The 288358-nt window shown below is 42.0% G+C and overlaps 1 protein-coding gene and 1 long non-coding RNA gene across 2 annotated transcripts; one reads left to right on the forward strand and one right to left on the reverse strand.

Annotated features, from left to right (window-relative positions):
- Positions 1-397: 397 nt before the first annotated feature.
- On the reverse strand, positions 398-27296 carry LOC144600568 (uncharacterized). Its single transcript, XR_013548156.1, has 3 exons — positions 27198-27296; positions 13878-13990; positions 398-731 (listed from the first exon to the last, which is right to left on the reverse strand). It is a non-coding gene; the product is annotated as an uncharacterized LOC144600568 (long non-coding RNA).
- A 163-nt stretch (positions 27297-27459) lies between these two features.
- On the forward strand, positions 27460-156569 carry LOC144600570 (uncharacterized). Its single transcript, XM_078412316.1, has 10 exons — positions 27460-27533; positions 39619-39690; positions 73225-73306; positions 122848-122934; positions 133202-133313; positions 139746-139813; positions 149765-149894; positions 154595-154670; positions 154969-155051; positions 156483-156569. The coding sequence occupies exons 1-10, from the start codon at positions 27517-27519 to the stop codon at positions 156560-156562; spliced, it is 807 nt and encodes a 268-aa protein (XP_078268442.1). The 5' UTR covers positions 27460-27516; the 3' UTR covers positions 156563-156569.
- The last annotated feature ends 131789 nt before the right edge of the window (positions 156570-288358 follow it).

Genomic DNA, 288358 nt, shown 5'->3' on the forward strand with positions numbered 1-288358 from the left:
GTCAACTGTGTGCTTCTGGTTGGCATTGCCTTGTTCCTGAAGAACGGTAATCAGTTGTGAATAAGCAAAGCTGAATTGAGTGGTGTTGAAATCTGTTGAAGTAGAAACTTTCTTCATCAGTATCTGGGTGTGTCAAAAAACAACATCTGGTGACCAAGGAACTTGATAAACGCAAACAAAATTTGTAACATTGGGCTTGCTTTATTTGGTTCTTTGACAACATGATAGGACGGAAGAATGGCTGGATAGCTGGTCTACAATGAAGCTGAGCATTGCCTTGCATGGTGCCTCTGACAAGTCTGAATAAGAAGCCCGATTGGAACCGACTCCTGTCCATCTACCTACAGAGGGACAGGCAGCATCTCTGGAGAGAAGGAACCCGAAACGTTACCCTTTCCTTCTCTCCAGAGATGCTGCCTGTCCTGCTGAGTTACTCAAGCATTTTGTGTCTACCTTCGATTTAAACCAGCATCTGAAGTTCTTTCTTACACATCTACTTACAGATGTTGGCTGATCCGCTGAGTTCCTGGAGCACTTTGAGTCTCTAATCAGTTGCTTTCAAACAAATTTAACAATATATACAATTACTTACATTTACATAGTAAACTAACCAGATATTATTGCGTAAAATGGCTTACAGAAAATTGTGCTCTGCTGGCTGAGAAGGTTGATGTAATGACTTTGGTGTGGCAACTATTTCTCTTGTTGGTCAAAATGTTGGTGGGAGCCTCCTGTAAAGGAATCAAAAGTTTTAAAATTATTGCTCAAAGGGGCAATTCTAATTAGTTAGATACGTGTCCATTCATTGGAGAATATGCAGGCGATTAAATTGAGGAGCTCTTAAAGAATCTGATATTATTTTTGGTAATTTTCACACAGTGAGGGCAGTTTGGCATTCTACATCTCCCTCTTGTGGTCATTCTGTATATTAAACACTCACTTTCAAGAGCTGTCAAATTCTTGTAAGATTGCAAATGTGTTACTTTTTAACGTCCAGTCCGTACTGTGACACACTATCTGAGCACTATTTTCAGTTAGCGATATTTGTCTTGAAGAAATTATACAATTCAAATAGAGCCCCTTGAGACACACACTGGTCAATTTGTACATGGTGTTGAAATGTGATCAGAATGGAAACTTGGTACAGCAACATTCAAACCTCCAGTCCTTTATTCTGCCCTGTGCGACTTTCACCAAGGTGTCCAGAACTATGTCTGAATATTGGAGTGTCCCCTCTTGCAGGTTATTAGTCATGGCTGACAACATATTTATTTGTCAATAGAGAATTCAGTTCAGGACCAATAATGCCTTATTGGATTTAAATCAGGCCTTGGTGAGATTGCACCTGGATTTCAATGTTCCTTTTCATCTCCTTACTTTACTTAAAGGTGTGCAGTAAAAAAATCACATTAAAAAAGTTGGGTTTGTAGTCTGAAGAGAAATTGTTTCGACTCGCCCTATATTCTCAAAAGATCAGAAGAATGTGAGGAAATCGTGTTGAAACGTACAAAATTCTTAAGTGAGAAAGAACTGATGCAGATGCTGGTTTGAAGGTAGGCACAACATGCTGGAGTAACTCAGCGGGACAGGCAGCATCTCTGGAGAGAAGGAATGGGTGACGTTTCGGGTCGAGACCCTTCTTCAGAATCTGCCCAAGAAGAGCAAGGTGACTATTGACTGGTGGCACTCACATATGATGTGATGAATTGCTTTGAGAGGTTGGCTATGAACCATGGGATTGCTTGGTCGGTAGACTAGGCAATGTTGATGGACTTGGCAGCAAGTCATAAATATGCCACATTTGTTAGCGACTTCATAAGGAAATGCGTGGAGAAGTATGTTCCCTCAAAATTCATCTGAATGTTCCCCAACCAGAAGCCTTGCATTAACCAGGAGTTTCACAATCTTCTGAGGAACAGATCTCAGGCATTGAAGCCTGGTGACGCAGATTCATATATGAAGTCCAAATATGACCTCAATAATGCCATCAAAAAGGCTAAAAGGAACTTTCATTCTAAACTCGAGGACGAGATGGTCATTTGTCAGTTGTGGCACGGCTTACACGCCATCACTTCCTACAAGGTGAACCCAGGGGAGCAGGTCAAGCTGGAGTCCAACTGGCTGGAGTTTTTGCAGACATCATCAACCTCCCATTACTGAGGTCTAAGTTTCCCACTTAGTTTAAAAGGGTATCAATAATACTGGTGCCCAAGATGATAAGGTGACATGCCTCAATGACTACCGACTGGGGCATTAACATCCGTGGTGATGAAGTGCTTTGAGAGGTTGGTTATGGCTCACATCAACTCCTACCTCAGCAAGAACCTGGACCCATTACAAATTGCCTACCACCACAATAGATCAACGGAGGATATGATCCTGCTGGCTCCACGCTATTGGACCACTTGGACAATGAAAACACAGATGTCAGGCTGTTGTTCATAAACTACAGCTTGGCATTCAACACCATTGTCCATTCCAAACCTGTTACCAACCTCAGGAAACTGGGTCTCTGTGCATTTATTAGTTATTTTAGTATATTATATTATTTTATATCCTGCTGTATTATTTGGACACTAAGAGGTTAATACTATGCTTATGTACATGGACTGGGTGGTGCCAGAGGAGCTGCCAGCTCCGACGCAATGCTTCAGTTCACGAGAAGAACCTGCCGATAGAAGATCAGCAAGAAGGATTTTAATTATAAGAGCCTACTAAAATAATAAGATTTTGGTGGCCAAAGAAAATACAAAAAGTGCCCACTGGATATAAGGTCTGGAAGTTGGTATAAGTCACGAAGGAACCACGGTAGGATATTAGATTTTTACCAAGTTAATCAATAACAAGTTAATGACAAGAGATATGCCAATATGTTTTATTGCAACTTCAAATAAATGACTAACTAACTGAATCGTCGTGGAGATCTTTGTTATTGGTTATTTACGTCCAGAAGATGTCATTTCCCTACCCTTCGTCAACGGCAACTTTGGGGCTTTATAAGAAAGACGAGAAGCTGGCCGTAATAAGAGGTACTGCCTCAAAAAGGCAGCCAGCATCATCAAGGACCCACATCACCCTGGCCATGTTCTTGTTTCACTCTTGCCTTCAGGAAGAAGATATAGGAGGCTGTAAACTGTAATGTCCAGGTTCAGGAGCAGCTTCTTCCCAACAACCATCAGGCTATTGAACACTACAAACTCCACTGAAATTCCAAACTATGAACTGTGTGGAGTTTTGGGGCTTATTTTGTTGCAATATGTTGTTTTTTAAATTTATTGAACTTCTTTTTGTTGTTTATTATGAAATCTACTGAGTACTACATTTGCATACTTGTGCTGCTGCAAGTAAGAATTTCATTGTTCCGTTTCGGGACATATGACAATAAAAGACCCTTGACTATGGATGTCAATTACTAAATGTAATCAATCCCATGTTAAACACATTTCCACTGGTTGCTCAAACAAAAGAAAAACAATAATTGTTGAATAAAAACCTTAAAGAAAAACAGATTTAATTTAAAGACTGTCCCATTAGAATTTTCATAAAAAGAAAACCTGATAATTAAAAGCACTTAAATGTAAATTGTCAAAATTCTGAGTCAGTGGATTTTGGTAATTCTCAGTGTAAAATGGAGAATCATTGTGGGTTTTTGGGATGTGCACTGGAAAGCAATGGTTTTAAATTGGGAATCGGAAAAGTGGTCTTAACTTGAGAATTAAGAATGGAAGCAAGGAAGAAAGAGGGGACGATGACTGGAAGAAATGAATTAGGAATTGATATATTGAAGGTCAAGTGGGAGGGATTGGGAGAGGACAATGTGATGAAAATGTATGATACCATTGCTTGTCCAATCTGGTGGAACTATAACAATCTAGAATGAGAGTAACATTGAAAAACGAGCATCCAATAAAATTGAAGAAATTGTGAGAAAAGTCTGAGTTTGTGAACTACTGTACCAATGTAAACACCACATGTTCTAGTTGCAGTGGGGAATGAAATTTAAAATGTAAAGAAAAGGGAGGAAAAATATATAAGAATGGTGAGTAGAAGGGAAAGCACCAGCAGTGGCATCCAACAGTTTCTGGGACTGTAATTTTTTTGTTTCATCTTCCTGTCTGTTCATCGTGAGTTCTTGGATCGCTGAACCTTTGCATAACAGCTGACATAAAACGCACATGGGTGTTTATATTAAGTTCTATAATAACCATTTGATCAATGGTTCACGTGGTCAGATGTGATCAAACCTTTAGTAATGCCTCTTTCTAGATTTGGCAACCCCAAAGAGCAGTGCTTTGACCTCATCCAACAGGTATAAAATTCTTACTGTGATGAGAATAAAATTGAAGGAAGAAAAAGGTTTGGGGAGATCGAAAAGAAATATCATAATTGCAGGGCACAGTGTAAACAGAAGTATGCATTCTTTCCTGCATTCCATGCAGTGAAACCTGAAAGCTGTGGCTCGTTAAAAAAAATCTTTGGCAGTGGAGAAGAATGGTGTGAGAGAGGAAAGCACCAATAATCATGGTCTAGATTGGAATCAGCAACATAGGTAGATTTACAGATGAATGTCTGCTGAGAAACTTTGATGAGCTTAACATCAAAATCAAAATGCAATCTCAAGATTGTTACCTAAACAATGGGCAAGTTGGCATAGGATCAGAGAGCTAAATCTGTGGCTCAAAGAGTAGTGCGAGTTATTCTTTAGATTCAAAAAATACTGGCTATGGAATCAAGCAAAGGTAGAGTTATTCAAAGGGACTGGGCTGGGAGCAGTGTCCAGGTGCAACATAAAACTGGGACAGTGCACAGAAGTTCACATCAATAATAGGTTTGGTGGGGTATGTATGGGGTGTTTTTGGAGTAAGGTGGACAGTTTCTATGAGAGCAGATTTAGATTTAAAAGAAATTTCAGTTTCATAGAGCAATATAAAATTTGAGTTTTGATGAACAAAGTTTGACAAGCGTGGACAGAAAATACATCGGTAAATAAAGTCAATTCAATGAAGAATTGTAAAAAGTTAAAATTAATGACATTTTTTCTGCATTCACAAAGCATTTATTACAAAGTGGATGAACAAATGCCAGATATAAAAACCAATTAATTTGATCCTTTGGTTGCTACATGGTGATTAAGGTTGCAAATTAAATGTCCCTGAATAATTGGCATTTAGAAAGAAAGTAACAATGGAAACGGAAGTGACAAAGTGGGGTATGAGGGTTGGTTATTGGGAGGGGCAGTGGGATATTAGTTATGATGATAAAAGATGAAATAAGGGCAGCAGGGAGGAATGATTGTGGCCCCCAAATAACAAGATATTTGATCAAGAACATTAGTGATTAGAGATAAGAGAAGGTATCACAAAATGCTGGAGTAACTCAGCGGGTCAGGCAGCATCTCAGGAGAGAAGGAATGGGTGACGTTTCGGGTCGAGGCCCTTCTTCAGACTGATCAGTCTGAAGAAGATCCCACACCAGTCTGAATAAGGGTCTCGACCCGAAACATCACCCATTCCTTCTCTCCTGAGATGCTGCCTGACCAGCTGAGTTACTCCAGCATTTTGTGATACCTTCGATTAGACCAGCATCTGCAGTTATTTTCCTACACAGAGATAATAAGAGATATTAGTTCAAGAAAATACTTGTGGGAGTAGTCTATAACCACCCACCCCCTCTAACCCCAATCATTCAGACAGAGAGCAAATGAAGAAGTAAGATGAGCTTGTAACAATATTAATACAACAATAATGGGGACTTTAAATATTGACCAGAGAAATCGAGCAGGCTAAAATAGTTTGAAAGCTGAGTCCATAGAGTGCACTTGGGACTGTTAGATCTTGTGTAAGAGATGGGATTAAATAGTATTCTGGGTGTAAGGAATTCTCTTCACAAACATGATGACAGCATTATACCATTTTTACGTTGTCAAAGAGGGTCATAGTTCAATCGGAACTAGAAACTGAACTTAAATAAAACCATTTATATAAATTTGTAGGCTGAAGTGAATTTGAAAATAGATTAAAATAATTGTTAGACACAAAAAGCTGGACTCAGCGGGACAGGCAGCATCTCATCCCAGGCAGTAACTCAACGGGACAGGCAGCATCTCTGGAGAGAAGGAATGGGAGACATTTCGGGTCGAGACCCTTCTTCAGACTGGATTGTTAATAGACAATTAATGGCAGATATTTTAAGAGATATTGCTAAATACTCAAATAATGTACATTTCATGGTGAAATACAACTCTACAAGAAAAGGAGCTTACAATATTGCTAAATTAATTAGTAAGCCGGAGAACTAGAAGAGCCATGTGAATAGCAATGTGTAACTGAAAATTGATATGTTAAAATTGGATTATGACAGTAAAAACCTTTGCAGCGAAAAGATAAGGATGATTGTAGCAGAATAATGTGTGGATCCTGTGAAAGCTGAGACAGATCAAATATTTCGTATCTGTCATCACTGCAGATTACACCATTAACGTAGCATAAATCAAAGAGGCAAAGTTAAAAAGATAATGAAAAGCAATGCAGTTACTATCATTAAAGGGAAAGTTTTGCTAGCATTGTGACATTCTCCAGAGAAAGTATGTAAATTGAAAGTAATGCTAGCTCAAGATCCATTGGACACAAACAAAACTCACAAAACAACCCAATATATTAGATGTGTAGGAAGGAACTGCAGATGCTGGTTTAAACAGAAGATAAACAGAAAAAGCTGGAGTAACTCAGCGAGTCAGGCAGCATCTCTGGAGAGAAGGAATGAGTGACGTTTCTGGTCGAAACCCTTCTGCAGACTGAAAGTCACGGGAAAGGGAAACGAGAGATATTGTATTGTATTGTATTGTATTGTATTCTTTTATTGTCATTCGATACCGAGATACCGAACAAAATTACATTTTCCAGCAGTCACAGAACACAAAAAAAAAGAACACAAGACACACGACCCCAACACTGGAATTTAGAAGGATGAGGGGGGATCTTATTGAAACATATAAGATAATTAGGGGATTGGACACATTAGAGGCAGGAAACATGTTCCCAATGTTGAGGGAGTCCAGAACAAGGGGCCACAGTTTAAGAATAAGGGGTAGGCCATTTAGAACGGAGATGAGGAAGAACTTTTTCAGTCAGAGAGTGGTGAAGGTGTGGAATTCTCTGCCTCAGAAGGCAGTGGAGGCCAGTTCGTTGGATGCTTTCAAGAGAGAGCTGGATAGAGCTCTTAAGGATAGCGGAGTGAGGGGGTATGGGGAGAAGGCAGAACGGGGTACTGATTGAGAGTGATCAGCCATGATCGCATTGAATGGCGGTGCTGGCTCGAAGGGCTGAATGGCCTACGCCTGCACCTATTGTCTATTGTCTATTGTCTATAACACAAAACATCCATCACAGTGACTCCAAACACCCCCTCACTGTGATGGAAGGAAACAAAACTTCCCCTCTCTACCCCCCATGCCCACGGACAGACAGCTCGACCCCTACCGAGGCGACCGACCCGCACAGCCTCCGCAAGGGGATGGAAGTCCCCGCGGCCGAGCCCCACCGAGCGCTGAAACGTCCCGCGGCCGTACCGGGCGATGGAAGGCCCCGCGGCCGAGCCACACCGGGCGATGGAAGGCCCCGCAGCCGAGCTGCCCTGGGCGATGTTAAGTCCCGCGGCCGAGCCACACCGGCGATGGAAGGCCCCGCGGCCGAGCCGCCCCGGGCGATGTTAAGTCCCGCGGCCGAGCCGCGCCGGGCGCTGTTAAGTCCTGCGGTCGAGCCACGCCGGGCGATGGAAGGCCCCGCGGCCGAGCCTCACCCCGACCTAAAAAAGAAAGGTTTCCCCCACCCCACCTCACCACCCCCACCCCACCCCACACCCCCCACACATACACAGCCAAAAACAAAAACAAAAAAACACCCCAACACCAACACACAAACAAAAGGGAAAAAAGACAACAGACTGCCAGCGAGCCCGCAGCCGTTAGAACAATGAATTAAAGATATGCTAAAAAGTAACGATGATAAAGGAAAGAGGCCATTGTTAGCAGTTTGTTGGGTGAAAACAAGAAACTCGTGTGACTTGGGTGTGGGAAGAATAGAGAGAGGGAATGCCGGGGATACTTGAAGTTAGAGAAATCAATATTCCTATCACTGGGCTGTAAGCTGCCCTAGCGAAATATGAGATGCTGTTCATCCAATTTGTGTTTAGTCTCATTCTGACAATGGAGGAGACCTAGGACAGAAAGGTCAGTGTTGGAATAGGAAGGAGAATCAAAGTGTTTAGCAACCGGGAGTTCAGGTAGGTTTAGGTGAATTGAGCGAAGGTGTTTAGCGAAACAATCGCCCAGTCTACCCTTTGTCCGGTCGATGTGTAAGAGTCCACATCTTGAACAACGGATATAGTAGATAAGGTTGGAGGAGGTGCAAGTGAACCTCTGCCGAACCTGAAAGGACTGTCGGGATCCCTGGACAAAGTCGAGGGAGGAGGTATAGGGACAGGTGTTGCATCCTCTGTGGTTGCAGGGGAAGGTACCTGGGGAGGGGTGGTTTGAGTGGAAAGGGATGAGTTAACCAGGGAGTTGCAGAGGGAACGGTCTCTGCGGAAGGCAGAAAGGAGATTGGAAGATGTGGCTAGTGTTGGGATCCCGTTGGAGCAGGCGGAAATTTCGGAGGATTATGTGACTGTGATGGCTGATGGGGTGAAAGATAAGGACTAGGGGGACTCAGTCTCTGTTGCGACTAGGGGAGGGGGAGCAAGGGCAGAGCTGTGGGGTACCAAGGAGACATAAGTGGGGGCCTCATCTATGATGGGAGAGGGGAACCCCCATTCCCTAAAGAATGAAGACATCTCAGATTTCCTGGTATGGAACACCTCATCTTGGGTGCAGATGCGGCATAGACTGATGAATTGAGAGTAGGGGAAAGAGTCTTTGCAGGAAGCAAGGTGGGAAGAAGTGTCGTTGAGATAGTTGTGGGAGTCAGTAGGTTTGGACGTCAATCGATAGTCTATTTCCTGTGATGGAGACTGAGATCAAGAAAGGGGAGGGAGATGTCGGAGATGATCCAAGTAAATTTGAGTGCAGGATGGAAATTGGTGGTGAAGTTGATGAAGTCCATGAGTTCTGCATGGGTACAGGAGGTAACACCGATGCAGTCAATGTAACGGAGATAGAGTTCAGGGATAGGGCAAGTGTACGCTTGGAACAGGGATTGTTCAACGTATCCTACAAAGAGGCAGGCATGGGGCCCATGGAGGTGTCCATAGCTATTTGGAGGAAGTGGGAGGAGTCGAATGAGAGGTTGTTAAGGGTGAGGAACAGCACGGTTCGGCAGAATAGTGTTAGTAGAGGGAAATTGGATGGTTCTGCGGTCGAGGAAGAAACGGCCTTCCTGGTGCATGGACGTGTAGAGTGACTGAACGTCCATAGTAAAGATGAGGGGGTGGGGGCTCGGAAAGCAGGTCATTAAAGAGACAAAGGGCATGGCATGTGAGGTATCTTGGACATAGATCGGGAGAGATTAGACCTGCGGGGATAGGATGCCGTCGAGTAAAGTGGAAATCATTTCAGTGGGACAGGAGCAGGCAGAAACAATGAGTCTAAGTTATCTAAGTTATCAATTTAGCAAACTAGCTTAATTTGAGAGTACAACTAAATAAATAAATATTTCTTGGAGTTTATAGAAGCGAAAAAATTATGAATAATTTAGCATTTAACAATGACTTTATAAACATAACAATAAATGTAAATTATGTTGTCATAATGGTTATTTCTGCATTTCAGTATGAACAGGAAATTGAGTGAAAACAATTTAAAAATAAATGCTCTAAAACGTTCTCAGGTAAGAAATGTTTTACTGTTAATATATATAAGATGTATAATATTTTTCTCATAAAATCATGTTTACAGGATAGTACAGTACAGATGACCACCAAGCATTGTTTGTTTCAACTTTTGTATAGAGCTATTCACTAGTTTCCACTCTCACACCTTCCCTGTTTTCCTGCAGTTTTATTTTCTTCTGGGTATTTATATTAGTTATTATTGAAAGAAACTACTGAATCTGATCTCACCATCTTATTGTGTGGTGTTTTCCATCTCTCTAGTCTTCTCTGCTCTACTCTCCATTGCATAGAAAGGATTTCTTTAGCTCCTCTGGTTCCGTCACCTTCACAATAGTTCCTTTATTCACCCATTAGCTGCTATAAACAATATTCTTTATATAAATATTTCATGAGTTTAAAAACTTCCATTACATTTACTTGTAGCCTTTTGTCATCTCATGACCTCTCTAATAATTGAAAATCACAAAATGTAGATGGTGGAAATCTATATACTAAAACTCTTGTTTGTTCGCTTGTTCCTGGACTACAGCCAAAACGGTACATGATAGCACGACAATTTTAGGCCCACCTTACTCACCGTGGTCCTGTGGTCCCGTGGTCCCATGGAAGAAGTTTCATTGAAATCAGTGTTATATTTTAAAAGTTATTCACATTTTAAAGTTTAAATTGTATAAACGGTATCTCTAAAGTTTAAACTGTATAACTGTATCTCTAAATCTAAATCTAAAAATCTAAATCTAGAAAACCGTGCATGAGCAGTTGGGGCTCCGTTGATCTGGTACTTCCGTAAAATGGCCGCCGCATCCGCACGGGCGCAGAACAAACACATCTGTGCGTGCGCAGTTGGGGCCCGTTGAGCAGGGCTCGGCCACTTGTCCCTTGGGGGCAGGAGAGTCAGGCCTGGTGCCGGGTGAAGCACCGATCCTGGGCCTGGGCCTGGACGTGACCGGGTAACCGCGAGCCTGAGGTGCGCCAAGGGGAAAGGCGGCAGCACAGCGGCGGCAGTGTGGCTGGGCATTGGTGGAGGTGGAGGCTGAGGCCGAGGCCTGGGCCTGATGCTGGGCCTGGTCTCGGCTCCCCAGTTCCCCCTCCTCTCCCCGGCCAGCTGAGCGGTTTCCCCACGCCGCCCAGAGTCCAGCGGCTCAGCAACAGTGGGAGAGCCACCACCGTCTACCACTAAACATCCCCGCACCGGGACGGGACAGTACTCTCCCCCCCCCACCCTCGCTCCACCAATGGCGGCCGCCCGGGCCAGGAGGTGGGTTGCTATGGCAATCGCAGGTTGTTCCCGGGGGGCGGGAGGGCGAGGGATTGGGGAGGAGAGGGAGGGAGGGGGTTGGGGCAGAGAGGGGGTGGAGGAGTAGGGGGGAGGGGGAGGGGAGGGGGAGGTGGGTGGAGGAGGGGAGGGAGGGGAGGGGAGGGAGGAGGGGAGGCACATCTCTGATGATCTGTCCCAAGCCCAGCACATAGATGCAATCACTAATAAAGCCCATCATTGCCTCTACTGTCTGAAATTTAATGAGACTTGGCATGTTGCCAAATATTCTCTTGAACTTCTACCGGTGTATGGTGTAGAGCATATTGATTGGTTTCATCATTGCCTGGTTTGGTAACTTGAATGCTGAAGAACATGGTGGCTGCAAAAGTTGGTGGACTCTTCTTGGTCTATCATGGGTATTGTCCTCCACACAATTGAAGGGGTCTATAGGAAGTGCTGGGTCAAAATAGCAGCTAATGTAATTAAAGACCCACACCACCCTGGGCATGCTATCATCCCACTGCTACCATCGGGAAAGAGATACAAGAGCCTGAGAACCAATATCACTATATTGAAGATAGACACAAAATGCTGGACACTAGAAAGCATATTTTGGATACAGTGTGCATGGCCCATTGCATGGACTTCATCCTTGGTTAGTGAAGGCAGACCACACTCCATCTGTCTAATTCAGTTCCATTGTGGGAATGGATTTCTGGGTAACAGAACATACAATTCAACATGTATACTTGGATAAACATTCATTCTTTTTACTATTTTCAGAATTCTTGAAAACTCGTGTGTTAGCAAAGTTGATATGCCATGGAGTTGTATTGTAACCGGTGCAATGCCAATTTAACATACCTTGTAAACTAAATCAATGTGGGATTACCTGTTTTGCATAGTCTCAATTTGCATTAAAATGTGTGTAGCTTTGGGCAGCAGAAACTGCATAACCATGGAATTGTAGATTTTTAGCAGCACTGAATGACGCCATTTAGATCTACAATTTGATTCAGATTCTCTGCAAGAACCAGGTAATTGGCCCCACATTCTTGCTCTTTCTCTGTAGCCCTGCCTTTGCTCTTGCTTTTCACGTTCTGGATCAATTCATTTAAAAAAAGTTATGAATGAATCGGCTTTTGTGACTGTCTAGGAATTTATTCCAGATGTTAACCACTCATTGTGTTAAAATGTTTTCCTCAAATTGTTTTTGTTCTTTTGCCACTCATACTAAACCTCTGACCTGTGACTATACCTTCTGCCAGTGGGAACCTATTTTTACCATCTCTTCTGTATTAGATGTTGCCGCCAGTTGACATTTTGAACAGTTTTATCACATCTCCACTTAGCCTTCTTTGTGTAAGGAGAACATTCCAAGCTTCTCCAGCTTTTTTCTCTAAAATAAATCTATTTAGATTTGTTATCTCTTCTTGATGTTACAAACAAAATGTATCTCATGGCTCTTTTTAATCCCCTTGAATTTTATCACCACGCTTCTCACTGGTCACGGTTCACCACACTTTCAGGTTTTGTGTCAACTGTAAATTTTAAAATTGCCCCAGTAGTTCCAAATCCAAGTTATTAATATATTATCTGCAAAGTTACAAATAACACACTTGCCTAGTTTTCTCAACATTTGGTTGTTTGATGAAAGTCTCAATTGAAATACAAAGTCAACTAACAGATCAAGATCAGTAAGCTTATCATGGTTCATTGCATTGAGTAGTAAGGTGAGCTCCCTTCTATCACAAATTGTTCAGCAAGAAGCAAATGACTGATGAATTATTTAACTTAACATCTGTCACATGAGCTGTTCTCTAAATTATGAAGAATTTGGACAGAGAATAAAGTCAATGTTTGGGACCAAGTTATTATGGAACCTTATTTCAATTTTGGTTTCTTCAAGTTTCAGGTTTCAAATTTTCTTTATGTAATTGGCCTTTTCAAATGATTTAGATTTCTGATATTTTTATGACTTCTGCCTTTAAATCTATTCACAGGAAGGACTATTCCTTTAAAATTGTAAGTGGGGGGAAAGGTTAATAGAGAAGAGTTACTTTAGCTTTAATTAAAACCATACTTGGCCAAATACAGAATGAGGTATTCAGTAAAACAAACGTAACTCCAATTAATTCAATTGACAACTTCACCAAAGAAGTATTCAATGTGCAAAACGATATTTCCCAGCCAACATGTCAACAAGTCTACACATGCTGTTGTAATTTTAATTGTTTGTACAGTAGCATTGGCAGCTCATAATTAATGATCCTGAAATTGGCAGGACAATGCCCTGTGGATTTGGCAACACGGATACCTTTGTGAGCAAGATAATTATCCAACTTGTAATTCCCTAACTTATGCAGAGTGTATTTCAGGCCGTTTCACACTGAATTAATATTAACGAATCAGAGGCAGCCACTTAGGGTAACCATGTGTCTTTAGTTTTAGGTGATGGAATGTTGTCAACTCAGATTTTCGAGAGAAAAAGAAAAAAACAACTTAATTATGACAGTGTATAACAATGATTTATTCATAAGTGAAGGAATAGCAAATTATTGACCACAGTTCTGACATGGTATTTTTTTAAGGTAGACACAAAATGCTGGAGTAACTCAGTGGGTCAGGCAGCATCTCAGGAGAGAAGGAATGGGTGATGTTTTGGGTCGAGACCCTTCTTCAGACAGATTTTGAAGGATTGTTGTAAAATTACAATAAATATGCATGAATCAAGAGTTAAAAAAGTTTTATTGTCATACTCGACGGGCGTGGACCTGTTGGGTTCAAATCTCACCTGCGGGCCCGGCAGCTGGATGGCGGCGGCCATCTTCTTTAACCCTCTGCCGCCGCTCTGCACCACTGGAGGAAGGTCAGGCGCGGGGCACACCAGGACGGGCGCTGGTCCTCCTGGTGGGGGGGGGGGGGGGGTGCATTTATTAAAGTTTATTATGTTAATTGTTTTAAAAATGTAACAAAACTTGATCAATCAAGACCACAGGGGAATGGTGAGTAGGGTGGGCCTAAAATTGTTGTCGTTTTGGCAGTATTTCGGGAACAAACTGCCATACAATCAAATATACGAATATACAAGATGAGAGTTTTAGTATTATTTAGATGTGACCAATATGTCCCATCCACACTAGTCCCAACTGCCTGCAATTGGCTCGTATCCCTCTAAACCTGTCCTATCCATGTTTCTGTCTAAATGTTTCTTATAAACGTCGTAATGTATACCTGCTTCAACTGCCTCCTCCAGCAGCTGTTTCCATACACCCACCACCCTTTGTGTGAAAACGTGACCCTTCAGGTCCCTATTAATTCTTACCCCCCCCCCCCCTCCCTCCCCCCACCTTAAACCTAGGTCCTTTGGTTCTCAATTCCCTTACTCTGGGCAAGAGACTCTGAGTCTACCCGATCTATTCCTCTCATGATTTTGTACACCTCTATAAAATCACCCCTCATCCTCCAACACTCCAATGAATAGTCCTAGCCTGCTCAACCTCTCCCTATACCTCAGGCCCTCGAGTGTTGACAACATCCTCGTAAATATTCTCTGTACCCTTTCCAGCTTGACACCATCTTTCCTACAACATGGTGACAACAGCAATAGGTCCATCACCGAACCCTGAGGCACACCATTAGTCACAGGCCTTCAGTCCGAAAAACATCCTTCCATAATCACTCTTTGCTTCCTTCCATGAAGGCTTTACTGAAATTCATATATACGTCTACACCTCTGCCTTCATCAATCGTTTTCGGCACATCATCACATCGGCATATCATCAAAAAAAACAATCAGATTCATGAGACACAACCATGCAAAATTATGTTGACTATCCCTAATCAGCCCATCTACATGCATGTATATTCTATCCCTCAGAATACTCTAGTAACTTTCCGACCACAGATGTTAAGCTCATTAGCCTATAGTTCCTATAGCTCCCAGCCTTTTCCCTGTAGCCCTTCTTGAATAGAGGCACAATATTTGCCACTACCAGTCGTCTGACACCTTGCTTGTTTATAATGACGACTTGTAAATCTCAGCCTTCTGCATTTTCCTCTTTAGCTTCTCACAGTGTCCTCGGATATATCTGACCAGGTCCGATAGATTTGTCTACCTTCATACATGTAAGGATCTGCAGGACATCCTCGACTGTAACACTGGCTGTTCTCAAGACACTTCCAGTGACTGCCCCAAGTTCTTCAGTCCTCCTGCCTTTCTCCATGGCAAATACAGAGGAGAAATACTCATTGATGATCTTGCCCATCTCCTGTGGCTCCCTTTAGAGTTGACCGCATTGATTCCTGAGGGATCCTACAATCTCTCCCGTTACCCTTTTTTCCATTATGCACATAAAATCTCTTGGGATTATCTGTAATGCTATCTGCCAGAACCATCTCCTGTCCCCTTTTTGCCTTTCGGATTTCCTTTTTTAATTTGCTCCTTAGTTCCCAAACCTCTTCCAGGGATACACTTGATCCCAGTTACATATACCAGTCCCATGCCTCCTTACTCTTGACCAAAATCTCAATTTCCCTCGACATCCATGCTTCCTTAAGTTTGCCATTCTCTCCAACATGGACATGCCTGTCCTGAACTCTTGTCAGCACACTTTTAAAAACATTCCACTTTCCTGATGTTCCTATTTCCTTCAAACAACCGACTCCAATCAACTTGAGCGAGTTCCTGTCTCATACCCTCAAAGTTGGCACTGCCCAATTTAGCATTTTAACTCGTGGGCCCCCTGTATTCCTATCCATAACTATCTTAAACCTAATAGAACAGTGGCCGCTTGTCCCAAAGGGCTCATTCACAGACACTTCATTCACTTGCCCCTCCCAATTTCCCAGGACAGGATCAACCGTTGCCCTTTCCTGTGTGGGGCCCTCTAGATATTGCCGGAGGAAACATTTACAAAATTCCACCCCGTTTAAACCTTTTACATTATGATAATCCCTGTCGACATTGGGAAAATCCCCTACCACGACAATCTTATTAGACCTGCAGCTGCCTGCAATCTCCTGACCCATTTGCTCTTCTAATTCCCATTGATTATTTGGGGGTCTGTAGTACACCCCCAACAAGGTGGGCATCCCTTTCTTGTTCCTCAGCACCTCCCATGATGAACTGCCTCACTAGATGAATCATCCGTAATGTCCCCTCTGACCACTGCCGTGACATCCTCCGTAACCAATAACTCAACTCTCACTCCTCATTTACCTTCACCTGTCTCTCCAGAAGCACCTGGTACACTGAGCTGCCCATTCCTGCCCCTCACTTAGCCAGGTTTCCGTAATGGCTACAGCATCCCAGTCGCATGTACCTATCCATGCCCTAAGCTCATCTGCCTTACCTGTCAGGCCTCTTGTTGTGAGAATTATCCCATATATTATTTTATCTGAAAAAGTCATGCTAAGAAAATCATACTTTTTTCATAGAATCCCAGACTTCACAGTTATGATCATTTTGGCAGGGCATACTCACCACAGATAAAAGCACAGAGAATATTGCTGGTAAGGACTGGTCATGGGATTTCACAAAATGACGATGGACTTCATGTTGCCTTGTGGACTAAATCAAGCATGGACAAGGAAGCCTTGTGATTACCAACTGCCAGTTCCAGATGATGAATCAATTTGTCTCTTTATTCAAAATTACTTAGAAGAAGTGTGAAGTGTCAACCATTATATGCTCACTATTGACCTGGACACCAATACTCAATTTAGATTTTAACAGGACTAGCTGACTGCTAAAACTGAAATCAGTTGGAATCAGGGTGGAGTTGGAAGAATGGCTATGTTTGGAGGCACTAATTGCTCCCCCCCCACCCATAATTTCTATTTACAGAAATTTCATAACCATAACCATTTTGAAATATAATAACTTCTCTAGTGAGGCTATGCCTTCAGCTGACAAGCCTCTGTGTTGTGGAATTCTCTCCTTAAATATATCACTAACTTCCACCCTTTAAGATAATTCTTTTGAGAATATTTTACAGCATGTGGACATTACAGGTGAACGCTTATTTCAAATTGTCATTGAACTGACTGGTTTGTTAGACTATTTCATTGTGCATTTAAGAGCCAACCACAATGCACTTGATCTGGAGTCATACTTAGGCTGGAAAAAGGATGGAGATTACCATCTCTGACAGCTTTAGTGAACAAACTGATTTTTTTCTAATGCCATTCAGTTAACACCTTCGGAATACTAAATTTTTAATTGCACATGTATTTAATTAACTGAATTTAAATTGTTCGCTGTTGTTGTCGAAATTGAATGCATTTCCCCAGATATTTGGCTCAGGCTTCTGAAATATACTAAGTTCTGTAATATATTCTTAAAACCAACCTCTCGGGAGCAAGCAAATGGCAGCTTGCCTGAATAAATCCTTTTAAGACTTTGTGTCGGTTTTGTTTGATTAAACATTGGTATAGTTCCTTGAAACATTTTGATATGTTAAAGGTGATATGTACATGGAAGTTATTGTTGTTTTTGAATACTCCTCCATACTTAGAAACCTAATTGGACAAGTTACATGTATAATGTGACTTTAGAGCAGACCAGAATGAATAACTCTATAATGTAGTGAATAAAGAGCCTAAAGACCCACTTTAGGCAATTTTAAGGCGACTGCCGGTGACTGTCAAAGTCATAGCAGATCGCCGAACTTTTCTTTTACCCGACGACAATGCAGAGTCAGGTCAAGATTACACCGTCTTTGGAAACATCGCGAAATTCCCACGCTGTCAATGCTTCTCTGGCGTCCTAATTTCCGCTGAAATCACTGACAAGTCAGAAAGTACTTGAGAGTTTTGAACTATAACATCTTGTATGGGTTACTTAAAAACCAAGCATCACTGTAACAAGGCATAAACTGGATTTACTTCCAGTTTACTAATAGCTATATTAATTTATTTTTATTTTTAAGTGGTTAAGTGGATTTTTGTGAAAAGTGTGTGGGCATTCTTTGAAAATATACGGGAGATGCATATCTGGTTTCTGGGTTGCATATCTGGGTTGGGAGCCCACTTTAAATGTAATGGCTGATGGTCATAAACATCGTGAAATTCCCACGCTTACCTGACCGTCAAACTGTCGCCTCCAATCTACCTGTCAAATGTCCTGACGGTAAATAAATTGGTTAAACACAAGCATTTTATGGTATTTTGAAATGACTTTACTTATTTTAATATAATGTGCTTCTAAATGCATCTGAGAACCTAGCAAACCTGGGGACAGCAGGCGACAGCGCCCGCAATAAGCAACGATACCTGGCGACAAGCCAGCTGTCCCCGAGAAATTTCACTCCGGATGATTTCTCAGCGACGCGCTGAGATCCACTACGATTCTTGGAAGACTCCTCACGATCATGCCCGCGACACCCGTCGAACTGTCGGTGACAGCCTAGTTGCCGGCAGTCGCCTTAAAATCGCCTAAAGTGGGACAGGCCCTTAACGCACTTCTTGACTTTCCAGAGCTCTGCCATCATCTGAAAGGTCCAAGTGAATACTCCTACGTATCTGGATGTGTGCAATTCTACCAATCTTGGTGCAAGCCAGGACAAAATACCTGGCACCCCTTCACACACTAAACACTTACACCGATTTTCTTATGAATGCATCTGTGCCAAATAAAGTACAATGTAAGTTCATAAGTTCTAGAAGCAGTTAGGCCATTCGGCCCATCAAGACTACTCCATCATTCAATCATGGCTGATCTATCTTTCCCTCTCAACCACATTCTGCTGCATTCGCCCCATAACCCCTGACAACCCTTACTAATCAAGAATCTGTCAATCTCCACCTGAAAAATATCCATTGGCTTGGCCTCCACACCTGTCTGTGGTAATGAATTCCACAGATTCACCATCCTTTGACAAAATAAATTTCTTCTCATCTCCTTTCTAAAGGTACTTTATTTTTATTCTGAGGCTATGGCTTCTGGTCCTTCACTCTCCCACTAGTGGAAACATCCTCTCCACATTCTATTGAGACCTTTCACTATTCGGTAAGTTTCAATGAGGTCCCCCCTCATCCTTCTAAACTCCAGCGAATAGAGAACCAGAGCCTTCAAACGCTCTGACAAACCTGTCTTGATTTCATCTTCTTAACCTTACATATTCTTCCTTTTGTTTTTTGATTAAATTTCCAACCTATCTGGTCATCCAACGTTCTCTTACCTTGTCATTCTTATTCCTCCTCCTTACTGGATCATGCCAGTCCTGAACTCTATCAGCGGGTCTTTAAATGACTCCCAAATGTCAGATGTGGATTTAACCAATTAACTGCTCCCAATTTACTTTCCCTAGTTTCTGCATAATAACAGTGTAATCTGCTTTGCCCCAATAAACTGCAGGCATCCTTATATATAACTATCATAAAGCCCATGGAGTTGTGATCACTGCTCCCAAAATGCTCCTCCACTGAAACACCAGTCACGTGGCCAGGCTCATTTTCAAATGCATGGTCCAATAATGGTCTCTTTTCAAATTGGACTATCCACACACTATTTCAAGAAATGTTCTTGGATACACCTAACGAATTCTGCCTCGTAAAATCTTATGCACAAAGGAAGTCCTAGTCAGTTTTAATGCCCAAAAGTGCAGTTGTGGGAATCTCTGGAGTATAACTCAGTGGGTCAGGCAGCCCCAGTCTGACGAAGAATCCCAATCTGAAACGTTGCCTATCCATGTCCTCCAGATGTGCTGCCTGACCCACTGAGTTACTCGAGCACTTTGCATTCTACGCAAATTCTCGTTCATAGTGGGAAAGTTAAAGTCAGCCACAACAACAACCCAGTTGCTTTTATATCTTTCTGTAATGGGACTATATAGCCATTCCTCTATCTCCTGTTGGCTATGGGGAGGCCTGTTGCATAATGAAAACTGTAGAAACATAGTAAATAGGTGCAGGAGTAGGCCATTTGGCCCTTCGAGCCAGCACCGCCATTCAATATGATCATGGCTGATCATCCAAATTCAGTACCCCGTTCATACTTTCTTCCCATATCCCTTGATTCCATTAGCCCTAAGAGCTATATTTAACTCTCTCTTGAATATATCCAGTGAATTGGCCTCTACTGTGGCAGAGAATTCCACAGATTCACAACTCTCAGGGTGAAAAAGTTTTTCCCTCATCTCAGTCCTAAATGGCCTACCCTTTATTCTTAAACTGTGCCCCCTGGTGGACTTCCCCAACATTGGGAACATTTCTCCTGCCTCTAGCCTGCCCAATCCCTTAAGAAGTTTATATGTTTCTATAAGATTCTCTTTCATCCTTCCAAATTCCAGTGATTATAAGCCCGGTCGACCCATTCTTTCATCATATGTCAGTCCTGCCAATCCAGGAATTTTCTGGTGAACCTACGCTGCACTCCCTCAATAGCAAGAACGTACTCCCTCAAATTAGGAGACGAAAAACTGCACACAATACTCCAGGTGTGGTCTCACCAGGGCCCTGTACAACTGCAGTAGAACCTCTCGCTATGAAGGCCAACATGCCATTAACTTTCTTCACTGCCTGCTGGACCTGCATGCTTACTTTCAGTGACTGATGTACACCCAGGTATCATTGCACCTCCTCTTTTCCTAATCTGACACCATTCAGATAATAATATCCCATTCTTAGTTTTGAGCTCTACCCATTTTATCTCAGTGGATGAACCCACAGTTGCAATATGTCCTCTCTGACTGCTGCTGTGACATTCTTCTTACACCATCACCTGTAATTTCCCTTCCAGGTTATGCATCATACTGATGCAGTAATATGTCTTCCTTGTTTTTTTCTGGGTTAAACTGATGGAACATCCCAACCAAAAGCAACAATGGAAAATACTAACATTAACAAAAAGATTCTGAATCTATAACTACTAGGTACTTCCACTTTATGGTAATACAATGAACCATTGTCAGCTTTATTGCAGAATTATATTACAATAGGGTTTTAAATAGTTCAACAATGCTAAAGCTATGAAAAACTCTGAAGGAAGTGCCATTTGTATTTTGCTGTGGGTCTTGGTTCATCCAATCAGATTGTTAGAAAACAATATGCTTAGAACAAATAAAATTCAATGGTAAAACAAATCTGCTAATCCAGGGCAGAAATGTGTAAACATGAAAAAAAAATTAAACTATTATTTTTTTAAATATGTGAAAACATCTAGACGGTCAAATCAAAAGTATGAATCATAGAACTTGAATTAGTGTCAAAGTATAGAATTGACTTTCCATGTTGTCTTCAGATATATTTACATACTGATGAATAATTGTTGATTTCAGTATTTTTACTGAAGGACTAGTGTGATCTGGAGGGATTAGCTATTTCTATTTTTGTATTTGCAGTGAAAAATTATGACACGTGCTATGCCTCATTTGGATAGCTTGCACTGGGTTGTCAAAATTATTCCGTCAACAATAAGTACTCGCTAACAACATTAAAACGTGAGAAAAAAAATTCTAATAAAAAAAAATCAGTGCCCAGGAAAATCATACAGATGTTTTTATACATTGTGAAATTGCAAACACACTGATTTTGATAGCAATTATTCTTTATTTCTCCCTGACATTGTATTATTCATGTTTTTATGATACAAGTTAACACTTTGGTTTCATAAATCAACTACTAAAAATATTCAGGTGCAGATGGGGAGACAATAGACAATAGACAATAGGTGCAAGAGTAGGCCATTCAGCCCTTCGAGCCAGCACCGCCATTCAATGCGATCATGGCTGATCACTCTCAATCAGTACCCCGTTCCTGCCTTCTCCCCATACCCTCTCACTCTGCTATCCTTAAGAGCTCTATCCAGCTCTCTCTTGAAAGCATCCAACGAACTGGCCTCCACTGCCTTCTGAGGCAGAGAATTCCACACCTTCACCACTCTCTGACTGAAAAGGTTCTTCCTCATCTCCGTTCTAAATGGCCTACCCCTTATTCTTAAACTGTGGCCCCTTGTTCTGGACTCCCCCAACATTGGGAACATGTTTCCTGCCTCTAATGTGTCCAATCCCCTAATTATCTTATATGTTTCAATAAGATCCCCCCTCATCCTTCTAAATTCCAGTGTATACAAGCCCAATCGCTCCAGCCTTTCAACATACGACAGTCCCGCCATTCCGGGAATTAACCTAGTGAACCTACGCTGCACGCCCTCCATAGCAAGAATATCCTTCCTCAAATTTGGAGACCAAAACTGCACACAGTACTCCAGGTGCGGTCTCACCAGGGCCCGGTACAACTGTAGAAGGACCTCTTTGCTCCTATACTCAACTCCTCTTGTTACGAAGGCCAACATTCCATTGGCTTTCTTCACTGCCTGCTGTACCTGCATGCTTCCTTTCATTGACTGATGCACTAGGACACCCAGATCTCGTTGGATTCCCCCTCCTCCTAACTTGACACCATTCAGATAATAATCTGCCTTTCTATTCTTACTTCCAAAGTGAATAACCTCACATTTATCTACATTAAACTGCATCTGCCATGTATCCGCCCACTCACACAACCTGTCCAAGTCACCCTGCAGCCTTATTGCATCTTCCTCACAATTCACACTACCCCCCAGCTTAGTATCATCTGCAAATTTGCTAATGGCACTTTTAATCCCTTCGTCTAAGTCATTAATGTATATCGTAAATAGCTGGGGTCCCAGCACCGAACCTTGCGGTACCCCACTGGTCACTCCCTGCCATTCCGAAAGGGACCCATTTATCCCCACTCTTTGCTTTCTGTCTGTCAACCAATTTTCTATCCATGTCAGTACCCTACCCCCAATACCATGTGCCCTAATTTTGCCCACTAATCTCCTATGTGGGACCTTGTCGAAAGCTTTCTGAAAGTCGAGGTACACCACATCCACTGACTCTCCCCTGTCAATTTTCCTAGTTACATCCTCAAAAAATTCCAGTAGATTTGTCAAGCATGATTTCCCCTTCGTAAATCCATGCTGACTCGGAATGATCCCGTTACTGCTATCCAAATGCTCAGCAATTTCGTCTTTTATAATTGACTCCAGCATCTTCCCCACCACTGATGTCAGACTAACTGGTCTATAATTACCCGTTTTCTCTCTCCCTCCTTTCTTAAAAAGTGGGATAACATTTGCTATCCTCCAATCCACAGGAACTGATCCTGAATCTATAGAACATTGAAAAATGATCTCCAATGTTTCCACTATTTCTAGAGCCACCTCCTTAAGTACCCTGGGATGCAGACCATCAGGCCCTGGGGATTTATCAGCCTTCAGTCCCATCAGTCTACCCAAAACCATTTCCTGCCTAATGTGGATTTCCTTCAGTTCCTCCATCACCCTAGGTTCTCCGGCCCCTCTGGTCACCTGGTTTCGATCCTGACCTTAGATGCTGTCTACGTGGAGTTTGCATGTTGTCCCTGCAACTGGCTGGGGTTCCTCTGGGTGTGTTCATTTACTGGGTGTGGTCATTTACTGTGGATGTTCTGGTTTCCTTTCAAGTCCCAAAGACGTTATTAGGTTAATTAACCACAGTAAATTGCAGAATATGGGGTGTGGGGGTGGGGTGAGTTGATAAGAATGTATGAAGAATAAATTTGGCTTAGTGTCAGATTAGTGTAAATGAGTTACTTAAGCCTTTATAAAATGAATATAAAATTAGGATGGTTGGTGTATTGGTGTAACTCTGTGGGCTACAGGGCCTGTTTCTGTGCTGTATTATCCTATGAATCTATATGCTTGATGGTCCTGGCTTGGAGTTCGTGACCACGTGGAAGCTTGGGAATCTGAGCATGGACTAAAGAGCAGCCTTTTTCCCTAGTTCAAGCTTTAGCCACCTACACTCCGTCAAATGACTCCTTCTGGAGTTACCTCAGCCAGCACAACTCCCTTATGTTTCCCAGTTCTGGGAATCCATGCCTGCAACAAGTTAACCTGGCACAAGTACAGCAGTCCAAATGAAATGGATGGGAATAATTGCCAGCAGAAAGAATGAATCTGATAAAATTCAATTAGTTTGAATATTATTTGCCATAAGTTTATGTAAGTGTTTTAGTGTATCGGATCTGCATCTGATCTACCTAAAGTAATACGATTCTGAACTACTAACCCTTTGTTATTTTAATATTCCATACTATTCCTGTTCTGATCCCTCTGCTGTTGGCTGTTGTCAAAAGCAGTGCCTTATCTTTCAATTATGCACTTTGTGCCTCAAGAAAACACTCTGCATATGACATAGAGATTCTGGTAAATTATACAAAGTGGTATGCATTTTGGTTACTTGCTTATTATGATACACAAGTCTTAACTACCGCTCGCCTCTCCACTCTTGCCACTCCCAAAGCTGCATGTACACCAGAGTTTAGTTTAGAGATACAGCATGAAAGCAGTCTTTTCAGCCTTCTGAGTCCACGCTGACCATTGGCCAACCTCATCACACTCGTTCTATGTTATCCCACTTTCACATCCACTCCTTACACACTGGGGGCAATTTACAGAGTCCCTGGAGGCAATTTACAATCTACAAACTTGCACATCTTTGGGATGGGAAGATACCAGAGCACCTGTAGGAAACCCAGGTACAAACTCCACATAGACAGCACCCAAACTCAGGATCGAACCCGGATCTCTGGCACGGCGAGGCAGAAGCTCTACCAGCTGCACCACCGTGTCATCCTAACGTCCTAACTGCATGTTCCTAGATGTGCAGGTAATCATGAGCTCAACAGTTTCAGATCATAACCTCAGCTACTTTTTTGCTTGGTAACTGGTTCTGCTGTTGCTATTTTCTATATCGTTAGACTTATCATATGCTCAATTTCCATGATCCCTTTTGTCATTTATTCATTTCTGCATTCGCCTCTTTCACAAGTATTAATTTTCATCTAGAGCTCTTTCTCTGCTTCTGTTACTTAATAAAAATTAAAACATAGGACAATACAGCACAAGAACAGGCCTTTTGGCCCTTAATGTCTGTGCCGAGATCATCACTTACCTACCTGCATATAACCCATACCCCTCCATTCCCTGTACATCCATATGCCTATCCAAAAGTAATTTAAAAGCCACTAATGTATCTGTCTGAACCACCACCCACAGCAACATATTCCAGGCATTTACCTTCCTCTGTGTAAAAAAACTTGGCCTGCACATTTTCTTTAAACTTTGCCCCTCTCATCTTAAAGCTAAGTCCTCTAGTATTTGATTTTTCCATCTTGGGAAAAAGGTTCTGACAGAACCCTGTCTGTGTCCCTCATAATTTTATATAGTGCCCTTGCACGACAGGTCATAAGTTTAAAGGGCGTGACGCACAGTGTCGCTCAAGTGTTCTGGAGGACAAGCAAGCCTCCGACATACACTTGTCACACACGCAACACGTACGCTCTTACCTGGAAAATACTGTCAAAATGGTATGTTTTTGTGCTGCCTGTCCCTCTGAGTTACTCCAGCATTTTGTCTACCTTTGATTTAAACCAGCATCTGCACTTCTTTCCTACACATTTTGTCCATTCCACTGCAAAATCTCCTCAAGGTATGTCTACTTTGAAGAAGTTTTCCTCCTCTCTCCGACGAGAGTTCAGCAACATCCTCTCTCACTGCTCCCCCTCTGTGATTCTGCATTATTATACTGTCAGGCCAAATTAGTCCATTTCTGGACCAAAAATCTGAAGAAGGGTCCCAACCCAAATCGTCACCTATCAATGTTATCCAGAGATGCTGCCTGACCTGCTAAGTTACTCCAACACTTTTTGCCCTTTTGTGTATTAATCAGCAATTACAGTCATTTGTTTCTACTACTTATACAATGATATTTCCTTATTCGGTTGTAGTAGACATTTAGCAATTACGGACACCATTGTTTCGCAGAAAATTGTCATCACCTTTTGTCCTTCATATCCAACTACCCCTGCCTTTAAAATATTCAAGGATTCTGCTTATACTGTCCTTTGGGGAACTGACTACAAAAGATTAATGAGTCACTGAGGAGGAAATAATCGTTTTGTTTCACCTCTGTCTTGAATGGGTGGGATCTCATTTTTAAAGCTGCATTATTTTGTTTCAATCAATATTGTGATCAAATGCACATTAAGAAATGGAAATCTAACACAATATTTGACCATAAAATCCTACAATTTATTAATGCATGCATATCTTTATAGTTCTGACTGTATCTTTCAGATGATGAAATCGCTGGAATTTCAGAAGCTTGTTACAAGAGTTGACCGCTTTTTCTTTGATCACAAATTATATGATTTGATGAAGAAAAAGCGTAGCAGGTACGAATGTCCAATTTATTACTTTATTCGTGCCTATTCAAAGAGACCTCCCTCTAATGCAAATACATTAAACGATTAGGTTAAGTGTTTGCGGTTTTTAATTAATAATTAGATGATCATTGGATTTATGATTGTACAGTTTGAATATAACCAGAATCAATACTGTTCAAATGTTGCTTTTCAATTATTCCAAGTTGAAAAAGGTAGCAATCCTGATTAAAACATAACAGTCCATACCTTAGAAAACAATTACGATAATTTCCATACCTGGATAGTTTCTTGGTGTGGGATGTATATCCCATTTGATGCATGTGCATGTTCCTGACATTTGGTGTTCACACACATTTGCAGCTGGTATGTGAAAGTTCTGATTTTAGGTGTGCTCACAAGGACCTAAACTATTTTAGTTTATTTTTAAAGAGACCCTTTGCTATGTTTCATTGTTTAATTTGAAGATGGGTTGATGGTTATTAAATAAGATCAAAACCATATGAATCAGCTTCTTTTACATTCATAAATTAGCATTTTAAAGATAACTTGCCCTATGGATGCCAGGGACTTTTGTTTCCAAAACTATATATATTATATATATGGCATACATATACATACACACAGACGCAAACACAAACACCCACACACACATCTATATATTACTTAAACTCTCATCTTGTTTGTCCCGTTGTATGATCCCCCCCGTTTGTTTGTACCTTATCTTTGTGCCTCCATCACATGATAGCGCGACAATTTTAGGCCAACCTTACTCACCATTGTCCTGGGGTTTGTAGTACCAAGTTTCATTCAAAAATTGGTCTTATATTTTTTTAAGTTGTAGACATTTTAAAGTTTAAAAATTACCTTTTCAACTTACCATGGTCGTCTTCAGCATTCAAAGTCACAATGGGACCCGCCAGAGTGACGGGAGTGGTGACCAATGAGGGGGGGGGGTGCTGAGCCGACGACCTGCCACTAGCTTTAATAAATGCGCTCCGTTCCCCCCCCCCCTTCCGCCAGGAGGACGAGCTGCGTTTTCAACATCAGTCCGCGCGTGCGCAGTTGGGGCCCGTCGATCTAATATAGATGCTCCCAGACTTCCACTTACTTCCACTTACGATATTTTGACTTTGCAATGATGCAAATGGCAGCGACCCGAAGTGAGCCGCAGCTCGCTTCCGGCCACGTGAGGGCGGATGGAGTGGTTGAGTGGGTGAGGGGGGCGGGGGAGGGAGGGGAGAGGGGGTATACGGGTTGAGGGGGGTTGGAGTGGGTGAGGGAGGGGAGGTTAGGGGAGGGGGATAAGGGGGTTTGGGGGGGGATGGAGTGGGTGAGTGGGGGAGGGGAGAAGAGGAGGGGGATAAGGGGGGTTCAGGGGGATGGAGTGGGTGAGGGGGGGAGGGGGGTTAAGGGGTGATGCAGTGGGTGAGTGGAGGGGAGGAGGGGAGATAAGGGGTGTTGAGGGGGGACGGAGTGGGTGAGAGGGGAAGGGGGGAGTGGGGGAGTGGAGGATGCTAGACCAATGCAGAAGAGGTTTGGGGGGTTGAGGGGATGGAGTGGGTGAGTGGCAGAAGAGGGGAGGGGAGGAGGGGGGATAAAGGGGGTTGGAGTGGATGAGTGGGGGGGAGGGGGAGGGGGGAATGGGGTGGGGATAGGGGAAAGTGGGGGAGGAGAGGATGCTGGACCAATGCAGGAGAAATTTGGGCCCAACAGGGAGGGAGGGAGGGGGGGGGGGGGTTGTGTGTGTGTGTGTGTGTGTGTGTGTGTGTGTGTGTGTGTGTGTGTGTGTGTGTGTGTGTGTGTGTGTGTGTGTGTGTGTGTGTGTGTGTGTGTGTGTGTGTGTGTGTGTGTGTGTGTGTGTGTGTGTGTGTGTGTGTGTGTGTGTGTGTGTGTGTGTGTGTGTGTGTGTGTGTGTGTGTGTGTGTGTTTATATTATTCCTACTGTTTTTATCAAGGCTGCAATATGCACTCAAATTCATAGAATAAAATCATGAAATTGTACATGAATATGTACTATTATTGTTTTGTGAGTAATATCGATAAAATGTCCTCTTGTTCAATATAATCTCAGACTTAGAATATGTTAACAATAATTCTGTAGCAAGCTATGTCACATTAATATGAAAACAATCCCTACTGCATCAGCCAATGTGAAAGAAAATAATTGACCTTTCAAATTAACATATGGTCCTTTATAAATGTAGCCATATATCTCATATGCCCTGTAAATACCCTTTCGGTCTTTTTTGCAGCTAACATTTTATAAAATACTTTAAGCATTATGTAATCTTATGAATAACAGATGATTTGTGACCTTAAATTCAGCATGGCAAATAAAGTACATCTATCCTAAATAGATTTGAAACATGAATATAGATATGTGCTCAGAAGTACATTGTTCACAAGAAATTAGCTCCGAATAGAGCGAGCGTAATTGATGGAAGTACTTCACAAAATAAAACATATCGTGGAAGGCAGTGTAACTCTTTCACTTCCTCTCTATACTTTTCTTGCACCTAAAACCAAGCACCTCTAATTGAGGAGGGAAATGTCTGTAATCCATCTTAAATTGACTATCTTCAATTCGTAAGTTTTGTTCATTAGGTGTGATATTCACAGTTCAATTTCTTTCATTTTTGGAAAGAAATCTGATCTCATTCCTGAACTATTTCCTTATGATAATCTATACTTTGCAGTCAATCCAATGTAAAATATATGTTTGAATAGAAACTCCATGGGCTTTGTTTAGTTTAATTTAGTTTAGAGATACAGCGTGGAAACAAGCCCTTCGGCCCACCAACTCCGCACCGTCCAGCAATCTCCACACATTAACACTATCCTACACACACTAGGGACAATGTACATATACACCAAGCCAATTAACCTCCAAACCTGTACGTCTTTGGAGTGTGGGAGGAAACTGAAGATCTCAGAGAAAACCCATGCGGTCACGGGGAAAACGTACAAACGCCATACAGACAGCACCCGTGGTCGGGATTGAACCCAGGTCTCTGGCACTGCAAGCGTTGTAAGGCAGCAACTCTACCGTTGCTTTATACACCGATTAGCCAAAACATTATGACCACCTGCCTAATATGCTGTTGGTCCTCTGTGTGCCTCAAAAACAGCGCTGACCCGCCGAAGCATGGACTCTACAAGACTCCTGAAGGTATCCTGTAGTATCTGGCACCAAAACATTACCAGCAGATCCTTCAAGTCCTGTAAGTTGCGAGGTGGAGCCGCCGTGGATTGGACTTGTCGATCCAGTACATCCCACAGATGCTCAATCGGATTGAGATCTGGATAATTTGGAGGCCAGAGCAACACCGTGAACACTTCATCATGTTTCTCAAACCATTCCTGAACATTGTGTGCAGTGTGGCAGGGTGCATTATCCTGCTGAAAGAGGCCACTGCCATCAGGGAATACCATTGCCATGAAGGGGTGTACCTGGTCTGCAACAATGTTTAGGTAGGTGACACGTGTCAAATTGACGTCCACATGAATGGCCGGACCCAGGGTTTCCCAGCAGATCATTGCCCAGAGCATCACACTCCCTCCACCGGCTTGTCGTCTTCCCACAGTCAGTTGCCCTCGCGCATCGATGAGCTTTGGGCGTCCAACACCCTGTCACCGGTTTATGGTTTGTCCCTCCTCGGACCACTGTCAGTAAGTACTCACCATTGCTGATTGGGAGCACCCCACAAGCCTTGCCATTTCAGAGATGCTCTGACCCAGTCGTCTGGCCATAACAATTTGGCCCTTGTCAAAGTTGCTCAGGTCTTTACTCCTGTTCATTTCTTCTGCATTCAACGCATCAACTTCAAGAACTGACTGTTCACTTGCTGCCTAATATATCCCACCCCTTGACAGGTGCCATTGTAACAAGATAACTAATGTTATTCACTTCACCTGTCAGTGGTTATAATGTTTTGGCTCATGGGTGTATTTTCCACTGTGCAATGTCAGTGAAAAATGATACTTGGCCCCATTTGCAATTAGTGTTAATGCAATGTGTGGGTACACTTGTAATATGACATGAGCATAGGCTGATCAGTATGCACTGTAAATTGATAACAGTTTATGTAGGTAATAGTGTGTATGCCAAGCAACATCTGCAGAGAGAAAAATAGAATTAACATTTCAGGCTAATGGACTTACATAATATATATTTATAAAGATCATCAGCCTAAAACATTAATTCTGTTTCTCTATCTACACAGTGCATTCAGAAAGTATTCAGACCCCTTCACTTTTTCCACATTTTGCTACGTTACAGCCTGATTTTAAGATTGATTAAATTCATTTTTTTAATCATCAATCTACACACAATACCCCATAATAAAAAAGCGAAAACAGGTATTTAGAAATGTTTGCAGTAATTAAAAAGAAGTAACTGAAATATTACATTTACATAAGTATTCAGACCCTTTGCTATGACACTCAAAATTGAGCTTACGTTCATCCTGTTTCCATTGATTATCCTTGAGATGTTTCTACAACTTATTTGGAGTCCACCAGTGGTAAATTAAATTGATTGGACATGATTTGCAAAGGCACACACCAGTCTATATAAGGTTCCACAGTTGACAGTGCATGTCAGAGCAAAAACCAAGCCATGAAGACGAAGGAATTGTCTGTAGACCTCAGAGACAGGATTGTGTCGTGACACAGATCTGGGGAAGGGTATAAAACAATTTCTGCAGCATTGCAGGTCCCAAAGAGCATAGTGGCCTCCGTCATTCTTAAATGGAAGAACTTTGGAACCACCAGGATTATTCATAGAGCTGGCCGCCCGGCCAAACTGAGCAATCGGGGGAGAAGGGCCTTGGTCAGGGAGGTGACCAAGAACTCGATGTTCACTCTGACAGAGCTCCAGAGTTTCTCTGTGAAGATGGGAGAAACTTCCAGAAGGACAACTATATCTGCAGTACTCCACCAATCAGGCCTTTATGGTAGAGTGGCCAGACGGAAGCCACTCCTCAGTAAAAGGCACATAATAGCCTGCTTGGAGTTTGCCAAAAGGCACCTAAAGGACTCTCAGTCCATGAGAAACAAGATTCTCTGGTCTGATGAAACCAAGATTGAACTCTTTGGCCTGAATGCCAAGTGGCACCACTCATCACCTGGCCAATACCATACCTACATTGAAGTATGGTGGTGGCAGCATCATGCTGTGGCCGTTTTTCAGTGGCAGGAACTGAGAGACTAGTCAGGATCGAGGGAAAGATGAACGGAGCAAAGTACAGAGAGATCCTTGATGAAAACCTGCTCCAGAGCGTTCTGGACCACAGACTGGGGTGGAGGTTCACCTTTCAACAGGACAACGACCCTAAGCACACAGCCAAGACAATGCAGGAGTAGCTTTGTGACAAGTCTGTGAATGTCCTTGCGTGGCCCTGCCAGAGCCGGGACTTTAACCTGATCAAACTTCTCTGGAGGGACCTGAAAATAGCTGTGCATCAACGCTTCCCATCCAATCTGACAGAGCTTGAGAGGATCTGCAGACAAGAATGAGAGAAATGACCCAAATACAGGTGTGCCAAGCTTGTAGCGTCATACCCAAGAAGACGAGGCTGTAATCGCTGCCAAAGGTGCCTCAACAAAGTACTGAGTAAAGGGTCTGAATACTTATGTAAATGTGACATTTCAGTTATTTCTTTTTAATTACTTTGCAAAAATTCTAAACACCTGTTTTCACTTTTTTATTATGGGGTATTGTGTGTAGATTGATGATTAAAAAAAAGAATTTAATCCATTTTAAAATAAGGTTATAACGTAGCAAAATGTGGAAAATGTGAAGGGGTCTGAATACTTTCTGAATGCACTGTAGATGCTGCCTGTCTGCCAATATTTCCAGTAATTCTGTCTTTATTTCAGATTTCTTGCATCTACAATAGTGAACCACTGCTTTAATGTGCAACTTGCCAGTTCACCCCTAATATTGATTCTAATGTATAAAATTGCCAAAAGATCTTACTATTTATATCTCCAGATCACCTGCAAATAACGAGTCTTCACTACTTTCTCTAATTCTGCTGAAACACTACATGTGTCTTTCTTCGGTTTAAATCAGCATCTGCAGTTCCTTCCTACACATTTTGTCTCCTCCACTGCAAAATCTCCGCAAGGTATGTCTACTTTGAAGAAGTTCTCCTCTCTCTGATGAGAGTTCTGCAACATCATCGTCCATATCTCTCGTTTGCCTTATCCCTAACCAGTCTGAAAAAGTGTGTCGACCCGAAATGTCACCCAGTCCTTCTTTCCAGAGATGCTGCCTGTCCTGCTGAGTTACTCCAGCTTTTTGTATCTATCTTCGGTTTAAACCAGCATCTGCAGTTCCTTCCTACACACTACATGTGTTGTTCTGTTTCTCTTGATCCTTATCCTATCACAAACATTTCTTTGTTCTCTCCGCTTTTTTCTTTTCTGCAACTTAAAAATGGAAATATTCTCACTTTTCTTTCTTCTGGTGAAAGGCCATCGATCTGAAACACTATTTCTATATTTTTCTCTCCAAATATGGTGGCTACCTGCTCAATAGTTCTAGCATTTTCTGTATTTATTATATTAGCATCAGTATTTCTCATGATTACCAGCAATATCTGGAGTAGCCAGTTGATGGTGTCTGCCCTAAGGTAATACTTATTTGATGCCCATTTGGTGAATTGCGTCATGTCCATCCAGATAATGTTAATTATAATTTTGAAACCAGTTTTCTGCAGCAGAAAGGCACCACACCATACTGAAATTTGCAGAATTTAAAGGGTCAATCGATTACTTACAGGATTACTGGGTCTGGAATTAGAGTTGATTGTGTGGAAAAGTAAACGCTTATTTACTTTTTTTAAACCAGGGCATTGCTGTCAAAGCCAATATTTATTACCTGCACCTGATTGTCGTTGAGAAGATGATAGTGAGCTTCCTTTTTGGTGAACTCCTCAGATTTTCTTGGTGAAAACCTTCCCACAGTCCTGTTGAATAGGGACTTCCAGGATTTAGGCCCAGCAATATTGAAAAACTAGCCATTAATTTCCAAGTCAGGATATATGTGGTGTGGAGCGGCCCCTGCAGCTGGTGTTTCAGTGCAGTTGTTGCCCTTGACCTTCGTTGTGGCCATTGTCATACGTTTGGGACGTGCTATTAATATAGTCTAGGAACATAACTGCAGTGCATTTTATAAATGGTGTACAGTGCAGCCATAGCGTTTGAGGAACGTTTAGGTCAGTGGATGGGATTGTACTGTGGTGTGCATTATCTTGGATGTTGTTGAACATCTTGATTGTTGGGGCTCCACTCTCACAGGCAAATGGAGAGAATTCTTTCACTCTCTTGTCTTAGTTTTTGGATGATTTACAACCTTTTGGTGTCAGGACATGTGCAATAAGAAATAGTTTACCCATTCTCTAACTTGCTAATTTTGCTACACTATTTATGCTGTTGGTCCTGTTGAACATTTTGGGAATAGTGGACACCACTTTGCTCATGCCTCAATATTATCTAGACTTTTGACATGCCGAGTTGGGCTGCTTTATATGTCGCAGGGTTGTGAATGCAATTGAACATTATCCAATCATTAAGGAACATCTCCACCTCTGAGCCTTATTTTGGAATGAAGGTCATTGATGAAACAACAAAAAATGGTTGGGTCGAGGACACTACCCATGGCAGATGGAATATAGTGTAGCAAAGTGTGAATGAATGAATAAGTTTATTGGCCAAGTATGCATATACAAGGAATGTGCCTTGGTGTTACGCTCACAAATGACACCACAAACATACAGTTAACAATTAAGAATAAAGCATAAACACATCAAAACAATAAGGATACACCATTACGGTTTAAACATGTGGGTGAAAATAAACCAGAGCAAAAAAGAGACTACAGACTTTGGTTATTGAGTAGAACTATCACTCGTGGGAAAAAAAGCTGTTTTTATGTCTGGTTGTGGCTGCTTTGACAGTCTGGAGTCGCCTTCCAGAGGGAAGTGCTTCAAAGAGTTTGTGGCCAGGGTGAGAGGGGTTAGAGATGATCTTGCCCGCTCGTTTCCAGGCCCTTGCAGTGTACAGTTCGTCATTGGGGGGAAGGTTGCAGCCAACAACCTTCTCAGCTGTGTGAACGATCCGTTGCAGCCTCTGGATGTCGTGCTTGGTGGCTGAGCTAAACCAGACCATGATGGAGAAGGTGAGGACGGACTCAATGATAGCAGTATAGAATTGGACCATCATTGCCTGTGGCAGATTGTGTTTCCTCAGTTGCCGCAGGAAGTACATCCCCTGTTGGGCCTTTTTCACTGGGGAATCGATGGTGGCCCCCCATTTAAGGTCCCTGGAGATGATGGTTCCAAGGAACTTAAATGACTCCACAGATGTGACTATGGTGTTGTTGATGGTGAGTGGAGGGAGGGGAGGGGGATCTCTTCGAAAGTCACCCATTTAGGTAGTAGGAATAAATGTGTAGATTATTTTCTAAATGGGGAGAGAATCCAGAAATCGGAGCTGCCTTGAGACTTGGAAGTGCTGGTGCTCCTAAAAGGTTGATCTGCAATCAGTAGTAAAGAAAACAAACGCAATGCTAGCATTTATTTAGAGAGGGATTATATACAAAAACAGGGATGTAATGCTGAGGCTCTTTCAGGTGCTGGTCAGGCTGCATTTGTAATATTGTGAGCAATTTTGGGCACCATATCTGAAGAAGGATGTGCTGGATCTGGAGAGGGTCCAGAGGAGGTTTACAAGAATGATTCTAGGAATCGTTAGGTTAACATATGATGAACGTTTGATGACACAGGGCCTATATTTTTGCTGGAGTTTAAAAGAACGAGGGGAGACCTCATTGAATCGTACAGAATAGTGAAAGGCTTGTAAAGAGTGGATGTGGAGAGGATGTTTCCACTAATGGGAGAGTCTAGGACTAAAGGTCATAGCCCCAGAATTAAAGGACATTCTTTTAGGAAGGAGATGATGAGGTATTTCTTTAGTGAGAGGTGTGATGGATCTGTGGAATTCTTTGCCACAGAAGGCTGTGGAGGTCAGGTCAGTGGATATATTTAAGGCCAAGATAGATTCTTGTTTAGGATGGGTGTCAGAGGTTATGGGGAGAAGGCAGGAGAATGGTGTGAGGATAGAGAGATAGATTACTCATGATTGAATGGTGGAGTAGACGTGAAGGGCCGAATGACCTTATTCTACTCCTATCACTTATGATCTTACCCTGCGTAACTTCTGCAGTGTTGTTCTGGGGATGCGATGATTGACCTTCAAAAATCATAACTGTATTCCTATCTGCAATATATGATTCCAATCATTGGAGCATTTTCCTTTTGATGCAAATTGATTTCAATTTCATCATGGGTCCTCGATGGCTGAACTGGTCAGGTCATAATGTCAAGACCAGCCTTTCTCAGCTCAGTTATTGAATTCATCTGTTTGGAACATGTTTTGACCAAAACTGTGCTAAGGTCCAGTACCAAGTGATTATGGCAAAATCCAATCAGGGTATCAGGGAGCAAGTGAGTTGGTGGTGTTGAACAATAGACAGGACCATTCATCACTTTGTTGATGATGAGAGTAGCCTGATTGGCATAAATTCTGTGTGATTGGATTTGTTTTGTTTTTGGTGAACAGAACTTATCTGAATAACTTTCCTTATTGTCAGCTAGCTGCCTGTGTTGTAGCTATACAGAAGCAGCTTGGGTTGAGGCACAGCTAGTCCTTGACTAGGTAATAATTAATGGACTAAGTAATAATGAAGTAATACTGGCCAGTTGTTTCTCGACACATTGCCTTTACTGCATCTACTGGCCTCATCTCTTTAGTGGACTGGAATCAAATTAGCTGAGCACTGTGATGGTGGGAATCCTAGGAGGAAGTTGAGATGGATCATCAATTTATTGTTCTGGCTGTGCATGGTCGCAAATACATGCCTTATCTTTAGCACTCAAGACCCTGCAAGACTGCAGAGTTTGGATCAGATTCCTTGTGTCTGTTGCATGCTGTTTTTATAGTTTGGGATGGAAATTGTCCCATACTGAATCTTAACCAGGCTGGCATCTCACTTTTTCAGGTATATCCTATGCTGTTCCCGTCTGCCCTTCTGCGCTCCATATTAAAACTAGCATTTACCCTCTTGGGTTAACAAAAGTGGTAGAATGAGGGATGTCAAGGTATGTCATTACAAATTGTGGCAGTGGCAGCATGGAATAGAATGGAATGGAGTAGTTTATTGTCACATGTGACAAGGCACTGAAATTCTTTGCTGGCATACCCAATTTATGCAAATAGTCGTCACATATGGCGTTGACAAAGTTACAAAATACACCTGCCAGTTCCTCCTTTGTTCTCTCCACCCCCCCATCCCCACAGCTGTAATGAGCCATGAAGTTTAATGCAGAGAGGAGAATGCAGAAGGGGAGGAATTGGAAAGATATTTGAACAATTTTGAAGTAGTTGGAGAACAGCGAACTCCGGGAGTGTTGGTGCATTTCTCTGTGAAGTTGTTAGACCATTTGAGAAATTTGTTGAACTATTTGGGAATCTTGCCTTTGTTACTAGGGGACAAAAGCAAAGAAATTGTGTTAATAAACACTGATTCAATTCTAGCTATTTCAGTTTAGAAGAATGTTGAAGTCTTGGAAAAAGTAAAATAAATTGACTCAAATGCAACTCTTTCACATGTATGGATGGATTGGAATTCCATTCTGGAGCAATGTGGAGATGATTTCACAGATTTGCTCAAAATCATGAATGATCGCAAGAAAAGACAAAATAAACAGATTTATTTTAGTAGCAATTAGTTGTGGCTGCCTTCTTGTGTGTAGTATTCCTCTGTGATCTTATGATCAACTTAGAATCAATGAATCACCCACTTAAATGGATGAAATGATGCGATAAAAGCTGGTCAATTTATGAAAATTGGCTGCAAATTCATTCTCATTGTCATCCACAGAAAACAAACCTTGGGGATTGGGACATGTAATACAATTGTTGATAAAACAATTTCCAATGCATGTGTTTTTAAGATGGTTGATTTGGATGTCATTGAACAGCAATATGGTTTACCAGATGGGGGGCTCTTAACTCAGGAAATGAATGAAAATGGAAAAGGATATGTGACATTGCGAGTGTAGAAGGTGATAATTCATGGGAATATTCAAGTTCTTGAAAATTCTTACTCATTATCAGGATGGATTCACAGCTCATTTCCATTCAGTGCCCTCTGAGAAACTGTTAGGTAGCCTTCTTCCAACTATAAGGCCATTTCAGAGGAGAATTAAACATCAATCAGAAGATGCTAAAAATACACAGCAGCCTAAGCAGCATCTGTGGAGTGGAACTGAATGAATGTTTCAAGATTTTCATTTTAGGCAAGTAATGATGCAGTGAAGCAAGGTGAAGAAGAACAAAAAAAAGTCTTTGATGCAGTGGAGGGGAAAATAAATTAAGGGATAAAAAGGATGATGGTACGAGAAAAAAAGTGACAATACAGATAATAAACAAAATATTTGGGAATTCGTGAGGAACTTTAAATCTCTAGGGGAAGTGCAATCTTTACAGGAGGGGTAAATTCAGCAGAATTATTTTCATCCACTGCTGTCTGAAAAATGAGTTGTGTTTCTTGATTTTTCTTTCTGTTTCAATAAGCACAAGGTATCTGCAGACAGAGAAATAATAGTGGGAATGTGATGAAGAAAGAAAAAAACAAAAACAAAGCTCATCGTTGCCAAATGAAAGTATGGGATACAATTGTGTGATCTTTTTACATGACCAGTTCTGTTCAGGCTGCAGGCATGACCCCCAGTTGCCAGTCATTTTAGTTCTCAGTATGACCTTTCCACCTGGACCTAAAAATGTGAGTAATTTCTTGCTATCTCATCAGTTCTTCCTGAACGTCATCTGATGGCAATGAGTACCCAACATCACTCAATTCCCCCAGACCCCCGCTCAGCAAATATGTGTTATAAGAAGAAATTTGTTAAGTTAAATTTCCACTGAAAAACTATGTACAAATGAATGAATAAACACAGTTGTTACATTCCAGATTGATGGACTACTCAAGAAGTGTGACAGACCAAGGATTTTTTTTTTTTAGTTCATTTTTGGGATCTGGGTGTCACTGGCAACACAATTATTTATTTGTCTTTCTGAATTGCCCTTGAGAAGCTGGTGGTGAACCATCTTTTTAAAAGTGCTGCAGCTCTTCTGGTGAAATAACTCCCACAGTGCTGCTGGGTAGAAGGTTACAGGATTTAGACTCAGCGACAATAATGGAAGCTGGAAGCTGGAAGGAAATTTACAGATTGTAGTTTTTCTACTTGCCTGCTGCAATTGTTTCTCTTAGTGAGTTTGAGAGGTGCTGCTGGAGTAGCAGAGGTATCCCAGGATGTTGATGTTCGGGGCCTCAACAATACTAATATTTAATTATTCAAGGATAAATGGTTGTTGGAGATAATCATATCCCAGCATTTTTGTGGTGCACATGTTACTTATCAACCCATACCTGAATGCTGTTTATAGCGTGCTGCAAGCAGGAAGGGGCAGCTTCATTTGTTGAGTTGTGAGCGGAATTAATCATTGTACAGTCATTTGTGAATATCCATACTTCTGACATTATGATGGAACTAAGATTATTGATGAGGAAGCTGAAGATAGTTGGATTTTGGATATTTCCTTTAGTAATTCCTGCAATTATGTCCTGGGAATGGGATGATATACCTCTAAGAACATTTTTCTTTGTGTTATGTATGACTCTAACCACTGGAGTCATTTCCTTTTAATGTCCATTGACTGACTTTACATGTGCATTTTGATTTTGCAGTTGGTCAAATGCTGTCATAAGGTCAAGGGTAGTCACTCTTATTTCACCTCTGAAATTCAACTCTAAGATCCATGTTTGGACTAGGATTGTTTTGAGGTGTAAAGCCAATTGCTCCTGGCAGAACCTAACTGGGCAACAGTGAGTAGGTTGTGAATGAGCTTGTGCTGCTAGATTGCCCTGTAGCTTACATCACATTGAAAACAAATAATAGTTATTTCCTTTCAGCCAATATAAATGATTATTTGCTTTAATTAAGGAGGTTTTAATCTTTGGAACTTTATCCTATTTTTAAGATTTAATTCATTTCCTAAAACTGCCTCAGTAGGAATAAATATACCCAATTTCCAGTTCCCAAGTTCAATTATTCAACAATAACCATAACCACTAAACTACCATAACTCTGATTAAGTTGAATGACTTTTATTCACTTTGTTAAACAGTTTAAATGATTTCAGTGATGCTTCCATTTCTTCGTTCTTAGGAAAGTAAATACCAATGACCACCAATTTGACTTCTACAGCATTTTATTGGAACTTCTCTATGAAGTGCACAGGTAAGACTTTATTTAGCTGTATTGATAAATAATTAGCATCAGATAAGAATTATTAGAAAGACAATGCTTAGATTGATATTTTCATACGTGATATAGGCATTATAGCTCATCAAAATGAGTGAAATTTGATTTAGGGGTTCAAAGCCAAGATTCAACAATTATAATTCATATTTGATTTTTGATATACAAGTACTCTGGGTCATTTTCTAAAGTGTTGGTGGTGTGAATTTTATGAGTGACTTTATTTAGTTTTTCTTTCCTTTCCAAAAAAATAGCTTATGTTGTAGTCCCATTTTATTGACTGAAATACAATGGCCTAGAGATGAAATTTCATTGGATGACAATACTTTGAGTGAAATGGGTCTTTCAACGGTAAATTTATGAGTGATGAGAAAATAATGGTTGCGGGATATAATTAAATACAGTGCCCTCCATAATGTTTGGGACAAAGACCCATCATTTATTTATTTGTCTCTGTACTCCACAATTTGAGATTTGTAATAGAAAAAAAAATCACATGTGGTTAAAGTGCACATTGTCAGATTTTAATAAAGGCCATTTTTATATATTTTGGTTTCACCATGTAGAAATAACAGCAGTGTTTATACACAGTCTCCCTATTTCAGAGCATCATAATGTTTGGGACACTGCAATGCCATGTAAAAATAGTCATGCTTAGTATTTTGTTGCATAGCCTTTCCATGCAATGACTGCTTGAGGTCTGCGATTCATGGACATCACCAGTTGCTAGGTTTCTTCTCTTTCGATGCTCTGCCAGGCCAGTATTGCAGCCATCCTTAGCTTATGCTTGTTTTGGGGGCTAGTCCCCTTCAGTTTTCTCTTCAGCATATAAAAGGCATGCTTAATTGGGTTCAGATCGGGTAATTGACTTGGCCACTCAAGAATTGACCATTTTTTAGCTTTGAAAAACTCCTTTGTTGCTTTAGCAGTATGTTTGGGATCATTGTCTTGCTGTAGAATGAACCGCCAGCCAATGAGCTTTGAGGCATTTGTTTGAACGAGCAGATAGGATGTGTCTATACACTTCAGAAGTCATTATGCTATTACCATCAGCAGTTGTATCATCAATGAAGATAAGTGAGCCAGTATCTTCAGCAGCCATCCATGCCCAGGCCATAACACCCCCACCACCGTGTTTCACAGATGAGGTGATATGCTTTGGATCTTGGGCAGTTTCTTCTCTCCTCCATACTTTGCTCTTGCTATCACTCTGATATAAGTTAATCTTTGTCTCCTCTGTCCACAAGTCCTTTTTCTGGAACTATAGTTGCTCTTTTAAGTACTTCTTGGCAAACTGTAACCTGGCCATCCTATTTTTTAGATTTAGATTTAGAGATACAGCACGGAAACCTTCGGCCCACCGAGTCCGCGCCGCCCAGCGATCCCCACACATTAACACTATCCTACACACACTAGGGACAATTTTTACATTTACCCAGTCAATTAAACTACATATCTGTACGTCTTTGGAGTGTGGGAGGAAACCGAAGATCTCTGAGAAAACCCACACAGGTCACGGGGAGAACGTACAAACTCCATACAGACGGCGCCCTTATTCAGGATCGAACCTGAGTCTCCGGCGCTGTATTCGCTGTAAGGCAGCAACTCTACCGCTGCGCCACCGTGTTGTGGCTAACCAGGGTTTGCACCTTGCAGTGTCGCCTCTGTATTTCTGTTCATGAAGTCTGCTGCGGACAGTGGTCATTGACAAATCCACATCTGACTCCTGAAGAGTGTTTCTGATCTGTCGGACAGGTGTTTGGGGATTTTTCTTTATTATAGAGAGAATTCTTCTGTCATCAGCTGTGGAGGTCTTCCTTGGCCTGCCAGTCCCTTTGTGGTTAGTAAGCTCACCACGGTTCTCTTTCTTCTTAATGATGTTCGAAACAGTTGATTTTGGTAAGCCTAAGGTTTGGCTGATGTCGCTAACAGTTTAATTCTTGTTTCTCAGTCTCATAATGATTTCTTTGACTTTCATTGGCACAACTTTGGTCCTCATGTTGATAAACAGCAATAAAAGTTTCCAAAGGTGATGGAAAGACTGGAGGAAAGACTAGGTGCTGAGAGCTCTCTTATACTTGTATTAAGGAGGCAATTAAACACACCTGAGCAATTACAAACGACTGTGAAGCCATGTGTCTAAACATGATGTTGCCCTGAAATGGGGGGACTATGTACAAACACAGTGGTAATTTCTACATGGTGAAACCAAAATGTATAAAAATGGCTTTTAATAAAATCTGACAATGCGCACTTTAACCACATGTCATTTTTTAAAATTAAAAAATCTAAAATTGTGGCATACAGAGGCAAATAAATAAATGATGGGTCTTTGTCCCAAACATTATGGAGGGCACTGTAGCATTTCCTATTGCAGTGTGATGTGATGAGGTGGAGGGAAATGCACACATTGATGCCATTCCTCATTTTTTGGCATTGTCAGGCGAAATTAAGTCATGTTTCTCTGCACCGTCCTTCTTACTGGCCACACATAAACCACCAGCCTAATTTAATGAGTAACTTAAGCAGTCAATTGGAAATTTTGTAGTCTGCAACAGAACCTCTCAAGGCTTTTTGCTTGTTCACAAACCCCTACCTTTATTTTCTCTTTTGTACTACCTGATGTACTCATGTGTGGTATGATTTGATTGGATTACATGCAAACTTGTGTTTTTCACTGTATCTCAGTACACGTAACATACTATACCAATACCAACCCACTGTTCATCCGGCAATATCTACAGATCTCCAACTTCATTGTCATCAGGTGTGTATCATATGACTTAGCAGGTTGGTGAGTGGAGTTAATGCCTGAAAGTATCCAGTAAGAGGACAAGCAACAGGAACCACAGGTAGAAGAAAAGAATAAGAGGAAGTAGAAGTGGTGGAGAGTGAATGGGAGAATGATGCCTGCTTGCACTTTCAGGGTCTGTCTAAAGGATCACAGATTCTCAAGACATGCACAGCACACAGGTTCAAAAGCTAAATACTGGAGATGCTGGAATTAAAATTAAAAAAAAATTCAAGTAAAGGCTCAAGTAAAGGCAACCTTAGTGGAAAGAGCATGAATTTGCTTTTGAGGTTGAAAATCTTTTTTTTTAAATCAAAGATGGGCAAAGTTAGAGACAAAATTAGTTTAAGGTGCAGAGAAAGGGTGGATGGGAGAAGAGATCATCAAAAGGTCTGAGGGATGGAAGGCAGAATGAATAAAGAGATCGAGTGGAAACTCCAGCCCAATATACATGCAGATGCTGCAAATCTGAAGCAAATACACACATTCGGGAAACATTCACGTGTCAGGCAGCATCTCTGGGGGAAAAACCTAGCAGACATGTGGTTTAGTGTGATTCATTCACCAATACTGACAATTTTACTCCTAATATTTAGATGGGTGTTTGTGGTTTGACTACTTTATTATACAGTTCAAACATAAACTCTGTGGTTTTGCATTTTTTTGTTTTGCCGATAAAGATATGTATCACAAATTTCTTCTTAATACCTTTCTTACCAGTTTTGCTATCTTCAGGGATGAGGGACATTCATTCCAATATCCTTTTGATACTCTATACTTCTTACTGTGCATTTGCTTGCTTTGTTTACTCTCCCTAAATGTCTCACTTCATAGTTTTTTGGGATTAAAATTAACAGTTCTGTGACCACTTAACCTGTCCATTGATGTCTTTAACTTTTTTTCCTAACTATTAATCAGGCTTAACATTTTTTTTCCGAACTTTTTTTCCTAACTATTAATCAGGCTTAATTTTAACATTATCTGCAATTTTTTTAATCACAACCCCTGTGTTTATCCAAATCATTGTCATATATCACAAAAAGAAGTGACCCAACGCTGTCCCTACAGAGTCCTGCTGCTTTACAGTCTCCTGCTCACTTAAATTCTTGTAGACCATCAATATTTCCTTTCTCCCATTGAGCTAATTTTGAATCCAAGTTGTGGCTCACTAATTAATGATTAATACATCAGAATATTTTCTATTAATTTGATCAATAATCATATTCGACAAGCTGGCATGTCAATCCATTTCACCCGTCTTAACCAACACATCCACATCAGCAGACTTACAATCTTCTCATAGAGTCATAGAGTCCTACAGCACAGAAAGAGGCCCTTCGGCCCATCGTGTCCGCGCCGCCCGTTACCAAACACAGTCTAATCTTAATCCCATTTTCCCGCATTTGGACCGTAGCCCTGAATGTTGTAGCATTTCAAGTGCCCATCCAAATGCCTCTTAAACGTTGTGAGTGTTCCCGCCTCCACCACCACCCCAGGCAGTGAGTTCCAGACTCCAACCACCCTCTGGGTGAAAAAGTTATTTCTCACATCCCCCCGAAACCTCCCTCCCCTTACCCTGTATCTATGTCCCCTCATTGTTGAACCTTCCACCAGTGGAAGAAGTTCCCCGCCAGACACCTTCTGTCTGGTGCTATTCCTTTAACCAAAGAGAATCAGAATGTGTTGTTCAGAGCCTTCTCCCTTGGTTCTCTCCATGAACGTGGAATATGTTTATCTGGACCTGGCAATTTCTACATTTTTTTTTCACTGATCATGCAAAGCATTTCCCAGGATATACAGGGAATGAAGGGATGTGGATTATGTGCAGGCAGATAAAGTTGATTGATTGATACTTTATTATCACATGTGACATGTCACAGTGAGATTCTTTGTTTTGCATACCACATGTAAATTATGCAAAGAGTTGCCACGTATATGGCACCGATAAAGTTCCAAGTGTTCAATGGGGTCCCCAATGGTACATCTTTCTTCATTGCTAGGAGTATTTGGATCCCAAAACATGAATAAATTAAGAAATAAATGCTTCTTTAAATGTATATTCTATTGCCTGTCTAAATTAAAAAAATTCTATTTTTCATATACATTTTAAAATGTTATATTATCCTTTTGTCGCAGCAATATCTGGGTTGGTACGTCATGCTCTTCTGAAAATAGCAGCGGGGATTTTGGAAAGTAAAGTTTGAAATTCTTTCCTTGTTATATTTCTGCTCCAGTTTCTTGTACCTGCCTGCCCATGTACTGCATATCCTATTCTTCAGCCTTGACAGGTCAAGCAACAAAGCTGCTTCTCACTGTAATGATAAAGGCTACAAAAGATGACAGATTTGACAGGAAACCACCTCAAGGAAATAGATCCATTGGTTGGGCAGGTAGCCTTGACACTCCAGTTCATCTACTGAGTCAGACATTTAACATTAGTCATGACCAGGGTTTGATGTCTTTTGAAACTATTTTTGGTCAATGTTAATGCAATAGCATTTGAGATGCCCTGAAGGCCTTCATTCCTAGAAAATCCAATACTTTATACTGATAAATATTAAAAAGCCCTCGATACATGATTGTGTTTGAGACGTCATCCTTAAAAGTAGCACACTATTTCTTGATGCTTTCCTGCAGCTAATGTTTTCTCTTGGGTGGATATCAGCTAGACCTCTTCTGGCTTCCATTTCTGCCTACCATTATCTATTTCTGTATATGGATCCAAATATGGAATGAAATACTCTCCATTTAATATATGGAAGAAACATTGAAATTACCTTACAATGAATGGTATTTGGCCAGTACAAATATTTACTGTTCAAGTAAAATCAGAGTTTCTCCAATTTTATAAATTTTCTAATTCCTATTATTTTTCTATTGCTGGAATAGCAAAGGAATAATGCTGACATCTCAAGTCAAGCTATGCACACAAATGTCTGGAAGGCTTAACTGAATTCTAAGAACATAATATGGACGATTCAGTAGTTCTATTGCACAACATTTTATTGCTAACTAGACAACCCGTAGACTTAAGATATAAGAAAATAACTGCAGATGCTGCAGATAACCCGTAGACTTGTTGGGTCCCGTTGTTACTAAAGGTTCTCCGGTCACGCCGCCGGGCCCGGCAACCCTCCCCCAACTGCGCACGTGAGGATACCAGGCCCGGCAACCCTCTCCCAACTGCGCAGGCATGGCAAGTGGGAACGCACTGTGCGGACGCGGCTACAAGGCCGTTGAAACTCCCCCGGGGCCGGGGGCAGGCGAGGGGGGAGAGGAAAGGGGAGAGGGAGCCACTCATTCCGGCTCCGGGCAGCCATCGCGGTGGTCAGTAGCAGGAGAGCAGCCGCAAGGCGCTGCGCCTTGTTCGTCCTGCCGGTGGCCATCTTCTTTGACCTCCATTCTTCCACCGAGCTGCACCACGGGATGAAGGTCAGGTGGGGGCATGGCGGGACGGGCGCCGGTCCTTCCGTCGCTGATGCGCAGGTGTGCCGCTGCCTGGCACAGCAACCGTACCCCATTGCGACGCCGTATTAGATCAAAATGACGATCTCAAAATGGCGATCTCATATTTGACCCGTTGGGTACCCCTTGTGACGCCGAACATGGAAGTATTAGATCAAAATTACTTGTCCCATTCACAGTATAAAGTTTATTAAAGTTTATAAAGTGAATAACTTAAAAAATATAACGAAACGTGATACTGCACATCGCAGGCGAATGGTGAGTAAGGTGGGCATAAAATTCTTGTGCTATTGTGTACCGTTGTGGCTGTATTTCAGGAACGTACATACATATAAGATGAGAGTTTTAGTAATATACTAGATCAAGTGGACCCGTTGGGCCCATTCCTCATAGAGGGGGGGCAGGGAAGGGGAGAGGGTATGATTGAGTGAGGCCTAGACCCAAAGCCTCTCTTGTATTTTAGCACCCTCAACCCCCCACTCAATCCCCCCCTCCTCCCCCTACTAACCCACTCCATCCCCCCTAGCCACCCCCACTTGCCCCTCCCCTGCCCCCACCCGGGAACGCGGGAGGATGGAGTGGCTGAATGTTAGACCAATGCAGTAGAGGTTTGGGGGAGTTTCAAAGGGGGTTCAGGGGAGATGAATTGGGCGAATAGAGGATGGAAGAGAGGGGGGGATAATGGGGCTGGGAGATGGAGTGGGTGAGAAGAGGATAAGGGGATGGGTTGTGGGGGGGGATGATAAGGAGTTGAGGGGGTGTGAATGGAGTGGGTGAGTGGGGCTCGTAAAAAAAAAAACCTGAAACCAATTTAAGTTAATGCAGCACAGGTTTGGGGGAGTTTTAAGGGGGATTAAGGGGGGAATGGAGTGCGTGAGTGGGGCTCTGAAGAAAAATCCTAAACACAATTTCAGTTAATGCAGGAACGGTTTGGGGGAGTTTTAAGGTGAGGTGGGGGGGGGTTGAGGTGGGAATGGAGTGCGTGAGTGAGGGGATGGGGTGGCTGAGTAAGGGGAGGGTGTTAGACCAATGCTGTCGAGGTTTGGGGGAGTTTTAAAGGGGGTTCAGGGAGGATGAATTGGGCGAATGGGGGATGGAGGAGAGGGGATAAGGGGGCTAAGGGGAGGATAAGGGGGTTGAGGTGGGTTGTGTGGGGGATGATAAGTGGGGTTAAGGGGGTGTGGATGGAGTGGGTGAGTGCGCCTCTTAAAAAAGCCTGAAGCCAATTTAAATTAATGCAGCACAGGTTTGGGGGAGTTAAGGGGGATTGAGGGGGGACAGGAGTGCGTGAGCGGGGCACTGAAAAAAATTCTAAACACAATTTCAGTTAATGCAGGAGAGGTTTGGGGGAGTTTTGAGGGGGGGGGTTGAGGTGGGAATGGAGTGCGTGAGTGAGGGGGGATTGAGGTGGGAATGGAGTGCGTGAGTGAGGGGGGGTTGAGGTGGGCATGGAGTGCGTGAGTGAGGGGGGGTTGAGGTGGGCATGGAGTGCCTGAGTGAGGGGGGGTTGAGGTGGGTATGGAGTGGCTGAGTGAGGGGGGGGGGGCTGAGGTGGGAATGGAGTGCCTGAGTGAGGGGGGGTTGAGGTGGGTATGGAGTGGCTGAGTAAGGGAAGGGTTTTAGACCAATGCAGTGGAGGTTTGGGGGAGTTTTAAAGGGGGCTCAAGGGGGATGAATTGGGTGAATGGGGAGTGGGGGATAAGGGGGCTGAGGGGGATGGAGTGGGTGAGGGGAGGATAAGGGGGATTGAGGTGGGTTGTGGCGGGGATGATAAGTGGGGTTGAGGGGGTGTGGATGGAGTGGGGCTCTTACAAAAACCTGAAAACAATTTAAGTTAATGCAGCACAGGTTTGGGGGGGTTTAAGGGGGATTGAGGGGGGGAATGGAGTGCGTGAGCAGGGTTCTGAAAAAAATCCCAAACACTATTTCAGTTAATGCAGGAGAGGTTTGGGAGAGTTTTAACGGGGGGTTGAGGTGGGAATGGAGTAGTAGTAGTAGTAGTAGTCATCGTCGTCCTCCTCCTCCTCCTCCTCCTCCTCCTGCTCCTCCTCCTCCTCCTCCTCCTCCTCCGATCTGAGGAATGGCAGGCGCGAGGCATGCCGGGATGGGCGGCTGTGCTCGGGGCGGGGGGCGGGTGAGCGCATTAGTGAAAGGTCCGGGGGGACGGGGGGGGACTGCAGATGTTGGAAATTTTGAGTTGAGTTTAAAAGTGCTGGACGAACTATGTGGTTTAGGCAGCATCTTTGGAGGGAATTCCTTCCCAACTTCCCACTGAGTTGCCCCAGCACTTTTGTGTTGTATTCAAGGTAAAACAAACGTCACCCTACCTTGAGCTGGAATATGGCGTTTGCCCATGGAGAGGAGGAGAGGGGAAAGACGTCCCTGCTCACGCCATGCACTTAAACGTGAATGTCCCACTTTCCCCACCCACCCACAGCAAGGTCTCTACTCACCACCCCCCACCCACAGCAAGGTCTCTACTCACCAACCTGCCATCAGTAAAGGAGGTCCGGTGGGAGGAAGGAAAGCAAGAGAGAGAGAGAGAAACGAGGGGGAGGAGGAAAAAGGCACCAGAGGCGTTACAAATGCGTGATGGAAACTTGGCTTTATTTTGTGAAGGAGGTTTTAGGGGGGGGGGGATTTGTTATTTTTCAAGAGAATGCCGACCAGTTGCGCGGCCCATGGATGCACGGCTGTGTACAACAAGTACACCAGCTTCCACAGGGAGGGGAGGGGAGGGGAGGGGAGGTGATGGGAGGGAGGGAGGGAGGGGAGGGAGGGAGGGAGGGAGGGGAGGGAGATGAGAGAGATGAGAGGAAAGAGAGGAAAACTCCTCGGGTGAGTCAGTGTTAACCCAGAGCCTGCGGCCTACAGCGCCGTTGCCATGGGTGCCGCAGCTGCCGGCGGGTCCCTCCCCTCCCTCCGGTAAAAAAATGGTGATGATGTTTAATGAGCGCAAAAAAAGGGGGCAGGGTAAGAAAAGAAGGCGAGGGAGTGTGGGAGTGTCATTTTGTGGATTGAAGGGATCAGGCTCCTCCCCTCGGCGTGGGCGCCCACCTGCGGGCGAGTAATGTATGATGAGAAGACCACCTGTGTGAGGGCGGCGAGCATTTTCATTAGGGAATACGGGGGAACTGGAGCAGCAGCAGCAGCAGCGGCGGCGGCGGCGGCGGCGGCAGCAGCGGCAGCAGCAGCAGCAGCAATTTGGGACAGGGGGCCGTCGGCGCCGCCGGCCCGCCGCTGCGCCATGGCTGGCGCAGCAGGGGGCCGTCGGCACCGCCGCCGCTATGGGTGGTGTTCGGTGCGACTGAATTGTGCAGGTCGCAATGTCTGTTCGACATTGAGGAGGGGAGGGGGGAGAGGAGTGGGGAGGGGGGAGTTTGGGCGCTGCGTGAATGTGGGAGGGGTTTAGTCGCAGCTGGTCCGCTTGGTCTAATTAGTCTGACCTTTAACTGCTCGGCGGGAGCTCCGGGACTGAGCAGTGAAGGAGACGCCCATGGCTGAGAGCGGCGGCAGCAGCGGTGATGCTGAGCGGGAGCTGAAGGCTCGTCTGCGACGGCAGCGATGGAGACGACCGGGGTTTAGAGTGGCAGCAGGAGCAGTGGCGGCCATGATGGAGACGCCCGGGGTTTAGAGCGGCAGCGGGAGCAGCGACGGCGGTGTGATGGATCAGCGGAGCTGGAGAGCGGAGCGGCGGCCATGATGGAGACGTTTAGAGCGGGAAGGAGAAGCAGTGGCGTCTGGGCGATGGATCAGCGGGCCTCTTCCCCCTCTGCCCCCTTGTCCCCCCTCCTCCCCTCACCCACCCCTCCAGTCTTAGGGGCTCTCCGGCACTCACCCACTCCAGATAGATAGATAGATAGATAGATAGATAGATAGATAGATAGATAGATAGATAGATAGATAGATAGATAGATAGATAGATAGATAGATAGATAGATAGATAGATAGATAGATAGATAGATAGATAGATAGATAGATAGATAGATAGATAGATAGATAGATAGATAGATAGATAGATAGATAGATAGATAGATAGATAGATAGATAGATAGATCTATCTTTATATATTGTAGCTTGTATATAGCTTGTATATAGCTTGTATATTGGAACAGCTTAGCTATGGATATGTTTTGTTCTGAAGCACAGTTTTTCAATATTGCAACTGTGATGTCTGGTTTCGTTAGATCCTGTGCTTTCTGTTTCTTTTGATAACAAACAGAATTTATTTAAGACTTCCGTAATAGTGGGCATCTCAAGAAAAAAACTGAGATGATCATCAACTTGGTATTTCTGGTTGAACATTTCAACCTTGTCTTTAGCTGTATGCATGCTGGGACTTGCCATTTTTGAGATTGGGCATGTCCTTGGAAACATTCCCTCCTGTTAGCTATTTAATTGCCACCTCTACCCACAACTAAATTTAGCAAAAGAGCTATGAAATCATCTGTTACGGTGAGGGTGGGCTGTGAACAGCAGCTTGGTAAGCAGGTGAATTCAAACTACTAAATGGGGCAGAGAACTGGAACAAAGGTATGTACTTCATTTTGATCTAACAGCAACAAGTGAGAAGTGCTATTTATGTCGAATAAACAAACAAGTGCTGTGGGCATAGGATATTATTTTACCATATGCCCACAAAGTTCATAAAGATAGCAATTTGCCTTTTCAGTTATTTTTAGCATGTGGCCCTTAAATCTCTTTGCTTCTCCACAGTTCTGAACTTCTCAAAATATCGAAAATCCCCTGATCAGAGATATATGTCTTTATTCTATGTCATATTAAATTTCTTCTGACTTAATTGGGATAACTGACATAATCTATTTCTGCTCACATGCAACATTTTGCTCCCATCTACACTCTTCATTCTACAGTTGTGTAGGTTTGCTCATAAGGCTCTGAATTTCTTTGGTAAAGATAGTTTAATGTTTGTGAAAATCTGAGTCCCAAAGCAAATTCCCAGGGCAAATACTACATAATGCATAACTACCATTAAAATATGTTTCCTTCAATTTACTGATTCACTGTTTTGTTAATAACTATTTTATTGGAACCATATTCTATTTTTTTTTGGAAGTACACAAATTGCACAGTGAAATGTATTCATGGTCACTTTGTAAACTACCACTTCAGTCACCTTAAAAATATTAAATTGGTTTGTTAAACATGATTTATCCATTAGAGGTCTGTGCTACCTCTCTGATCTATTCATTTCTGTCTAAGTGGGCATTTACTCTGTCTCTGACAAAAGAAACAAAGTAACTTCACATATACCAAGTAATTGGGCTATTTTGTTTCCCCTTTCTATCCTGAATAATGGTGCAAAATAACAGCAATTTTCCAAACCAAAAGGACACTCATAAATCAAGACAGTTCGTGAGACCTTGGCTAGAGCACTTAAATATCATCCACTTATTTAGTATAAACCATCCATTCCAAGAAATCTATTCTCCTTTTCTCTGTGAACCGTTATTTCATTTAAATTTATTTCAAACCTTGTTATTTTCCTAGCTTGATTTGATTTCATCTTTCCTCATTATCCTCATGAACTGTTTTGTGTAATGATGCAAAATAAGGGGATCAATTGTATGACCCTGAAAATGGTGGCAGAAATTATGATGCTCAGTTGATGGATAATTCCTGGTTCTGATTAAAACAGACTGTCAATATTAAGCTGTCTGCTCAATTACATGATTACTGCTTCCAGCCAGTACTTAATCACAATGTTCATATAGCTGCATCGTCCTTCAACACGGGCCCTTTTTCTTGAGTGACTAAGACTGCTTAAAACTAGCTTCCACCACTTAAATACTCGCGGGCCAAGCTTTAAGGTTGGGGGGGGGGGGGGGGGGGGGGGGGGGGCGGGGGGAGTTTAATGGAGATTTATATAAGCCAAGGTTTTTCTCACTTAGAGAGTGGTATGTGCCAGAAACAGGATGCTGAAGGTAGTCGGGAAGCAGGTACGATAGCAATATTTAAGAGGCATTTTTGACAAACACATGAACAGGCAGGGAATAGAAGGATATAGACCATGTGCAGACAGATGTGCAGTTTATATTGACATCATGGTTGGTACTGAGATCGTGGGCTGAAGAGCCTGTTCCTGTGATGCACTATTCTATGGTACTAAATATTGGAGATCCTAAATTTATCCAGAACTAATTGTAGACATTTTGGGGATCTTAAATGCGTGGTGAATTGCGAGGCAGATGTTGGTAGAATTTGACCTGAGAGACCTTGAAGACCACTGCAACATAGGAAAGAATATTGTGTACACCTTAAATTGTTATTCAATACGATATGATAGGATACTGTAAGGGCTAACATTACGAATGCAGCAATGTGGGTTTTATTGCAGGAGTGTAAAAGCTCCAGCTCGGATTATTCCTGGGGCATCCTGTTGTCAGCATGGAAGCGCGGTTTATGGCTGATTGAATCCTCTGATATCAGCAACTGGCCTCAAAGCTTTGAAGTGTTAAGAAGAACATCTTGCCATATGGGCTGCCCTCTGTTCCCAAGACACGACGGACACGGAGGTCCCAAAAGACACATAAAGATTTATAGGGCATTGTAAACTTGCCATATCAGGCAGTGATGGAAAAATACTGGCACATGTATTTAGGGTATAAAAGGTGTAAAATGTAAGCTTTTGGGGAGAGAGACTACATTAGCTTCCTGAGCGTTTCCAAACGCTCCGGTTTCTAAACTCTCTCCCACCTGGGTGAGTAGAATAAAGAGGTTAAACGAATTCGGTTGTCTGCCTGTTTTTTCTAATAGGCCACGGACTACAACAATACGATAGAACTTTATTTATCCCAGGAGGGAAATTTATCTGCCAACAGTCATAAAACACAAAATACATGAAACATGAAATTAAAGTGACGGGTGGAAAGGATTGGGGAAGTGCAAAGATTGGGGAGGGGGGGGGGGGGGGGGAGGGGGTGGTGAGGGAAGAAGGATCTCCTGTGGTGTTTTGTACTGCATCTTGGTGGAACCAGTCTGTTTCTGAAGGTAATCCTCAGGTTGACCAGTGTGTCATGGAGGGTGAGCTGTATTGTCCAAGATGCTCCACAGTTTGAGGAGCATCCTCCCCTCTAAGACCACCCGCCATGAATCCAACTCCGCCCCGCAGGATGGAGCAAGCCTTCCTGATGAGTTTGTTAATCTTATTGGCGCCCTGCTGCCCCAACACACGACAGCGAAGAAGATGGCTCTGGCTACCACCAATTGGTAGAACATCTGCAGCATCTTACTACAGACGTTGAAGGAGCAGAGCCTTCTCAAAAAGTATAACCGGCTCTGTCCTTTCTTGTACAGGGCCTCAGCTTTCCTGGACCAGTTCAGTTTACTGTCCAGGTACACTCCAAGGTATTTGTACTCCCTGCTAACAAGTCCTTAGTCTTGTCGGTGTTGTTGCAGGTAATTCAGCCCACACCACTCAACAAAGTCGTTGAGTACACCTCTGTATTCAGCTTACCTCCCCTCATTGATGCAAACCACAATTGCAGTCATCTGAAAATTTCTGCAGGTGGCAGGAGTCCGAGTTATATCTCAAGTCCGAGGTGTAAATGGTGAACAGGAAGGGAGAGAGGACCCCTGTGGGGCCCCTGTGTTGCTCACTACCATGTCCGAGACACAGTTCTGCAGCCTGACATATTGTGGTTGTCCAGTCAGGTAGTTGTTGATCCAGGACACCAATGGAGCATCCACCTGCATTTTCGCCAGTTTGCTCCATAGCCGTGCAGGCTGAATAGTGTTAAAAGCACTGGAAAAGTTAAAAAACATGACTCTCACAGTGCTTCCTGGCTTATCCAGATAAGCTTAGGAACGATGGAGCAGATGGATGATGGCGTCCTCAACCCCTGTCTTTGTTTGGTAAGGGAACTGCATGGGGTCCAGGTAGGGTTTAACCAGGAGTCGCAGGTGAGTGAGCACCAGCCTCTCCAGGGACTTCATGGTGTGAAGTCAGCGCCACCGTTCTGTAGTCCTGTATCCTATATCCTATATCTCTATTGTCATATATTCATCCAAAGCCTCAGATGTCATTAAAGTCAGCAAATCCCCCAGCCCACCATTGATTTACCAAAGATGTTTATTAATTAGGGTTGTAGCTAAAGTGATAGTAGATAAGATCAGTGAAAATATCTTTATACAGGTATTAACAGTACTTTCATTTGTTCATCTTCAGAATTACAGCATTTGGAGTTTTCTGCTTTTGCCTCATAATCTACATCACTGTTTTACTGCATAGATAGCATCATTCTTAAGCCTCAAATCACATCTCACACTAAGTACATACTTCCAACGTAACAAAGCAATGACAACACATGCGCAATAATTATTGCATACTCCTCTCTCATCATTATCTACATTGGACATAGTCACAGCTAACAGCAGTCAACAGTCGGAAATGGCACAGCTGCATTACTTTATCCTCAGGAAGGTGGGTAGTGTTTACCTTAATAATAGTCAGCATTATGGAGCCTTTGTTGCAGTGATTATTCAAGATGACCATAACCTCATATCAGTTCCTCCTTCCCACTTCCTCTCAATACATTGTGTCTTCAGTTTTACAAACTGCACCTGGAAAACATGTGTATCTTTACTGTTACTTGCCCAATACCATAAACCTTCCATTGTGCCTTTCTCCTTCTAGCCATTTATTGTAACCAGACTAGATGGCAGAAGATCAAGAAGAGAGTGAAGATGAAGTGAATAAATTTAACATTGGGACTCATCAATTAAAATATTGATATTGATCATAACTTAGAGTTTAGCTCAGAGTGGGATTCCACATGATTTCATCAGACATCCTTTATACCTTGGGCAGGGAGAAATGATACCACTGGTGGGTGCCAGCTGCCTGGAGGAAAAGACCACAGAAGTAACCTGGTGCAGTGGTCTTAGATGAAAGTCTGTATGGAAAATCGTAGCACAGGTTCTGTGCAGACCAGAATACCCTTAATTTCCATCATGGACGTGGTGGTCTACAAGTAGAGCTTCTGGTGAATGTTACCTCAGCTTTCACTGCAGCTGAGATAACATCCATCAGAATTTGTTGATGTTGCCTTGGAGTCTCCTATTTCTACCATACAAGCTCAGTTTCTCTAACTTATTGTTGAACTAGGATTGCTAAAATATTACTTGCAGGTGCGGCAGTGACTCTGTAGAGCAGCTATCCTCAATTCTTTCTCAGTATGACAGTGTTTGCAGTCCCACCACTGCCATTCCAGTGGTGCCCTTGCTGTCGCCTCTCTGCCGACCAGCCCAGACTGCTGAACTTTACATTGTAAAGCTGGTGCAGTCAGACGCCAGGCCAAGGCCAACCTTACTTTAGTTTAGAAATCCAACGTGGAAATAGACCCTTCGGCCCACTGAGTCCGTGCTGACCAACAATCACCCATACACACTAGTTTTATGTTATGTCAATTTCACATCCAACACATTAAGGGCAATGTACAGAAGCCAATTAACGTAAAAATCTGTCACCTTTGGAATGTGAGAGACCAGAACACCTGGAGAAAACCCATGCGTTCACCGGGAGAATGTACAAACTCTGGACAGACAGCACCTGTAGTCAGGATTGAACACTATACCGCTGTGCCCCTGTGGCGCCACGATCTGCAGTCTTTTGAGTTATCATCAGTGTTGTCTCCAATTAGCCATATTCAGTGTTGCAACATTAAAATCAAATTGGCACTGCATGCTAGTGGAGGTTGCAATCTACCTTCTCTTTGTATTTTTGCTGTACATAAATAGGGCACCTTCTCCAGCGGTGCTGGCTCAAAGGGTCGAATGGCCTACTCCTGCACCTATTTTCTATATTTCTATTCCTCAATAATGTGGCAGACTGTTTTTTAAAATCTCAGATGTGTGATACCTCAATTGCAGGTGGCACAGAATGAGAGCAGCATGACTACTGATGGTATACCAGGCATGATGCACTACATATGGTCACAACCTACAACACCCAGGCAGAAGAAACTCTTTGCAGTTGTAATGTATTTCGAATTTGATATCTGAATTGTGCAATCAATGGTGCCTTAAGCCAAAGAGAAGACTGATAGCCTAACATGTGCGCTTTTCCTGCTGCTGTACGGTTGAAAGGAATGGAATGTAATCAGCTCACGTTGATTACAAAATGCCAGTGTTGTATAGAGGAGGTAAGATTCAATAAACTTTGAGATGTTGCAGACAAAGGAGATAGTGATCAGCTTCAGGAAACGAAGCTGTATACATACCCCAGTTTGCATTGACGGTGCCGAAGTAGAGATGATTGAAAACTTCAAATTCCAAGGAGTCAATATCACCAACAACTTCTCTTGGATCACCCATATTGAAGCAACGACCAAGAAAGCACACCAATGCCTCCACTTCCTTAGAAGGCTTAGGAAGTTCGGTATGTCCCCTACAACTCTCACGAAATTCTACAGATGCACCATAGAAAGCATTTTATCAGGACACATCACAGCTTGGTTTGGGAACCAAACCATCAAAGATTGCAAACAATTGCAGCGAATTGTGGAAGCACCCCAGACCATCACACAAACCAACCTCCTTTCTACTGATTCCATTAATACCTCACGTTGCCTCGGCAAGGCCAGCAGCATAATTAAGGATGAGTCACACCTAGATTCAGGGACAGTTTCTTCCCAGCTGTTATCAGCCAACTGAATCATCCTACCTGAACCAGAGAGCAGTCCTGAACCACTATCTACCTCTTAGGTGACCCTGGGACTATCCTTGATTGGACTTTGCTGGTTTTATTTTGCACTAAACGTTATTCCCTTATCATGTATCTATACACTGCAAATGGCTCGATTGTAATCATGCATTGTCTTTCTGCTGACTGGATAGCACACAACAAAATGTTTCACTGTACCTGTGACAGTAAGCTAAACTACGTGACAATAAACTAAACTAAACTAAAGATGTTTTCACCTCCGGCCGAGAAGGACAAGCCATAAGAAGTGCTTGTCCAGAGTGACATCCAGACATCCACTGTCATTATAGTCCTCAGTTTGTTGCAATGTCGTAATGGTAAATGCAGCCTATGATAGGTTCAGCAAGGGCACCCTTAATGGAGCAGAGCCACCTCAAGTATTTCTTTATTGAGGTTCAGTTTGGAGGATTGTTATGTGGACACTTTATGTAGATAGAGCCTCCTTTGAGAGACATATCCACCCCCCAACCCCCCCTTTCCTCTTCTAGTCCAGTTACTTATTCTCCAATCATGCTTATTTATTCACAAAATGCTGGAGTAACTCAGCAGGTCAGGCAGCATATCAGGAAAGAAGGAATGGGTGACGTTTCAGGTCGAGACCTTTCTTCAGACTGATGTCAGGGGGGCGGGACAAAGGAAGGATATAGGTGGAGACAGGAAGATAGAGGGACAACTGGGAAGGGGAGGGGAAGAGAGGGACAGAGGAACTATCTAAAGTTGCTCCAATCATGCTTTATTCAAGGGAAATGGTGGCTAATGCACTGTAACATGTTTATTCCACAGTTGGCAACGTCACTATGTTACATTTTTTGCGTAGGTGTGGTACATAGAAAGATGTGTATTTTGTAAGTCCATTGGGTTGCATCATGTGTTTATATTATGGTTCCCACATTTTTTTGTTTTTTCCTTGCCAATCAATGTTAAAAATGTGTACCCAGATCACGAATGAGATCTCCATCAAAGTGATTGGATCTCTTGTCACTGATGTCAGATAGGGGACCTCTCTCTTCAACTCAGCCAACATAAGCCAATTAACACATCCTTAATGTATAAATTGTTCTTGTCATTCCAATGTTTGCTTTTATGTCCTCCTTTATTCTTTTTGTCAGATATCATTGTGAAGCAGGTTTAGCATAGAAAATGTAAAGGCATCTGTTCTCTCCACTGTGGCAAACCCAGCCATGTATTTCCACAATTTTCTTTTATTTAGGCTCACCAGAGACACACATCTTAACATGATCTTTTTTTAGGCTAGATTTTTGCCTTGTACGTGTACATGTATGGAGTGCCTTAAGTTGTTTTTCTGCATTAAATGTCTGTTTAATGTATGGTGCGGATTTTCCGTAATGCGTGATTGATGTAATTAATTTGTTTGATGTTTTGTGCCAAAACAAGGTTGCTGTTGTCCATGTATTTAACTGCTAGATCTATAAAATGGAGCTGAAAATATTGACAAGATGGAGTATGTGTCAGAGTACTCTTATTAAAAGGAGAAAGCCATTCTGATAAATAGATGTTGTTACAGACAAATGAATGTTTATTATTGTGCAAATCCCTTTATCTTTGGGGGGCTGTCAATAATTTATTTTGCAGTAATTAAATTGTGACCAGCAAACAAATCAACTTGAAGATTTGCTCTTACCAAGCAGCTACTTTATTGTGCAATCTACCAAGTTAATAAGATTGGTTACCCCCTGGAGCACAGGCATTGGATTCATGTTGTTGCAATTGAAACTTTAACTGTGTGTTATGTCCAAAGAGTTCAGCTCATCTTTGTTATGTGCTAAATATTCAGTTGTGCCCAATACTCTCACTATTCCACCTAAAGTCTCATTTCATTGAGAGCAATGTGAGGCTACCTTCATTTTTTGCTGATATTTAAATCCGTATGTTTTAGGATGAAAATCTATGCTTCAATGCTGCTTTATAATACAGTCAAAATATTTGAATTGTTATGGAATCAAATAGCACAGAAGGCGGCTCTCCGGACCAACATTTCTGCACTATCAAATGATCTAATTTTTCTTCTCAAGTCCCCATCAATGCCTCCTGCTCTGATTTTCCTTTCCCCTGCCAATGCTATGAATAATTTACGGTATCTGAATAATTACCAACTGGCATATCTTTGTACGTGGGAGAAAAATCAGAGCACCAATGGGAAATCCGCATGATCACAGGGAGAACATGCAAATTCCACACAGACAGCACCCAAGATCAGGACTGACCCCAAGTCTCTAGAGCTGTGAGGCAGCAGTATTAACTGCTGTACCATTGTGCTGCACTTGTGTTTTGAAACATTTAATGTTGCCTTTTGTTGACAAACAAAGCTGAATATAACACATTGCAACGTTTTGCTTTACCTTTAGTAGAAAGGGTTGTTAATATGATTTATGAAAGCTACCTTCTAAACTTGCAACTGCGGCACACAACTTGTTTATTTTTTGGGGGTTTACAACTAAATATTTCCATTTCTATTTTTGTTTTCTGGTTTAGAACGGAACAGTTATACTGAGGACCACACTCAGTGGCTTCCTTTTAGTGGCTGTAATGTTTAACCTGTTCCGTAAATTGTTACCCATTCTAAAACGATCTTAAAATTTATAACCCTTTACTCATGGTTACCGAAATGGTTTTGGTTTGGACATGATATTAGTTACCTTGTTGCCTATGTTATATATTTTGTCATCATAAATTAGGTCGTTTATTATTTCTCATTCTTTTGCCCTTATCCACTAGAAAACAGATATAGAGTTTACATTAGGTTGCGAGGTGCAAATGTTGCCACCCCTGAGCTTAAGCCTAGACCGCGGGATAGTGAGTAGCCCCAAGTCGGCCGACCTGAGGGACCTGGAGATAGAGTGGTGGGTTAGAAGATTTTTGATATAGGGGGGGGCAAGCCCGTTTAGGGCTTTGTATGTGAATAGGAGGAGCTTGAAGTTGATTCTGTACTGTACTGGGAGCCAGTGGAGAGAGGCCAGAATCGGCGTGATGTGGTCCCTTTTACGGGTACCGTGATGTGGTCCCTTTTACGGGTTGCAGCTCCTAGACTGTGGAACAGCATCCCATTCCCCATCAGAACTGCCCCCTCCATCGACTCCTTTAAGTCCAGGCTCAAAACCTATTTCTACTCCCTAGCATTTGAGGCCCTCTGAGGGGGCGCTGTGAAATGTTTATGTATGTGCTGTTATGTTTGTGTGCCATTGCATGTTCGTTCTTAGTACCTGAACTGATGTACAGCACTTTGGTCAACGTGGGTTGTTTTTAAATGTGCTATACAAATAAAATTGACTTGATTTGACTAATAACCCTGATATGTTCCTGCCAATTGTGTTTCTTTTTAGATGATAGACCAGTGTACACATTCTTCTGACTTTTTAATTTATTCACAAAGCAAAGCGTGTGCACTGATTGAAAGTGGTAAATGGCTCAGTATAATTTTAAGTCATGTTCAGTGATTTTAAATAAAGTTAGCTGTAGATAGGGTTTTATGATTTCTTGATTCTTCATCATGTTAAACAGATTTTTAACTGCATCAAGAATCAACCAGGGCAGGACATACACAGTGAATGGCAGGGCCCTGGGAAGCATTGTTGAACAGAGAGAACTTGGGCTACACAGACCTTGTGTTTCCATGAAAATGGGAACACAAGATGGCAGTGGTGGACGGAAGAAAAGAATAATGTCAGTGAACAGGCTGGGGGCTTACCTCCCGATTGCTCAGAGGCACTCAGAGGCATTCTGGGTTGTGTGTGGGAGGTGAGTCGGGGCACAGAGGCTGAGAGATGGCCGTTGGAGGCTAGGGCACGCCCATGGCCTGATGTTGAGGCGTCGGAGTGATTGAGTCAGCAGAGGGGGCCGCTGTAGGCCCTAAAGCAGCCTGGAGCTCCATTTGACTATGAGCAATTCCGAGCGGCTGAGTGTGTGGGATGGACATGGCCTGCAGGGGCACGGAGCAGCAGAGCGGCTGTCAAGTACATTGCCAGGCCAGGACGACCCTTGCAATTCCGATTCAGTGCTCCGACTAGGACAGCAGGCCTTTTATGGCCAAGTTAAGATTCTAACATTTTTAGAAACTTTGGACTTGAACCTCAAACATGGTGACTTGTGTAGTGACTCAGTATGGTCTCTGTCTAACATGCGTGTATTTAGTATGATTTTGTCTAACGTACAGTAGGATTGTCACTGAACTGTATGCACAAGAAGAATTTTACTGCACTTAGGACCACATGACAATAAAATGCCATTGAAGCATTAACAATGGTGGTGAGGAAGGCATGTGGCATTCTTAACATCATTGGCACTGAGCATAAGAGTAGGGACATCATATTACAGTTGTACAGAGGTATATAAAATTATGAGAGGCAGAAAAATGTAAATAGCCAGCATTTGTTTTCCATGATAGGGGTGTCTAAACGTAGATGGCATAAATTTAAGGCGATAGGGTAGAGGTTTAAAAAGGGTTTGAGGGGAAATCTTTCACACAAAGAGTAGCTAATGTTTGGAATAAGCTGGCAGAGGCGGTGGAAGCAGGAATGGTAACAACACTTAGGAAATATCTGGACGGTGTTTTGGCTGAGCGAGCGCATGGAATCAGTGCACGAAAATGGTATGGATAGTATGATGCTAGGCATAGGCACTGAGGGCTGAAGGGTCCATTTATTTGCTGTATGACTAGGAATAGAATAGAATAATTTATTGTCACATATGACTAGACACAGTGAAATTCTTTGCTTGCGTACCCGATGTATACAAATAGCAGCCACCTACAAAGTTGTAGGTGACAAAGTTACAAAGCACGCCGGCTCCTTCTTTTGTTCTTCCCCCCCTCCCCCCCATAACAGTTCCCCACAACGGGTCCCCATTGTCCTTTGAGCTTCCTCCTGAATTGTCCATTGTTCTTCCCCTCCTCCCTCATGGTGGTCCCCCTACGCCGGGTCCTCCATTGTTCTTCCCTTCAGCTCCCATTCTGCTCCCATTATTAGGGAGCTTCTTAATTACTCTCAGGCAGAACAAGAAGAAATTTTCGTTCTTGGCTTCATTCTCTGCCGGACACAGCTATTGTTAGTTGTCTTTAATCAATTTATTCTAAAGAATAGTACAACAAAGCTTTCGAAAAAGAAACAAATGAGGAAGGGAGGCTCTATGAAATATATAAAAATACTCAGTAACTTATACAAATTAATGCCAGGTACCTTTCAGCCAGGATGTTATTTATTGAAAATCTAAACAATGTACAATTAAAAGCAAAAGCTGTGTTATTTAAAATGAATATCATGCTGACCTTTTCTATGGGATTGTAATTAAAAAGATGATGGAAGATTGTTTTTATGCTGAGATATTGTTTTTGCATTAAATATATAATTTACAAATGACACCAACTGCAAAGGGATCAACTGGAATTCAGGACAGTTCATTATTACAGATGTAACTGTAGCAATCACTGTTCTAGTTTATAATAAGCTTAAGTGACAATTTTGTACTTTTTGTCACAACCTAGCTATGAAATCATTTTCTGACTTTTACTAGTTTTACTAGTTCTATCTTCCCAGCTTTTACATTGAACACTGAATTCTCCAAATTTAGGATTCTTCGCTCTCTTCTACCACCCCCCCCCCCTTTCCTAGCCAGCACCAGGGCCGTTTTTACAGCATTATGGGCCCCCGGGCAAAGCAGTGTACTGGGGCCCCTACCGTTACTCTCCCCCACCCCCCTTTCCCTACCAGCCCCCCCCTGTCGTGCCGGCGAAAAGCACTTACCGAAAAGCACTTAGCGATGGACTTAGGGTGCTACATTGTTGCGAAAAGCACTTACAAATCGCTGTGAGAAGCACTTAGGGATGGAAAAGCAAAGCACTTAGGGAGCTAATTGTTGCGAAACAGATCGCTGTGAGAAGCACTTCGGGACCGAAAATGTTGCGAAAAAAGCACTTATTGAACCTACATTTTTAAAGTAGTATTTATTTATTGCAAGTCACTTAACATACACAGATCAGCATGGGGCCCCTATGCTCGTGGGACCCCGGGCAAGTGCCCATCAGGCCCATGCGTTAAGACGGCCCTGGCCAGCACACCTCCACCCTAGTGTGTGCCCATTTCTCCCACTATCCCAGCGGCCTTCCCCTGTTCCCTAATACCTATATCACTCTGTCTGGCTTTACATCTCACCCTTTGATTCCTCTTCACTCCTTATCTGACTCCTTATCTTGTCTCCTTCAGTCCTCTTTTCATATCATATCATATCATATCATATATATACAGCCGGAAACAGGCCTTTTCGGCCCACCAAGTCCGTGCCGCCCAGTGATCCCCGTACATTAACACTATCCTACACCCACTAGGGACAATTTTTAACATTTACCCAGCCAATTAACCTACATACCTGTACGTCTTTGGAGTGTGGGAGGAAACCGAAGATCTCGGGGAAAACCCACGCAGGTCACGGGGAGAACGTACAAACTCCTTACAGTGCAACACCCGTAGTCAGGATCGAACCTGAGTCTCCGGCGCTGCATTTGCTGTAAAGCAGCAACTCTACCGCTGTGCTACCGTGCCTTTTCACCTCCAGCATTTGTCCACCCATCTGCCAATAAAAAAACCTTAATCTGTGTTAACCTATCACTTGCCAGGCTTTGTCCTGGCCCCACATCTTTTCTAACTTTCTCTCCATATATCACAGTTTGAAAAAGGATGCTGACCCAAAAAGTTAACTGTCCATGACCTCCAGAGATGCTGCCTGATTCATTGAATTATTCCAGCATTTTGTGTTCTAACAATGTTGCATGAATTCTTTGAGCATAGGTTAAAGATCAAAAGAGAAACAGATTTACATGATTCTGACCATGGCTATTTTACATTCCCCTGTTACCTTTCTCATAAATAAAGTTGAAAATTCTCTGTCAGTAATCAAAGACAGGCTAAAAAATCTATTGCCTATTATTTTACTCTTGGTATGTGGTCTGTTTCATGGGCATGGCCAGAGAACAGCACAATGTTTTTAAAATCTGTCATGAAGATCAACGAATCTAGATTTATTTATGGAAATAGTGAACTGCAATCTTTAATAACTTTGATAAACACAATATTGTGATTTTCACAATGATTTCAGGTGGAGTGTATTAATTGAATTAACTGCTCAACAGGGATATATGTCATGTGTGAAAAAAAAAGTGATTATTTATCAGCACTTGATTCTTTGGTGTTGAAACCAGCTAACTGAATATTGATATTGTAGTGGTCAAAACGGTAGCGAGGGACGGGGAACTCCTGGAGCGGCGCACGCACATGCCGCTGTACTTTTGTAGTTTGGCACGGGATGCAGGTGCGCGCCCAATGTCCAACCTGCTTGCGTAACCCGTGCCAAACGAAACGGGAAGCCACGAGGGTCGTTGTTGCCCGAATGGAAGGGTGGGACAGCCCATGGAGCACCTCGAACACCCGGCGCCGCCAGGCAACAGGCACAATTGGGCGTGGCTGCCCGGTGGACACATCGCAAAGCAGTGTCGCGCCCCCAGTGCCACAGGGAACGTCCTCCAACCTCAGGCCCGAAACGGCGGTACGGTAGGGGGACATCTCATTATCGGACAACTGGGCCGCCGCCAGGGCTGAGTAGTCGATGCCATCGGCCACTTGCCGGACGCCGTGGACCGCGGGTCGAGACAAGGCGTCGGCCACCCGGTTGTCTTTACCCCCGATGAAACGGATGGAGGTTGTGTATTCCGAGACGAAAGCCAGCTGCCGGTGCTGGCGAGCTGACCACGGGTCGGACACCTTGGCGAACGCAAAGGTGAGGGGCTTGTGGTCCGTGTACGCGGTGAAAATCCGCCCCTCGAGAAAATAGCGGAAGTGGCGGACCGCAAGGTAAAGGGCAAGGAGCTCGCGGTCAAAGGCATTGTAATTCCGCTGTGCACCACTGAGGTGCCGGCTGAAGAAAGCGAGAGGCTTCCAACACCCATCCGTGTGCTGTTCGAGCACCGCCCCAACCGCTACTTCCGAAGCGTCGACCGTCAGGCTGGTGGTTGCATCAGCCCGTGGATGCACGAGCATCGTGGCCGCAGCCAAGGCTTCCTTGGCGTGTTGGAACGCCGCCACCGCATCGTCGGGCCATTCGACCTCCCTGCGCTTGCCTGCCATGAGGTGGAACAGCGGGCGCATGATCCGGGCTGCAGACGGCACAAATCGGTGGTAAAAGGCCACCATCCCCACGCTGACCACAATATGAAATATCACAGATAAATAACAAGTCCTACAAACGCATGGATGCAGCATTTTCTAAAATCATTTCTAACTCAATAATTTCTGACAAACATGAAATTTATTGTGGTATTGTGAATGTGATAAATTTTATGGTCAGTCCAAACCCACATGGGGTTAGATGCATGTCTCCCTCTCTCCTGCTCATTCTATTCTTGCAGCTTATACATTAATATCCATGCTCTTCAGAGATGTTGCCTACTCACTGAGTTACTCCAACATTATTTATTGCTCAAGATTTCATCTATAGTTCTTTGTGTCTACATAAATGGAGTCCTTGGTTCTTTTGGGGTGTACTGGGATACTACACTACAGGTCAATTTCTAGGTTTATAGACTCAAACCGTCTCAACTGTTCTGAGTAGCTACCTGACCTCTTTAATGTAGGTGCAACTAGCCACTTTTTCATCAAACTAGTATTTATCCTATCTAAGCTGGAAATGGTGATGCTCATGGTTTGAAGAAGGGAAGCACATGAACTGTACATCACGCACCAATAGCTCGATTTTGTTACTTTATTAATTCTGATCAACTATTTCACAATCACAATAATACTTTATTAGCCAAGTATTTTTTGCAACATACGAGGAACTTCATTTGCCATACAGTCATAACAATAAAAAGCAACAGAACACACAAAATAGATTTTAACGTGAACATCCACCACAGTGACTCCTCCACATTCCTCACAGTGATGGAAGGCGAAAAAAAATTCAATCTCTCCCTTCTTTGTCCTCCAGCGGTCGGAGGCCTCTAACCTTCCGTTGACGGAACGATCATGACTCCCGTAGCCGCGATCACGCTCCTGCATCCGGGGGGGGGGGGGGGGGGGGAGGGGGATCTCAGCACCCCCGCGCCGGCGATCTACCCCGGGTCGGGACCAGTCGAACCTCGTTCAGCTTGGAGCCCAGGCAAGGGAACGCAGGCTCAGGGTTCACGCCCCCGGGGGGGACTCAAAGTCACTCCCAGGCAAGGCCTCCAGCTCCATGATGTTCGGCCGCAGAGCGACTAGAGATACAATCCGGAAAACAATCGCATCTCTTTAGTACATTTCTTTAGATAAGAGATTGAAAATAAGGTTCCCCTGACCCCCTCCCCCACCCCCCACATAAAACAAATCAGAGAACATTTACCCAATGGTGCTAATGGAAGACGTTTCATTGAAATCGGTGTTACATTTTTAAAGTTATTCTCATATTAAAGTTTAAATCTATCTCCTAGGGAGGGAGGGTGGAGGGGGGGTGGGAGGGAGTGAGGGAGGGAGGGGGAGGGAGGGGGGGGAGGAGGGAGAATAAGGGGGGTTAAAGGGGATGGAGTGGGGGGAGGGGAAGGGGAGAGGGGGAGGGAAGGGAGGGAGAGGGGAGGGGGAGGAAAGGGTGCTGCACCAATGCAGGAGAGGTTTGGGCCCAATGGGTCCACTTAGTTTCGTATGTACAAAAGAGAAAAGGGAAATCACCAACTTAGCTTCAGTAGTCGTCATCTTATACCTTTATCTACGCCTACATGCTCATGCGATGTATTGTGGACTGAAACCTAAGGGTGCTGAGTTGCAGGCCAAGTCAATTGATACTTTTAAGGCAGAGATTGACAGATTATTGATTAGTACAGGTGTCAGGGGTTATGGGGAGAAGGCAGGAGAATGGGGTTGAGAGGGAAAGATAGACCAGCCATGATTGAACAGCAGAGTAGATTTGATAGGCTGAATAGCCTAATTCTGTTCCTTGAACGTATGAACACTACACATTGTGAAAGTGACAGGGAGTCTCTGATGGTCTTGCCAAGATATCAGAAAGCTCTTGCAGAGTAGGTAGTTGCTCGTGACTTTTTCCTCAGAGAGATGATAAAAAAGTTGGTTCTCTCCAATGGGTGTTAGTGGGATACTAGGGCCAATGCAGCTTCCCCTGCAGCATTTGGGTATATTTGAGAAAAGTGCTACTGTATCTTCCCAGGCTGATATTTCGACAGTGATGGGGAAGTGCCCAGGCCAACAATAGACAGTGCAGATGGAACAACCAGGCTAGTAGTGAATTAACCAGCATCCTTAATTAACCAACACCTATCAATTCCAGAATGTACCAAACACCTTTTACTGTATCTTTACTGTATTACGGTCACTCCCTAGATATTGGGAGTAATCATCATGATATGGTAGGTATGATTGCACATCAGCTGCATATTCAGCAAGTGAGAATCTTTGCAGTAGTGGTATTTATCATTTAATGACACAAAGCTGGGTGGCAGTGTGAACTGTGAGGAGGATGCTATGAGGATGCAGGGTGACTTGGACAGGTTGTGTGAGTGGGTAGATGCATGGCAGATGCAGTTTAGATTAAAAAAAATTTTTTTTTAGATTTTACAGCGCGGAAACAGACCCTTTCGGCCCACCAAGTCCGCGCCGCCCAGCGATCCCCGCACATTAACACTATCCTACACACACCAGGGACAATTTTCACATTTACCCAGTCAATTAACCTACAAACCTGCACGTCTTTGGAGTGTGGGAGGAAACCGAAGATCTCGGAGAAAACCCACGCAGGTCACGGGGAGAATGTACAAACTCCATACAGTTGTAGCCATGTCAACAACCAGACTCCTGAAAGGAATAGGAGTCCGAGGACAGGCCTTCCGGCAAGCCGTCAGGTCGCTGTCAGAGGCTGCCGAGCGAAGCAGCAACTGGCTGTGGCTGAAGAGGAAAGACTCCAACTGGGCTGCAAAATGACCAGCAACAGGGGTAAAAACGGAGGGGAGCGCATCTGGGACGCCAGGTATCGCTGTTGAGCCCTTTGGAGGTGTCGTGGGCCTATCATCAAAACACCAAGGAAGGAGGGTGCCCACCTGATGACCCCAATGAAGTCTTTACCCCTACCCCCACTCAAGAGATTAAGAAGGTGCCGATTACAGTAGGGATTGTAATACCAAGTCCTATAAACTCAACTGAATTGACACATGTAAAACATTTCAGGAAATCAATTAATTAACCAGAAGATTGTTTACAAATCTTAGAATCATTATTAGAACATTGAGTAAAAAAGAATATTGATTGACCAAATTAATAGTTTACAAGGCAGTTCAATTCTGCCACAGTGATTTAGCATTAATTCTTTTTTCTTACAATTGAGATAACTATTTGAAATGAATACAAATGGAATTCATTTAGTATTAGTTTCGTTAGAGAGGTGACATGTGCTTTACAACCATTCTAATGAATATATTAACGTTTATGTGCCTGTAATCAGCACATATCCAGAATTTTTTTAATTACTGTCCTATGGAGGAATTGGACGGCTTGGGAATAGAGTTTTAACTATGTAACATTTTTTCTAAGATAAATTCAGCTTCTGTGCCAATAGTTAAGTGGTGATTCACTGACTTAGTTCTCAAGATAATTGTGCATGTCTATACTTTAAAACCAATACACTGTATAAATAATCACTAGTGATGGAAACAATCACTAGTTTCTCCATCATCTATGGAGAGTTAGTTTTATGTCAAAATACAAAATAACAGAGATTTAACAGTTCTTATGTAAACACAAATGTAAAAATCTGGGAGAAAAGAGGAAAAAACAAATAGAAACTTATAAAGTAGGGAAACTGCTAGGTGACAAATCATAGTGCAACATTAAAGAATATTGCAATGATTCAGGGCATAACAAGGGTCTAGAGTAGGAGAAAATATGATTTGAAGAATATATGTCATTAACTAATCATAGGGGGTATGATTATTATTTTTTGACTTAAGAATTAATTTAGGATTACTATAAAGCTATTGATTGATGGGATGCTTACTTTTTATGACATGGGACCATGCTGATCAGCAGAACTAACCCACCATGCTAATCCCCTCTTATGCCTCTGTAACCCTACTCCTTTGTACTCTTTCCCATGCACATGAATTTTCCTTTGATTTATTTGCCGCTTAGCTATACCAAGAATAATTTATAATAGCCAAATAACTTACCACATCATTTTTGATATGTGGGATGAAACCAGAACACCTGCCAGTGGAAATTGTTTTAGAGCATTTTTCCACAATAGCAAATATTGAAGGAAAGGAAAGAGTTAAAAATGGCCTATACTTAAAGAAGAATGTGTTTGTTACAAATCCCTCAATTTCCATTATATTCAAAATTTACAGCTCCGGTGATTTCAAATTCTCACCGACATGAGGAAGAAGAAATTGCTCCTTATTCTGCCCTGAAACCATCCCTTAATTTGGGATTGTAACCCCTTGACATTAGACACTCTAGCTGGGGAAGTCATATGCTCTTCGTCTACCCTGCCAAGCTCGTAAGGATTTTCTGCATTTCCATGAGATCACATCTAATTTTTCTATCCTCAAGACAATATAGGCCTAGGCTTCAACATTCATTCATATGACAAACATATCAGCACAGACATCAATTTGATGACCCTTCATTGCATTCCCTATACTAGAATTATACCTGGCCTTTATATAATTGGAACAAGATGCCTCAACTCTTCTATGCAACTCCTTTTGCAATAAGACCAATGTTCTATTTGCCGAAGATAAAGAGAAAATAATGGAGTAATTCAGAGGGTAGGGCATCTCTGGAGAAAATGGATAGGTGGTGTTTTGGGGTGGGACCCTTCTTCAGATTTTATTTACCTTCCTAATTGCTTGCAATGCCTGCATATTAATTTCTTGTAATTTGTGAAAAATGACACCCAGGCTATTCTGAGTTCGAACACTTTTCAATTTCTTCCAAAAAAAAAGCAGCTTTCTCTTTCACTATTTTTTCCACCTGCCCTGTCCTTTCCCACTTTGGCTGAAATCATTTTTTTAGATTGTGTATTCTGCACTCTCTACTAGATTATATGCATTCCTTTTAGTTTTCATCATTAATTCACCTGGTATTCAGATTAGGATATTATTTTAACCATTTTTCCATGTTCTGCCTCTAATTGAAGATGTATTCTTAAATGTATTCAGTTATCAGTGTTTCTTAATATTTGTGTTTCAATTGTGATTTTATATGACATTTTTAATTTTAAAAGTATTTTTTTAATAATAAGATTCACATTTAATTATTTGAAATAGCTTAAGAATGCTTGTGAGTGTCAGAAGCATTCAGTCATGGGACAGTTCTTAAGCCGGTAGGCATAGTTTAGCTGTCAAAGCCACTCTAGGATGCTGCTTACTGTTTTCTACAGGAAGACTTTGCACATGCTAATGAGGAGCCAGCTTCTGGAACAAATGGCTGAACTATAGCCCTAGTTACAGGGTAGTGAATGTACAAGGTTTGCTGGACAGAAGCATGTTGGGGCCAAATACATCCAGTAGGACATGTGTTGCTGTTTTATAATGTACCTTATCTGGAAATAATGCTTACCCATTTTTTTTTTGTTGCAATCATAAAAAGGCTCTTCACATAACTATGAGCGGCATAAACAAAATCCATGGTAACAATTTTTGTCGTATTGGATATTGAGCATATGACACATTCATCGTGTGAATGTTTAGTTATGGCAAAGTTTAGTAGCACACAAAACAGGAAAATTATCTAAATAATGCACAAACCTAAAACGGGTTTATTTTTCCAATACCCTTTGGCAATAGTTGCAATGTTTATTGCGTTGGACAGCTGTTTTTCAGAAGAAACTTCTTTAAGTAGGTTTTTTTCCTGATGTCCATCTGTTGCAAAAAGTATGAGTAGATCTGCAGTAGCATTGTACACAAGCAGTCCAGTTTACTGATATTTACCTTTAAGTGGTTGCAGTAAATATTGTCTGATAATCCTTGTGATAAAGCAGATTTACTGAAATAGTACATTTCCTGACAGACATGAGAACATTTTTTTTGCAAAGAGTGTGTGTTATATTTGCAATGCTATTTACTATACAAGATTTGCTCAAAACTAAATAACGTGGTTTATTTTGGCATCCAAACCTTCTTAACCTTCGTTATTTACAATATAATTTCTCATTTACTTTCCATGTTGTTCTGCAATAGTTAGATATATTTTATTTGTTTATTTGTTTATGCTTCTGTCTATCCTTCTTCCTTCACAAAATATTCCTTCATTTTCCTTGTTGGCTTTCTCTTGTATTTCCCATGGTGAAGCTGTAGTTTTTGCTGAAGCTTGTTGGTATAATGCTGCACCAAAGAGCTTTCAACTACCTCTGTTTTCATGGATGGGACCATTTCTATATTCATACTCCCATGGTCCATATATGATGGACTTGATGAACATAAGCATGAAGACCATGAGCCAGGCACTTGGGCTCTGTCGTTCAACAGAAGAATGAGAGATGACTTCACTGAAACTTCCAAAATCTTATAAGGTTCGATAGGGTGCGTGCAGGGAAAATGTTTCCCATGTCCAAAGAGTCTAGAACTTTGCGATCACATGCTCATTTTATTCTTAAGCCGATTGCTTAAATTGCCTTGAGGCCACTCACAACCTTTTATGGTTTTAAAAGGATTAAACCATTAAAAATAATTCTGAGTTAAGAAGTTGGCACCAAGGGTGTATCTAAAATACTTCTTTGATATTTGGTGAAATGTGGAATTGTCAGATGAGCTTGAAATTCTACTGTATCCGATCCCCTGCTCTAGTGTACTCACCAATAATCCCAGCTGCAAAGCCATGGCCCATTAGCTTTACGTTAGAGTAGACTGGAGGTGGAACTGTGATTTCAATCTTTTCAATGGGGGTTGCTAACCTTGTGGAAAAGGGAAGTCCAGATAATCAGAGATTTTAAGCAATACTTCCAAAGGCTTCAAGAATGGGAGTCTTGGAATTTAAGGGGTAGGTTTTCAGAGCAAGATGCCCAAGGCCAGCTACCAGTGGAATACTCTCTATCCCCCAAGATATCTTTTGCATATGGAAGACCATATTGTCTGGCCTTCCAATGGTGGCCCATGATCATCTGGTCCAAGTCGTGAATCTGAATCGCTAGTCACAGATGGAAGAAGCACAAAAACAATTTTTGTTTTGAGCTCTGTGGATTCTGCTATATAATGACTGGATTAATGAAGAAAAGCCAAATATCTATTCCCAGTAATTCAAAAATTATCTGTTTATTTATAATTATATACATTTTTTGACATTTAATTAGATTTTTTAGTGTGACCTTTTTGCTTTTAAAAATGAGACTGATGAAATATATGCAATACCCAGCTCCCTTAATAAAATTTCCTTAGATATCAGAGATGTTGAAGAAACTCTCAAGATCATTGAGAGATGACCTCAAAAAGCCTAAAATGTAGAAGACTTTAGAGATACAGCGTGGAAAACAAGCCCGTCAGACCACCGAACTGCGCCAACTGCTGCGATTTCCCTCTATACTAAAACTATCTTGCACACTAGGAACAATTTACAATTTTCCCAAAGCCAATTAATCTACAAACCTGTACATCATTGGAGTGTGGGAGAAAACTGGAGCACCGGAGAAAACCCACATGGTCACAGGGAGAACCAACAAACTCTGTACAGACAGCACCCATAGTCAGGGTCGAACTCGGGTCTCTGGCATGTAAGGCAGCAACTCTATCACAACATCACTGTGCCTCCCTACTAAAATATCTCAAATGGAAGAGGCAGATTAAAAATGAATGATGTATAACTGTCGACATATGGAAATGGTCACCAAAAGAATTTGAATGTGTGGCCTTTAATTAGGAAACTTTGAAATGGAGGTCGCGCTGGGTTTCATAGTCATAAGGGAGGGATATATCTTGGGGATTCACGGATTGTGAGGAGGAAATCAAATCAAAGATTGTTACCCGGATCTAGGAGTAGAAGGTGGCACCTGAATCACAAGCAATATTGCATCTGCTAGACATTGACTCTCTTTAGCTGCTCTGTTTCCCAAATTCTAGAAAAATCAATCACAGGCATTAAGTCCAAATGGATACTCAAATGTGAAGCGTGTATTTGCATTAACATTTTATTTTTACTATTAAGATGCTTAAGCAGGTTGATAATGTACAGTCATGGTTATTGGGGTGGGATTTTCCAGTTAACTGCTGTCCCCATCATTAATCCATGTTAAAATTCACGTCAGTGTGTCCATAGATGATGAAAGGGAAAGTAATGTTGGAGTTGCAGTTCACAAGGTAAGGTATTTGAGAATGATATTTTCAGAGTGGATGGATAACAAATCGTTTGACATTTGCATGTGATTATTGGCATTCACAGTTGCATGCTATGGAATTTTAAATGCCTTCTATTTTTCAAAGTTTATTTTAATGGTATTATTTTAGGTCTCATTTGTGAAATACATATATTACCTAGTTTTAATCAATAGTTTTACCCTTCAGGAATGACTCCAGTGAGCAAGCCAGGTTGTTTGAAAGGGTGCTCGAATGGTATCAAGTTAATCAAGTTAAATTGGAATTTCCGGTAAGTGACTTGGGAGTGATACATATCTTCCAAATAAAATCTGAAAGAGTAAGTCTGCCATTTCTCTTTGATACTGTGTACCATGTAATTTCAAATTTATTCATTATTGGTGTTTTTTGAAAATGCAGAGCTGATCAAGAACCATGACAATGAATAAATGTTATTTTCTTTTCCAGTTTGCTTTTGATAAAATATCTACATGATAATGGTTTAAACAATAATTGTGCAATGCCTTGGGATGTTTTTGCTGATATGAAAACCATATACCACAGTACCAGATAATGGTGAGAATTGTTTCTATGAGTGCTCATGCACCTTCCTGCATTGATTTTCTACAGGATTGATAACACTGAAATGTGTTGAAACAGGCCAAACTTAGTTTATTTAAGTAAAATATAGTTTTAGAGATACAGTGTGGAAATAGGCCATTCGGCCCACCATGTCCACACCGACCTGCTATCATCCATACTTCTAGTTCTATCCTACAGACAAAGGACAATATACAGAAGCCAATTAACCTACAAACTTGCACGTCTTTGGAATGTGGGAGGAAACCGGAGCACCCGGATGAAACTTACACGATCACAGTGAGAACGAACAAACATCGTTCAGACAGTGCCCATAGTCAGGATTGAACCAGGATCTCCAGAGCTGTAATGCAGCAACTCTACCACTGCGCCACTGTGCTGCCCTGTTCTTGTGCTAAAACGGCAGTGAGCCACATTGAGTGAAGTAGAAATATCCTGATATCACACTGTCAATTCCTTGTTTGCTCCACAACCGGAGTAAAGCTGGAACATATCTTTTTCCTAAAACGTGTATGTGAGAACATTTTGCTTGGAATGCTCAACTGTAATTACAATATATATGCACCATTGCTAATTAGTTAACTTAAGTTCAATTTATTATCAGTTTCAGGCTTACCCCTTTTATGGTACAATGCTATGTCTAAAATAATGAGAAATTAAGATAATGGTTTTTTTAAGTGCCCTTATTCTTTGCACCCTTTCTTCCTGTGCCAGTACATGTGGTCAGTTGGATCGAATCGTAGTGAGACTTTGTTTGATTTACTCTCCTGCTGTGCTTAATTTTTTTTGTCATGCTCATTTGATGTAATTTCAAATGCCAGACTAAGAATCAAATTTAGACCAAGAAGTGATAACTTGTGAGATTTAGTGATTGCTTGGCTATTGTTGATTCTAATGTAATGCCTATAGCAGCTTTTCATCATTCATCAAGATAGTATAATTCTTTGAGGACAGTCCTGTTTCTATATGCCTGTTGGTTTGAATTATTCACTGGCAGAATATATATTATGTGCTCCAGCCAGGTTTTACTGAATATTCTGATTTTCTCAAATGTGAGATGCTACCAATCATAGGACGATTTGTACAAATTCTAGTCTGCCTGCATCTGGAGATGCACAGTGATACTCTAATGTTTAGGATAAACAAACTTACCGTGGGTAGTGCCAATATAATGTTTCCGGCACAAAAAGATTCACGAAAGAATGTTGGCCGCAGTAACCAAAACGGAAACTGCAAGTTAGACGTAAGTACAACACTGTTTGTCATTTACAAAACACATTTTATTGAGGAACAGCTCCAAAGTATGTTTGCAGTTGCAGTGTTAGAACTTTGTTCTATTAGTGGAATAATCAAGTCCTTAGCTGACCTGGTTTGTCCACTATCCCCAACAGCAAAACTCCAGACTTAAGAGATTTTACAGAAAGATTGTATGTAAAAACTGAGTAACTGCATAAACAATAGACTTTATTATATAAGAAAATAACTGCAGATGCTGGTACAAATCGAAGGTATTTATTCACAAAATGCTGGAGTAACTCAGCAGGTCAGGCAGCATCTTGGGAGAGAAGGAATGGGTGACGTTTCGGGTCGAGACCCTTCTTCAGTCTGAAGAAGGGTCTCGACCCGAAAAGTCACCCATTCCTTCTCTCCCGAGATGCTGCGAGACTTTATTATATTTTGTTCTTTTTTATATTTATGTTGATTAAATGTATAAGATACCAAACTTATTGAAAAGGTACATTTTCTACTACCACACGTCAGTCACATGTTGGGAATATGCATTTGAAAATAGTGGACATCCATCCTGTTATTTTCCAGATGTAACATTGCCACGTAGATAAATACACTCAAACTGCCTTTCTTAGAATCAAAGAGGCCAAATACAATTGTTTTCTCAATGTGTTGTGTGTTACTGATTTGCTGCCACTCCAGCCAATAAGTTCCAGACCCCCACCATCCTGTGGATGAAAAAACCTCCTCAATTATTCTCTATTCCTGTACTAGTTACTTTGTCCATTCCATTTGGCTATTGATCTGCTTAGAATAATAGATGACATTTTTTTTAAATGCAGATACGTGAAATTTGAAATAAAACCAGAATTGAACCCCTATTGAGGTTGATTGGTTGTGGGTGCCTGCTGTGGCAGCAAAAAATTCTGTTATCAATTAGAAGATTATGATCTAATGTTGACAAACTATTATAAGAATTGATTCTCAACTACTCTTTCAAATCCCTCCACTGTCTGGCTTCACTTTTGATATATCTTCCTTCATCACTAGTATGATTATCATTTTCAGTATTCTCTAATCTCAGAGCCACCCATATTACTCTACAAACTTTCATCAAACATATTGCCATCAAGACACCTTTGTTCAGGCTCACACTCAACAGCAGCACAGGAGAGTCGTGCTAGTGTGCACCTGTGTTTTGCACTTGGTATGCGATTGCTCAGATTCATCACATGCCATGGAATGATTGATTGGCTGAGTTGAGAGAGTAGGAATAGTTATGGTATGCATCCACAAAAAGCAAGGAGGGGTTGTTTTGTTCTGTAAATAGGTTTGTATAGGGTTGTTTTGTTCTTTAAATTGTAATGGCTTTATCACTAATCGGCTTAATTATGTTCTAATCAACAGCAGTTCGTTTCAGTCAACAAGTGACAATGAAGGAGAAATTGAATTCAGTTTTTATTGAGAGTTGATAGTTGCTTTTCTTTCCGTGACCTTTCATGAAGCACAGTTTAGCCAATGAAGTATGTTTGAAGTACAAATTGAAACTCTTTTACCCAGCACTCTTGGGACCTGGCTGTTGCTGGGCCACGGAGACTGCTGGATCACAGAAATTGCTCCATGAATCCCCTTGTCAATTTTCAAAGGAAATCTCTTTATCAACCCCCTACTGTGAACCAACAGCCTGCGATTGATGTCTCTGATGATTCAATTCACTTCTCTGTACATACTTTGTGTTTATTTATCTATTTTTTCACCTATATTCCATAAGAGTTAATTTAGACAATAGACAATAGACAATAGACAATAGGTGCAGGAGTAGGCCATTCAGCCCTTCGAGCCAGCACCGCCATTCAATGCGATCATGGCTGATCACTCTCAATCAGTACCCCGTTCCTGCCTTCTCCCCATACCCCCTCACTCCGCTATCCTTAAGAGCTCTATCCAGCTCTCTCTTGAAAGCATCCAACGAACTGGCCTCCACTGCCTTCTGAGGCAGAGAATTCCACACCTTCACCACTCTCTGACTGAAAAAGTTCTTCCTCATCTCCATTCTAAATGGCCTACCTCTTATTCTTAAACTGTGGCCCCTTGTTCTGGACTCCCCCAACATTGGGAACATGTTTCCTGCCTCTAATGTGTCCAATCCCCTAATTATCTTATATGTTTCAATAAGATCCCCCCTCATCCTTCTAAATTCCAATGTATACAAGCCCAATCGCTCCAGCCTTTCAACATACGACAGTCCCGCCATTCCGGGAATTAACCTAGTGAATCTACGCTGCACGCCCTCCATAGCAAGAATATCCTTCCTCAAATTTGGAGACCAAAACTGCACACAGTACTCCAGGTGCGGTCTCACCAGGGCCCGGTACAACTGTAGAAGAACCTCTTTGCTCCTATACTCAACTCCTCTTGTTACGAAGGCCAACATTCCATTGGCTTTCTTCACTGCCTGCTGTACCTGCATGCGTCCTTTCATTGACTGATGCACTAGGACACCCAGATCTCGTTGAACTCCCCCTCCTCCTAACTTGACACCATTCAGATAATAATCTGCCTTTCTATTCTTACTTCCAAAGTGAATAATCTCACACTTATCTACATTAAACTGCATCTGCCATGTATCCGCCCACTCACACAACCTGTCCAAGTCACCCTGCAGCCTTATTGCATCTTCCTCACAATTCACACTACCCCCCAGCTTAGTATCATCTGCAAATTTGCTAATGGTACTTTTAATCCCTTCGTCTGTCATTAATGTATATCGTAAATAGCTGGGGTCCCAGCACCGAACCTTGCGGTACCCCACTGGTCACTGCCTCCCATTCCGAAAGGGACCCATTTATCCCCACTCTTTGCTTTCTGTCTGTTAACCAATTTTCTATCCATGTCAGTACCCTACCCCCAATACCATGTGCCCTAATTTTGCCCACTAATGTTACATATCTCAAAAGAATGTTGGTGGTAATTAGCAAATTCCTTAAGGATGAGTTTCCATTATCCGAACTGCTATAAGGCAGGGGTACACTGTATATATAATAAAGCTTAAAACCGAAGAATGAAAATACATTTACTAAGAAATTTGTTCGTCTTCTTGCGTTTGAGGCAGCAGAAGTTATGAAGCTGCTTCTGCTTCTGCTGTCTCTGTTTGTTGTCGTTTGCCTGACTGAGGTCAGTTGACAGGGCTCACCATGGGGAGGTCGACAACGTGAGCCCCAAGAAATTTGTTAATGCAGCTGGACTGGTGGCTGCTCAATAAACTAATGGCACCAGATTCTAAACATTCTGGACCACAGGAAATGCCAGATCACAGAATGCAGGAGCAGAGTTTTAACCTACAGTACTTAAGGAAATAAGTTTCACAAATAACAATGTGATAATAACCTTCTTTTTTTCGTGATATTGAATATGGAATATATCCCAAACTCCCAACCTCGACGGAGATGCGATTTTTTTCCGTATCATATCTCTGTCCCCACTGCGGCTTAACATCGAGGAGTTGGCGGCCTTTGCTGGAGACTGGCCCGGTGCTTCATGCCGCAGGCGGGGCATGGACTTTAACATCGCAGAGCTTGCGATCCTTTGCTGGGGATCGACTGGGGCCTGTTCGCGGTCTCTGGTAAGAAGAGGCCAACTCGGGGCTCCATACCGCGGAGAGTTTCACCCGTCCCGATACGGGAGTTTCGATCATCCCAACGTCAGGGCTTCCGACCATCAGCTGCGGCGACTGCGGATGGTTCAACAGCCCCGACCGCGGGTGAACAAAGAGGAAGATGATTGAACTTTATTATCTCCCATCATAGTGGGGATTGTGGAATCCGCTGTTGTGGAGATTTATGTTAAATTTTATATTATGTGGCTGTGTGTCTTGTTGCTTTTCACTTAGTATGGCTGTATGGTAACTCAAATTTCACTGGACCCTAATTGGGACAATAAATTGATCTTGAAATCTTGACATCTTGAATATTTGCCAGAACATCAGTTTTAGCTCTTTAACATAATATTAATGTACGTTATATTCCATTGACGAGAATAAAAGGGCCTTGGTTTAACAGCACATTCATATAAAACACAACATAGATATTTGTGATTTTGCACAAATATCAGGATATCTTAACACCAGTTGCAAACATGATCTGCTCATTTCCAACTCCAACATTGCAACACTCCCTTGGTACTGCAATTGAACAATTTGTGCTTTTTCAAGTCAGCCTTGAGCTCACAATCTGATACCTGGAGGAAGTATAAGAAAATAACTGCAGATGCTGGTACAAATCAAAGGTATTTATTCACAAAGTGCTGGAGTAACTCAGCAGGTCAGGCAGCATCTCGGGAGAGAAGGAATGGGAGGAAGTAGTTTATCTTATGTGGAAAGATTGCTCAGACCATGTCCTACTGGCAATCCCTCGAGATCAAGGATGACTTCCTTCTGCTCTCCGTTTATGGTTTCTGAAATGGCAGATGAGGCCATGTGCAAAACACAGAATATTTCATGGATGAGGCAGACGCTGGGTAGTTTGTGAGGTAATTTGCTTCTTTTGTGTCATATTTATGGCTTCTGTGTGCATAAACTCAAGCTTCTCAACACAATCCAAAATTCTCCCTCTTCACTTTAAATGGTCATTGGTCAGATGTTCCCACGAGTCGGTAGGACTTTGTACATCTGGCCAGGGCTTGTTCCCAAATACAAGGTCAAGGAGCCCCTTTCCTGATTGTATTACCTATATACTATGTTAAGTACCCCTCATAGATGCACCTGACTAATTCTGCCCCATCTTTATTTCTAGTCCTAAAGTACTCCCAGCCAATATTGGGGAAATTAAAGGCACCCACTACAACATTCCAACTGCTTTTACATAATTAACCTAATCATACATCTTCTATCTTTTGGCTATCGGGAAGGGTATAGTATAACCCCATCATTGTAATTGCATATTTCTCATTCCTGAGCTCTACCCACATTGCCTTACTGTATTGTGAGCCCTCCAGGATGTCTTCTCTAAGTGTCAAGGTGACATTATGCCTGTTAAGTAGAGCAACTCCCATCCTCTTTTGTATTCTTCTGAATATCACATCTGAAACATTTGAATGCTGGACTGTTGCGCTGCCAGTCCTGCCCTTCTCTCAATTGTCTATTCAATGGCTATAACATCATAGTTGTATGTACTAATCCAGGCCCTACATATATCTGCCTTACCTATAATATTCCCTGCAATACAATTAACACACTTTAGTCCAACAGTCCTACCATGCTTATTAACCTGACTTTCCCTGTTCTTCCTTTCAGATTTATTTGTGCGAATCTCTACCTTCCTTTCAATCGCTTCACTTGTTGACCTACTACTTTGGTTTCCATCCACTTGCTATTCTAGTTTAAATCCTCCGAAGTAGCACCAGCAAACCTCCCTGTGAGGATAGTGGTGCCACTCCAGCTTATGTGCAACCTATTCTTGTACAGATCCCACCCATCCCTGGAAAGTGCCCAATGATCCATGTATCTAAGTCCTCCTTCCTGCACTACCTCCTTGGCCATGCATTTGAACAGTATTATCCTCTAATTTCTTCCAACTCGCTAACAGGTGATGTAATTCACCATCACTTTCATGTGCCAGTATGGACTTTGGTTGATAATAAAAAAAAGGGTACTTGAGATCATCTAAACATTGGATATGGCACAAAATTCAACATTAATTAGGCAGTGGTGATTCATGCTCTCCTATCTGGTTTGAGACTTGTACTGCCTACACCAAGCATCTCAAGGAACAACATTCCTGTGTCTGCAAAATCCTCCAAATTCATTGCAAGGAACAGATAAACAAATGAGCACCTTTTCTCCGGCCAACATTCTGAGATTTGGAGTCCTAATGAATAATAGGATTGGTTTACTGTAGTTGTAGTTTGCTGAGGATGCAATTTGCCTTGGAGGCATGTGAGGACTGGCATTGATAAAACTATATGCCAATAAACCTAACATCAATAATTGGAAATCACTATAATGGACTGAGCATAGAAACATAGAAAATAGGTGCAGGAGGAGGCCATTCGGCCCTTCGAGCCAGCACCGCCATTCATTGTGATCATGGCTGATCATCCACAATCAGTAACCCGTGCCTGCCTTCTCCCCATATCCCTTGATTCCACTAGCCCCCAGAGCTCTATCTAACTCTCTCTTAAATCCATCCAGTGATTTGGCTTCCACTGCCCCTTGTGGCAGAGAATTCCACAAATTCACAACTCTCTGGGTGAAAAAGTTCATTCTCACCTCAGTTTTAAATGGCCTCCCCTTTGTTCTAAGACTGTGGCTCCTGGTTCTAGACTCCCCCAACATTGGGAACATTTTTCTTGCATCTAGCTTGTCCAGTCCTTTTATAATTTTATATGTCTCGAAAAATCCCCTCTCATCCTTCCAAACTCCAGTGAATACAAGCCTAGTCTTTTCAATCTTTCCTCATATGACAGTCCCGCCATCCCAGGGATCAATCTCGTGAACCTACGCTGCACTGCCTCAATTACAAGGATGTCCTTCCTCAAATTAGGAGACCAGTACACAATGCTCCAGATGTGGTCTTACCAGGGCCCTGCTCAACTGCAGAAGAACCTCTTTACTCCTATACTGAAATCCTCTCGTTGTGAAGGCCAACATGCCATTAGCTTTCTTCACTGCCTGCTGTACCTGCACGCCAACTTCCAGTGACTGGTGTACAAGGACACCCAGGTCTCGCTGCACTTCCCCCTTACAAAACCTGACACCATTGTAACTTAATTTGGAAAGACTTCTATTTGAGGAAGCTAGAATAAATATTAAACATAAATCATATCTGACTCATGATTGAAATCCCAGTGAGGAACATTGATTGAGGAGGTTCTGTTTAAAAGGTCCAGCAGTATATGAAAGGAATTGAATAAATATACCTGACAGGAAAGTTTGTTGGAATGGAAACTAATGAAGTTAATGGGAAAATGGTAGTCTGAATGTAGAACTGACTCATTTTCAGGAAGCAGAGGATGAAGGTGCAAAACCTACCAGGTGTTTTGAAGTGGTATTCCCCAAAGGTCAGTTTAAACTCATTTTTAATCTTTTAATACCCTGATATGGGTCTGGTTCTAGGCAGTTGAAGAAGTAAAGAACTGATATTAATCTCATTATCTACGAAAGCTTCTGTTCTAGTGTTCAAATAAATTTGATTATCAATCCTTACTCTGTATGGATCCCAGGACATCTCAGTTCTAATGAAGACCAAAAGGGACTTAGCCAATATAACTCTGCTTTTTAAGAAACTAGGGAGAGAGAAAACGGGGAATTATAGACCTATAGAGCAGTATAATTATAGACCAGTTAGCCTTACATCAGATGCTTGAGTCGGTTATTAAAGATTTTATAGCAGCGCATTTGGAGAGCAGTGACAGGATTGGTCAAAGTCAGCATGGATTAATGAAGGGGAATTAATGCTTGACTAATCCGCTGGAATCTTTTGAGGATGTAACAAGTAGAATGGATAAGGAGAGCCTGTGGATGTGATGTATCTGGACTTTCAAAAAGCCTTTGACAAGGTCCCACACAAGAGATTAGTGTGCAAAATTAGAGCACATGGTATTGGGGGTAGGGTATTGACATGGATAGAGAACTGATTGGCAGACAGGAAGCAAAGAGTGGGAATTACCAGGTCCTTTCCAGAATGTCAGGCTCAATGTTGGGACCCCAGTTATTTACAATATATATTAACGATTCAGATGAGGGAATTAAATGTAACATCTCCAAGTTTGCGGATGCATAAAGCTAGGTGGCAGTGTGAGCTGCGATGAGGATGCTGTGAGGCTGCAGGATGATTTGGATGGGTTGGATGAGTGGGCTGATGCATGGCAGATGCAGTATAATGAGCTCCGCGATGGTAAGTCAGCAGGCACCCATGATGGAGCTCCCGGTCGATCTCCAGCAAAGGCCGCCAACTCCTCGATGTTAGGCCGCAGTGCGGACGTAGATGCGATACGGGAAAAAAATCGCATCTCCGTTGAGGTAAGGGATTGGAAAATGTTTCCCCCACCCCCCACATAAAACAAGCTAAAAGGCACTTAAAAACATTTGACACATACAATTAAAACACAAAGAAGGAAAGGACAAAAAGACTGTTGACGAGGCAGTCGTTGCTGGCGCCACCCGGTGGTGAAGATCGCACCTGGAGCGTTGTGTGCAATTTTGGTCTCCTAATTTGAGGAAGGACATTATTGCTATTGAGGGAGTGCAGCAAAGGTTCACCAGGTTAATTTCCGGGATGGCGGGACTGACATATGATGAAAGAATGGGTTGACTGCGCTTGTATTCACTAGAATTTAGGATGAGAGAGGATCTTATAGAAACATATACATTTCTTAAAGGATTGGACAGACTAGATGCAGGAATAATGTTCCCGATGTTGGGGGAGTCTAGAACCAGGGGTCACAGTTGAAGAATAAGGGGTTGGCCATTTAGGACATAGACGAGGAAAAAAAATTCACCCAGAGAGTTGTGAATCTGTGGAATTCTCTGCCACAGAAGACAGTGGAGGCCTATTCACCGGATGTTTTGAAGAGAGAGTTAGATTTAGGAGCTAAAGGAATCAAGGGATATCGGGAAAAAGCAGGAACGGGGTACTGATTTTAGATGATCAGCAATGGCGAAGGCTGGCTGGATAGCCTACTCCTGCACCTATTTTTCTATATTTCTGTGAACGGTACACAATTTCAGTGTAAAATTCTCCCTAGCCTTTATGGTAACAGATGGCCTCCATGTAACGGGATCATAGTTGAGACCACCATGTTTTTAAATTGGAAACAATTGTCTTAGACATTCTCGCCTTCAATTATCTTACTTACAAATATTTAGGGCTCGTCCTCTCACGCTAAGGAATCAGGAATGTTCCCAGTGTGCAGTGGGTAATCAGCAGCTGGTCGTCGGTTTCTGGCATCTGACTGTGCACTTTCCACCCCAAACAGGATATTAGAGGTGAACTCAAGTTGCTGGAAAATTATATCTAACAAGACCTGTGTGGCTTTTTGTATTTGTAGTGCACAGACAATGTAATTGGTTCTGAATTTCATTTCAACATTTTAAATTTGGTACATTGTTTTGATTAATCAAAATTGTTAAGATATTTACGATAAAGAGGATTTCCATCATATCTTTTTTGTACTTGCTAGATATTACAAATTCAGCAAGGTGGCAGTGGTGTCTTTTTCTCTGACTGCTTGTTCAAACCACCAATTCAAATATGTTCAGCTGTATAAAATTGGACTTCGTAATTGGAAAACATTACTGATTCCATCAAAGCCTTTTGATTACCCATTGCCTTCAAAAGTTTGTGTTTTGTAAAGTGGCATGAGGTTATAGTACAAATTGAATATGTGCAATACTTTAAAGGAACATGTTGGAAGGTTTGTGACAAAAATATAAGTTGAAGTCTGCTGCCTGTACCAGTGGAGGAGGGGTAGATAATTTTTGGCACCAATGGTAGTTTGCATAGTTTTGTAATCATCGAGATGTTGGAAGTGTCACATGCAACTAAACAACCTATTTTGCTTGATCTTTTCAGTTTGTGATCAAGAATGGAGCAGTGAGGCTCTGTGGTGCACAGCAATAGAATTCTAATTTGTAGACACTGGAGAATTTTCAGATTTAACTGTGCAGTTTGTAAGGGTGCAGAATAAGAATTGAGGTGGATCATTTTGGTGAAAGAGAAAAAAATGTACTAAGTGTATCTTTATTTAAGTGTATGCTTATTAAGACAAGCTTATTTGGGTGCTTGGTTTTAACCTGCAGTTTCGGAGCCAAGTGCAGATTACGATTAAATATGTTTGGGGGCTATGGAATAAAGACATGAATATTTAGTAATCGAGTGCAAATTCAAGGCAATTTTTCTTGGACTTCACCTCGAACTGAAGATGTGGAGTGGACTGGTGCATATCAGCATGTTATCAGCATCCTAGAAACAGTGTAAGTGGTCCTTTTGTAGAAGGTACAGCTGAAGAGGGTTGTTCATCCTCAAATGGGAAGGGAACGACCTGGGGCACCTAAAGAGATAGATGAGAGAATACATTATGAGGAGGTCTCAGCCATCTTTCCCCGGGTGCAATTAGTCTTTGAGACATACAACTAGGCAACAGGCCCCTTGGCCCAACTTGCCCATGACGACCAAGATGCTGTATCTACACTGGTCCCTCTGCCCAAGTTTGACTCATATCCTTCTAAACCTCTCTTATCCATATACCTGTCCAAATGTCTTTTAAATGTTGTTATGGTAGTTCTCTCAACTACCTCTTCTACCTCCTCTCATTCCAAATACCCAATGCCTTTTGCATGAAAATAATGCCCCTCAGTTTCCTATTAAATCTTTCCCCTCTCATCTTAAACCTATGACCTCTGGTTCTTGATTCCCCTACTCTGAATAAAAGACTGTGCATTCACCCTAGCTATTTCCCTCATATATTATACACCTCTATAAGATCACCCTTCACCCACCTGTGCTCTAAGGAATATAGTACTGGTGTGCCCAACCTCTCCCAATAGCTCAGGCTCTCATCCAGGCAACATCCTTGCCCATTTATTCACAAAATGCTGGAGTAACTCAGCAGGTCAGGCAGCATCTCGGGAGAGAAGGAATGGGTGACGTTTCGGGTCGAGACCCTTCTTCAGACTGATGTCAGGGGGGCAGGACAAAGGAAGGATATAGGTGGAGACAGGAAGATAGAGGGAGATCTGGGAAGGAGGAGGGGAAGGGAGGGACAGAGGAACTATCTAAAGTTGGAGAAGTCGATGTTCATACCACTGGGCTGCAAACTGCCCAGGCGAAATATGAGGTGCTGTTCCTCTAATTTCCGGTGGGCCTCACTATGGCACTGGAGGAGGCCCATGACAGAAAGGTCAGACTGGGAATGGGAGGGGGAGTTGAAGTGCTCGGCCACCGGGAGATCAGTTTGGTTAATGCGGACCGAGCGCAGGTGTTCAGCGAAGCGATCGCCGAGCCTGCGCTTGGTTTCGCCGATGTAAATAAGTTGACATCTAGAGCAGCGGAAGCAATAGATGAGGTTGGAGGAGGTGCAGGTGAACCTTTGTCTCACCTGGAAAGACTGTTTGGGTCCTTGGATGGAGTTGAGGGGGGAGGTAAAGGGACAGGTGTTGCATCTCGTGCGGTTGCAGGGGAAAGTGCCCGGGGTTGGGGTGGTTTGGGTAGGAAGGGACGAGTGGACCAGGGAGTTACGGAGGGAACGGTCTCTGCGGAACGCAGAGAGGGGAGGGGATGGGAAGATATGGCCAGTGGTGGGGTCCCGTTGTAGGTGACGGAAATGTTGGTGGATGATATGTTGGATCCGCTGGCTGGTGGGGTGGAAGGTGAGAACGAGGGGGATTCTGTCCTTGTTGCGAGTGGGGGGAGGGTGAGGAAGAGCGGAGCTGCGGGATGTAGAAGAGACCCTAGTGAGAGCCTCATCTATAATGGAGGAGGGGAAGCCCCGTTTCCTGAAGAACGAGGACATCTCGGAAGCCCTAGTGTGAAACACCTCATCCCGGGCGCAGATGCGGCGTAGATGGAGGAATTGGGAGTAGGGGATAGACTTTCTGCAGGGGACCGGGTGGGAAGAAGTGTAGTCCAGATAGCTGTGCGAGTCAGTGGGTTAACATCCTTGCCCATCTTCTCTGCACTCTTTCCAGCTTAACAATATCCACAACTGAATACAATACTCCAAATGCAGCCTCACTAACATTGTGTACAATTGTAACAAAACATCCCAACTTCTATGCTCAATACCTTGACTGATAAATGTTCCAAAAGCCTTCTTGATCACCCAATTTACCTGTGACACTATTTTAATGAACTATGTACATGTGCTCCTAGATCTCTCTGCTCTACAACACTCTCCAGGGCCCTGCCATCCACTGTGATGGTTCTGCCCTGGTTTGACTTCCCAAAATGCAAGACCTTGTACTTATCTGCATTAAACTCCATTCACCGTTCCTCAGCCCACTTGCCCAACTGATCAAAATCCAGCTGGAATTTTTATCACCATCTTTGTTATCTGCAATACACCCACTTTCGTGTCAGGTTTAAAAATGTACCAATTTATCATGAATGCTCAATAGAAGACTCCATCTCACGAACACATTTTACAAAAGCTTAACAACTACCTACTTCACAATCCTAGGTAGAGTCTACACTGTCTGACTAAACTCTGGCACTACTCAATCCTCAACAATCTATACTTCACAAGCATTACCCACAATCTCAGATGCTTCACACATGTTTAACAACAAGTGAAATCTACAATCATTCTAGTATGACTGTATTCCATCATCAAGATGTTGTAATTCATTGCTGGGTCTTTTAGAACAAGAGTTGCTTAAGGTCACCCTATAAGATCAACTGTCTTCTTCTCCTCTCAAAGCCAGAAATCTTCTAGCCATGTTCCAACCATTACAGGACCATGAGAACAGGCAGCATTTTGTAGCATTCAGAACCAAATTAATTGGTAACCAACGGCTAATTATAGTTGGCAAAGTTGAAGTCAATCAAAGCAGATGCTGTACCTCAAGATCCCTTGATGCTTTGGAAACTCTTTAGCACAATAAACCCCCATCTCTGCAGTGGAGAAATTTGTCTCTTAAGGTTTTCTTTGGAAAGAAATAGGGTTAACTTAAACCATGCTTGTTTATTCCGTTAACTGGAAAATGGCAAACGGAAATCAAAAGAAAAGAGAATTGCATGAAGAGCCATAATTTAAACCACAAATTAGTGGCAACCTTCATCTTAGTTTATGATGAAATATAATGTATGACAGACATAGATTGAGAATCTTAAGATTTATTGCTAATTTTAGAAGCTCCATCTAAACTCAGTAACCTTGATAATGAGAGACAGTCAGATGAAGAAGAGGCCAACAGATGTTTCCTATCAGACTTATGGGGAATGTAATATGTTATTACAATATTATTAGCATAATATCACAAATTTGATGAATTATAATTTTTTTATAAAACTGCACACAATACTCCAAGCTCATCAAATTCCAATAGATTACTACTGCCAAGAAAATAAATATAAATGGATGGGTTAAATTCAAATAGCTGGCAAAACACAGTGGATTGCAGACACTTAAGATCTGATCTGAAAGTTTTTTTTGCTGTAATGCTAACATTGACTTAGTTCTCTTTTGAATGTAACTCAGTGCTTGAGTCTGTCTGATACAGAGTTAACAATCTCTGCCATGAAGGACTGTGAATGCTCCGTCACTGAAGATAATCCAGGGTGAATTCAATTAATATTTGAACACATGGAATTGGAGGATATTGAAATGAAAAAGTGGGTTTGAGGATCCATTTGAAATACAGAACAATTCTATTTATTTTTCTCATGTACATTAAATTTCAGACGACATTTCAAATTCCACTACAGTTGGGGGCACAACAGTGATACAAAGAAGATGGTGTAGAAAATACAAAGAAGATGGTGTAAGGAGGCTTGTATTTTAGTTTCCCGAATATATGATTGGCTGCATGAAGGCAATGTAAACGCAAATATTAAAGTACAAAGAGGTGTTAATAAATTAACTGATTGGGTACCAAGTGGATTCCAGTACAGACGTAATCACTTTAAACCTTAAGGAGATAGTTTAAAAAAAATTAAACGATAAAAGCCTAAAAGGGGCAGCAAGATGGCACTAGAGGTGGCACGGTGGCACAGCAGTAAAGTTGCTGCCTTACTGTGCTTGCAGCACCAGAGACTCGGTTCGATCCCGACTATGGGTGCTGTCTGTATGGAGTTCGTACATTCTGTCTGTGACCGCTTGGGTTTTCTCCAAGATCTTCGGTTTCCTCCCACACTCCAAAGATGTACAGGTTTGTAGGTTAATTGGCTTGGTATAAGTGTAAATTGTCCCCAGTGTATGTAGAATAGTGTTAATGTGCGGGAATCGCTGGTCAAAACTAATTGAAATAACTTATACCAAGATATTTTGGAACTGGATTGTATTTCCTGAAATTCATAAGGATTGACAATTGAAGTTTTCAAGGCATTAAGAGGATCCTGCAGACCTCATAGGATAGACAAATAAGCTAATTCTTCTGAACGGAAGGTGAAGAACCAGGGGTTCACAGTCAAAATGCTAGAAATTTCAGAAGTGCAGTTGGGAAATACTTCTACAAGCAAACTAAATGTGACAAAGGTCATGGAATAGCTATGGTTTCATTGAATGGTAGAATTGGCTTTAGGGGCTAAATGGAGTAAACAATCCTCTCCTGTCCCTTTGTTTCTGTACTTCATTCCAGAGACTTGGAGAAATAATCCCGACTGACTCTCTGCAAGTAATGCATTTGTGAGGAAGTGCTACACAATTAGAGGTGTATCTTTTGTATTGAGACTCTGGTCTGTCAGATGAATGTAAACATTTTAAGGGTAGTTTTCAAAGACCAAGGAATGTCTAGCTAATATTTATCTCTAAGCCAACATGACTGAAAGTAATTATCTATGCCTATAACATTTTTGTGGGACCTGGCTGTGGTTTGGTTATTCGCCTTCTGACATTTTAACAGTAACTACACTTCTGAATTTCTTTATTGCCCTGAGTTTATGGAAGGTGCTTTAGTGGATGTCATTTTTTGTGTAGCTTACCATGCATTCTTTTTCTGCTGTATGTCCTTGTACTACAAACATTGATTTGTGTCCTGGACTATGGCACAGATATATGGGCATGAATGTAAAGGTACATTAGATAGCTGGCTTGGATAATGTATTTCATATCTATCTGAAAGGCAGACAGACATATAAGAAATCCATGGAGCCATTTTAAAATTGGGATGAACGGTTTCTATTTTGATTTATCCACATAATTTTTACCTGACAGTGGATTTTATTTGGGCTTTTTTGTGCATAGCATTAAAGTGACACTTAAAAAAAGTGAGAGAACAACATTCCTAATATAGTATATATTCTATTCCTAATCACCACCGCTGTGAAATAAAAATAAAGTTGTTAATATTTTGTAGCATGGGAAATGGAAGTATGAAGGTCATGTCTTTTGCTGCTTTTTAAAAATTCTTTGTTGGTTTTATTTTGAAGTCAATGGCACCACTGGTGCTTGTCCTCGACTTACACTGCCTGCAAAGGTCCAATGATCTTGTGACCTTGATTTCTCTTTTTTCAAACTTAATTCTACTCTGGTGTCAGCCACAGTAATTCCTTGAAAACCAGCAGGAGGCAATCACACTAAAGGATTCGCACAGACTATAAAATAGGAACCAGAAAATCTAATTATTATTAACTAACCTTTAGAACATTTTACAAGATACCAAATAAAGTTTGGGATGTGGATGTGAAATTAAAATGAATGGTTAAATTATCAGTAGGATCAATGATATCAATAAGGTAATTTAAGGAATATGTTTAAGGGATTAGTCCTGCATTGAAGTTGTGAGAGTAACTGAGGTTGCAGTTTAAGTGCTCACAGATAACTTGCAGCTTCTCAGAAGAAGGATTTTGCCTGCTAGCCACACACATTCAATTCCATGTATGCGGATGTCAATATAGAATGAACTCGTTTGTTCTGGTAAATTCTAGAGCACCACCGTAGGCATTCAAAGTTAGATTAAGATTAAATTCTCGACAGAATGCGATGAAATTTCTTGTTTACATCAAACTCACAGAGGAAACAGCAAATGTGTTACTGATAAATACAATAAATAAAATAAGTGCAAAACAACAGAATGGTGCAAGATTGTAGTGCAAACTGAAGTTGTGTAATAAAATAATATTAAAGTACAATAACAGAATAACCAAATGAGGAAGAATTAAGAATATGTGGCAGGACCTCTGGGAAGGAGGTGTGAAAGAGGTATTTGGTTCAGATGTTTGATAGCATTTGGGAAGTAACTGTTCATAAGTCTATATGCTGGGCTTGCCAGTTATGGTGTCTTCTCCAGCTGGAAGTGCGTTCACTATGAGAGTGTCATAGGCAGGAGTTACTGAGATCAAGATTGAGGTACTGGCAGAAAGTAAAGATTGGACCACCAGGAAGGGGAGTAGGCAGTGAGGGTAGGAATTCCCTGGGGGCTTTCCCATCAACATCAGGCATGCTGCTCTGGAAACTCCCCTGTTCGGGTGAGAGCAGCAGCAAGTCAGGTCTATCATGTCAGGTCAGGCTCTGAGGCACAGCAGTGAAGAAAAAAGTCAAACTGACCCATAGTGATAGGAGATTTGTTAGTTTGAAGGACAGACAGGAGATTCTGTGGCAGGAAATGAGACTCCAGGGTGATGTGTTGCCTCCATTGTGCCTGGGTTCAGGATGTCTCCAAGTGGTTGCAGAAAATTCTCAAGAGGGAGGGCAAGCAGCCTAAATCATTGTGCACGATAGCACAAATTACGTCAGTAGGAAATTGGTTGAGATCCTGTGCAGCAAATAAAGGGAGTTAGGCAGAAGATTAAAAGCAGAATCCCGAGGGAGTAATTTCCGGATTACACCCTGTGCCATTTGCTAGTAAGGATAGGAATAGGAAGATAGTACAAATTAACGCGTGGATCAGGAGTTGATGCAGGGGGCAGGGATTCTGATTTTTAAACCATTGGGGTCTCTTCAGGGGTAGAGGCAGCCTGTACAAGAGGGACAGGTTGCACCTGAACTGGAGGGGGACCAATATCCTTGCATGGAGATCTGCTAGCGCCACTTGGAAGGGTTTAAACTAGAGTGAGATGGGGATGGGAACCAGAGTAGTAGGTCAGCAATTGGCAGAAATGATGGGAAGGTAGAGGTTAGAACCATTAAATCTCAAACGATTGACAGGCAGGGAGGGGTGAAAAAATATGGTGCTGACGGGCTTGCGTGTTTATTTCAAATGAAGGAATATTGTGGGGAAAGGAGATGAACTTATACCCTGGATCTGGGCTTGCAATATGATATTTAGGTCGTGGCGGAAATGTGGGTTATGACCGGCAACTCAGCATTCCAGGGTTTCAATGTTTCAGACATGTTAGAAAGTGAGGAAAAAGAGACAAATGAGTTACTCTACTAATCATGGAGAATGTTATGGCAGCACACAGAGGATATTCTAGAGGGATTGTCCACTGAGGAGATATGGGTAAAGCTAAAAAAAAAGAAAGGTCCAAGCACTCTAATGGGATTGTACTATACGCCCCCCCCCCCCCCCAATAACAATTGGGAGATAGAGGAATAAATATGTAGAAGGTTACCGAAAGATGCCAAAGCAATATGATTGTCTTTGCAGGTGACTTTAACTTCCCCAATATTGACTGGGACTTTCTCAGTGCCAAAGGGTTAGATAGGGCAGAATGTATTAGTTTAGTCCACAATGTTTTTTTGAAACCGTTTGTGGATATTCCAACCGAGAAGGTAACACAGTGGACCCTGTGTTGGAAAATAAGTCTGGCCAGGTTTCAGGGGAAGAGCATTGTGGGGATAGTGATCACAGCTCCATAAATTTCAAGATTATTTTGAATAAGGAATAGTCTGGACCTTGCCAGAACATACTAAATTGGAGTAAGATATTAGGCTGGAGGTTGCGAGTGTACATTGGAAGCAGTTGTTATTGGGTAAGTACACATCTAACATGTTGGAGTAATTTAAAGGCCAGTTGATCAAAGTTCAGAACCGACATGTTCCAATAAGGAGGAGGGAAAGGGAACCTTGAATGACCAAAGAGGTTGTAAACTTGGTGAAATAGAAAAAGAATGTGAATGCAGCATTTAAGAAGATGAAATCTAACAGGGGCTTGAGAAATAAAAAGCAAGGAGCAAATAATTCAGACGGGTGATTAGAAGGGTCATAAGGGGCTATGACATGGCTTTGGTGAGTTGGATTTTTTTTAAATCGGAAGCTTTTCATACCTAAATTGAAAACAAGTGGGTAACCAGGGAGAAGGTAGGATCACTCATAGATAAAGGAGGGAATTTGTGCATGGAGTCAGAGGATGTAAGCGAGATACTAAACCAGTACTTTGCATCAGTTTTCACCAAGGAGAAGGACATGGAGGACAATGAAATCTGTGTGAACTTGTAAACTATCTGTTCACCTCTCCCTAAAAAATATTCAAAAGTGATGCTTCAACTATCCTTTGAGGTAGAGAGTTCCAAAGTCTAAGGACTATCTGAGAAATTGCCTTATCTCTGTTTATGGATGAGGGGAAAAAAATGCCTCATTTCTGTTTTAAATGAGTAGTCCTGTATTTTTAAGCAATGAACCTAAATTGGTTCATAAGGGGAAGTATCCGCTCCAATAGACCAGCATCTGCTGTGTTTCAATCAAATCACCTCGCTCTTTGAAATGCCAGAGCATTTAGAGGCAGTACAATGGCGCAGCGGTAGAGTTGCTGCCTTAGAGCGTCAGATGCCTGGGTTCAATCCTGACCATGGGTGCTGTCTGTACAGAGTTTGTACATTTTCCCCGTGACCATGTTTTCACCGGGTGCTCCGATTTCCTCCCACATCCCAAAGATCTGCAGGTTTATAGATTAATTGGCTTCTGGAAATGTCCCCTCGTGTGTAGGATAGAACTGGTGTATGGGTGATCGTTGATCGGCATGGACATGGTGGGTTAAAGGGCCTGTTTCCATGCTGTATCCATGCCAAATTCTTGCTTGGAAATGGCTTTTCATCCTGCCTTTATAATACTGTCATGTTAGCACTGCCTGAAAATTAGTTGGCATATTACTGTTTTCTGTTGTTGTAATACATAAGGCAGCCAAAATAATGTTGGAGTCAGTTGTGCAGATATTATTTTTCGTCTATTAAAGAGTTTCTCTGTGCTGATCCATGATACATTGCCATATTTTTTTGTTCCTGGTGCCAGGATAACTGCAGTGAAATTGCAGCTGTGAACCACATGATCTTAACTTTTAATTTGGGGCAAGAGTGTGGAGTGCAGAGACTGTGGCAAGCAGCCAGTTCAAATGGCAGGCAGCCGAGATTAAGCTTGGGGAGGCTTTAACATCTGGGCCTCATATTGCATTAAATAACCAACTGTCGACTGAACACCATAAGTATCGGATTGACAAAACTGGGATTTTAATGGCAGGAAGCTGTTCTAGGTATATAAGGTAGAGACCCAGGAAATTACTGAGATTGTTCCAGGGACAGAGTGGGAAAGATATAGGGATTATTTTTAAAAGTTGAAGATTATGCTTATTTTGAGAGCCTGTAATGATCTTGATCCCAGCCGTTATGATACATCACAGGAAGATGCACTAGATCTGGGTGTCCTAGTGCATCAGTCACTGAAAGGAAGCATGCAGGTACAGCAGGCAGTGAAGAAAGCCAATGGAATGTTGGCCTTTATAACAAGAGGAGTTGAGTATAGGAGCAAAGAGGTCCTTCTACAGTTGTACCGGGCCCTGGTGAGACCGCACCTGGAGTACTGTGTGCAGTTTTGGTCTCCAAATTTGAGGAAGGATATTCTTGCTATTGAGGGCGTGCAGCGTAGGTTCACTAGGTTAATTCCCTGTCGTATGTTGAAAGGCTGGAGCAATTAGGCTTGTATACACTGGAATTTAGAAGGATGAGGGGGGATCTTATTGAAACATATAAGATAATTAGGGGATTGGACACATTAGAGGCAGGAAACATGTTCCCAATGTTGGGGGAGTCCAGAACAAGGGGCCACAGTTTAAGAATAAGGGGTAGGCCATTTAGAACGGAGATGAGGAAGAACTTTTTCAGTCAGAGAGTGGTGAAGGTGTGGAATTCTCTGCCTCAGAAGGCAGTGGAGGCCAGTTCGTTGGATGCTTTCAAGAGAGAGCTGGATAGAGCTCTTAAGGATAGCGGAGTGAGGGGGTATGGGGAGAAGGCAGGAACGGGGTACTGATTGAGAGTGATCAGCCATGATCGCATTGAATGGCGGTGCTGGCTCGAAGGGCTGAATGGCCTACTCCTGCACCTATTGTCTATTGTCTATTGATACCGTACACATCCAATGTTTAGCCAATGTGATACTGGATTAAAAGCAGATTAGATTCCTAAAATGCCTGTGATAATTTCCTATGAATGCCTCCAAACTTGGGAAGCAAATTGTTTGCAATGAAAGTATGATTTGTACATGTAGGTAACATTGTTCCCCAATTTTAACCCCTTTCAAAGTTTCCCCACTAATGCCCGGATAAAATTGAAGTGTTTACCTCGTTCAGATTTACAGATGAGAACAGATTATTTTTTACTGGATGAGCTGGGAAACATATGTGCTAAATGTGGAACAAGTATGTGGAATAACTGTGGCAATTAGACAGATGAAATATTTTGATACTAGTTTTAACCCTTTTAAGGATTTTTCAGAAAGAAGAAAAATCCTATTAATCTCGGTCTTAACATTTTAAAAGCAAACCAAGTAATATCATCAGAATATTTTTGCCTGAAATAACGGAGCCAGTATACTAAAATACCTGAGGTACTTCACAGGGGTATAATCAAACAAAATGTAACTGTGTTCCATGCTGAGATATCGAAGGTATCACAAAATGCTGGAGTAACTCAGCAGGTCAGGCAACATCTCAGAAGAGAAGGAATGGGTGACATTTCGGGTCGAGACCCTACTTCAGACCCTTGAGTCTGAAGAAGGGTCTCGACCCGAAACGTCCACCTTTCCTTCTCTCCTGAGATGCTGCCTGACCTGCTGAGTTACTCCAGCATTTTGTGATACCTTCGATTTGTACCAGCAACTGCAGTTATTTTCCTACACTCCATGCTGAGACATAGTAAGACTGCTGCAAAATAAGTAGACTTTAAGTTGGAGAAACTGATGGTGGCAGAGCAGTTTAGGAATGAAATTCTGGAGCTTACAGTCAATGATGGACTAGTTAAAATTGAGGACCTGTACAGGGCAAGAAGCACTGAAATCTTGAAGATTTGTAGAGCTGAAAGGAGTTACAAACATAGGGCATGGGACACAGGGAGAAGAATGAAAATCTTGGACTATGGTGTTCAAAAATTCAATTTTATGTTACTTTTGGATGAGCAATTACAAAGCATTTTGCCAAACATACCAACTTATCAGCACCTGTATTAGAGACATTGAGAAAAAATATATATTATTTATATTCTTGCTTTCATGCAAAAACCTCTGCACAAAAATGTTCCAACACAATAAAAACAAATACATTTATTTGATGCTTTGCATTTCTGAAAAAAATATCAGGTCCTATGACACCAAGATTGCTGGACTCGTGAACTTTATCGAGGCCACATCCCAAGATTGTTCAGCCAGAGCTGAATACACTTCTCAACATCTGCATACAATGGCATCTTGCACTTCTTGTGCTTAGTGGTGGAAAGATTGGTGGAAACTGGGCTTTCAACGTGAACGTGAACGCTCTTTCCTTGACCTCGGCTCGTGAATTGTGAGGAAGGCTTTCAAAGTATACAGCAGAATATAGATCAGCTACAGAAATGGGCAGAGAAATGACAGATCCGAGCAAGTGTGAGGTGTTGCACTTTGCGAGGTTGAATGTAAGGAGCAAATGTCCAATTAATAGCATGACCCTTAAGAGCATTGGTTTGCACAACAGGCCACCTACGGTTCAGAGGTAGACTTGGAGGAATTCGCATCCACTGTGCTCTCCTACATCAACTGCTGTGTGGAGAATGTCACGGAGGACAAGGAGATAAAGATGTTCCCAAACCGGAAACCCTGGATGAACAAGGAGGTACAGAACCTGCTGAGGGCACGCAACAATGCCTTTAAATCTGGTGACACTTCAGCACAGTGTTGCCAGGTCAAACCTGAACAAAGGTATTAAAAGGGCCAAGACACCCACAGGCAACGGGTGGAAGACCACTTCAACACCACGGACAACAGAAGCATGTGGCAGGGTGTCAGGGACATCACTGGCTACAAGAGCAGCCCTGCCTGCCCCCACAGCGATATGGCACTGACCAACGAGCTTAACACCTTCTTTGCCCGCTTTGAAACTGGCAAAACCACCTTGAGTGAAAGAACCCCAGCCGAGGGGGTGGGACAGGTCTTGCAACTGAACACACAGGAGGTACAACGCGCTCTGCAAAGGGTCGACCCACGCAAGGCTGCAGGACCGGATGGAGTTCAAGGAAGGGTACTGAAGGACTGTGCTGAACAGCTGGCTGAGGTATTCACCAGGATCTTTAACCTGTCATTATCTCTAGCTACGGTCCCCAAGTGCCTGAAGTCGGCTATCATAGTTCCGGTGCCGAAAAAAGCAAAGATCTCCAACCTGAACGACTACCGCCTGGTTGCCCTAACGCCGATAGTCATGAAGTGCTTTGAGAGGCTGGTCCTCTCACACATCAAATTCAGCATCCCTGACTCACTGGACCCACATCAATTTGCATACAGGGCAAATAGATCCACAGAGGACGCCATCTCTCTGGCTCTTCACACTGTCCTGACTCACCTAGAGAGACAGGGCACGTACGTGAGGATGCTATTCATAGACTATAGCTCCGCCTTCAACACGGTCATCCCCCCCAAGCTCATCACCAAACTCCACCAGCTAGGCCTCAGCTCGTCATTATGTGACTGGATCCTGGACTTCCTGCTAGAACGACCGCAGGCAGTGAGAATGGGCCCGCACCTGTCCTCCACTATCACCCTGAGTACCGGCACACCACAGGGCTGTGTTCTGAGCCCCATGCTCTACTCCCTCTTCACACACGACTGTGTTCCTGCATTCGACACCAACACCATTGTCAAGTTTGCAGACGACACAACGGTGATCGGGCTTATCACCAACGGGGATGAAACAAACTATAGAGCGGAGGTGCAGAACCTGGCGGACTGGTGCTCGGATAACAACCTGTCCCTAAATACCACCAAGACCAAGGAGCTGATCATCAACTTCCGTAGGTCACATAACGGGGAATATGCCCCGATCTCTATCAACGGGGACAGTGTGGAGAGAGTGTCCAGCTTCAAGTTTCTGGGCACTCACATTTCGGAGGACCTAACATGGTCCAATAACACTGCTGCGCTGGTCAAGAAGGCACAACAAAGACTGTTCTACTTAAGAACACTGAAAAAGTCTGGTCTACCCCAACAGCTGCTGACGACCTTCTACCGCTGCACCATAGAGAGCATCCTAACACATGGCATCCCTGTGTGGTACCTCAGCTGCACGGAGGCAGAAAGTAAAGCTCTTCAGCGGGTAGTCCATAGAGCTCAGAGGACCATCGGAACACAGCTACCAGACTTGGAGGGCATCTACAACACACGATGCCTCAGAAAAGCCACCAGCATCCACAAAGACTCTTCACACCCCTGCAACAGTCTGTTCGAACTCCTTCCATCGGGCAGACGATACAAGGCCTTCTACGCCCGCACCTCCAGACTCAGGAACAGCTTCATCCCCAGGGCCATAGCTGCTATGAACCGGTCCTGCTGAGCCGGATGGCCACAACGCATAGATGAACTTGCACTTTACCCTGTCTAAAAACTGTTACAATTGTTTCGTTTCGTTGGGTTGCTGTTAATTACTTAAATTATTGCATCATATGGGAGGCGCATTCCCAATCTCATTGTACCCCTGGGTACAATGACAATAAAGATATATTGTATTGTATTGTATTGTATTGTATGTAGAGGGATCTTGGGATTCAAGTCCATAACTTATTGAAAGTGGTAACACAATTAGATAGAGGGGTAAAGAAGGCATACTTGCCTTCAGTCGCCGGGGTAATGAGATTAGGAATCAGGAAGTTGGGAAACAGATTTATAGGACTTTGGTTGGGCTGAATTTGGAGTATTGTGTGCAGTTCTGTGGAGACTAAAGCCTCCAATACAGGAAGGATCCTATTCCCATCACAGGAAAGATGTGGAGGCTTCAGAAAGGGTGCCTGGATTAGGGGGTATTAACTACAGGGAGAGACTGGACAACTTGGATTGTTTTCTCTGGAATGCTGGAGGTTGCAGAGGGAACTGATAGAAGTATGTGAAATTATGAGAGGCATTGTTAGGCTTTTTTCCTAAGATGGAAGAAGCAAATACTAGAGGGATTAGCTATAAGGTGAGAGGGGCAAAGTTTAAAGGATATGTGTGGGGCAAGATTTTTTACACTGAGTCTGGTGAGTGGCAGGAACACACTGCTGGGGGTGGTTGTGGAAACAGATACCATAGTGTCATTTAGGGAATTTTGGATATACAGGGAATGGAGGGATATGCATTATGTGCAGACCAATAGAGTTAGTCTTGGCATCATATTCGGCAGACATTGTGTTCCGAAGGACCTATTTTTGTGCTGTACTGTTCTATATTCTACTTACAATTTAAGAGCTTTTTGAATGGTACCATTGATAAATAGATAAAATGTGTATTATGTAGTCATTTCTGTATTATCCTTCACAGTATTATAAGTTGACACATTTGCACTGCCATAGGTACACCATTCACAATTTTTAACCATGTTTCCACTGAACACCCTTTTGTCTTTGTTTTAAGTTGCAGGTCTGAAATGGTCAAACTTTGTAACACACCTTTGCAATCAGCCACATGAGCAAATTATCCTGCCATTCCAAGATTTTACCCCTAGGGTTTTCTCATACTTCTTTTCTATTCATACCAACCTCATCCCTTAACTCATCCAACTTGGTCACATTACTGCAGTTCTCCTTTGTATGCTACTTAAAATATGCAACTCTCTCAACATGGTGATTGATATGGAGATATCCTTGCTACAGTATAAAACTGTTTTAGTCAGATGCTCATGCATACCAGTAAAAGCTTTCACGAAGAAAACAGGTTTAAATATTGACACAAAAGACTTGAGACACAAGAGAATGTTCAAATCCTGAGTAAAATAAACTGCTGGAGGAATTGTGGAGGGACATGAACAGGCATCTGTGGAGGGACATGAACAGATAATATTTAAATATTGTAGTATAACGTGGTACTTCAACAGAAGATCTCATTTATAATCTAATTTCATTTCGGGCTGAGCTCAGTTTTTACTTTACACTGCGATTGGCAAAGTTGGTTACATTTTTGTGCAAAGATCCTGCAAAGGAAATTCCTTTTCTCTTTTGAGAATGCTGTCAAATAACATTGAGAATTTGGAGACTGAAACATGTGCAAAGGATTCTGGAGTTTCTGAATAGGAGGAATATAGAATGGAGAGAACATATGGGAGCTGTCTTTGCAAATTGTTGATCATTTTTCACTTTTTTTTGTTTCTTGGAAATAAAATATTGCCCTAGAAATGCGATGTGCCATGACAAATCTGTACTGTCGTCAGGGACATATCTACACTTCTCCTCTACTGCGTGTGTATATGTGTAAGGAATAAATAGGCTTCTTTGTGAGAATGATAAAATGCGGAGGAAGACACTGCAGCCAAAATGCTTAGCCTTTTATTTGTTTCATTATACATTCAGCATTGAGGTTGACTATTAGAATCAAGAAAAATTATTAATCCATATTATTATTTCATTATTTCTTTGACATCATTAGTTATTTTGCAGTAGTCAGATATTACTACTAACAATATTAACTGCAGCAGACGTCTATTTATCTAATTTTAAATAGTTGCTTGTATAATTTATGTAATTGCTTAAGTAATTGCTTGGGCATAAGCTGCTTTTACAAAAGGAGATATGCCTTGTGGAAAAAAAAAGATACAACGTGCCGGAGAAACTCAGCAGGTCAGACAGTTTTGCGAGATAACATGGATGGTTGATGGTTTGGGTCAGGACTTTTCTTCAAACTGATTTTGGTGGTGGGCGGGCAAGAAAATTGGAAGAGGGGCAGGACAAAGCATGGCAAGTGGATACAGGTGAGGTGAGGGGGGGGGGGGGGGGGGGGTGGTGGTAGGCAGATAGGCAGATGGTTGGACAAGGCCAGTGATGAAATGACAAAAGAGTGAGATAAAGATAGGAGAAATGTGAATTTGGAAGGCTGGGGAAGGATAAGAATGTGCCCAGGGTCATAAAACAATGTTTCTCAAGCTTGCTTAATTTGAATAATGTTATAAAGCCCATGTGGGCAGAGTAGGGGAGGGATAGATATTTAAACTATCCCGGAAGTTGGGATCACCTTTGTGGGTGTTCTCAAATCTGCATTTAATTCCTCCACTGCAGATGAGACTACGCTGTGGGCACTGAATGAAATATAGTGTGTGGGAAGAAGTGCAAGTGAATTGCTGCTTCACTGGGAGGAAGTGCATCTTTTCTGATTGCTTAGGAAAGTGCCATGAGAAAGGAAGTAGTTCATGGAGATGGATGAGTAAACCAATGAATCACGCAGGAAATTGTCTCTTTAGAATGCTGAAGAGGCCATATGTTTGTTGTGTCGGAAAATAACTGCAGATGCTGGTACAAATCGAAGGTATCACAAAATGCTGGAGTAAACTCAGCGGGTCAGGCAGCATCTCTGGAGAGAAGGAATGGGTAACGTTTCGGGTCGAGACCCTTCTTCAGACTGATGTCGGGGGGGGCAGGACAAAGACATGATATAGTTGGAGACAGGAAGACAGTGGGAGAACTGGGAAGGGGGAGGGGAAGAGAGGGGGCAAAGGAACTATCTAAAGTTAGAGTAGTCAATGTTCATACCGCTGGGCTGTAAACTGCCCAAGTGAAATATGAGGTGCTGTTCCGCCAATTTGTGGTGGGCCTCACTGTGACACTGGAGGAGGCCCATGACAGAAAGGTCAGACTGAGAGTGGGAGGGAGAGTTGAAGTGCTGAGCCACCGGGAGATCAAGTTAGTTAAGGCGGACTGAGCGAAGGTGTTGAGCGAAACGATCGCCGAGCCTGCGTTTGGTCTCGTTGATGTAGGGAAGTTGACATCTGGAACAGCGGATACAATAGATGAGGTTGGAGGCGGTGAAGGTGAACCTCTGCCTCACCTAGAAAGACTGTTTGGCTCCTTGGATGGAGTCGAGGGGGGAGGTAAAGGGGCAGGTGTTGCATCTCCTGCGGTTGCAGGGGAAAGTGCCTGGGGAGGGGGTAGTTTGGGTAGGAAGGGACGAGTGGACCAGGGAGTTACGGAGGGAACGGTCTCTGCGGAAAGCAGAAAGGGGAGGAGATGGGATGATGTGGCCAGTAGTGGGATCCCGTTGGAGGTGACAGAAATGTTGGAGGATAATTTGTTGTATAGACAAACATGTGTTTGTTGGTTGAATCCCATTGGAAGTGTTGGAAATTATGGATGATGATCCTTTGAATGTGGAGATTGATGGGTTAGAAGGCGAGAGTGAGGTGAACTGTATTCTTGGGAGGAGAAGGAGTGAGAGCAGAGATACAGAAAATATAAAATCATGGTTCAAAGCCCTGTCAGCTATGGTAAATGTGAAGCCACAGTTAATGTGAAAGGAAGACATCTCAGACGTAATGGTGTAGAACGTCTGCTTAGGAAGGAACTGCAGATGTTGGTTTAAACTGAAGATAGACACAAAATGCCGGAGTAACTCAGCAGGTCAGACAGCATCTCTGGAGAAAAGGATTAGATGATGTTTCAGGTAAAGACGTGAAGAAGGATCTCGACCCCAAACGTCACCTATTCCTTTTCACCAGAAATGCTGTTTGACCCGAAGTTATTCCAGAATTTTGTGTCTATCTTTGGTATAGAAAGTCTTGTCATCGGAGTCGACGTGACAGAGCAACAAGAATAGAATTAAGTCCTTATAGGATGCAGAGTGGGAGAGGTACAGGCGCGATTGCTATTGAATTCCCTTCATGGCCAAGTTAAGAGTACACACTTTCAATAACTTTGAATTTGAAGAATACAAGATGGTGCCCAAAGCCTGGCAACTCTTTATATACTACCTCAGTGTACGCTATTATTTTTACATTCTTGTACTTAAGTATGATCGTGCTTAGGGATAGTAAGAATTTTACTGAACTGTACACAAAAAAGGAATTTCACTGTACCTCAGTAGATGTGATACCATTGAACCATTGATCTATGACATTGGAGGTTATTGATCCTCTGAGATGGAAGTAGGGAAGCCAAAAAAATGAATAAAGAAGAGTCAGACGTGGACAATGTTAATGTAAGAGCTGAGTGGAAATTGTCAATGAAGCCCATGGAATATTTTGATGCATGGTGAAGATAGTTGGGAAGCAATGTGGGCTTATAATAGATTCTCATTGCTCATCTATTTCCAGAGTTAGAAGTGGGAAGTCAAGAAATAGAAGGGAAGATGAATGAATGAGTCTTGTTTTCTCATTTTTCCAATTCCAAACATCTGCAGCTCTAATTAAGGGTCGTTGACCTGAAACACCAACTATATTTCTTTCTCTGTAGATGCTGCCTGAACTACTGGGTCTTTTTAGCATTTTCGGTTTTAATATAGACTTCCACCATCTGCAGTTTTTTTTTGCTTTTCAATTAGTAATGCAACTGATGATAATGAATCAAAATCAGTGAAATTCCCTGCAAAGCTCAAAGCACAGAATAAATTAAACAGGCTTGTGTCTAAGCTGTCATCATAAATCACTTGGCGAGATGTAACTTCCAAGTTCGCTGCAGAAGGCCTACAATTCAGAGGAATTTTTTAGGTCACAGAGTCATGGAGTCAAAAAGCACAGAAGCAGGCCCCTCAGCCTAACTTGTCCATGCTGAACAAAGCTAACTTGTCCATGCTGATACCCCAAAATGTTTGTCCCATTTGCCTAGGTTTGGCCCATATCCGACTAAACTTTTATCCATGTACCTGTTCAAATGTTTTTTAAAATGTTGTTATTGTGGTGGCCTCGACTACTTCCTCTGGCAAGTTGTTCCAGATACCCACCACCCTTTGAGTAAAAATGTTGCCTCTCGTGTTCCTATTAACTTTATCCCTTCTCACCTTAAAACTATGCCTTATACTTCTTGATTCCCCTACCCTGGGGAAAAAAGACTATTTGTATTCATCCTATTTATTCCCCTCATGATTTATCATATCATATCATATCATATCATATATATACAGCCGGAAACAGGCCTTTTCGGCCCTCCAAGTCCGTGCCGCCCAGTGATCCCCGTACATTAACACTATCCTACACCCACTAGGGACAATTTTTTACATTTACCCAGCCAATTAACCTACATACCTGTACGTCTTTGGAGTGTGGGAGGAAACCGAAGATCTCGGAGAAAACCCACGCAGGTCACGGGGAGAACGTACAAATTCCTTACAGTGCAGCACCCGTAGTCAGGATCGAACCTGAGTCTCCGGCGCTGCATTCGCTGTAAAGCAGCAACTCTACCGCTGCGCTACCGTGCCGCCCATGCACCTCTAAAAGATCACCCCACAGCTTCCTATGCTCCAAAGATAAAGTCCTAGCCAGCGCAATCTCTCCCTACACCTCAGGCCCTTGGGTTTTGGCACCATCCTCATAAATCTTCTCTGCACCCTTCCCAGCTTAATGGCATATTTTAGAGAAAGTATATAAATGCCTGTTTTTTAATATTTCCCTTCCTGACCTAGAAAATGTTTAGCTTCTGATTGATGCTTCTATTCTTTACCAAGAGTTAAGATCAAGAACTTGTGGTATGCAACATTGTGAATCAAATCCATACTCTACCATTTGATTATCTGGTTTTAAGCATTTCCAATTCATTTTGTCATCATCAACATAAAGTAGTTATGACTTAAGAGAAATTTTGGAGGTATGTTTGAGGCAGTAGGTAATAGATGGCAATAAAAGTAGTGTGAAATTAACTCAAGACAATTGGCTCTTTGAATTTTAGCACGTTGCCCATTGGCAAAGGCTTGGCCTCTGCTTAGAGCTTCCATTCAGTCGAGAGTTGAGATCAGGATCCTGTGGTCAGGGAAATCATGAATAGAAAACATGTCCTTCCACTTACTTTTTATAATATGTGAAAAGTAGCCTTGAGTTTCTGTGGGAGTTCTCCCAATCTCCTGCTATGACCTTGGCTGTAAATGAACATTCACGCCATTTCTCTGGGAGTTGCATCAGAATATAAATGTTATGCTGGAAACTTGGAAGAGCTTACGCGGAAATTCAGGACTTGTGTGTTTTCCCCAATGTTAACACTGGCCTAATATTATTTTTCCATTTGATTTTCTCCTTGTTGGGCAGCTAAATCATAACTGACTTTCATTAAAAGGCTAGATAAATTTAAGGTCTTTGTATGGAACAATATAATGATCCAGCGAAATGTAGATGCCACATGGATCAGTAAACCTTTTCTACTTTTCCTCTCTTTAGACACTGAAATAAATGGGATGTGTTTAAATATCAAGGATGTGTGAGGTAGAGGCAGCTGAGAGGTAATTATTTGAAAATCTCAAACCGGCTCCCAACCTGTCTACTTTGGTTTTAGTGAAGGCTGAACAGAAAAAGGATCAAGAGGCAGATTAGTTAATTACAGCATTTAAGAAGATTCATGCCTCCCTCACAACTGGACTTTTATTTTTGGAATGGAATGAAATGTATTGTCACATGTGATTCAGCACAGTGAAATTCTTTGCTTGCATACAAAATGTATACAAATAGCAGCCATCTACTGTGCTGACAAAGTTACAAACCACGCCGGCTCCTCCTTTTGTTCTCTCCCCCCCCCCTCCTCCCCCCTCCTCCCCCGCCACAGTGGTTCCCCCATGCCGTGTCCCCATTGTCCTTTGTTCTCCCCCCTCCCCAATTGTCCATTGATCTCCCCCACCTCTCTCACCACAGTCCCCCCACACTGGGTCACATAGAGGAAGGTTTGGCAGAATCATGGAGTGCTACAGTACAGAAACAGGTCCTTCAGCTCACCAGCTGACCATCAACTACCCATTTACATTAAATCTACACTAATCACATTTATTTTCCCCACATTCTAATCAACTTCCTCCAGACTCTAACACTCATCAACACACAAAGGACATTTTACAATGGCCAATTAAATCACCAACTGGCATGTCCTTGGGATGTGGGAAGAAATTGGATAACCTGGAGGAAGTCCACATAGTTACAGGGAGAATATGATAATTCCACACAATATTCAAGGTCAGGATTAAACCCAGGACTCTGGTGCTGTGAGCTAGTGACTCTACCAGCTGTACCACTGTGCTACCATTGAGCAGGTCTGGATCCATGACTCAAGTGCATTTTTCATGTTTGGAGGAGCAAGGAACCTTCATTTCTAACAAACTTACCATTTCAAGCACCCTTGAGACTGTCCAAACTCTCTACGTCATGAAAATCTCCCATTACCTCACAACCAGTGTTGCAGGGCAAACCTTTTAGGTGCCGGAGCGGTGGTCACTAGTGCCGGAGTGGCCGCTATTAAATTCCCTGCTAGTTAAAATTCCCTGCTGCTTATTTTGTCTTTTTTTTTTAAACAGAGGTGCCGGAGCAGTGCTCCGGTGATCTCCGGCAGCACTGCACCCCTGCTCACAACCTTGATTTTCTTCACCCCCATCCTGATTTTCTTCACTCCAATAATCTCCTACATCCCTGTTTCATGATAATCTGCTTCTCACATCCTGAGCAACGATTTACTACTAACGCTACTGCATGACTTCCTCCTCAATTCCCTGACTACCTGCTAACTCTGTGACCTCTGACACATCAATATCAATAAGATGTCAGACCTTGCACTTCAACCTTTGAGTCTTTTATTAAATTGGCTTTTATTTCCTAGATGATTTACTGTTGGGCCAAATATCATATAGGAAAAATAAGTTTATTTCTTCCACACATTTAGAGCACCCATATCTCCAGTTTCCCCATTCAGTAATCCTCCCGAAGGTTCCATTCATATCCATAAGTGAAAAGAGCAATGAACAGGAAGGAAGACAAAAATGGAAGACTGTAAAGATGTGTGGAAATAATGTAGGAGGGAAAATTATGATAAAGCATTTGAGGAATTAAAAGTGAGAAAGATAATAGTAAATTGAAATCTCTGAGATGTGGTAAGCTGGTGGAACTTGACAAGACATAAATCACACATAGAGTATTCAGTGGGAGTAAGGACACATATCACAACCTTCTGAAAGATTTACAGTCCTTGAATGATGTGCATAAGAAATGAGCATATGTAAGAGAGGTCTAACTTCTGGGTGATAACTTCAGTGGGATGGTAATTGGGCTAATTCTACAATAAGTGGCTAATTTGCATTGGCATATAACTAACCAAATTATCTTTAAATTTCCTCTCAATGTTTTAGAATACTCATTAGTTTATGAGGAAAAGTGAGTTTGATACTAATTGTAAAATTATAATGCAACCTTCTCTACGTTCTTGGCATTCTTCTTCAGCTACGCATCAACAGAATGCATGAATTCCCTGTAAAAACTCAACAAGATACAGTGAGCAGTTAGATAGTGTAATTGATAAAATTCAACAAATTGAACTAAAGAAACTGACTGATTCACATAGACTGTTCTTGTTAAATCCTGCCTAATGTTACTTTCTGTTGCAACCAATGGCCAGAAAATAGGCATTTGATCCAAACCTGGAAATTTTCCACTAAGCAGGTTAAGTTAACATTGCCCACATTATTAAATGCAAAAATAATTTGGGATTCTCTGCTGCTGTCAAGGGAATTTGGTCAATCGTCAGAGCCATTAAATCTGTTGCCATCACAATTTGCTTATATGGAGAGGGTCCATTTAAGGGCTAGAGCACTTGTTGGTCCAGATGTACATACCTTCAAAGTCGGCAGAAATGCAGCAGGTGAAAGAGTGAGTGCGGGGATTAGCTGAGCAATTAAATTAGCAAATTGGTAAGTTAGTTAATTAGTCAATTAATCAATTTAACAGCTAATATAAGCAAGGCTTGATCTAGGAGAATGGCCTGTTGGGGAGTGGCCTTGTTGAAAGAAGTGCCTTGTGAGAAAAGTGTGAGTCTTTGGTAAAAGTTGGAGAGGGTGAGATGTTGGAAGGAAATGACAGGTAAGCTGAGTCAGTGTGATGTTTGCAGGATGTGGGAGGTCAGGGACACCGCTGGTGCCTCTGGCTGGTACAAATGTGGAAAGTGTGTTCAGGTTCAGCTCCTGAAGGACCATGTTGGAGAACTGGGGAGGCAACTGGGTGACCTCGGGATCATCTGAGAAAATGAGACGTTCCTGGACAAGACCTACAGTGAGATTGTTACACCAAAGGCACCAGAAGAGAGAAGGTGGGTGATGTTGAGGAAGGGAAGGAAGCTTGGAGTACAAGAGACCCTGGGGGTTGTACTTTTTGAAAACATGTTCACCCTCTTGGAAGCTGTCAGGACAGAAGACACTGCCAGTCCGAGCGGCGGACAAGTCTGCGAGGCAAAACATGGCGCTGAAGCAATGCCGAAGAGACCCACGTCAGGCAGAGCCATGGTAGTAGAGGACTCCATCGTGAGAGGTACGGACAGGGGTTTCTGCGGCAACAAGCGGGATTCAAGGCTGGTGTGTTGCCTCCCTGGTGCCAGGATCCAGGACGTCACAGACCGAGTGCAGAGCATCCTCAAGGGTGAAGGTGAGCAGCCGGAAGTGGTAGTGCATGTTGGCACAAACGACGTTGGGAAGAAGAGGAAAGATATTCTGCAGCGTGACTTTGGAGAGCTCGGAAGAAGGCTGAAAAGCAGGACCTCCAGGGCGGTTATCTCCAGTTTACTTCCAGTTCCTCGTGCTGGTGAGAGCAGGAACAGGGAGATAGGGGATCTGAATGTGTGGCTGAGGAGCAGGTGCAGGGGGGCAGGGATTTAGATTCTGAGACCCTGGGATCTGTTTTGGGGTAAGGGTGAATTGTACAAAAGGGATGGGTTGCACCTCAACAGGTGTGGGATCAGCGTTCTGGCAGGCAGGTTTGCCTCTGCTACACGGGTGGTTTTAAACGAAATAGTGGGTGGGGTGTCAAATGGGATAGACAAGGATGGAGTTAAAGGGAAAGAGAGTATAGGAAAAGTTAAGAAAGACATCAGAATTAATGGGACAGAAAGCTCACGAAGGGATAGGAGAGTATGGCCAAGTGTAATAGGGATCGATGTGAAAGGTGAGATGAGTAATAGATTAAAAGTATTATATCTGAATGTGCAAAGTTTAAGAAGTAAAGTGAATGAGCTTGAGGCTCATTTAGAGATTGGTAGATATGACATTGTGGGGATTACAGAGATGTTGTGGCTGCAGGAGGATTAATAATAATAATATATTCCTTTATTTGTCCCACACTGGGGAAATTTGCAGTGTTACAACAGCAAAGTGGATAACAAGAGACATTAATTATAAATAAAAATAAGATAAGGATAATTGTTGTAATTTACTGTGTTTTTCCTTTACTGTTTCTGTTGACTGGTCTGTTGACTGGTCTACTGGGAGTAGCGCTGGTTGTGCAGTCTCACAGCAGCGGGCAGGAAGGATCTTGGATATCTCTCCTTCACACACTTGGGGTGAATGAGTCTGTCACTGAAGGAGCTACTCAGTGCAGTGACAGTGTCCTGCATCTGGTGGGAGTTGTTGTCCAGCAGCGATGTTATCTTTGCCATCATTCCTCCTCTCTCCCACTGCCTGTACTGAGTCGAGGGGGCAACCCAGGACAGAGCTGGCCTTCCTGATCAGCTTGTCAAGCCTCTTCCCCTCCGCTGCTGAGATGCTGCTGCTTCAGCAGACCACTCCATAGAAAATGGCTGATGCCACCACTGTTGTAGAAAGTCCTTAGGAGTGCCCCCTGCACTCCAAAGGACCCGAGTCTCCTCAGCAGGTAAAGTCTGCTCTGGCCCTTTTTGTACAGTGCATTGATATTTTCGGTCCAGTCAAGTTTATTGTTAAGGTAAACACCCAGGTACTTATAAGGGTCCACCCTCCCGATGTCCATTCCCTGGATGTTCACCGGTGTCGGGGAGACTTGGCTGCGCCTGCGGAAATCTACCACCATCTCCCTGGTTTTCCCTGCGTTGATCTGGAGGCGGTTCCGCTGGCACCAGTCCACAAACTCCTTGATCAGTTCTCTGTACGCCCTGTCATCGTCGCCTGTGATGAGGCCGACGATGGCAGAGTCGTCAGAGAACTTCTGTAGTTCCCATTGAGACTGGAAACTGAATTTTCAGGGTTACATGTCTTATAGAAAGGACAGACAGGTGGGCAGAGGAGGTGGGGTATCTCTGTTGGTGAGGGATGAAATTCAGTTCCTTGCGAGGGGTTACATAGGGACTGATGATGCAGAGTCACTGTGGATAGAGTTGAGAAATTGTAAAGGTAAGAAGACACTAATGGGAGTTATCTACAGGCCCCCAAACAGTAGCCTGGAGAAAGGGTGTAAGTTGCAGCAGGAGTTAAAACTGGCATTTAACAAAGGTAATGCCACTGTGGTTATGGGGATTTCAATATGCAGGAAGACTAGGAAAATCAGGTTCTTTTTGGATCCAAAGAAAGGGAGTTTGTAGAGTGCCTCCAAGATGGATTCTTAGAGCAGCTTGTACTGGAGCCTACCAGAGAGAAGGCAATTCTGGATTTAGTGTTGTCTAATGAAACAGATTTAATAAGGGAACTCTAGGTAAAGGAACCACTTGGAGGTAGTGACCATAATATGATCAGTTTTAATCTGCAATTTGAGAGGGTGAGAGGAAGAAGGTTAAATCAGAAGTGTCAGTGTGGCAGCTGAACAAAGGGGACTATGAAGGCATGAGAGAGGAGCTGGCCAAGATGGACTGGAAAAGGATCCCAGCGGGAACGATGGTGGAACACCAATGGCAGGAATTTCTGGGCATAATCCAGAAGGTGCACGATCATTTCATTCCAAAGAGGAAGAAAGATTCTAAGGAGAGTAAGAGGCAACCATGGCTAACAAGGAAAATTAGGGATGGAATAAAACTAAAAGGAAAGATGTATAACATCGCAAAGAGTAGCGGGAATTCAGAGGATTGGGCAACTTTCAAAGGACGACAGAAGGTAACAAAAAGGGTGAAAAGATGAAGTACGAGGGGAAGCTGGCCAAGAATATAAAGAAGGACAGTAAAAGCTTCTTTAGGTATGTTAAGAGAAAAAGATTAGTAAAGACAAATATGGGTCCCTTGAAGGCAGAAATGGGTGAAATTATTATGGGTAACAAGGAAATGGCAGAAGAGTTGAACAGGTTCTTCGGATCTGTCTTCACTAAGGAAGACACAAACAATCTCCCAGATGTACTAGAGGACGGAGGATCTAGGGAGACACAGGTATTGAAAGAAATTTGCAATGGGCGAGAAATAGTACTGGGTGGACTGAAGGGACTGAAGGCTGATAAATCCCCATCAAGGAGATGACTCAAGAAATCGTGGACATATTGGTGATCATTTTCCGATGTTCAATAGATTCAGGATCAGTTCCTGTGGTTTGGAGGATAGCTAATGTTATTCCACTTTTCAAGAAAGGAGCGAGAGAGAAAATGGAATTATAGACCAGCTAGCCTGACATCGGTGGTGGGGAAAATGGTGGAGTCAATTATTAAAGAGGTAATAACGGTGCATTTGGATAGCAGTAAAAGGATTGGTCCAAGCCAGCATGGATTTATGAAATGGAAATCCTGCTTGACTAATCTTCTGGGATTTTTTGAGGATGTGTCAAGTAAAATGGATGAAGGAGAGCCAGTGCATGTAGTGTTATTAGACTTTCAGAAAGCCTTTGATAAGATCCCACACGGGAGAATGGTGAGCAAAATTAGAGCCCATAGTATTGGGGGTGGGATATTGACATGGATAGAGAATTGGTTGGCAGACAGGAAGCAAAGAGGTCCTTTTCAGAATGGCAGGCAGTGGCGAGTGGCGTGCTGCAAGGCTTGGTCATGGGGCTGCAACTATTTACAATATATATGAATGGATGATGGATTTAGAAGTAACACTAGCAAGTTTGCAGATGACACAAAGCTGGGTGGCAGTGTGAACTGTGAAGAGGATGTTAGGGGGTTGCAGGGTGACTTGGACCGGTTGAGTGAGTTGGCAGATGCAGTATAATGTAGACAAATGTGAGGTTATCCATTTTGGCGTAAAAAAACCAGGAGGCAGATTATTATCTCCATGGTGTCAGATTAGGTAAAGGGGAAGTGCAACAAGACCTTGGTGTCCTTGTACACCAGTCACTGACAGTAAGCGTGCAGGTACAGCAGGCAGTGAAGAAAGCTAATGGCATGTTGGCCTTCATAACGAGAGTATTTGAATATAGGAGCAAAGAGGTCCTTCTGCAGTTGGATAGGGCCTTGGTGAGACCACATCTGGAGTATTGTGTGCAGTTTTGGTCTCCTAATTTGAGGAAGGACATCCTTGCTATTGGGACAGAGGAGCGTAGGTTCACGAGGTTAATCCTGGGATGGCGGGTCTGTCGTGTGAGGAAAGATTGGAAAGACTGGGCTTGTATTCACTGGAGTTTAGAAGGATGAGAGGGGATCTTATGACGTTTAAAATTGTAAAAGGACTAGACAAGCTAGATGCAAGAAAAATGTTCCCAATGTTGGGGGAGTCCAGAACCAGGAGCCACAGTCTAAGAATAAAGGGGAGGCCATTTAAAACTGAGGTGAGAAGAAACCTTTTCACCCAGAGAGTTGTGAATTTGTGGAATTCTCTGCCACAGAAGGCAGTGAAGGTCAATTCACCGGATGAATTTTAAAGAGTTAGATAGACTTCAGGGGCTAGTGGAGTCAAAGGATATGGGGAGAAGACAGGCACGGGTTACTGATTGTGGATGATCAGCCATGAGCATAATGAATATTGGTGCTGGCTCGAAGGGCCACATGGTCTCCTCCTGCACCTATTTTCTATGTTTCTATGTTGCTATGCATGGCAGCTGTGTGAAATTCAAGATGAATCCATTGGGAGTTTCGCAGCTTTCTTTATATTAAGGGGTTGCCAGATAAACATGTGCTTGTGGTGTTGACATAGGATTGTGATCCCAATGTGCTGAGATGAATTGACACAGATGCAAAGCATGATTTTGATTCTATAAAAGTGCAGTTTTTGAGTTTCGAGACGATGTACACTCCATGAAAATATTCTTTAAACAGCATTAGTCTACATCATGATTTCTGGCTTACTGCCTCCAGGGATTTTTATATCAAGGTTACCAGAAATCGAGATCAAAATGCTGTGCTAACTTCAGAATTCCAAAGCTTAAAAGTGTGCTTTACAAGAGGGCATTATGGTTTGATATTGTTACACCAACTCTTACCGAATGTGCAATAAATGGCCATCAACATTTGTAAGGAGGAAGTAAACACATGTATCTTTCAATTGAGTATTAACTTTTGTAGATCTTCTGATGGAATAAATATTTTGAGTGGAGCAGTACTTGGGATCCACACTTCCCACAAAATTGCATTTTAGTTGAGATTGGGTTGCAATTCAGACTGATATTTTCCTGGTCGGGACTTGCAAGGAAAAGTATTAACTTCTCTTTGAAGGTCAGCAACAATCTTTTGTCAGTTGTTGTCTGCCCTCTGCTTCCTTCCATGGAGTGAATTTGCGATCCATTCAGCTATTTCCCCTTCGATTCCAAGCCATCTCACCTTCCAGAGCAACCTGCCATGTGGAACCTTGTTGAATGCCTTACTGAAATCCATGTACACAACATCTACAGCTCTGCCTTCATCGACCTTTTTGGTCACATATTCAAAAAAAAAAATCAGATTTGTGAGACACGACCTCCCACGTACAAAACCATGTTGACTCTCCCCAGTCTGCCCTTGCCCATCCAAATGCCTGTGTGACCTATCCCTCAGAATACTGTCTGGTAACTTTCTAACTACAGATGTTAAGCTCACCGGCTTATAGTTCCCAGCATTTTCCCTGCAGCCCTTCTTGAAAAGAGGCACAACATTTGCCACCCTCCAGTCTTCCAGCAACTTTCCTGTATTTAAGGATGACTCGTAAATTTCCCGTAATTTCCTCCAGTTTCCCGCAATGTCCTTGGATATATCTGATCAGGCCCTGGAGATTTGTTTCCCTTCAAACACAACAGTACCTTCAGTACTTCTTCGATGGTAACACTGACTGTTCTTAAGGCACTTCCATTGACAGCCCCAAATTCCACTGTCCTGACTTAGACAATAGACAATAGACGCAGGAGTAGGCCATTCAGCCCTTCGAGCCAGCACCGCCATTCAATGCGATCATGGCTGATCACTCTCAATCAGTACCCCGTTTCTGCCTTCTCCCCATACCCCCTCACTCCGCTATCCTTAAGAGCTCTATCCAGCTCTCTCTTGAAAGCATCCAACGAACTGGCCTCCACTGCCTTCTGAGGCAGAGAATTCCACACCTTCACCACTCTCTGACTGAAAAAGTTCTTCCTCATCTCCGTTCTAAATGGCCTACCCCTTATTCTTAAACTGTGGCCCCTTGTTCTGGACTCCCCCAACATTGGGAACATGTTTCCTGCCTCTAATGTGTCCAATCCCCTAATTATCTTATATGTTTCAATAAGATCCCCCCTCATCCTTCTAAATTCCAGTGTATACAAGCCCAATCGCTCCAGCCTTTCAACATACGACAGTCCCGCCATTCCGGGAATTAACCTAGTGAACCTACGCTGCACGCCCTCCATAGCAAGAATATCCTTCCTCAAATTTAGAGACCAAAACTGCACACAGTACTCCAGGTGCGGTCTCACCAGGGCCCGGTACAACTGTAGAAGGACCTCTTTGCTCCTATACTCGACTCCTCTTGTTACGAAGGCCAACATTCCATTGGTTTTCTTCACTGCCTGCTGTACCTGCATGCTTCCTTTCAATGACTGATGCACTAGGACACCCAGATCTTGTTGTACGTCCCCTTTTCCTAACTTGACACCATTCAGATAATAATCTGCCTTTCTATTCTTACTTCCAAAGTGAATAACCTCACACTTATCTACATTAAACTGCATCTGCCATGTATCCGCCCACTCACACAACCTGTCCAAGTCACCCTGCAGCCTTATTGCATCTTCCTCACAATTCACACTACCCCCCAGCTTAGTATCATCTGCAAATTTGCTAATGGTACTTTTAATCTCTTCGTCTAAGTCATTAATGTATATCGTAAATAGCTGGGGTCCCAGCACCGAACCTTGCGGTACCCCACTGGTCACTGCCTCCCATTCCGAAAGGGACCCATTTATCCCCACTCTTTGCTTTCTGTCTGTCAACCAGTTTTCTATCCATGTCAGTACCCTACCCCCAATACCATGTGCCCTAATTTTGCCCACTAATCTCCTATGTGGGACCTTGTCGAAGGCTTTCTGAAAGTCGAGGTACACCACATCCACTGACTCTCCCCTGTCAATTTTCCAAGTTACATCCTCAAAAAATTCCAGTAGATTTGTCGAGCATGATTTCCCCTTCGTAAATCCATGCTGACTCGGAATGATCCCGTTACTGCTATCCAAATGCTCAGCAATTTCGTCTTTTATAATTGACTCCAGCATCTTCCCCACCACTGATGTCAGACTAACTGGTCTATAATTACCCGTTTTCTCTCTCCCTCCTTTCTTAAAAAGTGGGATAACATTTGCTATCCTCCAATCCACAGGAACTGATCCTGAATCTATAGAACATTGAAAAATGATCTCCAATGCTTCCACTATTTCTAGAGCCACCTCCTTAAGTACCCTGGGATGCAGACCATCAGGCCCTGGGGATTTATCAGCCTTCAGTCCCATCAGTCTACCCAAAACCATTTCCTGCCTAATGTGGATTTCCTTCAGTTCCTCCATCACCCTAGGTTCTCCGGCCCCTAGAACATTTGGGAGATTGTGTGTATCTTCCTCAGTGAAGACAGATCCAAAGTAACGGTTTAACTCGTCTGCCATTTCTTTGTTCCCCATAATAAATTCCCCTGTTTCTGTCTTCAAGGGACCCACATTTGCCTTGACTATTTTTTTTCTCTTCACGTACCTAAAAAAACTTTTGCTATCCTCCTTTATATTATTGGCTAGTTTACCCTCGTACCTCATCTTTTCTCCCCGTATTGCCTTTTTAGTTAACCTTTGTTGCTCTTTAAAAGAGTCCCAATCCTCTGTCTTCCCACTCTTCTTTGCTATGTTATACTTCCTCTCCTTAATTTTTATGCTGTCCCTGACTTCCCTTGTCAGCCACAGGTGTCTCTTACTCCCCTTAGAGTCTTTCCGCCTCTTTGGAATAAATTAATCCTGCAACCTCTGCATTATTCCCAGGAATACCTGCCATTGCTGTTCTACCGTCTTCCCTGCTAGGGCCTCCTTCCAGTCAATTTTGGCCAGCGCCCGCCTCATGCCTCTGTAATCCCCTTTGCTATACTGTAATACCGACACTTCCGATTTTCCCTTCTGCCTTTCCATTTGCAGACTTGGATGAAGGGATTAAAAGTACCATTAGCAAATTTGCAGATGATACAAAGCTGGGTGGCAGTGTGAACTGTGAGGAAGATGCTATGAGGTTGCAGGGTGACTTGAACAGGTTGTGTGAGTAGGCGGATGCATGGCAGATGCAGTTTAATGTGGATAAGCGTGAGGTTATCCACTTTGGTGGTAAGAATAGGAAGGTAGATTATTATCTGAACGGTGTCAAGTTAGGAAAAGGGGACGTACAACAAGATCTGGGTGTCCTAGTGCATCAGTCATTGAAAGGAAGCATGCAGGTACAGCAGGCAGTGAAGAACGCCAATGGAATGTTGGCCTTCATAACAAGAGGAGTTGAGTATAGGAGCAAAGAGGTCCTTCTGCAGTTGTACAGGGCCCTAGTGAGACCGCACCTGGAGTACTGTGTGCAGTTTTGGTCTCCAAATTTGAGGAAGGATATTCTTGCTATTGAGAGTGTGCAGCGTAGGTTTACTAGGTTAATTCCCGGAATGGCGGGACTGTCATATGTTGAAAGACTGGAGCGACTAGGCTTGTATACACTGGAATTTAGAAGGATGAGAGGGGATCTTATCGAAACGTATAAGATTATTAAGGGGTTGGACACGTTGGAGGCAGGAAACATGTTCCCAATGTTGGGGGAGTCCAGAACCAGGGGGCACAGTTTAGGAATAAGGCGTAGGCCGTTTAGAACGGAGATGAGGAAAAACTTTTTCAGTCAGAGTTGTGAATCTGTGGAATTCTCTGCCTCAGAAGGCTGTGGAGGTCAATTCTCTGAATGCATTCAAGAGAGAGCTAGATAGAGCTCTTAAGGATAGCGGAGTCAGTGGGTATGGGGAGAAGGCAGGAACGGGGTACTGATTGAGAATGAACAGCCATGATCACATTGAATGGTGGTGCTGGCTCAAAGGGCCGAATGGCCTCCTCCTGCACCTATTGTCTATTGTCTATTGTCCTACTCTCTTTCTCCTTGGTAAATACAGAGGAGAAATACTCACTGAAGACCTTGCCCATCTCCTGTGGCTTGTACAGAGATGACTACTTTGATTCCTGAGAGGTCCTACTCTCTCGCTAGTTACCCTTTTCCCCCTTATGTAGTTATAAAATCTTTTAGGATTGTCCTTAATGCTATCCACCAAAGCTACAGTCTCTCCTGGCCCATTTTTGCCCTTATGATCTCCTTTTTCAGTTTACTCCTTAGTTCCCGAAACTCCTCCAGGAATGCACTTGATCCCAGCTGCCTATACCTGTTCCATGCATCCTTCTTGTTTTTGACCAACGCCTCAATTTTTCTAGTCGGCTAAGCTTCCTTGTGTTTGCATGCTTTGCCCTTCACTCTAACGGGGACGTACATATCCTGAGCTATCATCAGCACACTTTTTAAAAACGTCCCACTTATAGACCATAGACAATAGTTGCAGGAGTAGGCCATTCGGCCCTTCAAGCCAGCACCGCCATTCAATGTGATCATGGCTGATCATTCACAATCAGTACCCCGTTCCTGCCTTCTCCCCATACCCCCTGACTGCACTATCTTTACGAGCTCTATCTAACTCTCTCTTGAAAGCATCCAGAGAATTGGCCTCTACTGCCTTCTGAGGCAGAGAATTCCACAGATTTACAACTCTCTGAGAGAAAAAGGTTTTTCCTCGTCATTCTAAATGGCCTACCCCTGATTCTTAAACTGTGGCCCCTGGTTCTGGACTCCCCCAACATTGGGAACATGTTTCCTGCCTCGAGCGTGTCCAATCCTTTAATAATCTTAAGTTTCAATAAGGTCCCCTCTCATCCCTATAAATTCCAGTGCATACAAGCCCAGTTGCTCCAGTCTTTCAACGTACGACAGTCCCGCCATGCCGGGAATTAACTTAGTGAACCTACGCTGCACTCCCTCAATAGCAAAAATGGCCTCACATTTGGAGACCAAAACTGCACAGAGTACTCCACGTGTGGTCTCACTCGGGCCCTGTACACTGCAGAAGGACCTCTTTGCTTCTATACTCAACTCATCTTGTCATGAAGGCCAACATGCCATTAGCTTTCGTCAATGCCTGCTGAACCTGCATGCTTACTTTCAGTGACTGATGAACAAGGACACCCAGATCTCTTTGTACTTCACCTTTTCCTAACTACACCATTCAGATAAGAATCTGCCTTCCTGTTCTCACCACCAAAGTCGATAACCTCACATTTATCGACATTAAACTGCCTCTGCCATGCATCTGCCCACTCACACAACCTGTCTGTCACCCTGCATCCTCATAGCATCCTCCTCACAGTTCACACTGCCCCCCAGCTTTGTGTCATCTGCAAATTTGCTAATGTTACTTTTAATCCCTTCATCTGTCATTAATGTATATTGTAAATAGCTGCGGTCCCAGCATCGAGCCGTGCGGTACCCGACTTGGTCGATGTTCCTTTCCCCTCAAATATCCTGCTCCAGTCAACTTGTGCGAGACCTTCTCTTATACCCTCAAAGTTGGCCTAAGCCCAGTTGAGCATTTTAACATGTGGACCCTATCCATAACTGTCTGAAACCTAATCGAACTGTGGTCACCAGTTCCATAAGGCTCCTCCAGAAACACTTCATTAAAACTCTCCTGAACACTTTTTGAGGAATTGCTCCCCATTTAAACCATTCACCCTATGATTTTCCCAGTCTATAATTGGGAAAGTTAAAATCCCCTACTACACCAACCTTATTTAACCTGCAGCTGTCTGCAATCTCCCAGCACATTTGTTCTAATTCCCGTTGACTATTCAAGGGATTTTAGTTTAGTTTAGAGATACAGTGCGGAAACAGGCCCTTCAACCCACTGGGTCCACGCCGACCAGCAATCCCCACATATTAACGCTATCCTACACACACTCGGGACTATGTTTACATTTACCAAGCCAATTAACCTACATACCTGTACGTCTTTGAAGTGTGGGAGGAAACCGAAGATCTGAGAAAACCCACGCAGGTCACGGGGAGAGCGTACAAACTACATACAGACGGCACCCATAGTCGGGATTAAATCCGGGTCCCAACAAGATGACCATCCCTTTCTTGTTTCTCAGCTCCACCCATATAGCCTCACAAGATGAACTGTCTGTAATGTCACCTCTGATCACTGTGGTGACATCCTCCTTAACCAACAGTGCAACCCCCTCCTCTTTTTCCCTCACCCCTGTCTCTCCTGAAGCTAATGTACCCCGGAACATTGAGCTGCCAGTCCTGCGCCTCCCTTAACCAGATTTAAATCATGGCTACAACATCCTAGTTGCTTGTACCTATCCATGCCCTAAGCTCATCTGCTTTACCCGTCAGGCCCCTTACATTAAAATACGTGCAGTTTAAACCAACCCTCCTTCTTTGCTCTCTACCTTTCACCTGCCTATTCTGTCCACTAACCTTTCCCACACCACCCTCCATACCAACTTCTAGCCTCTCGCGTGCCTCTGTCCTGTACGAAATCCCACCTCCCTTGGCAATCTAGTTTAAGCTCTCTCGTGTAGCATTAACAAACCTGCCCGCTAGGATGTTGGTCCCCCTCCAGTTTAGGTGCAACCTGTCCCTTTTGTACAAGCCCCCCCTGCCTCAGAAGAGATCCCAATGATCCAGAAATCTAAATTCCTGCCCCCTGCACCAACTCCTCAGCCACACATTCATTTCCCATATCTTCCTGTTCTTACCTTCACTAACACGAGGTACTGGAAGCAATCCTGAGATCACTACCCTGCAGGTCCTGTTTTTCAGTCTTCTACCCAATTCTGTAAACTCGTGTTGCAGAACCTCCTTCTGCTTCCTACCTATAACATGCACAACAACCTCCGGCTGCTCCCCCTCACTCCTGAGCATGCCATGTAACCACTCCGAAACGTCCTGGACCCTGGCACCAGGGAGGCAACCCACTGTCCTGGAGTCTCGCCTGCTGCCGCAGAATCTCCTGTCCATACCTCTAACTATCGAGTCCCCCACCACTACAGCTCTGCCTGAGGTCGCTCTTCCTCGTTGAGCCTCAGCACCAGGGTTGGAGTCACAGCCCTGGCTGCCACTCAATCTTGTCATGAAGTCCACTCCTACTGCTCCCAAGAGGGTGTACCTGTTTTCAATAGGTGCAGCCACTGGGGGCTCCTGCACTCCATGTTTAGTTCTCCTCCTCGTTGTCACCCACCATCGCTCTTCCTGTATCCTCGGTGTGACAACCTCACTGTAGATCCTGTCCAGGAAACTCTCGTTATCCCGGATGGTCCCGAGGTCATCCAGCTGCTGCTCCAGTTCCCTAACACGTTCATTCAGGACTGCACCTGGACACAATTTCCGCAGGTGTAGTTGTCAGAAGCACCAGCAGAGTCCCTGACTTCCCACATCCTGCAGGAGAGACACTAATAACTTGCCTGCCATTACTTCAGTGGACAAAATTATGAATTTTGAGTTGTGTGAAACCTATTCCCTTCTCTGCTGCCGATAGGCTCCTGCACTGCGATATGTCACAAGTTTAAATATCAGACACGCGCAGAACTGATTCAAGTGTAGCCTCTTGAGTTGCCGAAGACTCTTGAGCCAAAGACACGCACTTCACCTCACCAAGGCCGCTCCCCTAGACCCTTAATTTCATCTAACCAAGTCAACTATCCACTCAACTAAGTAGGACATCTCAGCCAATCCACTCACTCGCTGGTCTGGTTGCTGCTCTGTGACCTTCAAGGCAATTGCCCCGGGCTGACTCTTGCGGGCTCTTTTTAAACCTCCCAAACTTTACTCACCGAGGAGAAAAACGTCCTTCAGCCAATCCACTCACTTGCTGGTCTGGCTGCTGCTCGTCATGGAAGGAAGGTGATGGTGGTAGGTTGCTTCTCGGACTGGAGGTCTGTGACGAGTGGTGTGCCTCAGAGTTCAGTGCTGGGCCCGTTATTGTTTGTCATCTACATCAATTATTTGGATGAGAACATACCGGGCAAGATTAGCAAGTTTGCTGATGATGCAAAAGTGAGTGGTTTTGCAGAGAGTGAAGATGGTTGTGAAAGATTGCAGCAGGATCTGGATTGATTGGCCAGGTGGGTGGTGGAATGATTGATGGAATTTAACACAGAGAAGTGTGAGGTGTTGCAATTTGGAACATTGAACAAGGGCAGGACCTACACAGTAAATGGTAGGCCTCTGGGTAGTGTACTCAGAGGGATCTCGGAGTACAGGTGCATGGTTCCTTGAAGGTCGAGTTGCAGGTAGGTAAGGTGGTCAAAAAGTATTTTGGCATTTTGGCCTTCTTCAGTATTGAGTATAGAAGTTTGGAGGTCATGTTGCTGTTTAAGACGTTGGTGAGACCGCATTCAGAATTTTGTATTCAGTTCTGGGCACCATGTTATAGGAAATGTATTGTCAAGCTTGAAAGGGTTTAGAAAAGATTTATGAGGATATTGCCAGGATTAGAGGGTGTGAGTTATAAGGAGAGGTTGAGAAGGCTGGGTCTTTATTCCATGGAGTGCAGGAGGAGGAGGGGGGATCTTAGAGGTGTACAAAATCATGAGAGGAATAGATCGGCTAGATGCACAGTCTCTTGCCCAGAGATGTGGAATTGAGGATCAGAGGACATAGGTTCAAGGTAAAGGGGAAAAGATTTAATAGGAATCCGAGGAGTAACCTTTTCACACAAAGGGTGGTGGGTGTATAGAACAAGCTGCTAGAGGAGGTAGTTGAGGCTGGGACTGACCCATCGTTTAAGAGGCAGTTAGACAGGTACATGGATAGGACAGGTTTGGAGCGATATGGACCAAGCGCAGGCAAGTGGGACTAGTGTAGCTGGGACATTGTTGGTCGGTGTGGGCAAGTTAGGCCCAAGGGCCTATTTCCACACTATCACTCTGTGACTTTATGATCCAACTCTCTGAGAGCCTGCAGAGTGAGAGGTCGTATAGTGAAGGTAGTTGTGACAGTGTGTAGGCATATAAAAGATGTTTTGTGGCTAATCTGCTGAGATGGACGTGGAGATCTTGAAAGGGAAGGGAACAGTCAGTGATGGACCACGTAAATGTGAGAGCAGGTGGACATTGGAAGGGAAAGTAATTTTTTTTACAACTTTTGTGTAGCTGCAATCATCAATATTTAGGAGAAATAGTTTGGAGAGTGGCCCCAAATAAGCCTGGAACATGTACTGTCCCAAGTATCTAACAAAAAGACAGGCATAGCTAGAACCTTACTACTGTCTCCTATAAGGACAATATTCATTTTTCCCTGTTTCTTTGCCTCCTTCGTATTTGTATAAATAATGAGGCATTCTGCTCTGGTGCTACTGGAATACTCACCTTCTTTCATGTGGTTTCCTCTACCAAGAGTAAGCATGACTAATGTATTATTTTACAAATCATTATTTTTCAAATCCAAAACTCACCTTTGGACATGCCCTTTTGGAGATCCCCTTTCAGCAGGAAACTTATTAAAATGAAAGCCAAAGTTCAAATCTTTCTAGGCTCGTCTTTGTACAGATGTTTATATTTATGCACATTTTTAAAGATTTGTAGGGCTTAAATTCTTTCATTTATGCCATTACTAGTTGGAGCAGACTGAAAGCCGAATTTGACTTCTGTGAACAGACTGATGTGGCCAAAATGCTTTATTTACGTGGATATAAAATATCCACATTCAGGAAGGAAGTTCAAATTCTGATGGGAGTATTGAATTACCAGTGTACCAGTGACTCTACAACATGCATTCTTTGGCCACATATAGCACATCATGTATATTTTGTGAGAGAATTTTGCCTTATTCTTTCTGGTCTTGACCCTACCTTTATCTTACTTTTAATGTGTTTCAAATAAAATCCATTTAACCTGCTTTATTTTTCTGTTTTACAGAAGAATGTGGTTCCCACACATGTATCTGCAACTCAGTCGTCAGAATGTAGTGAAGAAAGCAAAATCTCCAAAAAGCCGTCACCAAGCGTGAGTTATAGATTTCAAAAATGATAAAGGATAGTAATTTCCAAACAATTTGAAGGGGACAGAAAAGCAAATACATGGGCAATAAGTGCAGAAAACGTTGGAAAAGCTCAATAAATTCATCTCCCACGCTCCAACCAAACTGGTAGATCAGAGGTGCAGGGATAGATTTTCCCAATACTTTGTCCATCGTAATGGAAATTGTTATAATGCCACTCGATTCTTGTCCATCTGTTATCTTGAGTTTTCCACTATAAATACTGATGCTAAACACATGCTATTTCCTTGTTTCCTGTTCTTAATTCCAAGATTCCCAGTCTTGAACAATCCTCATTCTTTGTAACCATGGAAACTGTTTTGATATTACTCCCCAATTTGCTCTCGCAATCAATTTTTACCTCCGTATTTGGAGACACAAGAAATCATAGATGCTAAAATCTTGAGTAAAACACAAAGTACTGGAGTGACTGGACTGAAGTTTGAAAAAAGGATCCCAACTCAAAACATCACCAGTCCATTCTTTGCACAGATGCTGCCTGACCGGTTATTTTACTAATTTGTGTTTTACTTTTCCACCATATTACCTTCTTAGTCTCCACTGCCAGTTCCCGAAGGATTCCAACTCTTATGGTTTACCACTGGCTTTTGCCACTTTGTAGGATCTGCTTTTGACTTGTTTGTTTCCTTGATCTCCGTCATCTTTCTCATGTGTGCCTTTTTCTGATTGGGAAGAAGATCTGATAAATATCTGCCACTGTTCATTTATTGACCTTTCCATTTACCTATTTTCCTAGTCAACTCCAGACAGCACATCCTTCATATGCTTGTAATTGGACTTATTTAAGATGAAGGCAATAGTTTCAATGATGACTGGCCTTCAAATGGATGATTCTACCATACAGAAAATAAGGTCTCTTATTAGCCCTATCGCATTAATCAAAAATAGAATGTTCCCAGGTAGGTTTTATAATGTACCAGATCAAGTGGACCCGTTGGGCCCATTCCTCGTAGAGGGGGAAGGGGAGAGAGTGTGACTGAGTGAGCCCTGGACCCAAAGCCTCTCCTATATTGGTGTACTACCCTCAAACGCCCCCCCCCCCACTCAATCCCCCTTATCCCCCCTCCTCCCCCCACTGATCCACTCCATCCCCCCTACCCCACCCTCGCTCCCCCAGCCCTGCATCCACCTCCATTCCCCCCACACCACCCCTATTCCCCACTCCTCTCCCCTCACCCCCACTCCCCCCACCTCCCTCCTCTTCCCCCACCCCTACTCTCCCTGGCCGCACCCCTACTCTCCCTGGCCGCACCCCTACTCTCCCTGGCCGCACCCCTACTCTCCCTGGCCGCACCCCTACTCTCCCTGGCCGCACCCCTACTCTCCCTGGCCGCACCCCTACTCTCCCTGGCCGCACCCCTACTCTCCCTGGCCGCACCCCTACTCTCCCTGGCCGCACCCCTACTCTCCCTGGCCGCACCCCTACTCTCCCTGGCCGCACCCCACTCTCCCTGGCCGCACCCCACTCTCCCTGGCCGCACCCCACTCTCCCTGGCCGCACCCCACTCTCCCTGGCCGCACCCCACTCTCCCTGGCCGCACCCCACTCTCCCTGGCCGCACCCCACTCTCCCTGGCCGCACCCCACTCTCCCTGCCCGCACCCCACTCTCCCTGCCCGCACCCCACTCTCCCTCCCCGCACCCCACTCTCCCTCCCCGCACCCCCCATCTCCCCCCCGCTCTCCCCTCCTCCTCCCCCCCCGCTCTCCCCTCCTCCTCCCCCCCGCTCTCCCCCCCGCTCTCCCCTCCTCCCCCCCCCGCTCTCCCCTCCTTCCCCCCTCCTTCCCCCCGCTCTCCCCTCCTCCCCCCCCGCTCTCCCCTCCTCCTCCCCCCCCGCTCTCCCCTCCTCCTCCCCCCCCCGCTCTTCCCTCCTCCTCCCCCCCCCCGCTCTTCCCTCCTCCTCCCCCCCCCCGCTCTTCCCTCCTCCTCCCCCCCCGCTCTTCCCTCCTCCTCCCCCCCCGCTCTTCCCTCCTCCTCCCCCCCCCGCTCTTCCCTCCTCCTCCCCCCCCCGCTCTTCCCTCCTCTCCCCCCCCGCTCTCCCCTCCTCCCCCCCCCACTCTCCCCTTCTCTCCCCCCCCCACTCTCCCCTCCTCCCCACCCCCACTCTCCCCTCCTCCCCACCCCCACTCTCCCCTCACCCCCACTGTCCCCCCTCCCCCCCCACCCCCACTCTCTCCGGACCCCCTTCCCCCCCACTCTCCTCCTCCTCCCTCCCCTCCACCCACTCGGCCGCCACACTCACTCCCCTTTGTGGACCCATTAGCGGCTAAATCAAACTTACCAGTTCAACGCTGACTGCCGGCGTGCGAGTCTCCCCTGGGGCCGGGGGAAGAGGAAGCCATTGACCCTGGGCGGGCGGCCCTGCTGCCGGCGGCCATCTTGTTTTAGCGAGTGAGGAGAGAAGGGCAAATGAAGTCGTACGTGCCCCATTGTGACGTCATACGCTGAGCACTTTCAAGAAATGGGTTAGAAAGGAAATTTGTACACTTTAAAATCTCTGTAGCTTTAAAAATGTAGCTTCAATTTGAATGAGAGTTGTTTCAAATTGTGCCCAGGATAATGGTGAGTAACGTGGGCCAAAAATTGCAGCGCTATGGTGTACCGTTTTGGCTGTGCGAACCACAAAGTTATGATACGCACATACGGTTTTAGTAATATATAGATAGGTAGTTAGATATTGATCACAGGATCCCTGATGAATTCTACAAATTCCTTTTCCACTGTTTCCTTGGCAATTTGATTAATCCAATAAATATGTAGTTAAAAATAACCCATGATAATTGCAGTTATCTTCTTACATGCTATTGATATTTCCTCATTTAGGCTTTGTCTGTAACACTTTGGGATTCTTAGATCACTATCACCTGTCCTTTATTTCCACCCAAACTATTAAATACATCACAAACCTCTGAATAATTCTCTCTTCTATCCAACAGAGAGATATGATGACTAGGTAACTTGGAAAGTTAATAGCAATGTGTTGAGGACACTCTGTATTACAGTCGATGAGGTGCTAAATGTATTTAGACCTATTAAAGTAGATAAGTCTCCTGGGCCTGACCAAATATATCCAAGGACACAATGGGAAGCTACCGGAGAAATTGCAGTAGGACTGGCTGACATACATGAATCATCTTTCGACAGGTGTGAGGTGCCAGAAGACTGGAGGGTGGCTAATGTTGTGCCTCTAGTAAGAAGAGCTGCAAGTAACCAAGATGATTGATGAGCACAGGGTTGTAGATGCCTTGCCAGACCTTTGATAAGGTTCAGCATGGAAAACTGCTCTTGAAGGTCAAATCACATGATATTCAGGGAGACCAAACTAACTGGATACAGAATTGGCCCATGATAGGAGAGGGTGGTGATGAGAGAATGGAAGATCCAGATATTATATTGAATACCTGTGATTAATGGTGGGCCCCACCCAGATCAATGATTTGCATCAGAATGTATAAGGCATATTTGGTAAGTTTGCAGATGACATTAAAACACATGGTGTGCTAAACAATGAAGATGCTTATGAAGAATTGAGCACAACTTTGATCAGCTAGGCAAATAGGTCAAAGATGGGTAAATGGAATTTAATTCAGATAGTGTGATTGTTGCATTTTGAGTATTCAAACTAGGGCAGGACCTTCACAGTGAATGGAAGGGCCCTGGGTAATATTGAAGAGCAGAGGAACAAGTACAGAGTTCCTTGAAAGTGGCATCACGGGTAGAAAGGGTGGCGTAGAAGGCTTTTGTCATGCTGGCTTTCATCAGTCACGGAACTCGGGGAGAGCAGAGACGATTTAAGCAAATATTACCAGAACTCGAGACCTGAGATATATGGAGAGATTTAGCAGGCTAAGACTTTATTCATGGGAGTGCAGGAAGCTGAGGGTTGATCTTGCAGAGGTGCATAAAATCATGATGGGATAGATAGGCACAGTCATGTTCCCCTGGTAGGGGAATCAAAAACTAGAGGGCATAGGATTAAGGTGAGTGAGTAAAGATTTAAGGGGTATCTGAGGGGCATCTTATTTCACACATAGGGTTGCAGCCTTATGAATGAGCTGCCAAAAAAAGTGGAGTGGTACAATAACAACAATTAATACACATTTTGACAAGTACATAGATCAGAATGGGTTGGAGATATATGGGCCAGACACAGGGAAATAAGACTAGCTTAGATGGGGTATTTGGTTGGCATCGCTAAGTTGGGCTGAAAGGCCTGATTCTGTGCTCCATGACTCTATGGATTCTCTGAAACCATACCTTTGCTCATCATGGCACTGATGCTTTCCTCATTTAATAATGCAACCTCACCTTCTTTCCCTCATTTTCAGTCTGGGCATGTTGCAGCCTTCATAAACTTACCAGCTGTTGACTTTCACCTTCAGCTTATCACCAAGGCAAGTCTGGTTTCATCCAAGCAGAGACATTTCCTGGATTCTATCTATTCTTTCCCCAATCTCTATGTGACTTAAAACTAATTTCGTTTTCTCTCTTTCTCAATCCTGACAAAAGGTTCTTTGACCTGAAACGTTAACTTTATTTCTCTTTCCATAAATGCTGAAGACTGCAACATGCTAAGTCTTTAAAGCATTTTGTATTTTTATTTCAGATTTCTACCATCTGTGTTTTCTTCATTTTCAAATTTGTCAGTAAATATTGGGAAGTATGAAAACACCAGGGGAGTAATAGTGGAAGATTTTGGTTGCCGCAATATTAAAATAACTGGAATATTATCGGTGTAACATTTGTGGTCAGTTCAAAATTCCTAGACTTCATTCTGGGATTATTTTTCAACTCAGTATGTTGCATATGCAACAGGAAAGGGAGAGAGTGGTGAGTAAATGTTGGTCTAACGTTTGGGATGAAGCTGAACGTGGGAGGGGAATCGGTGGGGGATTTTTTTGTAAAAGTGATCTTTGATTATATCGTAATGGAAAAGGACAAAGATGGAGTTAAAGTCTTTGAAATTGGGATGGAATTTGAAAATGACTTGGCAAAAGCTACTTGAATGTAAATTGGTCACAGGGCTTTCAAGGTAAATATGTCATTAGGAGGAAAAAGAATGGAACTGCCAGATCTGGAGCTCCAAGGATGGCAGAATGACAAGGAAAAATGAGAAGCTTTCATCAGTCACTGAAAACCTAAAAGACTAGAGGAAGCTTAGGAGTGACTTAAAATGAATGTTGGGAAAAGAAGCGAGGGTATGAAAAAAATATTGTGAAGTCAAATCAAAGAAAATTGAAGGATGTTTTGGTAGCACTTAAAGAGCAAGGGGATAACAAAGAAAAGAGTACTTACTGTCTATTAAAGACCAAAAATGGTAATGCATTTTTGGAAGCAGAGGATGTGGGCAAGGGTTATAATCAATACTGACAAATTTGTACTGAGGGAGGAAGTTTGTGCAAATATTGAGTGGGATAAACATAGTAAGTGTGGAAATATTAAGAGGTTTCACATCTTTGAAAATTGTTGTCACCAGGCTGGAATGAAATATGTCCCTCGCTCTTAAATGAACCAAGGGAGAAAATCTGACCATAATTTTTCAATAATCGTTGGCTAAGAGCAGTGCCAGATAATTAGAGGACTGTTAAAGTTGGATTGTAGACACAACCGACAGGGAGTTGGTAAATATAGACTTCTTGCAGGCAGTTGGGATTAGTTAGATTGGCATCATGATGTGCAGAAATTGTGGACCGAATGGCCTGTTCGTGGTATCTACTACCATACTCGTGTATTCTGTGAGCTTCATGCAGATAAGGAATTTCATTGATTTATTATCATACACACTATTATGCAATCTGAATACTGTTCTGTGTTCGACATTGCATGTCTCAAAAGGGAGAACTCAGAACTGGAGAAATAACAGGCCAGTTAGTTTAATTTCAGTGGAGGGAACATTTTTGCAACCAATTCTGAGGATTTGCTATTTGACATTTGGTGGTGGAGTTTGTAAGGTGTCACATGTTTCCCTGTCATACATGAAAGTACTAGTAGGTATGCAAACTCTGTACCTTAGCATTTTGGTCATTGTAATGAATTTGAAAGTGTATCGTATTTTTTCTGTTTACTAAAGATTGAGGCAGCTTTCTCTGATGCAAAGGCTGAGTGTTTAGTCCAGTAAAAGGTTGGTGGTGGCTGTGCCGAGTGGCTATTTAAAAACAATTTTTTTTTTAAAATTCCTCCTGGCTCACATCAAGTGTGAATAACAGATTTTGTGAAACTTGTAGTCCACTACAACTACTTTCTTTTTAGTGATGCTGAGAGCAAATGTCTGCCATGCTGTTGAAGGATGATTCTTCATGTTCTTGTATCATATGTTTAATCCTGATAATAAGAGGAGTCATAGAACATAGAAACATAGGTGCAGGAATAGGCCATTTGGCCCCTCGAGCCAGCACCGCCATTCAATATGATAATGGCTGATCATCTAAAATCAGTACCCCGTTCCTGCTTTTACCCCAATCCCTTGATTCCTTTAGTCCTAAGAGCTAAATCTAACTCTCTCTTGACATGTCAGAGAAATTGTGTGTAAATTAAACCAACAAAAAGTAATAAAGTAAGGTAAAGTAAGATTCTCCCAATGGTCAGTTTCTGATTTAACAAAGAAAATAGAGTGTATGCATTGAAGCTGCACCAGGAGCTAGCAAGGATATTTAAAAATGCCATTAAGTCTTGGAGCCTCATATTTAACTTGCTTAACATGTTTAATCATGATCTTCTCCATCTCCAGCCCTTCTGGTTTCAGAAAATAGAATCCCTCCACTGGATTAGACCTTTCATTTGTACTTAGGGAACAGAAACTCTTCAGTGCTGGGATGAAGGAGTGGGACTTCCTCCACAACCCAAATACCAAGTACAAAATCCTGGTATCAGCTGCTTCCTATTCCAAACTGCTTCCTCCTTTTCTGGAGCCCAAGCCTGTCAATAAACCCGTTTCTGCATAGGTCTTGTTTCACCGAGCAGTGTTGTATATCTTGAAGCTTAAATCCAGCATGTGGAGAAACCTAAAATTCCAAGTTTCTGAGAAAATGTCACCACTTCTCATCTTAACAAACCTGACCTTATTATAGAATGGTTTCTGCACAAATGGAAATCTTTTGGTTCATTATGTACATGCCAGCTTTCCAACCAGAGCATCTCTCCAGTCTCCATTCTGCTGCCTGACCCACTGAGTTATACTGGCACTTTGTGTCTTTCCCTAGTTCCATGCACTGGTTCTTCCTTGCAATTTTTTGTCCACCATTTATTTATTCATTTCCTTCTTGAGGGCAACAATTAAAGTTGCATCAACCACACATGTAGGCAACACATTTCGGATTTCAGTTTTTCCTCATGACACACTTAATTTCCTTTCCGTTTATTTTATACCTGTCACATCTGGACTTTAACATCTCCATTGAGAGGAATAGCCTCCCACCTTCCATCAAATCACCTCACAGACTTTTCCAAACAAAACATCCTTGCTTCTGCAGTCCATTCTTGTGACTAGTCTCACACCCCAAGAACCATTCTCTTAAATATTTTCTCGCCCCCTCAATAAATGCTTCATATTTATACATTATGCTTTTATTGTTAACTTCCAGAATTGTGTATGCCTTATTAATTGCTTTCTTGAATAGCACTGCCACTTTCAATAATCTGTGATTATTGCCAGATTATTGAAAGTGGTAGTGCTATTCAAGAAAGCAGTTAATAAGGCATACACAATTCTGGATGCTAACAATAAAAGCATAGTGTATAAATATGAAGCATTTATTGAGGGTCGAGAAAATATTTCGGTCTCTCTGGTCCCTCTGCTCCAACAACATATCATTCTATATTGGCTCTCATCAAAATGTCTAGGTTATTAAAATAAATAAAAAGTATAGTGACTGTCCTTGAGGAACACCAGTATACACCAGTATACACCTTCTCCAGTATGAAAGGGGACATTCACCTTGGCTGTCTGTTTGTAACACTATGATCCTCTGTTATGAGGTGACTGACAAGGCTCTCGTGGGAAATGTAAAATCTTCCACAGATGTGGCAGATGGTGGCCAATGGGTGGATGGCACATTTGTGCAGTAGTCTGCTCCTTCAACTGCTCTCGCAGAGTCTCGGTGTGTTCCTGATGCATGCATCCATGTTAAGGGCCAAAGTCAGAGATTGCATTTGTTAAGGATGACTTTGAGCACAGACGTGGATATTTTCCTCTGTTCACCTGGTAACCACAAGACAGAATTAAATGCTAGATTGGCCATTTCTGGCACACTTTCTACATTGATAAACATTTCTTTGGATGTTCTGCCTTCATGAAGCACCCTAAGAAAAACAGACAGAATACAGTATTGACTGTTAAGTTGCGATAAACTAGAACATGTTCTCAGGATGCATTAGGGAATCAGTTGCAGGTGAGGATGGAAAACTGAAGATTGGATATGAATATCAATGTGAGGATTGTTGATACCAGCTGTTGGGAAGAGAAGGAGGAATTGTGAGTGGACATAAAGGTTGGACTATTGATTGGGCACTTTATGTTTGGGCTAGGAATGGGGAAATGTCACAAACCAAGGGAAAATTAAAATATTTTTGCTTTTGAGCCAATTCTAGAGCTACTCTGAAGCTTTGAGCACAAGGTTGACATTTCAGTGCAATACTAAAGAACTAGAGGTGCTGCTTTTCAGTGAGATATGAACTGGGGCCCATCTGATTGGACCTAAAATATCCCATACCACTATTTTAACCTTGGTTTATGTTTATTTCTCCTGTTCTTTGCAGTCAATAGACAATAGGTGCAGCAGGAGGCCATTCAGCCCTTCAAGCCAGCACCACCATCCAATGTGATCATGACTGATCATTCTCAATCAGTACCCCATTCCTGCCTTCTCCCCATACCCCCTGACTCTGCTATCTTTACGAGCTCTATCTAGCTCTCTCTTGAAGGCATCCAGAGAATTGGCCTCCACTGCCTTCTGAGGCAGAGAATTCCACAGATTTACAACTCTCCGACTGAGAAAGTTTTTCCTCATCTCCGTTCTAAATGGCTTACGCCTTATTCTTAAACTGTGGCCCCTGGTTCTGGACTCCCCCAACATTGGGAACATGTTTCCTGCCTCTAACGTGTCCAATCCCTTAATCTTATGTTTCAATAAGATCCCCTCTCATCCTTCTAAATTCCAGTGTATACAAGCCCAGTTGCTCCAGTCTTTCAACATACGACAGTCCCGCCATTCCGGGAATTAACCTAGTGAACCTACGCCCTCAATAGCAAGAAGTTCACCTCCCTGAAGAATCTTCTGACGTCGACCTCTGTGACTGACTGAAGCTATGATATAGCTTCATCATAGAGTTGAAGCTATATATAGAATCGGGCCCTTCAGCCCAGCTTGTCCATGTCGACCAAGGTGCCTTCTTGAGCTAGCCCCATTTGCCTACGTCTCATTATTCTTTATCAATGTCACCAGAAAATTAGGGCAGTGCAGTTGGTAGAAGTGCTGCCTCAGTGCCAGACACCTGGGTTTGATCCTGTCCTGTCTGTGTGGAATTTGCACATTCTCCCTGTGACTATATGGGTTTCCATCCTCCAGTTTTCTCCCACAACCCAAAGATGTGCAGGTTTGTAGGCTAATTAGCCTCTTAAAGTTGCCAGTATTGTGTAGGAATGGATGAGGAAGTGGGATAACATAGAACTAATGTGAACAGATGATTGGCGGTTGGCGCGGACTAGAGGAGTCAAAGGGCTTGTTTCCATGCTCTATCTCTAAATTAAATTAAACTAAAAGCATATTGTCATATTGATTTCTATGACAACTTATAACTTGGTGTGCAGGAAAAAAACTACAGATGCTGGTTAAAATCAAAGGTAGAGACAAAATGGTGGAGTAACTCAGTGGGTCAGGCAGCATCTCGAGAGAGAGACGGAATGGGTGATGTTTCGGGTCGAGGCCCTTCTTCAGACAACTTCAGCATTTTGTGTCCACCTTATAAATTGTTGCCTTGTTTCCCACATTATAATAGTTAATAATATTCAAAGACACTTACCTGGTTGCAAAGCACTTTGGGATGTTGTGAAATGGTGAATGATATACAAATGCAAATCCTTTTTTCCAGATAAAAGAATGATCTTTATTTAATTTTTGTTTTGACCTGATTTTTATTACAGTAAGTAACATTTTGGTTCTTAAATCTACATTAATGGGAATAGGTTATGTTGAAGTTACATTTGGCCATTTTTCAGGTGCGTCCAACCAATCGGAAAAATATTATTGGAAAGATCAACAGAATGCAACTACTTGACCAAAAATGTACTGATGAAGATGGTATCTGTTCTTCTGTAACTACAGTTAAATGTAAGTGCACATTGGAAAGACCTTGGTTCCAAATCAATTACAAAAATGTAGAACTTATTTAAATGAACGAAAACATCAATCTGTTGAAAAATAATATGAAATGATTAGTTTGGTCTAAGAGGTAAAATTATACATATACACAAAAATAAAATGTCCAAGAAACAACATTTAATCTAATTGGTGATCATATAAATTATTAGCAGATCACTTAGTTGTATCAGAACATAGCAATCCACAAAACAAACTTTGTTCCTCACTACTGGCCTTTGGCAACACAACACATTGTTCCCAAATCAACAGCAATGACAATTATAACATAAATTGTTTACTTCTGTTTCCCGATTAAAATATTCTCAAAACAATATTGATTATAAGCAACAGGTTTTCAGTCCATAAGCTTCAATATTAATATTAATCTTCAGTGTTTCTGAGAGATCAATTCCATCTATGTCAATACCTTCTAATTCTACACTTTTAACTTTCTGAAAACTGAGATGCCCATGATGGCCTGATTGGGATTTTTGGGGGACTCACTTTCTTAATGTTTTTAATATTAATATGAACAAATGCTTTCTTCGCAGGAATTGGGTAGGTTTGGTGCTTGACAAACTTTAGAAAAATGCTTGGGAGAAATAGTGCTAATGGTTTTGTTCAGTATCCACACTTCAAACCTCCCTGTTTGCTTATCACAGCTCCTAATTCACTAATGAGACTTACAATAGACAATAGGTGCAGGGGTAGGCCATTAGAACCTTCGAGCCAGCACCACCTTTCACCGTGATCATGGTTGATCATCCACAATCAATACCTCATTCCTGCCTTCTCCCCATGTCCCTTGACCCCGCTATCATTAAGAGCTCTATCTAACTCTCTCTTGAAAGCATCCAGGGAATTGGGCTCCACTGCCTTCTGAGACGGAGCTTCACAGCTTCACAACTCTCTGAGTAAAAAAGCTTTTCCTCATCTCTGTTCTAAATGGCATACCCCTTATTCTTAAACTGTGGCCCCTGGTTCGTGACTCCCCCAACATCGGGAACATGTTTCCTGCCTCTAGCGTGTCCAGTCCCTTAATCTTATGTTTCAATAAGATCCCCTCTCATCCTAAATTCCAGAGAATACAAGCACAGTCACTCCAGTCTTTCAACAAATGACAGTCCCGCCATTCCGGGAATTAACCTTGTGAACCTACTCTGCACTCTCTGAATAGTAAGAATGTCCTTCCTCAAATTTGGAGACCAAAATGGCACACAATACTCCAGGTGCGGTCTCACTAGGGCCCTGTACTACTACAGAAGGACCTCTTTGCTCCGATTCTCAACTCTTCTTGTTATGAAGGCCAACATTCCATTAGCTTTCTTCACTTCCTGCTGTACCTGCATGCTTACTTTCAGTGACTGATTAACTAGGACACCCAGATCTCGTTGTACTTCCCTTTTTCCTAACTTGACACCATTCAGATAATAATCTGCCTTCCTGTTCTTACCACCGAAGAGGATAACCTCACATTTATCCACATTAAACTGTATCTGCCATGCATCTGCCCACTCACACAACCTGTCCAAGTCACCCTGCATCCTCATAGCATCCTCCTCACACTTCACACTGCCATTCAGCTTTGTGTCATTTGCAAATTTGATAATGTTACTTTTAATCCCTTCATCCAAGTCATTAATGTATATCGTAAATAACTGGGGTCCCAGCACCGAGCCTTGCGGTACGCCGCTGGTCACTGCCTGCCATTCTGAAAGGGACCCATTTATCCCTATTTGTTTCCTGTCTGCCAACCAATTTTCTATCCATGTCAGTACTCTACCCCCAATACTATGTGCTTCAATTTTGCCCACTAATCTCCTATGTGGAACCTTATCAAAGGCTTTCTGAAAGTCCCGGTGCACTACATCCACTGACTCTCCTTTGTCCATTTTCATAGTTACATCCTCAAAACAATTCCAGAAGATTAGTCAAGCATGATTTTCCCTTTGTAAATCCATGCTGACTCGGAACTATCCTGTTCCTGCTGTCCAAATGTTCCGCAATTTCTTCTTTTATAATTGACTCCAACCTCTTTCCCACCACCGATTTCAGGCTAACTGGTCTATAATTTCCTGTTTTCTCTCTCCCTCCTTTCTCAAAAAGTGGGATAACATTAGCTACCCTCAAATCTACAGGAACTGATCCTGAATCTATAGAATATTGGAAAATGATCACCAATGCTTCCACGATTTCTAGAACCACTTCCTTAAGTACCCTGGGATGCAGACCATCAGGCCCCGGGGATTATCAACCTTCAGTCCCATCAGTCTACCCAACACCATTTCCTGCCTAATGTTAATTTCCTTCATTTCCTCTGTCACCCTATGATCTCAGGCCACTAGAACATCTGGGAGATTATTTGTGTCTTCCTTAGTGAAGACAGATCCAAAGTACCTGTTCAACTCGTCTGCCATTTCCTTGTTCCCCTTAATAAATTCACCTGCTTCTGTCTTCAATGGATCCTCATTTGTGTTAAGTATTTTGTTTCTCTTCATGCACCTAAAGAAGCTTTTACTATCCTCCTTTATATTCTTGGCTAGCTTACCTTCGTACCTCATCTTTTCTCCCCGTATTGCCTTTTTAGTTATCTTCTGATGCTCTTTAAAAGTCCAAATCCTCTGGCTTCCTGCTCATCTTTGCTATTTTATACCTCTTTTATTTTTATACTGTCCTTGACTTCCCTTGTCAGCCATGGTTGGCTCTTACTCTCCTTAGAATCTTTCTTCCTCTTTGGAATGAACTGATCCTGCACCTTCGGTACTATTCCCAGAAATACCTGCCATTGTTGTTCCACTGAATTCCCTGCTGGGGTCTCTTTCCAGCCAACTCTGGCCAGCTCCTCCCTTATGCGTCCATAGTCCCTTTGTTCATCAGTAGTGCTGACACTTCCGATTTTCCCTTCTCCCTCTCAAATTGTAGATTAAAACGTATCATATTATGATCATACCTCCTAATGGCTTTTTTACCTCGAGTTCCCTTATCAAATCCAGCTCATTGCACAACACTAAATCCATAATTGCCTTCTCCCTGGTAGGCTCCAGTACAAGCTGCTCTAACAATCCATCTCGGAGGCACTTGAAGGTGGGTATTACTCATTTGGCAGTACTGTGGGACTTTAAGAAGTTGGTTGGGAGCACACAGGAGCCTCAATGACTTGCCATGGCATCTCAACCTTGAGGCTCTCTGTGGAGCAATATAACAGAGGCTTGAGAGGGGTTGCATTTGACAAAATCCAATACTTGTGCAGAGTCTAGAGACAGAGATTGAGTTGCCTTATCATGTCTAATGGTATTCAAGGGAACTCGTGGCATTATACCAGATGTTGGTGGGTCTGTGCAGCCTCCTTAAATAAGTCCTGCTCCTGCTAAATCGATCGGTGTTAAAGTGCCTATTACCATCCGAGGTTCTGTTGGAGGTATCTTCATTATTTCTCAGTCAGCCGCTCATAAAAAAAAAATCAGTGAGATAAGAGATGCCCTATTTAAGAGAGCTGCCTTAAACATCAACTACATCACATAAAATTGGTGATGGTCTGATGCTTTGTAAACTAAAAGCATCAAGTAGAGGCAGATTAAGATAAAATGCTGCAAGTGTTGGAGGAGCTGCATGATATGAATGTAATACAGTAATAACTATGGTGCGGGTAGGCTGCTGCAGAGGGAACTTCTCTAATAACACACTATCCAATCACATTGTTTACAGTAATCGTATGATCTTTTTTTAAATCCACTTTACAAGATGTCGACTTCACTGGTAAAGCAAAAATTAATGAACCTGACTGTGACTTCTCTTAAGGTGGTGATGAAATAGCAATAAAAGGCTGCTCTTCTTGGGAAATTATTCTCAAAATGCAGTTTTTCGGAAGGTTCCACGATTTAGACCAGCAATGATGATCAAAGGCAATGTATTTCCAAATTAAAATGATATGTAACTTGAAGGATGTGTAGGAGGGAATTGCAGATGCTGGTTTACACCAAAGATAGACACACAATGCTGGAGTAACTAAGCGGGATAGGCAGCATCTCTGGATAGAATGAATGGGTGACATTTCGGGTCGAGACTTCTTCAGTCCGAAGAAGGTTCTTCTTCTGTCCCTGTCCCTCTGAGTTACTCCAGCATTTTGTGTGACTTGAAGGAATCCAGTAGGATCCCATATGCATGTTGCCATTGTCCTTCTTGGAGGTACCTTGAAAAGGGTAGGAAGATATTCTGCTGTCGGGAGGCAAGTCGCTAACCATATGATAACCTTTGACCCAGTTATGAGTTCAAGTCAGAGAAACTTAGTACCGACCATTTGTAAAACATCAATGCAAATCCATGTAGCTTTACAAATCATTACTTTCTCTCGTCTCTTGCTCCTAAGTGATAAGCTGTCATTGGTTCACCATAGGTGAAAGCTCAGGACTCGGATTCCTGATAATGGTGCTTTTAGCTGATTGGGTCTGAGATTTTGAACCTTCAAGCCCCACCCATCCTCCTGCTGCTCCAAAATAAATACTGTCAAAATATTGTATTTCTCACCTGCCACAACTCTCAATTCATTGGGAAACTAAACTTTTCATCAGTAACTGAGCAGAATCTATTCTCTCTATTACACCCAGTTCAGCATTGACGTTGTGTCAAATAAATACGTTAGCAATGTTTTGACTTGAAATGCGATATTTCTTCAATTTTTCCCATCCTCCTAAAGGTTTCTTGATCATTACATTTCTAATCCAATGAGATAGAAATGTTTACCATTTATTTCTAGAGAATGATTTAAGTATTGGTGGGAGAACATCGTCATTATAACAATAACATTGATTTCATAAATGCTGTATATATAACAAAGGTGAAAATTCCCAACCAACAGACTTCCAATTGCAATGCAATTATATAAATAGTTGAATTTCTGTGAGAAATGTGATTTTGGTTGCTAACAATTCAATATATTCAATATAGGTCCACCACTGATTTTCTGGCAACTGGTGGTCCGGCACCTTCTTTAATCTGGACAAAATTATGAGAATGCACTTGAAATCCCCTATGGTAGTGTGTGTGTGTGTGTGTGTGTGTGTGTGTGTGTGTGTGTGTGTGTGTGTGTCGTCGTCGTCGTCCCCGTCGGCAATGTTGCGCCTAGAACAGGTGGGGCTGCCGATCTCGACCTCATCAGAACTTCTGCGCTGATTGGCGGGTCGAATTTGCCTGGCAGATCTGTTCCCATAGCTGAGTTCCACAGCTGATCAGCAGGTTAAATTTGCTGCCTACGGCTGGGTGTCTGGAACTCCAGCCCAGCCAGAGCCGACAGATCCATTCCTATAACTGACTTCCGCAGCTGACATTGTGGGCTGGTATCTCGGCTTCCAAGGCCGTGACCTCTGATGGTCCGGCAAAACGGATAATATGGCAAGGCACTGGCACCAAAGGTGCCGGAAAATCGGTGATGGAGCTGTAGTAGTTTGCCCTGCATCCAAAATTCAATTCCTTTAACTTCAGTTATGTGAAGACACAGAGGAGGTTGGGATTGTTTTCCTTCGAGCTTAGAATGTGAAAGAAATACATTGGAAATAGTCACAAAATTAAGATAGGTTTTGGTTAATTATTCAGAGGTATTTTTCAAAAAAAGGAGGGGAAAAGAGGTCAATTTTCATCAAGGAGAATTCTTATCAGGGAGAGTATTGTCAAGCACAGGAATAAACTAGAATGGATTGAGAAATAGATTCTAAGGCAGTTTTCAAAGTACAACCAACTAATTGTCATTATTATGGAGATAAAGCTGGAAAATGAGATAACATTGTAAAACTCCTTCAACTGGCATCAAGTGGTGGGTCAGCTCTGCTTTGATCTATGATTTGCCTGAATATGCTGAGTAATGGTGTTACTCCAATAATTTTACAGTATACATCTTGGAGCAGCATGGAAGAGGGGTGGGCTCCAAGGTTCTTAAACTCAGAGCCCATTAGCTAAAAGCACCATCATCAGGGATTTGATATGGTTAAAATTCATATTCTAATGAAATTACCAATTGTCTCGGGGTCAAATCTAGGACACATTGGTTGCTCCAATTACCTAATCAGTCATTCGAGATGGGAATGCCAATGGATTATTTTAAAGCATGTAAAACCAATTATTTTCTATATTTGTTTTTTCAAAGCTTTCAATATGTTATCCTGAATGCTTGTGGGTCATTTGATAGTGTGGCAGAGAATGAGTGAGTGCATGCGTGTGAATAAATTAATGCATCGGGGATAAATATGCTTTGAGAACCATGTCACCCTTTCAGCTACCTACTTTCTACTTTTAAAATTATTGTACTGTTAGGGGAATCTTAACATCTGTAGATAACTCTTCAAAGTTTTAGTACCATACAGTATCTGAAACCAGAAGAAATCACTATAGATTTGTACTTTATTTTTGCAGCCACTCCGTCTAAAGCAATCACAACATCTGAATTTGTAACGTTAACGGACTTCTCGGAATCAAGAAATGTAAATATCTATCATCATGCTTATTATGGAATTGAGAATGCTTACAAATTTTGCTTTAACATGCATTTATGAGAGCATACTTTCTGTGTCAAGATTTTAGCATTTTGATGTATATAGGAAAACTATTTCCATTATGCTTTCATTTTAATGTTTGGATTTTAGTGCTAATTTCAATGTGTTTATTTGTTCCGAGATTTAGTTCTCCTTCTGAGTTTCTGGACTTAGTAATTTTGTTGGAATAGTATATTAATTACATTTATTTGGTTGAATATTGATGCATAGCGCATTTCTCTTATTCTTTCTGGGCCCATATATAATTTGCTTTCTGCATTGACCCCAGAGACGGACACCAGGCCATCATCTCCCAGACTGTTACCAAAATCATGTCCTCTAGAGACCTCCCCTTCACAGCCTCCAATCTTATAGGTTCCGATCCCTGCACTGCCCCCTTCTATCTCCTTCCAAAAGTCCACAAAACAGGATACCCTGGCAGACCTATTGTCTCTACAAAACTCATCTCCAAATGTCTTGATTCCATCCGATCACCCACTGGTCCTGTTCCTTCCTACCAACATCTGAGACACCTCACGCACACTTCAATCATTCAATACCTTTCAATTTATAAGCCCCATTGGCTCATCATTACCATGGATGTCCAGCCCCTTTACACTTTTAGATTTTTTTTAGATTTAGAGATACAGCGCAGAAACAGGCTCTTCGGCCCACCGGGTCAGCGCCGCCGAGCGATCCCCGCACACGAACACTATCCTACACCCACTAGGGACAATTTTTACATTTGCCCAGCTAATTAACCTACATACCTGTACGTCTTTGGAGTGTGGGAGGAAACCGAAGATCTCGGAGAAAACCCACGCAGGTCACGGGGAGATCGTACAAACTCTGTACAGACGGCGCCCGTAGTCAGGATCGAACCTGAGTCTCTGGCACGGCATTCGCTGTAAGGCAGCAACTCTACCGCTGCGCCACCGCGCCTCTGGTTCTTCCTTGAACAGAGACCCAAACAGTTTCTCTCTACTAACAGTCTTCTCCACCCGGCAGAATTTGGCTCAATAAATTTTCTTTTGACACCTCATTTACTTCAAATTAAAGATGTAGCCATGGGCACTCGCATGTGTCCCAGCTATGCCTGCCTTTTTGTTGGTTATGTTGGACAATCCTTGTTCCACATGTATACCTGCACCATCCACCAACTCTTTCTCCACTACATCGATGACTGTGTTGAAGCAGCATCCTGCACCTATGATGAACTGGTTGATTTCATTAACTCTACCACTAACATCCACCCTATTTTTAAATTTACTTGGACTATCTCTAACACCTTTCTCCCCTTTCTTGATCTCTCTATCTCCATCACAGGGCAGACAATTGTTGACATCTACTACAAACCCACTGACTCCCACAGTTATCTGTACTCCACCTCTCCTCACCTTGCCTCTTGCATGGACACTATCCCCTACTATCAATTTCTCAATCTCTGTTGCAATTGTTCCCAAAATGGGGTTTTCCATTCGAGGACATCTGAGATGTCTTTTCTTTAATAAACGTGGATTCTTCCTGCTGTCATAAATGAATCCCTCACCCATGTCTCCTCTGAACCCGGAGTTCTGCTGTCGCTTCCTCTCTCCAAACCGAACAAGGATAGAATTCCCCTGGTCCTCGCCTTTCACGCCACCAACCTCTGCATCCAACACATAATTCTATGAAATTTCTGTCACCTTCAATGTGATCCCACCAGCAGTCCAACCCCATCCACATCCCCAACCAGAGAAAATGTAATACCTGTCCCTATACCTGCACCCATCCCTGCTCCCGTTGTGATCAAAGTGCGATGTGCAGGTGATAAGGGAGGAATCAGAGCAAGTAGTCTTGAAAATATATGAACTGATGAGAAGTGGGAGTGAAGGGAGTTATAATTAAAAAATTTAGAATTCAGTGTTCATACCATTGGGTTGGAAGCCATGCAGGTGGAACTGTACGTCCAGTTTGTGTGGCCTCATTTGGCAATGGAGAACAGTCGGTAACGTGCTTCGCTGTGTGCTTTCAAATCTCTAGGCCAATGTTTTCTCCGATGATAGCATTATTGACAGCACATATCAATACAACTGCAAAATCTTTTAAACTTCTTTTCTGAGCAGAAGGTTAAATTAGACAAAAGTATTTAAATTTCAAAGTTCATGGACAACAAACGACTAAATTGTGAACAACTTGATAGTCTGCTTAACAATGAGAGCTAGTCATTTTAAATAGTAGTCATATTTAAAAGGGGAAAGTGGTTAAGCCAAATGTGGATTCTCATAGACACCAATAGAACATATAATAGGGAACCATAAGTGGCAGAGAAATTAATACTTGGGCCTGTCTTTGCAGAAGACACAAACAATTGCAAGAATGATCAGAGCAAAGGGTGCAGTGAGAAAGAGGAACCAAGGGAAAGTAGTACCGACAAAAATAGGAGAAAAGATGGTGATAGCAAAACCAATAAGTTCAAAAAGATCTGTTGATCGACATCCCAGAGTTCTGAAAGAGGTGACTGTAAATAACGGGCAATGAGCAGGATCTTTCAAAATGCCATAGATTCTGACCCCACCATTTAAGAAAGAAAGGAATGAGCAAACGGGAAACTATGACTTGCAAATCTAGCATCGTGAGAAAGGAGCAATGCTAGAATCTATAATGCCAGATATTATAATAGAACACTTAAAGAATATCAGGATTGAGAGGAAAACAAAAAAACTGCAGGTGTTGGTTTAAATCGAAGTTTTATACTGGAATAACTCAGTGGGTCACGCAGCATCTCGGGAGACAAGGAATGGGTGACGTTTCGGGTCGAGACCTTTCTTCAGTCTGAAGAAGGGTCTCGACCCGAAACGTCACCCATTCCTTGTCTCCCGAGATGCTGCCTGACCCACTGAGTTACTCCAGCATTTCATGTCTACCAGGAGTGAGAGAGTCGGCATGTATTTATTTAAGGGAAATCATGTTTGACTAACATGAGGCAAGATCAATGGATATGATGTATTCAGATTTTCAAAAGATATTAAATGTCGCCGACAACAGGTTGGTGAGTGAGATTAGACCATATGGAATTGGATGGTATGGAATGGAAATTGGTTGCAAGACTGAAAGCCAAGTGTGGAAATATGTGAAACTTTCTCAATTTAGCAGGCTGTGAGGTTTAGGATACTGCAGGGGTCACTGCTTGGCCCTCAACTATTCACAATCTATATTAATAATACCACTGAGAGGCCCAATTGTCATATTTCCAAGAGATATGAAAAATAGGCGGGATTGTATGTAGGGCAGAGGGATGTATAAGGTTTCACGGCAGAGACAAGCTACATGACTGAACGAGAACATTGCAGATGGAATGTAACATGGAAAAATGTTAGGTTGTTCACACTGGTACAAAGTGTGATCTTGGACAATTGTGTTATCACACTATTCTTAGCAAGTACTCCACTCAGCGGACTTCACAATAGCGGCCGCTCTCCTTCTTCTCCTCCTCCTCCTCCTCCTCCTCCTCCTCCCGTTCCACAATCTTGTGCGTGCATCCCGCCGCTGCGCTGCCTACCAGGAGGTGTATTCCACACTCCCGCCTGGCCCCAGACCATCACCGGACTACAACCCCCAGCGGGCAGCAAGGCACGCACGCGCGCACGCGCGCACACGCACACGCACACGCACACCCCTACACACCTCCTCCAGCGCCCGCTTCAACCGACGGCGTCGTCAACAACTCCAACAACAATGGCGGCCGCTATCCTTCTTTTCCTCCTCCTCCCGCTCTGCCATAATATTATTATGACTGAGTACAATACACAGACTGAGTACATTATTAAGGGGTTGGACATGTTAGAGGCAGGAAACATGTTCCCAATGTTGGGGGAGTCCAGAACCAGGGGCCACAGTTTAAGAATAAGGGGTAGGCCATTTAGAACAGAGATGAGGAAAAAATTTTTTAGTCAGAGTTGTAAATCTGTGGAATTCTCTGCCTCAGAGGGCAGTGGAGGCCAATTCTCTGAATACATTCAAGAGAGAGCTAGATAGAGCTCTTAAGGATAGCAGAGTCAGGGGGGATGGGGAGAAAGCAGGAGCGGGGTACTGATTGAGAATGATCAGCCATGATCACATTGAATGGCGGTGCTGGCTCGAAGGGCCGAATGGCCTACTCCTGCACCTATTGTCTATTGTCAGCTAAATCATAGTACTTATCCACTCTCCTAATTTATTCAGTCCTTGGCCCTCTGTCCCATCAACATGGTATCTAACTACCCATAAACTAATTGTCGCATGAACAGATCCCCCACTCATCCCTAATCCCGAATATATCTCTGTCTTACTCTTGATCAAGGCACCCATCCACCCGTGCCAAACTGTAGAACGTCAAGACCTTTCCAGGCTCCTGTCAGGCCCCTGTCCTCGGCCTACTCTTGTCCCCAACCTTCAGAATCAGACTTGGGTTTTGGACCTCGGGCTCTATCAAAACTCGCAATGGCAAGTGTGTAAGGGAAAAGGTTGTCGTAATGCTATGCAACAATATTAAAGGTCACCAACTAGGCCACATTCAATTTCCGGGTCTATGTTCTCTCGTGTGTCTTTATTTGTCAATTACACAAAATACAAGTTTACACAGGAATATACAAAAAATATATATATTTTGAAAATTGACATGCATATAATCAAATAAACATGTATGCAGTGTGCACTGTATTGGTCAATGGAAATATAACTGAAGTTAAATGGAATCAGTGCAATTCGTTCGGCCGCGAGACGTTTCAGCGCCCGGTGCGGGGACTGTGCGGGTCGGTCGGGGACGAGCTGTCTGTCCGTGGGCGTGGGGAAGAGAGTGGAAGTTTTGTTGCCTCCATCACAGTGAGGGGGTGTTTGGAGTCACTGTGATGGACGTTTGTGTTGGGGTTATGTGTCTTGTGTTCTTTTTTTTCTTTTCTATGACTGCTATGTAGTTTCGTTCGGTACTTCGGTACTGAACGACAAATAAAGCTCTGTTATACCTGTTATAGATAGTAGTGGAGGCCAAGTTTATGGATATTTTTAAGGTGGAGATTAACAGATCTTTGATTAGTATGGGTATCAGGGGTTATGGGGAGAAGGCAGGAGAATGGGGTTGAGAGGGAAAGATAGATCAGCCATGATTCAATGGTGGAGTGAATGATTGAATGGCCTAATTCTGCTCCTAGAACGTTGAACATGAACTGGGTGTCACCAGTTGAGTCCTGCATGTGTGAAGAAAAGTTGCCTTTGGACTTGGAATAATGTTATATATTCATGAGGAAAATCTAACTTGATTGCAACAGAAACCATGTTTATTATGTTTGATGCTTAAGATATGAGTCTAAAAGCAATTTTGCCTTAAGGATTACCTGTGAGATTTTTATTGAAGAAGTTTATACAAGAATTCTTTTAATATTTTGATTACACTTTCATACATTACACTTATCATTATTTAGGTGCATGTAAAAAGGTTATCGCAATAAGTAATATGTATGATACATGCGGGTTTTGTTAAATAGACCAAGGATAAGTAATGTGCATTGATTGATAAATATATATTTTACTAAGTAGGAAACTAAACTAAAGAGCTCAATGCCAAAAGTGTACTTTGATAGCAGCATGAAAATAGAACTAGCTGCATGCTTTCTATGCTGGAACAACACTTTGCCAGTGTGTGTGTGTTGATAGTCGAGTTTGTTATTGCGTGACTATAACACCAACTTATTTCTTCCTTATAAAATTTGCTAGAATAGTTTCAGATGGTTGCAGATGATGAAACCTGCTTTAACTATCACACACAAATATACACTTCCTCGCCCAACATACACACATTCACCTACATGAACACTTTCAACATATGGCAGGTTCTGTTTTCCCATTATAACGACCAATCTGGCAAAAATAATTAAAGGGATAGTCAACATTAGTGAAAAACTCAAGTTATGATATTATTGGACTGGCCGCACAGAGAAGGTCAGAAGGTCATAGTGATAGGAGCAGAATTAGGCCATTTGGCCCATTAAGTCTACTCCGCCATTCAATCATGGCTGATCTATCTCTTCCTCCTACCCCATTCTCTTGCCTTCTCCCCATAACCCCTAACACCGTACCAGTCAAGAATTTATCTATAAGAGAAGATAGGCACAAAATTCTGGAGTAACTCGGCAGGACAGGCAGCAGATCTATCTCTGCCTTAAAAGTACCCATTGACTTGGCCTCCACAGTCTTCTGTGGCAAAGAATTCCACAGATTCACCACCCTCTGACCAAAGAAATTCCTCCTCATCTCCTTCCTAAAGGAACGTCCTTTAATTCTGAAGCTATGACCACTAATCCTAGACTCTCCCACTAGTTGAAACTTCCTCTCCACATCCACTCTATCCAAGCCCTTCACTATTTGGTAAATTTCAATGAGGTCCCCCCTCATCCTTCAAAACACCAGCAACTACAGGACCAGTGCCATCAAATGCTCATCATATGTTAACCCACTCATTCATGGAATCATTCTTGTGACATAGAAACATAGAAAATAGTTGCAGGAGGAGGCCATTTGGCTCTTTGAGCCAGAAGCACCATTCACTTTGATCTATGTGGCGGCACGGTAGCGCAGCGGTAGAGTTGCTGCTTTACAGCGAATGCACCGCCGGGGACTCAGGTTCGATCCTGACTATGGGTGCTGCACTATAAGGAGTTTGTACGTTCTCCCCGTGACCTGCGTGGGTTTACTCCGAGATCTTCGGTTTCCTCCCACACTCCAAAGACGTACAGGTATGTAGGTTAATTGGCTGGGTAAATGTAAAAATTGTCCCTAGTGGGTGTAGGATAGTGTTAATGCACGGGGATCACTGGGCGGCACGGACTTGGAGGGCCGAAAAGGCCTGTTTCCGGCTGTATATATATGATATGATATGATATGATAGCTGATCATCCACAATCAGTAACCTGTGCCTGCCTTCTCCACATATTCCTTGATTCCACTAGCCCCTACAGCTCTATCTAACTCTCTTTTAAATTCATCCAGTGAATTGACCTCAACTCCCATCCGTGGCAGAGAATTCCACAAATTCACAACTCTCTGGGTGAAAAATGTTCTTCTCACCTCAGTTTTAAATGGCCTACCGTTTATTCTTAGACTGTGGCTCCTGGTTCTGGACTCCCCCAACATTGGGAACAATTTTCCTGCATCTAGGCTGTCCAGTCCTTTTATAATTTTATACGTCTCTATAAGATCCCCTCTCATCCTTCTAAACTCCAATGAATACAAGCCCAGTCTTTCCAATCTTTCCTCATACGACAGTCCCGCCATCCCAGGGATTAACCTCGTGAACCTATGCTGCACTGCCTCAATAGCAAGGATATCCTTCCTCAAATTAGGAGAACAAACGCACACAACACTCAAGATGCGGTCTCACCAGGGCCCTATACAACTGCAGAAGGACCTCTTTACTCCTACACTCAAATCTTCTCGTTATGAAGGCCAACATGCCATTAGCTTTCTTCACTGCCCGCTGTACCTGCACGCTTACTTTCAGTGACTGGTGTAAATGGACACCCAGGTCTCGTTGCATCTCCCCTTTACCTAATTTGACACCATTGAGATAATAATCTGCCTCCTTGTTTTTGCATCCAAAGTGGATAACCTCACATTGATCTACATTATTATACTGCATCTGCCCACTCACTCAAACTGTCCCAGTCACCCTGCGGATGCTGGTACTGCGGACACTTCAGTATCGGCGATGTCAACGGAGTGGTCCATCGGAGTGGTCCATCCTCTTTGCAGTTCACACTGCCACCCATCTGTGTCATCTGCAAACTTGCTAGTGTTACTTCTAATTCCATCATACAAATCATTAATATATATTGTAACTCACCACTGCCTGCCATTCTGAAAAGGACCCGTTTATTCCTACTCTTTGCTTCCTGTCTGCCAACCAATTCAATACCCTACCCTCAATACCATGTGCTCTAATTTTTCTCACCAATCTCCCGTGTGGGACCTTATCAAAGGCTTAGATACACTACATCCACTGGTCACCTTCATCTATTTTACTTGCCATCCTCAAAAAATTCCAGAAGATTGGTCAAGCAGGATTTCCCCTTCATAAATCCATGCTGATTTGGACCAATCCTTTTACTGCTATCCAAATGCTCTGTTATTACCTCTTTAATAATTGACTCCAGCATCTTACCCACCACTGATGTCAGGCTAACTGGTCTATAATTCCCCGTTTTCTCTCTCGCTCCGTTCTTGAAAAGTGGAATAACATTAACTACCCTCCAATCCATGGGAACTGATCTTGAGTCTATTAAACATTGGAAAATGATTACCAAAGCATCCATGATTTTTAAAGCAACCTCCTTGAGTACCCTGGGTTGCAGACCATCAGGCCCTGGGGATTTATCAGCCTTTGGTCCCATCAGTCTACCCAATACTACTTCTCGCCTAATGCAGATTTCTTTCATTTCCTCCCTAAATCCTCCGTCCTCTAGTACACCTGGGAGGTTGGTTGTGGCTTCCTTAGTGAAGACAGATCCAAAGTACCTGTTCAACTCGTCTGCCATTTCCTTGTTACCCAGAATAATTTCACCTGTTTCTGCCTTCAAGGGACCCACATTGGTTTTTACTAATCTTTTTCTCTTAACATGCCTAAAGAAGCTTTTACTGTCCTTCTTTACATTCTTGGCCAGCTTCCCCTCAGACTTCATCTTTTCAGCCCGTATTGCCCATTTGTTACCTTCTGTTGTCCTTTGAAAGTTGCCCAATCCTCTGGCTTCCTGCTCCTCTTTGCTATGTTATACATTTTTCTTTTAGTTTTATTTCATCCCTAACTTCCCTTGGCAGCCCTTGTTGCCTCTTGCTCCCCTTAGAATCTTTTTTCCTCTTTGGAATGAAATGATCCTGCATCTTCTGGATTATGTTCAGAAATTCCTGCCATTACTGTTCTACCATCATTCCTGCTAGAATCCTTTTCCAGTTGACCTTGGCCAGCTCCTCTCTCATGCCTTCATAGTCCCCTTTGTTCAATTGCAACACTGACACTTCTGATTTAACCTTCACCCTCGCAAATTGCAGATTAAAACTAATCATATTATGGTCACTACCTCCAAGCAGATCCTTTACCTTGAGTTCCCTTATTAAATCTGGTTCATTAGACAACACTAAATCCAGAATTGCCTTCTCTCTGGTAGGCTCCAGTACAAGCTGCTCTAAGAAATCCATCTTGGAGGCATTCTACAAATTCCCTTTCTTGGGGTCCAGAACCAACCTGATTTTCGCAGCCCACTTGCATATTGAAGTCCCCCACAACCTCAGTGGCATTACCTTTGTTACATTGCCAGTTTTAACTCCTGCTGCAACTTCTAGCCTATATCCGGGCTACTGTTTGGGGCCTGTAGATAACTCCCATTAGTGTCTTCTTACTTTTACAATTCCTCAACTCTATCCACAGTGACGCTACATCGTCAGTCCCTATGCCACTCCTCACAAGGGACTGAATTTCATCCCTCACCAACAGAGCTACCCGACCTCCTCTGCCCACCTGCCTGTCCTTTCTATGTATAGCCCTAAATATTTAGTTCCCAGTCGCGATCCTCCTGCAGCCACGTCTCTGTAATCCCCACAATATCATATCTGCCAATCTCTAACTGAGCCTCAAGCTCATCCACTTTACTTCTTACACTTTGCGCATTCATTTATAATACTTTTAATCCATTACTCATCTCACCTTTCGCATCAATTCCTATTACACTTGGCCATACTCTCCTATCCCTTCGTGAGCTTTCTGTCCCGTTAATTCTGAGGTCTTTCGTAACTTTTCCTATACTCTCTTTCCCTTTAACTCCATCCTTGTCTATCCCATTTGACAGAATTAATTTTGTTTTAGGAAACATTAAATATCTGAATACTTTTTATCAGGTGACTGAGCAACACACCCCTACTGAGCAACACCAAAAAGAGAGTTTTCAGCCACTAATTGAAAGGTCCTTTCATGCTCAAATACCATCACAGAAGAAAGCCCTGCAAGATTCATTTTTTACAAAAAAAGGTAAGATATTCAATGCATATCTTTATGATTTCATTGTTCATTCATTTAATAAGTATTCATTTATTAGAACATTCCTTAATGATATTTAAATGGCAAAAGATGATATTTACCTTTACACTTTTATATTCCAAGCAAACATGTATAAACATACATGAATGAATAGTGTTTCTGGGTGATGCGTAGCTTTTGAATGTGGTTCGAGGTTTGCAACTGCATTATTGTGTTTACTACACTCACCATATTTTTAGTTAAATGAAAATATGTTCCTGGTGGTTACTTCACCACATTGAGCGATATGTAAGCTGATTTTAGGTGGGTAGGCAGAAAGAGCTTTCCACTTTTGATCAGTGACTGGTGACTTGCCAAGAACTTAATTGTGTCACGATGACCTAGAAATTCCAGCAGATTTTGTTATTGAAGTGGTTCATGTACTTCTTGGAGCCTGTTTATGGCACAGAAGTCTTTTACAATTCATGTCATGCCATTCATTCTTAGGTCCATTCAGTGACACTAAGCACACCAGCTGAAAGCTAAATATCACTTCCCATTAAAATGACTGGTTATCACGATTTGTTGAATTAACACTGCTTCAGATGCTGCTGTAGCTTAACCCCAAACAGAATGGTCTACTGAGCTCTGCATATCGTCTATAATAATAGGAACAAAATATTCATAAACACATGATAATGGGGGAGTCCAGAACCAGGGGCCACAGTCTTAGAATAAAGGGGAGGCCATTTAAAACTGAGATGAGCAGGAACTTTTTCACCCAGAGAGTTGTGAATTTGTGGAATTCTCTGCCACAGAGGGCAGTGGAGGCCAAATCATTGGATGGATTTAAGAGAGAGTTAGATAGAGCTCTAGGGGCTAGTGGAATCAAGGGATATGGGGAGAAGGCAGGCGTGGGTTGCTGATTGTGGATGATCACAATGAATGGCGGCGCTGGCTCAAAGTGCTGAATGGCTTCCTCCTGCACCTATTTTCTATGTTTCTATAATGTGAAATCCTCAGATTTGAATTAACTACCTATGCTGATAATTTTAAAGTAACTTTCCCTGGACATTTTTATCAGGTGACAATGAACAATGATACATTTAACGTTGAGTGCTGCTGCATCACAAAACAAAAGTTCGGAGGCCATATTACATTTGTGTAAGACATTGGTGAGGTCACATTTAGATTATTGTGTTCATTTTTGGTCACCATGTTACAGGAAACATATTGTCAAGCTAGAAAGGATGTAGGAAAGATTTATGAGGATGATGCCAGGACTCGAGGGTCTGACCCAAAGGGAGAGGTTGAACATGCTAAGACTTTATTCCTTGGAGGGCAAGAGGATGAGGGGTGATCTTATAGAGGTGTACAAAATCATGGGAGCAATAGATCAGGTAAATACAATCTTTTACCCAGAGTAGGATAATCAAGAACCAGAGGACATAGCTTTAAGGTGAGAGGGGAAACATTCAATAGGAACCTGAGGGGTAACTTTCTACACAAAGGATGGTGGGTGTATGGAACAAGCTGCCAGAGGAGGTAGTTGAGGCAGGTACTATCGCAACGTTTAAGAAACATTTAGACAGGTACATGGATAGGAGAGATTTAAAGGAATATGGGCCAAATGCAGGCAGGTGGGACTAGTGCAGATGGGGCATGTTGGTTGGCGTGGTGAAGTTGGGCTGAAGGGCTTGTTTCCATCTTGTATGACTCTATGACCATGTAACTCTAAAACATGTACAATTGATAACTTTGTTCAAACATGTTCTATGAAACACTTTTAGATATGCTTACATTTTTTTGTGATGTAAATATATTTTGCAATATTTTACAGGAAGGAAAGAAATATGTATGCATGGAAAGCCTTAAGAGTTTCAAATTTAGCAAAACTATGTCCACAACAGTGATATAAACAAATTGCTGGATTTAAAAGGGCACATTGTGGATTTTTTTCCAGCCCATTATGATATAATGTCAATAACTACATATTGGATTTTTGTTACATTAAATAATATTAAATGTAAGACAGGTCACCAATTTAAGAAGGAAAGAGCTACCTATTTTTATATCTAAACCCACTGATTTATAGATTCACTCCTGAAGCCATGAACATTTGTTCTTGATACTGATGTGTGTGTATGGGAAAGGTTTCGGTGTGTTTTTTAATGGAAGTGAGTTTGTACTTTTAATGTTTAAATGTTCTCTTTAGAGCACATTGCTTAACTTTTTGCTTTGATTCCTTAGATATAAGGAATTTAATATAAGATAATATAAGATATAATGACCAGGTATTGAGGGTAGAGAGTGACTTCCCAGACTCCATGATCATTGTTTTGGGGGACTTTAACAAGGCAATCCTCAGTCGTGAGTGCCCAAAAGTATAGACTTCATGTTATCTGCCCCACCAGAGGAGAGAAAACACTTGATTACTGTTACACTTCAATCAAGAACGCATATGGCTCTGTTCCCCGGGCAGCTCTGGGTCTCTCTGATCATTGTTTAGTTCACCTTATTCCGACCTACAGGCAGAAACTAAAAACTGCTAAGCCTGTGGTCAGAACAACAAAAAGGTGGACAAGCAAGGGCATTAAAAAACTACAGTCCTGCTTTGACTGCACTGATGGGAATGTGTTCAGGGAAGCAACCACAAGCCTCGATGAGCTATATCAGCTTTTGTGAGGACAGTTGCATTCCCACTAAGATCCGGATCTGGTTCAACAACGACAAGCCCTGGTTCACAGCAGAACTCGGACAGCTCCGCTAGTCAAAAGATGAGGCCTACAGGTGTGGGGATGCAGACCTCTACAGGCAGGCCAAGTACAAGCTGAGAAGAGGAATCAGAGCTGCCAAGGAAAGGTACTCTGAGAAGCTGAGGAACAAGTTCTCAGCTAATGATTCTTCAGTTTGGAAGGGCTTGCAAGAAATTATCAGCTACAGGAGTTGGATAGAGCTCTAGGGGCTGGTGGAATCAAGTGATATGGGGAGAACGCAGGCACAGGTTACTGATTGTGGATGATCAGCCATGATCACAATGAATGGCGGTGCTGGCTCGAAGGGCCAAATGGCCTCCTCTTGCAACTATTTTCTATGTTTCTATGAAAACCCCCCGCTCCTCGGACAATCGTCATCTGACCAATGACCTGCATGTTTGAGAAACAGAAACATAACCCTGAGACCCACCCCCCTCCCCCTCAATCGCCACTTCATACCTACTCGCAGCCTGACTACGTTCTGCAAAGACTGGACCCTTTCCCCACCCACTCCTCCCCAATCACCACTTCACACTTACTCACAGACTGCCCCCCCCCTCCCCCACCCCATCTGCAACCATCACTTCATACCCACTTACAGACTGACTCCAGTCTGTAAAGACTGGCCCCTCCCACCCCTCTCCAATCACCACTTCACACCCACTTACTGCCTGACTCCAGTCTGCAAAGACTGGGCCCTCGTCCACTACCCACCCCCTCCTTGCTGCCCAACATCAGTCTGCCACTTCTCCACCTCCAACAATAGAAATTGAAGAGGTGGAGAGGCTATTCAGGAGACAGAAAAGCCAGAAATCTCCAGGACCAGACAATGTTTCCCCCTCTACCCTCAAGCTCTGTGCCCAACAACTGGACATTCTACACAGACATTTTCAACCAGTCCCTGCAAACTTGTTCTGCCTGCTTCAAAGTCTCCACTATTGTCCCTGTACCCAAAAAGACAAGGATCACTGGTCTTAATGACTACGGGCCTGTCACACTGACCTCTGTAATCATGAAGACCCTTGAAAGACTTGTGCTGGCCCAGCTGAAAAACATCACAAACCCCCCTGCTGGACCCTCTGCAGTTTGCATACAGGGCCATTAGATCGGTGGATGACGCAGTCAACCTAGGCCTGCACTTCATCCTCCAGCACCTAGACTGCAAGGGGGACCTATGCCAGGATTTTGTTTATGGACTTTAGCTCTGCATGTAACACCATTGTGCCAACGCTATTACACTCAACTCTCCCAGTTGACTGTGCCTGAACCCTTCTGTCAGTGGATCATCAACTTCCTGACAGATAGGAAGCAGCATGTGAGGCTGGGAAAGCACATCTCGGACCCACAGACTCTCGGCATAGGAGCACCGCAAGGCTGTGTACTCTCCCGTCCTCACCTTCTCCATCATGGTCTGGTTTGGCTCAGCCACCAAGCACGACATCCAGAGGCTGCAAAGAATCGTTCGATCAGCTGAGAAAGTTGTTGGCTGCAACCTTCGCCCCATTGACGAACTGTACACTGCAAGGGCCAGGAAGCGAGCGGGTAAGATCATCACTGACCTCTCACCATGGCCACAAACTCTTTGAAGCACTTCCCTCTGGAAGGCGACTCCTGACTGTCAAAGCAGCCACAGCCAGACATAAAAACACCTTTTTTTCTGCGAGTAGTAGCTCTACTCAATAACAAAGTCTGTAGTCTCTTTTTGTTCTGGTTTATTTCACTCACATGTTTAAACCGTAATGTTATATTCTTAATGTTTTAATATTTTATGCTTTATTCTTAATTGTTTACTGTATGTACGTGTTGTTACTCGCGAGTGGAGCACCTAGGCACATTCCTTGTATGTGTACATACTTGGCCTCTAAACATTCATTCATAAGCAATCAAAATTAGTCTTGATATAATGAATAATGTCCATAACTTTTTATTTAAAAATGGATCCATCTTTCTTTGCAGGTTCTCCAAACTTAAGTGATGTGATAAATACCATCACTACACCACACAAAATGGCAGCAAGAAAGAGAGCACAGAGGTAAATATCAACATATTGTTTCATTTGTTTCAAACTCAGGGTGAGGGTTGCAAAAATTATGGGACTTTTTTTCTCCCCAAAATGGAACAGATTAGTTTGGTATAAAATAATAGAATTTATATTATTTTCTTCCCTTTGTAAATACTGTAAATGCACAATGTGAATAAGTTATGTCATATGACTATGGTATGTTTTGATTAGCTAAATGTGTTTTAAGACAAAACTGAATAAATGGAAAAAAAAGGTTGTGTCCAATGTTTTATTCCACTAATTGAGATGTTATTTTTACATTGTTAAGCGTACCTGTTCACCTGTTTCGAAATGTATCAATGGATGGAAAAGTAAATTCTCCACAAGCAGGCACACCTCGTTCTGCTAAAGGTAAAAACAAATGCTTTCTCTATATAAAATTTTCAAAACTTTGGTTTAATTAAGAAAGAGTAAGGCAAAATAAGGAATAATTCTATTGTATGATTTCATTTAAAAAATACATCCAAGAAAGGCAATTCAAACACAGCTGCACCATGGCATCCAATTGCACCTTATATTATAGTAAGATCTTTGGTCCATTATTTAACCTAGAGAGCCATGTCAAATGATAGTTTCCCTTTGAATGAAGAAGGTCAGGCAATCATTTATAAACTTGCCTTTTCAAAGGCTGACTGTCCTGTAATTTTGCCTTTCATCTTAGCATTTCATTTCTTGGGTAGCTTTAATAAAGGATTTTCAGAACATAATTCTCTTTTCTACAAGGCAGTGAGCTCTCACTGCACTCAACTGTAGAAATAAAGACATGCTCCAGAATTAGCTGTACTCTCTCTGACCAAGTTATTAACAGTAGAGCTGACACTGGAAAGACTGAAGGACCTGAATTTTTCTTCGTCCTTTCACATGGGGAAGGGTTGTTTGGTGTCTTGATTTCATTGTGAGCTTTGCTTCAAGTTCCATATCCTTGGCATAATGTTGCCCATCTCCGCTCCTAAATCAGAAGTTCTACTGCCAATAATTTATAACCATGTTTCTTTCAGATGCAACTGTTTTCCAATGCTCTACTACTCTTCCTCCCTTCGATACAAGTTCATCCATAATATTAGAGGTTGCTCACATTTGTCACCAATGCCTCCACTCTGACCTTCTTGTTCACTAATTCCAACCCTACCAGTCTTCAAAATCTCAGTATTCCTCCAAATCTAATTCCCTGTGTACACCCCACTTGATTTTTGTCCTTTAGCTTCTGAGATCCCTCATTTCTGCCTTTCAAATCAATCTTTTCTAATAACTCCTTTGGTTCAGCATTTTTTTTTTTTATTACACTTCCGTACAACTTGGGATGGTTCCTTGTTAAAGGGACTAGTAAATACGATAGAACTTTATTTATCCCAGGAGGGATTTTAATTAAATGCAAATTACTTTGATATTACTCATTTTTTAATACAACATAGTGTTTTTGTTTTATTTGCTTTGTGCCAAGCCATCTAAAATTATACATACCGGCCATCCCCACATTTAAGTGTGGAAATTCGCAATAACAAAATTCACAAATAGCTATCCAAACATTTGAGATACAAATTAAAGTTTGCTTTCATGGAATTCATGTGAAAAAAGCAAATAAGCACAATACTTTCCTTTCAACTCACAGTTCTTGAATATGTGTAGATGACATGGCTTTGTGGTGTGTGAAATTGCGATACGGACTATTCTCTCGGAGTGCAACCTTGCTGTAACACCTGTATATTTGAAATTTAAAGGATTTTTCATTTCTTTTTTTAACATTTTTTTTTACTTTTGACAAAATCAAAAATGTCACATAAGCATGGAGCATCTCAGTTCACGAAACGGCAGCCTTGCTTTTGATGCCTCGCAATGATGGAACAACTAACGAAAATGAGTAACTGAGGGGACCTTGAGTCTGCAAGGTCATTGTGATCTGTTTCTTCAGTCTCCCAAGTTCACCAACACCCTGAAGAGAACAATTGGATCAGGAAGCAAAGAGAGACATTAAAAAAACTCAAAAGGTCAAATACGTTTGTTTGTTTTTTCTGAAGTTTTTAATATCTCAGAGTAATATTTGGAGGTACAGATTGAACCAATGATTGAACTAAGATGGTTCAGATATTCCTGTAAAACTAATTGCGCATTCCTGGTCCCATTATTGCAATGTTAAGAAAATCTCTCGTGGATTGTGGTGCAAGAAGGAATTAATTTTTATTTATTGCAAATTGCTGGATGATTTCCATTGCTGCACAACTTTGTCAGAACCAAAGATCTTTCCTTTCTGTGAAGTGAAGCAGCTGCATTTAATCTGTCAATGAAGATTAATTGCACCTCAAATCAAGAACTGAGAAGCAAAATATACCCAAAGTCTATTATTGGCTAGCATGGACAGATGGGCTGAATGACCCTTTTGCTGCTTTTTTCTGTGATTCATTATTTAGAGCTAGTACTTCACGTAGTACGAACTCTGTGGAAGGTTGTTTTTTGGACTGGAGGCAGGGACCAAGCCTCAGGGTCCGGTGCTGGGCTGTTTGTTATCTATATCAATGATTTGGATGAGGATGTACAAGGCATGATTAGTCTGCAGATGACAGAAGTGGATGGTATTGTAGATTGCAAAGATGATTGTCAAAAATTGCAGCAGGATCTTGATTGGTTGGGCAGGTGTTCGGACGAATGGTTAATGGAGTTTCATTTCAATGATACTTTATTGTCACATGTACAGGTGCAGTGAAATGCTTTGCTTTGTATACAATCCAGTAATATCTAAAAGCAGACTTCACCCAGGCAGACCTTCATTTTCAGCGGTCCTCTCAGCGGCCCACCGCACTCTTGGCGGCGCTCAAGGTGGACCATCAAGACCCCTCTTCGCTCTTGATGGTGCACCTTGCTCTCGATGGTCCACCTATGCTCTTGACTGTCCACCTTGCTCTCGATGGTCCCCCTATGGTCTTGACTGTCCACCTTGCTCTCGATGGTCCCCCTATGCTCTTGACTGTCCACCTTGCTCTCGATGGTCCACCTATGGTCTTGACTGTCCACCTTGCTCTCAATGGTCCACCTCGCTCTCATACAGAGAAGTGTGAGGTGTTGCATTTTGGGAAGTCGAACCTGGGCAGGACCAATACAGTGAAAGGCAGGGCTCTGGGGAGTGTTGTCGAACAGAGGGATCTAGAAGTGCAGGTGCATAGTTCCTTGAAAGTGGTGCCACACGTAGATAGGGTGGTCATTGGCATTCATCACTCGGAGTATTTTGTGAATGGATGTTTGGTGTCCATCTTACATGCTTTACAAGACACTGGTGAGGCCACATTGAGAATATTGTCTATTTTTGGTCACCCCTGTTATAGGAAAGAAGTTGTTAAGCTGGAAAGGGTGCAGAGAAGATTTACGAGGATGTTGCCAGGACTCGAGCCTGAGCTATAGGAAGAGGTTCAGCAGCCGAGGACAATCCCTTGGTGCGCAGGAGGATAAGGGGTGATCTTATAGAGGTGTATAAGATCAGGAGAAGAATAGATAGGGCAAATGCACTGTCTTTTACCCTGAGTAGGGGAACCAGGTTTAAAGTGGTAGGAGAAAGATTTAATAGGAACCTGAGGGGCAACTATTTTAGACCAAGGGTGGTAGGTGTGTGGTATATGGAACGAGCTGCTGGAGGAAGTAGTAGAGGCAATTTAGAAACATTTGGGCAGGTATGTGAATAGGATAAGTTTAGACGGATATAGGCCAAATGCAGGCAGGTGGGACTAGTGTAGATGGGACGTTGGTCAGCTTGGGTAAGTTGGGCCTAAGAGCCTGTGTCCATGCTGTATGACTCTATGACTGGGAGAACATGGGTAGGTAGTATCTCAGGTTGGGACCCTTCTTCAACAAGTCAGGTCGGGACCGTGCTTCATGTTTCGTCCTGACCCGAATCTTTATTTCTTTTTTTGTGAACCAGCATCTGCATTTCTTATAACTACGTGTGGCACACATCTTTGTGGAAGTCACTTGGCACTGACTTCAGATTAATGATTGTTTTAATATAATTTACTTAAAATTGTATTGTGCTGGTGATACCGTGTCAATCGTAGTCTTTTCAGAAAGGGTTGATGACGTTTAAAGTGCTGGGATCATTTACAGTGCCTGTTCATACTTGGACTACATCAGGGAGCCCAATAAGTCCATCTTTTTCCTGGAAGGAAATTCAGTCATTACTGGAGTCTCTGAAGTGCTACATGAAGTACCAGTTCTAAACATTGAATTGCTGAAAAGTACAGCAAAGAGGCCATTCAGCCCAAGAAAGATCCCAGCCTAAACTGTCACCTATCCATATTTTCCAGGGATGCTTCCAGTCCTGCTGAGTTACTCCAGAACTTTGTCTTTTATGTGTGCCACATGCATGGAAGACTTGAAACAAAAATATGGAGGTCGGTAATCAGGTTCCTGATAAAATTCTATTGTGTGGTGCTAAAACGTTGCCATGTGTGATTGAATTTCATGACTTCCCTGTTGCTTTGGAAGCGATGAGAAATCCAACCAGCAGTACAATTAAAATGAAATATGATGGAAACCTTTTGTTAAGGCAAATAGACAGATCCCAAACAGGATGCCACATCCAAAGTTTTATGTTTTCCACACCCCTGGGTTAGTGGTTAAATGCTAGAACTCATGGAATTAATTGAAAAATATAGGAGATTTAACCATGCTGGCAAGCATTTAACCTGCACAATTATGAAAACAACAATTATTTATTCATAGGAAAAATAACTACAGATGTTGGTTTAAATCGAAGGAAGACGCAAAATTCTGGAGTAACTTAGCGGGTCAGGCAGCATCTCTGGAGAGAAGGAGTGGGCGACGTTTCAGGTCAAGACCCTTCTTCAGTCAGAAGAAGTGTCTCGACCCGAAGCGTCACCCGTTCCTTCTCTCCAGAGATGCTGCCTGACCTGCTCCCTGATGCTGCCTGACTCCAGCATTTTGTGTCTACCTTCAATTATTTATTCATCTTGTTCTAATTTGCCATTCATGCTAACTGGTACAATTAATTGACTTTGAGACCCTTCAGACCACATCTTTAGCCATTGCGTACTCAACGCCAACTTCATTTCACAATTTAAGATTTTAATTGCAATTTCACAGATGTGCCTGTTGTGAATAATATCTTACCAACCAGCCAGTTTTGAAGGAAACCAACCAGGAACGAAGAATAAATGCCAGTCTTAGCAATGATGCAAAGAATCTGTAAATGAATAAGTAAAAGTATACAAATTTATCCTTGTTAAAGCAATATTTCCCAAATATAAATATAGTGTCACTTTCCTTGCAAAGTCACTTGATTGATATTTCCTTGTACTTCCACATTAACTTTGCTGCTCATCGTGATATCTTGATATCTTTTCTACACCACAGAGACAAAAGGCAGATGGATCAGTTTAGTTTATCAGTTTAGTTTATGGTCATGTGAAAAGGTACAGTGAAAAGCTTTTGTTGCGTGCTGACCAGTCAACAGAAAGATAATACATGATTACAACGATCCATTTGCAGTTTTCGATACATAAGGGAATGACATTTAGTGCAAGGTAAAGCCAGCAAAGTCCGATCAAGGATAGTCCGAGGGTCTTCAAAGAGATCAGTCTGAAGAAGGGTCTTGACCCGAAACGTCACCCATTCCTTCTCTCCTGAGATGCTGCCTGACCTGCTGAGTTACTCCAGCATTTTGTGAATAAATACCTTTGATTTGTACCAGCATCTCCAGTTATTTATCTATTGGGTGCTTTCCTGTTTTCTAATGTTAGATGTTGATAATGGAGTTCAACTGAAATAGTCAGTGGAATTGATGGAGGTCTGGGCTGATGCTTAGAGTTGGGCTAATCCATCTACATTAGGCAGAGGAATGGCCTAAACTAGAATGTAATCAGCAAGCTTTTCTTCCATTAGATTCCTAGTCCATGAGAGACAGATTTTCCATAAATCTCCTCGAGATTCATGGTTTCTACGCCTTTTAACTTGCACCATGATAACATAATGAAATAAGAGCAGCTGTTTGGGCAATGATGCCAATCCTGTAATTCAGGTTAATCATGGCTCCTCTGCTCCAGGCCTCACTCTTCTGAAAATTTTCCCATGGACCACAATTCCCTAATTTTTCACTCTTTTGTTCAATCATTCAAGCACCAGTGATATTTCAACATGATTTATGAAAGCAAATCATTACAATAAACTATGGACAATTTGCTCTTGTGGCTTATGATAAAATATGAGCCTTTTATTTCTGTTTTAATGCATAACCTGCAGGACTGGCAAGAAGGAATAAACAAGTCAGTGAATTATGCTTTTTGTGATCTTGAATTATAAAGCTCAAGCCCAATAGAAACAGGCTTAGTCAACAAGAAAGGCCACTGTTGTGATGATGATGGCCAGTGTCTTAATATTTATGTAATGCAGTGGTACTTAGAAAAGAGACATTACAATTCTGTAAATGTTTTTAGATCCAGAAAAGCCTTCAGTTTCTTTGGGTACGTCAAAGATGAGCATAAATTGCAGTTCTTAAATACAAAATATAAGAACAACTTTCACAAAGATGAAAAAACACATCACCATCACATCATCAGCAACCTCCATCCACATAGACCTGGGCTTTATAGTAGGCGGTGAGCTATCTGTATTAGCACTGATCTCAATACCAAGTCACTTCCTTTTGGTGGATTTGCCAATGGGATAAAGTGAACACAATCATTCTTGGCAAAGCCCTGCACATCAATATATAAAAGAGCCACAATAATAATACAGCTGAAACATTATTTTAGTTTAAAAATATGATTTTTTTTAATGAAAAACTTGAAAATTGAAACCGTTTAAAAAATATATATATAATGAAAAAAATCAATATAAAATTAATTTTTAGTTATTTTTCCCCATTGAAATGAATTGATTCAGACAAATTTCCCTGAGTAAACACTGGGGAATTGCCACAACTTTCCTCCCTGCGTGCTGGAATTTGTGTCCAACAGCATAAAGCATTCAGCCAAATGCTGGTGATCAGCTGCCAGCAAGTTTGAGATGACTTTCATGCATTTTTGAGGAAATCCCAAATTCGCTAGCAATTACATGGGGAAATGTCAGCAGTTCTGCTTGAACTGCTTGCATTTCACTGCAAAATGTAGGCTGTAGTGTTGGCTAATTTTTTAAAAATTATTAATTTTTTCATTATTAATTTTTTTAAACATTTCCGTCACCTACAATGGGACCCCACATCTTCCCATCCCCTCCCCTTTCTGCGTTCTGCAGAAACCGCTCCCTCCATAACTCCCTGGTCCACTCGTCCCTTCCTACCCACACCACCCCATCCCCGGGCACTTTCCCCTGCAACCGCAGGAGATGCAACACCTGTCCCTTTACCTCCCCCCTCAACTCCATCCAAGGACCCAAACAGTTTTTTCAGGTGAGACAGAGGTTCACCTGCACCTCCTCCAACCTCATCTATTGCATCCGCTGCTCTAGATGTCAACTTCTTTACATCGGCGAAACCTAACGCAGGCTCGGCGATCGTTTCGCTCAACACCTTCGCTCAGTCCGCCTTAACCAACCTGATCTCCCGGTGGCTGAGCACTTCAACTCCCCCTCCCACTCCCAGTCTGACCTTTCTGTCATGGGCCTCCTCCAGTGCCATAGTGAGGCCCACCGGAAATTGGAGGAACAGCACCTCATATTTCGCTTGGGCAGCCTGCAGCCCAGTGGTATGAACATTGACTTCTCCAACTTTAGATAGTTCCTCTGTCCCTCTCTTCCCCTTCCCGTTCCCAGTTCTCTATCTTCCTGTCTCCACCTATATCCTTCCTTTGACCCGCCCCCCTGACATCAGTCTGAAGAAGGGTCTCGACCCGAAACGTCACCCATTTCTTCTCTCCTGAGATGCTGCCTGACCTGCTGAGGTTACTCCAGCATTTTGTGAATAAATGACAATCTGTTTAAGTCACTTAAATTGGATTTTTAAAACATTTTGTTTTGTCTAGAAACAATTATTAAATATTCATTTGATCAGAGATTTTCATGAGTAAAAATCAATAATGAATTAATTTGGTGATGCTGTTAGTAATCCTGAAAATGTTTTTCATGCAATGAAAATCTAATTAAATCTACTTAAGAGGTGAATGAGCAGTAAGGCCATTTTTACTCAGACCTAGAATTTGGAAGACAGTTATAAGATATAGTTCCACTGCAAACCAGTTTTCCAGGAATCATATTTACTTCCACTTTGTCACAGATCTTTCCATTACTCCTCTCCACCGCCCACTTAAGATGTCCCCACCTATCCCCACACCTGAACACACAATGCACAATTTTCTCTGCATTGTCAAACCTGTCTATCTTTAATTATTCCCAGTTCTGATTAATATCATCGATATAAGAAGCTAACTCATTGCTTGACCTGCTAAGTATTTACAACAATTTTTGTTTTTATTTTATTTTAATTCCTCCTTGGTTTTCTACTGTAACAAAATTAAACTCAGAACAGTCATTTGTAGGATTTAAGGATCTGAAGCAGGAGGAAACTCTTATAAAGACCACTGCTAGAAAACTCTCAGGACATTTTGTTTGGCTTTTGACTTATTTTTACTCAGTTGAGCCAACTGGTCCGACTTTGGGTCTGTGTAGCGGCTCCATTGACAGAGGTATATGTCTACAAATTAGTTTTCTAGATCCAGCTATACTGGCAGTGGTCTGAATTCCCTTGTTTTTGGTTTTGCAGGTCCTCTGATTGTATCAAAGAACCAGGGAGTTTCAATAACCATGTCTCCCAACTTTGAAACTCTGTTCATTACTTGTAACTGGTTGCCAGCTGTATTTGTGGATGGAATTTATAGATTATTTCCCTGTGCTTGTGCCATATGTTATTCTTCCCTCAAAGTTGTGGTGGGACACTACATCAACACCAAGCTACAAGGAACTGTAGATGCTTGAATTTTCAGCTAATCATAAAGTGCTGTAGGAACTCAGCAGGTCAGGCAGCATTTATGGAGAGACTGAGACATGCTGAATTCCTTCAGCACTTTGTGTTTTGACGATAACAACATCAATGGAAATACAAGGCCTCAGGCTTCTAAAGTAAAGGTCTTCAAGAAATGAAGTTGAGAATTATTTTGATATTTATGGAACAAAATTTGCATTATAAATTTAAGATCACACCTCTTTGAAGATTTGTCACTTGCTACAACTCTTAGCAAACTTTGCTGGTACAGTTCACAATTCTTGCAATAACTCTCACTACAGCATGACGTGCGACTGATTCCCAGCAAGAGTGTTATAGCAGTGGCCTTTTATATGTCCACAGCCATCTGTTACATAAAACACTCATTGTGGTGAAATGTGTTTGTTTCCCGAAAAGGTTGTTTTAATTGATTACTCAAAAAGCAGACTTATCATGATGGCAAAGGGTTTGGAATTAAAGTTGCTAGCTGAATTGATAATGCAATTAGCTGAAACCTTTACATTTTGTGTGGTGTGGTCGAATTTTTAAAAAAACCCCAGCCATTGCTTTCTCAGGCTGAGTTACTGATTAAAGATTTATTGATTTTGGAAGCTGTTATAGACAATAGACAATAGGTGCAGGAGTAGGCCATTCGGCCCTTCGAGCCAGCACCGCCATTCAATGTGATCATGGCTGATCATTCTCAATCAGTACCCCGTTCCTGCTTTCTCCCCATTCCCCCTGACTCCGCTATCCTTAAGAGCTCTATCTAGCTCTCTTGAATGTATTCAGAGAATTGGCATCCACTGCCTTCTGAGGCAGAGAATTCCACAGATTCACAACTCTCTGACTAAAAAAGTTTTTCCTCATCTCTGTTCTAAATGGCCTACCCCTTATTCTTAAACTGTGGCCCCTGGTTCTGGACTCCCCCAACATTGGGAACATGTTTCCTGCCTCTAACGTGTCCAACCCCTTAATAATCTTATACGTTTCGATAAGATCTCCTCTCATCCTTCTAAATGCCAGTGTATACAAACCTAGTCGCTCCAGTCTTTCAACATATGACAGTCCCGCCATTCCAGGAATTAACCTAGTAAACCTACGCTGCAAGCCCTTGATTCTTAAGAATCTGGTATGTAGACTTGGAGGAAAACTCCAATCTTAGAAACATAGAAACATAGAAAATAGGTGCAGGAGTAGGCCATTCGGCCCTTCGAGCCAGCACCACCATTCAATATGATCATGGCTGATCATCCAAAATCAGTACCCCGTTCCTGCTTTCTCCCCATATCCCTCGATTTTGTAAGCCCTAAGAGCTATATCTAACTCTCTTGAAAACATCCAGTGAATTGGCTTCTATTGCCTTCTGTGGCAGAGAATTCCACAGATTCACAGCTCATTGCGTGAAAAAGTTTTACTTCATCTCAGTCCTAAATGGCCTACCCCTTATTCTTACACTGTGACCCCTGGTTCTGGACTCACCCAACATCGGGAACATTTTTCCTGCATTTTCCTGCAATCTTTTAAGAAGTTTATATGTTTCTATAAGATCCCCTCTCATCCTTCTAAATTCCAGTGAATATAAGCCCATTCGATCCATTCTTTCATCATATGTCAGTCCCGCCATCCTGGAAATTAACGTGGTGGACCTACGCTGCACTCCCTCAGTAGCAAGAATGTCCTTCAAATTAGGAGACCAAAACTGCACACAATACTCTTAAGTGTGGTCTCACTAGTGCCCTGTACAACTGCAGTAGGACCTCCTTGCATGAAGGCTAACATGCCATTTGCTTTCTTCACTACCTGCTGTACCTGCAAGCTCAGTGATGTACAAGGACACCAAGTCTCATTGCATCTCCCCTTTTCCTAAACTGACACCATTCAGATAAAAATATCTGCCTTCTTGTTCTTGCCACTAAAGTGGATAACCTCACATTTATCCACATTATACTGCATCTGCCATGCATCTGCCCACTCACCCAACCTATCCAAGACACCCTGCAGCCTCATAGTATCCTCCTCGCAGCTCACCCTGCCATCTAGCATTGGGTAAGGGAGATAAAGTGACTGTTTTTCCTGCTTGTTGATAGGCAGATGGTTGGAACTAAGGCCAGAAATAAGTTCAACAGGTTTAAAGAGTGGTGGATTGTGAGGCCAGGGGGAGGAAAGTAGCAGGGGGCGATGTGGAGCGGAGGAATAGATGGAAGTTTAGGTGAGGCCGGGGGGAGGGGGGGAGAGGGGGGGTTAGTTAGAGGTTATCTAAAACTGGATAATTCAACGTTCATTCTATTGGGTTGTAAGCTACCCAAGGGGAATATGAGGTGCTGTTCCTCCAGTTTCTACAACACCAACCCATCTACATTTACATTTAAGGCATCACAAAATGCTGGAGTACCTCAGTGGATCAGGCAGCATCTCTGGAGAGAACGAATGGGTGACGTTTCGGGTCGAGACCCTTCTTCAGATTGATGTCAGGGGGGCATGGCAAAGAAAGGATATAGGTGGAGACAGGAAGACAGTGGGAGAACTGGGAAGGGGAGGGGAAGAGAGGGACAGAGGAGCAATCTAAAGTTAGAGAAGTCAATGTTCATAACGCTGGGCTGTAAGCTGCCCAAGCGAAATACAAGGTGCGGTTCCTCCAATTTGCAGTGGGCCTCACTATGACACTGGAGGAGGCCCATGACAGAAAGGCAGACAGAGTGGGAGGGGGAGTTGAAGTGACCAGCCACCGGGAGATCAGGTTGGTTAAGGCGGACTGAGGGAAGGTGTTGAACGAAACGAACGAGCCTGCGTTTGGTCTCACCGATGTAGAGAAGTTGACATCTGGAATAGCAGATACAATAGATGAGGTTGGAGGAGGTGCAGGTGAACCTCTGCCTAACCTGGAAAGACTTTGGGTCCTTGGATGAAGTCAAGGGGGGGAAGTAAAGGGACAGGTGTTGCATCTCCTGCAGTTGGAGGAGAAAGTGCCCTGGGAAGGGGTGGTTTGGGTAGGAAGGGACGAGTGGACCAGGGAGTTATGGAAGTAACGGTCTCTGCGGAAAGCAGAAAGGGGAGGAGATGGGAAGATGTGGCCAGTAGTGGGATCCCGTTGGAGGTGACGGAAATGTTGGAGGATAACTTTAGATAGCTCCTCTGTCCCTCTCTTCCCCTCCCCCTTCCCAGTTCTCCAACTGTCTTCCTGTCTCCACTGATATCCTTTCTTTGTCCCGCCACCCTGACATCAGTCTGAAGAAGGGTCTCGTCCCGAAACGTCACCCAATCCTTCTCTCCAGAGATGCTGCCTGACCCGCTGAGTTACTCCAGCATTTTGCGATACCTTCAATTTGTACCAGCATCTGCAGTTATTTTTCTACGTTTACATTTAGGTCATTCATATATATCATAAACAGCAGAGGTCCCAGCACAGATCCCTGCAGAACTCCACTGGTCACAGAACTACAGTCAGAATATTTACCTTCCACCACAACCCTCTGTCTTCTATGAATCAGCCATTTCTGAATCTATACGACCAAGTCATCGTGAATCCCGTACATCTCAATCTTCTGGATCAGCATACCATGAGAGATTTTATCAAAAGCCTTACTAAATTCTATGTGTACAACACCTACCACCCTATCCTCATCAATCTCCTTTGTCACCTCATCAAAAATCTCAATCAAGTTAGTGGGCCATGATCTGCTGCTGTAATAGCCCTGATGGCTATCCCTAATAACCCCATTCTCTTCCAAATGGGTGTAAATCCTATCTCAAAGAATTCTCTCCAATAGTTTCCCTACCACTGGCATGGGGCTCACTGGTCTCTAGTTCCCTGGATTCTCTACTTTCTTTAACCAAGGAACAACACTGACCACTCTCCAGTAATCAGGCACCTCGCCTGTGGCTAGAGAAGAAACAAAGATCCTCAATAAGGCCCCATAATCTTCTTTTGGCTCAATAACCTGGCATAGATCCCATCGGGCCCTGAGGAATTATCCATGTTAATGTTCTTCAAGAGCCTCAACATCACCTCCTTCTCGATCTCAAACTGCCCTAGCCTATTTGTATTTTCCATACTGATTTGCAGGCGAAACAGTTCACTTGAATTATCAAAAGTGAAAATAGCCTTTCGGGGCTCCTTTGCTGGAGTACAATATGGTGCACTTCTGCTCATCTCTCCCTGACATTCTACCTTATCTCTGCCAAGAATACGTGCAAGTCTGTTTTTACCTATCCAATGGGAATATGTACGAATTGCAGGCTGCATAGAAAACTTAAAAGGAATCTGGAAGAAAGAGTTAACACGCCTAAGGTACAACTAAGATATAAAAATATTATGGAAAAAATCCATTACAATATAGTAATAAGCAAAAATGGCAACTGAAATTCAAATACCAAACATAACAGATTCTATGTATTCTCTATGATGAAAGTCGTTAAAATATTGAACCATAAGTATTAACTGAATCCTGTATCACAATTGGCAAAACCTAAAGAAAATTCAATATTTTGTTCTCAGGTAGAACTACACATGAAACAGAAAAATCCTGAGTGTTTAAATTTGTATATTTCTGCTTCAAACATCATTCCTATCCACCTCTATTTATCTGAATAAATGGTATTTATTTGTTGTTTTATTTTATTGCAAATATTACCAAAAGTAATTTTTCCTTAAATTTGAAGTTCAGCATTGGTAAACCATTACTTTATGGGAACAGAAAAGCACATTCCAGATAACAGGAATTATAATGCATTCCTTGCATTAGTGCAAGTGTCCAATGATGTCAAAACAAATTATCCATTGTCGTTGCTTTTGTATATTGAGATTAACTCTCATGTATTTTATCAGATATGGAAGAGATTACAAAAATATTTATAAAAACAAATTAATGTTCAGAAGATTAATCATTAATGGTTAATCTCCCATGTGGGCAGTGGGCAGGTATCATAGACCTGCACGGGAAGATGAGGCTCGTCAGCCTGGGAAGGCAGTCCATCTAGGAGAGTGAAAACTCTGATCTAAAACCTCCACTGCCTTGTGGCCATATCCAGTCATGGAAAAGGCTCCAGGAGTAAACCTCAAGAATGTCCGGAGTCGGAGTCCTGAAGCTATCCTCACTGGGTGCACGGGGATTAGGAAGCATCCGAACAGCAGATCGCAATCATCGCACCTGCCAACAAAAGAACATATTTTTTCCTGTCAGAAGGTTGGAGGTAGAAGTGGGCTTTGCTGATGTCTTGTGACTGAATATATTGCAAATTGTGGCACAGGTCTGAGGCAGAAAGACTGATAATTTTCTTATTGGTCTGGAGTACAGTCTCAGTCTGCTCCTTGTGGCTCCATAAAAAAGTGAAGAAAAAGTTCATTAATGTCTTCTGAAGCTATTGACATGTGATCCTGGTTAGCATGTTGAGAAAGCACAACATCCTGCCTGCTCAAAGATGTCATGTGTAACTAAACTTGAAAACCAGGGAGTAATAATAGTGAATGGACTGTACATGGACAATGAAAAATAAATTTAGTAAAGTTCAACCTACTAGACAGTTGTTAAAATGTATCGTTCATCAAGTTCATAAGTGATAGGAGCAGAATTAGGCAATTTGGCCCATCAAGATAATCCCATTCAATCGTGGCTGATCTATCTCCCTCTCAACTCCAGTCTACTGTCTTCTCCCCTATAACCCCTGACATCCATGCTAATCAAGAAAATGAGGACAAATTATTTGAGATCAGTGAGAACAGCCAACGTGGATAATAGTTTTGTACTCCGGAAGGAAGTGACTAGTAGTATCACACAAAAGTTGTATCTTCAAGTTTTCTCTATAGTAATAGTTTTGTAATTAAAATTAAAATTACAAAATATATATGTGCTGTTTGATGTCACAATGCTTGCTGGCATGATAAGCTCTGGAAATGGAGGGATAAAATTGCAATGATATATTTGTGGATTAAGTTATTGAGCAAGAGTTTTTCCAATGGATTTCAACAATCGTAAGTATCGTCATCAATTTTGGGGCAAATAAAAGTGCAGACAAGTATTTTATTGATGATTACTTATTGCTGTGCTGATTCAGAGAAATGTAATTTCCAAGTATATGGATCACTAATAGATAACGGTATAAAAATGATCAAAGAAGTTAATAATATTTCAATCTCCATGTCTAGTGTCAAGAAAATAAATAGAGAGGCTTTGCTAAACCTCTACAAATTGCTGGTTAGACCATATCTGCTGTATTGTGTGTAGATCTGTATAATGCATCTTACAAAAGATATCTCTCTCTTGGGCGGTGGACTCATGAGTTATTACTGGGGCTATAAGAATTATAAGTTTAGGAATTTATTCACAAAATGCCGGAGTAATTCAGCAGGTCAGGCAGCATCTCAGGAGAGAAGGAATGGGTGACGTTTCGGTTGAGACCCTTCTTCAGACTCTAAGTTTAGGAATGATTAAATTAACTTAATTTTTATTCTTTGACTTAGAAGATTGAGGGATCATTTGATTGATAGATCTTAGAAACATAGAAACATAGAAAATAGGTGCAGGAGGAGGCCATTCGGCCCTTTGAGCCAGCACCGCCATTCATTGTGATCATGACGGATCGTCCACAATCAATAACCCGTGCCTGCCTTCTCCCCATATCCCTTGATTCCACTAGCCCCGAGAGCTCTATCCAACTCTCTCTTAAATCCATCGAGTGATTTGGCTTCCACTGCCCTCTGTGGCAGAGAATTCCACAAATTCACAACTCTCTGGGTGAAAAAGTTTCTTCTCACCTCAGTTTTAATACAATACAATACAATACAATACAATACAATACAATACAATACAATACAATACAATACAATACAATATATCTTTATTGTCATTGTACCCAGGGGTACAACGAGATTGGGAATGCGCCTCCCATACGATGCAATAATTTAAGTAATTAACAGCAACCCAACGAAACGAAACAATTGTAACAGTTTTTAGACAGGGTAAAGTGCAAGTTGATCTATGCGTTGTGGCCATCCGGCTCAGCAGGACCGGTTCATAGCAGCTATGGCCCTGGGGATGAAGCTGTTCCTGAGTCTGGAGGTGCGGGCGTAGAAGGCCTTGTATCGTCTGCCCTATGGAAGGAGTTCGAACAGACTGTTGCAGGGGTGTGAAGAGTCTTTGTGGATGCTGGTGGCTTTTCTGAGGCATCGTGTGTTGTAGATGCCCTCCAAGTCTGGTAGCTGTGTTCCGATGGCCCTCTGAGCTCTATGGACTACCCGCTGTAGAGCTTTCCTTTCTGCCTCCGTGCAGCTGAGGTACCACACAGGGATGCTCTCTATGGTGCAGCGGTAGAAGGTCGTCAGCAGCTGTTGGGGTAGACCAGACTTTTTCAGTGTTCTTAAGTAGAACAGTCTTTGTTGTGCCTTCTTGACCAGCGCAGCAGTGTTATTGGACCATGCTTGGTCCTCCGAAATGTGAGAGCCCAGAAACTTGAAGCTGGACACTCTCTCCACACTGTCCCCATTGATAGAGATCGGGGCATATTCCCCGTTATGTGACCTACGGAAGTTGATGATCAGCTCCTTGGTCTTGGTGGTATTTAGGGACAGGTTGTTATCCGAGCACCAGTCCGCCAGGTTCTGCACCTCCGCTCTATAGTTCGTTTCATCCCCGTTGGTGATAAGCCCGATCACTGTTGTGTCGTCTGCAAACTTGACAATGGTGTTGGTGTCGAATGCAGGAACACAGTCGTGTGTGAAGAGGGAGTAGAGCATGGGGCTCAGAACACAGCCCTGTGGTGTGCCGGTACTCAGGGTGATAGTGGAGGACAGGTGTGGGCCCATTCTCACTGCCTGCGGTCGTTCCAGCAGGAAGTCCAGGATCCAGTCACATAATGACGAGCTGAGGCCTAGCTGGTGGAGTTTGGTGATGAGCTTGGTGGGGATGACCGTGTTGAAGGCGGAGCTATAGTCTATGAATAGCATCCTCACGTACGTGCCCTTCCTCTCTAGGTGAGTCAGGACAGTGTGAAGAGCCAGAGAGATGGCGTCCTCTGTTGATCTATTTGCTCTGTATGCAAATTGATGTGGGTCCAGTGAGTCAGGGATGCTGGATTTGATGTGTGAGAGGACCAGCCTCTCAAAGCACTTCATGACTATCGGCGTTAGGGCAACCGGGCGGTAGTCGTTCAGGTTGGAGATCTTTGCTTTTTTCGGCACCGGAACTATGATAGCCGACTTCAGGCACTTGGGGACCGTAGCTAGAGATAATGACAGGTTAAAGATCCTGGTGAATACCTCAGCCAGCTGTTCAGTACAGTCCTTCAGTACCCTTCCTTGAACTCCATCCGGTCCTGCAGCCTTGCGTGGGTTGACCCTTTGCAGAGCGCGTTGTACCTCCTGTGTGTTCAGTTGCAAGACCTGTCCCACCGCCTCGGCTGGGGTTCTTTCACTCAAGGTGGTTTTGCCTCCCCTTTATTCTAAGACTGTGGCCCCTGGTTCTGGACTCGCCCAACATTGGGAACATTTTTCCTGCATCGAGCTTGTAGCAGCTGCGGTTTGCCTGCAGTCCGTTTGTCTTTTGTGTTTTTTGTTGTTTTTTGTCTTAATTGTAGTGTTTAGATATGATGTAGTGTTTTTTGTGGTTGTGTGTTATGTGGGGAGGGGGACTGTAAAATTGTCTCTTCCGAACGGAGACCCGACCTTTTTTCTGGGCCGTGTCTCCGTTCCCGCTGCAGCCTACCATCGGCCAAGCACCTGGAGCTGGCGGCCTCCACCTGGGACCACCTGGGCTCTGTTTCGCAGACTTACCATCTGCGGAGCTGGCTGCCTTTGGAGGCTGTGGTGGCGCTGTGGGAGCGGCTGCGACTCGCCTTCGGAGGCTTCTTCGGCCGTGGGCCGTGTGAATATCAGAAGCTTGCAGCCCCCTGGGTGGGGGCCGACATCGGGAGCTCCGGCAGCGGCAGCGTCTTCGCCCGCCCCGAATCGCGGGGCTTGGGTCGGCCCACCGCAGACCTTTCACCGTCCAGCGCGGCCTGAAATAGGCCACGGGATTTTCTCTGCCCGGCAGGGGCTTTAATGTCGGGAGCCCCGACCGCCCCAACTTGCAGCGGCGGCGTCTTCGCCCGCTCTGGATCGCGGGGCTTGGGTCGGCCCGCTGCGGACCTTTCACCATCCGGCATGGCCTGGAGCGTGGCAACGTCAACAGCCTGACCGTGGGAGAAGACGGCAGGGGAAGAGAAAATACATTCTGGCCTTCCATCACAGTGAAGAGGTGACTGGAGGAGACTCACCGTGATGGATGTTTCTTTTTGTTTGGTGTTGGTTTATGATTGTGTGTGTTATTGCTTATTTTTTATTGCTCTTATTGTTGGACTGTGGGTAATATTTCATTTCACTGCACATTTATGACTACAAATAAAATTGACTATTGACTATTGTCCAGTCATTTTATAATTTTATATGTTTCTATAAGATCCCCTCTCATCCTTCTAAAATCCAGTGAATACAAGCCTAGTCTTTTCAATCTTGCCTCATATGACAGTCCCGCCATCCCAGGGATCAATCTCATGGACCTACGCTGCACTGCCTTTCTTGAAAGGAATTGATAACTTATACACAGAAGGCTTTTCTCTCAGATCTTTTCAAAAGATAAAGAAAGCGCATGTAAGGTTTAAGAGGATGGAATTAGACAGGGCTTTTGAAAAATATAAACAAAGGAGGAAATAGCTAAAACGGGCAATTACCAATGCTCAAAGGGGCCTCAAAATGGCTTAGGTGAGTTGGATTTAAAAAAATCCCAAATCTTTTTATACCAACATCAAAAAGAAGAGGGTAACCAGGGAGATGGAAGGATGGCTCAAGGAGGGAATTTGTGCTTGGAGTCAGGGGATGGAGGGGAGGTACTGTACAAGTACTTTGGATCTGTTTTCACTAAGGAGAAGGATATAGAGGATAGTGAGATCAGTGTGGAGAATACTAACATGCAAGGACAGTTTGAGATTAAGGAGGAGTGGGTTTAGGACTCTTGAAGAGCATTAAGGTAGATGAACTCAGAGGGCCTGATGGAATCTATACCAGGTTTTTGAAAAAGGCAAGAGAGGAGACTGGAGGTGCCTTGATAACGTCTTCTCTAGTCACAGGTGAGGTCTCGGGGGACTGGAGACTAGCTAACATTGTTCCTTTGTTTAAGAAGGGAAGTTGGGAGAATCCAGGGAATTATAGGCCGGTGAGCCTCACATCAGTGGTAGGGAAGCTATTGGAGAGGATTCTTCGGGTAGGAATCATTCCCATTTGAAAGAGAATGGGTTAATTACAGACAAGTTAGTATGGCCTTCTGTACAGAAGGCCATGTTCTTACTAATTTGATCGAGATTTGGGTTTAGTGACAAAGGTAATCGATGAGGGTAGGGCCGTAGATGTTTAGTGGATGTTTACATGGATTTTAGTAAGACATTTGATGAAGTCTTTCATGGTAAGCTGATCTAGAAGATTGTTAATAATGACTTGGTCATATAAATTCAAGACTGGCTTACTGAAAGAAGACAGAGGGTTGTGGTGGCAGAATATTCAAGCTGCGGGTCTGTGACTAGTGCAGTTCCTCAGAGACTTGTGCTGGGACCTCTGTTGTTTGAGATATATATATAAATGACTTGGACGTAAACATAGACAGGTTGATTAGTAAGTTGGCAGATGACAGCAAGATTGCTGGGGTCAAGGAAGACTGTCAAAGTATACAGCAGGATATAGATCAGCTGCAGAAGAGGGCAGAGAAATGGCAGATGGAGTTTAATTTGAGCAAGTGTGAGGTTTTATACTTTGGGAGGTCGAATGTAAGGGGAAAATATCCAATTAATGGCATGACCTTTAAACACATTGATGTACTGATGGATCTTCGGGTACAAGTCCACAACTTCCTGAAAGTGGTAAAACAAATAGATAGAGTGATAAGGACAGGCAAATGGTATACTTGTCTTCATTGTCGAGGCATTGAGAATAAGTGTCAGGAAGTCATAATGCGGTTTTATAGGATTTAGTTAGGCTGCATTTAGAGTATGCATGCAGTTCTGGTTGCCGCGTTACAGGAAGGATGCGGAGGCTTTGGACCGAGGAGGTTGACCAGAATGTTGCCTGGATTAGGGATATTAGCTTAAGGGAGAGGTTGGGTAGACTTGGATATTTTCCCCTGGAATGTTGGAGGCTGCAGGGAGAGTTGATAGAAGTATATAAAATTATGAGAGGCATATATAGTGTAGTCAGTCAACCTATTTTCCAGGATCCAAATAAAAAAAGTACTGGAGGGCATAGCTTTAAGGTGAGAGAGGCAAAATTTAAAGGAGTTGTATGGTGCAAGTGGATAACCTCTCCCTTCATCTGCCACATTCCAACACTCAGTGTCCATATTGTCTATATTCCCCTGAGGCTCCCCCTACATGCAACTCCTAATCTCATTTAATTTAGTATCATTAGTAAACATTTGGTCCTTTCAGCAAAATTCTTGATTTAGTTTGCGAATAGCTGGGCCTCATATTTGTTATGGTGCAGTCTGCCAGACTGAGAATAATCCATTTATTCACAGTCTTTCTGAGTGAAAACCAATTCTCAATCCCATGTCAGTACATTAACCTCCAGTTCCTATTATTCAACTTCATGTGTGGGACCTTATTGAAAGATCCAAATATACCGCATTCACTGATACCCTTTTTTGCTATTGGTCACATCCTCAATGAACTCCAACGGAGAAGGCCAAACATTATTTTTATTTCATAGCACCATGTTAGGTCTGCTCAATAATTGTATTCTTCCCAAGGTGTTTTCTTTTAATTTATTGTATTCTTCATCATAGATTCTGCTTTTTCCCTCCCACAAACATTGGGTTAACAGTTTGGTTGTTCCCTGTATTCGCTATCCCTCCTTTGCAAAATATTGTCTACAAACTTCTAATCTACAGGAACAAACTTTAGAACCCATATAATTTTGAAATATCGTCTCATTTTGAAATATCATCTGAAATATCATGGATGCCTCTCAAAATTCTAGGATGAAAATTATCAGTCCTTGAAATTTATCAACTATCTGTGGTACTATTTTTTGACTAAATAGTTAGTTCCTTCTATTCCTTATTCTCGTTAGGCGCGTGATCCTCTAATATAAGTGACAGGATTGGGATGTTTTCTTCCACAGATACATACATTTGTTTAATTCCCCTGACACTTCTTTATTCCCCCCATCAGTGTGGACTCAGTGCACTGAAGGGCCTGCTTTCATGTGGAATGATTCTAATACAATGTGATATAAGAGCAGATGTCAATAGACTTCAAAGAGAATTGTAAGTGCTTATGTGGTTGTGTAAAATGGAAAAGTCTGGCATTGAAAAGTGTGGGCCTCTTACAGATCTACAAAATATTTGAATGGTGAATAAGGAACTGACAGGGTAATATTTATCATGCTGACCAGGAAGCATCCATTTACAACAATCCCATTTTATTCATTACTGAACTGCATACTTCAGATAATTAAAGCCTTTTCACGTGTACCAACTCTTCACCCGCACATTCATTTTCACCATTATTTATATTTCCTATTCTGTTTCCATTATCCTTTTTCTTATTTCCTATTAGTCCACTCTGAGAAATGTGCATCTGACAAAACAGGACAAGAAGGCAAAGGACCCCCTCCCACTTCTCATGGATGGAGAAGATCCTGAAGAGAGGAGAGGGTGGACCCAACTGAACTCTTCCCTGACATGATGATTAATATCATTTGTCAAAATATCTTGTTACCAGAACTCTCCATCAGACACCGTTATGCAGCTGGATGGTAGGTCTTCACTGTTCACCTCTTCCAGCACTCTTCCTGAGTATCATCACATGCTGCACTCAAGGCTGCAAAGTGGATGTGACCACCATCTGACACCTAGAATGCCTCTTTGCTTTGAAGGTGGTGAGAGAGATGCACTGGTACCTGTCCTCGTTCACTTCCTCTGGCTGGTTAGTATCTGTTTTCTTCAGGCTAAAATTATTAACTCTGCATTTCTAATCCACAAATTCACTGGGAAGAAAATACTTGGTTAAGTTGGAAATTATTTTATCCCTTTATCTCAGCCAGAGGACCAGAAATAGAAAGGAAAAAAAAAGGTTTTTGAACTGTTCAGCACTCACCTAACTGCTTCCATTAATGAGACGTTCATTTAAAGTCCTTCAGCAAGAGGCAGTTCACTAACAATTCCAGCTAGTAAAGAAACAATTGGAAAAATTCATGCATTGAATGAAGGACTCCAGCAGTCCCTTTGAGTTGAAGTATATCATTGTGATATTTATCAAGGATCTTTGAAAGGTATTCACCAAATCCTCACTGAAGATTTACCAAGTATATGGTGAGCAAGGCCACATGAGAAAGCTCTGTTGCATCACAGATGCATATGTTTTGTTGTGAGTGATGTCATAAAATAACAGGAGTCACAAATGAGGGATGTTATTCAGTCATTTTCACTAATCCACCCTGAGAGATCTCCAAGATTCCTTTTTCTCAACACCCAATTGTTTTATAATCTTCCTGTAAGGTTAATCAATCAACCTGTACATCTGTCATAGACAATTATCGGAGAGGATTTAGAAGGGCAAGATGGACATGCATTTGGATGGACAGGGATAGCCAGCATTGTTTTGTCCGTGGGAAGTTGCGCCTCACAAATTTGAGGTTTTTTAAAAATAACTATATGGAAGCAGCAAGGTCTTTGATAAGGTTCCGCATGATAGGCTACTCTGGAAGATTAGATGGCCTGGTGTCCAGGGAGAGCTAGCTAATTGGATGCAGAATTGGCTAAATGGTAGGTAGCAGAAAGTGGTGGTGGAAGGTTGTTTGGACTGGATGCATCTGACTACTGGTGTGCCCCTAGGATCGATGCTGGATCTATGGGTGTTTGTCAAGTATATCAATGATTTGGAATGGCAGATGGAGTTTAATTTGGATAAGTGTGAGATTCTGCATTTTGGACAGTCAGACTAGGGCGGGACCTTCAGTAAATGGTAAGGCACTGAGAAGAGGTGTTACAAAAAAAGGGGGTCTTTGAGTATAATTACTCAATTATACTATGTCACCAGAGACGGTGGGGTAGCTCTGCTGGTGAGGGTCGAGATTCAGTCCCTTGTGAGGGGTGACATAGGGACTGACGAGGTAGAGTCACTGTGGATAGAGTTGAGGAATTGTAAAGGTAAGCAGTCACTAACTGGTGTTATCTACAGACCCCTAAATAGTAGCCCGGATGTAGGGTGTAAGTTGCAGCAGAAGTTAAAACTGGCATGTAACAAAGGTAATGCCACTGTGGTGATGGGGGATTTCAAATGCAGGTAGACTGGGAAAATCAGGTTGGTTCTGGACACCAAGAAAGAGAGTTTGTAGAGTGCCTCCGAGATGGATTTTTAGAGCAGCTTGTAATGGAGCCTACCAGAGAAAAGGCAATTCTGGATTTAGTATTGTCCAATGAACCAGATTTGATAAGAAAACTCGAGGTAAAGGAACCGCTTGGAGGTAGTGATCATAATATGATTAGTTTTAATCTGCAATTTGAGAAGGAGAAGGTTAAATCCGAAGTGTCAGTGTTGCAGTTGAACAATGGGGACTATGAAGGCATGAGAGAGGAGCTGGCCAAGGTTGACTGGAAAGGGATCCTAGCAGGAATGACGGTGGAACAGCAATGGCAGGAATTTCTGGGCATAATCCGGAAGACGCAGGACCATTTCATTCCAAAGAGGAAGAAAGATTCTAAGGGGAGTAGGAGGCAACCGTGGCTGACAAGGGAAGTTAGGGATGGAATAAAACTAAAAGAAAAGATGTATAACACAGCAAAGAGTAGCCGGAAGCCAGAGGATTGGGAAACTTTCATCGGACAATAGAAGGTAACAAAACGGGCAATATGGGCTGAAAAGATGAAGTACGAGGGGAAGCTGGCCAAGAATATAAAGAAGAACAGTAAAAGCTTCTTTAGATATGTTAAGAGAAAAAGAGTAGCAAAGTCAAATGTGGGTCCCTTGAAGGCAGGCACGGGTGAAATTATTATGGGTAACAAGGAAATGGCAGAAGAGTTGAACAGGTACTTTGGATCTGTATTCACTAAGGAAGACACGATCAATCTCCCAGAGGTACTGGGGACAGAGTATCTAGGGGGGTAGAGGAACTAAAAGAAATTTGCATTAGGCGAGAAATAGTATTGGGTAGACTAATGGGACTGAAGGTTGATAAATCCCCTGGGCCTGATGGTCTGCATCCCAGGGTACTCAGGGAGGTGGCTCTAGAAATAGTGGACGCATTGGTGATTATTTTCCAATGTTCAATAGATTCAGGATCAGTTCCAGTGGATTGGAGGATAGCTAATGTTATCCCACTTTTCAAGAAAGGAGCGAGGGAGAAAACGGAGAATTACAGACCAGTTAGCCTGACATCGGTGGTGGGGAAGATGCTGGAGTCAATCATTAAAGAGGTAATAACGGTGCATTTGGATAGCAGTAAAAGGATCAGACCAAGTCAGCATGGATTTATGAATGTGAAATCATGCTTGACGAATCTTCTGTAATTTTTTGAGGATGTGACAAGTAAAATGGATGAAGAGGAGCCAGTGGATGTGGTCTATCTAGACTTTCAGAAAGCCTTTGATAAGGTTCCACACGGGAACAAAATTAAAGCACATGGTATTTGGGGTAGGGTGTTGACATGGATAGAAAATTGGTTGGCAAACAGGAAGCAAAGAGTAGGAGTAAACGGGTCCTTTACAGAATGGCAGGCAGTGCAGAGTGGAGTGGCGCAAGGCTCGGTGTTGGGGCCGCAACTGTTTACCATTTATATTAATGATTTGGAAGAGGGAATTAGAAGCAACACTAGCATGTTTGTGGATGATACAAAGCTGGGTGGCAGTGCGAACTATGAAGAGGATGTTAGGAGGTGACAGGGTGACTTGAACAAGTTGAGTGAGTGGGCAGATGCGTGGCAGATGCAGTATAATATAGATAAATGTGAGGTTATCCACTTTGGCGGCAAAAATAAGGAGGCAGATTATTATCTCAATGGTGTTAGGTTAGGTAAGGGGGAAGTGCAGCGAGACCTGGGTGTCCTTGTACACCAGTCACTGAATGTTAGCGTGCAGGTACAGCAGGCAGTGAAGAAAGCTAATGGCATGTTGTTGGCCTTCATAACGAGAGGATTTCAGTATAGCAGTAAAGAGGTTCTTCTGCAGTTGTATAGGGTCCTGGTCCTACATCTGGAATTTAGTGTACAGTTTTGGTCTCCTAATTTGAGGAAGGACATCCTTGTAATTGAGGCAGTGCAGTGTAAGTTCACGAGATTGATCCCTGGGATGGCGAGACTGTCATATGAGGAAAGATTGAAAAGACTAGGGTTGTGTTCACTGGAGTTTAGAAGGATGAGAGGGGATCTTATAGAAACATATAAAATTATAAAAGGACTGGACAAGCTAGAGGCAGGAAAAATGTTCCCAATGTTGGGCGAGTCCAGAACCAGGGGCCACAGTCTTAGAATAAAGGGAAGGACATTTAAAACTGAGGTGTGAAGGAATTTTTTCACCCAGAGAGTTGTGACTTTGTGGAATTCTCTGCCACAGAGGGCACTGGTGGCCAAATCACTGGATGGATTTAAGAGAGAGTTAGATCATATATCAAATAATTCCCTTTTCTGTTACTTTCAATTAAGAGCTTATTTAAAAGATAAATTGGGTCAAACAATGTTATTGCCGAAATCTAAGGAATTGAAAACCTAATTCAAAAAGGACAAATAATTTTTTTAACTTCTATTATATATAATCTAATTCAAAAAAAGGCTCCTAAACAAGGAATTCATATATCAAGGCGAAAATGGGAAACGGATTTGAATATTAATATTGATGGAACAAATTGGTCAAAATTATGCCTTGACAGTATGAAAAATATAATAAATGTTCGGTTTAGACTAGTACAATATAACTTTCTGCATCAATTATATATCACACCACAAAAATTAAAGAGAATAAACTCAAGTTTATCTGACCAATGTTTTCGGTGCAATCAAGAAATTGGTACTTTTTTTCATTCTACTTGGTCCTGTTCAAAAATACAACCTTTTTGGACAAACTTAAGAAGTTTTTTAGAACAGATTATCGGAATACAACTTCCATACAACCCAAGATTTTTGTTATTGGGTGATGTTGAAGGAATAAGACCACAACTTAAAATGAATAAATATCAGAAAGAATTTATAAAAATTGCATTAGCAGTAGCCAAAAAAACTATCGCAGTTACTTGGAAATCTGATTCCTATTTAAGTATGGACCTTTGGAATAATGAAATTTCTAACTGTATCCCACTTGAAAAAATTACTTATAATTTAAGGAACAAATATGATACTTTTTTAAATATCTGGCGTCCTTATCTACAAAAGAGGGGCCTATATATATAGAAGAATTGTTCATATTTACAATGGTTCTTTTGGGAGAGATGTATATACATATACAGTTTATTCTGTTTGGAATTCCATGAGGCGTGTGCAGGACCACCAACAACCAGGCAGTCTTTAATCTTTTTTTCTTTTCTTTCTTTTTCTTATTTGGGGTTAGTATAAGGGGGGTGGGGGGGGTTTGTCTTCCAAAAAGTTCTGTAAAAAAGAAAAAACAAATAAGAAAAAAAAAAAAAAAAAAAAAAAGAGAGAGTTAGATCGAGCTCTAGTGGCTCGTGGAATCAAGGGATATTGGGAGAAGGCAGGCACTGGTTATTGATTGTGGACGATCAGCCATGATCACAATGAATGGCGGAGCTGGCTCGAAAGGCCAAATGGCCTCCTCCTGCACCTATTTTCTATGTTTCTGTTTCTATGTTTCTATATAGTTCCCTGAGAGTGGGATCACAGATAGGTTTAAGGTGAAAGAGGATAGGTTTAGTAAGAACCCCAGAGCAATTTTATCACCCAAAGGGTGTTGGTACATGGAATAAGCTACCAGATGAAGTAATTGATGCCGGTTCAATACTGGAAAACAGAAGCTTCTATGTTGAGCTAAATAGTAAACGCAGCAGATGGAGGAAACAAAAGAATGGCCTACCTCACGGGCAGCGTCCTTGCTCTGGTGCTGTTCAAATGTACGCACTAATGATCAACCAGTGTTTCCAGGGACGAGAAGCTTAATTTACACTGATAACCTTGGAATAGCAGCCCAGAGCATTCACATAGATGAGGTAGAAGCTACCCTCTCATCATCTTTAGACAACTTGACAAACTACTACAAGGTCAATAAACTGAAGGCAAGCCCTGCTAAGACCCAAGTTAGCCTGTTCCACCTTCGTAATCACAAAGCTGGGAGGAAGCTGTCCTCAACATGGAGTGGTGTCCCTTTGAGACACTGTGACTACCCTGTTTATCTTGGGGTCACTCTGGACTAAACCCTTTCCTTCAAGCAACACATCAAAAAGGTGAAGGCCAAAGTGAGGACGAGGAACGCAAGCTGGCAAACTCATTGGCTGATACCAATGCATCCACACTGTGGTCAACTGCTCTTGCGCTGTGCTACTCTGCTGCAGAGTATGCTTGTCCTGTCTGGGAGAGATCAACTCATGTGAAGAAAGTTGATGCTGCCCTTAATGACAGGTGCAGATGCATCACTGGCTGCCTAAAACCAATGGATGTGGATAGCTTGCATGTCTTGGCCGGTATTGCTCCACCAGGAATCCGCAGTTGTAGAACTTAACATAGTAGGCAAGTTAGGGACACCCGTCATTCCTGTCACTCCCATCACCCAGCCCCAAACCACCTGAAGTCGAGGTAGCGCTTCCTTCACTGTCACAGTCTCCTCAAGCAATCAGTCTAGCCTTGTGGGAAAAGAAACGCAGTGGAAACCACCACCATGAAAAGCTGCCAATCCCAACCAAGGAACAGCCACCACCTGGTCACAGGTGTGACTGGTAGACCTGGAAGTCCCTCAACAGGCTTCGTACAGAGATGGGCCGATGCAAGACCAATGTGAGCAAATAGGGCTATGCAGATGCAGCAGACATAGAATGTGAATGTGGAACATCTGTACAATCCATGCCACAACTACTAAGATGCCCACTTCTTGGTGAGCAATGCTGCCTGGAAGATCTAGCGGTGGCAAACGAGAAGGCTGTCCACTGTGCAAGAGTCTGGCCGAACATTTGAAACATAAATGATGGACACGAAAGGAAGGAAGAGCAACAATTAAAAAAAGTAGAACTCCTTCCCTTCTGCCATGGGGTAGACTGAGACTGAGACTGACCCCCCCCCCCTTCCCCCCTCCCCAATCTTTGCACATCCTCAATCCTTTCCACTCATCACTTTAATTTCATGTTTCATGTATTTTGCGTTTTGACTGTTGGCAGATCAATTTCCCTCCTGGGATAAATAAAGTTCTACCGTATCGGAATTGCATCTATGTACTTGAGAAAATAGCTCAATTGAAGAGTTTTTCCTAACCTGTGAATTTGGGGCAATCTTCTAATTTTGAGTCGGGGATGTGGCCTATTTCTGATCTTGACAAATTAAATCTTAAACTGACGTGGAAGATAACAACGTAAGTCATTTTGTGTTGCATTTAAAATATATTTAAAACTTTCTGATCTTTTACACTGATTTAACCAATTCCACCCTGAATGCACTCCTATTACTCGTCTAGACAAATAATAATATATTTACTAACCAAACAGTCCAAGTGCTTGTTTGATTGTTTGATTATCAGCCAATTGATTATTTGAATTTAATTACTTAAATACACTATCCATGGCTGCCATGGTTGTTCAGAGTATGTAAGTGATTAAATTTTTGCACAAATGTAAATCATCAGAAATTAAGTTGAAACAATTGGGTACTAAGCACAAAAAAATAAATTGTCTCAATTATTTTTCCAGGTGTCTTAGAATTTTATTATTTTTCCAATCAGAGATCTATTGTAATGTAAATTTCTTTAATTCATCTCTTAAACCTACTCCTTCTGGAAACTGAAGCCATGGGGGGAAAAATCTGTTCCCAAGCTGTGGATAATGTTCCCTGTTGCTTTGCATTGAATAAAAACTTTCATTTCCAAAAGTCTCAGTTGCCTCCACAAGATGTCAAACTCATTGATCAGGTTCAACTTTTGAACTGAAAGTAAGATTCTAACTGTGATGCTTCATGTCCCATGATATTGGATATTAAACCTTTGAAGCAGCATAAGAAATATAAGAAAGGAATTGGCTAACTGTAGGTTTAATGTCTAAGATTTTAGTTTAGTTCAGAGATACAGTGTGGAAACAGGCCCTTCGACTAACCGAGTCCATGTCGACCAGCGATCACCCATACATTAGTTTTATCCTGCACACTAGGAACAGTTTTTCTCACAGAAGACATTTAATCTACAAACCTGTACATCTTTGGAATGTGGGAAGAAACCGGGGCACCCAGAGAAAACCCATGCCATCACAGGAAGAACGTACAAACTCAGTACAGGCAGCACCTGTAGACAGATTAAACCAGGGACTCTCGTGCTGTAAGGCAGAATCTCTACCCGCTGCACCACTGTGCGACCCTAATTATTTTTCAGCTAATATCAGTTTGTCTTTGAGTATAACTAAAAGACAGTAATGCAAAATATAGACTTAACAATTTAAGCAACGCAAAGATTAAAAGAATAGCTTGGAACCAAAATGCTACTTTTAATTTTGTGAAATTAAATAAATGCTTTTATTTTCACCAGGAAACATTTACCATGATTGGAGAGGTCTCATATCACCAGAATCCTCGGGACATGTTGTAGAGTTTCAAAGAACACTGTTACAAAATATGGACTTGAGAAACAGAAGACAGACGTTGGTACCACAAAGCAATGTAAAAAAAGCTCTCGGCTCCTTATTGACGAGAGGTGATCACAAAGTCATAAGGGTATGAGTAAAAGAGCAATATATTTCAGTAAAATTGCTATTAAAAGTAGCTATACAGTTACCTTGAATCGTTTCACAGAAGAAATTGTGGGAATATGAGAAAAATATTTGATTATTTATTTCATTCTGTAAAAAACTGGAGTACTTTAGTTAATTTGCTGTTGTAAGAATTCTCTAATCTACTCAGCAGTGTAAAATTATCATCATTGCCGGACACATATCCACTCCAGAACATGCCTGACAGCAACTCACAAAGAGAAAGGAAAATGCAACAGAGCCTGTCTAGCCTTTTATGAGCAGATTTCTTAATCTGCTGCAAACAGTGTCCCTTCTGCTAACCAGAAATTTGAACAATTACTTTAGCTTCAATTTATTTCCTGATACTTCTCAGCTGCTGTTATATTGCCTGACCACTCTGCATGTTTTTAATTTCTGGTGTCATTTCTGGGCAACATGCATAGATTTAGCAATGTATTTGCAAAATGTGCATATTTATGTGAGATTTTACATTCATTAAGAAATTCCTTCATTCTGGTCACAGAGACATGTTTCACGGAGACATGGCTCACCCCCAACTCTCCAGATACGGCGTTCTAGCCCAAGGGATTTCCCATCCACCACATGGACCGAATGGCATTGTCAGGGAACGGAAGAGGCGGTGATAACTGCTTTGTGATAAACTGGACATGTGCTTGGACGTGGCAGTCTTGTCCTATTTCTGCTCCCCTGACCTACAACATGTGGTGGTTTTGTGCTGACAGTTCCACCGACTGAGAGTGTTCTCCACCGTCATCCTGACTACAGTCGCATCCCGTCTCAGGTAAGGAACTGAGTCAAAGGAACTGAGTGCCACAATCAACAAGAACAAATGGGTGTATCCCGAAGTCTTCCTCGTCATCGCTGGGGAATTCACCCAGGCTAGCTTGAAGAAGTATCTGCCGAAATACCATCATCTTTCACCCCCCTTACACGAGCCCCCATTTTCCACCGCAACCATGTGATCGCCATCTCACAGGCCAATGTCCTTCAAGAGAGTGAATCCATGCTAAGTGTCCGGCCCAGACAGCGAGTGCTGAAGACCTGTGCAAGTGAACTGTCTGAAATATTCAAGGACATCTTCAAACTCTCGCTCTGCCGTCTGAGGTACCTGTCTTCTTCAAATGGTCAAGAAGAGCATGGTGATTTGCCCCAATGACTAACATCTTAATTAGATCCACCCTAATTAAGTACTTCGAGAGGATGGTTATAGTACAATCAACTCCTGCCTTGGAAATTATCTGGAATTGTTTCGATTTACCTATTGCCACAACAGGATAAGAGCAGATGCTCTCACTTCCTCTCCATTCTGCTCTGGACCATCTGCATATTCAGAACAGATAAGTTAGGCTGCTGTACATCAACCACAGTTCTATGTTCTACACAATTATTTCCTCCAAATTCGCCACCAAACTCCAAGTACCTGGGCCCCCCTGTTGCAGGTGGATCCTAAATTTCTTCATTGGTAAATCTCAATCAGTGCAGACCAGTGACCACATCTCATACTCACTGGTCATCACCTAGATGCACTTCAGAGCTGCATGAGCAGTTCCTTACTCTGCACCCTTTACATCCAAGACTGTTTGGCTAAATGCAGCTCTGCTGCTATCTATACATTTGTCAATGACTCTGCTGTTGTTGGCCAAATCAAGGAGTGATGATGAGTCATCCTACAGGGGTGAAAGAGAATACGTGGTTGAGTGGTGTCACAAAAGCAACCTCGATCTCAATGGTAACAAAACCAAGGAATGAATTGTTGACATCAGAAAGGGGAAGTCAGGAGATTTCCTGCCAGATTTCAATGGGGGGTTGGTGAGCATAACCTGTTTTGGGTCCAGCACATAGACGCAATCATGAAGAAGAACATGAGTGCCTCTACCTTCTTAGAAGTTTAAAGAAATTTGGCATGTCACCATATACTCTAACAAAATTACACAGATGCATTGTTGAAGGTATCCTGACTAGTTACATAATGGCCTGATATGGCAATTCCAATGCACAGGAGCGCAAGGGGCTGTAGAGGGTCATCCCGGTCCTTTGTGGGAACAGCCCTCCCCACCATTGAAAGCATCTACATGAGACACTACCACAGGAAGGTTGCATTTGTTATTAAGGAATCCCACCATCCAAACTTTACCATAATTCTGCTGTTACCATTGGGCAAGAGCCTAAAGTCTCACACCACTAAATTCAGGTACAGCTTTCTCAACAAACCCAATCCTACCTCAACCACGGAAAACTATGGACCATATCTTGAACTATCATGGACTTGTTTTCTCTTTTCTTCATACTAATGTCTTGCTTTTTCCTTTTTTCATAGAATTTATACATAATTTATGTACAATTTATGTTTTTATATTTCTCAGTGTATGTGATTGATGCTGCTGCTAGCAAGATTTTCATTGTACCATTATGTCACTGTATTAATGCATATGACAATAAACTCAAAATGATTATGATATTGGGAAATAATCTGCCACCATGTATATATAAAGAATTTTCAATATGAAATAGTTCTCAAATATGTATTTGAATATAATACATGCAAGGCTTTGAATATAACAGGCAAATACATGAACAGGTCCATCTCAAGTCAAGGACTCGGGTCTGAAAACATTGACTACCAGTGTATGTGTAACAATAATTACTTATTTAAGACCCTGATGGCTGCCTAATGACGTGGTATAAATTGTGTACTAACAGCAGGGAGAAGCAGAGCCAGCCGGCTGGGGGAAAGCAGCCAACGTTGTTAATATTTGAATTTTCTTTTGTGCAAGCACTTTTTCCAAATAGAACAAATAATGGAATGAGGCCAAGTCTGCATCATGTTCCTGTTTCAGTGCAACAGAAGCCGACAGTGAAGTGGTTAGAGGTGCTTGGTCATTATGTAGGATTAGCATGGACTCCACAAATTTAAACCTTTGTGCTGTCAGGATCAATCGTAGACAAAGGATCTCAACCAGACACAGATTTCCCATTGTACATGAAGGAACTGCAGATGCTGATTTAAACCGAGGATAGATACCAAGGGCTGGAGTAACAGCGGGACAGGCGGCATCTCTGGCGAGAAGGAATGGTGACGTTTTGGGTCAAGACCCTTCTTCAGATCCGATTTGGAGTTCTTCAGTCTGGGGAAGGGTCTCGACCCGAAACATCACCCATTCCTTCTCTCCAGAGATGCTGCCTGACCTGCTGAGTTACTCCAGCATTTTGTGATACCTTGTATTTATCTTAACAATTTAGTATTCTGTCAATTCTGATATTCTGCACCCATTGTTCATTGATCAATTATTGCACATTCTCTGATTGGTTTTGTGTTACCTGCACACATTTACCAGGCTCACATGAAGCATTCTACTCTCTGATGACTAACCTCAGTCCCATCATTCCTTCTAGATGATCCCAACCAGGAATATTTTCATAGACCTAGAAAATCAGTCTCAGACAAGTCTGGTTACAGAGCCATTGTAACATGAATCTACCAAGGGGTTTGTATAAGCTGAGAAGGTTTTTTTTCAAGGCATGGGCAAACTTATAATGGAGACAGTTTTCTGAGATACCAAGCTTTATGTAAATATATGGAGCTGCTCTTGATCATATTTGAACTGAGGGAATACAGTTGCATACATGTTTTCCTGAAATTATTCCCAATGGACATAAACATTTACACATCGGTGAAAAATGAGAGTTGTACTCTTGAAAATCACTTTCACATAGAGCAGAGGAATGCGATGCATTTTTTTGCCAGTTGGTAATATTCCCCTCTTATTTTTTAGCAAGATCTTCATGTTTCGGAGGAGATTTTGCTGCTTTGAAGCACTCCAAAATCATATCATATCATCATATATATACAGCCGGAAACAGGCCTTTTCGGCCCACCAAGTCCGTGCCGCCCAGCGATCCCCGTACATTAACACTATCCTACACCCACTAGGGACAATTTTTACATTTACCCAGCCAATTAACCTACATACCTGTACGTCTTTGGAGTGTGGGAGGAAACCGAAGATCTTGGAGAAAACCCACGCAGGTCACGGGGAGAACGTACAAACTCCTTACAGTGCAGCACCCGTAGTCAGGATCGAACCTGAGTCTCCGGCGCTGCATTCGCTGTAAAGCAGCAACTCTACCGCTGCGCTACCGTGCCGCCCATATTACCTCTGTCATATGTCCTACCCCCAGCACCAGCTTAGTTGGGTCCCCTGCTGGATAGGCTGTTTGCCTTGAGCAAAGGAGGTTAAGGGGTGACCTTATGGTGGTTTATAAAATATTGTGTAGAAATCTTAGGGATTTTGTGTCCTGTATGTTATGCCATATGGTATGCCATTAACATTCTTGGCATTGTTGTACTATGATATTTGCATAGGAATAGGATGCAAATCCATGCATGTTGTCGATGCCTGTCTTAAACATATTGATGCTGGATTGTGTGCATGCAACAATATATGGGATAAGAATGTGATATATTATCTAAGTTGTGATGTGTGGGATTGTAAAGGGAATATTGAATCGTGAATCTTTGCTTGGGTGTCTGCTTGGCTAATAGAAGCCAGTGTCCAGATTTTATTTCTAATCAATCTCACACTGTGTTTCTAAGTGAACTGTCCTGGATAGATGTATATTTCTCCATCTATTTATGAATCTTCGAGGCATTCCCACTTTAATCATTCCTAATATAAAAGTGACTGAATAAAATTCCAATATATTTGGAAAGGCCTAATTCTGTATCTTTCCAACTTGACTTTAAAGTTTCATCAATAGTTAAGTGCTTGTCCCAGTTTTGCGATTGTTAAGGCGACTGCCGGTGACTGTCAAAGTCGTAGCAGATCGCCAAAATGTTCTTTTACCCTACGACAATGACCACGACAATGCCGAGTCAGGTTGATACAAGTTACTTTTTTTGTGAAACTAGCACCTGGCTAAGAGCACCGTCTTCGAAAACATCGCAAAATTCCCACGCTTACCTGACCATCAAACTGTCGTTTCCAATCTACCTGTCAAATGTCCTGATGGTAAATAAATTGGTTAAACAAAACTATCTTCTGGTATCTTCAAATGCCTTTTCTTAATTTAATATTACGTGCTTCTAAATGCATCTGCGACAACCTAGCAAACCTGGGGACAACATGCGACAGCGCCCGCAATAAGCTACGATACCTGGCGACAAGCCAGCTGTCGCCGAGAAATTTCCAGCTGGAAATTTTTTCCGCGACGCGCCGAGATCCGCTAAGATTCATTGAAGACTCCTGACGATCATGCCCGCGACACCCCGGCGAACGTTCGGCGACAGCCTAGTCGCCGGCAGTCGCCTTAAAATCGCCTAAGTGGGACAGGCCCTTTAGTTACCTTTAAATCTTATTTTATTTCAATTTTAATTGTCACTCCTCTTTTGAGTCACAACATTACCTCAATAAGAATTTGTAATTTCCTAGCTTTTATGCAATAGTTATTCTGGATATTTTTGCAAAACTGTTCAAAAGCTCACAATAGAATAAAAATTCTGCATCATTTCTTAAGGTTTGGCTACGTCTTTTTCTGAAAAATTAACATCAACTACAGATTTTGATTAACTATGTTCAAAATGTTCTGAAACAGACAATTTTCTATTATCACCTTATACTTCCCACGGGAAAATTAGAAGCAAGATGCATGGATCATCTGGCCTGACCTGCCATTCACTAAGATCATTGGTGATTTTAGCATCAATTCAATTTTCTTGTGTGTTCCTCATAACCCTTGACTCATCTATAAACTGGACATTTATCAATCTCAACCTTGAGTTTATTCAATAATCCAACCTCCTCAAATTACAAAAATTCTTGATCTTCTGAGAGGAGGTCTTCCTCACCTCTTAAATAGGCAATCCCACGGTATGAAACCATGCACGCTAGTTTGTGATTTTCACACAAAAGGAAACATCCTGCACAGCGTCCAATAAGTTTGTTCCTTCCATTGATCCAGCTCTTAATATTACAATCATTAATCGACACTGACAATCAATCATAAATAAAAGAACAGGAAAACTTAGTGCTGTATTATAAACAATTGTAAAGATTACTGAACTATAGTTATTCATAATATAACTTAATTTTCATGCTGCTAATTAGTTTCAGGACGTAGAGGCCATAGATGAATCTGGAACAAGTGCATGGAGAAATGCTGCAACGGAAAACACACAGAGTAAGAGGTAATTTCCTTTCTGTGGCCTTAAATCATCACATTGTTAAAATTGGTGGCTTTATTTTGAGAGTGATAAATGTATTTGTTCACATTTGAAGACATTACACCAAGAAGTTCCACCTCAAAGCAAGACAATTATTTTGGGTAATTATTTTAATTATTTTCGGTATCAACTCACTACTGAGTGGCTCATGGGATTGGAATCTGACTAATAACATCAGGATGCCATTGTTAGATTAACAGTGGAAATCAGGGATAGACACAAAATGCTGGAGTAACTCAGCGGGCCAGATGGCATCTCTAGAGAAAAGGAATAGGTGACGTTTCAAATGAAGACCCTTCTTTAGACTGAGAGGCAGGGGAAAGGGAAATGAGAGATAGGGTGCTTCAGGGATAGGGGTGGAATGTTTTCTTGATGCGTGAAATAGTGTTGTGGGACTTAAATCATTTATTTGATTTTTTGTTTCTGGGGATCTTGGCATCGCTAACAATGCCAGCACTCCTAAATGTCGAACGGAGAAAACTTTTCTCACCCTCTGGTTGGTTGAAATCTGGAATGTTCTGCCTGAATGGATGATGGAGGCAAATATTCTCATAACAGTTAATGAGTTTCTGGATGAGTGAAAAAAGACATGAAGTGTGGGAGCAACTCAGCAGATCAGGCAGCATCTATGAATACCATTTATAAGTGACATTTCAGTTTGGGACCCTTCTTCAGATGGAAACATCACCGATCCATGTTCTCCAAAGAGGCTGCCTGACCCGTTGAGTTACTCCAGCACTTGTGTCTTTTTTTGTAATCCAGTATCTGCAGTTATTATGTCTATCTGGAAAAACACGGATTACTGAGGCATAGGAGGTTTCATACTAAATGATGATAAATGGGATCAGTATAGAGGGTATTTCATGTTTCGAAAGGACATTGTGGGCAGAATAGCCTATTTCTGTGCTGTATTACTCAATAACATATCTTCAACACCTTTTACAGCATTGTAAAGGGGCAGCTCCTTCCTGAACATCTCTTCAGTCACCCCAACCTTCATTCTTTTTTGTCACAGCACCTTCCCATGTAACTTCTAGAAGATGCCTCACCTGCTTTTACCCATCCCCTTGTGCTGTTGTGTGGGGTTCACACGTCTTCTGGTGAATCAGTAAATTACTTGTATTTTTTCAATTCATATATTGTGTTGCTGTTCCAAACGCGGCCCACTTTATAGTGAGATGAGCAAGTACAGATTACATATTAGGTTTGTGAAAAACCCTCATTAATTTCTTAAATGTCATCTCAAACTATCAGTTGTCTGCCTATTAATTCTTTATCCAACTTGCACCTTTGATATCTCTCCCTGTGGTTGCCTGCCCTATTCCAATGAAATTCAGCCTTAATTGAGAAACAGCACTTCATATTTCTGCTGGGCAATTTACATTCTTCCAGACACAATTCTCAGTTCAATAGTTTTGTATCCTAATTATTGTGCTGCATGTATGTGTAGCAGTTGCTGAGAAAGATTATTACGTCTTCCAGGCTCATCTTTTGTTCTTTTACTACTCCTGCTACCATGTCCTTTTGCATGATTCCATCAATTCTTCTGTCAGTTTATTTTATTACAGTCCATGTTATTGTAGATCTTCCCTTCCATCCCTCCCAGTAGAAATCTGCCTGTGCTCCAGCTTCTAATATTCACCATTAACTTTTCATAGTTGTGATGCTGGTTCATTGCTATGAAATCCAAACCTTAATAAATTTTGAAATCTACAGTCCATTTCATAAACTAGGGAGGTTTAGTTTAGAATTGTCTCGAGTACCGAAGTACAGTGAAAAAACTTTTTGTTGCATGCTAACCAGGGAAGATTTTACATGGTTACAATCTAGCCATCCACAGTGTACAGATAGTTACATGATAAAGGGAATAAGGTCATAAGGAATAAGAGTAGATTTAGACCATTCGGCCCATCAAGTCTACACCGCCATTCAATCATGGCTGATCTATCTCTCCCTCTTAACCCCATTCTCCTGCCTTCTCCCCTTAACCTCTGACACGTACTAATTGAATAACTTTTAGTGCAAGATAAAGTCCAATAAAATCTGATTAAAGATAGTCCAAGGGTTTCCAATGAAGTAGACCATGGCTCTGGACCACCCTCTAGTTGTTGATAAGATGGTTCAGTTGTCTGATAACAGCTGGGAAGAAACTGTCCTTGAATCTGGAGGTATGCATTTTTCACACTTGCATAGTGTGTACCTGATGGGAGAGGGGAGAGGAGGGAGTAACCAGGGTGAGACTCGTCCTTTATTATGCTGGTGTCCTTGCCGAGGCAGTGTGAAGTGTAGATGGAGTAAATGGAATGGAGGGTGGGTGGTTTGTGCGATGGTTTGGGCTGCGTCCTCAATTCTCTGCAATTTCTTATGGTCTTGGATGGAGCTGTTCCCAAACCAGTTGTGATGCATCCCGATAAATGCTTTCTACAACACATCTGTAGAAGTTCGCGAGAGTTGTTGGGGACATGCTGAACTTTCTTGGCCTCAAAGGAATTAAAGGCATTCTTTCTTGGCCATTGCTTCAATCTGGCTAGTCCAGGACAAGTTGTTGGTGGTATTTACTCTGAGAAACTTGAAGCTTTCCACCATCTCTACTTCAGCGCCGTCAATGTATACCGTACCGATTCACTTCCTGAAGTCGATCACTGTTGTCCTTTGTTCACCATCTCCTTTATCTTGCGGACATTGATGGAAAGGTTGTTGTTCTGGCACTAGGTTACGAGGTCTCGTCATTATTTGATATTCGACCCACTACAGTGGTGTCTGCAAATTTGCAAATTGAATTGGATTTGTGCTTGGCTGCACAATCGTAGGTGTGTAAGAACTAAGGAAGGAGGCTGAGGATGCAAAGAAGTTCTCAGGAATAAACAAAGAGTCAGTCTCATCATGTCCAGAAAGGGAAATAATCCAAAGAAATAAAAAATTAGATTAAAAGAGAGAAATAAGAGAAAAATTAAAAGTAAGAAAATAATTAAGTATGTGTAAATCTTTAAGAAGAATTTACAACATTCATGAATGAGACTTAAACATTGGATATTTCTTAACAGAACAGAAGGAATAACTAGGATTGCATTGGTAACTGCCATATTGTTAAAAGAACATTCACAAGGTTAGGTATCAGCTCTAACTTTTTGCCTCAATATTAACACCTATAATGTAGAAATCCAGAGAAGAGGCTAAAGGCAGGTTAATGTGTGAGTTTGATAAATGTTGGAGCAATATAAAACAACAAATATAGATGTTTGTTGCTCATCTTATGTGTCAATAAAGAAAGCACTATGAATCTGTTATTATATTCCAGCAGGATTTGGGCCATGGTGACATTATAAGCACGTTTTCAGTCTGAAGAAGGGTCTCAACCCGAAACGTCACCCATTCCTTCTCTCCTGAGATGCTGCCTGACCTGCTGAGTTACTCCAGCATTTTGTGATACCCCCGTTTTTTTAATATCGCTAGAAATAAACTAAAATAGATCTGCCACATTTTCTTCATCAAACTGCTACATTGATTATTATGTCACATTCTGTTGTTATTATCATTTTATTAATCAAAGGATTCTTTGTAGTTTACAGAGATCACAGCCTGAACAAATTGACCAATCTACCAGTAATCTGTCTCGTTTCTTTTGTCATAATTGTCAAGTAAAGCTTCAACATAGAATTAACTGTGTTCTCTGCCTGGAAAGATACTGCAAAATGCAAGGGGTCTACTCAGCAAATCTTCCCGATTTGCATATTAATCAGTCTCAAGATGCAAACATGGTGCTGAATCAGCAACAATTTGACAGCATACGGGCACAAGGAAATGTGGCTGAAAAGGCTGACCAGTCACTTTGCAATTGTAAAAAGATCAAAATCACTTCCAATGAGCTTAGTGACCAATCTGAAGACGTATCAGTCGCAAATAGACAGCACATATCAACCACTGAAAGTTCTTTTGACAAACTTGAAATGAACAAAACACTGGATTTTGGTACAGAATTGCAAGAGCATGATGGTACATTTATACTCACATCTAGAAGCAAAGGAGAACATCACAAAGAAATGAAGCGAGATGCACTTTATACTTCACCTCTTGTAGATGAAAACATATTTCAAGCAAGCCAAACCATTGAGGAATTTGTGGACACCATTCCAAAGACTTCTGCTGATGAAGATTTCTTACCACTTATAGCCAAAACAGGCCACTTATTAGTCAAACTTGGTGAAGATCAACAAGTGCATTTAACTGTGCTCAAGCCTATTGATTTCCAAAAATATTCTAGAAGTACTTTTGATTACCAACAAACAATGCAAGCCTTTCACTTGAGCATTATAGGTCATCACATAGGTCGACAAGGTTTATTAGAAGGGAAAGCAGAAGAATATTCAAAATTGCAAAAAGTCATTAAAAAACCAGCTGATATTCAAATGGAGCCAACCAAGGCAGGACGACCAATTGGTTTGCACTTTCAGCCTAAACACAGAGTAAGGACTAATTTTATGTCACCAATTAAATCATTTATTTCTTTATTATATAAACACACATTATTGTTTTAGTTGTATTATTTACCATAAATTCCTGGAACACTTTTGTTTGAAAATAAGGTTAACAGGGAGAAGATCCATGGAAGCATTTTGAAGACACATACAAGTTGATGAACTTTATGAATATAGACATTTAAAATCGTTGCCATTGAGAAAATACATTATGTATGAATGCAACTGGCGAACAAATGTTTCCTGAGAAAGTAGTAGTTGTGGGGTAGCCCTGATTGAGAATGCAAGGAAAAGATACTTAACTTAAAAGGGTACCAACTTGCAGCCAGTGATCAGACATGATGCACTGGATGCTACTCAAACAGATTGCCTTCTGTAGTCCTAAATCTGCCTGAGTTAGCCTGCATCTTTGCCGGCCATGTTTACATTAGTGACTTTTGTGCCACTATAATGTCTATTATATTTCATTGCATGCCATTGAGCTTATCTGGGCACTTCCATGCTTTAGCATTTCATAGAAGATAGATCAGTACAGCAGAGGAACAGGCTCTTTGGCCCACAATGTACCAGACATAATTCCACGATCTAATCTCATCTGCCTGCACAAGTTAACATATGTTAACATATGTTAACTTGTGCAGGCAGATGAGATTAGATCGTGGAATTATTTCCCTTTATATCCAGATGCCTATCCAAAAGCCTTCTAAACATTACGATTGTATTTGACTCCAGCACCACACTGGCAGCTCGTTCCAGGCATCCACCACCCTGTTTGTAAAGAACGTGACCTGCACATCTTCTCACCGGAAAGCTATGCCCCCTAGTCTTTGACATTTCCATGCGGGGAAATAGACTGCCTAGCTTCTCATAATTTTATATATTTCCATCAGGTCTCCCCTCCACTTCTAGCATTCCAGAGAAAACAATCCAAGTTTGTTTCTCTCCACACCCTCCACTTCCTGTAATGGGGCGATCAGAACCACATACAATATTCCAAATGCAATCTTATCAGCCTTATAGAGCTGCATCACGAATTCCTGAACCTTACACTCATTGCCCTGAACAATAAAGACAAGCATATCATATAAATTTTTACTACTATATCTACTTGTAACGCCCTTGCAGAGAGCTATGGACCTGGACTCCAAGATCTTTCCAAAAAAACAATATCAATAAGAGTCTAGTCATAATAAATAAAGATAAATGTTTCTCTGTTTGGAGCGTTGAAAATTAGACATAAAGTGATTAGCAAAAGAGCCAGGAGACAGGTTAGCCAAGATGATAGACTTTTCATGCAGTGAGCAGATGAGTTTGTTAACCGATCCTCAATCCACATTAGTATATTATCTCCAATAACATACATTTTAGTCTTGGCATATTATTTAATCACAATCACAATCACAATAATACTTTATTAGCCAAGTATGTTTTGCAACATACGAGGAACTTCATTTGCCGTAGAGTCATAAACATAAAAAGCAACAGGACACACAAAATACATTTTACCATGAACATCCACCACAGTGACTCCTCTGCATTCCTCACTGTGATGGAAGGTGGAAAAAATGTTCAATCTCTCCCTTATCTGTCCTCCAGCAGTCGGGGGCCTCACACCTTCCGTTGACGGGAAGGTCTATAGATTCAAATGCAACACATCAACTGATTCATTCTTATCTATTTTGCTGGTTGTAATTGCAAAAAAATTCAAAAGGCTGACAGATAGAAAGACTGCAATGACCACGATGAGTTAGGCTGGGAAATCGGGATGCATTCTTAGCTTATGAGGAACATTCAATAGTCTGATAACAACAGGGAAAAACCTGTTCCCAAATCATCATACATGCTTTTAAGCTTCTACCCAGGAGAGAGGGAATGACTGGGGTATAAACAGTCGCTGTTATGTGGCTGTTTTCCTGAAGCAGCATGAAGTGTGGATAGAATTGATAGGGGAGGAGGTTGCATTGTGTGATTAGCTGGGCTACACCCACAACACTCTACTATTTCTTGTGGTCCTGGGCAGAGCTGTGGAAAAACCAACCATCCGATTGGATGCTTTCTACAGTGCTTCTGTAGCAGTTGGTATGAGTGGTTGGAGACAAGCTGTGCTTCCCTTATTTGAGGAAGTAGAGGGGGTTATGGCTTTCTTGGCTGCATCTTCAATGTGATTGTTCCAGGACAAATTGTTTGATATTTACCCCTCAGAACATGAAGCACCAAAGCATTTCCACTTTGGCACCATTGATGCTGATTGGTGCATACACCATCTCACTTCCTGAAGTCAATAATTAGCTCCTTCATCTTGCTGACATCAGGAGAAGTTGTTGGCTTGACACCATGTGACTAGGTTCTCTATCTCCTTCCTTCACTTCGACTTATCATAGTTCATGATACAGCCCACTATGGTGGTGTCATCTGCTAACTTGTAATGGAGTCAGTGCAGAATTTGGTCACACAGTCGGGAGTGTAAAAGGATTATAGTAAGGGATTGAGAACGCAGTTTTATGGGGCACTGTTGTTGAGATTTATCATCGAGGATGTTTTGTCACCTATCTACGCTGATCATTGATTTATTCATATAACATTTGCATTATAGGCCAAAGTAGAAAAAGCCATTGAACGTCAGAAGAGTGTGAATTCTGCAGTGGATATCCATGACATAATCACACAATATATCAATAAAGAATATGAATTGGACGTTGAATCAATACAAAATGAAAAGATTCAGAAGAAATTGAAAGAACATGGAGAACTGAAGAGGTATGCACATCTTTTCCTATGGGAGACATTTCTTGTGGTCTGTTGTGAAGTCTTTTTTTTATTTGTACTCAATTATTTTAAAATATTATTTACAATATAATGAGACAAAACATAACCCACCACCAGAATACTATACAAACAAATATACCAAATGAAAATATTATACAATTATATTACAATCCCCATCCAGGATACATCCAATCCCCCGCGGTGCCCAGCGGTCCCGGAAATCCTCCAGGGTGCCCGTGGGCAGCGCATAGTCCCTCTCCAACACAACCCGTGCGCGGATGTAACCCCGGAAAAGGGGTAGGTAGCTGGCTCGGATAGAGCCCTCTTCCGCCTGGCGCTGTGAGTCACAGATGGCCTGCTTGGCCAGGCCCAGGAGCAACCCAACCAGGACATCTTCGACCCTACCCTCTCCCCTAAGCACAGGGTGTCCAAAGATAAGGATCGTGGTCCGGTATCTGTTATCCCTTTGTTATGACTCTGGACGGACCACAGGTACACGTGTTTAAAAGGTTAGAATACTGGAGCTTAAATCCAGGCTGTTTATTCCACGGCTACCTGGAACCAGAGTGACCACCAAATCACCTAATTCTCTTATATACATGTTACTACACGGGCAAACAAAGTAGTCCTTGTGATACAACAAAGTAGTCCTTGCAATATCACAACAATATCCTCCACCCCAGGTCCCCGATGGAGAGGGGCAGAATCCCTGCGTAGAGGGACCCACACCAGGGGGCCCCCTCGCGACCGGAAGGCAACACCGACCGCCACTTAGTGTCCGGACGGTGGACCAGGGCGAGGAAGTGCAGAGTGTGGAGGAGGAGCCCATACAGGACACACCTTCCTGCGTCTCGGAGGGAGATGAAGGGTGTCGAGGAAATGCGGCTCATGTTGTGTGGGACCGGCTCCAGGGAAGGATTATGGTGCCTGGGTCCGACGAGTATTTCCGGCTGAGCGGGGGGTTGTGAAGTATTGGTAGGGAAGAGAATTAGTGATAGCTTTAGCCTCATTGCAATATTGCATTAGATCCTCAGGACAGAGTCCAAGGTCAAACCATGATCAGTTCTTCACAGTATGAAGAAGGGTCTCGACCTGAAACGTCACCCATTCTTGTCACTAGAGTTGCTGCGTGTCCCACTGAGTTACTCCAGCATTTTGTGCCTATCAGTTGCTTCAATTGTCTTTCTTCTTTCGTGCGATCAGAAATAGTAATATTTGTTGCTGTCTGTCTGCACAATACTCAGAGTGATACAGCACGGTACAGACCTCGTGCCTCGCATCCAGCGTCCGTTGTGGTCAATCCTATGGTGATCCCACTTCCCCCACATTCACATCAACTCACCCTGCATTCTACTACTCACCCATACCTGGGACAATTTGCAGTGACTAATTAACATACCACCCACATGTCTTTAGGATATGAGTGTAAATGAAGCATCCTGGAAAACCCATCGAAAACAAAGGGAGAATGTGAAAACTACACACACTGCACCAAAGCTCAGGATAGTGCCCAAGTTACTGGAGCTGTGAGGCCACAATCCCACTCTTATGTGTTGGTGGCGAATGCAGGGACACAGTCATGTGTGAAGAGGGAGTAGAGGATGGGGCTCAATACACAACACTGCGATGTGCCAGTACTCAGAGTGGTAGTGGAGGACAGGTCAGGAAATTCAGGATCTAGTTGCATATAGACGACCTGAGGCCTAGCTGGTGTAGTTTGGAGGTGAGCTTAGTGGGGATGACTGTATTGAAGGCAGAGCTATAGTCTATAAATAGCATCCTCACAATTGTGCCCTGACTCTCCAGGTGAGTCAGGACGGTATGAAGAGCCAGAGAGATAGCGTCCTCTGTGGATCTATTTGCTCTGTATGCACACTGATGTTGGTCTAGTGAGGTCGGGATGGTGGCTTTGATGTGGGAGAGGACCAACCTTTCAAAGCACTTCATAATTATCGGTGTGAATTATCACTTCATAATTTTCACTCCACATTTGTCACCTGTACAGAATTGGGCTCTAACAGGCTGTGCGGCTAATGTGACCTAGACTGCATGGATTCAATCAAAACCTTCACATCTGTACCAAACACATATGGCCAATTGTGTTGCAGATTTATGCCTACTGATGACAATTAACCTTTCTCTGGTCATGAAGATGAGTAGTCCACTTCACAGTAACAGCAAACAGGGCTCTGATTGGAACAAGTTCAGACTCCACTGAGGCAAGAAGATGTTTGATGATCAATAGCTGCACTGTGGGTATTCACACTGTTTGGTATTAAGACTTCCAGACTGGAAAGAATACACTCTTAGTTCCACATAAGCCTTGCAAGAGGTCAGAAGTGGACTTGTCCGTGCTTTAAACATCTTTTTATAACATCTCGAGCAGGTCAGCTGAAGTGCAAAGCATTCTCTTGCATGTTCTGGAGCAACATTAGCAAGTATGCTCTCCTAATGTTTGCTCTTTCACTGCCGCCCTCATCTTTGTGCTGCACGATAGAACTGATTTGAAACTTTTCTCTCTGGGGTCTAACACATTCCCTTTCCTCACCCTCCACAGCTACTTATGTCAAGTGATTTTAAAAGTGAAGTTCACGTCTCAAAAGTAACCTGCTCATCCTCACTATGGCACACTCTAGCACAATGCCAGGCATAAAGACGCACTATCCTTTCATGTCCTCCATGGAAGGTGGTCCTGCACAGGCCAGGATTGGGAAGCTGGAAGATTTTGGGAATATTCTGATGTTGGTATTTCCTGAGAATGTAATGGTGAAGCTAGAAGAAGAGAATTGGTGATGCTAAGTTCATACCATTGTTAAGAGGCATGCCCAACAATCATATATTGATAATAGGGAAAGCGATATGACAAAAGTCCTGTAGATGTTTGCATATCATAAGGTCACACACGTAGTGCTAGAGTAACTCAGCAAGACAGGCAGCATCTCCACATTGTTGTGTGTCGGTGTTGGGATGGTTTTTATATATATATTTTTTGGTTGTGTATGTGTGGGAGGGGGTTGTGGGCGGGGGGGGGGGAACTTTTCTCTTCCTCACGGCGCGGGGTGCAGCTCGGCTGCGGGGCCTAACATCGCCCGCTGCGGCTCGGCCGCTGGACTTTACATCACCCGGTGCGGCTTGGCCGCTGGACTTTACATCCCGGTGCGGCTTGGCCGCTGGACTTAACAGTGCCCGGTGCAGCTCGGCTGCGGGGCTTAACATCGCCCGGTGCAGCTCGGCTGCGGGGCTTAACATCGCCCGGTGCAGCTCGACTGCGGGACTTTTCACCGCTGGTGCGGCTCGGCTGCGGGACTTAACATCGCCCGGTGCGGCTCGGCCGCGGGGCTTAACATCGCCCGGTGCAGCTCGGCTGCGGGGCTTTTCATCGCTGGTGCGGCTCGACCACGGGACTTAACATCACCCGGTGCGGCTCGACCACGGGACTTAGCTGCGCAAGGCTTGGTCGCGGGCCTTTCATCGCCGGGTTCGGCCGCGAGACGTTTCAGCGCCCGGTGCGGGGACTGTGCGGGTCGGTCGGGGACGAGCTGTCTGTCCGTGGGCGTGGGGAAGAGAGTGGAAGTTTTGTTGCCTCCATCACAGTGAGGGGGTGTTTGGAGTCACTGTGATGGACGTTTGTGTTGGGGTTATGTGTCTTGTGTTCTTTTTTTTTCTATGACTGCTATGTAGTTTCGTTCGGTACTTCGGTACCGAACGACAAATAAAGCTCTGTTATACCTGTTATACCTGTTATACCTGTTATAGGTGACATTTTGGCTCAGGACCCTTTTTCAAGAATGTAGAAATATGACTGGGAAAAAAGGGAGCCATAGTGTGGAAATGGGGAGGTTTGTGCATAGATATAGTGTGTGTGTGTGTGCGTGCGTGTGTGTGTGTGTGTGTGTGTGTGTGTGTGTGTGTGTGTGTGTGTGTGTGTGTGTGTGTGTGTGTGTGTGTGTGTGTGTGTGTGTGTGTGTGGTTATATGTTTTTGTACTTGTGTTTGTTTTTTGCGTGCGTTTGTGAGTTGCAGTCATATATGTTTTTAGCTACCATTCTAAGGGTCAGATGCTATTTTTAATAAGTCGGCTGAGACCATAGAATCCTCCAATGTACCACTCTTCTTTGCAGAGTATGGAGTGAATCATTTCTGACGGTAATGCAGTGGTTCAATGGTGATTTATTGCCACATGTGCACTGCACAGTGAAATTATTTTCTCATAGATCACACATGCACAAGTCGCCGTATTTTGGCACCATTTACAAAATGTCCAAAGTCCAGTCCATGCGGATGATGTACTGGAGCGGCTAGGTAAGTCCCATGGTGCTATAGGGTCTCCTCCGTCGCCCTCAATCGGCTCAGCCCGGGAACTGACATCCCTCATCTCACTCGACCGCCTCTGTGTCTTGGGGGTGCCTCCTGCAGCCGACCTTGAAGGCGCTGGATGCAATAACCTGGTCCCTCTATTACCAGCCTACTCATGTCCTTTGTCCCCAGCGGCTCCCACCTCCTTTGCTCTCTGATCTTCAAGGCCAAGCTCGGCGGCTTCCGAGCTTTCCCCTGCTGGCCGTGGCCTGCCGGGTCTTCCTTTGTCCACCTCCGCGGTGCTTCCCGGGAGTCTTCCCATGTGGGGCATCCCCGGAGACTTTTGCTACCCGCAGCACATCCCACTGGCTGGCAATTCCTGCTACATTCCCTGCATCTCTACTCAGGGCCATTATGCACCCCTATATAAACAGCATGTCTCTCCCTTTCCATTTCATTCACAAGGCGTCTGTAACGTCATGGCGTGCTTTTTTCCCCAGCATTGCCTATTTCAGGAGAAAATTACAAGGTCTAAAAGACATTTATACAGGCACATGGCAAATCAAATTTTGTTAGATATGGGCCAGATGCAAACAAATGGAAGCAGGCTAGGTGAGCACCTTGAGTCTCATGGATGAGTGAGCGTAAGGGCCTGTTTCCATGCTGTGTAACCCATGATTCTAACGTAGAAAATAGTTTAGTTCAGAGATACAGCATGGAAATAGGCTTTACAGTCTACTGAGTTCACGCCGATCAGCGATCGCTCATACACTAGTTCTATGTTATTCTAGTTTCTCATCCCACACACTAGGAACAATTTACAGAAGCCAATTAACGTGCAAAACTGCACATCTTTGGAATGAGGGAGGAAACCAGTGCATCCGGGAAAAACGCTGCGGCCACAGGGAGAACGTACAAACTCTGTACAGTATACACTCATAGTCAGGGTGGACCCCGAGTTTCTGCCGCTGTAAGTCAGCAACTCTACCGCGGCGCCACTGTGCCGCCTCTACAATGTTCAGTATCAGTGGGAAAAAAACAGATGCCCTTTAAGGGCTGGAGTCTTGATGAAAGTATTGTTCAGGACTGAGCAACTAATCATGGGGAATGGTGCACCTCCAAAGTAAAGGAAATGTTACATGTCAAAAAGCACATTTGAGACTGAATATGGCATGTGACCTGCATCAGAATGAATGGCAGAAATTACTGCATGGTACAGGTTTAGCACCACTGTTCAAGATGATTCAGTTTCTAAACTCTATTTCCACATGAAGTTGAAGTCGGAGCGGCAGGCCATGGACTGTAAATCCATTGGGGAATTCAGGAAGAACCTCTTTATTCAGGAAATGGTTAGAATGTGATCTAGTTAGCCAAGCAGCAGCCGAGACAAATCGTAAAAGTGGATGTAAGAAGATATTAGAGAAAAATTTGGAGGAGAAAGAAAAAGAAGGATATTTTAGCAAGTTTGATTGTAAAAGGGTGAGAAAAGCCTTGTGTTTTGTACAAATTCTGCATTAATTAATGAACTAAATTGTATAATTCCATTCTGCAAATACTATATAATGAATGATACCACAGAAGCAATATTTTTTGGTGTGTCTATATTTAAATCTTAAGTAATTTTTTTCTTTCCAACAATTACACTTTCTAAATTGTACTTTTTTTGCCTCTTAATTGTATTCCCCACATCCATTTGATTCTGATTGTTTGGTCCTTTCCACAACAGGCGTCACAAAGAATTTACTGAGAAAATCAAGACCATTTACAGAAAACCATTGGATGTTGAAATTAAGGCACGAAATAAAATTCTGCTCAAAAAGAGACGCCAACATGAGATTAACAAAAAAGTACAAGTTGTAAAATATCAACGTGTGTAAGTAAATTACATCTATCTTATTTTACATTCTCTTCAAGAATGTTTCCTAATGCGGAGGACATTCTTTGGTTTAAAAACAATGATGCCCCATCTTACGGTAATTTGTTAAAAAGAAATATCTACTAAAATATACTTGCTTCATTGGATTGCAGCATTGCCTGGAAATAATTGGGCCAACCCCAGCTTCTTAATTGAAGCAGCCTGCAATGTGGTTTATGCATGTGGGGAGGGGACATGCATTATTCCATGTGAACTTGGGAGGCTTTCATTGAGTAAAGTTTAGGAAGCACTACAGCAAGGCACTTCTATAAGTCCCTTAAAATTGGGTTCTGTTGACTCTAAGAATTTTTTTTTAAGAGTATCATTCGTTCTTCTTGGTGGTTTGCAAATGCAAGCTGCTCTTGCCTTGACGATTTTAGTTTCAGGAGGTCTAAAGTCATTGGAAGGGAGTTTGGTTTGTGTAATGGTCTGCATCCACAATTCTTTGCAATTTCTTGGGGTCTTGGATGGAACTATTCCCAAACCATGCTGTGATGCATCCTGATAAAATGCTTTCCACGGTGCATCTGGAGAAATTGATGAGAGTTGATGGGAACATGCCGAACTTCCGAAGCCTTCTAAGGAAGTAGAGGCATTGTTGTGCTTTCTTAGCCATTGCTTCAATATGGGTGGTCCAGGACAAGTGGTTGGTGATATTTACTCCTCGGAATTTGAAGCTTTCAACCATCTCCATTTCGGTGCTGTCAATGCATACACAAATGTATGTGCACCGCTTCGCTTCCTGATGTCGATCACTATCTCCTTTGCCTTGCTGACATTGAGAGAAAGATCTCTTTCTAGGCATGTTTCGTAAATTTACCCTCTTACTTTCTGGTTATCCGAGAAGCTCTGGTTTTAATTTCCCTTTATTTTTTGCTCATCGGAATATTACCAGAGTGTAATTGAAACATTTCTATTTTCGGCCTTCTATTGTTCATTTGTACAATTGTTTGCCAACATTTGATTCCAATTCATCACAGTTATACCTACATTGAGCATGGAACAGGATCTCCACTCAACTCACCCAGGCTGACCAAGGTGCACATCTATGCTAACCCCATTTGCCTGCATTTGACCCATATCCCTCTAAAACTTTTCTATCAATGTACCTGTCCAAATGTATTTTACTAAAATGGGTGGTACAATAGACAATGAAGAAGGTTATCAAGAATTACAGCAAGATCATAATCGGCTGTGTAGGTTGGTCCAAGGAATGGAAAATGGAATTTAATTCAGGTAAGTGCAATGCATTGCAGTATGGGAAGTCAAACTAAGGGTGGACCTTCACAGTGAGTGGTAGGGATGCAAAGATTGTTGTAGAACAGAGGAACCTCAGTAGTATATCATTTCCTGAATGTCGTGTCATAAGTGGACAAGGTGGTGAAGAAGGCTTTTGACAAGCTGGCTTTCAGCAGTGTGGACATTGAATGTAGAAGTTGGAGCATTATGTCAAAGTTGTACAAGATGTTGGTGACATCATACTTCGAGTACTGTGATCAGTTTTTGTCACCACTATAGGAAAGATGTCATTAAGATGGAAAGAGTGCAGGAAAGATTTACCAGGACTCAATGGACTGTTATAAGGAGAGGTTGGGCAGACTGAGACTTTATTCTTTGAAGTGTAGGAGACATAGATTTGTATAAAATCATGAGCGGCATAGTTAAAGTGAATGAACACAGTCCTTTCCCAGGATAGTGCAATCAGAGGATGTCCTTCCTGCGGCAACTGAGGAAACACAATCTGCCACAGGCAATGATGGTCCAATTTTATACTGCTATCATTGAGTCCATCCTCACCTTCTCCATCATGGTCTGGTTTGGCTCAGCCACCAAGCACGACATTCGGAGGCTGCAACGGATTGTTCGATCAGTTGAGAAGGTTGTTGGCTGCGACCTTCCCCCCATTGACGAACAGTACACTACAAGGGCCAGGAAGCAAGTGGGCAAGATCATCTCTGACCCCTCTCACCCAGGCCACAAAATCTTTGAAGCACTTCTCTCTGGAAGGTGACTCCGGACTGTCAAAGCAGCCACAGCCAGATATAAAAACAGCATTTTTCCACAAGTAGTAATCCTACTCAATAACCAAAGTCTGTAGTCTCTTTTTTGCTCTGGTTTATTTTCACACTCATGTTTAGACCGTAATGTTGTATCCTTATTGTTTTGATGTGTTTATGCTTTATTCTTAATTGTTAACTGTATGTTTGTGGTGTCATTTGTGAGCAGAGCACCAAGGCACATTACTTGTATATGCACATACTTGGCCAATAAACTTATTCATTCATTCATTCATTCATTCATTCATTCATTCATTCAAGAACTCAAGGGCATAGGTTTAAGGTGAGTAGGGAAAAAGTTAATAGGAACTTGACGGGCAACTGTTTTCACGCAGAGGGTGGTAGGTAGAGGAATGAGCTGCCAGAGGAAATCATTTAGGCAGGTACTATGAGAACATTTCAAATACATTTGGGCAGGCATATTGATAGAAGTTTTAGAGGGATATAGGTCAAATGCAGGCAAATAGGGCTCTAGCATAGATGGGCACCTTGATCAGCCTGGGTGAGTTAAGTGGAGATCCTGGTCAATGCTGTGTGACTCAATGGTATTCGGTATAACTGATGAATTGGAATCAAATGTTGGCAAACAATTGTACAAATGAACAATAGAAGGCCCTAAAATAGAAATATTTCAATTACACTCTGGTAATATTCCGATGAGCAAAAAATAAAGGGAAATTAAAACCAGAGCTTCTCGGATAACCAGAAAGTAAAAGGGTAGAAAGAGGATGAAATAAGAGTATTTGACAATTGCTAAGTTGTTAATGCAAATTAGAACCAGACTGATTACAGAACTTTCAGAGGGAAACAAAAAGAAATTATAGAGACAAAGAGAACACAGAGACAAAGGGAACACCTTGGCAGCAGGTTGGAAAGAAATCAGGCTGATCAAACATCTAAATATACTCATTTCGTTTTAGTGTTAAAGAGGCCCTCCAGCCCATTGTATCCATGCCAGACAATGATCACCCGTACACTAATTCTATCCTAGACACACACACTTCTCTTAGGCCCCCTCAGTCATGGCTGACCATGGGTGATGCATCCTAGTTGGCTGCTTGCTCCACACCTCGGCTAGAGCAGCGTTGCTTGTGGCTGAAGAGACCAATGCGGGAGTGACAGTCTCTGTCGCAAAGGTCACATTTGTGTGTGGTCTCTGGTCTGTTGAAGTTGCTGCGCTCCTTTCTGCGTGCCCGCTTGTCTGCCGCTGCGTTCATCAGTTTCTCTTCCCCTGTTTTGAGATGTTGGTTCAGGGTACCTCTCCACCTCGTACGGTCAGCTGCAAGGCTCTCCCAGGACTCCACATCGATGTCGAGCGCCTTCAAATCTCTCTTGCAAACATCCTTGTAAAGTAGCTGGGGGCGGCCGATGGTTCTCCTCCCAGATGTTAGCTCTCCATAGAGGATGTCTTTTGGAATACGACCATCCTCTATGCTGTGGACCTGGCCCAGCCACCGCAGCCTGCACTGCCTGAGTAGAGTGTACATACTCGGAAGGCCAGCGCGAGACAGAATCTCGGCGTTGGACACTCTGTCTTGCCAGGATATACCCAGGATACGGCGGATGCTTCTAAGGTGGAAGGTGTTGAGTCTTCTCTCCAGTCTGGCATATGTAGTTCATGTCTCACTGCTGTACAGCAGCGTGCTTTTGACACAGGCGTTGAAGACTGCTACCTTTACCTTCGCTGTCAGCTTTGGATTGGTCCACACTCGAATTGTGAGGCGAGCGAGAGTTATAGCTGCCTTCCCGATCCTCTTGTCAATCTCTGTGTCCAAGGAGAGGTTGTCGGTGATGGTGGAGCCGAGGTACGTGAACTGATGCCGGCATCGAGTTCGTAGTCGTCGATTCTGTATCCTGTCCCAGGACATTGGTTTTCTTCACGCTGATGGTCAGCCCGAAGTCCTTGCAAGCCGGATAGAAGCGGTCCATCAATGACTGTAGTTCCTGCTGGGTGGGACACAACTGCTGCGTCATCGGCGAACAACATGTCTCTGGTGAGAGCTTCACGTTTCAGGCATGTTTCAGGAGCAGAGCAAAGAAAATCCCAAAGAGTGAGGAAGCGAGGGCGCAGCCTTGTTTGATTCCACTGCGGATGTCGAAGGGCTCTAAAAAGCTGCCATTGAACTGGACTGTCCCCTTCGTGTTGATGTGGAAGGATTCTATCATGCTCTGCAGTTTTGGTGGGTAGCCGATCTTTGGGAGAGCCTTGAATAGGCCACCTCTGCTGACAAAGTCGAACCGTCTTGGTGAGGTCAATGAAACCAATATACAGGGACACACACTCTAGGGACAATTTACAAAAGCCAATTAACCTGCAAACCTGTATGTCTTTGGAATGTAGGAGGAAACTGAAGCATTTGGAGAAAACCTGTGCAGTCACAGGGAGAACATACAAACTCCATTCATACAGCAACCATAGTCAGGATTGAACCTGGGTCTCTGGTGTTGTAAGGCAGCAATTATACTGTAACACCACTCATGGAGGCTGAAAGTATGGCTGAGGTATTAAGTGAATATTTTACATAATTTTTCACCAAGAAGAGGTGGAGACTCAGCAAAAGAAAATATAACTAAGGTTCTGAAACTCCAAAAATTGATTGAGAGAAATAGTGGAAAGACTGGTTGCTTTAAAGTAGATAATTAAACTGGTTCAGATGCTGTGCATTCTGAGTAGATGATGAAAGGGAAGGATCACATTACAGAAGCCCTGGCCTTAATCTCCTAAACATTAATAGATTAGTCTGATGACTGGAAAATTGTGAATGTTACAGCCCAATAATTCTATACCTCAGTTTATCTTTGATGGTGGGAAAAGTTATACTAATGATAACAAGGTAAAGAGTTAACAGTCATGGACTGAGAAAGCTAGAATGGGTTTATTAAAGGCAAATTGTGTTTAACTAACTTAACAGAGATTTTGGACAAAAGTAAAGGCAAACTGTGTTTAACTAACTTTATGGTGTTTTTTGATGGTAATGAGAGGATTGATGATAGAAATATGGTTGATGCAATATTTGTAGATTTCCGAAAGGTGCTTGATATGGTACCATGTAATCGTCACAACACAGAGAGCCATTGACTAAAAAGGAAGAGGCTTGAAAGTTAAACAGACTGGTGTGTAATTAATTTATTCCATCCGTTTAAAAAAAAAAAAACTGTACATTAACACTCTTACAGTCCTCTGCCATCACTGTTTTAGTCAGTAAAGACTATAACCATTTACCAGGCGGCTGCTTGTGTTAGGGGGTTTCAACTAAAGGGAGAGATTGGATAGACTTGGATTGTTTTCTCTGGAACATCGGAGGTTGAAGGGATACGATGGAAGTCTATACACATTTTGAGAGGCATAGATAGGATAGACAGTCGTCTTTTACCCAGAGTGGAAATGTCCAACTCTAATGTACATAGCTATATGGTTAGAGGGAGAAAGTATAATGGAGATTTGCGGGGCAAGTTTTTTCCACAGAGGGTGGTGGGGGCCTGGAACACACTGCCAGGGGTAGTGGTGGAGGCAGATATGACAGCGGCATTTAAGAAGCTTTTAGATTTTTATATTTGCAGGGAATGGAGGAATATGGATCACTTGCAGGCAGATGAGATTAGTTCAGCTAGGCATCATGTTTGGCACAGACATTGTGGGTCGAAGGACCTGTTCCTCTGCTGTACTGCTCAATGTTCTATGTTATAAACAATTTCTATGTGTCTCCCACAGCTGATTCAAGTTCAAAAGTGTTGAACCCCTTAAACTTCATCTTTCTATATCTAATTCACCCAATATTTTACACTCTTCCTGTTTGACTACAACATTGTTTTTTTCTTGCTCTTTTTTGATTGAAACGGATTGTTAGTCATTGAATAATGAAATGGCGATGGGTGCAGCCTCTGCATGTAGAGTAAATAATACGTGCAGTTAGTGATATATGATTGGATCCTAAAATGTAGCTGTATTTTGGTAAATTTGTCTACATCATAATGCATGTATTTCTCCAACACCCTCACATTGTCATCTCAGGTACAGTGCAATATGTTACTCCTGGCACCAACTTACCCATTGCACGAGCTGCAGCCAGCCCACTGTTTGTATGCATTTTAGAAGCCCGTCTATGGAACCAACATCAACAATCATCCACAGTCATCTTTCAACACATCACTCTAACGTGCAGAAGAGAGAACCAAACATAAAACGGGGGAAGAGTAGGAAGAGGAGGAGGGGCCCCACACCGGCACAACTTGAGTATCTGCGTGGGAAGGAACTGCAGATGCTGGTATAAACTGAAGCTGGAGTAACTGAGCTGCATAGGCAGCATTTCTGGAGAGAAGGAATGGGTGACGTTTCGGGTCGAGACCCTTCTTCAGACTATTCAGGATATTTGTGTACTCACAAGAGGCCTTCCAGCTACCCTGTGGTAGAAATGAATACAAACTATATTTTCCTGATGGCAATAACAATTGAAATGTGACTCTAATATGATATTAGATTTTTCTTTTTAATGAAATTAAGATTCAAGATTCAAGATTCAAATTATTGTCACATGTACCAATTAAGGTACAGTGACATTTGAGTTACCAAACAGCCATACGAAGTAAAAAGCAACAAGACACACAGCCACATAAAATAAAATTTAACATAAACATCCACCACAGCGGATTCCACATTCCTCTTTGTGATGGAAGATAATAAAGTTCCATCATCTTCCTCTTTGTTCACCTGCGGTCGGGGCTGTTGAACCATCCGCAGTCGCCGCTGCCAACTATCCAAGCCCTCGCGTCGGGATGATCGAAACTCCCGAGTCGGCCTCCTCTTACTAGAGACCGCGGGCTTCACGATGTTATAGTCCACAGGCCCCACGGTTGGAGCTCTCCACAGTCGATCCTCGGTAAAAGGGTCGCAAGCTCCACAATGTTAAAGTCCACGCCACACCAGCACCTTGAAGCACCTGGCCGGTCTCCAGGAAAGGCCGCTAACTCCTCAATGTTAGGCCGCAGAGGGGACGGAGATACATTACGGAGAAAAATCGCATCTCCGTCGAGGTAAGAGATTTAAAAAAATGTTTCCCCCAATTCCCCTCCCCACCCCCCAACTAAAACAAACCAAGAAACACGAAAACATGCTTTAAACATACTTAAAATAATAAAAACAGTAGAAAGGACACACAGACTGCTGGCGAGCCAGCCAGTGCTGGTGGTGCCACCAGGTGTCTTTAAGCACTCTTGAGTATGAATGGATGCTTTAAATGCCATGTGAATGCAGTAAATGACACAGGAACCTGTGGAGTGTCAAAGAGAGAAACAAAACAAACTGCTTTCTCATTTTCCTTGGCATCATCACAGATATAATTAAGTTAATTGCCTGTAGCGTCAAAAAATGACATAATCTACTAGTTTCATGTATTTTGTGAAGCCAGGTAGGAAATCCTACATTTGCCTTCAGCAGAGTCTTGAAAGGATCCACAGACAAGATGGTTGAGGGCACTGACCACCAGGTCCAGTTGGTAAGAACACATCTTGCAGAATACTGCAATGTTTGCCAAAATCTGATATGAGGTCTGAATGGCCTCAAACACTAAAGCAAATCTTATCCTCTGCCTGAGATGCTGTGTTAGGGATGTGGCCTCCTGCCAGCTCTATCACTTTGCTGATATCCTACCTGCAGGTTGTTACTCATACAATTAAAGTTCTTCTGAAGCATCTATTGCTGATGCTGCCATGGATATACCCATTGCCTCCGGTGCCAGTCATTTTGGTACACATCTGAGAGCCAGCAAAGTTTGCACTCATGCTGATCAGAGCTTCAAAGTCATAAAGTCACACAGCATGGAAACAGGACCTTTGACTCACTGGGACTGCGCCAACCATCAAATACCCATTTACTCTGCCCCCATTTTTATCCACCCTACTAATCTATAAATCTGCACGTCTTTGAATGTTGGAGGAAAAATGGAGGCAATGATGGCAAGGAGAATGTTCAAACTCCGCACAGATGGTCCCAAGCTCAGGATTGAATCTGAAATTGCTTCATGTGCAAGGCAGCAGCTCCAGTAGCTGGTCCACTATACCTCCCCAAAGTGTCGATGCACTCCACCTCAGAAAAAGGAAACTACACCACAAAACTATGTAGTTAGATTCCCAGCTCCACAAACAAACCTCACAACACTACTTCTATTAATATCTCTTTCCTGACAAGGAACAAACAACAATTGTGAGAATTCAGTATTAATTGGCATATTTCCCTTAACTGGCTTTACCCTCTTAATTGCTGGGATCTCTTGCTTTGCTTTTGCTGCCAGGAAGTGCAGGAAACTTATGAAACCAAACTTAAATTGCAAAACTATTGGTAACTCCGTTGTGATGAATTACTGATGTATTAAAACCCGAACAAAGCATTACTGTTTGCCCAGAGCATCGCCGGAGTCGCCAAGGGATAAATACTAGCCTATAGAGGCCATAAATTACTGGCTGTTAATGGCTCGCCGCTTTGTAATATGGTAGAAATACTACTGACTGAAAACTAACTATTACCAGACCCATGTCGGTTAACTATGTATTCAGTTAGCTTGACGACTCAAATTTTGCTGCTGGCGGAGTTACTTTAAAGACTCCAACATCCAAAGTGTATTTCTTAATTATCTGCTGAAACGCAAATAGGACGAGCTCTGACTTCTTCCACACAATATGCCACCCTATAGAATGTTAAGTAGAGTGGAATGTTGAGCCATTAAAAGATGGTTCTGTTTAGTTCTTTAATACGTTACAGGTGCAGGGTTATCAAATAAGTACAATACTAGTATTAGAAGTTAATTGCAAGGAATGTTACCTTAACTTTACTGCCTTTGCGAGGTTCTTGTTAGCGGCGTCTCTATACTTTGTTCCTTTTTTCTTGTTTTCTAATTATCTATTTCTTTCTGTGGAGAGAGGCCAGAATCGGGGTGATGTGGTCCCTTTTACGGGTACCCGTCAGGAGTCTCGCTGCGGCGCTTTGGACTTATTGCAGGCGGGACAGGGATGATTGGCTGATCCCAGTGTATAGGGAGTTACAGTAGTCTAGGCGGGAGGAAATGAATGCGTGGATGATTTTTTCAATGTCGTCAAATTGAAGGAATGGTTTGATTTTAGCTAGGGTACGATGCTGGAAGAAGCTGGCTTTTACCACAGCGTTGACTTGCTTGTCAAACTTTAATGCAGAGTCAAATATCACGCCAAGGTTTTTGACATGTGGTTTGACTAGGAAGGATAGGCTTCCAAGGCTGCCTGTTATCGTTTTGATGGAGTCGGGGGAGCCGAATAGGATGACCTCAGACTTGCTCTCGTTTAGCTGAAGGAAGTTCTGTGCCATCCAACATTTTATGTCCTCAAGACAGTGCATGAGGCTGATTAAATTTGACCGGTTGTTGGGTTTCAGGGGGAGATAAAGCTGTGTGTCATCCGCATAGCAGTGGAATCAGTAGGGTATTTCAATCAAAAATACTTTGAATTCGGCGATAAACCCCATAACCTTTTTGCAAGACAACTTCGCAAATTAGAAAATGATCGTACGATACATAAAATTAGATCGGAAAAAGGAGAACTACTTTCACTGCCCAAAGATATCAACAAAAGATTTCAACAATTTTACCAAACCCTTTACTCAACTCAAACGACAGCTGACTCAGTGATGATGCAGACTTTTCTGGATGAGTGCAATCTTCCAACCCTCAGTGAGACCGAACGTAACGGGTTCAGAGATAACAATAAAGGACATTTCAGAGACTATTAAATCATTGAAAAATGGAAAAACTCCTGGCCCAGACGGGATCAATAATGAATTTTACAAAAAAATTAACGATATAATTTAACCACGTCTACAATGCCTGTATATCCAAGCGTTCAAGGAGCAGACTTTACCACACACTCTAGCAGAATCAATTATCACCGAAAAAAGATAAGAATCTAGAAAAGCCGGGATCGTATAGAGCAATTGCCCATTTTAATTCCGATCAGAAGATCCTAGCCAAGACTCTGACTCGTAGACTCAGCCTAGTCATTGGCAAACTTGTACACTCAGATCAATCCGGGTTCATACCTAAACGACACTCATTCTTTAATCTGAGACGTCTGTTTAATATAATTTACTCACATAGAATACCGAATAAAGACCTCACAATCATCGCATTGGATGCGGAAAAAGCCTTTGACCAAGTTGATTGGTTTTATCTTTTCACAGCGCTGGGAAAATTCCAATTAGGTGAAAACTTTATCTTATGGCTGAAGCTTTTATATGGGAACCCGAACACCAGAATATTAACCAATCAAACCCTCTCATCTAAATTTTGCTTATTCAGGGGTATTAGACAAGGATGTGCTCTCTCCCCGATGCTATTCGCATTAGCCATAGAACCACTTGCTGAGAGCACCAGGTCCCACCCAGGCATATATGGATACAATACTAAACATACTACAAACAAAATTTCCCTCTACGCAGATGATGTACTATTATACATCACTAACCCCCGAACTAGTATCCATTATAGACCAATGCGGCATCTTCTCTGGCTACAGAATTAATTGGAATAAAAGCAAAATTATGCCAATAAATGAATAAGATGTTACCCGGCTCCAACAGTTCCCTTTTAGAATTGTTACCGATAAATTCAGATATCTCGGAGTTCACGTTACCAGGAAATATTCCCTCCTGTTTAAAACAAATTTCCCTCCATTAATTACAAAACTTCATACTTATATTCAATTTTGGAAAACACTGCCTATTGCCCTCCTTGGCAGATTAAATGCCTTAAAGATGATTTTTCTCCCGCAGCTTTTATATTTATTTCAGACAATACCGATATATTTTCCCAAATTTTTATTTAAAAAAATTGATTTCATTGTTACTAACTTTATATGGGTCTACAAAAGTCACCGAATACATAAACGGCACTTGTGCAAATCCAAAGAGAGTGGAAACATAGAAACTTAGAAAATAGGTGCAGGAGTGGGTCATGGAGGACTAGCTTTACCCAATTTTCTTTCTTACTACTGGGCAGCGAATATTAAAACCATAATCTTCTGGTTGGGCGATTCATACCAACAGGCCAATTGGCTAAAAATGGAAAGAGAAGATTGTTTGCCTTGTTCCATAGGCTCGATTGTCCTGTCTCCAATAACCCTGAATAAGTCAATGTACTATTATAACCCTATAATTCATGGTACTATTCGTATCTGGAAACAGTTGAAGTTCAGTCTTAAATTGAGAGACATGTCTCTCCTCCTTCCTATTGCAAATAATCCCTCTTTTAAACCCTCTACTTTAGACAGTGTCTTCATCCAATGGAAGAACAAAGGAATTAATACTGTGGGAGACCTATACTGGAAGGAGACTTTTTCCTCCTTCCAAGAGTTGCGGGTGAAATACGATTTGAATACAAATAATTTTTTCAGATATCTTCAGGTTAGGGACTATGTGAAAACATACATGCAAGATTACAACACTGCAAGTCCAGATAAACTTGACGAATGTTTGAACAGACATGCAGATACAGAGAAGATGATATCCTACATTTACAATGTTATTCAAAACATCAACTCCCCATCATCTGAGGTTTACAGGCGTGCACGGGAAGATGAGATGGGTCAACAAATTTCCAATGATACATGGGACGAAAGTTTACAACATATCCATACTTGCTCCTTAAATGCCAGACATTGCCTGATACAGTTCAAAGTGCTGTACAGGTTATACTATTCAAAAACCAAACTGAACAAAATTTTCCCCAGTGCTTCTCCTCTTTGCGATAAGTGTCAATTCCAAGAAGCCACTTTAATCCATAGTTTCGTACTATGTACAGAAATAGAAAGTTTATGGATGGAAATATTCAAAGTTTTCTCCAATATACTGAAAATCCCATTAGAGCCAGACTCAAAACTGGTAATACTGGGAATATCAGAAGCATGTAGTACATTGACTGATTTTCAGCGATGCTTTGTTGGCTATGGACTAATATTAGCAAAAAAACTCATACTTAAATTCTGGAAAAGTGTTGAAGTTCCTCCAGTGAAGATGTGGATTACAGAAATGACGGACATATTACATTTCAAGAGAATTAGGTTTATCTCGAATGACAAACTGAAGCAATTTTTAAAAATATGGTCACCTTTTATTGATTTTCTCGAACAATACAATACTTGAACTCAATTCAAAATCACTTGTAGGGCTGGGTGAGCGGGCACATGGGTGGGTTGTCGGGTATATCTTCCCTTTTTTCTTTTTTCTTTTTTATTTCTCTTTTCCTTCTTTCTTTCTCTTTTTAATTAAATGCCCTTTTTGAAAAGTGTTAAAATCGAAGCTGTTCATAAAGCTACAAAATTGTCATGTTTTTCTTACACAAATGCTTCCAATAAAACATAAATAATATTAAAAATAAAAACTGGCCACCATTTGTCCTGTGCTAGCGGATTGGCCACTTTCCACATGCTTGCATTTTCTCAGGATTTTATTCTATGCCCAAATTCGCATGTTGAACTGGTTTAAAATTCCACCCCTGTGTCCCTCCCTCAACCACCATCTCCAGACCAAAAGTCAGGTCACTTTGTTAACATGCCTTACACACAAGTTGGAAGTGCAAACACTATCACAGTCATAAAATTACAATGTTGTGTTGCCCATCACAGTTATTATTATAGATCTCCACTGAGGAGATATGTACATGACTCTTTAACGACTTTCAGTTTCCAGGTGACTCTTTAATGACTTTTGGTTTCCAGGCCCCCATTCCCTCATCTTTACTATGGACATTCAGTCGCTCTACACCTCCATCCCCCACCAGGAAGGCCTTAAAGCCCTCCGCTTCTCCCTCGATCGCAGACCTAGCCAATTTCTGTGTATGAGCACTCTCCCTGCCTATTGGAGCTGGTCCTCACCCATAACAACTTCTCCATCAACTCTTCCCACTTCCTTATTGGGTGCGTTGAACAATCCCTGTTCCAGGTGTACACTGATCCTATTCCTGAACTCTATTTCCTCTACGTTGATGACTGCATCGGTGCTACCTCCTGCACCCATGCAGAGCTCATGGGCTTTATTATCTTCACTACTAACTTCACCACCCAGCACTGAAATTCACCTGGACCATCTCCGACCTCCTCCTGCCTTTCTTGAATTCACCATCTCCATCACAGGAGGTAGAATATCGACTGACATCTATTGCAAACCTACCGACTCCCACTGCTATCTGGACTATACTTTTCCCACCATAGCTCCTGCAAAGACTCTATCCCCTACTCCCAATTCCTCTATCTTCACTGCATCTGCTCCCAAGATGAGGTTTTCTGTACCAGGACATCCATGATGTCTTTATTCTTTAGGGAATGGGGGTTCCCCTCTTCTATCACAGATGAGGCCCTCACACGTGTCTCCTCTGTATCTCGTAATTCTGCTCTTGTTCCCCCTCCCCCCAGCCATAGCAGGGACAGCCCCCTGGTGCTCACTTTTCACCCCATCAACTGTTGCTTACAACACATCATGCTCCAACATTTTCACACTTCCAACGGGATCCCACCACAAGTCACATCTTCCCATCGCCACCCCTTTCTGCTTTTCACTGAGACAGCTCCCTCTGCAACTCCCTGGTTAACTCATTCCCTCCCACTAAAACCAACCCCTCCCCAGGAACTTTCCCCTTCAACTGCAGGAGATGCAACACTCGTCCTTACACCTCCTCCATCCAGGGAATCAGTCCTTTCAGGTGAGGCAGAGGTTCACTTGCACCTCCTCCAACCTCATCTACTTGCACGTCCTCCTACACTTATCTACTGTATCTGTCCCTGGTGTAGGCTCCTATATATCGGCGAGACGAAGCGCAGACTGGCCGATTGTTTCGCTGAAAAATTTCGCTGAACTCAGTCTGCCTTGGTTTACATGATCTCCCAGTTGCTAAACAGTTTTATCTCTCATTCCCATGGGGACCTTTCTATTCCAGGCTTCTACCAATGAGGTCACCTGCAGATTGGAGGAGCAGCACCTCATATTTTGCTTGGGCAGCTTACAACCCAAGCAGTATAAAATGTTAATTTCTCTTAACCCCTGCATTCCCTCTCTCCCCACCCCAGTCATCCTACCAGTTCCACTTTTTGCATCCCTGTATCCCTTTGTTATCACCTCTTCCCCAGCCAACAATGAGCCATTATGGGTTTCCCCCTTCCTTGGTTATCTGTCACCAGCCGTGATTGTTCAAGCCTTTTCCTACCTCCAGTCCCCCCTCTCCCCCCCCTCCCCACCTCTACATTCAGTCTGATGAAGGGTCCCGACCCATAACATCACCCATCCTTTTTCTCCAGAGATGCCTGATCCGCTGAGTTATTCCAGCACTTTGTATCTGTCTTTGGTATAAACCAACATCTGCAGTTCCTCCCTACACTTATTTATCACCTTGGTTATCTGTCACCAGCCGTGATTGTTCAAGCCTTTTCCTACCTCCAGTCCCCCCTCTCCCCCCCCCTCCCCACCTCTACATTCAGTCTGATGAAGGGTCCCGACCCATAACATCACCCATCTGTCACCAGCCGTGATTGTTCAAGCCTTTTCCTACCTGCAGTGGCAGGTAATAATTTTTTGATTAGGATTATCAAAATCATAAAATACAGTGATGTGAAATGAAGTATAATGTAGAAGTGTTTGTGAGTTTGGGAGCTAATGGGGTGTGAAATCCAGTTAAAATGATTGTGTGCCAGGAAACTAGCTCCAACAATCTTAGGTGGAGATGCCACCACTCAAAACTGTTTAATCTCTGCTGATGGGAAAGGGTTTGTTCACATCATTTTTGAAAGAGTTTTTTAACATTACTCCGATAATCTGGTATCCAGTTGTTCAGAAACCCAGATTGGCACACAGCTCACCAGGATCTATTTCAAGAGTCAGGTCAAGAGTCAAGAGTGATTAATATATACGACAATGGAATAATGAAATCTTTACTTGCAGTACCATAAAAGACCTCTAAACACAACATACATAGATAATATATAGACAATAGACAATAGGTGCAGGAGTAAGCCATTCGGCCCTTCGAGCCAGCACCACCATTCAATGTGATCATGGCTGATCACTTCCAATCAGTACCCCATTCCTGCCTTCTCCCCAGACCCCCTGACTCCGCTATCCTTAAGAGCTCCATCTAGCTCTCTCTTGAAAGCATCCAGAGAATTGGCCACCACCGCCTTCTGAGGCAGAGAATTCCACAGATTTACAATTCTCTGACTGAAAAAGTTTTTCCTCATCTCCGTTCTAAATGGCCTACCCCTTATTCTTAAACTGTGGCCCCTGGTTCTGGACTCCCCCAACATTGGGAACATCTTTTCTGCCTCTAACCTGTCCAACCCCGTAATAATCTTATATGTTTCAAAATAATCTTATATGTTTTATAATAAACAAAAAATCAATAAAGTAATAACCCCAATTCAAATGCAAAAAAACCAAAGTCCTTCATGCAACCAAACACAGTCCATGTTCATATTTAAGGTTAGGTGTTGTATAGTGTTCAAGAACCTATTCTCGAATTTGGTGATCGTGGTGGTGAGAGGTACAGTATTGATGGGTTTTCTTTATGATTGCATCAATCTAATGTCAATGATCAGCTCCTTGATCTTGCAAACGTTGAGATCCAATTTACAGTTGTGGCACGATTATTTCAGATTTGCAATCTCCCTCCTCTAATCTGACTCATCATTACCCATTATTTGTCCAATAGTAATATCATCGATGAATTTAAGGACGACGTGGGAACTATGACTGGCTACACAGTCATGGTTATAGTGTGAGTAAAGCAGGGCACTGAACATACAGCACTGATGTATTTCAGTTATCGAGGAGGAAGTGTTGTCAATTTAGAAACATAGAAACATAGAAAATAGGTGCAGGAGGAGGCCATTCAGCCCTTCGAGCCAGCACCGCTATTCATTGTGATCATGGATGATTGTCCCTAATCAATAACCTGTGCCTGCCTTCTCCCCATATCCCTTGATTCCACTAGCCCCTAGAGCTCTATCCAACTCTCTCTTAAATCCATCCAGTGATTTGGCTTCCACTGCCCTCTGTGGCAGAGAATTCCACAAATTCACAACTCTCTGGGTGAAAGAGTTTTTTCTCACCTCAGTTTTAAATGGCCTCCCCTTTATTCTATGACTGTGGCCCCTGGTTCTGGACTCGCCCAACAATGGGAACATTTTTCCTGCATCTAGCTTGTCCAGTCCTTTTATAATTTTATATGTTTCTATAAGATCCCCTCTCATCCTTCTAAACTCCAGTGAATACAAGCCTAGTCTTTTCAATCTTTCCTCATATGTCAGTCCCGCCATCCCAGGGATCAATCTCGTGAACCACTGCCTCAATTACAAGGCCTCAAATTAGGAGACCAAAACTGTACACAATACTCCAGATGTGGTCTGACCAGGGCCATATACAACTGCAGAAGAACCTCTTTACTCCTATACTGAAATCCTCTTGTTATGAAGGCCAACATTCCATTAGCTTTCTTCACTGCCTGCTGTAAATGCACACCAAATTTCAGTGACTGGTGTACAAGAACACCCAAGTCTCGCTGCACCTCCCCCTTACCTAACCTAACTGTATTGAGATAATAAGCTGCCTCCTTGTTTTTGCCACCAAAGGTGGATAACCTCACATTTATCTATATTATACTGCAGTGGAACTAATTGGAGACTTTCGAAGAGATCCCCCTCCACTCCCCCCACTCACCATCAACAACACCATAGTCACATCTGTGGAGTCATTTAAGTTCCTTGGAACCATCATCTCCAGGGACCTTAAATGGGGGGCCACCATCGACTCCACAGTGAAAAAAGCCCAACAGAGGATGTACTGCCTGCGGCAACTGAAGTAAAACAATCTGCCACAGGCAATGATGGTCCAATTCTATATTGCTATAATTGAGTCCGTCCTCACCTTCTCCATCATGGTCTGGTTTGGCTCAGCCACCAAGCACGACATCCGGAGGCTGCAACGGATCGTCGCACAGCTGAGAAGGTTGTTGGCTGCAACCTTCCCCCCATTGACGAACTGTACACTGCAAGGGCCAGGAAGCGAGCGGGCAAGATCATCTCTGACCCCTCTCACCCTGGCCACAAACTCTTCGAAGCACTTCCCTCTGGAAGGCGACTCCGGACTGTCAAAGCAGCCACAGCCAGGCATAAAAATAGCGTTTTTTTCCACGAGTGATAGTTCTACTCAATAACCAAAGTCTGTAGTCTCTTTTTTGCTCTGGTTTATTTTCACCCACATGTTTAGACCGTAATGTTGTATCCTTACTGTTTTGATGTGGTTATGCTTTATTCTTCATTGTTAACTGTATGTTTGTGTTGTCATTTGTGAGTGGAGCACCAAGGCACATTCTCTGTATATGAATACTTGGCCAATAAACATATTCATTCATTCATTCATTCATTCATTCATCTGCTACGCATCTGCCCACTCACTCAACCTGTCTAGGTCACCCTGCAACCTCCTAACATCCTCTTCACAGTTTACACTGCCACCCAGCTTTGTGTCATCCGCAAACTTGCTAGTGTTGCTTCTAATTCCCTCTTCCAAATCATTAATATATATGGTAAACAGTTGCGGCCCCAACACCGAGCCTTGCGGCACTCCACTCGCCACTGCCTGCCATTCTGAAAAGGACCCATTTACTCCTACTCTTTGCTTCCTGTCTGCCAACCAATTTTCTATCCATGTCACCACCCTACCCCCAATACCATGTGTTCTAATTTTAGTCACCAATCTCCCGTGCAGGACCTTATCAAAGGCTTTCTGAAAGTCTAGATACACTACATCCACTGGCTCCCCTTCATCCATTTTACTTGTCACGTCCTCAAATAATTCCAGAACTGTACTGTTTATGGTCTGCTGATGAGGAAGTTAGGAATCCAGTTGAAAAGGGATGAGCATTGCAGAGACATTGCAAGAAATGAATGATGCTAGTCTTGAAAGAAAGAGGTTTAGAATTTATAGTGTATCATTCATCAAAAATTGATATTTAAAGCTACAAACTATATTTTACATTAGGAGGACTCTACACTGTTCTGACAGAACAATGCTGCATAAAACAAGATATGCCACTTTACTCTTAGTTAATCCTCAATTAGAATTTTGCATTCAGACTGTTCCTGCTCATAGTGGTAAATACTGAAGCTATAGATATATCTTTATCATACGTACTGTGTATCCTATAAACTGTATGTGAACAAGGAATTTGATTGCATCCTGTTGAATATGACAATAAACTATCCTGAATCTGAAATGTATATTCAGCATTTCACCTGCTTAATTATATAACACTGTAGTTTTCCAAGTAGAGCAACCTTTGGCAATGACTGGTCGATTCCACTAACATAGAATCTGATTGAACTTATTCTATGAACTTTCACATCTTGCTATTATCAGAATCCTCGTAAATAATTTCTTCAATGATTTACTTGTAAATAATGTAAATTAATGTTGAACCTACCCTCTAATATTATTTCTTTAGCTGGTCAGCTCTTCAGTATCTACAGGAGCGGGGCTTATAAAAAGAGTTGGGCTTCCTCAGGTTTGATTTTTGCTCACCAGCTTGTTGTGGAAGAAGCGTGGGAGTGAAGTAAGTCGAGTGAAGTAAGTCAGTGGACCTTAATCAGGTTGTTTAGATGTGGGAGGTGGCTTTAGATAGTGTGCATGTTGAGATAGAGAAGCAGCAAGTTGTGAGGAAGAGGGGGAGGTGGTTTGCATATAAAGAAGTATAACTTTCATATGAAGTGAGAAAACTGTTCGCAGAACAGGGAATTGCTATCCAGTAGTCACCAGCTAGCAGCAGTTGTGAGGGCAGTCACTAGCAGGTGTTGAGTGTGATTGTAAGCAGAGGGGGATAACTTGCATGTCACATTATGGTTCGAGGAAAAGTGTGTACAAAGAGGGAGTTTAAAATTCAAAGAGCTGTGAAGGACTCATTATGCCTCACTGAGTTAAATTGACAGATAAAGAAAATGCTTTGAATTTTCCTATCTGGATCAGTTTAGCATTAAATGAACTAATTATTTATACCACAGGAATTGTGTTGCTGGTGTTGACAACTCAACTAACTCTCCAAGGGCAAAAAGTTCTGGTGCTTTCGAGCAGTTATATACTTCTGAAGTTTAGATCTCTGTGAAATGTTGGTAGTATATACAGCAAACTCCCACCAAAAAACAATTTGATAATGATTAGATTATCACCAATAGTGTTGGGTGGGACACCAGGAAAAGTTATCTTCACCTTGCACCACATAAGCATTTAGAGAAATTGGTCTTCGGTTTAGCAACCTATCTTAAAAAATGTGTCTTCCAATACTGTGAATACTGTGCTTCCACTATATGACACTATGCTTCCTCTATAGTGTCACCCTAAATTATATCCTCAATGATCTACAGTGGGATGACTCATGTTTGAGTGCTGTTTAGGTGAGGTTGACCCTTTTAAGAATTACAGGATTACTTTATATTTAATATATTTTAAAACATGCTGGATATACTCAGCATCAAACTTTTTATCTGTGAGAGATTAAAGTTTAAACCAATGACTTTTGATTAGATACCACAATGCCCTTACGTTGAAAAACATACATATAGTTGCTGTATATTTATAGTTGTGAATGTCGGGACAGAAAGTGTTTCTAAAGGTATCAAGATTATCAGGCATGGTATCTGACATAAAAGAAAATGCCTGTGGTTGTTGGAGACCCAATCATCCCAGCCCCAGATATTACTGTAGAAGTTCCTCAGGTAAGTATCTTAGACCCAACTATCTTCCAGTGCTTCATTAATGACCTTCCTCCTTTCTTATGATCAGAAATGGGAATGATATAATTTAGGTTGTTAGCCTAAAACGTTGGCCATCCCCTCACCTCCATAAAAGCTGCTTGCCCCACTGAGTTCTTCCAGTATTTTTTTTTTGCTTCTGATTCCTGCAGCTGCAGTCTCTTATCTCTCCAGAGATGTGATGTTCATTGCTGATCCATTCAGAGCTCCTGAGCAAATGAAATTACCCATTCAGCGAAACCTAGACAATGTTCAAGCATAGGGAGACAAGCAGCAAGTAATATTCACTGTGTAAAGCTACCAAGCTATTATTATCTCCAACAAGAGGGAATTTAATCACTCCTCTTGGCATTGATGAGTACCTCATCAGCAACCCCAAACATCATTCTTCTCTCCGCTGGCACACTATAGTGGTAGTGGGTACATCTACCAGATGCAGTCCAGTTACTTCAACAAGCTTCTCTGCTCACATATCCCAAACCTGCAGCCTCCACCACAAGAAGGATTAAAGACAGCAGACAAGAACACTGTCACCAGTGCAGGTTCCACTCCTAGCTACACTATATCCTGATTCAGGAATAAATTGTCGGTCCTCCCTTTGTTGCTGAGTTTAAATCCTGGAACTCCCTCCCCAACAGCACCATCAGTGTACCTTCACCAGAAGGATTGTGTAGGAAGGAACTGCAGATGCTGGTTAAACACCGAAGATAGACACAAAATGCTGAAGTAACTCAGCGGGACAGGCAGCATCTCTGGAGAGAAGGAATGAGTGATGTTTTGGGTCAAGACCCTTCTTCAGACATCAAACATCACCCATTCCTTCTCTCCAGAGATGCTGCTTGTCCCGCTGAGTTACTCCAGCATTTGTGTCTATTTTCATGTGAAGGATTGTTGGGATTCAGGAAGGTAGCTGACCACTGATCTTCTTAAGAGCAATTAGCGATAGGCAATAGTTGCTGACTGTCAGTGACACCTAGATTCTACAAATTAATAAAATAATCATTAGGTTAAGAGCTATTTGATTTTTTGCCAAAGAATTTTACATTAAACCTGTTGTTAATAACAGTTTTTTGCGATGCTGCTAACTGTGTTTCTTTCTCTCACCATCTGTCTGTGAACACTAATTTCTCACCACAGTAATTTAAAAATGCACCGATAGTTTGGTTGGAGTCTTTCTTTCAAAACTTTGTATGGAATCTTTTACTTTTTTTCCCCCAACTAGATGCAGGTCTTTAGTTAAGAAATTTTGTGAATAATTTTGTGAATTTGTCCTTCAAATGTCAACTGTCCAGGATTGCTTCAGCATCTCTGCCACAGAGGCAGAGGAGGCCAATTTACTGGATGTATTCAAGAGAAAGTTAGATATAGCTGTTAGGGCTAACGAAATTAAAGGATATGGGGAGAAAACAGGAACGGGGTACTGATTCTGGATGATCAGCCGTGATCATATTGAATGGCGGTGCTGCCTCGAAGGGCCGAATGGCCTACTCCTGCACCTATTTTCTATGTTTCTATCTCCAGGACATATAAGTTAATTTACATGTTACTGTTAGGTGTCAAAGGCCAGAGAATGAATAATATTAATTTATATTAAGAATTTTATCATGTACGCTGTGACCAAATTTCTTAGGGAAAACAACAGCTGATTGAAATCAAACACTTACTGGTTAGAAGACTAAATCTAATATTACATGTAAGTTTCTAACATTTTGGTTTCTATATCAACATTTAAAAGTCAGTTAGATGGGTACATTGATAAGAAAGGTTTTGAGGGATATGGGCCAAAGGTGGGCAGGTAGGAATAGTGCAGATGGGGCATCTTACTGGCATGGGCAAGAGGGCCCGTGTCTGTGCTATATGACTCTGTGTGTCCACTGATTGTGCTTCGAAGATTTTTGCTTACCTATGTCTGGTCTATGAGTCAGATTCGCCTATTGAGTATGTCACAGCTGGAGTCCAGAGCTGGAAAATACTTTGTTGAGGTTTGCTTTATATAAAAATAACAGCCTTCCATTGGGCCTCACAACATCATCAACTGCCCCCATCGACCACACATCCTCGTGGTTGCCATTTCCTCTCCCAGCCCAAATGAAACTTCAATTTCATTCCCAGGAGACAATTGCAGCCATTCTTACACATCCGTTGGAAACAGATTATGAAACTCCCTCATTTTCCTTGGGCCAAATCAAAATTATGGAGCTAGCAGAATAAGGGATGCTAAGGTCTCTTCCACAGCACACACTATTTTGTTCCTGAGTTTGATTTTGACAGTAATACAAAGCTTGCAACAGCAAATTGGCATCCTCTTAAATTCAGTTTTTGGATTGACTGACTTGAATAACTGGTGTGTTTGTTTGTTGTTTTATAAAAAACACCTATCACCACTGTGTTGTAAGATTGTTTAATCTGCTGATCTGCCAGAGAGAGAGTGTATTCAATCAAGTTATCTGACAGTAGTACATATAGAAAATGTGCAAGTATTCATAGGGTCAAGTGGCGACTGTGGAAATCAAAACAGAATCAATGTTTCAGACTCAACAGACAAGCCCTTCTCAAAAATCTATGCTGGCTATTCTTGATTAACCTGTGCCCCTTTGAATACTGATTTATGTTATTCCTCAGAATTTTGTCAGCAATTTGCTTCCATCGCTATCAGGCTCAACTAACCCATATTTATTCCATCTAAACCTTTCGTCTTTTTTTTAAACATTGGTACCAAATTAACAACTGTCCAGTCGCTTGATATCACTCAATATCAATCAATAGTCGTTTATTTGTTACATACACATAAATGTGTAGTAAAATGAAACATTACCCGCAGTTGAACAATAAGACCAATAAGATTAATCAATAAAAATGCAATAACACATACAATCACAACTAACACCAAACAAAAAGAAACATCCATCACAGTGAGTCTCCTCCAGTCCCTCCTCACTGTGATGGAAGGCCAGAATGTCTTTTCTCTTCCCTGCCGTCTTGTCCCGCGGTCAGGCTGTTGGAGTTGCCACGTCGGGGCGGTCGGGGTTCCCGATATTGAAGCCCCCGCTGGGCGGTGAAAGGTCCACGGCCTATTTCAGGCCGCGCTGGAGGGTGAAAGGTCCGCGGCGGGCCGACCCAAGCCCCGCGATTCGGGGCGGGCGAACACGCTGCCTCTGCCGCTGCCGGAGCTCCAGATGTCGGCCCCCACCCAGGGGCCTGCAGGCTTCCGACATCCACGCGGCCCGCGCCGGAGCCTCCGGAGACGAGTCGCAGCCGTTCCCGCAGCATTCGCAGGCAGCCAGCGCCGCAGGTGGTGAGTCCGGGCCGTGGGCTCTGCGAACCAGAGCCCCAGGTGGTCCCAGGTGCATGGCCGATGGTAGGCCGCAACGGGAACGGAGACACGACACAGAACAAGGTCGCGTCTCCGTTCTGGAGAGAGAATTTTACAGTTCCCGTTCCCTCCCTCCCCCCCCCCCCCCAAAACATAACATACAACACTACATCATATTAAAACTACAATTCAGACAAAAACAACAAAAAACACAAAAGACAGACTCAAACTCTCGTTTGTTATCTTGTTTGTGACTGAACTTCAGCCAAAACGGTACACGATAGCGCAACAATTTTAGGCCCACCATACTCACCATTGTCACTTTAGTGATAATGCAAGTAGTTTTATTGAAATTGGTGTTATATATTTAAAGTTATTCACATTTTAAAGTTTAAAAGGAGGGGAGGAGGAGGAGGGAGGGAAGAGGGGAGTGGGGGAGAAGGGAGAGGGGAAGGGGAGGGGGAGGGGGAGGGGGAGGGGGGGGGTTGAGGAGAAAGGGGACAGGACAGGGTGCTGCACCAATGCAGGAGAGGTTTGGGCCCAATGGGTCCACTTGGTCTAGTTACCCAATAAAGCTGAAATGGTGAAGTGTATGTTATATATTCGACCCTGGGATATATTCTAACTGAACTTGGCAATTTATTCATTTTTAAAAATGGTAGATTTGTGTCCTCTGTCTGTTTATATTTACCATTTTCAGTACTTACCCTTGAATGTTGATGTATGTATCATCTTTTTCTGTGAAGACAATCACAATGTATTTATTTAGAAGTACATTTATACCCTGAGCTTCGATACACAATCGTGTATCCAATACTACCTACTTTTTTCATACTAATCTACTTTTCTCTGAGATATTGTGTATGTGCGTGCATGTGTGTTGAATTAATTCCTTCAAAGGTGGTCCCCAAATTACTTTTGTGTGGTTAAGGAATAGCAGAAACATAAATATGAATTTTTGCATGTCACTGCAGTTGAATTTTGTGATTGGAAATCAGTGCCAGCTTGATAAGCATAGCTGTTCTAAAGCTCTAGTTTTGGTGCAAATAATTTTTTAACTGTACCGTCTGTAATATCAAAACAAACAGTACGAGTTTCTATAAATATCTAAATAGGAAGATGACAGATAAGGTAGGTGTGGGACCTCGAGAGAATGAGGCTGCTGAATTAATAAAAATAAACAAAGAAATTGCATAAATGTTAAATCACCATGGATGCCACTGCAAATAACCCTATGATAACAGAAGGCCTGATTTCAAATAACTTGTAAACATTTCTATCACAAGGGGTGGAGTATTAGAAAGATTTATGGGGCCAATGGCAGACTGGTTGCCAGGACCTGATGACCTGCACCTAAGTGTTTTAAAGGAAGTGGCTGCTGAGATAGCAGACTCATTGAAAATGTTCAAAACACAGTACATTTCAGGAGAGTACCAGAGGATTTGAAACAACTAATGTGACTGTATTGTTCATGGAGGCAGGAATGCCGAAGATAGCGAATTATAGGCCAGTTACTTTAATATTTCCTGTTGATAAGGTGCTAGAGTCAATAATCAAATAGGAAATAACTTATCATTTAAGAAAGTTGAAAATATTTGAACGTAGTCAACATGGTTTTATTAAATTTAAATGATGTTTGACAAATTTTCTCAAATACCTTGAGGAGGTAACAGGGAAGGTTGATAGAGGCAACTTGTAGATGTACTGTGTATGGTTTCTTAAAAGGCATCTGGCAAGGCATCATGTTAGAGGCTGCTCATAAAATAATATCCCAAGGTCTTTTGGGAAGGATTAAAAACTGCTTGTCACACAGAAAACAAAGTGTTGGAATGTTTGGGTTACTTTCAGGCAGGGGAGCTGTGAATAATAGTGTACCCCAGGGATCGAATTTGGCCCTAAATTGTTTAATATTAGCATTAATGTCCCAGAGGTGAAAATAAGAATATACGGTTTGCAACTTTGTTGACAATACAAAGATAGGTTATGAGGACATTGTGATACTGAAAGATATAGACAGATTGAGTGAATGGGTGTAAACATGGTCAATGTTTAAGTGTGGGGTCCTGTACTTCCATACAAGGAATCAAAAGACAGATTATGATCTAAATAGAGAAAGACTGCAAATGATTGACGTTCAGAGGGATCGGTGTGTTCTAGTGCATGAAGCACAAACAGGTAGCAGGTTGGTCTAACAAGTGGTTAAGAAGGCAAAAAATATGTTGGTTTTTGTTGCAAAGAGATTCCAGTTTAAGAACAGGGAGGTTTGGTTACAGTTGTACTGTGTTTTTGAAGCCATACCTGGAATATTGCACAATATTTGATTCTCTTACTAAAATAGACACCATATCCTTGCTGGCAGTCCAAGGAAGATTCATCAAACTAATTCCATGGTAGGGAGACTGGACAGTTTAGATGTGTATTGCTTGGAGTTTAGAAGAGTGAGGGTTGACTTTATTTAAATTTATCATGTCCTAAGGGGGCTTGACGAGTTAGATGAGTGTTTTGACCAGTGTGAGAGTCACAAACAAGAGGGCATAGCTACAAAATAAGGCTATATCACAATTATTTAAAACTGAGGTTTGTAAAAATGTCTTCAAGCATGGTCATCTTGAATCTTGGGGCAGGCTTGAGGGCCCTGGTAGGCTATTCCTGCTGTTATTTTCTTGTGACTTTATATTACTTACATTTCTTGGACATACTTTTATTCTTCACTGTATGCAATCCATCTATTGTGGAGATAACTTTGTTAAATTGATTATTCTGTACCATTTCCAAAAAACATATTTAAATAGGCGTAAACATGCTGTCAAAATTGAAAATCTGATTTGGAAGAGTTTAACTTGCATCCTTAAATAAATCATTGAATTATTCTTGGATTCCCATAATTAAAGGCATTATATCAAATGCCTTTAAAGGCATTTAAAGGTTTATATCAAAGACAATCACCCTTAAAAAGTAATCTGGTCTTAAACTTGGAGGAAATGGGTATGTTAGGATTACAATAAAAAAGACTCCTTGGAGGCTTCTGACCTGTTGAGCCCACAAATCTATTAACAGAAATCTGGAAGTTCTGGTAGTCATTTTGGCACTTTAATCCTTAAAAAACAGAAATATTCTGAAGCTTTTCTTTGCAGATTAACTGATATGATTAGTACAAAATTAATTACATTGCACTTCATCTGTGGAAGAAGCTGAATACCACAGTTTTTGACTTTATGAAACTTTGCAGCTCTAAATTGCAGAAACCTTTGCCAAATAGTTTTAATTCTCCTGGGGAAAAGTCTAGACCTTACACATCCGATGCGATAATGCTTCATTGTTCACAATGGATATATATCAGCCTGTTTTCTTTATCTTTGTCTTCTAAATGTAAATCTGGTTGAATTGGTTTGTTATTCCAGTACTATATAATCAGATGATGCTATAATGAGAGTGGAAGTCTGCCAGAGCAGTGACAGTAACAAGTAGCAATGCCTTCACAATTCCTTTATATTGGCCTCAATGAAATGGTTAACATTTTTTTGGTGAGTTTCTTGAGCTACAAAGTGCAACAAATGTTAGTAGTTCTATATTTCTCTTGCAGCTGGCTGGACAAGATCTCTTCCATGGGAACTGACATCACACATAATGTGAAAAATATATATAATAGGGCTTCTGGTCCTGCCAAGAAAGGGAGATACATAAAAATCGTGACAATAAATATCCAATATAAATACTTTAAACGATTAGTCAGTCTTTTCCCTTTATAAATGAATCAACAATGTTAATTTAATATTAAGGATTGTTCTTTATCCTGCTATAACTGCTGTGGACAATGCATAAAATCAGGATATAACCGAACCATCATATTAAATTCTAGGTCGTGACCACCTCAATGTATCAAGCACATCAACTTGTCCCAACATGAGATTATCCCAATGTTAATTTTGAATCTATTCCTTTGCAGACTAACCAAGTTCAATGCTGAGCGCAGTCGAAGACTGGAAGAATCCACACCACATTTGGAACTTATAGAAGCTTCTTATCCTCAGTTGATAGGTCCTAGTCCTTATCGCCAAAAAAAGGCAGCTGTCTTTATTCAGAAGTTTATGCGAGGGTGGCTAGTGCGTAAAACACATATCAGGATTAAAAACAAGGTGAGTGTTTCAACTTCCTTTCCATTTTTCTTCTTCATTCTAATTTGGTACTTAAGTACATTCTTTACTAATCTTTGAGTAATAGTTCTAATGATCTCCGCAGCAATGATATTGCTGACATTAAAAATAACGTACTAGTTCAGTGCATTAGCAGTACTGTTTCTGGAACTTCATGGAAATAAGCAGAGAAGAAACCCAGAGGGATAATCAAAAAATTAGGTGAAAAAAACCTTGCGTTTAAGGATGGTCTTAGTACTGGAGAAGCAGAGTTGTTTTTGTAAAGACTTGATAAATGGTGCCATGCCCAATGGGATGGTAGGATCAAATGAGTCAAACAAAAGAGAATTCAGTGGAATAGAGTCATTGAGTGCCAAATAATATGGATTGTTTAACTCTTTAAGAGTTAATTATAGTAAATTATTTATTGTCAGCTAGTGATGATTGTGGATGATGTGATGACGATGTAGCTATTACACCAGTTCTAGGATCAGGGCAGGACTCCTGGTTGTGTTGTCTCTGGAGAATGACAAAACAGAAACATCCAACTCACATTTGTATGTTCCCTTCAACATAATAAAATGCCCCATGTACATATCAATTGAACTTAACACAAAATAACAGATGGCCAAAGGTTTGCTCAAAGAGGCAGATTTTAAAATGCCTGAAGGAGAAGAGATCTAGAGGGGCAACGACGTTTAGAGATTGTCTTAGAGGTCTGCTGCCAGCAGCTAAAGGCCACTTCCTAACCTCTGATTGCGATCTTTCAGCAAACTATAAACCCTTACTTTGCTTGCTATTCAGGCATCTACATATAACACCTCTAACAAGAGCTCCATCAATTTTGCACAGTCAATCGGCAGAGACATTGATCCCACTGCTGAGTAGATATGCTGAGAAAATGCTGCAAATCATTAGCAGGTCAGCTGGCATCTGTGGAGACATAAGGAACTGCAAATGCTGGAGTCTTGAGTAAAACACAAAGCGCTGGAGTAACTCAACCAGTCAGGCAGCATCTCTGGAGGATAACTCTGCAGGATTGGTGACATTTTGGGCGGGGATCAAAGAAAGGTCCTGACCTGAAATGTCCTCCATGTTCTCAAGAAATGCTGCTTGACCTGCTGAATTATCCTAACATATGTGGAGTTAGGCTTCTCACAGTTATTTCCTACCTGTTGATTATGCCAAACATTTTTTACTATTATTTCAGATTTCCAGCAACACAAGCATTTTTTTTAGCTTCTCAGGGAATACTTGCCACATGTTTTATGTTCATAATGTGCCACAATGCACACCAGTTTCTGTACTCTCCTCTCTACTTCACGTTCAAACAACATGTTTGCCTTGGTCATTTACTGAAGTTTAATTTATTTCAATCTCTAGGGATTAGATATTTAAAATCTATTCAAAGCATATTATTCAAATTCAATATACGACCACCCAAATACAGGATCAGTTACATCAATGCTGTAAAACCTTCCTCTTTGCAAACAGGGAAGTTTGGTATAGGTTTAATTCCCTGCTCCACCACAATGGTTTATTGTCTCACTGCCGAAATAAATTGTGTTGACATCTACAGAGGTTATGATAACTTTGTGCAGTATCCCGGTCAAGTTGATACTGGAGGAGAACCTCATATTGTACTAGTTACCATGATATAAATGGGTATTTAGGTCTTGGAAGCAATTCAAGAAGCAATAAAATTGCTCTCCGCTGGCAAAAGCAAAACTTCTGACAATCAACTTCATAAACTTCAACCGTGAAAATTGAGGACTCTAAAGAGACAGTTTAACAAGAACCAAAAATTAAATTCAAAAGAGTACTTTCTAAAAGGTCAGGTTGCCTATGTGCAATTAAGCAAGATTAAGCAAGTATTGATTTCATAATATTGCCAGTACATATGACTTGTGACAATTAACCACTATTGACCTGATTTATGGATTCTTGTCTAATTTAGCACCTTTTTCAATCCCTCATTCATTTCAAGAGCTTTTGAATTCATGTCAATTTTTGTACAACTGTATTTAAAGATACGACAATATTGATCTTTTGCCTCCATTGTAATGAATGGGTGTGGATATTGGGACTCTGCCTTTTTTCTCTTTGTATTCTGCCTGATATTCTACTGAAGGTAGACACAAAATGTTGGAGTAACTCAGCGGGACAGGCAGCATCTCTGGAGAGAAGGAATGGGTGATGTTTCGGGTCAAGACCCTTCTTCAGACTGATATCAGGGGAGTGGGTGGGTCAGAGATAGAATGTAGTCGGAGACAGTGAGACTGGTGGGAGAACTGGGAAGGGGAGGGGATTGAGAGAGAGGAAAAGCAAGAACTATTTGAAGTTGCAGAAGTCAATGTTCATACCGTTGTGGTATAAGCTACCCAAGTGAAATATGAGGTGTTGTGTCTCCAATTTGCGTTGGGCCTCACTCTAACAATGGAGGAGGCCCAGGACAGACAGGTCAGACTGGGAATGGGAGGGGGAGTTAAAGTGCTGAAAATCCGGGAGATCAGGTAGATTAAGGTGGACAGCGGAGGTTTTCAGTGAAATGATCACCGAGCCTGCGCTTGGTCTCGCCGATGTACAGGATTTGACACCTGGAACAGCAGATACAGTAGATGAGGTTGGAGGAGGTGCAAGTGAACTCTGCCTCACCTGAAAAGACTGTTGGGGTCCTTGGATGGAGTCGAGGGGGGAAGGTAAAGGTAATGTGCTGATATTCTACTGAACCTGGGAATTACAGTGCCAATCTTTTTATATTATATTTTATTTTCGACTTTCTTGATTATTCAGGGAGCTCTGGATTTAGATATCAAATTCATCATCAAGTGGGATGTGCTTTTTTTAAATCCACGTAATCTCACCTACAGGGCCTGCAATTTGTTATTTGCTGTTTCGTACCAATCTCTATTTCCAATCCACCTCTAGTATATCCCTTCATAAATCTAAAATGTTATGTAATTATTTCACAATTGAATTTTTTGAATTGAATATTATTTAACTACTTGGCTGACACCAGACCATTGATAAGGGAGTTAATGGGGTTTGGCACCAAAAATAGGGATTGCAATACTAGATTAACCACCAACTGTTGATCACAATGTAAACAATCAAAAACAGTACATACAGTTAGAACATTTCCATGATTGCTGTGTGGAGTCACTACTTCCTCCTTTGCTCATTGGTTGCAAACTTCACAGGGGGCTTGGTATTGTGTGTGGTTCTGTTACTGAAAGACTACATGCACCTTATAACAACAGTGGATTATATCTGTGGTAAATACTAGGAGTATTTTTTCAGTGGTGTGGAATGTGCAGCAACATCTGATGATGGTCAAAATGGATACATCAGGATTTGGGGTCAATGCACAAGGGGTTTTGAGATAAAAGAAGAAAAGAGATGAATAGAATGTTATTTTGAAAGTTAAGATGACTGCCTTTAGTTTTTCACTGAACTCAGAGGGGCCACTAAATTTCAAAACAAAACCTTGTACATTCTATTTCTGCTACTGTTTTGCTGCATGGAAAGGTGTCTGTTGCTATTTGGTTTTCTTACTTCAAACGTGGATATATCAGATTATGTTTGTGGTGGAATGTCCATCGGGGTCTTTTCTTCTGGACTTTTGTTCAAGTTACTTACCAGCTGAACAGAAATATCACCTGCTGTACTTTTGCAGTCTTTTTCTTTCCCAGTTCATTTGTTTAGAGTAAATGAGTTTGCATCCTTTAGATTATGGATTTTTGGGTCATCACACGAAATATGGATAAGATTCTCAGAAGATTTCTTCTAATTAACTATCGTAGTTTTGTTGTTTTCTGGTCATTAGGTTTTATTAATTTCTTTGATAGGGTTTTCCACATTATTGATGATTGGTGCAGCTCGTGTGTTATTGGAAACTGAAGAATAGCCATTCAGCCTCAAATACCCTTTGAATGAGTTTGTTATAATGCTCAAATCATTGCTGAAGTTGTTTTTGTGCTTCATGGTAGCATCTTTTGCCTTCTGTTTTACTGTCCTTTTACACCGACCGAGTGACTCAATTAGTTTTCAAATGCTCCCATTTACAAGACAAATTAAAATCTTTTTACATGGACCTTGCCAATATATTATTCTGTGGTTTTCTGGACTGGAGCCTTAGTGTCATTGAATTTGAGAGTTCTGTACCTGGAAATTGTCGCCTACCTTTTTTTTGTACTTTTGTACAAATGGTCTTGTTCACTAGAACACTGAAATTTAGCTCAAGAATGAGTAACTGTAAGCATTACAGAAAAAAACATTTTTTGGGTCCCCTGCATATTGCCACACTGAAATGAGCATATTAGTTTCATTATATGCTTTCCCCATGAATGCATTGCATGTTTCAATCTTTGCAGTTGGCTCTCAAATGAATACTCCACTCTCTTCCAGTTTAGGTGAATTGTTATTCAATAAATGGGTGTGGCACTGATGGGAGGGAGGTTGGGTGAGTGTTCCAAGAAGACTAGGACAGACTGAGAATGAATATTGGCAACAGACAGTGTTTCCTTTTTGCAGTTAAACTGCAAAGGCCTTTCAGGGCTACCGTGTGAGACCTCCCTGCAACTTCTCTCAGGAAGTTACCAGGGTGTCTCTGTAAGTAAATACATTCAGAATGAATAGTTCTGCTTTAGGGTAGCCTGCAGAGCAGATAAATATCTTTGGCACTGCTGACTGCTCCTGAAGTCTTCTCACCTTGAATGTGGAGTTTGAGTGAACTCTCTAACGCAGTGGTAGGCAGAGAACTGAAATGTGGCAGAGGTCTGCAGCAACATCCTGGAATGACCCCGAGGCTGGAAAGATGAGAGTGAACCTCCACTGCAAAGGAGTCATGGCACATATGGGGCAGTATTTGTGGTCATAGTTGGACACTGATATTTTGGGGTTTAAAGAAAAACATAGTTTGTGTGTTTTGTGTATTTTCAGGGAAGTAGAGTTAGTAAAGCCTGGTTGTTCCATAAGTAAACTGGAACTGTCAATTTATGATGAATGAGATTAAATATCCCTGTGCAAGTTAATTTCATATATTGCATTACTGGTGTTCTAATTTCGGGAAGATTTTTTAAAAACTGAAGGCAGAATGAAACTACCACAAAGAAATGAGCAGATTAATTTCTTGGAATATTTGAAATAAGTTCTGGACTGGAATGTTGAAGTAGAGCTCACTTTCCCTGCCTATGAAATAAAAGTAGAAAATAGAAAAAGCTTGAAATATTCACCTGGTCAGACAGCATCTGTGTGAAGAGAAATATTAACTTGAGTTAATATTTCAAGTTGATGACCTTATCCTTTGTTTCTCTTCTGTTTTCGTTTCCACAGATGGTGCTTGATAAATTCTGTAAGGGAGTGTTTCCAGAATTGTTTTTATTTTCATTTCAGATTTTTAGCATCTACTGTTTTTTTTGATTTTCACTGACTGTTACCTTGACAATGAATAAGAGCAGTAGTTGAAACGAGTCAAGTTTTATCTTCCTTTCTTTGGACCAGAAACATACGCCAAGGTTGTTTTTCCCCACAGTGATTCAAAATCAGGGAATCAATTTGATCAATTACAGACAAGCCGATTCATACTTTACATGTACGATTTTTATGGTAGTGATTTTTAGGCAAAATGAGCCTTTTGGCTTTTTGGATTACAGAGGACTGAGCGCATAGAAAATCACACATATCCTGATTTTCCATAAGGAAATCCCTTTCACCCCTTTGAATCCCCTGTTAAAAGTGGAGATGTGTTCCCACAGGAAATTATTTTCTCAACAATGCCTCCAGTGGTGTGTGATCTATAGGCAAGGGAATTCTGATTGTATTATAGGCAGAAGAGAAAGGGTTATCATTTTAATTAATTAGAAATAGATATGTTTGATGTTATATTGTTGAATAAATATCAATAGAAGAGAGGTGTCAGTTTCCAAATCAAATCTCTTTAGTGTCCACTCAATGTGAAGTAGTAGGAAAGAACTGCAGATGCTGGTTTAAATGGAAGGTAGACACAAAATGCTAGCGTAACTCAGCGGGGACAGGCAGCATCTCTGGAAGAAGGAATGGGTGACGTTTCAGTCTGAAGACGGGTCTCAACCCGAAACGTCACCCATTCCTTCTCTCCAGAGATGCTGCCTGTCCGACTGAGTTACTCAATGTGAGGTGGCAATCTTCCGATCATTGCCTTTGGTAAACAATGTTCAGTTCTTTATATACATTTTATGCTTATTTATTTACTTTTGTTCCACATAAATTCTGCAAGGGAGATTTTTATTTATTACATAACTCAAAAATTTGCAGTTATTTGTGAATTCCTAAAAACACTGTATAACCAAACCTGGTCAGCATGGCTTCATGAAAAGCAAATCATGTTTGAGCAATTTATTTGAGTTTTTTGAGAATGTAACAAGCAGAGTAGATAGCGAACTTGTTTGTTGCTCAGTAGTTAAATGGAAACTATTAATACATACATTATTATTATACTTAGATAGAAACAAAATGATGGAGTAACTCAGCAGGACAGCCTGAGTTACTCCAGTATTTTGTGTCTATCTTCGATTTAAACCGGTATCTTCAGATCTTTCCTGCACATTATAATGCTTATCTCTTTGACTACAGGCTTCAGGCCATGGAAAGTCACTAAAAACTGCTGTAAAAAACTATCGGCTGATGATGAACCGCATCCGAAGACGGTTTGATGCTCACTGGGAAGCAATACCGTTTGTGTATCCAGAGTTTGAAGAGTGGCTTGACAGGAAAAAAAGTAAGAGGTTTATTAATGCAAATAATATGCAAAAATATGTATTTGCTCAAACATTATTTATGCAAGATCAACAACTGATGTTGTCCACTTTTAACATATTTAACTGACTTTGGATGATAGTGTAGAAAAATAACTGCAGATGCTGGTTCAAATCGAAGGTATCACAAAATGCTGGAGTAACTCAGTGGGTCAGGGAGCATCTCAGGAGAGAAGGAATGGTTGACGTTTCGGGTCGAGACCCTTCTTCAGACTGATGTCAGGGGAGGGGGCGGGACAAAGATAGGATGTAGTTGGAGACAGGAAGACAGTGGGAGAACTGGGAAGGGGGAGGGGAAAGGGAGGGACAGAGGAACTATCTAAAGTTAGAGAAGTCAATGTTCATACTGCTGGGCTGTAAGCTGCCCAAGCGAAATATGAGATGCTGTTCCTCCAATTTGCGGTGGGCCTCACTATGACAATGGAGGAGGCTCATGACAGAAAGATCAGACTGGGAGAGGGAGGGGGAGTTGAAGTGCTGAGTCACCGGGAGATTAGGTTTGTTAAGGCGGACTGAGCGAAGGTGTTGAGTGAAAGGATCGCTGAGCCTGCATTTGGTCTCGCCGATGTGGAGAAGTTGACATATGGAACAGCAGACACAATAGATGAGGTTGGAGGAGGTGCAGGTGAACCTCTGCCTCACCTGGAAAGACTGTTTGTGTTCTTGGGTGGAGTCGAGAGGGGAGGTAAAGGGACAGGCGTTGCATCTCCTGCGGTTGCAGGGGAAAGTACCTGGGGAGGGGGTGGTTTGGGTGGGAAGGGACGAGTGGACCAGACAGTTATGGAATGAATGGTCTCTGTGGAAAGCAGAAAGGGGAGGAGATGGGAAGATGTGGCCAGTAGTGGGATCCCATTGGAGGTGACGGAATTCTTGGAGGATAATCTGTTGTATACGCTGGCTGATATGGTGGAAGGTGAGGACAAGGGGGACTCTATCCTTGTTACGAATGGGGAGAGGGGGAGCAAGAGCAGAGCTGTGGGATATAGAGGAGGCCCCCGTGAGAGCTTCATCTATAATGGAAGAGGGGAACCCCCTTTCCTAAAGAATGACAACATCTCTGATGCCCTAGTATGAAACACCTCATCCTGGGCGCAGATGCGGCGTAGATGGAGGAATTGGGAATAGGGGATAGAGTTTTTACAGGAGACAGGGTGGGAAGAAGTGTAGTCAAGATAGCTGTGGGAGTCGGTAGGTTTGTTGTAGATGTCGGTCACTAGTCAGTCTCCTGTGATGGAGATGGTGAGATCCAGAAACGGTAGGGAGATGTTGGAGATGGTCCAAGTATATTTAAGAGCAGGATGGAAATTAGTGGTGAAATTTATGAAGTCAGTGAGTTCTGCATGGCTACAAGATAGTGCATTACTCGTGTTGCGCTATAAAGGTGAATAGTGCTAAAGGTCTTAAAGGTCTGATGTTCTGTTCATACTGAGAATAAATCGCTCAGTAATCTTAAAAGGTTTCTGGAATCAGGCTGCAGAAAGAAATATGTGGGCGAAAAATCAGCTACCACAGATTAATTAGTACAAATGAGCATCAAACATTATTAGATGCAGGTCTTTGCATGTGAAAGTGCTAACAACACCATGTTGGATTGCACAGAAAATAACGTGGATAGAAAAAAAAAGTTGCAAAGGAGTTGATAGATTAGTGGGTGGGAGCTAGTAGACGTGCTCCTTGTATGAATGTTTGAGGTAATTAACTTAGGACACAAGAAAGATTAAACCAAATTTTCAAAATGGAAAGAAGCTTGAACTGTGAACTTGTAGAAATTTAGGAGCCCCAAAAGAAGAGTTGACCAAAAAAAAACAATGGACTAATATAACAATACAGAGTAAAATGGATAATAGATAGTTTCCCTTTATCTTTAAACGCCAAGAAATTAAAAGCTCAGATTACTCTCCTCTGGGGTAGGGCATACAGTTCTCTGTTCCATGTCACAGGAAAAGATGATTTTGGAGAAGATGCAATACTTTCAAATTAGATTGCATCAACAAGGTATGCATTCCCTCAAATGCAGATTATTTTATGATCTCAATGCAGTATTTAAAATGATCAAATATATACAAATAACAGTTTGATTTGTAAGTTTGAAGATGACATGAAAAATGACTGATATAGTAGATAACAAAGAAAATTGTCTATGGATACAGCGGGACACAGATCAGTTGGAATGTGGGTGAAGCAGTAGCAGATCAATTGTAATCCAAACAAGTTTGAGATAATGTACTCTGGTGTCAATAGACAATAGACAATAGGTGCAGGAGTAGGCCATTCGTCTCTTCGAGCCAGCACCGCCAGCAATGTGATCATGGCTGATCATTCTCAATCAGTACCCCATTCCTGCTTTCTCCCCATACCCCCTGCCTCCGCTATCCTTAAGAGCTCTATCTAGCTCTCTCTTGAATGCATTCAGAGAATTGGCCTCCACTGCCTTCTGAGGCAGAGAATTCCACAGATTCACAACTCTCTGACTGAAAACGTTTTTCCTCATCTCCGTTCTAAATGGCCTACCCCTTATTCTTAAACTGTGGCCCCTTGTTCTGGACTCCCCCAACATTGGGAACATGTTTCCTGCCTCTAACATGTCCAACCCCTTAATAATCTTATACGTTTCAATAAGATCCCTTCTCATCCTTCTAAATTCCAGTGTATACAAGCCTAGTCGCTCCAGTCTTTCAACATATGACAGTCCCGCCATTCTGGGAATTAACCTAGTAAACCTACGCTGCACACCCTCAATAGCAAGAATATCCTTCCTCAAATTTGGAGACCAAAACTGCACACAGTACTCCAGGTGCGGCCTCACTAGGGCCCTGTACAACTGCAGAAGGACCTCTTTGCTCTTATACTCAACTCCTCTTGTTATGAAGGCCAACATTCCATTGGCTTTCTTCACTGCTTGCTGCACCTGCATGCTTCCTTTCAGTGACTGATGCACTAGGACACCCAGATCTTGTTGTACGTCCCCTTTTCCTAACTTGACACCATTCAGATAATACTCTGCCTTCCTATTCTTACCACCAAAGTGGATAACCTCACACTTATCCACATTAAACTGCATCTGCCATGCATCCGCCCAATCACACAACCTGTCCAGGTCACCCTGCAACCTCATAGCATCTTCCTCACAGTTCACACTACCGCCCAGCTTTGTATCATCTGCAAATTTGCTAATGGTATTTTTAATCCCTTCATCCAAGTCATTAATGTATATTGTAAATAGCTGCGGTCCCAGCACCGAGCCTTGCGGTACCCCACTAGTCACTGCCTGCCATTCTGAAAGGGACCCATTTATCCCCACTCTTTGCTTTCTGTCTGTCAACCAATTTTCTATCCATGTCAGTACCCTACCTCCAATACCATGTGCTCTAATTTTGCCCACTAATCTCCTATGTGGGACCTTGTCGAAGGCTTTCTGAAAGTCGAGGTACACCACATCCACCAGCTCATCCCTGTCAATTTTCCTAGTTACATCCTCAAAGAATTCCAGAAGAATTCCAAATTCTTGTTGGATATATAATGTAAATGGCAGGGGCCTTTGGAACATTGATGTACTGAGTGACCTTGGAATACAAGTCCATAGTTTGGTAAAAGTGATGACATGGCTAGAGGTTAGTGAAAAAGGTATTGATATGCTTGCCTTCATGGAATCAAGGTTGGAGGCTGAAACAGTGATGGAGCAGGCTTAATGCCAGCCGAAGACCAAAAGACAAAGCGGCAAAATTAGCCCATTTGGCCCATTGAGTCAACATTGCATCATCCTCTACCCAGTCCCCACAATGTCACCATGCTATAGTTGCATGTGCAGAATATACAATGCTTCCTCACAAAGGCATCAAGTCACCTTCCGGCTCTGTCTCTCAGTCAGCAGGCTTAGCTTTGCAGCACACCCAACTATTTCAGATTTCTCCCCCATTTGGCCATGGCAGCAGTCCGAGATTGGCCTATCCAGAGCAAGACTATCACAAGGGTTATCAATGACACCTGTTCAACATTCCAACAGCCACAGTTAGAATATAGAATACAGGACAATACACCCCCAGGAAAAGGCCCGTTGGCCACCATGTCAGTGCCAATCGTGATGCCAGTCTAACTAATCCCATCCGCCTGTGTATGGTACGTAACCCTCTATCCCTGCCTGTTCATATGTCTGTCTAAATGCATCTTAAACATCACTATTGTATCTACTTCTACCACCTCCCCCGCAGCATGTTTCAGGCACCGATCACAGTCAGTATAATACAAATTCCCTCACCAATCTTCTTTGAGCTTCCCCCCTCACACTTTAAACCTATGCCCTCCACCTTGGAAAAAAGACAGGCTTTCTCCCCTATCTATACCTCTTAATTTTATATACTTCTATCAGGTCTCCCCCTTAACCTCCAACATTCCACAGAAACAAACCCAGTTTGTCCAACCTCTCCTTATAACTGTCTGAAATACCTTCAGAAATGATGGACATAAACAGGTTAAAGATATTGGTAAATATAACTAAATGATGCTAGATATAGAATTGGCATTTTGTTAAACATTTCCATAATAGTTGCTTTATTTCTTTATGCTGTTAACAGTTTTAAAAACACCATTGAACACATTTGGCCAGGGTACAATTTCATTGTTAATGTGGAATAATTTTATGGGGGGGGTCTGCATTGCTAGATGAAGCTTTTTTTATTTATACTTTTATCATTGACCTATAAAATAATTTCAGAGTAAATGCTTAGTAAAAATTCTCTATATCCTGTGCTTGCTTCAAACAAGCTAGCTATGCATGTCATTGGCATTTTTTGTGCTATCCCTTCTTACTAATTATATTAAATTGTCAGTTTAAGTGGAAGTTGTGCCGAGCACTAATCATTTTTGTGCCATGAACAAACATTCAAGAACATTGTTGAAATAATTCAAGCTTATTTTCTGCAGTTCTGCAATATAAATACAACTTAAAATTCTTATAACTAGCATTGGATGAGGTTTCAGTTCTGCCAGTGGATGCCAGTTGTAAGCATTTGTTGTAAATTAACTGATGCAGACTCCAACCGTTAAAACTGTCATCCCATTAAAAGTTAATATTCAATCCCTGTGGCTAAATAAATAAAGTGTTATAACACTATTATTTATGGGGAGGACAGAATTAATCTTTTTCCTCTACTTCTACCCCTTGACTTTCTGCATTTAAAAAACAACATATCAAGCATATTTACATAATTGCAATTGTTACATTGGAAATGCTGCTTGCAATAGTGATGTATTGGTCTGTCAAGCATTTAGTTCTACTGAACTCAAATATTCCCTGAACTGATCCTTTAACATCCTTTCAGTTTTTCCACATTCATCCTCATTGATTTAATTTGTATCTTTCCATGAACATCTTTTCATACTATTTTCTGTTAAGTTCTCCCAAATTAAGGAGAGTGAGCCTATCTATATGCTTCCTCTCCTACATATTTAGTAACCCGTGGCTACAGGATGTTTCCGGAGCTAAGTGGCAACCCAAAGAGGTCCTTCTGCAGTTGTACAGGGCCCTAGTGAGACCGCACCTGGAGTACTGTGTGCAGTTTTGGTCTCCAAATTTGAGGAAGGATATTCTTGCTATTGAGGGCGTGCAGCATAGGTTTACTAGGTTAATTCCCGGAATGGCGGGACTGTCACATGCTGAAAGACTGGAGCGACTAGGTTTGTATACACTGGAATTTAGAAGGATGAGAGGGGATCTTATCGAAACGTATAAGATTATTAAGGGGTTGGACACGTTAGAGGCAGGAAACATGTTCCCAATGTTGGGGGAGTCCAGAACCAGGGGCCACAGTTTAAGAATAAGGGGCAGGCCATTTAGAACAGAGATGAGGAAAAACTTTTTTAGTCAGAGAGTTGTGAATCTGTGGAATTCCTTGCCTCAGAGGGCAGTGGAGGCCAATTCTCTGAATACATTCAAGAGAGAGCTAGATATAGCTCTTAAGGATAGCGGAGTCAGGGGGTATGGGGAGAAAGCAGGAACGGGGTACTGATTGAGAATGATCAGCCATGATCACATCGAATGGCGGTGCTGGCTCGAAGGACCGAATGTCCTACTCCTGCACCTATTGTCTATTGTCAATGAAGGGATGAGAGTGACATCTGAGGTAGCAGAATGTTGCTCTTGTACAACATCTGCTTATAGATCAAAAAGCAAGGAACTACACATGCTGGTTTACAATAAAAGACACAACATACTGGAATAATTCAACAGGTCAGGCAGCATCTCTGGAGAACATGGATAGGTGACATTTTTATTGGACATTGTATCCACCTATAGATGCTTATTCCTGTACATTTGTAGCAATGCTTTATAAATATATTGCAGAGAATTTTAAGTCACTGGGTTTTAACATATTCATTACGTTAATCTAAAGTTTATCATTTCTCTCAAAGTAATATTACATTCCACTTGAATGATCTATGATCTCATAGATTAATGGTAGTTTATGAAAATCTCTAAATCTGAATGCAAATCATGCAGATTAAGTTGTTTGTTTGCAGAATATGAAAATATGTTTGCAAAGAGAGAGTTCTGGAAAGAGATTAATAGGAGCGATTTACCAAATTTCTTCAAGGATTGTGACCACTATCCTTCCCAGCGTGAGATTAATGACACCTTGCTCTTGATCAACTCTGGTATGTGAAATTCTCAAGATTTGCTTGATTTCAGCATGTTCATTTCCTTATGCCTCATATGTAACTTTCTTGTCAGTTTTCTCCTCGTTTTAGGAAGAACTATTATATCGCCTCATAAAATAATGCATAATTGTATGAAAAAACAACCAACTGCACAAGGAGCTTTAGAGCCATTTAAGATGGGACATGCTTTCCGATTAAATGGCTGGAGGAATTATAAATGGGGCTAAGTTAATCTCCCCTGAAAACAAGAGACTATCTATTTTACAAATGTATACCCTGTACCCTTTACAATGTGATGTACTGCACAAATTTCATGGTATCTGCATGTAATATTTTTCTTGCATAGTGCAGATTGCATCGTTCATTGGCGTATAAGCTAGCAGTGGACCCAGCTATGTCATTCACTCTTACCAGAACATGCTGGCCCTAGACTCTTACTAACTCTCTTTTAAAAGACTCTTATTTGTCAGCTGTCATTTTACCTACAAACAACTCCCAGTCTGCTTATGTTAGGTTCTCTTTTATTCTAATGAAATAAGCCATCCGTCAATATAAGACCTTGACTCGAGGACCAACCTTATCCCATTCCATAAATACCTTGAAGATTATAGAATAATGGTCACAGTTTTTGAAGTGTTCCCCCAACAATACTTCCACCACTTGCCCAGTTTCATTGTTGAGTACTTCCAACTGGAACAGTCTGCATATTGCCTAGAGAAACATTCTAGGACATATTCAACAAATTCTGCCCCAGCTAAGTCCCTTGATTGAAGGCAATCCCAGTCCATATCGGGAAGTTAAAATCCCCCCTATGAGAACCCCCTTATACTTAATCCTATTCCTCACATTACACTTCCTCCTCATTCCATGGTCCTTTTGGTTTGCAGGTGGCAAATGGTATATGTGTTCACCACTTACTTTTCCCTCCTACCTGACACCAATCTCATCTTTTAGCCTTCCTTCTTACAAATAGTCCTGAACTGGTAATGCAGTAGAAAGAAGCACATGATGATGATGATTACCTGAGCCACTTCATGTCACACTCTGAGCATTGGCTCACAAGCTGCCACCTTGCAAAATGTGGAGGTAGCTTAGAAACAGTCTTAAGTTGTCAGCAATTATAGCCTGCCATCGGGCAGTAAAAAAGAATAGCACAGATCTTGGCTCCCTAAAGGCAAGATTGCACTTTTAATCACAGTATTCAGATGGAGGGGAAAATAGATGCAAAGTGCTGAAGCAACTCAGTGATCAGGCAGCACCTCTGAAGGACAGGCATAGGTGGTGTTTCGGGTCCAGACCCTTCTTTTACTGAGGGGCTTGAGAAATGCTTGTTTACACGGACAGATTTGCCAGAGAGACAGCAATAATTCATTTGAATATAATATCTTTATGGCACAGAAGACTTGTATGTACTGGTCCAACTTATCCCATTTTCCAAGAATGGTTATATCGTACTGTACGCCATGCCATGGCTCTTCAAGAATACGTCTAAATATTGTTCAATTTTGTACCGGTTTGTATCCAATGCATATGACAAATGTGACAAATAAGCACTCTTGACTCTTAACTCTTAGGAGCACTGCCCATTAAGGCGGTAAATTCCAGATCACGTTATGCTCTTGGTGAAAACATTTTTCCTCGTCGACCTTCTAATCCTTCTAACAATTACTTTAAATTATGCCCCATCCCCCTCTCCGCTAAAGGAAATACATTCATCTTATTTATATTTTCAGCATAATCTTCTGCTCTTACCTTTTTTGCCATAGTTAATAAGGGCAAGCATCCTGTGTGACCTTTTATTTACCTTATTGAATGTTCTGCTACCTTTAAGGAGCTACTTGCATGCTATTGATATCTACTCAGCAATCTGTCATGAAGCCTTATAGCATCAGGGAATAAAAACTGCATTGAAATCTAACAACCCCACCTACCATAGAGGTGGTAAAGGAGAATGATCTTGTCGTAGAACACAGAGGAGTCTAGCAGCCATTGTCTTCAGGGTGTTGCATTGAGCTTGGAGCAAAACATTTCCAGCAAAGACGTTGTGGACAATTTCCAGAAAACATTTGACTTGATTTTAAATGACCATTGACCTTAGTGTCCAAAGAGGCTGGGCCGGTGATAGACTTGACAAGGTATCTGGCCCTTCAATAGATGGCTGGGATTGCTGAGTGCTGAGTGTGCATCTGGTTTTCACTTCCAGGATCACACCATTTATGATCTTACCATTACCAAATCTTTTTCTGATATCTATCATCCAGTGGTAGAACTGTGTGGAGTTTTCATGTTCTCTCTGTGACCATGTGGGTTTTCTCCAGGTGCTCCAGTTTCCTCCCACATTCCAAAGACATGAGGGTTAATATGTTAATTGGTTTTGGTAAATTGCCCCGAGTGTGTAGGATACAAAAGTGGGATAACATAGCAAAAGTGTATGGGTGATCAATGGTCCGTGTGGACTCAATGGGCCGAAGGGCCTGTTTCCATGCTGTATCCCTCAACTGAACTAAAACTAAAGTGAACCAAAGATAGACAAAAAATGGTGGAGTAAATCAGTGGGATAGGCAGCATCTCTGGAGAGAAGGAATGGGTGACGTTTTGGGTTGAGACACTTCTTCAGACACTGAACACAGAACAGACATAGGCGGGTCTGGAGAGAAGGAATGTCACTCATTCCTTCTCTCCAGATATGCTGACTGTCCCGCTGAGCTACTCCAGCATTTTATGTCTATCTTTGGTTTAAACCAGCATCTGCAGTTCCTTCCTAAACTGAACTAGCCAGCCTAGTGTGCTGTCACGTTTACTGAGAAAGTACAGTCTAAGGTCAGGCACCCTAGGTCCAGAGTTGCTTGAGATCATCCTTCCCTTTAGCTACCTAACGTCAGCTGTCTTTCATCATCCACATGACAGCCAGTGGGATAGCTCTGAGCAGGATCTCCAGGTCAGGCAAAGCCATATGCAAGACGGACACTAAGAAGATTCACAAGTTGATTTATTACATGTTTCTGGCAAGGTCAGCATTAATTGCCCATTCTTCATTGCTATTGAAAATGTGGTGGATGCAGTCCTTCTGGTGAAAGTATTCTCACAATGTTGTTGTGAGGGAGTTTCAGAGCAATAAAACCAATGCAATATATTTCCATGTCCATGTGTGATTTGAGGGGAAGCTGCAGATGACTGTCGTTCCTCCGTGAGTGCTATCCTTGTTCTTCCTGGTACTAGAGGTTATAGTTTGGGAAGTATTGTTGGAGTTTGGAATGGTTTAATTTGTAAAGTTAGCTTGGATCGCTTATTTTGTATTGACTTTTATTTTGATATTTTCACTGACAAATACAATGAAAGTTTGTGAAGGGGAACAGGCAGTAGGACTGTTAATGAATGGTTAATTGGAGTTGTGTTCATTGCCATCAAGCCATAACGGGGCTATCTAAGTTCCCACCGTCCTTACTCCTTCCTCCTCCTGTTCTACAGCATCTTAACTTACAGCTGGCAACACAGTGACATTGACAGAGAAAGAGGTCCTTGTCTAACTTTGAGGTTAGGGTTTTGGTTTATCAGATTGTGTATTTCAGCAAAATCAACGTTACTGAAGTTTGGCACCCACATCCCGAAGCAAAGATTAAGGCCACATCCTTCAGTACATGGTAATGTACTTTCTGTAGATTGTAGCATTGTTAAAACAATTTTAGAGTTAAAACAATGCCCAGTAAAGTCAGCTGTTATCTGCATGCAGGTAGTTGATAATCTCATTCAATTTTGCAGATTGGAGTGGTGATGGAGGTATGATCATTGCTGTTGCTAAACATATATTTATTTGGTAGGATTAAGAGAAGGCATAAATTGAACTGGAGCTTCATAACAGCAGTGATGGTGTCAAATGAATGTTAGCAGAATGATCTATCCACATTGCATATTTCCAGCAGGCACTAACTGTGTCGCTGCTCTTCCCATTTCTGGCCTGCAGCCGGGTGGTGGAAGAGGTGTGATGCAGTGGCTTGTGGCATTTTTGCTTCAACACAAATGCAAAGGAAATCCACCATGTGAGCCCAGTAGAAAATGAAAGTTAAAAAGCGCTAATTCACCGAGCATATTTTCATATATGTTTCACCAAATGTTATAAATATTGAATGTTCTTTTAAAAAAAAATCATACCAAATGAAATATAACTAATTGCACGTGCCATGAATTAGGTGCCATTGCCCCTTTTTTTAGCTTGCTCAATTTTATGCAAAAGTATTGGCTCTGATTGCTGTTCACTTTAAAGCTTCGAGCATGGAACTGGAGTGCTCTGGTTAAAGATCTCTTGAAAGGTTTTTCAAAAAGAAATTAAATGATTTTCTTGGCTGCTTTTACTTGAGTAGACCTCCTACCACTGGGCAATATCTACATTAAGTCACGCTCACAAGATAGTACAATGTTTGGCCTTAAAGGGTAATTGTCAGCACATGTTCTTCTGAAGCAGATTCAGAAAGAGATTCCTTGGTTTGGATATTTAATGTGACTCACTGGCATTTCTGCAGAAAATTCAAACAGGGAATCTGGTTCTGTCTGATAACTTAGAGTCCATTTATCTTTTAAAGTCCATTTGCACGCAATAAGATCAACATTAAAAACATAAGAAAATGCAGAAGCTGTAATTGAGCAAAACACAAAGTGCGGGAGGAACTTAGCGTGTCACGTAGCATCTGGCAACGGAATGAACAGATGTGTTTTGGGTTGGAACCTTTCTTCAAACTGATAGGGGTAGGGAGGAGAAAGCTGAAAAAGAGAGGTAGGGGTAGGACAAAGCCTGGCAAATGATAGGTGGATACAGATGAAGAGGGGGGAAGGGGTTGATTGGTGGAGTAACTGACAAGGTTAGAGGTAAAAAGGAGACAATAGGTTGTCAGATAAGGAAAGGAGTGGGGGAGTGAAATGTAAAACCATTGAGAGGGATGGATGTGGGTAGAAGTGGATAATGGGAGGGGGAAGAGGGTGATGTAGGGAAATGGGGGGCTGGGAGATAGGAGTAGAAAGAAAGGGTATGGAACAGAATGACCAAGGGAAAGGTGTGGTTTGTGAGATGGTGGGAGAATAAGGTAAATATTGTTGTGTAAGTAATGACAGATCCTTAAATCATTATTCAAACACAAAGAAAGACCTTAGTTGTATCAGGTAAACTAAAGATTTGTGGGGTATTTGAAAACTTGACAGGCACCAGGATTCAATATGCAGTCTGTAGAGGATGAGGTGCCATTGGGAAATTTAGTTTTTTATTTTTACTTAAAATACTGTTCCGGTTTATTTTCATTTCAATTCAGTAGTCATTGGTGCATGAATATCATGTCATCCAAGTGCAACCCTTGCTTAGCAAAATGTTTGTTACTATTTATTTTGTACTAAATTTGTGACATGCACTATAATCCTTTGTAGCTTATTTATTCCTTAGTATTCCTTAGTATTGCAATAGCTTTTTTTTCATATTGCTCTTGAATGCCATTCAAATATGTTTAAAATAACTATATTTGTTTTAGCCTGGCATTTTCATTGTGTAAGATGAACTCAAGTTAAAATTGTTCAGAATTTCTAGTTTTGCATTAAAAACAACCCAGCATGGATGCAGGCCATTTTGGCCATTAAGCTTTCCCCTTGTTTCTTTTCCATGAGCCATTTCTTCTGAAATAATTTTCCTCGAGATTCTCCACGTTTTCTCATTCCTTTCTTCTCTCGTCACTTGATAATTCATTTTTTATCTTTCTGCTTCAACAGTAGCAAAACATGAAGACTCAATAGTTCCATGTGCAATATGCCATAGTTAAGGGATGTGTATTGGTGCAATGCCACCCTACATCTATGAGGAGGATTCATTCTTAATTGATACCACTTTTTTGCTGTGAGAATTACAAAGTATTGGAGAAATAAGTAAACTATTGCAGATGCACTGCCCTTTTACCTTGCTCCATTGTTACGCTTTATTTCTTAGTGTTTGGATAAATGATATTCTGGTGGCACTTGTTATTTGCACCATTTTCCTCCTGGTTTCATAAATGTTCTTTCTTGGTTGTAACCAATTTTTATAAGTTGAGTGGTTAAAACAAAAACTTCAGAAAAAGGCTTTATTCCTACAGATTCCAACAGTTATCAAGTGCAAAGAAACTGTGTTTATGATATGATGGGAGAAAATTATGTTTTTCACATCCGCTATTTTAAACTAAAAGTGATAGAATTCTTAAAATCAAGTCAGTTAGGAGAAGTAGTCTTAAGGTGGGTAATTTATGCTAATACATTCCAATGACGTGTGCTGGCATTTCTCAAGCCTTTGCAGCTGAAATGTATGAAAACTAATAGCCAAAATATCGTGGGAGGGAAAGAAAAGGTGTGATCTGAACTTCGAAATGGAGAAAATTTGTACTGTGTAAACAGCAACAAGCATAACAGCTGAGAGACCAAATGTGTAATAATATAATCTCCTAGCTGCAATAACGAGAGGTGTGATCAAAAAACGTCATTCAGCTGCAGGGTGACCATTCCTGTGTAATGTGCCAATGGCATTTTCGCACACAAATTGCAAGCAAGTTTCATAACTAACAAATCAATTAAAACATGTATAATGCCATTATTTAAGAAAAGTGAGAAAGAGAAACCACAAAATTATACACCTGCTAGTATAACATCTGTTGTGTGGAAGTTCGTGGAATCTATAATTAAGGACAGGGTGACTGGGCACTGACAGAAATGTTAACTGATCTCCGAGAGCCAACATGAATTTGCAAAACATATGTCATAATTTAATGCTTTGAAGAAGTGTTCAAAGTAATAGGCAGGGTACATTGCTGTTATTAATGTTAAGTTATCCCGGCTAAGTTATTAAGGCTTCTCAAAAGCATTTGATAAGTATAAGAGATTAATACTGATATAATTGAGGTCAAATTACTGGCCTGATTAAAGAATTAGCAGGTCAGTGGAAGATGGAGAATATGGTTAATGACTATGTACACAGATTAATATGGCATGTCCCACATGATTTAGCTGCTAGGACCTCACTTATTCACTATATATATTAATGACTACCATAACACAATTAACAATCATATTCAAGTTTACAATTAATGTAAACAATTGATAGCATAGTAATTAGTACATAATAGGAGCATTAAATTACAGAGACAATGCTAGATGAAGTGAGGGGTGAACACGTGGCAGATGCATTTCAATGCAGTTAAATATGAGATTATCCATTATGATCTGATTAAGGATACTTCAGACATTTTTACAAATAGTGAAAAATTTAGTTTAGTTTAGAGATACAGTGCAAACAGTGTTAAAAAATTGTGTCCAAAGAGATTGAGGATCTATTTGCATTGATTATTAAAATGTAATTGAGTGCTAATGGAATGGTTGTCTTTATATCTAGAGGGTTGGAACAGGGAGATGAAGACATGTTCCTACAACTATATATAATCCTGTTTAGACAGTGTAGGGAAAAGTATGCAGTCAGTGTGCTGCACCTTTGATAGGCTATGTTGATCTTGGAAGGAGCACAGTACAAATTCAGCAGTTTGTTAAAGGAAACTTAAGTTTTATAATCTTCCATATAAACTAGCTTTATTTTCCATCGAGTAGATACATTTAATTATCAATTTGACTGAGCTTTCGAGAAAGGTATGCAGAGAGGGACATTTCTGTTGGTGGGGACAAGCAGATATTGTAAAATCAGGCACAAGTCACACAGGAACCACCTTTTGGAGAAGGATGAAAGAAATTTCTGTTCCAAACATTCCTTCTTCAGGTCTCCATTGGATATATTTGTGACTATGTTCTGTGTTTTACAGAATTCAGGGAAGTCTACCATAGTATTTCCCAGAATTCAGTAAGAATATGAAAAATAGAAGCTGGAGTAGGCTATTCCATAAAATCATGGATTTAAAAAATATTTCAACACCATTTTGCTGTATCAACTCATGTCCCTTGATTGCGTTAATATCTAAATATCAAAAAATCTGTCTGAAATGTATTCAGTGACCTAGAAAAAAATCCATACATTCATCACTCACTGACACCACAGCTATTCATGAGATATTTTAATTGCATGTGTGTCTACAATGCAGAATTTTGAAATTTTTAGTTGACTTCAAATAATGCGGAAGATAGTTGTTGCATTTGTTGCATTTCACCATTACCTCCATCCTGCAAGACATCTCTTCTACCACTTGGCTGCAGGCCAGAAATGTGAAGAGCAGTGACAAAGTCAATGCCCACTGGAAAAATGCAACAAGGATCATTCTGCCAAAAAGTGGTAGATGGACTGTAATGTTAGGAAATGTGAGATTATCTCCTTTGGTAAGAATAAAAAAGCAGAAGATTTAAGTGAAGAGAGACAACAGAATTCCATTGACAGAAGGATCTGGATGTTTTTGTACATGGAACACAGAATATTAGCATGCAATTAGCAAGTAATTAGGAAGGCAAATACATATCTTTATTGCAAACATGATGCAGTATAAATGTATTGGGGTCTTACTGTAATTTCACTGGGATGTGCTGAGAGATGATATGTCCATGGTAAAGAGGAGATTGTTGAGACTAGGAAATTGAAAAAAGGATGTCTGAAATATTAAGAATATAAAAGAGAAGGAACTGAACCAAGGGAGAAAAGCTGGAAACATGGTAGAAAAAAAATTGGTGGGGCCGAAGCAGGCTGAAACTATGAGATCACCTGGACAGTTTGGCTTGTGGTTCTTGGAAAAGAGAAAGAATCTGATCATTCTGATTAGGGAGAATTTCATCGCTTAGAGATTTGTAACAGTTTGGATTTGTCCACAAAAGGGATTGACCAGACTGAATCATTTAATATATTTGTGCTTGACAGATGTTTACTCTCAAGGTATTTGAGGGTTATAGTAGAGAACTTACTGAGAGGCAGAGTACGCCTGAGGGGCATAACAGATAAGTTTAGTGGTTTTTCAGAAAAAATGCCCATGTTCAGAGCCCTTAACTTTGATTTATTTTGTGAAATCTTTTCACGATGTATTGTGATTTTATTCACACTGCAGTTCTCCGGCAATAAGATTAACCTGATGGAATTGAATGTCTCGGGGCTACCACTGACATAACTAGTCCAGATGGCTTCCTGCATGTTGGAAGAATCGTGTCGTAATTAGATTAAATTATTTTGAAGAAAAGAAAACCCTGTTTACAAGGAATAGATTTTTTTTGGACTGCAGTTACAGGGAACTGCAAATGCTGAAATCTTGAACAAAAAACTGGAGTAACTCAGTGGGTCAGGCAACATCTCTGTAGGAAACAAGTAAGCGACATTACTGTCCTCCAGACCCGCTGAGTTCCTCTGGCACTTAGTGATTTTTGCTAATTCTTTTGACTGAATAGTTCATTGCTTTCCGCTGCCACACTCATTAACTTGATTTAATCTATCTCCTTTTATTCCAAAGAGAGTTTTTAAAAAACTTTATAACATGGTTGTAAAAGTTCCAATTGTGCTGAGGTCTCAAAGGAGACTAGTGTGGACAGAGACATTAAAAAAAAAACCTTCCAATAAAGAGACATAAATTTGAGTTTGTCATTGTTGGCCCAGTTAAAATTCCACATAAAAAGTTACAGGCATAATTTTTCTGTGATCTCTGTAGGAATTGTATTGAAATGACATGTCTGTTATCCAACAAAGCGAGCAGTCATTGTTCCACTATTTTCGGGTCAGCTTGACATGCTTCTAACAGTCAGTTCGTTGATTTTTGGAGTGTTAAAAAAAACATACTAGTGTACATTTTAAATGGTGCCAGAGCAATTATCCCAACTGAGAGATAGACAAATTCTTGATTAGAACGGGAGTCAAGGGTTACAGGCTAAAGGCAGAAAAATGGGATTAGGAGGCAGAGATCAGCCATTATTGAATGGCGGAGTAGACTCAATGGTCCGAATGGCCTAATTCCACTCCTATAACATGTGAATATATGTGAACTGTACCTCCCACTCTATGAAAACAAACCTAAAAGAGTAACTGGCTAATCAGCAAAAGGGTGGGCTGGTTGAGGGTACGTCTGGCTCTAGAGGAAAATTCAGGGAAGCACAACTTGTGGTGAAACTCAATTATATACTTCCTAAATGGTATGATTTATAAACTTGCTTCTTCCTCTTCTTCCTTAAATATTGTGGTCAGTTTGCTATCTTCCTATCCAGTAGAACAGTTCTAAAATCTTTAGTATGGATGATGATATCTATACATCCACGCTCTCTATAAAGTAATTTCTTACAAAATTGAATGTCAAGTCCATGAGATCTATCAGCATTCAAGCTCACCAATTTTTCTAGAACTATTATTTGATTATAGTTTCATTGGTTCTTTATTCTTACCAAATACTTGATTCTCCTATATAAAGACAGTTTTTACGTATCTCCATCCTTGATGACAGACACAAAATATTTGTTTAATTCCTCTATCATTTCAATATTTCTCCTGTCTCTATGTAAAGGTATGTGCTAATTTAACCTTTTAATATACATATAAAGGTCTTGATAGTCTGTTTTTAATATTTACAGCCTGTCTGCTCTTATATTCTACCTTGGTTTTCTTTATCAATTCCTTAGACCTTTGCTGAGTGCTCCCAATTCTCAGGATGATTAATACTTTCGGTAACTTTATAAGCCTCTTTTTTTGCTTAAATAATATCTTAATTTTCTATTATCAGCCACAGATAAATCCTTTTTGTTCCCTGCAGGATTTTTTTTGCTATATCTGCATTATCTTTTAAATGCTAGCAGACATTACATGTACATTATTGTGCCTTTTAATGTATTCTCTCAATCAACCACAGCCGACTCTCATACTTTCATACTCTCATACTTTCCTCTGTTTAGATTTAAGACATAGTTTTGTGTGATTTCAGCTTCATACCCAATTTAAATTCTATCATATTATGGTTATTCCCTCCCAAAAGGCCTCTTGATAATGATATTATCAATCAATCCCATCTTATTAAACGAAATGAGATCAAAATAGTCTGTTCCCTAGCTAGTTCTTCAACTTATTGATCTAGACGAATATATTCACAAATACATGCCATGAATTAATCATCCATTTTGTTACAACAAATTTAATTTGTTCAATCGACATGCAGATTAGAGTATTTCAGAAATACTATATTACCTCGTTAAACATTATGGTCTCAAAATAATACGGGAGGCAGTTAATTATGTTGTTAGTGAATTTGGAGATTTTGCAGAGACAACATTGGTGGCATCTGCTCTGTAGTGTGAGCTGTAAGTAGTCCTCATGCAGGAGGACAGGGGGATCACTACCGTCTATAATTCATGTGGTTAATTCTTGGTTTGAGGTGTTAGTGTTGGCATACTCTTCAAATGGTGATGCAGGGAAGGTGAGGATGAATTTCCCAGCGTCTGCCTATGTTGAGTGGTGGTTCCTCAGATATGAGGAGCAGTTCCAAGGTCTCATCTGGGATTTTAGTGTCACCAATACACACACCAACCCGAGGCAGATACACACAGACAAAGTTGCACACATGTTACAAACTCCCATTATCATGCAGATGCCCATACATAAAGCCACATTCAAGCACATATACATGCTCAGGATAAATATCTGCACATAAGGATACACTCAGGCAGTTAACCATGCACACCACCATCACATTTGGACACATCCAGGTGCCCATACACACATGAACAGAAAATGAAGAAATTCCTGGATATCCTGCGCTGTGAACCACTGAAGTTCATGACATGGCTCCATTTGGAGTCAAGTGACTGAGTCCAGTCTTCCTGGGATTCCCCAACATTTCATGAGAGAATCAATGGGAACAAACACCTTATTGGTTTTACTTGAGATGATAGAGCAAAAACTAGGAACCAGAGGAAAAGGCAAATTATTATCTAAAAGAACTTCAATTTTGAAAATTATTTACAACTATTTTATGTTTATATTACGATAATATTAAAAATGCCTATTTAAGCTTAATTGTTTTTATGGCCCTTTGAATACCAGAGTGTTTAAGCAAGCTCTGCTTCCAGCTGGCTATCAAAGGCCGTCAATGACATTTACAAGGCAGAGCCATCTCTCTACACCATGCAAAGCCCTGTCAATGTCCAGCTGGACCCCACATCTAGAGGACCAGCAAGGTCTGACATCTGGCCCAGTAAATGCAAACATAGATGGAACATTTGAAAACGTTTCCAGCATAAGGGGAAGGCCATCATGATTTAGCCTAAAAGACCTTCTCTTGTGGGGCCTTAGTGGACGGCTCATTTGAAAACCTTAAAGCACGAAGGAATCTTAAGGAAACATTTTAAAGACACACAACCACATGCAGAAGCAGCGTCCTCCAATATTCCCGATTCAGAAAAATATGTGCCAATGTTATTCAAAGTAACAAAATACATTGTTTCCAACTCTAAAAAATAACCATCTCTACCCCATGGTCTTGATTTTCAGATTTTGGCAACATTATCTGAAAACAACATCATTTTCCAAGAAGTGTCTAAAGTAGGGTTCAGACCTGAAATATCACCTGTTTATGTTCTCCAGAGATATTGCCTGATCTGCAGAGTTATTCCAGCACCTTTGTGCCTATTTTTGTAAATCAGCATCTATACTTCCTTGTGTCTTCATGAATTTCCAATGGAATGCTGTGGTCTCAACTCTACCTCATTATCATTTGCCCACCACTTCACTGTCTCCAATTTCTATTGCATTTCTTAGACACCAACTATCCATTTCTCTGGGCAACTGTCAAAAGATAAATCGGACTTTGTAACATTGGCCTAATATTTGAGCTTGAGATGAGCTTCCTACCATGTGTCCAGAACGTATAGAAAACAATCAATTTCCACTTCCATAACATTGTCAGATCCCACCCTGCCTTAGCCTGTTTACTGGCTATTTGCTATTATCCATCTTTGTCTGAACTTTAATCTTGCTGGTTACCATGTGCCTTCACTTTTTTATCATTCTGAAGATAGTCCTTTAAAACTTTGCTGTTATTGTCCTAACTTGCATAAAGTCCCGATAAATCATCACCTGTATTTGCTCACCTACATTGGATCTTGGTTTAAGCTACATCTGTACTTCAATTTTTTTAAATCTTTAGAAAGGGATGTAGGTAGCATGGGAGGGAGAGGGGATAAATAGGTGCGAGTCCAGGTGGGGCACCGGGGTTGGGGGGGGGGGGGTAAAGAAGAGAGCACGGTTTTATGGGGAAAAAGGGGGAAGGGGGGAGCGTTATAGAGTTACCTAGAATTGGAGAATTCAATGTTCATACCGATGGGTTGTAAGCTACCCAAACGGAATATAAGATGTTGTTCCTTCATTTTGCATGTGGCCTCACTCTGGCATTGGAGGAGGCCCAGTACAGAAAGGTCAGGAAGGTCAAACTCATCTTCTGCCTGTGCATTTGCTTGCCTCAAATCAATTCCAAAATACAGGAGTTAAGGCAGCACCCATTCTAAAAAGATAGATCAGGACTCTAACACTGGAGACCATATGCTATAATCTAATTAATTAACTACATATTTCCTGTCACAATAGTTGTGAATAATGTATTTCTCAGAAACTATCAAGAAAGCAGTCTGTCAATTCTTCAGCCTCCTCCAGTGTTGCTGTCTTTTCACCTTGTTTCTTGGCAAGTTCAGTAAAGGTATGTCCATGGATGCACTAAAAAATGCTACTTTATTGTTACTTTAATTGATCCTTTATCTTATTGACAACCAGCCTCTACCCATGGGACTTGCTCAAAGACAGCTTTATAGGCTGGAGTTACTTGTGGAAGTTGGAGATTCGGAATCAGCGTCTTAATGTGTGGCCAGGTTTGCTGGACTTAACCCTCCTTTCTCTTGCAAACTCTGTAGGAAAATAACTGCAGTGGCTGGTACAAATCGAAGGTATACACAAATTGCTGGAGTAACTCAGCGGGTCAGGCAGCATCTCTGGAGAGAAGGAATGGGTGACGTTTCGGGTCGAGACCCTTCTTCAGACTGATGTCGGGGGGCGGGACAAAGAAAGGATATAGGTGGAGACAGGAAGTCAGTGGGAGAACTGGGAAGGGGGAGGGGAAGGGAAGGACAGAGGAGCTATCTAAAGTTAGAGAAGTCAATATTCATGTCGCTGGGCTGTAAGCTGCCCAAGCGAAATATGAGGTGCTGTTCCGCCAATTTGCGGTGGACCTCACTATGACAATGGAGGAGGCCCATGACAGAAAGGTCAGACTGGGAGTGGAGGGGAAGTTGAAGTGCTCAGCCACCGGGAGATCAGGTTGGTTAAGGTGGACTAAGCGAAAGTGTTGAGCGAAACGATCGTCTAGCCTGCGTTTGGTCTCGCCGATGTAGTGAAGTTGACATCTCTCAACTTGAAATTCAGCCACTGATGTGCTGAGACAGAGCACTTTGCTTTAGTAGCAAAAATTATACTGAGCCTATAAAGCACTCTCAATATTTATCTGATTTATCAGTGGTCCCAGGATGGTTGTTATATATTTGATTTACATAATTCACACTTCCGGTAATTAATCAGCTTGAATGCAGAATCATGTTCAACAGATTCTTGCCACAGGAGAGAATACTTGCTGCGATTTAGCTTTTCATCACGGGGCCTCCATTATTTATGATATTTATTTATGATATTTTTGACAATCTTGTTAGATATTGATTTCTGAAATGCATTCACCTGTTACAAAATGTATTTTCTAATCTGATTTTGCAATGTTTATATTGTTTTACATTATTTAAAATAATCTCTCATTTGAGATCTTTCGTAACTGCATCATATGAAGCATACATAAATCAATCCACTGAGAATATTTTGCTTATAAACCACCAATAATTGTGATTCTATACCTAAGCAACAAGGAATTTTCCGACTTTTCACCAATGGCTGTAAAGCTCAGCCCCTACCTTTGTAAGTCATAAATGTGCATATGCACTGCACTACATGTATTGTTTGAACTTGTTGAAATTTTCTCCGGAATACCTGCTGGTGACTATTTCATATTTTTAATGAGACCACCAAGAAAAAGAATAGACTTTTTTGCATAATTTTAAAATATTGATGATTGTTTGCTTATGATTTGCTGTTGTGGAGATTTTTAATTTCCCGTCTTTAAGCATGTAGGAATTAAACAGATTCATTAGACTGTCTACATTGGGTTTGATAACTCTGGCTAAATATATTCCTTAAGATTTCATAATATGACCTGTCCCAACTGCATGGCACCTCACCTTTACTATACGTGATACATCCATCCTTGCAAAGCCAGGGTGCCCTTTACTCTTACTGTTAGTCACTTGATATGTTCCTTCTCATCAAAATTACTGTGCTGTGCTGATTGGAAAGTGAAAAATCTCTGTACAATAAGCAGATTTTTGAAAGTTAATTGTCTTTGCTCCAGCTCCTTTTAATTCCAGGAATTTTATATTGAATAAATAGAACTTTTCAAGATAATAAATCACATTAATTTGGGACCAGCTGCATGTTCAGGGCAAGTACTGTGTTTAAGGGTTTGAAAGTAAATGCTGAGGCTTTGGCTAGGGAGGCTAAGGCAAGGAGGTTGAAGGTGAAATAAGTTGAGGAATTTTCTTTCACATGTTAGAGCAGTAATAGACAGAAGTTATCATGAGGTGGTCACACCTAAGGAACAGGCAGAGAGTAGATGGGTGGCCTCCAAGAAAGGGAGTAGGCAGAGTGTGCAAAAAACCCCTGTAGCCATTACCCTCTAAAACAAGTTTACCCCTATGGATACTTTTGGGGAGATGACCATTCCGGTGGTGAGCAGCAGCAGCATTCAGCCTCTGAGGCACAGTAGGGAAGAATGAAGGCAGACATAGCAATTGTGATGGGAGACTTCATAGTTAGGCGGACTAGCAGGAGATTCTGTGGCCGCAAATGAGACCCCACAAAAGGTGTGTTATATCCCTGGTGTCAGGGTCCAGGATCTCTCTGAAGGGCTGCAGAACAAAGGGGAGGATGAGCAGCCAATAGTCGTTGACCACATTGGCATAAATGGGAATCAGTTTTCATTTGGATGTGGTTAACAAGCAATAGGTGCAATCATGCTGCATAGCAGTTTGCTGTACTTAGCTGTTTTTTACCCCAGCTTGAACAAAAACAGAAAATGTTGGAAAAATTCAGCAGGTCAGGTTGAAAAAAATCAACCTTTGTGGTCAGAGACACTTCATCAGAACTGACTAAAAGCTTGTAGAATGAGGGAGGGGATGTGTCTGCTGGAGTAAAACTGGTGTGACTATGAAGATAAGATGTAAATAAAGTTATTTAGTCACATAAGGGAATGAAAATGCTAGAATTTGCGGCAAAAAAAGGAGAATAGCTGGGGGAATTCAGTTGGTCATCTGATTATCTGTTCAAAGGGTGAATCGGATCAGTTTGATGCGAGAATATAGATAAAATAACCTGGACAAAAGAATGTGGGAGTTGAGAAATGTGGAGATGGGGAACTAGCCAACAGATTAGGCTGGGATGTGCCCTTCACTCCCTCCCAGAAAAAGAAGGGAAAAATAAATCAGCTGAGCTAATAGTACAGCTGGATGACCAGTACAGCCCAAGAAATCAAGGTACCTGAAATTATAGAATTCAATACTGAATGAAAAGGCTGCTATGTGCCTAGATAGAAAATTAGGTACTATTCCTCAAGCCTGTTTTGGGCTTTATTGTGACAGTGTGGGAGGCCACAGACTGACAGATTGGAGAGGGAGGGGAATTAATGTGGCAGGTAAAGGGAGGCACAGTGTTGACTTTGCGGATTGAACACAGATAGCAAAGCTATCATCCAATCTGCGTTTGGTTTCTCCAATGTAGAGGAGACCACATTGTGAACACTAAATGCAGTACGCTAGCTTAGAAAACGTTCATGTAAATTACAGCTGCATATGGAAAGACAGTTGGGTCCCTGGAAGATGAGGAGTTAAGAGGGGAGAAGACAAGTGTTGCATTGCTTGCGGTTAGTCTGCTGAGTATTTCCAGCATTTTCTGTTTACGTTTTAGATTTCCAAAATCAACAGTTTAAAAAAGATTTTTTACACCAGCTTTACATGGGAAAAACAGTGCTCTTGCCAGTGGAACTCATGTGGATGGTAGCATGTGAGTAACTCTGGCCAGAACATTCTTGCTTCTCTTGCCCCCTTATAAATTTCGCTCAAACTCTAACTGAACTATTTGAAAAACTTTCACACAAGCCCCACTATAAGAAAATGTTCTAACAATTACAAATGTGTTGCAAACTGTATAGTGATTGGAGGCATATAACAGGGCAGCACTTTAATTTGTATTTGTACTTGAAACATGAAAACAGTCTTTTCAGCCATTTGCAGACCTACTTGCAAATTGCATTAATAAAAAGGACACAAAGTGCTGGAGGAACTCAATGGGTCAGGCAGCATCCCTGGAGAACATAGAAAGGTGATGTTTCAGGTCGGGACCCTTCCTCACATTGATTGTGGTGGGGGGAGAAAAAAGCTGGAAGATAGAAGACATAGGACTAAGCCTGGCTAAGACTAGCAATGAAAAGACAGAAGGTGTAAGACCAAAGGGTCAAAAAGGTACAAATTGTGACACTAGAGGAAGAAATATAGGTGGAAGGCAAGACCAAGCATAGACTTGGCAACCATTTCGCCGAACACATGCTCAGTCCAGCAAGGCCTACTGGATCTCCTGGTTTCTAACCATTTTAACTCCTCTTCTTATTCCGATATTGACCTTTTGTTCCTGGGCCTCCTCCACTGCGAGAATAAAGCCACTTGCAAACTGGAGGATTAGCACCTCAGATTCTTCTAGGTAAATTTACAACCAACTGTATGAACATTGAATCCTCCAATTTTAAATAACTACCAACCCCAATGTTTGAGGAAGGGTTCTGACCCTAAAAACCACCTATCCATGTACTCAAGAGATGCTGCCTGATTCCTGCTGGATTTATTCTAATACTTTGTGTCTTTTTTTTGTAAACTAACATCTGCATTTCCTTGCTTCTGCAAATTGCATTAGTCTACTTTTAGCAATGTAAGGTGACCAAAGTACCTCCTTCTCCCACGTGCAACTGTCGACCAATGAGTAGCCAGGAGATAAAATGGAATGCACCTGATTAATATCTATGGTCAATGTTTGAAGAAGGTTTGCAGTCTGAGAATTTTAGGGGGAAGAAACATTAGACACCATCTAAAGCGCACTGCAGAATTTTTCATGAATGACTGAGTCAGGGAAACATGTACTTGAGAAAGCAAATAACCTGCTCCAGCTGAGTTGATTTGGAGCACAAATGGAACATAGATGCAGTCACGTTTCTTTCAATTTGCAGAAATTTTGTCATTTTGGTCCATTTGTTCTGATTTGCTGGTTCGATGTAGAAAGAGATAAAACTTGCTGTAATTGAGATCCATGAAGATATCTTAATCTGGCACTGACACCATTCCAAGTGAAGCCATTACTGCATTGTTATTTGTTGCAGAAGGGAAAGGATGGTACCATGTTGATCATAGAATTCCAAGATAATTCTAAACACGTGTGCCCCACGAGGATGCATTCTCAGCCCCTTACGACACTCCCAATACTCCCACAACTGAGTGGCCAAGTTCTGCTCTAACTCCATTTACAAGTTTACAAATGATTCCACTATAGTGACCCAGATCTCAAACAATGACAAGATGGAGTACAGGAACAAGATAGAGGACTTAGTAACATGGTGTCAAGATAACAACCTCTCCTTCAATATCAACAAAATTAAGAAACTAGTCATTGACTTCAAAAAGTGGGGTGATGTTGCCACAGTCTGTCAATCGTGCTGAAGTGGAAATGGTCGAGAGCTACAAGTTCCTTGGCGGAAATATCACCACCGATTTGTCCTCGACCATCCATGTTGATGCTACCATCAAGAAGTAATGCTGCGCCTCAGGGATCAGAAATATTGCTGTTTGTCACCTATATCAATGATATGGATGAGAAGATACAAGGCTTGATTAGTAAGTTTGCAGATGACAGTAAAGTGGCATCGTAGACAGTGAAGATGGTTATCAAGAATTACAATGGGATCACTGTCTATGATGCCATCTACTTTAGTGTCATCTGCAAACTTACTAATCATGCTTACTACCCACCCAATATAGATAAAACATTGTGACGATTACTCCTAAAAATCTTCATCATGTGACAGACAGATAGGAATCACTACCTATAATATGAAATCTAGAACAAATATCAAGAATAGCCAACAATTTATTTACTAGGAATAAAGAAATGTCACTTCAACCTTTTAATAAAAACTAAAAAAAAACAACATATTTTGCAGCTGGTGATGCATTCATGCACTGTCGAAGGTATTTATTCACAAAATGCTGGAGTAACTCAGCAGGTCAGGCAGCATCTCAGGAGAGAAGGAATGGGCGACGTTTCGGGTCGAGACCCTTCTTCAGACTGATGTCAGGAGGGCGGGACAAAGGAAGGATATAGATGGAGACAGGAAGATAGAGGGAGATCTGGGAAGGAGGAAGGGAAGAGAGGGACAGAGGAACTATCTAAAATTGGAGAAGTCAATGTTCATACCACTGGGCTGCAAGCTGCCCAGGCGAAATATGAGGTGCTGTTCCTCCAATTTCCGGTGGGCCTCACTATGGCACTGGAGGAGGCCCATGACAGAAAGGTCAGACTGGGAATGGGAGGGGGAGTTGAAGTGCTCAGCCACCGAGAGATCAGATTGGTTAACGCGGACCGAGCACAGGTGTTGAGCGAAGCGATCGCCGAGCCTGCATTTGGTTTCGCCGATGTAAATAAGTTGACATCTGGAGCAGCGGATGCAATAGATGAGGTTGGAGGAGGTACAGGTGAACCTCTGTCTCACCTGGAAAGACTGTTTGAGTCCTTGGATAGAGTTGAGGGGGGAGGTAAAGGGACAGGTGTTGCATCTTTTGTAGTTGCAGGGGAAAGTGATGCACTGTGGCCATGGGTGTAATTTCAGAAATACCAGTTATCATTATTTTTATGGGATCAGTGGATATGAAGTTTGGGTACCAGACTATTTTATGAATTGGATTTTTTGCTCAATCTTTCCTACTTTCTGTAAAATGGTATGTATGTGCTCAGGATCTAATAACCCCTGGGTCAGACTGATTCTACAGAATTTCCTTTAAATGAAAGCTTAGTTTTGCATTTAATTTATTTCAAATATTGTATCGTTTTACAGAAGGTATTCAAAATCCATTCCCATAGTCATTATGCTGTCGGGCATTTGAAAATATTGCTTCCACTTAGGGAATGTTAGCAGTTCCTTTGGACTGGCAGTCAGGTAGAAAAAGTGTTATCTGTGCCAGCAGAAGTACAGCTTGTTTTGCGCTCAGTTGCTCTGATCTCAACTGACTGCCAATCAATCAAAGTCCAAATTGATGTGAGAAGCCGAAGACCATTTCCCTCCCCTTTCTCATAATCACCATAATCATAATCATAATCATACTTTATTAGCCAAGTATGTTTTGCAACATACGAGGAATTTCATTTGCCATACATATACCAATAAAAAGCACCAAAACACACAAAATACATTTTAACATGAACATCCACCATAGTGACTCCTCCGCATTCCTCACTGTGATGGAAGGCGAAAAAAAGTTCAATCTCTCCCTTCGTTGTCCTCCAGTGGTCGTGGGCCTCTAACCTTCTGTTGACGGGATGATCTTACTTCCGTAGCCGGCAGCGGGCCTTCCTCATTTGGGCGATCAAGCTCCTGCAGCAGGGGGCGGCGGGGGAATCTCAGCTCCCCCGCGCCGGGCGATCCACCCCGGGTCGGGGCTTGTCGATCGTCGTGTGGTTTTGGAGCTACCCGACGTTGGTCTCAACCCGAGACTGCGAGCTGCTTGATGTTAAAGACAGTTGGCCGTGGCTGGAGCGTCGATCCCACGCAAGGAATCGTACGCTCTGATGGTAAGTCCACGTCCTGCGGTGGGGCTCAAAGTCAGTCCGGAGCAAGGCATCTAGCGCCACGATGTTAGGCCACAGAGCTACCGGAGATACGATCTGGAAAGCCAAGGTAAGAGATTGAAAAAAAGTTTCCCCCGGTCCCCCCACCCAACCCCCCACATAAAACAAACCAGAGAACATTAACACTTACTTTTAAAACTCACTAAAAATAACCAAAAAAAGATAAAAAGGACAGACAGACTTTAGGCGAGGCTGCCATTGAAGCGCCACCCAGTGGATAAGCCTTCTCCCATGGGAAGGCTTCCATTCCCAGAAGATTATTTACATAGGTTTAACAGCTCACTGGGATGACTGGGTGCCACTGCCTCTGAGAATATTAAAGCCAACTGTGACAATGTATCAATATCATTCATTATAATGGGGGAACTCAGGAGGTCAGGCAGTTGATGTGGAGGGAAACGGAGAGTTGATATTTTTGGTTGAGATCCTTCATTTGGATTCCTGAAACGTCAACCGTCCATATCCACCACGGATGTTGCCTGATCCACTGAGTTCCTCAAGCAGCTTGCTCTCTTCCCCAGATTCTATCATCTATGCATTTGTTCCCTTTGAAGCTGGATAATAATAAAGTTAATACTAATTCTCTTTATTAAACAAAATAAATTATGGAGAGAGAAATCATTTCTTTCTGTGTGTCTATTACCAGACAGGCCAACTGGATGTGGCCATTGGAAGCTTACAACCCAACACTATGAAAAAGGAATTCTCCAATTTCAAGAAATACCCCTCAACAGTACTCACACATTTCTCTCACCTCCCAACCACCCTGTAAACCTCAGTGTAAAGAAGGGTCCCGACCCAAAACGTTGCCTATCCATGTTCTCCAGAGATGTCGTCTGAACCGCTGAGTAACTCCAGCACTTTGTGTCTTTTTCGGTAAAAGAGCTTCTGCAATTATTTGTATCTACATCTTGTCACCCTGCTCCTCCCCCCCCCTCCCTTTCCACTCATCTCCCATGTCAGATCCCCTATTTTCAAGGGGGAGTTAGATTTAGCTCTCAGGACTAAATAAATCAAGGGAAATGGGGAAAAAACAGGAATGGGGTACTGATTTTAGATGATCAGCCATGATCATATTGAATGGTGCTGGCTCATAGGGCCGAATGACCTGCTCCTGCACCTATTTTTCTATATTCTATGTTTCCTTTTATTACTACTCATTTCCCCCTCCCCCCCTGTCCCCTTTCACTCATATCCCTCCCTCCAGCTTTATCTCATTTATCTTCTCTGCTTATTTGACACCTTTCGTCTCCATTTTACATCTGGCCCTTGTCAGTTTTTCCATCCCCTCCCCCCACCAACCTATAATCCACCTATCACACTTGCCAGACTTTGTCCCACCCCCACCTGTCTTTTCCAGCTTTCTTTCCCTTACTCCAATTCTTGTAAAGAAGGGTTCCAACCCGAAATATCACCTGTCCATTCCCTCCACAGATGCTGCCTGACTCACTAAGTTTCTCCACCACTTTGTGTTTTGCTTTAGCGCATGCAACATGTATAATGTAGTAGTGTACATATAGGGTGCAGCTGTTCACAGGGTAAAGATTCTTAAAGGATACAACACATATGCCACCTTCATTGAATAATGATAAACAAAGTAAAAAATCATAGTTACAAAACAACTGTCCAATTTCAGTACATTTTTCTTTGACTCACCATCCAGGTACTTGGGCTGATGGATTAATTTCCCAGTTTTGGCCCTATGCCTATTCCTCCAGTCTGAGTCATTGTGTCATGTGTTGGTGTGTGCTTTCTGCTACCTCTGCTGTCAGTATAATGTAACTTTCATTTTCATGGTATCTCCTGTTCCTAGAGGTGATAGATTATTAGTGCCTTTGTGGTAATGGTGTGGCTTTCTTCTTTTGGTCACTAGCAAGATCCTGTCTTTGTTTATTTGTATCTGTTCCATCAGTAGGCTATACTACTTCCAAGAAGTATGATTATCTCCAGATTATATCTTCTCAATCCTTCAGGTGCACCACCTTTAGGGAGCAGCTCCCTGATAACTTCAGTGGCATCTTGTTGTAAAATTGATGTTGCATGCCTCATTAGTTCTAAATGAGTGTCTCAAGATTAATGGCTTGCTTAAGGAGAATGTTACACATTACACTGAAATGTGAATCAAGCTGAAATGTAATTGAAAATCAAAATACTGCAGATGCTGGAATTCTGAAATTAAAACACAGAACGCTGAATATACGTGGGCGATCAACCGAAATCTGTGGAGAAAGAAACTGGGTAAATATTTCAGCCTAATGCATTGAATGCATATTTTTCTCGCTTCCCAGTTGTTGCCTGAGCTGCAGAGTATTTCCTATGATTCTGCTTTTATTTTGGATATGTCACTTATTCCCTTTACACCAACATCTTTGACATAGATATATTTAGTTTGTGTTCTCTCAACATTGTGCTTAAATGGTATGCTGAATCTGATCCTGTTCTGTCTCTGCATAACTTATCTCACTCATTCTATTGACATTTAATAATTATTTTAACTGGACACTGTTTATAAAAATAACTTTCCTGTCCATATGATGCATGGTTTTCCCATTCTCTCAGCTGCTCATGTTGATCTCTGCAATGTTTAAAACATCTCTGCCACATGGCTAACCTTTTCCTGTTCTGCCTTTTGTTACATGTTTCTCTGCATGTATTTCCTTTTCATGACCATCTAGTATTTCTATCCTGATTTTGGATAGCTCTCCAGCTCTGCATATCCATGTGTTTTTTTTTCTGGAAGTGTCTCTATCTCCTGTAAAAGCTGTCCCATTGAACTGAACATCCAGGTTCTACAGTTAATCTGATATCAGATAAACAATTACTTCAAATCTGCAAAACTGCTCTTATCACCCAATTGTCTTAGCTCCATTAAGAAAATATAAATGATTTTCCTACTCATAGTTACGTAAAGAATTGGCAATATTCAAATATTTCATTTCCAGGCAGATTGCAGTGTGCTTTTAATACATCAGATCCATTCTTCAAGGATAGACACAAAATGGTGGAGTAATTCAGTGGGTCAGGCAGCATCTCTAGAGAAAAGGAATAGGTGATGTTTCAGGTCGAGACCCTTCTTCAGGCTGAGAGTCTCAGGGGAGAGGGAAACGAAAGGTATGAAAAGGTACAGGATAAAACAGAGCTGAAATGAGAGAAATCAATATTGCAACCACTGGGTTATAAGCTCCCTAAGCAAAATATGAGATGCTGTTCCTCCAATTTGCATGCAAGCTTACCAATCAGAGGAATGAATATTGATTTCTCTAATTTCAAGTAACCCTTGCATTCCTTCTCTCCCTGTCCCAACCCCACCCTAGTCGTCCTGCTATTTTCACTGTCCGTGTACCTTCGTTATCATCTCTTCCACAGCCAACAATGGACCATTGTGGGCTCCACCTTTTCTAGGTCATCAGCTATGATTTGTTCCGTACATTTTCATACCTCTGGTTTCCCTCTCCTCTGACTCAGCCTGAAGAGGAGTCTTAACCCAAAACTATTCATTTTCTCCGGAGATGCTGCCTGACCTGCTGAGTTACTCCACCATTTTGTGTCTATCTTTGGCGTAAACTAGCATGTGCAGTTCCTTCCTATTCCATTCTTCAAGGTTTCCTTTGAGGCTTCGTGGAAAGCTACCACAGTTGTGACCAATGATATATAATAGCATTTTATACTCCAGTTCTTCTGCTTTATTTTGCATGGCCAGCTCACTAGAAAATGGGAGAATTTCTTCTCACTGTCCTTGATGTGTAGACAGATACCTCTCTGGTAATCTGATGAATCATGCATTTTTATTGTGTTATATTTCATTTGAATCAGACCTGCCTGCCTGCCCCATTAAACATATTATCCCCCCATCTGTTGAGATTTCTGATGTTCCGACCAGGCTTCAGGAGTGGTCTCAGACCCCATGGAACCAGAATGATTGCAAGTCATCTTCAATCTCAAGGAACTGATCAAAAAGAGGAAGATCCAGTTTAAAGAATATATATATTAATTACTATGAAAGTGCTTTGGATGCATTGAATTAATTTTGAAGTATGCTTTGTCGAGGACATTTCATGTGCTATATCAAAAACATTTCCTGTACATCTCAAACATTAAAATGTTACATAATATAATAAGAATACATCAGCAAAAGTTCTGTTTGGCCACTGAGTGTCACTATTGGGCATGTAGAAAAACACCTTGGTTAATCAGGGCATGAGGTCCACTAATGTGTATCAATGGTGATAAACCCAGGAAGCATAACCAAGGATTTCTTTTCTCCAATAATAATTAAATTATAATTGGATAAAAAACTATCAAATTTTCTTCCTGTATTTTTGTGGGGGTTTTTCCAGAAGTAAATACATAAAAATCTCAACAGATCAGGATAGACATGATTTTCTAACACCCTTGTCAATGAAGCCTGATGACTATATTGCTGAAAGTAATTGAGATTAATTTTAGGTAACTTTGAAACTGTCCTTCACTCACTACAAGTTCCTGAAGAAATTGCACTGATTATGTGGGGAGAAGCTCTGACATCTCTGTCTCCTTCATTTTTAACTAGATTGTTGGTTGAACAATTTGACTACATTTTCTTTGAATGATATTGCAATCATTCATTTTCTTTTGATGAATATTAGCAAAGAAAGAAGAGACTTGCAAAGAGCAAGTCTGGATGTCAGCCGTAAAATACAAAGAGCTGCAAAAACAATTTATCATGGCATCTGTACTTGGTGCTTCATTGTTTCTCTTCATTTAAGAACAGCACTTGCATGGAGAATAGCTGCTAAAATTTCAACTTGATATGCATTTTCCTCCACATATGGGATCCTAAAATCTCTACTTGATAAATGGGAATTTGGAAATTGGGAAAATGGGAATTTTCAGTGTTGTCATTCATGCCTAAGGCAATATTGTGAGTACTTCATACATGATGTAGAACAGTAATATTTATATCTATAGTGCGTATGACAAACAAATATTTAGCATATTCTACAGTCTCTTTATAGCATTATATTTATGATTGCATATTTACAAAACAACACTTTGTGTTGAGCCCTCAACTTAAATTGGGATTGGTGTAGGTTTATTATTGTCACATGTACTGAGATACAGTATACAGCTTTTGTTTGTGTGCTTTCAAAGAATCAGATAATAATATACACAAATACAATCAAAGGTCTGATAACAGAGAGGTAGAAGCTGTTTCTGAGTCTGATGGTATGTGCTTTCAAGCTTTTGTATATCCGCCTGACAGAAACTAGAGAATATGGAATGACCGAGATGAGAAAGGTCCTTGACCATATTGGCTGCCCCCTCCCAACCCTCGAGGCAGAGTGAAGTGTAGATGGAATCATTGGTGGGAAGTCAGTGATGGACTCGGCTACACCCACAACTTTGTTATTTCTTGCTGTCTTGGGCAGAGCTGCTCCCAAACCAGAGGCTTGTTGTCCTTTTTTGGCAGTAGTTTCAAATTTGAATTTAAAGCTCCAAAATCCATTCATAGATTTATTTTTGTATTTTCTAAGAAAGCATAAGAACTTGTACATACTTTAATGTTGTTGCGAGTAGTGCTCAACGTTTTCACAACAATGAAAATTAAGGAGCAATGTGAGCCAAATATCTTGGTATTGGATCAGGGGACAGGGTTTCGAGTGAGGCTACATGGTGAGGCATTACCCCACACTCACCCTCCAAAACTTGTGTAATCATCACAGATCCATTGTCAACATATTCAATACTTATGCCAGTACATCAACAGTTAATTTTTAACATGACTGCTCTAACTGAGATTTATAAATCACGGCTGGCTGAGTTTCAGTTCTGTGACCTAGATTTGTAAGAATTGGAAAACCTGGAATTTGGATCAGGGATCATTGCCTAGGAATTTTAGTGCAGCCAACAGCGTATGCTGGAATGGTTCAGATACAGTGGACTAACAACCATATTGATCGTTGACAATTGCACTGTCGCTTAAAGCACTGGCCTCAGCAGTCCAGGTACTGAACATTTTTTTGTGAAAATATGCCAACTGGTCATCCCCTCCCATTGCTGGATTCAGAAAGTTGGTCATAGCGTTAGTTAGGCCTGTGATTAAGGTGCACAGGATATCCCTTATAATGCAGAGATTGAGTGGAGGTGGAGCAGTATTTGTACTGGCCATTGATGTACTGTGAGGGGAGGAAGTGGGTTTGAGGGTGAGGATTAGCGTTGGGATGGGAGCAATCGGGATCAGGATCAATCATGTTGTTGAGGTGAATGGGTCATTGGGAGCAGGGACTGGCATATTGATGTGAGGGATGGCAGAGGAGGATGGGGTAACAACCAGAAGATGAGATTTAGATCATCAGGGAATCGGAGATCACGATTTTGTGGAGGAATGGAGGCGATAAGATCATGAGGACGATGAGTGTGATTGACACAGAAAGCAAAGGAATGAAGGGCAACAAGATTTAGGGGGAGGATTGATGGCTGCTTACATATTACCTAACATAGAACATAGAAAAATAGGTGTAGGAGTAGGCCATTCGGCCCATCGAGCCAGCACCGCCATTCAAGATGATCATGGCTGATCAACTAAAATCTACCCCATTCCTGCTTTTTCCCCACATTCCTTGATTCCTTTAGCCTTAAGAGCCAGATCTAACTCTCTCTTGAAAACATCTGAGTGATGAAATTCACTTTTATCATTTTAATGAGGGGGTTTGAGCTGTTTTAATGGTTTATAATAAATTATGAGTTGTGAGGTGCAGATTGCTATAGTATAAAAGTTTAGTATGTGTCCCCTTTCCTCTTCTGTGTCTCCCTTTCCCACGTCCAGCTATACACCAGGCACTAAGCTCATGGTCCACTGATGCCTGTCCTCATGGTTCCTGTCCTCCCATGTGCTCTGGGATGGACTGTAATTGATACCTCAACGCACTAGAGAAGCATCACCAACATGGCCTCTGTAAAATCCTCCAAATCCATTTGCAGGTTGAGAAAAATAGTTCGTATACTCTCCCAGGCAACGGACAAGCCATGTTGTCCATATGTCCCACTACAAATTGCATTGATCGTCAGAATTAAGAACATCAATGCATTGAAAACAAGTAAGAGAAAGTTTACTGGACTGATACCTGATATACAGCACAAAAACAGACCCTTCAGCCCATCAAGTTGGCTTGAGCATCTTGCACATATTTACACTGATGTGTACTCCTATACTAATCCCATTTTATTGTCAATATTCCTTGCAATTTGCACCAACTCTAACATGATCCCGCCGCCATTTGTATGTGTCCCTCTCCTTCCCTTTCTGCGTTTTGCAGGAACTGTCCACTTTTTTAATATTGTGGTTAGCTCTTTCATCACCTACTCTCCAGTCCCCATCCCATGGCACCTTCCCATGTAACCGGAAAAGATACATTACCTGTCATTCACCTCTTCCCTTCCCAGTATCCAGGGATCCAAACAATCTTTGGTGAGCTAGCAATTCACTTATACGTGATCCAATCCATTCATAATGTGGTCTCCTCTACATTAGAGAAACCAAACACAGATTGGGTGTTTGCATTGCAAAGCATGTGTACTCAGCCTGCAGGGCTGCATGCTGCATGCCACTTTAATTCTCAATCCCACTCCCATTCCGATCTGTCTCTCTGCTCCTTCAAGAAGGAGTTAGATGTAGCTCTTAGCGCTAAGGGAATCAAGATATATGGGGAAAAAGCAGGAACGGGGTACTGATTTTGGATGATCAGCCATGATCATATTGAATGGCAGTGCTGGCTCGAAGGGCTGAATGGTCTACTCCTACACCTATTTTCTATGTTTCTATGTTTCCTTCGCTGCTACAGGGAGGCTCAATGTAAACTAGAAAAACATTCTATCTTCCCTCGAGACACATTGCAACCCTTTGAAATAAACATTAAATGTTCTAACTTGGTAAACTGCTCTCTCTTTGTTTCCCATTCAGCACTCCCACACTATATGTTTTGGTTAAACTGGTGACTTAAATGCTGACAAAGAATGGTAGTCTCGATTTTTGAATATGCATTAGAAGGATATATAGCAAAGGAAGAGTTTGTGGTTGGCTTCAGAAGCAAAGAGCTTCAGAATAATGCATACACTTGGAATATTTTAATGATCAGCACCTGCAACTTGATGGATAGGGCATACATTGCTTTCTGCCTTGGCATGCTAGAGAGGTCATGACAACCTTGTCTTTAGAGTCACTATTTTTAATTTACGTTTGCATTTGGCATTAAACCTGAGTTTTTATTGTCTTTTGCAGAGTAATCAGCAGAGTTTGCACACCATATTTCCAGTCAATTTAAGTTAATTTCACATATACGCCTTTGATTACATGACTGGTGGAAGATTTCACTCACTTCCATTATAAGAACAATTTTGCTCCAGTTGCCAAATACCATTCGTCAAAATAGAAACCATATTGAATATTCTCAATTGAATTTAAAACTTTTAAATGGTGGTGTGAGATGTAAAAGAATGACATACTATTGAATATACTCAATTGAATTAAAAACTTTAGTTTAGAGGTACAGCGTGGAAACAGGCCCTTCGGCCCATTGAGTTCGCTCCAACTAACAATCACCTGTACACTAGCTCTCTGTTATCTTATCTGCACACTCATCTTTCACTGCCATGCATCTTGTTTGTCTGATGTCTACCTCTAGGTGGGCTTCTGAACCTTATGGTTAAACATCAGGAAGGCCAAAATCACCACAACAAGCATTTTACTGCAATCTTAGATTGTTCCTGCCTGACACTTATCTGAGCTTTGAGCCAACTATTCCCAACACAAGCATTATATTTGAACCTGAGCTGTATTTCTGACTCTTTATACTCTCCATTACAACTTCACTACTTCCTTTTGTCAAGTGCACATATAATCATAAGAGATAAAAGCAGGAGTAGGCCATTTGCTTCGGTCATTAAATAAGATTAAGGTTAATCTATCTTCTCTAAGAAGCTTTATTGTGCTTATATTCCATGATGTACTTGATATCCAGAAACCTGTCAATACTTGCCTTGAGAATATCCAGTAACTGAACTTCCATAGTCCTCTTACACAAAGAATTCCAGAGATTCACAGCCTGTGGGTGATGAAATTTAGTTTCATCTCAATCTTGAATGGCCAACGCCTTATTTTGGGACTCTAATCTTTGCTTCGAGACACGAGAGCCACATCTTCCCTGCAACCATCTCATCAAACTCTAAGAATCTCACATTTTTAAATTAGATACCCTCTCCTTTTTCTAAATTTTGGGGAACAGAAGCCCGTTTGGCTTAATCCCCCCTCACAGAATAAATCCTCAATCACAGGAATCAGACTTGAACCTTCATTGCATTCCTTTCATTCTGGCATATCTTTCCTTTAGCATGAAAACCAGACGTGTACTCAATAATCCAGATACAATCTCACCAGGATCCTCTATGATTGCAGAAAGCCTTCTTTAGTTTTATATTTAAGTTCTCATATTGTTGGTATCAGTATTTATGTGGTTTACTATTGTAACATGTACTGAGATACATTGAAAAACTTTTGTATACTATCTAGGCAGATCATACCTTGTGTGAGTACATCAGGGGAGTGCAAAAGAGAAAATGAAACTGTGCAGAACATGGTGTGATGACTACAGAGTAAATGCATTTTTTAAAAGTGCAAGGCCCGCAACAAGGTAGATCAGGAGGTCAGAAATACATCTTTAGACAAGGAGAGGGCTGTTCAAGACTCTGATAACAGCAGAGAAGAAGCTGTACTTGAATCTGATGGCACATTGTTTTCAAGCTTTTGTAATTCCTGCCCAACGAGAGGCTGGAGTGTGTGGTCTCTGATTATGTTGGCTGCTTTTCTGAGTAGAGTCTTTGAAGAGTAGATGGAGTCAATGGGGGGGGGGAGTTTACTTTGAGTGATGCACTGGACTGTGTTCACAACTCTCTGTAATCTCTTTCAGTTTTGTGTGGTGCAGATACCATGCCAAGTTGTGATGTATTCGGACAGGATGCCTTCTATGGTGCAACTTAGAAAATAGTACGAGTCATTGAGGTCATGCCGAATTTCTTTGATCTTCTGAGGGAATAAATAATTTGGAGTGCTTTCTTGGCTGTAATGCCAATGCGGTTGGACCAGGATAAATGTTAGTGATATTCACACATTGAAACTTGAAGTCCAGATTATCTCCATTGTTGTAGACCAGGATGTCTATTACACCCCCATTTCCTGAAGTTGTTGACTAGCCGCATCATTTTGCCATCAAGAGAAAGGTTGACACCATGCTAATAAGCTCTCCCTCTCCTCCCTGTGCTCTATGCTGTCACTGTTTGAGATCTGGCATGGTGGTGTCATCTGCAAAGGTGTAAATGAAATTAAAGCACATAATAATGAGCATATAGGATCTGAGAATGCAGCCTTGTGAGGTTCCAGTGTTGAATATTATTGTGGAGGATGTCTTGTTGCCTATTCCTACTGATTGTGGTCTATGGGACAGGAAGATTCAGTTGCAAAGAGGGGTGTTGAGTTCTAGATCCTGAAGTATGGAGATGAGTTTGGTTTGAATTATGGTGGTGAAGGCTGTCATCAATCAATAGGAGTTTAGGATAGTTATCCAGGTGTTCCAGGAATGAGTGTAGGGTCAGGGAGATGGCAGTGGGTGAACTGCAGCGAATTAAGGCTGCCTGTGAGGTTGGAGTTGATGTGCACCATAACCAGACTCTCAAAGAGCCTCTTATGGTGGATGTCAGAGCTACTGGATGGTAGTCATTAAGGCATGTTGCTTTGTTTTTCTTTGTGACCTGTATGATAACGGTCCTCTTGAAGTATGTGGAAACCTTAGATTGGAAAAGGGAGAGGTTAAAATTATTTGCGAATAGTCCTGCCAGTGGTTCAAACAGATTCTAAGGACACAGTCAGGGGCTCCATCTGGGCTGTTGTTGTTTCTTTCTGTGGATTCACTCTTGGGAGGGCTGATCTGGTGTCTGCAAAAGTGACCGTGGGTAAAGGTGTATCTGGGGTTGTTGGTGTGTTCAAAATGAGTATAGACCTGACCTGTTCAAAATGAGTATAGAATGTATTGGCATCATCAGGGAGGGATGTGTTATATGGCCAGTTATTCTACCCTATTTCAGTTAACTCATTATAGCAAGCAAGCCTTGTCGTAATGGGTGGATGTCTGTGTGGTTAGTCTGGGACTCAACCTTGATTCAGAACATCCCTGATGGGTTTGCAAAGTTTGTATTCAAATTTCCTGGTGGGTGAGCACCCAACTTAAACATCTCAAGTCTGGACTTTAATGGGGAGACCATGGTTTCCAGTTGTGGAACACTCGGATGAGTTCTTCGTCATCTAGTCCTTAACACACTTACTGATGAAGTCTGTGACTGCAGTGGCGTACTCATTTAGGTTGGTTGCTGAATCCTTGAATATGGACAGGTCACCAAGCAATCATATCAGAGCTCATCTGTTTCCTTAAACCAGCAATTTTTCAGATTTCTTTTGTATGATTTTGTTAAAAAGTATGACTTTTTCAAATTTCAGTTTCTTCAAGTGTAGTCGTGAGAAGGAGCACAGCCAAATGGTCAGATTTTCCAAAATGCAGACAGTAAATGGAGTGATAGGGATCTTGGATAGTTGTGTAGAAGGGGTTAAGAGTGTTTCTGGTGGGACAGGAGGCATGCTGATAGTATTTTGATTGGCTATGAACGAACAAGACCTCCATGTACTTGTTTCATGGATGTTTGCAGCAATGTTTAGTTCATCCTGTGCAAGCTTTATGTCCACATGGGGTGGGATGTAAACTGCAGTAAGGAAAGCCAAAGTGTAGTCAAACAAACTCGACCTGCATGGCCTAATATCGTGCCTAATGCTACTTCATCTGAGTGTACTCCAACACATTTGTGTGAAAAGTGGCACATATTATTTATCTGCATTTAGCGCATTGAGGAAGGATTTGCATGGTTGCCAGTTATCTCCATTGCCAGGTTATTTACAAATCTTGTTTCAGAATATTCAGATGGATAATAATGCATGCTGATTTCACTTCCAAGCTATCTGTAAATTAACCACTATATCAATTTCTGATCTGGTGGACAGATGCTTAAAAATTAAAGGATGGTGTGTCTTCTTGACTCTATTTTCACACTTTTTTTAGTTTTAGTGTTAGAGATACAGCATGAAACAAGCCCTTCGGCGCACTGAGTCCACACCAACCATCATTCACTGTTCACATTAGTTCTTTCTCATCCCCTCCTTACACACGGGGGTGTAATTTTGATGCTTATTTAATGCTTTTGTTGTTGGACTGTGGGTGATTGAATTAACATTTTGTTCAAGATGGCCGCGCCGTTGTGTTTGGCTGCCTGCCACTGTATGTTTCTTTTTTTCTTCCTGGTCAGATGTGCAGCACTTTGGTCAACGTGGGTTGTTTTTAAATGTGCTATACAAATAAATTGACTTGACTTGACTTGACACAGAGGCAATTTACAAAGGCCACTTAACCTGCAAACCTGCATGTCTTTGTTTTTTGTGAGGAAACCAGAGCAAGGGAGAAAACCCATGTAGTCACAGGGATAATGTGAAAACTCCCCACATGCAGCACCCAAAGTCAGAATTGAACCCATTTCTCTGGCACAGACACAGGCTGGCTCAGGCAGCAACTTTACCAAATGCAGCATTGTGCTGCACTTTTACCAACGTTTCTACCTTCTAACCTCCACTCGGCTGGATTAAGGTCTTGAGTTTCTGATAACAAAAAAAGCAGAAGGTAGGTCTTTGGTGAATGGAGAAGGACAAATAAGGGATGCATAGGTTCACCACCTGTATGTTGTATATCCAACGAGAGTGTGGAATAAGGAGTAAATGGAATGTGATCGGTATGAGGATATTCTTGTCTTCTACGAGTTCAGGCTTACTGGCTACAGAATCAGTAAATCACCAAAGACAGCGAACATCTCCTCCATGTGTGCATAATGAATCAGCTGTGCTTGTTCCCTGCCAATTAGTTGCTACTTCCTTTGGTTCTGTGCTACTTTGTCCTGCAAAAGGGAAGGAAACTTGTCAGTGAGTGCAATATAATACTGTACTCATCCTGGTTGAATAGTTGACATTATCTGCAAATTAAGAAATATGGATGTGAAGCCTTCACCAGGGCTGTGTCTGTGAGCATATGGAGATTTGAATGTTGGAAAATTAGTCCTTACTAAAGAGATTGTGATGGAGTGTGTGATGATAAGTGCATCGGGCATTGTTAATAACTGATGGTACAATTGATGGAATATGACATTGAAGTTCACCATTCACTGACCATAATCCCATGATTGTGATTATTGAAGCTCTTGAAACACCACGCCAGACCTCCAAAGGCACGCACCACCATTGCTCTTTATATGTGTGCCTTGAATGGCTTCTGAACCCTTCAATACATGGGATGCTTCTCGTCATTTCTATTTCCCGTACCAAAACTTATAGTGCATTTAGAAAAGCATGCATCCCTTCTCTCCTACATTGTTTAGTTTACTTTAGAGACACAGAATGGAAATAGGCCATTTGGCCCACTGAGTCCACACCGACCATTGATCATCCATTCACACTAGTTCTCTGCTCTCCCATTTTCGCATTCATTCTCTACACCACTAGGGGCAATTAACTATAAACCAATCAACCTATAAACCAGCATGACCTTTTGAATGTGGGAGGAAATGGAGCATGCCGAGGAAACCCACACGGTCTTGTAGAGAACATGTGATTGTTTTTGTGTGATTCATGAATGTCTCCCAATTCAAGTACTATCAATGAACACCTACTAGGTTCTGTTGCTCCACAGTACACAATCCCTCTAAAGTGCAGTTTAGCGTTAATAGACAGTCCATTTTAATTGGCATTTATCACACATCACGTTCTCCAATACGGACTTGTGTTTGAGTGGAACTTAAACAATGATATTGGTTGGTTAAATAGATTTGTTTTTAAACTGTTTATTTTGTGAAATATGACCTTGGTTTGTGCCAATTTGCTTGCTGGCCCTGAAAATCTCACTAATTCTCTATGATTTTAAAATCACTCCTGGCCACACTTATCTTTAACATAGCACTACAATCCATTGGAAACTTTGTGTTCATCCTCCTCTAATCTCACTTGTCACCCATTTCCAATCATTCCATCTTTAGTAAAAAAAATCTGCCACCATCCTAGTCAGAAACTCAGAAATTCTCTTTTTACTCTATCTCTCTCTCTTCAGGAAAGATTAAGAAATGGGGTCTATACTCACTAAGGTTTAGACAAATGATAGGTCTCATTGAAATATATAAGATTTTGAGAAAACTTTTTCAGGATGTGACTGTTCCTGTGAAGGGCAACCCTGTTTTCCTTGAGAATACAGTGCAGAGCCACTGCCTTAAGCCACTGTAATGTTTTTGGTGAAAGTCCTCCCACAATGCTGTTGAATGGGAAATTCAAAGATATTGACCACAATACCCACCACAAGTTGAGGTGATGAGTGACTTTGAGGGAAATCTGCAAGTTATGGTGTTCCTCATCACCTGCTGCTCTTTTTGGTGGGAGAGGTCCTGGCTTTAAGAGAATTTGTCAGAGCAAGTGAATGTAGTGCTTTTTACAAGTGGTCCACTCTGTGCGCCAGTATTGGAGGAAATCAATGTCCCTGGAGCGCATTCTGTAATGCCTGATGAAGGAATCATTAGCAGCCGTGTTGTTATATTTAGTTGATAGCTCTACAGCCATGGAAGAATAGTTATGTGTGACATTGAACAATGCTGAATTAGCTAATGTCCGCTTGGAAATAATTAACAACAGCATTGTACTGTTCTAGAGAGAGGAAATTCATACTCCGCTCTATTCATTGACTCCCGCTATAAAGTATTCACATAGGTGCCTGGTAATGGATGAATCAGCATGATGTTATTCTCTCTCACAGTTTGATATCCTGTCCATATTCATAGTCCTAATACTTTAAGCACCAACTATGTGTTAGGTTATCATTTGTGGATCCGTACCCCAGAATGTGTCAGCATCTTCGTACTAAAGTGGAAGAGAGCAAACTATTAGACGGAAAGATTCTACTTTGCTGTAGCACTTAATTAAATATCATAAGGCCCAAACTGCTTAGACACAGAAGGAATTCTTGATTGACTTAATATTTGTAAAATTAGTAACGTGATCACGAGAATAATGTTTTTAGCTTGAACATGTTAAGGCATGAAGTGAGATCTGTGGATTCAAAACGATCAGTCAGCAAAGCATTAACAATATTTGCATTTTTTTTTCTTTTGATAATATTCTTATTTAATTTTCTTCAGTGATAAAGTCTGTTGTTTTTATAGCATCATCACCTAGCCTGTGTGACTATTATTCCTTAAATAGATGATATATTGTTTAAGTAGATAACTGCAGTGTTGTTTGCTGACAAAGTGTGACCATACCACGTGGACAAGAAAGCTGTAACTTTAGTTTCTGCTAATGATGGAATACCTTGCAGCGACAAAGCATATCTAGGATTTGTACAATCTGGTTGTTTAGAATGAGGTTTACTGGATAGATTTAAAGATACAGCATGGAAACAGGCCCTTCGGTCCACCAATTCCACGCCAACCATGGACTCCAGTTCTATGTTATTCTACTTTCCCCTCCACTCCCACCAAACTAGGGGCAATTTACAGAGGCCTACTAGCCTACAACCCACATGTCTTTGGGATGTGGGAGGAAACTGGAGCCCCTGGAGGAAACCCATGCGGTTATAAGGAGAACATGCAAACTCTACGCAGACAACATCGGAGATCAGGATTAAACCCAAGTCTCTGGTGCTGTGAAGCCGCAGCTCTACCACATGTGCCACTGTGCCACTGTTTATTAAAATACTAGAGGACATAGCTGAAGGAAAACTAACACTGGATGCCAACTTATAGGGTTGCTTTATTGATTGGTTTAGTTCCCACTTAAAAGGATCAGCTAACTGTGGACTCTCACAGATCTCACTAGGTGCAAAAGGTATTTGTACAGCATTCTGTACAGGACTTAAACATGAAATTGTGTGCTAGGCAATGCAGTTTTCAAGAGCGCTAACTAAGAAATTGCTGCATCATATCCTCAGATGATATTGGGCAGGATTTTTACTTCTCAGCAATTTGATTGAGGTGGTTGTGAGAGTTTTGCAACCCATCTGTTTTTTCTACCCAGCCTTTGCTGGTCATCAGTAGAAGTCCAACCTACTCAGAGATGCCAGTCAGTGGCATTCTAGACAGAGCAGCGGTTTTGCCTAGGCGGCAGCCAGAACAGCTGCTCCAAGCCTCAATCATGGCCTTAGTTATGACCCAGGAAATGTACTCGTCTCTCTCCCACCCAGTCAGATATCCCAAAGCAAGACTTGTAAAATGAAGAAAATCTGAAGGAGAAGATGGTACATGTTTCCAAAAACATAGAAATACAGTTTTAGATTGTGCTGAAGTATGTAATTGACTATCTGTTGTTTTGGCACTGAAGTATCTCTGCTATGGAATCAGAGTTGAACTAAGGATACATCTCATTTTGGTGTCAGTGTGTTTGCAGTGAACTGCTAAGTCTGTTAAATTAAGCACCAGGGACACATAAAAGCTCATCAGGAAATTGCTTTGCTTTTCAGACCTAAATTAATGTTTTAAGAGCCCGGAGAAAAGATTCAGTTTGAAGCGACTATATGATGGAGATGTCATTGCATTGCAGATTTCCTAATGTGATTTAATAAATATAACATCATACGTAGTGTAGATGGAAAATTTGTGCACCATTCCAAGAGCAGATAAGCTTATTTTGACAATCTTCTGCTTTTCATGATATCAAAAGGCTGGTGCCCAATACCGCTGGGGCAGCTTTAAAGTCATTTGTTTATGTTTTACCATCTACTCTCTGGGGCTTCTGAATATAAACACAGTTTGAGACTCATAGTTTTGAAACTAATTTTCTTAAAAGCTCATGAATGCAAAGTCTGAGAGGAAATGTCTTAGCTTATTCATATAATAATTTGTTTTTGATTTTATTTAATCCGTTAATAGTGGTTTGGGAACTTGTACCTTTTGAAATCTGTATGATTAGCAGGAATACCAATATTTTTAGGAGAAATAGACAAAGCAACTCACTACCAATTACCTATGGCAATGATCCTTTAATTGTCACACTGCCAATGAGAATTACTGTAAATGTCAGAGTTCATTATTGCAGCTGCAGAGTGTGTGTGGCGCAGTGTCAAATTCAAAAATCCTGTTTTACCCATTAGGCTCTTCCTGACCTCTAAACGCTTTTGTCACTGTTGCTTTTACAGATGTTTTCTCTGGCGATAGTGAAAGAAAAATAATATTTCAAGTCATGCATTTCTCAAATCACTAATCAACAGTGTTAACGGTTACCAGCCCCCACTTTATTATAAGCACTTGTTAATTTATACTGTCTACAAATCATTGGAGTTTAATTTCTACTGCAACAATCTGGTGACCATGGTAAACATACTTGGATACCAGTGAACCATTTGATATATTAACATTTAGGTTTTTGCAGCCAGGTTATGGCAACCGCTGTGGCCTCATGATGTTGGCTATGTTCTCTGGAAAAGATTAGAGGGGGATGTTCTATGAGGAAGTAATCCATTGTTTTTCTTCCGTTGCAGAGGGTGGATCTGACACATGATTTGAGTTTCCAACAGTGTAAAAGATGGCCACGTTTGCTTGTCCATTTGCATTGGTCTGGGGTTTTCTATACATTGTGTGGAAGGTCTTATCCAGTTACTGGTGTCATTGGGTCAGTGATGAGATTTTCTTGGGGATGTTGATGAGCTCCAGCATGCTTTACTATTAAATGGCCTCCCCTTTTTAATGGCCTCCCAGTTTTAAATGGCCTCCCCTTTATTCTAAGTGTGGCTCCTGGTTCTGGACTAAACCCAACATTGGGAACATTTTTCCTGCATCTAGCTTGTCCAGTCCTTTTATAATTTTATATTATTCAACAAGATCCCCTCTTATCCTTCTAAACTCCAGTGAATACAAACCTAGTCTTTTCAATCTTTCCTCATATGACAGTCCTGCCATCCCAGGGATCAATCTCGTGAACCTTCGCTGCACTGCCTCAATTACAAGGATGTCCTTCCCAAAAATTGGAGACCAAAACTGTACACAATACTCCAGATGTGGTCTTACCAGGGCCCCATATAACTGCAGAAGAACCTCTTTACTCCTATACTGAAATCCTCTCATTATGAAGGCCAACATGCCATTAGCTTTCTTCACTGTCTACTGTACCTGCACGCCAACTTTCAGTGACTGGTGTACAAGAACACCGAGGTCTCGCTGCACTTCCCCCTTACCTAACCTGACACCATTGAGATAATAATCTGCCTCCTTACTTTTGCCGCCAAAGTGGATAACCTCACTTTTATCTACATTATACTGTATCTGCCATGCATCTGCCCACTGACTCAACCTGTCCAGGTCACCCTGCAAGCTCCTAACATCCTCTTTGCAGTTCACACTACCACCCAGCTTTGTGTCATCTGCAAACTTGCTAGTGTTACTTCTAATTCCTTCCTCCAAATCATTAATATACGTGGTGAATAGTTGCGGCTCCAACACCGAGCCTTGCGGCACTCCACTCGCCACTGCCTGCCATTCTGAAAAGGACCCGTTTACTCCTACTCTTTGCTTCCTGTCTGCCAACCAATTCTCTATCCATGTCAACACTCTACCCCAATACCATGTGCTCTAATTTTGCTCACCAATCTCCCGTGTGGGACCTTATCAAAGGCTTTCTGAAAGTCCAGATACACTACATCCACTGGCTCCCCTTCATCCATTTTACTTGTCACATCCTCAAATAATTCCAGAAGATTAGTCAAGCATGACATCCCTTTCATAAATCCATGCTGACTTGGACTCATCCTTTTACTGCTATCCAAATGCACCGTTATTACCTCTTTAATAATTGACTCCAGCATCTTCTCCACCACCGATGTCAGGCTAACTGGTCTGTAATTCCCCGTTTTCTTTCTCGCTCCTTTCTTGAAAAGTGGAATAACATTAGCTATCCTCCAATCCACAGGAACTGATCCTGAATCTATAGAACAATGGAAAATGATCACCAATGCTTCCATTATTTCTAGTGCCACCTCCCTGAGTACCCTGGGATGCAGACCATCAGGCCCTGGGGATTTATCAACCTTCAGTCCCATCAGTTTACCCAATACTATTTCTCGCCTAATGCAAATTTCTTTCAGTTCCTGTTCCCCTAGATCCTCTGTCCTCTACACAGGATGAATCTCTGTCAGGTTAACACCTGGGAGATTGTGTGTGTCTTCCTTAGTGAAGACAGATCCAAAGTACCTGTTCAACTCGTCTGCCATTTCCTTGTTATGTATAATAATTTCACCCATGTCTGCCTTCAAAGGACCCACATTTGTCTTTGCTAATCTTTTACTCTTAACATATCTAAAGAGGCTTTTACTGTCCTTCTTTATATTCTTGGCTCGTACTTCATCTTTTCAGCCCGCATTGCCCGTTTTTCTACCTTCTGTTGTCCTTTGAAAGTTTCCCAATCCTCTGGCTTCCTGCTACTCTTTGCTGTGTTATACATCTTTTCTTTTAGTTTTATTCCATCCCTAACTTCTCTTGTCAGCCACGGTTGCCTCCTACTCCCCTTAGAATCTTTATTCCGCTTTGGAATGAAATGATCCTGCATCTTCCGGATTATGCCCAGAAATTCCTGCCATTGCTATTCCACTGTCATTCCTGCTAGGATCCCTTTCCAGTCAACCTTGGCCAGCTCCTCTCTCATGCCTTCATAGTCCCCTTTGTTCAACTGCAACACTGACACTTCCGATTTAATCTTCTCCTTCTCAAATTGCAGATTAAAACTAATCATATTATGATCACTACCCCCAAGCGGCTCCTTTACCTCGAGTTCTCTTATCAAATCTGGTTCATTGGACAACACTAAATCCAGAATTGCCCTGGATATGTATCATTGGAATTCTCACACAGTGGTTTCCTTGATTTGAGCTACAATTTTGACATAGAAACATAGAAAATAGGTGCAGGAGTAGGCCATTCTGCCCTTCGAGCCTGCACCGCCATTCAATATGATCATGGCTGATCATCCAACTCAGTATCCCATACCTGCCTTCTCTCCATACCCCCTGATCCCTTTAGCCACAAGGGCCACATCTAATTCCCTCTTAAATATAGCCAATGAACTGGCCTCAACTACCTTCTGTGGCAGAGAATTCCACAGATTCACCACTCTCTGTGTGAAAAAAAACGTTCTCATCTCGGTCCTAAAAGACTTCCCCCTTATCCTTAAACTGTGACCCCTTGTTCTGGACTTCCCCAACATCGGGAACAATCTTCCTGCATCTAGCCTCTCCAACCCCTTAAGAATTTTGTAAGTGACATGCCTACTATTTGGTACTGGACTGGATGTCGCTTAATGGAAAGCTGCTCCTGCTGGATATTGGAAGCCAGCGGGATTTCCAGTTTCCAGCAGCGATAACGGTCAAGTTTGTTGCGTCGGGCTTGGATCTGATATATAGCGGGTGAGAAAAAAGCCAGACAGGATCATAGTGAAAGGAGACTTGTTAGTTGGGACAAACAGCAGATTATGTAGCAGTAAACAAGACTCCAGGATGGTCTGTTGCCTCCCTAGTGCCAGGATTCAGAATGTCTCCGAGCAGCTGCAGGACATTCTCAAGGGGGAGCAGCTGGAAATCATTGTGCATGTTGGCACAAATAACATAGATAGGAAAAGTGAATATAGGGAGAGTGAATATAGGGAGTTTGGCAAAAGGTTAAAAACAGGTCCTTGAGGTAGTAATCTCTGGATTACCCCTTGTGCGGAGTGCTAGTGAGAGTAGAATAGGAAGATAGGACAGATAAATGCATGGCTCAGGAGTTGGTGCAGGGGACAGAGATTCAATTTTTTTCTGTGGCATAAGTGACCTGTACAAGAGGGACAGGTTGTATCTGAGCTGGAGGGGGACCAATATCCTAGCAAGGGGTTTTGTGCATGTTACTTGAGAGGGTTTAAACTAGAGGGGTAAGGGGATGGGACTAAGAGTAGTAGGTCAGAAATTGTAGGCTGATGGGAAGACTGAGATTAGGGCCATTAAGTCTCAAAGGAAGGACAGGCAGGCAGATGTAAAGAAATATAGTCAATCTGATGGGCTGAAGTGTGTTTAATTCAATGCAAGAAGTATTCTGGGGAATAATTCGAGCCTGGACTATGATGATTTGGCCATTGCGGAAACCTGGTCGCAAGATGCACACAACTGGCAGCTCAACGTGCTGAGATTTTGATGCTGCAGACGTCATAGAGAGGGAGGGGAAAGACGTGGAGGAATTGCTCTACTAATCAGGGAGACTGTCATGGTGGCACTCAGAGAGGACAAACTGGAGGATACGTTGCTGAGGCAACATGGGTAGAGCATAAAAAATAAGGATGCAAGCAGTCTAATGGGATTGGACCATAGACCTCCCCAACAGCAAGAGGAAAATACAGGAACAGATATTTAGACAGATTACCAAACGATGCCAAAGCAAAATGGTTGGCTTACTGGGTGACGTTAACTTCCACAATATTGACTGGGACTTGCTCAGTGCTAAAGGCTTAGACAGAGCAGAATATGTGAAGTGTATCCAAGAGAGTTTCTTGAAACAGTATGTGGATAGTCCAACACAAGAAGAGAACATATTGGACATTGTAATGGGGAATGAGCCTGACCAGCTGACTTCAGTGGAAGAGCATTTTGGGGATAGTGATCACGTCCATAAGTTTTAAGATTATTTTGAATAGGGATAGGTCTAGACCTTGCAGGAATGTACTAAATTGGAGTAAGGCAAATTACAACGTTATTAGGCAGCAGTTTGGAAGTGTATACCGGGAGAAGTTGTTATTGGGTAAGTCCGCATCTGACCCATGTGAGAGTAATTTATAGGCCAATTGATCAATATTCAGGACTGGCATATTCTAGTAAGGAAGAGGGACAAGTATGGCAAAGTAAGGGAATCTTGGATGATGAAAGAGGTTGTATATTTGGTCAAAAAGGAAAAGGAAGCATATGTAAGGTTTAAGAAGATGAAATCGGACAAAGTCTTTGAGGAATATAAAGCAAGAAGGAAAGATCTCAAGCGGGCAATTAGAAGAGCCAAAAGGGGCCCACAAAGTTGCTTAAGCAGGGCCTGACTAAAGAAAATCCCAAGGCTTCTTATATCTATATTAAAAACAAAAAGGTAACCAGGGAGAAGGTAAGACTGCTTATGGATAAAGGAGAGAATTTGCGCTGGGAGTCAGGGGATGTAGGTGAGGTACCAAATGAATACTTTGCACCCGTTTTCACCAAGGAGAAGAACTTGGAAGACAGTGAGATCTGTGTGGAGAATACTAATATGCAAGGGCAGTTCAGATTAAGAAAGTGGAGGTGTTGGGGCTCTTAACGAGC

The sequence above is a fragment of the Rhinoraja longicauda genome, chromosome 1 (genome assembly GCF_053455715.1).
Source record: "Rhinoraja longicauda isolate Sanriku21f chromosome 1, sRhiLon1.1, whole genome shotgun sequence".
In the NCBI taxonomy this organism is placed as follows: Eukaryota; Metazoa; Chordata; class Chondrichthyes; order Rajiformes; family Arhynchobatidae; genus Rhinoraja; species Rhinoraja longicauda.

Excerpts from the sequence above, each read along its gene's own strand:
- LOC144600570 (XM_078412316.1), top strand. Across the intron at positions 39,691-73,224 it reads CTTCTCTATGAAGTGCACAG|GAATGACTCCAGTGAGCAAG; the intron begins GTAAGACTTTAT and ends TTTACCCTTCAG. Across the intron at positions 155,052-156,482 it reads CACACCTCGTTCTGCTAAAG|CATGGAGCATCTCAGTTCAC; the intron begins GTAAAAACAAAT and ends ATGTCACATAAG.